The 259622-nt window shown below is 43.8% G+C and overlaps 2 protein-coding genes, 1 long non-coding RNA gene and 2 pseudogenes across 15 annotated transcripts; 3 read left to right on the forward strand and 2 right to left on the reverse strand.

Moving 5' to 3' along the window:
- Nucleotides 1–15703: 15703 nt before the first annotated feature.
- LOC112619559 lies at nt 15704–17035 on the forward strand (annotated as a pseudogene).
- A 14439-nt stretch (nt 17036–31474) lies between these two features.
- LOC112618343 lies at nt 31475–49721 on the forward strand. The gene is made up of 3 exons (XR_003118069.1): nt 31475–33602; nt 33991–34137; nt 49658–49721. It is a non-coding gene; the product is annotated as an uncharacterized LOC112618343 (long non-coding RNA).
- On the reverse strand, nt 38037–163044 carry ZBTB38 (zinc finger and BTB domain containing 38). 8 transcript variants are annotated; one of them, XM_025375331.1, is made up of 8 exons: nt 162806–163044; nt 120346–120532; nt 119196–119270; nt 107422–107484; nt 101982–102047; nt 92422–92666; nt 84667–84771; nt 38037–45438 (listed from the first exon to the last, which is right to left on the reverse strand). In XM_025375331.1, exon 8 carries the CDS (start codon nt 45436–45438, stop codon nt 41851–41853), a length of 3588 nt encoding a protein of 1195 aa, XP_025231116.1. In that variant the 5' UTR covers nt 84667–84771; nt 92422–92666; nt 101982–102047; nt 107422–107484; nt 119196–119270; nt 120346–120532; nt 162806–163044; the 3' UTR covers nt 38037–41850. The 8 variants fall into 8 exon arrangements, with proteins under 8 accessions (XP_025231116.1, XP_025231120.1, XP_025231115.1 ...); XM_025375335.1 differs by lacking the exons at nt 92422–92666; nt 107422–107484; nt 119196–119270; nt 120346–120532; nt 162806–163044 and adding exons at nt 49286–49383; nt 55772–55863; nt 102164–102474; XM_025375330.1 differs by lacking the exons at nt 92422–92666; nt 101982–102047; nt 107422–107484; ... (1 more) ...; nt 120346–120532; nt 162806–163044 and adding exons at nt 60217–60404; nt 86252–86410.
- Nucleotides 163045–180919: 17875 nt separating this feature from the next.
- Nucleotides 180920–181223, forward strand: LOC112618342 (annotated as a pseudogene).
- Nucleotides 181224–188795: 7572 nt separating this feature from the next.
- PXYLP1 (2-phosphoxylose phosphatase 1) lies at nt 188796–255124 on the reverse strand. Of its 6 annotated transcripts, XM_025375337.1 has the most exons (8): nt 255040–255124; nt 252560–252662; nt 251959–252029; nt 226745–226876; nt 208011–208169; nt 207010–207136; nt 196001–196140; nt 188799–191170 (listed from the first exon to the last, which is right to left on the reverse strand). In XM_025375337.1, exons 4-8 carry the CDS (start codon nt 226821–226823, stop codon nt 190233–190235), a joined length of 1443 nt encoding a protein of 480 aa, XP_025231122.1. In that variant the 5' UTR covers nt 226824–226876; nt 251959–252029; nt 252560–252662; nt 255040–255124; the 3' UTR covers nt 188799–190232. The 6 variants fall into 6 exon arrangements, with proteins under 6 accessions (XP_025231121.1, XP_025231122.1, XP_025231126.1 ...); XM_025375341.1 differs by lacking the exons at nt 251959–252029; nt 252560–252662 and adding an exon at nt 224689–224786; XM_025375336.1 differs by lacking the exons at nt 251959–252029; nt 252560–252662 and having other exon boundaries at nt 188796–191170.
- Between the last annotated feature and the right edge of the window lie 4498 nt (nt 255125–259622).

Below are 259622 nucleotides of genomic sequence, written 5' to 3' on the forward strand. Positions count from 1 at the left end.
GGCGGGAAATACAGGCCCTTCCCAATCAGGGAAACTCCCTGTGGGAAGAAAATAGAATGGAATTTGGCAGGTGGGTGGACCTCAAAAGTATCTTATTCAAAAGGAGGCAAGAGATGCATTTGAGACTCTTCCAGTATTATCCAAATACTCCCCGCCGGCAAGCAAACTCCTCCCACACAAATACCCTTTACTAGGACCACTTCTCTGCAAAAGCTGGTTCAAGAAAAGGACTGTCGACCCCCAACTCCAGCGTGAGTGCAGCGCCTGAGATCCTGTCGTAGAGAAATTCTGAAGCATTTACCATCACTTTTGTGTTTCAGGAACAGAAAAAGCAAAGAAGGGTTCCCCCCCCCCCCCCCCCACCACTACTAAAAGTGGGCTTTGTTAAAAAGTTGAGTGACCCTAGGAAATGTGTAAATCTTTGACTAATTGTTAGCTTTATTTCAAGGGAACTCTTTACAGTGAGTAAACTGCATGAATAATACCCTGGTATGTGATGAGGAAGACAATTTCCTGGTGTTGAGGTTGTTAACTACGCTGCCCTAAGAAGGAAGAAACTGTGACTTAATCGGGCAGGGTAATTCTTTTCCAGGACAACAACAGGAATAAGCCAGTCAGTCAACAAATATTTTTGAGGGTCAGACATAGTGATAGCCTCAGACCTCAGAGACTACACAAAGGTTAAGATGAAGAGAGCTCCAGCTCAATCTGGAGGGAGACACAGAGAAGGCCAGAGGCACTGGGAGATAAGAAATAGGACGGGGAAACCTGAAAACTGAAGACAAACGTGCCGCCTGTGCAAAGGCTGGACAGCTGCAGAGAATGGTCAGAGTTTAACATGGACCTGGCCAGCGAAGCTTCCAGTTCTGCCTGTGTTGCGGGTGACCCCTATTCCCCCATGTGATCTTTACACCTGTTTGGATAAAGTGAACCACCTCCTCTTGTATGAATGTTTTGCTGTCATTTCAAACATAAGTCCAAAACTTAATTTCCTGTCTTCCTTTCCAAATCCAAGTTCACACTTTATACTGTTATTCAGGCCAGAAACTTTGACGTTTTCTTATCCCTTGTCCCAATACTGTTTTCTGTTGCCACATCCTTCTGACTCTGCTGAAATCTCTTCCTTCCTTTCCATTCTCTGTCATTGCCCTTGTTAAAATTATTCTCATTTAAAGAGTATCAACGTGTTACAGGGTTTTTTTCCTCCTTATTTTTAAAGGCATTCCTTTTCAGAATCAGATACAGAGCCTGTTTTTACCCCTTTTACATTTGGGCAAGTTACTCAGCCTTCCTAAACCTGTTTCTTTTCTTGCCTTTCTTTCTTTCTTTCTTTTTTTTTTTTTTGAGACAGTCTTGTTCTGTTGCCTAGGCTGGAGTGCAGTGGCACGATCTCAGCTCACTGCAGCCTCAACTTCCTGGGCTCAAGTGATCCTCCCACATCAGCCTCCTAAGTAGCTGGGACTACAGGTGTGCGCCACCATGTCCAGTTAATTTTTCTATTTTTGGTATAGATGGGGTTTCGCCATGTTGCCCAGGCTGGTCTTGAACTCCTGGGCTCAAGTGATCCGTCCGCGTCAGCCTCCCAAAGTGCTGGGTGTAAGCCACTGCGCTCGGTTGAACCTGTTTCTTTAACAGTAAAGTGGAAATACTAAACTTTCTTCTTTGAAGGGTTGTTATTAAGATTAAATAATTATTGGGAGCAGGATGTGAAGCGTCTAGTGGAATGCTGAGCACGTAGTAGGATTACCTCAGTAACTGACCTCATGCTTTTGACTGGAACTCTTGTAATAAGTCCCCCATCCCTCTTATTCCTCCTACATACCACTTAAATTAACTTCCCTAACAAAAAAAAAAAAAAAAAAAAAAAAAAAAAAGGAGCTTGTCAGTTGCCTGCTGAAGAAGCCATCAATGGCTTCATTTATCCCTTCAGCCAGCTAGCAAGAGCACACTACAGGTCATGAACAACGCTAGAAATGACTAAAGTTCAAATTCTTCAGTCAAGTGTTGGGACTGGATCCAGCGTACCTGACTCCTCTGATCTCCGGCCACACTGAGCCCCTTTTCTCACCAGCCTAATTCTGGCCTTCCTCCTGCCTGGCCAAGTGATGCCTCATCCATCTATTTCTTTCTCCAATAAATAGAGAAATTATTTGAACCTTTGGACAAATGTACCCATGGATAAAGTATCAATGTACAAATGGACAGATGTATCCAATGGACAAATGTATCCAATGGACAAATGTATCCAATGGACAAAGTATCAATATCTTTGTCCATTAGTGTCAAAGTCTTCTAATTTCCCTTCTTTTTCACTGGCTTAACCCAAAGTGCATAACTCTGTTACTAAATGGTCACTAAAGGTATGAAAACAATTTTACATAAAGTGACATTCCACTTTTTTTGTTCTTCCAGGCAGTCTTCCTGTTGCAGATTTCAGACTTACACCGTTTCACTAAAATCCCCAAACTCCATTGCTTTTTCATCCGAAGTCACTTCTAATTATTCTGGTTTTACTGATACTTGCCTACTTTGAAGAGCTCTTGGGTAATGTCAGTGTTTCCTTAATATAAAATATTTGGAAAATAAAGTTTTCTGAAGACTAACAATACATACAGTATAATTACAAGAAGGCTGTTACATCTCATTCCCTTTATTGCCCTTGCATTGTGTTTTAAATTCATCTAGAGTTCCTCTCTCTTCTTCATGATGTTTAGTAACTGGAATAATATTGCATCATCACAAACTTGAACTTCACTTCCTTCCTCAAATTATTAATGAATGTGTTTAAAGACCATCACTCCTATCCCTACCACTCTTCGTTCTGATGAGCAACCATTCACTACTATGTCTTTTCCTATTTCTTCACCAGTTTTAAACTCATTCAGTCATTTTAACCCATACATTGGCTTGCTTTATGGCAGATGATGTAGGAAAACTACGTTGTCTCTTAATAAGAAGACTATAACCTGCAGCTAGAAACTAATTCCATAACTTGTCTGTTATGGCATATTTTTGAATCAGCACCCACCAACCTATAACATGACATTGTAAGGGGTTATCTCCTGGCCTTGAGTTATTTATTACATTTTTTCTGGTGAGTAGGGGGAAGAGAAATGTGCTTGCTTTTTAATATTTAAATGTAGATCATTTTCATAGGGCTGAACACTCATGAGACAGAACTGTTTCTAGTGGACTGGTGGGAAAGCAAGTTCCTTTGATCATTGATGACTTGGTTTCCCCATTTAGCCCATCAGAGTACTGTTTGATGTTAAGCATTATGCACTCAGTTACATTATAAAAAAAAAAAATCTCTAAATCCAACTGGCATTTTAAAAAATAAAATTGGAGTGGTAGAAGGTGAGGAGAGACCTTAAATGTTCAGAAAACTTACTTTCAACATTTCATTTGAAGATCAAATAAGGCCATTGACAAGGATGTGTGGACAAAAATGTGGACAAATTTTTACCTGAAAATGTCCAACTCCTTTGGTACAAATATTTTCAAGGCCAGACGTGATGGCTCACGCCTGTGATCCAACAATCGGTTGTAATACCAACTGAGACAGGAGAATCACCTGAGGCTAGGAGTTTAAGACCAGCCTGGGCAACACTGTGAGACTCTGTCTCTACAAATGCAAACAAATAAATTAGCTGGGCATGGTGGCACGTGCCTGCCCATACTCCTAGCTAATCAAGAGGCTGAAGTGGGAGGATTGTTTGAGCTCAGGAATTTGAGGCTGCAGTGAGCTATGATCATCCCAGTGCACTCCAGCCTGGGTGACAGACAGAGACCCTGTCTCTAAAAAAAGAATTTTTTTTTTCAAATTCGGTCTGCTCTTGCAAGAGAACTTTAAAGGCCTGAATATCTGAGCACGATACAGTTGATGCCCTCAGGTCAGTGTGACTTCAGTTATTTCTCAGTCCCCCTCCTTTTGAACTATTTTGCCATATCCATTCCATCTCCAGTGCACTCTTGTCGTTTTAGAGTGATAAAACAAAACAATGTGTAGGTGTAGGGTGTAGGCTGAGCATGGTGACTCATGCCTATAATCCTAGAACTTTAGGAGGCCGAGTTGGGTGGATCACTTGAGCCCAGGAGTTCAAGACCAGCCTGGGCAACATAGTGGGACCCCAAATCAATCAATCTATCTATCTATCTATCTATCTATCTATCTATCTATCTATCTATCTCAAAACCAACCAAACAAATAAAAACATACAAAACAATGAGTGTAAAAAGAAAACTGGAAATGTTGTGCAGCCATTCGCTTGTTTCATCTTCTACTCTGTACTCAGGACATTTTGTTGTTAGGTCAGATCCATCCTTTCACCATGAACCCTAGAGACATGCTCTATTCAGTTGGCAATAACCAGTCCAGAGGACTTCAGGCCATGGCCCAGCTGATTTCCATTCTCTGAAGACACAGCTAAGACCTCCTGAGGCCAAGAAGCCTGTTACCAGCCTGGCTGACACACACTTAAGTTTGCACTTCCTGTAGTCAGAAAAGGAGTATGGAGCTGGAGACCCACCTGGCTGTGCTCATGGCAGGTTGGAGATCGATATGTCACCTTCTAGTTCCTTCCCCAGGCCCTAGGAGAATAATGGAGTGGTGTTTGGATAGGTGATGCTCTTGAGTTCTTCCAAACTCTCAGAAAGGAGCGAGGAGACTCAGGTGGAACCAGAAAGGAGCTGGCTCAAAGCCCCCTATTGCGACAAAGCTCTAGGTGGGAAAACATCAATGTGGATTGAGATTCAAGAATGCAGGTCCAAACAGAGCTGCTTTGGCTGCAGTTGCACATTCCTAACCACTCCACTCCATTGTCATCTTAGGAGGATACACCTCTCACTGAGCAGTTTTTCCGTGGTGAGGGTTTGGGAGAGCCCAATTCTGGGAAGTGGTCACTCCTAATAGGGCAACTTCTGAGCAGCTTCCATGATGTTTTTGAGACGAAAATGATGGTTAGGTTTAGCCTCAAAGAGCAGAAAGCTGGCTCCATAAAATAAACATGGGAGAACCTTATTCAAGCAGAGAAGGGCACAGGCTGCACCTGGAGACCAAGTAGAACTCCAGAAAGAGGAGAACTGACTAGAGGGGCAGAAACTTGACCTGGAGGAGGAGCCAGCGACTCCCACAATAGCCCTTTATTCATAAACAGGACTTTATTGGGTTAGCTTCTTTGCAATTCTTTTGGCTTTTGCCTCATAGTCACAATATGGCTGCTGTAGCTCCAAATATCTCAACATCCAATGGCAGGAAGGTGTATTTTTTTTTTTCTTAAATGTCTTTTTCATTACGTTCAGTTGCAAGATCACAGTTACTTTTGCACCAACCTAATATTAGGGAGGAAAGCTTTTACAAGTAGCTTTCCTGTAAATCACCACCATGAGGTATCTTCTTAAGGCTTTCTCACAATCACAAGGAATATATAATTTTCTTAGTCTAAGCAATATTGATACCCCTGGGTCTGGGGATGAACCCTCCTTCCCAAAGTACATTGCTACTTGAGACCTGAAGTCTGAACCAAACCAATGTTCTCTTGTGACACAGAAAGGGGAGCAGTAAGACATGGAGTTGGCAACCAACTCTGTTCACCATATCAACATACTTATCTTCCAATAATAGTGCCTAAGTTCAAATGAAAATATTTCAATATATTTAATGCCCAACCTTCACCTCCTGACTTTGTCCCACAGAACTGGCCTCTTTTTCCTTTAGGCCATTATGGTACCCTGTATATATGAATACCTATAATCATTGTAGTGCTCATAACACATTTACTATTCCTGTTTGTTTACCTGTCTGAAACAGTCTCAAAGACTGGACAATATTTTATTTGTCTTTGTCTCCCTAGCGCATAGAAAATATAGAAGAATGCAGAAGGCACTTATTAAATGTTTGATAAATGAACGAATGAATGAATGAGCAAATAAATGAGATGGTGTGTTCAGAGAAGCTGCTAACAAATGAGCCTAGAATTCTGAATTTAAAATCCACAAGGGAAATCAGAGCAGACCACAGAACTAGCTGGCTAGGCCTGGGCTTTGCAGAAAGCTTAGGTGCAGAGAAAAGGCAATAGCTCAGGAGTGAGATGAGGAAGGAGAAAGGGAAAGAGTCCGGGTCTGGGGTTTCCATTCCTCTCCCTGGGCTGGGGCTGCATCATTTTTGACAGAGACAGCCAAGGAGAGCAGAAGCTCATCAATCGTAATCTATGGTCTAGATGTAGGCTAGATACAAACATCTTCCATTTTTTATGGGAGGTCATAGATGCTGGGAAAACTGATTTCAAAGTTGCAAGATGTTTTCACACTTGTTATTATGGCCAAATATCCAGGCAGCATGTCAGTCTGTGGCTATAAATGAAATCCTGTTAACATAAATAATCCACAGTTCTCTATCTTGTCTCCACTTTCTACCTGCCCAAATAATTAAACCTCTTCCCAATTATTGATTTTCAGGAGTGCCCAGTGGGTTACATTGGCAGAGTGGGGTGTGGGGAATATGATGGGGTTGCTGGATTTGTTACAGTCTTCCTTTCCTGCTCTGGCTTTCCCTGCCACTGCCACAAAAAGGGACCCTCACCACTTTATGATGCCTGCTATGAGAACATCAAGGCCCAAGCCAAGAGCGTTATCCTTCAGAACCCACAGGGCTTCTGCATTTTCAGCAAAGCTGGCAAGAAGGGTTACCTCCCCATCTCTAGGCGCAAAGCTACACTGCTTGGGCTCAGAGTCTTTAGGAACAGCCCGGCGTGGTATCCTAGCGCTCACAGTTGAGAGTCCAAGGGAAGTAGAGGGGCCTCCATTGACATGCCTAGGCCAGGGCTATTGGTAGCCCTCTTCTAGGCAACTGCCTCCTGCCTTTCATCTAAAAGAGGGCAAGATTGGGGATGGAATGAGGGAGTGAACCCCTCACTCCTTATCACATGTATAAAGATAAAATATTTTAATAAATTATATTTTATCTAGTTCTAAAGACATTGGTACTTATTTTATAAGCATGTAACTGAATTTTGGAAAACTGCCTTGGATATACAGCCACAAATGAAAGCTGGTGGCCTATCAAATAATTGACTCAAAATGGCCACCAGAATATAAAACATCTAGTTTGTGTATTGTTGTTTTAAGCCATGTAAGGTGGGTCCTTAGGATTGAACTCTGGGGCTGTCTGTGCAGAGATAGAACTTGGAAGGGCTGTTGGAGAGAGGGACCAGGGAGATTGAAATAAAAATCCAGAGGCATTTGTAGAGCGTCCGGATGGAAGGCAAAATATCCCACTGTCCCCAACACCCTTCACTCCAAATAATCCTTCTTAGTGAATGTCTTATCTGCAACAAGGCAAAACAAAAGTATTAACACCTCAGCTAAACTTTCTTGAGGGGCGTGGTAGGATATAAGGTAGATTCTGAAGATTCTCTCTAGCCATGAGCAAAGCATAGAGAGTAACGTGATTACCCATAATGAGCATGTCTTACATGTCATAGCTATTTTATTTGGTGTGCTAGTTTTATTATATTTTTGTATTTCATATTGAAAATACAAATATTTACAAAGATTTTCCAAAATTTTCTGGAGTCTTCTTTACCCAACTCTGTTTTTTCCACAGGATCTGGAATTCTTCAATGGGAATTCTTCTACCTTAAAGGGTTTTAGGAAACCGATTTATATGGTTTGGCTGAGATTATTATATGTATGTAGTGCTGATTAAGAATAAATATCACATACTTGAAAACGTGTTTTGAATGAAACAAAGCTGTCTTTTATTTTGCCATTGGAAAGGGAAGCTCTAAGGAAACAACTGCCCTTCCTCCATTTCTCTATTTCAGGGTTTCCCGACTGTGACACTGTTGACATTTTGGTTAGGATGGGTAATTCTTTCTTGTTGGGAGCTGTCCTGTGCGTTATAGGGCATTTAGCAGCACCCTAGACTCTATCCACTAGATGCCACCAGCATATTTCAGTTGTGACTATCAAAAATGTCTAGAGACATTGCCAAATATCCTCTGGGAGACAGAGTACCGCCCCGTTGAGAATCTCTGCTGTATGTTAATACATCTCTTGTATTAACAGGGTCATTGTGTTTGTAAACCTGTCAAAGCTGAGATCTGTGTTGTTCAGTGCCTGAGTGGGTAGAGTTCAAAGAAGCAAAGTCCTGATAGGAATTCTACTGTTAAAAAATGAGATACAAGTATATAATCTAGAGCAGTTCTTCTTCTTCTTCTTCTTCTTTTTTTTTTAGATGGGGTTTCGCTATGTTGCCTAGGTAAGTCTTGAACTCCTGCTTACGGGATTCTCTTACTTCAGCCTCCCAAGTAGCTGGGACCATAGATGTGTGTCATAGCACCAGGTTGGAGCAATTCTTATCAAAATGTTTTTCCTCTTATCTTCTCCAATATCCAACAAAACCAAGATCCCTCACCCTCTTTCCCCAGAGTATCATGCTCTCCCATCCACCCATTCTCTCCTTCTATCTCTGGCTGTCTTCCTGCTCCCACTTGGTGCCTCTGAACACATCAAGGGCCCCCACTCTCAATTGCCTCTTGCAAGAAAAGCTTGACTTTGATTCTTTTCTCACTAGAATGTACCCATGTGGCTTATGTCATTTCTATTCCTCCCTTATTTTTTACAGTTTTGCATCGAAATCCCAAAGATCCGGTCTGGACCCTCCACGCTCTTCTCTACAGTTGGGTGTGGGTGGATGGGAGGAACTGAGCAGCCCAGGCAGCACCAAATTTAGCAGAGTGGGGAGGAGGACGAGAAAAACTGGCAACACTAGTATGTGTGAAGGGTTGCAGATTTTTTTCACCCTACCCACAGATGTGCAAAGAAGATGTAGCATCTTCATTTATCTAAAATTGTTCTTCTCTGCCTTATGAGTCTCCAATCACTGAATAGAGGGGAAAATATTCTGGTGCACCAGTTTGTTTGTTTGTTTGTTTTGAGACAGGGTCTCACTCTGTCACCCAGGCTGGAGTGCAGTGGATGATCATAGCTCACTGCAACCTCGAATTCCTGGGCTCAAGGGATCCTTCCGTTTTAGCCTCCTCAATAGCTGGGACTATAGGTATAAGCCATTTATTTTTATTTTATTTTTTGTTAAGATGCTTTGTTGCCCCAGCAGGTCTCGAATTCCTGGGCTTAAGCAATCCTTCTGCCTTGATCTCCCAAAGTACTGGAATTACAGGTGTCAGCGACCTAAATAGACACACTATGTAAATGGTCCATCCATTTAGGTAAATAATGCTCAGCGCCTTAGATATCTGCATTCTTTCTCTATTTTTCTGAGATGGTGTCTGGGTTTTTGACGGAGTTGTGGCTAAATGACCCCATAGAGACAGAGAAGAGGCAGGGTCCTCATATCGATGCAGTATCTTCTGCATCTTTGCAGATTTCTGCTGTGGGTGGGTAGTCTGGATACTTCCTGGATACTTCTTTTGAGGGTGAAATGGGCTCAATCCTGGGAGTTGTGTGAGGGCCTGCTATTGAGGCTGTATCTATAGTACCTGTGGTTTGGTTTCTCCTGGCTTGGCAGGGCCTGCTTGTTTACCCTGATGACTCAGACGCCACTCTGGCTGCCTCTCAGACCCTACATCCTCCATCTGGCTCTTCACTAGAATGCCTCTCCCCAGCCTTGCTGCTGATTCACCTTTCCTTTGTGATGGCTGGTGCCTGGAAGCTTGGTGGCTACCAGCTCAGCTGCTTCCCAGGCCTCTTCCCTGGAGTATGTGGGAACTCCTTGGTCCAGTCTATTCCATACTGGTCTTGGGGGAAGCTCAGGAAATTATATTTCACCCCTTTCCCTGCAAGGATGCTGTACTATTGAGTTAAACTTTGATATAGCCACTTCCGGGGTGGTGTCAGGCAACCGGTAAGGTGAACTCCTCCCAGGGTCCCAAAAGAACTCCTCCCAGGGTCCCAGGGTCCCAAAGATGCGGTACTCCGAAGCCCTATCTGCTTAACAAACCTCTTCACTTTGGGCAGGATCCGGAAACGGAAGATTAGATGTGGCCTCCCTTACCTCTCTCTTCTTTTTTTCCTAGGTAGTCCCCTGGGATGAATAGCGGGGAGGGGGTTTCCTCTTTTTCTTCTTATCTTTCCTTGTGTAAAACTCCAAGATTGGCCAGGCACAGTGGCTCATGCCTGTAATTCCAGCACTTTGGGAGGCCGAGGCAGGCGAGTCGCCTGAGGTCGGGAGTGTGAGACCAGCCTGGCCAACATGGTGAAACCCCATCTCTACTAAAAATACAAAAATTAGCTGGGTGTGGTAGCGTGCGCCTGTAATCTCAGCTACTCAGGAGGCTGAGGCAGGAGAATAACTTGAACCCGGGAGGCGGAGGTTGCAGTGAACCAAGATTGTGCCATTGCACTCCAGCCTGGGCAACAAGAGTGAAACTCCATCTCAAAAACAAAACAAAACAAAACAAACAAACAAACAAAAACCTCCAAGATCAAGGAATCTAGAACATTTTTTCTCTCTCTTACAAAGCCTAGCTTTTAAGCTACTACCTGGCCAAAAAGCCCCCAGATCCTATTTAGAAGTTGATAATTAACTGTTTTTTTCCTCTTTTTCTTTTCTCTCTTTTTTTTTGCATTCCCTCTGTAACAATCCTAAACCTCCCTGAGACAATTGGAAACCTCTAAAGATTGGGGGAAAGGTAAGTATAAGAACATGTAAAAGAAGCCAGCAAGTTGAGGGACTTCAAAATTATATTATCACCATTATATACATTGATAATTTTTCCTACGCACATCATGTTCTAATGTGGTTATTCCATAGAGGCTTGCAAGGCTGAGACCACAGCCCTGTGGGTAGACCACATCTGTCCAGCCAATGGCTGAAAGAAGATGTAGGTCCTCAGACAGGAAACCAGAACTCTGAGGGCAATCTTAGCAGACAGGAGAAAGCGTTCTTGGCCATCTCAAGGTTTCTTGGCCATCTTAAAGTTTCTTGGCCTGGCCTCACAGGAGCCTCAGGACAGTCCTCCCACATGTGGGTCAATTTTCTCTCTCAAATGGAGTCAGGCCAGGGTCTTTGAAGGCAGACTTCTTTGTAGGTCTCTGCTTCCCCGAATCTACAATTCAAAAGATTAGCGAAATAAAATATTTTTAGTAAGAGGACTAACATAGGAGTATCACTTTTTATTTTGCCAAACATGGATGTTTAAAACAAAGCATTGTTTGTATTGCAAACGTTTCTTTCAAAAAAAGTAAAAGTATTCGTATTGTCAGTGTTTTATTTAATACCTGAAAAGTTGACGATTTTATTTTAAGGAAGGCGTCATTTACTGACAAGCAAGAAAGTCACTTCAGATGCCTGGATGGCATGGAGCAAAGGCGTGGAACAGAGGCAGAGAAGGGAGATAAACATGGTCATTCCAAGGCTGGTAGGTATACTTCTTTGCCCAGGATTTGCACGGGGGCTATGGGAGGTGGGACCACAAGGACTCCGGAGCATGTCCATCCTTGAGTAACAGGGTGAGGACTAGAATGTCCACTCTGAGAAAGTCAGAGCTTCTGTCTGTTTCATGAGGAAGTAATTGACTAAGAGAAAGCCATATTTGGGAAATTTAAGTTGTAGGTTATGTGCAGCTTCTGGTGGAATTACTGCATTTTGTGGGAGAGAAGTGAGAGGAAGGAAAGCCATTTAGGAGAGAAAGCATGGAATCTATCCCAGACTTTGGCTGAAGTGTAACATCTAGTGCGACATGAATGGGGCACTTTTTCTGCATCTGTTAGTTATTGTGTCTGTTGGTTGCCATGGGGGACCGGGTGATTTTAAGAGAGCCACAGACACTCTTAAAAATCCAATAGATATGCACAAGGTAGATTTGAACATTTTAGACAATTTCTGTCTCTTCTGTACAGAACTTAGTCCACATTTGTACAGGTCTTCCACCTTGGTGCCTGTATCGTAATATGGCTTGCCCTTTTGCTTTGGGTCACGTACCACAATTCAGATTATTTCATTAACATGAGCGTTTCATTAATATCTGTTTCCTTCACTAAACCATGAGGTCCATAAAAACAGGGCTCATGGCCGGCACGGTGGCTCACGCCTGTAATCCCAGCACTTCGGGAGGCCGAGGCGGGCGGATCACGAGGTCAGGAGATGGAGACCATCCTGGCTAACATGGTGAAACCCCGTCTCTACTAAAAATACGAAAAATTAGCTGGGCGCGGTGGCGGGCGCCTGTAGTCCTAGCTACTCGGGAGGCTGAGGCAGGAGAATGGCGTGAACCCGGGAGGAGGAGCTTGCAGTGAGCCGAGATCGCGCCACTGCCCTCCAGCCTGGGTGAGAGCGAGACTCCGTCTCAAAAAAAAAAAAAAAAAAAAAAGAATAGGGCTCATTATTTTACTTACGATTGTATCTCTAGCACCAAGTATGTGCCCAACATATAAAAAAGGCACTCATAGGCCAGGCTCACGTGTGTCATCCCAGCACTTAGGGAGGCCAAGGCGGGCGGATCACAAGGTCAGGAGATCGAGACCATCCTGGCTAAAACGGTGAAACGCCGTCTCTACTAAAAATACAAAAAATTAGCCGGGCGTGGTGGCGGGCGCCTGTAGTCCCAGCTACTCGGGAGGCTGAGGCAGGAGAATGGCGTGAACCCGGGAGGCGGAGCTTGCAGTGAGCCGAGATGGCGCCACTGCACTCCAGCCTGGGCGACAGAGCAAGACTCCCTCTCAAAAAAAAAAAAAAAGGCCAGGCGCGGTGGCTCAAGCCTGTAATCCCAGCACTTTGGGAGGCCAAGACGGGCGGATCACGAGGTCAGGAGATCCAGACCATCCTGGCTAACCCGGTGAAACCCCATCTCTACTAAAAAATACAAAAAACTAGCTGGGCGAGGTGGCGGGAGCCTGTAGTCCCAGCTACACGGGAGGCTGAGGCAGGAGAATGGCGTACACCCGGGAGGCGGAGCTTGCAGTGAGCTGAGATCCGGCCACTGCACTCCAGCCTGGGCGACGGAGTGAGACTCCGTCTCAAAAAAAAAAAAAAAAAAGGCACTCAATAAATGATTCAACGCATGAATGTACCTCTAGTAAGAGTGATTGGAATCTCCTCATCAAGTACACTTTACTGTCAGTGTGAGGTATATTTGTTTGTTTTAACAAAGTGAGCTTCTTAAAGGCCACAATCAAACACAAATAAATAATGGATCCTACAGTTGCTGTTACGCGAAGTGGTCTTGGTAGTTCCCGGCAGCTGAGGCACGGTGCTAGTGTAGTGCCCCCTGTTGGATAAAACAGAAAATTCGGCTTTTTGCACAATCACATTGTCCCTTTACAAAGAAACATGTAGTCCCATCTGAATTTTGTGGCATCTCCTCTGGCATTAACAAATTTTATATTTGACCTCATTTCCTCAGCTAAACTTACTGTTTTCTCACTCTTTCTCTATTAAATAGTAGCTTTGTTTCACCCCATTTTCCACATTTCAGATAAGGAAATCTTATGTAGTAAATTGTAGTAAAATTTCTAATTCACAAAAGTAGTCAGGGAATTGAAGTATTGCATTAATAAATTACCTTACGTGACATGTATGGATCACTTGAAGACACAGATATTTGTTATAGAAATACATTCTATAGTGATGGTATGGCAACACATTCATAGAGAAGATTATTGAGAAGAGATACTCATACCAAAACCTATGGCATACAGCAAAAGCAGTATTAAGAGAGAAGTTTATAACAATAAATGCTTACATTAAAAAAGTAGAAAAATTTCAAATAACCAACCTAATTATGCATGTTAAGAAACTAGAAGATCAAGAAGAAGCCAACCCCAAAATTAGTAGGAAAAAAGAAATAACAAGGATAAGAGCAGAAATAAACAGAACTGCGACCAAAAAAAAATACAAAAGAAATAAGGTGTTTTTTTGAAAAGATAAACAAAATTGCCAAACCATTTGGCAGACTAAACAAAAAAAATAGAGAAAAGACCCAAATAAATAAAATCAGAAATGAAAAAAGGAGACATTACAACTGCTACTACAGAAGTCCAAAAGATTGTTAGAGACTGTTGTGAACAACTATACAACAAAAAATGAGAAACATAATGGAAATGCATAAATTCCTAGACATGTACAACCTACGAAGATTGAACCAAGAAGAAACAGAAAACCTGAATAGACCAATTGTGAGTAAAATGATTGAATCAGTATTAAAAGTCTCCCATCAAAGAAAAGTCCAGTACTTGATGATTTCACTGCTGAATTCTACCAAATATTTAAAGAAGAACTATACCAATTATTTTTAAACTTTTCCAGAAAGTTGAAGAGAAGAGAATTCTTCCAAATGCATCTTTGAGGCCAGCTCATCCTGATACCAAAACCAGACAAGAACACAACAACAACATAAGAAAACTATAGGCCAATGTCCCTAAAGAACATAGATGCAAAAATCCTCAACACAATACTAGTAAACTGAGTCCAACAGCACATTAAAAAGATCATTCATCGTGATCTACTGGGATTTATTCCAGGGATGCAAGGCTAGTTTAGCATATGCAAATCTATAAATGTGATATATTACATCAAAAGAATGAAGTACAAAAAATCATCTTAATAGATGCAGAGAAAGCATTTTATAAAATTCAACATCCCTTTGTGACTAAAAAAAAACCCCTCCAAAAATTAGGTATAGAGAAAATGTACCTCAATACAATGAAGGCCATATATGAGAAACCCACATTTAATATTATACTGAATGGGGAAAAACTGAAAGTTTCCTCTCTAAGAACTAGAATAAGACAAGGATGCCCATTCTTACCAATCTTATTCAACATAGTACTGGAATTCCTAGCCAGAGCAAATAAGCAAAAGAAATAAAGGACATTCAAATTAGAAAAGAGGAAGTCACACTGTCCCTATTTGCAGATGACATGATTTTATATATAGAAAACCCTAAAAGTTCCACCAAAACAAAACAAAACACTCTTAGAACTGATAAGCAAATTCAGTAAAATTGCAGGATAAAAAATTAACATACAAAAATCAGTATCATTTCTATATACCAATAACAGACTAGTGGAAAAAGAAATCAAGAGATCAGTCTCATTTACAACAGCTATAAAAAAATGTAGGAGTAAATTTAACCAAGTTGATGAAAGATCTCTAAAAGGTAAACTATAAAACATGAGTGAAAGAAATTGAAGAGTTCACAGAGAAAATGGAAAGACATCCCTGTTCATGGACTGGAAGAATTTATACTATGTAAACGACTATACCACCAACAACAATATACAGATTCAGTGCAATCTCTATCAAAATACCAAAGACATTCTTCACAGAAGTAGAAAAAAATGACCCTAAAATGCATATGAAACCACAGATGTCCAGTAAGAATGTTAGCTTAAAATTTTCTTTAAAACAAAAGAAACCACAGAAGGCCCCAAATAGCCAAAGCAGTCCTGAGTGAAAGACAACAAAACTGGAGGCATCGCATTACCTGACTTCTAAATATACTGCAAAACTATAGTAAACAACACAGCATGGTACTGGTATAAAACCAGACACATAGACCAATGGAACACAGTTGAGAACTCAGAAATAAACCATGTATTTACAGGCAATTAATTTTTGACAAAAGTACCAAGAACATTCAATGGAGAAATGACAGTCTCTTCAGTAAATGGTGCTGGGAAAACTGCATATTCATAGACAGAAAAATGAAACCCCTATCTCAATCATCAGCAAAGCCTGAGTCCTGTCCTCTCACTCTCCTCCCTGGACAGCATGAGCTTCACCACTCGCTCTACCTTCTCCACCAACTACTGGTCCCTGGAGTCTTCCCAGGCACCCAGCTACAGCACCTGGCTGGTCAGCAGCGTGCCAAGTGTCTATGCAGGCGTGGGGGGCTCTGGTTCCTGGATCTCTGTGTCCCTCTCCATCAGTTTCCGGGGTGGCTTGGGGTCCAGGGGCGTGGCTGCAGGGATGGCCGGAGGTCTGGTAGGAATGGGAGGCATCCAAAATGAAAAGGAGACCATGCAAAGCCTGAACAACTGCCTGGCCTCCTACCTGAAGACAGAGAACCAGAAGCTGGAGAGCAAAATCCGGGAGCATCTGGAGAAGAAGGGACCCCAGGTCAGAGACTGGGGACATTATTTCAAGACCATCGAGGATCTGAGGGCTCAGATCTTCGCAAATACTGTGGACAATGCTTGCATGGTTCTGCAGATGGACAATGCTTGCATGGTTCTGCAGATCGACAATGTCTGTCTTGCTGCTGATGACTTTCGAGTCAAGTATGAGACAGAGCTGGCCATGTGCCAGTCTGTGGAGAGGGACAACTGTGAGCTCCCCAAGGTCATTGATGACACCAGTGTCACTCGGCTGCAGCTGTAGACAGAGACTGAGGCTCTCAAGGAGGAGCTGCTCTTTATGAAAAAGAACCACAAAGAGGAAGTAAAAGGCCTACAAGCCCAGGTTGCCAGCTCTGGGTTGACTGTGGAGGTAGATACCCCCAAATCTCAGCTCCTCACCAAGATCATGGCAGATATCCAGGCCCAATATGACGAGCTGGCTCAGAAGAACCGAGAGGGGCTAGACAAGTACTGGTCTCAGCAGATCGAGGAGGGCACCACAGTAGTCACCACGCAGTCTGCTGAGGTTAGAGCTGCTGAGATGACGCTCAGGGAGCTGAGACGTACAGTCCAGTCCTTGGAGATCGACCTGAACTTGATGAGAAATCTGAAGCCCAACTTGGAGAACAGCCTGAGGAAGGTGGAGGCCTGCTATGCCCTGCAGATGGAGCGGCTCAATGGGATCCTGCTGTATCTGGAGTCAGAGCTGGCACAGACCCGGGCAGAGGGGCAGTGCCAGGCCCAAGAGTATGAGGCCCTGCCGAACATCAAGGTCAAGCTGAAGGCTGAGAGCACCACCTACTGCTGCCTGCTGGAAAATGGCGAGGGCTTCAATCTTGGTGATGCCCTGGATGGTAGCAACTCCATGCAAACCATCCAAAAGACCACCACCCACCAGATAGTGCATGGCAAAGTGGTGTCTGAGACCAATGACACCAACGTTCTGAGACATTAAGACAGCAGAAGCAGGGTACTCTTTGGGGAGCAGGAGGCCAATAAAAAGTTCAGCGGTTAATAAAAAAAGACACCCCTATTTCTCACCATACATAAAAATCAAATCAAAATGGATTAAAAACTTAAATGTAAGACTTGAAACTACTAGAGGAAAACATCAGGAAAGTGCTTTATGATATTGGTCTGGGCAAATTTTTGGGGGTTAAAACCTCAAAAGCATAGACAACCAAAGAAAAAATAGGCAAATAAGATTGCATAAAGCTAAAAACCTTCTGCACAGCAAAGGAAACAATCAACAAAGTGAAGAGACGATCTATAGATTGGGAAAAATATTTGCAAAGTATCCATTCAACAAGGGATTAATAACCAGAATATATAGGGAACTCAACAACAACAACAACAACAACAACAACAAAACACCAAGTAATACAATTTTTAAAAGGGCAAATGAACTGAAGAGACATTTCTCAAAATCAGACATACAAATGGCCAACAGGCATATCAAAAATGCTCAACATTACTAATTGTCAGGAAAATGCAAATCAAAACCACAGTGAGATCTCACCTCATCCCAGTTAGAACGGCTATTATCAAAAACACAAAAAAGCAGATGCTGGTGAGGATGTGGAGAAAGGAAAACACTTATACACTGCAGGTGGAAATATAAATCAGTACAGTCACTATGGAAAACAGTGTGGAGGTTCCTCAAAACACTGAGATCTAAAAATAGATCTACCATATGATCCAGCAATCCCACTGCTAGATGTATGTGCAAAAGAAAGGAAACCAGTATATTGAAGAGATATCTGCATACCTATGTTTATTGCAGCATTCTTCACGATAGCTAAGAAATGAGATGAATCTAAGTGTCCATCAATGGATGTATGCATAAGAAAATGTGGTACATATACACAATGAAATACAACTCAGTCATAAAAAAGAATGAAATCTTGTCACTCGCAGCAACATGAATGAAACTAGAGATTGCTATGTTAAGTGAAATAACTAGGTGAGTAAAGTGAAAAAAGACAAATACTGCATTCTCTCACTCACATGTGGGAGCTTAAAAAGTTGATCTCATGGAGGTGGAGAGTAGAATGATGGTTGCCAGAGGTTGGAAGGTTGGGGGATGAATAGAGGTTGGTTAATGGGTGCAAAAAATACAGTTAGATAAAAGGACTATATTCTAGTGTTTGATGGCACAGGAGGATGACTAAGTTAACAATAATTTGTCATATATTTCAAAATAACTAGAAGAGAAAATTTGAAATGTTCCCAACACAAATAAATGATAAATGTTTGAGGTAATGGGTATTCTATTCACCATGATTTGATCATTACACATTGTATTCATGTATCAAAATATCAAATGTACTCCATAAATATGTATAATTATTATGTATCAATTTAAAAGTTACTACTCACTAGAAGAAAGCTATCTTAAAGTTCTTATGGAACCTAAATAAAAGCCCAAATAACCAAAGCATCCCTAAGCAAAAAGAACAAATCTGGAGGCATTACATTGCTGATGTCAAATTATACTGCAAGGCTATAGTAACTAAAACAGCATGGTACTGGTACAAAAATAGACACACTGATCAATGGTTCAGAACAGAGGACCCAGAAATAAAGTCACATACCTACAACCAACTGATTTTTGACAAAGTTGACAAAAATAAACAATAGGGAAAGGACACCCTTATTTAATAAATGGTTCTGGGAAAATTGGCTAGCCACATGTGGGAGAAGGAAACTGGACCTCTTTGTCTCATCACATACAAAAACTAATTCAAGATGGATTAAAGACCTAAATGTAAAGCCTGAAGCTATTAAAATCCTAGAAGAAAATCTAGGAAAAACACTTCTGAGTATCAGCCTAGGTAAAGAATTTATGACAAAGACCCCAAAAGCAAATGCAATAAAAACGAAAACAAATGGGATTTAATTAAACTGAAATACTTCTGAAATAATCAACAGAATGAACAGACAACCTACAGAATGGTAGAAAATATGTGCAAATTATTCCTTCACCAAAGGACAAATACCCAGAATCTACAAGGAACTCAAACAATTGAATAAGAAAAAAACAAATAACTCCATTAAAAGCTGGGCAAAGGACATGAATGGACATTTCTTAAAAGAAGAAATATAAGCAGCCAACAAACACATGAAAAAATGCTCAACATCACTCAGTCATTAACGAAATGCAAACTAAAAACCACACTGAGATACCATCTTACATCAGTCAGAATAACTACTATTAAAAAGTTAAAAACAACAAATGTTGGCATGGATGCGAAAAAAGAGAACTGTTGTACCCTGATGGTGGGAATGTAGATTTGGTTCAACCTTTATGGAAAAAGCTCAAGGAACTAAAAATAGAGCAATCCCACTAAAGGAATCTACCCTGAACAAAAGAAATAAAATTTAAAAAAAAACACCCACACTTGTGTGTTTATTCCAGCACTATTATTTATCATAGCAAAGTCAAGGAACCAATGTAGTATCCATCAGTGATTGATTGGATACAGAAAATGTTTTATATATATATATATATACAGAAAACATGATATATATTTATATATATCACGTTATATATATATATATATATATATAAACACAAAAAAGCAGATGCTGGTGAAGATGTGGAGAAAGGAAAACACTCATACACTGCAGATGGAAATATAAATCAGTACAGTCACTATGGAAAACAGTGTGGAGGTTCCTTATACAGAAAATGTGATATATATATTTATGTACATATACACAGAAAATGTGATATATATATATATAAGTTACTACTTATAACCTACATTTAAATAAGAGCTTTGTTGAGATATAATTCACATACCATAAAATTCACCCATTATACTTTAAAATATAATTAAATGTTTTCAATTTATTTTTTTAAAAACTTTTTTTTGAGACGGAGTTTCACTCTTGTTGCCCAAGCTGGAGTGCAGTGGCGCAATCTCAGTTCATTGCAACCTCCACCTCCCAAGTTCAAGTGATTCTCCTGTCTCAGCCTCCCAAGTAGCTGGGATTACAGGCACCTGCCACCAAGTCAGCTTTTTTTTTGTATTTTTAGTGGAGACGGGGTTTCATTATGTTGGCCAGCTGGTCTCGAATTCCTGACCTCAGGTGATCTACCCACCTTGGCCTCCTAAAGTGCTGGAATTACAGGCGTGAGCCACCGCACCTGGCCTTAAATGTTTTTTAGTACGTTCGCAGAGTTGAACAACCATCATCACAATCAAATTTATAATATTTTCCTCACCCCCCAAAGAAACTCCATACCCATTAGGAGTCACTTTCCATTTCCCTCTAACTCATTCTCCCTCCCATTCCATCCCCACCCTATCCCTAAGCAACTGATAATCAACTTTCTGTCTCTGTAGATTTGCCTATTCTTACGGCTGAATGATAGTTCATTGTGCGGATAGGCCACGTTTTATCTATCCTTTCATCAGTTGATGGACATTTGGGTTGTTTACACTTTTTGGTTATTATGAAGGATGCTTGTCTTCAAGTGTGTGTATAGACATAGGCTTTCGTTTGTTTTCCGTGAATTTCACTTCAGCCAGGAGTGAAATTGCTGGGTCATGTGGTAACTCTCTGTTTAATCTTTTGAGGAACTGCCAAATTGTTTCTAAGGCAGCTGCACCATTTTACATTTCCACCAGCAATGCATGTGGGTTCCAATTTCTCTACATTTTCCCTCATACTTGTTTTTATCTTTTTTAAAAATTATTATTATTACAGCCACTCTAGTTGGTGTGAGGTGGTATTTCATTGTGGTTTTGATTAGCAGTTCCCTAATGGCTAATGATGTTGGACATCTTGTGTTTATTATGTTGAGCATCATGTGTTTATTAGCCATTTGTATATCTGAAAAAATATACAAATGTGCATGTTTCCTACATGAGTATATTGTATAATGGTGGGTGTGTTTCTAGTGTACTCATCACCCCAAAATTTGGGCAAAACTGTCTATTTAGATTCCTTGCTCATTTATAGATTGGGTTGTCTTTTTGAGTTGTAATAGTACTTTACATATTTTAAATATGTCTTTTATCAGACACATGATTTTCAAATGTTTTCTACCATTCTGTGGGTTGTCTTCATTTTCTTGATAGTGCCCTTTGAAGCATAAAGTTTTAAATTTCGGTGATGCCAGTTCACCTATTTTTTGTTGCTTGCGCTTTTGCTGCCATATTTAATACATAATTCACCTTTATAAGTTATCCTGATATACAAATATTATTCATTATGCAATAGAAATTAATATGTTATCTACATTTATATGAAATAATTTAAATATCTTGGGTTTATGTGTACATTCTTAATTACTAGAAATCCAGAAAACAAGATGTGACCTACATGCAGCCCCATTGAAGAGGAAAGGCTTTTTTTTTTTTTTTTTTTTGAGACGGAGTCTCGCTCTGTCGCCCAGGCTGAAGCGCAGTGGCGCGATCTTGGCTCACTGCAAGCTCCGCCTCCCAGGTTCACGCCATTCTCCTGCCTCAGCCTCCCGAGTAGCTGGGACTACAGGCGCCCGCCACCACCCCCGGCTAATTTTAGTAGACGTGGGGTTTCATTGTGTTAGCCAGGATGGTCTCAATCTCCTGACCTCGTGATCGGCCCGCCTCGGCCTCCCAAAGCGCTGGGATTACAGTCGTGAGCCTCCACTCCCGGCCGAGGAAAGGCATTTTCTATCTGAGATAATTGCTTTAAAAGTTAGAGGAGGGTGAGGTTGGACTGAGGGGATGGGTTTTATCCGTGTGACTCACAACACAGTTATAATAACAATAACACTAAATGTGGGAAACATTTCATGAGCGTCTGTGATATGAAAAACATTTTCACCTGGGAAAGGGCTAAGCCCAGAAAGAACCATAAAGAGGTTTCCCAGGATCGGGGGAAGAATTCGGAGGGAACATAAAAGGAATTTTGTGAATCCTTTAAACCCAGATTCATGGAAATTTGTTTTTCTTAGGACTGAACACTAGATGTCTCAGTTACATTGAGTCTGCAATGAGAAATGCAGACATTTACAAAACAGATTGACAAAGAAATGTAAGCTGTGCAATCTTGTCTATGATGTAGCTTTTTATTTGGGGTATTAGACTTTAATTTTAATTACGCTTCCTTTGAAACCAGGCAATAAATACTCATTACCTTTAAAGTCCCTAACTAAAAACTCATTGAAATGTCAGAAATGTCCTGTAATTTCCTGGATGAGGAAATAGAAAGTTATTTGGAGAGTTGTTAAAAGCTGTAGATGCAAGTGGCGTTAGAAATCAGGTTAGAATCCAGAAATGGCCAGTTCTTTACATTGTCCTCTAGAAAGCAGCCATTTCCGTTAATTTACAAGAAAAATTTTGTTAATATGAAAATAGAAACTGCACCAGATGAAACAGATGTATTTAACAGAAGAGCGGTGTGGAGAGAAAAGCACTGGAACCCCAAACATGATTTTTAATCCTGAAATCACTGTTTTTATGCTCCATGATGCCAGGCAAGTCCCCTCCATCTGGGTCTTGTTTTCCTCAACCTCTATGGGGAGTTCAGCATTCTCCTCCTGGAGGAGGAACTCAAGAATCAATGGAATTCTTATGGTGATATGGTTTGACTCTGTGTCCACACCCAAATCTCCTCTTGAATTGTAGTTCCCATAATCCTCACGTGTTGTGGGAGGGACCTGATGGGAGGTAATAGAATCATGGGGGGCGGTTAACCCCATGCTGTTCTCATTATAGTAAGTTCTCACGCGATCTGATGGTTTTATAAGGGGCTGTTCCTCTGCTTTGCTCTGCACTTCTTCCTGCTGCCATGTGAAGAAGGACATGCTTATTTCCCCTTTTGCCATGATTGTAAGTTTTCTAAGGCCTTCCCAGCCCTGTGGAACTGTGAGTCAATTAAAACTCTTTCCTTTATAAATTACCCAATCTTGGGCAGTTCTTTATAGCAGCATGAGAACACACTAGTATATATGGCTACCACACAACTTGCAATTTTTTGGTAAAGAGAAGTAAACTAAGTGCGTATCTATTAAACTATAAAATGTTTATGTGCCACTGAAATGATCTCAGATGCCTCTTGTGGTACACATACCCTGGTCTTAGGGGTCTTAGGGGAAATGGCTCCCTCTACTGCAGCCGATGCAGAGTCACGGAAAAAGGACGGCAGTAGAAGTAGAATAAGGAAGAAGGTGGAAAAGAGGCCAGGAGAGCATGTGACAGCAACGATGACCCCAAACACACCTGTTTTTTACCAAGTTGGTCCCATGAGCTCCTCCCAACCATGAGAGGGAGGGGAAAGACTGGCACCCTGTGGAACCAGAGCAAGCCCTAAGGGTGGGTTAATCACAGCAGGTATAACTCACTCTGGCCCTGCCCACTTCCCCACACTCACACTCAGACCCTGATCTCTCTCTCTCTCAATCTTTCTCTCTCTCTCTGTCCCGGCATTCAGGGATAGCCTTGGTCTTGCCTCTATAACTATAGAGAAAGGATAGAAATAAAAGACCAATTGTTAGTATATGAACCTCTTAGGTGACATTTTGGTACTTCCTGGAAAATCACCCTTTCCCCTCACCTCTGGTCCTTCCAGGGTCATTGCCCACCCCCGCACTCCTCCTCACAGTGCAATTTATCCAGGCTCACGTGGGTGTGCTCTCGAGGTGGAGCTAGCAAGGGAAGCTGGAGGTTAGTCAATTCTGTTCCCAGACTGCAGAGTTTCATTGAGAAGGAACAAATGATGACTGTTCTGGAAGGCCACACAATGAACTGCTTTCTCCTAAAGCCATGCCCTTTAGCCAGGAAGAGGCCAAGCACACTTATCAAGTCTCTGCATTTGCTGCAGTGAATCTGTGGTAAACAGAGCGAGAAGGCCCACATTGTCACTGAGGGCCTTCAGAAACCAGTTTATTTATTTAGTTAGTTAGTTATTTTGGAGATGGAGTCTTACTCTGTTGCCCAGGCTGGAGTGAAGTAGCGTGATCCCAGCTCACTGCAAACTCCACCTACTAGATTCAAGCGATTTTCCTGCCTCAGCCTCCCAAGTAGCTGGGATTACAGGCGCCCACCACCACACCCAGCTAATTTTGTATTTTTAGTAGAGACGGGGTTTCACCATGTTAGCCAGGTTGGTCTTGAACTCCCAACCTCAGGTGATCTGCCCAACTCGGCCTCCCAAAGTGCTGGGATTACAGGAGTGAACCGCCATGCCTGGCCCCATAAGCCAGTTTTTTACAAAGAGCCCTTGGTTGCCTGATCAAGGCCTATGATCCAATTTTACTGTGGCAATTGGTTATTTAAAGTTAAAAGGTAATTTATTTAGTTGGGTTTTGATTGGCCTGGATAATTGCCAAGGACTGCCACTGTGGCCATGCTATGGTGAACGTGTTTGTTGTTTACCCATAACTCATGTCTTCTCTGTCCGTACTCATGGAACCTCGATTCTGTATAGCTATTCAGTAACCATGCCACCACTGTCAATGGAGAACCCTCATAGAAGCCATCCCTTTCCTCTTTGCTAGGGATTGGGCTATTGTGAAGTGCTGAGGGTCTGTAAGGAGGGGAGAGGGTCCTGTCATGCTGCCCTTTCTCCTTGCTTTTGGACTCGTGTAAGGGCAGGATGCTTCCATTAGCTTGGCCTTCTTCTGGCCATGAGGGTAGATATTACAAACAGAGTTGACAGATGTGAATAAAGGCCCGAGTCCTTGTTGACATGGCTGCGCTTTGGAGTTGCTTCCTTTGGGACACCTTGTTAAGGTGGTTTTTCTGTGGATTGCAGACCACAGTATCCTAAATGACGCAGATACTTCTTCCCAGCTGACCTAACATAATCAGCCAAAAAACAAAACCTTCAGCAACTAGTTGATACCAACACTCTGGTTCTGTTATGGCTTCAGACAAAATGCTGAACTCCAGAGGATTTCTGATTTCTTTTGATTGTGTCATTACACTACAGAGGAACTGGAAATTGATTTGAACAATCAGCATCAGACTGGATGGCCAGGGAATCCCCTTTTCTGTCAAGACCACTGTCCTTTAACCTCAGAACCCACTTCCTTTTTTGTTTAGTTTTTTTTCTGTCCCTGAAGGATTTGGAACAGAAATCCATCCATCCATCCATCCATCCATCCATCCATCCATCCATCCATCCATCCATCCATCCATCCATCCATCCATCCATATCTATTAAACCCCCTCCATGTGAGCATTTACCAGTGTGGGGGTGATGGGATCTCTGTGTGCACTGTGATGACTGGCAGTGCTGTGGACCACGGACTGTGGACTGTTTGGTTCACATCCTTCTCTTCCAAAGCTAGGCTCTTTTGGAGGTAGCATCAGAGGCAGTTCTGGAGAACTCAGCCTAACAAAGATTTATCCAGTGCCAATTATGCCAGGACCACTGTGTTAGGGGTGGGGTAAAAGATACCGCAATCGTGATACTGGATGTATTGCATCAAAACATGCAGAATGAATTTTGCTGGCTTAGAAGAAAGTTTCTAAGAGGAGACTTAGGAAATGCTGTCTCAGTAACATTCACTTGACAAATGAGGACACAGATCCATAGAGCTTGTCACTCGTTTTACATATGTTAAGATTCATTAAGCTGCATGCAAGATTTGCATACGGTACCATGGGCATGTCTTACTTTAACAACAACAACAAAACCCAAAAAGAACAAAAGAAAAAATGTCCTCAATATCTTTACCATCACTAAAAGAAAGGAATAAAGGCACTTCTTTGAATAAAGGGAGTATCTGTGATATTTTACACATTTTAAATTCACAATAGTGGGAATGGTCCAATTAATTTGTATTTATCATTCCTCTTCTGCTAGAGTCTCTTCTAAATCTTCAGTTTCAACTTCATTTCCAGTAAGATGCTGTTAAGTCTGTGTTGTTTTTTGCAGACAACATGTAATAGGACAGTTATTACCTCTATGTTAATCTTAGATTCAGATTTGTGCCTTGCAATTGCTAGGTCACAGTCACAAAGATACAGAATGGCCTAGATGTTTGCATGGGAACAAGCATATCACACATCCATTGCCCGAAGGCTGTAAGGTTCAATGACCTGACTGCTCAATTACCTGGTGCTTGGGTGGGGGACAGGCCATACATCCTAATGGCTCCTGTAGTTGGTATTTTCACCTGGCCTCTGAGGCCGGCAGCCTCTTGGCCTGGGCCAGTATGTGAGGCAGATGGCATCATGTGGCAATGCAATGGTCTGTAGGTGCCCAACTGCTTCCTCCCACATTTTACAGTTTCTTCTCCTCCACCTTTAATTGGTGGGTGAGCCCTGGTGACATGTCTTTGCTCTGATGGTGGCCATTGAGAGGGCTGGCAAGTCAGTCCATTACACATAGGTCCTATCTGTGGCTAGCTCTTGGCCCACAAGTGGCTCATAGATGCCTCTCATTTATGGGAGCTCAAAAGGTGGATCTCGTGGAAGTAGAGAGTAGAATGATGACTACCAGTGGCTGGGAAGCAGGGGTGAACAGGGAGGCTGAATAATGGGTGCAAAGATACAGTTAGAAGGAGTAAGTTCGAGTGTTTCATAGCACAGTAGGGTGACTATTGTTAACAATAATTCATTGTGTATTTTAAAATAGCTAGAAGATTTGAAATGTTCCCAACATCAAGAAATGAAAAATATTTGAGGTGCCATATCATGGAATCATTTCCTTCTCTAGGAGGGTCTTGTTGTGTGCGTGGGGTGAGTGTATGTGCATGCGCATGCACACGGGCTTGAGTCCTGAGGTGGGAGTCTACTCTCAGTCACCCAGGCGAGAAGCAGGTGGATTAAGTTTATGATTGGGCTAAACATGGAAAAATACAATCCAAGGTGAAAGCAGAACCCGCTGTTCTCGTGTGTTCTTATTCTGAGTATTAATGTTAAACACCCTTAGGTTTGGGATATCAAAGCCTACTACTGAGAAAAAAACTGCTGATGGCCCGCGCACACTTGATTAGTGCAACACTGCCATTTATCTCCTTCACTGAGCTAAGCAGTCATGAGGTTAAGAAGAGGGCAGGGGAGAGGCGGGCACAGCCTTGTTGTGAGGAGGCTGTCCTGCCGCTGACTCCCAGCTGGTACGGCAGTGACCTCTGCTGGCAGGAGTTTCCTCTCCAGTGTGCACAGAGAGTAGGAGTTCCCTCGGAGTCTGTGTGATTCAGCAGTGTTCTTCAGAGAGATGCCCCAAGACTGATGCTCAAGGAAAGGGCCGACTGGGCTTTCCTGTTAAAACTGTCACTAGGGGCTGGGGTTACCCTAGTGAGTCAGGAGTTGAGACAGATCATTACCCTAGCTTCAGCGGACTTTCTTTCAAACACATATGGCTTCTTTACGTTACTCATTTTCAGATCGAAACATATTTCTTTAAAAATTTGTTCTCCAAAAGAACAAAACAAGTGTTGGTGGGCGCAGTGGCTCAAACCTGTAATCCCAACACTTCAGGAGGACAAGATGGGTGGATCGCTTGAGCCCAGGAGTTCAAGATCAGCCTGGGCAACATGGCGAGACCCCGTCTCTACAAAACATTAAAAATTTAGCTGGGTGTAGTGGCTCGTACCTGTAATCCCAGCTACTCAGGAGGCTGGGGTGGGAGGATAGCTTGAGCCCGGGCGTTCGAGGCTGCAGTGAGCTGAGATTGTGCCACTGCACTACAGCCTGGGCGACAGAGTGATACCCTGTCTGAAAACAAAAACAAACAAGTGTTACCCGAACAAGTCCATGACATTACTTGAGAATAACACGTTTACAATCTGACAAGGTGATATGAAAACATTCTCAAAACTTTTGTGTGTATGTGTAGGGACAGGAGCTGAAGCATCCTTTACAAATACATGAATCCTACTCCTCAATTCAGCACGCCACATCTCACCCACAAATAAGTGTGAAATGCTGTTGTTGGATAAGACCTGGGCAGAATTTTTTCTGACCTATCCTGACATTATCTATAATGGAATACTCCGGGTTAGAGAGCTAGGCAGCCAAGTTGAAGCCATCGTGACGGCTTTGAGGGTCCGTCATGCAGAGTTACTAAGCAGCTCTTGTCCACAAAGCTCTTGTCCCCTGGGACCACATGGTGGCACTTGACGGCCGTCCCACCCCACCCATCTCCGATCACCATGTTTGTCCTTGGCGTGGGGCCCCTGCAGCCATCTTCTACGATAGGGCTCTGTCCCTTTCGCCAGAGCTCATCGGATCATGGGGGAACCAGTCTCTTTAGTGGGGATGGGGAAGGAGGGGCGTGGATTCCCTTGCCTATGAGGTCCTGTAGGGCTGGCTAGCATCTTCCATCCGCAGGCAGGGAGAGGCAGAGAAGGCTGATGATTAGCACAGACAGAAATGAAGAAAGGTGACACAGGGGGACACAGATGACAAGAGGTGGAGAGAGGGAAGTTTTCTGCTTCCTGCTTCCAACTTTTCCCTGTCCTCCCTTAGTTTCTATCTTTTTTCCTTCCAACATCACATTTTGCTTAAGCAACTAAAGATCCCTAAGACACGAACTTCTGTTTAGTTTGCATTTAATACACAGCAGAAGAATTCCGAAAAGTTTTACTTGAGAGCTGAGAATTTGAATTCTCTTCATTCCAACTTCCAAGAACCCTCAGAATATCATATGGCCTCTGTTCATCATATTTTCTGGTTAAATAAGAGTTAAACAGAAAACTTTTTTCTCTTTGTTTATATCTCTATTATAAAAATATGTCTAGAACGTAAACACAAAAGCAAAAGATTGGAAACAAATGCCAGCCAATTATTAGATGATGGGTTAAAAATTCATACAATGTCCCATGATTTGAGGGAGCCTAAACAAATTCATACAATGGAATACTATGCAGTCACTAAAAGAATAAGACAGATCCGTATGTCCCAGCATAGAAGGTTTTCCATTATCTATTGTTAAATAAATGAAATAAGGTAGAGTGGCATGTGTAGTGTGCTCTCATTTATATACAACAAGAAAAAGGAAAAAATTTGTGAGTTTAAATGCACACACACACACACACATATATATATATGCGCTTAGATATGCACGGGATATCTATGGAAGGACACCCAAGATCTGGTAACAGTATATACTTTTAGGGAGAGACCTGGGGGCAGAGAGGGAGGGAGACCCATTTTTCTCTGTGTACCCTTGTGCAGCATTTGAAAATTATTTTTTCTGTTTACATGTATTAGTTTTTTAAATACATACATAATACATAAGTACACACAAATGCATTATCCCTCTTTCTACTATAATTACAGAGTAGTCATTTCTCTTAATCATATGAGTTCCTGGAACTTGGGGTAGGCAGATCTTCATACATGTCCACACTGGTTGGGTCACCTATTCTAACATGTTTGCTTGCATGCATAAAAGCCATTGGGTGGCCAGGTAAAGGCAGGAAGAAGTGAAGTCTGGTGTTCCAGGAATCACACAAGGTGAGGGCAGAAGGGAAACGTGGAGGGTGTAGTCTGAGCACCAGTAGGTTGATGTCTGAGGTTGAGGAACTGCCAGTGAGTAAACTGGGGCTATCATTCCTGTGTGGATTGTCATCACTCAGAGCAGTGGAGTCCTTGGACTTGGGCCTTCACTTGCTGCATTGATTAAATGGTGAAAACAAGACCTTCTTTCCAGGTTCTTCTGAATAAAGCTGAAAGTATGTGCCTGGCTCAGTTAGTCTTAGCTGGATGCAGAGTGTTTTGTGGTCATTTCGATAAATTTTTCTTTAATGTATCCTGAAAGGAGGTGCGTACCCTATATTGGTAGAGTTTCTGAGTGTCAACTCTGATGTTAGATGTCCCGGATGTGGATTCAGACTCTGCTCTTGAGAGGTTATTATTAGATATATCGCTGCCCTCTTTCAAGACCTTTTTTTTTTTTTTTTTTAAGAGTGCGCTTTCACTCGTTTTGGAGAACTCCATCCCCTCAGCCTGGATATCTCTGTCTTGCAACTGGGGAGAACTAGTCTGAGACTGAAGCTAATGCAGAGGAAAGTAAGAGAGAAAAGGGACAGAGAATGAGGGTTGAGAGAGATCTCATTTTGCTAGAGCCCTTGAATTCAGCTTTGCTTAAAGTCAGCTACATCCTCCCCATACCATGAACAACTGGGTTTCTATCTCTGGCAGTGGAGAAGGTCCTGACTCAGTTTCCTCATTCTTGTGTTGAGATGTAAAAAAACTCGTGCTAGAAACCAGCTTATATGCCTCCCTCCCAGTCCCATCAGGTGGCCACTGATCACCTGATCCTGATTGCAGATATGGTCTGAAGGTGGAGCTGATGAATAAGAGGGTGAGGGGTTGCTTCTAAAGGAAATTCAGGTGCCTTCACCCATAAATGCAGAAAAGGACTCAGCAGGAAAACCCATAGCTTTCCAACACACTGGGCAGGGTGTAGTGGAAGACTTGTACTCACTGTTTTTTAGGGTGGACGCTATCAAAAATTCTGAGAGGCAAATGCTTGTGTGGGCAGCTGGAAGCGGTATGATGAGCTCGGTTTCCCAGGAGGTTTTTCAGAGAAATGAGAGAAGTAGGAGTGTCTGGGAAATCACTGCAGGATTTTAGTAGGGCTCTGGAGATTGGGGCCCAAGGTTCTTCGCTCCATTTTCTCAGGCCAGACTTGCACAGCCTGGCCAGATTTCTGTGTGGCCTAGGTGTTTCCTTACCGCTCAGGAAAGACAACGTCCTCTTAGTTGTTTGAAACTGAAATTGGCCAATGAGTACTACTTCTACCATGACTGCTGATGCTCCCTCCCTTTCTGAAGAGGCTCTTCCCCGTTAGGGTGACCCATCCTCCTCATTTGCCTGGGACTGTCTCAGTTTTAGCACTGAATGTTTTGCATCTTGGAGAGTCTTCAGTGCGAGGCGCACCAAGACAGTTGGTCATCTGGGGTGGCGAATCGGCACACTTCATAGATGACTTTGACGGCAGCGTGCTGATGCTGGGAACATCCCGGAGGAGCTCGCTGGCTGACGGCAGAGGCAGAATTGAAAACGGCTGAACCCAGAGAGCTATGGTGGGGCTTGAGGTCAAGGCAAGCAGAGGTCTGAGGCTGTCTCATACAACGCTGCAAGGAAGAGGCTTTTGATGGGGCCTTTGAATTAGGTACTGAGAAATGATCACATCGGTGCATGGGGCTGGGGTAGGGATGGGAATGAACATGTCAGCATGGTCAGGAGCTTGTGCACACAGACAGCGCGATGAGAAGCCAGGCATTTTGGAGAGTGGTGACAGCCGCCCCCTCAACACTCGCAAGGCGGGGAGCAAGTGTGCAGATGGAGGCGTGTATATCATGTGTCTAAATATTTAAAAGTTATAAACCAGGCTAGCAAGTTCTTAATTAAATACATTCTATTCTCCTCCCTTGACAAATATACCTTCACAGCAATCTGGAAGACCGTGTTGGAGTGCAGAATTCCTAGTTTCTGGCATTTCCTGCTGGAATGAGACAGCAGGGGAAGAGGTGGGTCAGATCCTCTCCCTTCCCCTCCTCCCCTCACCCTGCCCTCCCCGCAGGCTGCTAGGGGCCTCAGGCACACATGTGGACCCTGAAACTCCATCACAAACTAGGTCCACAACCCTTGCAAACAGCTGCCCTTTGGCTGTCCCAGGGGTGTGGCACTGGCAAGGAAGCGGCCAGAGCAGGCCTTGAAAGTCTGCAGGGAATTCTCAGGTTCTGGGTACCAGAGTGCGGTCTCTGGCGATGGCGTGGACACTGGGTGGGCACATCCCTGTTGGCCCTGCAGACTCTTTGCCCCGTGCGGCTGGGCACCTCTGGAGAAGGGCCAGCACGGAACCCTGCTGCCTAGGTCTGAGAATGATACTGAGTCCTGAGCAGTTCCCCGCGGCTGGAATGTCGTCGTGTTCAGCGGGAGCAGCCGCAGAGGAGGCTGATTCCTATCGTGAGGAGAGACGATGAAAATGGCGGCCCTGAATTCCTACCTCTGGTCTTTGGGAAGGGGAATGTCAGAAATAACGGAGTCTGATTTGGAAAGACCTGGGACATGGCCTGATGCTCTTCCACTCACCACACTCACGCAGATGTCGAGCAGGTCCAAATCAGTGTGTGGAACCTGCGTTTCTGGCCCAGAAGTTCTGAGAAGCTACACATTGAAAAGGGCCTAAGTTACCCACTGTCTCAGGTTGCTAGAGTTCCAGAGAGAAACCAACCACTCCAGAGGTGAGTGGGCTTACTTCTGGCAATACCCACTACTCCTGTGATGTGACTAACCTTTTTGAAGTAGATATGTCATTTCCTTGTCCTTCCATTAGAGGGAGCAAATGTGCATAAGGTCATCGATGACCCAGACATTTAGCAGACGATGCCGAAGGAGCTTGAAGATCCCTTCTGAAGCTGGTCTGCACTGCAGATTTTAACTCCCTGGTCCAAGCCTTAGTTTCTCCCATATATGACCCCTCTGAGTATCTGACTAAAGGTTCCAGATTTTAATTATTTATAAGGAAAAATAACACACACATGCCCCACCCACCCCCGCCCACCAACACTCTTACATTTTCATTGTTTCCTGATTGGAAAGATAAATGAAAGTATGAAGGCTTCCACTTGCCTTGGGTCACATGAGACCATATTTTCACCCCCAACATAACAACAGCCTTGTTTAGACAGTCCTTGACGTTTCCTAGTATTTTTAGAATTTCTTCCTTTTCACTGATCCCTGATAGATGACTCCAGGACTCTCTGGCTCTGCTATGAATACGGCTGTGCTCGTCACACCCTGACTCTGCTGTGAGTCTGGGCTGTGCTATTGGGCTCCAATCCCTTTTGCCTCTCCCAGCAGGCTCTGGAACTCAACTGCCTGGGATTAACTCTGTTTATCCACATACCAGCTGTATGGCCTTGGGTAAGTAATTTAACTTCTCTGTGCTTGGTTTTCTCATTGGGAACGACCCGTCATTGTAGCTTACCTCTGAAGATGGCTGCCATCAATTCCTTCCCTCCCTATAAGTGTCTGTGACTCCCCCACTGAGGACTAGAGTATACTCCTTCACCCCCTGGAAACTGGGTGGACTGTGGCTGCTTTAATGCCAGCCTGGTTATTGCCTTTAGATGACTCCAGCCTCATCACCATCTAACTGTAACTGCGTGAGAGGCTCTGCCCGGCTGATCCCAGTCAAACCACGGAACCATGTGAAATAATAATAAATGGTTGTTTTAAGCCACTGTTTTGTGACACTGTGCAGTAAAAAGATAACCACACTAAACATTGATGGCAATGATAATAATGTTTCCCTCACGGGGTGATATGAGGATTAAATTAATCTTCATTAGATGCTTAGAACAGCGGCTGGCAGTACTAATTGTCATATAGAATATGTTGAATAAAAAAAGGAATGACCTAGGTCTCTGAAAGTATTAGAGTCTCAGGCTAATAAACACTCATTTTCAGGAAAGGACAGTATTTTTTATTGTTTTAGCTCTAGGTTCTTCCAAAAAATACCTTAGTCAATGTGGAATCAGTAGGATGAAAACAGTGTCTTGGAGACCAAAAGGCTCAGAGTTGGTCCTGTCTGGCCTGGGCAAGCCCCTTCACCCCGCTGTGCCTCAGTGTCCGCAGCTTCCAAATGAAGACAGTCATTATGCCACCACAACAGGACTGCTGCGAGGGAGGAAGCAGACAGTAGTTGTGCAGAGCTTCAAAGATCATAGACTCTAACCTTATTGAGACACCTTGTTTCTGGACCCTCCATTTGTGTCATTCTATCAGACATTGAGGTCTGTACTTCTCTGGCCTCTTCCCTGCCTTAGTTTGTGATATGGACTATTATTTGACTCATCTTTCACATACAGATGCTCCCTGACTTATGATGAAGTTATGTCCCAATCAACCCACTGTAAGTAGAAAATATAACAGCATAGGCCGGATGCAGTGGCTCACGCCTGTAATTGCAGCACTTTGGGAGGCTGAGGCGGGCGGATCACCCAAGGTCAGGGGTTCGTGACCAGCCTGGCCAACATGGTGAAACCTATCTCTACTAAAACTACAAAAATTACCGGGCATGGTAGCATGTGCCTGTAATCCCAGCTACTCGGGAGGCTGAGGCAGGAGAATTGCTTGAACCTGGGAGGCGGAAGTTGCAGTGAGCCAAGATCGTATCATTGCACTCCAGCCTGGACAATAGAGTGAGACTCTATCTAAAAAAAAAAAAAAACAAAAAAAACCTACCAAATAGCTTAGCCTAGTCTACCTTAAATGTGGGTCAAACGCTTACTTTAGCCTGTAATTGGGCAAACTCATCCAATGCAATGCCTATTTTATGATAAAGTGTAGAATAGCTTATGAAATTTGTTGAATACTGTACTGAGTAAAAAATGGAATGCTTGTATGGGTACTCAAAATATGGTTTCTACTGAACGTGTATTGCTTTTGCATAATCATGAAGTCAAAAAATTGTAAGTGGAAACCTCAGAAGTCAGAGGCCATTTGTACTAGTGTATTCTAGATTCTTCCTTCTCTATACAAGCTTCATGGGGGGGACATCTTGCACTCCTAGCTTCAACAAATCTAAAACCCAAAGACTATCCTTGATCCATCCCTAGCCCTCAATTCCCATATACCATCAAACATCAAGTCCTGCTGTTTCTATCTCTTAAGTATCTCCCAAATCCTCCCCTTTTTCTCCATCTTCACTGCAATCACATCATCAGTTAAACTAAACTAAATTTGGCCTAAGGATGCCTTCATACTCAAGTCCGAAATGAACTGCAACCTTACTTAGTATGTAAACTAACTGAAAACCTAAACTAACAGCTGAGTCTCAGTCAGTTCAGCAGCTGAGCTTCAGTCAATCTCAGGCAGCTGACTGATTCACATAAGGCAAAACACTGAGCTGCAGCCAATGAAGCTGTCTCTGTACCTTACTTCTTCCATTTTCTTCTTATAAATGCTGCCTATGTTGTAGGCTGGAGTTCTTAAAACCTATTCTGGTGCTTAGGGGTCCCCAATTCACAAATGGTTGTTTGCTCAATTAAACTCTGTTAAATTTAACTTCTTTAAACTTTTTCCAGTTAACAAATCCAAGCCACTGTAATCTCCAGCCTGGACAACTGCAGTAGCTTCCTAACTGCTCTACTTCTGGCCGCTACTGTCTTCCAAGCCATTGTCTATATTTCAGCCACAGTGACTTTTTTTGTAATACAAACCTGATTAAATATACCTCTTCTTGTCCCAACCTGCTTTAAATAATTCAATGGCTTTCTGATGCTCTTAGTATAAGATCCAAATTCTTAGCATGACCTTGAAGGCTCTGCATGTTATGGCTCCTGTTCTCTAGTCTGATTTTAAATCAATTTCTCACATACTCTGGACACCACTGGCCTCCAAAGAACTGTGTTCCCTCCACAGGCTTCCCTTGATATCTGTTAGCCCCCAACCTAGAAACTCTCTCTCCTTCCAACTATTATTTATCTCTTAGGCCTCAGCTCAAAAGTTACTTCCTCAGGTCTAGGTGTGAAAAAAAAAAAAGTTACTTCCTCAAAGACAGCCTCCCTTGAACCTCCCAACTAGGTTACGTTCCCCCATTAGATGTCCTCAGAGCACCATGCAGCTCTTCACAGCATTTACTATGGTTGTAATTAATCAGCTTTTCAGCCTTTCGTGTTCCCCTCTATGCCACAGGCTCCAGGGACTATTTGTTTTGTCCATTCTTGTACTGTACTCCCACCTCAAATATATTTTGAATGAATGAAATACAACTTTCAAATCCGTATCTCAAGTCAGTCTCCTCTTCTGAACTTCCAACCCAGGTATCTAGTTTGTTGGCAACACCATCCTTCTAATTGCTCAGGCCCAAACCTTGGTGTCATTTTTCATTCCTCTGTTTTTCAACCCCTGGTTGAAAAATCTATACCATTAGCAAATCTATCATATCTGTCTTCAAAATACATCCAATATCTCAGCCACACAGAGTGTACCTCAAATACATCCAATATCTCAGCCACACAGAGTGTACCTCCTAACGGAAGAACCCCCCACCTAGGAAGTTGTCTTGTTTCTTCCTAGACTATGATCACAGAATTTCTTCGGAACGAAATTGCAAAGGGAAAAAATAGAAAATCTATAGATTAAAGGACAGGTATATCAACTAATTGTAGAATGGGACTTTAGTTGGATTCTGTTTCCAGTTGTAAAAAAAATTATAATGATGGGACAACCAGAAATTTTAACGAATGGAACTTGATGATATTAAGGAAATGTTAATTTTTAAGCAATGGTAATGATATGGTTATATTAAAAATGTTGTTTACCTTTTCAGAGATGCGTTCTGACATATTTATAGATGAAATGGTATGATGTCTAGGATCTGCTTCAAAATAATACAGTGGAGAAGGAAAGTAGATGAGGGCATCGATGAAACATTGGCTATGAATTGTTGATCGTTGAATGATGGATACACTGGGTTTTACCAAACTATTCTACCTCTGCATAGGCTTTAAAATTTCCATATTACAAAATTTAAAAATCTGTCTCCTGAATGTGACCCATTTCTTACTGTCTCCACTACTCCCACCCTCTTCCAAGCCACTGTCATCTCCTGCCACAGCCTCCTATCTCATCTCCCTGCCTCCACCCTTGCCCCGGCCTGTGGTCTATTCACTACACTGCAGTAAGAGTGATCCTTGTAAGCACATCAGATCCTTCCACTCTCTGCTGAAGTCCTCCAAAGGCTTCCCATCTTGCTTGGATATTGTGTTACCTCTCTCTGAGTTCACCTCCTACTACCCAGCCCCTCCTTTGCTTGCCCACTGCCTTATGCTTTCAGGATAGAGGTTCGACTCTGGCAAAGCCAAGGCCCTGACAATGTGTCCCACGTGCCTCTCCAGGTTCATCATCCCAAACCCCAGGCTTTTGGAACAACCTACATTCCTCCGTGGCTCCTTTGTTTTAGTCGCTCCTCTCTGGACCTGACCCCTCTGGTGAAGCCAAGCTCCACCAGTCTCTGCTCAGTATCACTTCTCTCTGCCTTGGTTCTAGGCCTCTTAAGAGCTCAGAGTTTTGTTTTATAATCATCTATTGTCTCATCAATCTCCTTCACCAGACTTAAGTTCCTCAAAGGCACAAGCTACCTCACATCTCTATAGTCCTAGTTCAGCAGTAAAAATTAAGTATATTTTGAATAAATGAATTACACTTTTACATAAGTTAGCATTATTATTTTTTGAGATGGAGTCTTGCTCTGTGGCACAGGCCAGAGTGCAGTGGCATGATCTCGGCTCTCTACAACCTCCACCTCCCAGGTTCATGTGATTCTCCTGCTTCAGCCTCCCCAGTAGCTGGGATTATAGGCACCTGCCACTACGCCCAGCTGATGTTTTGTATTTTTAGTAGAGACGGGGTTTCACCATGTTGGCCAGCCCATTCTCCAACTCCCGCCTCGGCCTCCCAAAGTGCTGGGATTACAGTTGTGAGCCACCACGCCTGGCTGCATTATTACATCTTTAAAATGTCTGTTTACCAGTTTCTCTAACTGGAATAAAATACTTTTGCCTATAATTACATACAAGTCATATATTTTAAAATTATTGCAAAAAAGTGTTTGATTTTCCAGAAAAACATTCTAAATAGAATGTTTTAGATGTTACTAATGAAATAAAAATATAACATTTCTAACTAGTTCGTCCATTCATTAAATTTAGAGTGAATAGTTCTAACTTGCACACCCAGCCAACTTTCTTGCTCACTGACCATCTTGCTTGAAGAATTGGGTTAGGAGGTACAAACTAGGGAGGGAGCAAAGGGGGCTTCTCTCTCCAGAAGAGAAATCAATAGCTGGTCAGGATTTGGGGAGGGGGAGTGGGATGGGGATGAGTTCTTGGATATGGAGGAAACCTAAGTGGAAGAACTGTTGCTTCTCTAAAAAGAAACTCATACAGACAGATGGGAGTGGAACCAAATCAATCAGTAGGTGATGAGATAAGACAAAGAGCAGTAGGAATGAAAATATCTGAAGTGATGGAAAAGAATGTACTAACATTTTTTGTTTTATGCTTTTACTTTCTCAATGGTTACAAATTCTTTCAATATTAAATGTTTTCTTTTAGATAATGAAATTAGTTTTAGCAGATAACAGTTATCAAATTTTTGGTGAATCTGGTTTGGATTGCCCTTCCAATACAAAATTGATACTACTGGCCAGCCATTGGTAGGCCTGGCAGTAATTTTCTCTGTGTTGGTGATGGACTGTGCTGCCTGAGCCACCGACATCCCCTCTCACATGGCCCACTGGGACAAACTGCAGGCATTTGCAAGATAGTTAGCTAAGTTTAGGAGTAGAGTCTATGACGACGGAACGTATTTTTTTCTTTGTGTGAAAATTACTAGCCTATAATGCCATTACAATTTTACTCCATATCGTTAAAAAAGTGCACAAATTTCACTGATTTTATAGGGCAATCTCCTGAGATATAAGGGAAGCCCAATTCAGGGGAAGCTGAACCCAACACAGCCTCCTTTAATCCCGTTCCAGGGCAGTCACTAACTGCCATCCTAAAGCTGCATTACTTTATCATGTCTCCTTTCCTCATACTCTGTTCAGTTTCTATAAATCACTTTTCTCTACAGTGTTGAGAAGGAACAAAAACATGGGCTTTGGAGTCAGGCAGACCTAGGTTAGCATCCTGGCTTTGTCTGGTTGTGAGACCTTCTCAAAGTCACTATAAAATGAGGATAATGAGGTTGAATTCTGGTGTGTGTGTGTTAATCAAATAGCCTATGTAAAGACGTTGCCTAGTGCCTGGTACTCAATAAATGTAATTTGTTTCCCGTGGATGAGTGGAGCAGAATGCTTCCTGGAGAGCATTTCATTCTCTGATTTATCATTATAAGATCAGGCCTATCCAAAACACTCAATCATCAGAAGACTTCAATCTCTTTTATTCTGCTTTTTTCCTAATGTCATAATCCATTTGACTCCTAAGCATGTAAGTAGGTACCACGGAATGTAAACAAGTAAGGAAACAGAAATATACCGAATGAATAATACGTGGAAACAAAGCTGTGACTCAGATGAAATAGCTACACGAAAGAAATAACATTAAAACATTTAAAAAGAGACTTAATATAGGAATAAGCTATTTTAATCAAGCAAAAACAAATTTATATCCATTATTTCTAAAAATAAAATTAGACTTTTCCAATCCTTAACATCTGCATTTAATAATATCTTCTAACCAAAATACAGATGCTAAAACAGCAAGTTACATTATATCTTGTACAGCATACAGTATGTTCACTGTTTACACTTACTTTAATTCTAGTTGGTCATGTACTCAATGCATACTTAAACATCACTCAATAAAATTTTCACAATTAACAAAAAAAGTGACAAGGCTGTCTTAAAACGGCTCTGCTATAAATTGTATAGAATATACAGAATTACAAAGTCAAGTATTTTTTTTATCAAAATATACACCCCTCCCTGAAACTAACACAAGCTATCAACATTTTAAATGAATACAATTATAGAAAATATTTGCAAAATTATTTTTTCATGTATAAATATTCTGCCATATTTACTTTGGTCTAGAATTATCAGCATACAAGTCCCACTTAAAAAATATCCACATGTAAGGGCTGGGAGAGAGACATCACTACAGGTAATTTTATATTTGGGGTTAACTGAAATCAAAATGACTAGAGTACACACTAATTATCTTTGATTCATATTATTAACTGATAAAACAAATTAGTGGATCACAGGATTGCTTATTCAATGTTCTAATTATCAATTCAAAAATGATTTTCATAAGCCCTTTGTGACTATCTAACAAAACCCAAATGAATAGTGTAGGGTATACATATATACAATGTATAAAATAAAGTTGAATTTGCTTGCATTTTCCCATTTTTCTCTACTTATATAATACTGTATGTAAGTGAAAGTAGATGAACAAAAGATAAATGCAGATACAATAGTGGGGTTACTTAACAGCAAGGTACTACAGTATTAAAAGGTCAACTTTAATCATGTCCTTTCATGGGTGTTTAAATGCTTTCTTACCCACCCAAATCCATACTAAGTCTTCTTCATGGAGACATCACACTTGTAGAGAGAAACCGGAGTCCTTTAAGCTACTTCTTCACAATGATAACCTTCCAATCTTCGATAACCTTGGGTTTCCATTCGTCAAATCCAATGAACATGAATGACTGCAGGTCAGGCTGAAACTGCATTCCGGATTCTGTTCACACCGGTGATCAAAGGGTGGAAATGTTTTCTCTCTCCCTCCCATTCTGGCAGTTTAAAAAAGAATCATGCATTCCAGCTTTCCAGGAACCTGGTCCACATGATAGAATATGATGTAGGGCAATTAGATTTGAGGGTAATGTTGATGGTGTGGGTCAGTGTAAAAGAACATTAAAAAGACTTCAGTGGGTTTTTAGCAAGGGGTGTAGATGTCTGCAAATATGACGACAGAGCATCTGGCTTTGTAGATATATTTCTGAGTCTCATAAGTAAACGATAGAACCATGTCACTCCACATTCTACCTTTCCATCCCCTAAAAACAAAGCTATTGTTTTAGGCAAGGAAGGCCATCACTTCTTCTTGCCCACTCAAGTCATTAATGGGTGGGGTGGAGGGTGGGGGCTCCTTTGCCCTTTTGCTTTATACTAGTCTGTACTTGTGGGCTGCATAATCTCCAAGAAGGCTAGTAATTACAATTACTAGGGATTAGGCAGTCACTTTCAAGTGCCTGGGAATTCACTACTGCAGTGTGCCTTGCACTAAATCTCTTGGACAGTCCTTCAGTGGAATGGGAGATGGCAGCTTCCACTTGAACCCTTAAGTCTGTCTGGAATAGACCCCCCACATCCATGGCCTTGTGGTGGTTGGAAGACTGCAGAGTTTCAGAAGAATGTGACCCTCTTTCATTCTCTGAGATGAGGCCATTGCAAAGTAATATGCAGCACAGGTAATCACAGGTAAATTCTGGGAGGGTGTTCCCCCATAGATAAGGCATGACCTATGTTTTCTGTGAATTGAGTAGACCAGTTCTAAGAACAGCTGAGCCATAACTTCAAGGGAACAGCATTCCATCTAAAAGCATTCACATGCTCTGAAATCATATTCAAAATGCTTTCTACTGATTTTTACATCAGTCCTCATTATTTGCACATCTATTGCTCCTCATAATTCTCTACAGGGGATATGGACAGTTAAAAGTTATAGTGATTTATATATGTATTTTACAAGGTTTGTGTTGCAGAAAAGTAGTTCTACATAATGTATGAATGTCCTACTTTAGGTTACTCATTATGCACATAATTTCAGTTATATTGTTTAAGTATTTCACGTGTATCCATTAATTTAAACAAATTTTAATAGTGCAGAAGCCAGATGGGAATAAAGACCGTCACACAGCTCATTACCACGTAACATATTTACGAAGATGCCATCTTCATTTTCTCCAGTGACTAAAGACAGTTCAGCAGCCAGTTCCTATTAGCAATTATTAGAAAGTTTCAAACTAGGCTAAAATTAAACTCCTTTTTTCACTGGTAGAAATACCACAGCTAAGAACTTCATTAACTTTCACAAGAAACTTGGGATACTGGAGGAGTCAGCTATTTTGCTTTTGTGCACTTTGCATAAAGTTAATGCTAAAACCCAAAGTAGATATTAGGATCCTTTTTCTGGAATTTTCACAAATGAGTGTTTTTTTGTTTTGTTTTTAAATTTCACTCCTTCATGACTGTTATGTGAATAAAATTAAACTAAACTTAAATCATAACCAAAAAAAAAAAAACACCAACTATATTTTTGAAGATTTTTCTAACTCTTTCCACTCAAAGGACAACATTTTCCACACCGGTTTGTATGTTATCCTTTTGGTCATTGTCTTCTGAATCAATGAAATGTTGATTCTCCAAGGGATTTGAGTTTTCGTGGCACATGTCACCTATTTTCTCCTGCTGACTTGGGCTTTTGAATAAGTGTTTCTTTTGGTGCATTCCAAGGGCAGCAGCTGTTTTGCAAATTTTGGGGCACTGGAAGCAGGCATAGCCCTTCCCATTATGCTCCCGAATATGCCTCTGCTCATGATTCCTTTTGGTGGAGAGATACAAAAATCTCTGAAAGCAGAACTGACAGTGGTAACGCTTTTCTCCAGTATGGATTCTTTCATGGATTTTGAGGGTCTCATTCAAGGTGAACGCCTTGTTGCAATACTGACAGACAAACTCCTTCAAGCCCAGGTGGATGCGTTCGTGTTTCTGTAAGTTTCCTTGCACCGAAAAGCACCGTCCGCAGGTCTTGCACTGGTATGGCTTTTCCCCGGTGTGACATCTCATGTGCATTTTGAGTGTGGAAGGGCTCTGGAACTGCTTGGCGCAGAGCTCGCAGGTGTATGGCCGAGAGGTAAGATGTCGGTGGGGCCTTCCTTGGTTTCCAGCCCCTGCTGCTTTGTCTCCGTCACAGAGTTCACACTGCAGCTTGGGCATCTCTTTAGTTTCTTCTTCCTCAAAGGGTTTATCCTGAGGAGCCTTCCCCACGGCGCAATCCAGTTCTGCTGGGTATTTACATTTATGGCTTGGGCTCCTGTTTCCGTGCTCCTTCCTCCAGTTGACTTTCCTCATTTTTCTCAACTGTCTGGATTTCTTTTTGGGTTTGTAGTTGTAGTAAGGGCGCCACGGTTTGTCAGTGGAATCCTGGTCACTTGCATCATCGAACACTTCACTCATCTCCATGCACTCGGATTGGCAAAGCCCGAGTGGGCTGTCTCCACTGGGTTCCGGGTCATTCCCCTGTGGCAAAGGCTCCTCCTGCATCTGATACTTAGGTCTTCTCCCTCTTTTATAAAACAATTTAGATCCTAGGATGTGCCTTTTCACAATGGCTTCGTTTCCAATTTTCACTGTTATTTGGCAAAGGGGTGCAACGTTACTATTTGTGGAGGTTCCCGGCAGAGCAGGTTTTGCAATGTAGGTTTCAATTTTACTGGTTTCTTCAGTAATATTTGTGGTTTTGCTCAATGATCCTCCAGGATCGGCAACATATTTTGACTCCTCCGGTATTTCCCCCCTGGTATGTGATGTAGTTTTCTTTTTCTCCTTAATGCTTTTGGGTCTGCTTGCAAACTTACCCACTTTATCTGGCTCAGGCTTACTGTCATCTTTCAGGGACTGACTGACAGCTGGGTCTGAAAAGGCTCTGTGGTTGCTGCTGGTCATGGCAGCAATGGCATTGCTGTGCATGATCACCGATGAAAACTGGCTGCTGTGTACAATGACCGAGGGTGCAGAGCCACCGTAGCTGATCACAGAGGCGGCATTCTCACTGTTATTACTCAAGGATAAAACAGGTACATCCCCTGCCCGGAGGTCAGAACTGACAGCATTTTCAGTGGAAGAAACTGACACCTCAGCTGAATAAAAGTTATTGTCAAGATCAATTTTCAATGCCTCCTCTCCCCATTTGGTGCCCTCTGCATTTTGTACATTGGCAGAAGTGGGTATGTCCTGACATGCAGATGTTTCCAATGGGATGGCTGGACTGTTGGTCAGGGTGTTTACAGTATCTTGGAAATTCAGCGTAGGTAATTCAGAGCTGTGTGGATTCTGAACAACATAGGTACCAGGTGCAGACTCATTCATTTGACTGTTTTCTCGTGCATTTTCATAGGAAGAATTTCGGTAGCTCTTATAAGGGGCCCTTTTGCATTTCATAGGCAGTAGCCTATAAAGTTTATATGGATAGACACTAGGCTTCAGGCCTCCATTTGCTGTTTTTTTACTGATGGAAAGTCTATGATCGATGGCATGGAAAGACTTCTGATGATTTTTGAGTATATAGTAGGTCATGAAAGTTTCAAGACAGAAAATGCACTGATATCGTCTTTCTCCCGTATGCCAAATTTCATGCCTTGTCCTGTACTCAGCCAATGCAAATACTTTGTTGCAGTAATGGCAAGGATATGTTCTTCTCCAGGAGTGAACATTTGCATGTCTTCGGAGGCTAGATAAGGTCACATAACTACGTTTGCACACAACACAACTATAGAGCATTTGCCCATTAACAAATTTAACCATGTGGTCCGTGTCTGGCAAAGTACTTCCGGAACTGGAAAATTCACCAATCCTATTTTCAGATAATAAAGGTTCTGGACCCGTGAATGAACCTCCATTTTGTCCAATGGTAGGATAGTTTTCTAAAAAGCGTTGGTTTCCTCCAGGAATGGGCATGTGGCTTGACCTCATGCAGATCTGTTCATGCCGATCCAACCTGTTCAGGGTGGTGAACTGTTTGTTGCAATACTTGCACACTAAAGGCTCCTGGGTTGGCTTGTGAAGCTGCATGTGGGCACTGAGCAGAGTGCTGCTGTCAAAGGCTTTGGAACAGCAGCTACAGTTGTACACCAGAGGTGGAACCTCTGCTGCTGGCGGCCCAGGAACATCAGAAGATTGATTTTCATCTTCCCTGGAAAAATGGACATCTCCTTCATTGTTTGGAGATTTTGAACGAGCGAGAACGGCAGCTGGCTGTGGACTTCTTTCTTGATTAACCTCTAAGTTGGATACTGGAGGGGGTGGTATATTTTCTGTGGCTGAATCAGAATCCTGTGGTATGGAGAATGTCTTTGGCTTCCGGCATGTTTTCGGTTTTGCTGCAAGGGCTTCGCAGTTTTCTTTCCCTGTGTTACCAGGTGAACTGCCATCATGTTCACGTACAGGCTGACTTCTGTAAGCCTCAGCTACGGAAGAAACAGCGTATGAGTGCTCAGCGAGTGTGCGGACAGGCTCTGCCTCGTGGCAGACGTCCGTCCTCTCCAGGCAAAGGCTAGCTGTTCTCATGGAGTCAGAGACCTTTTTGAAACTTGCCCTCAAGTCCAGCGGGGAAAACATGTTATTACTATTTTCTGTTTCGATGATGGAAAATGCATTTGTGATCCTTGGCCCATTAGTGATGGCTGGTTCTTCATGCCTTTTTTCATGTTTTTCTTCTTTAACCACTCCCTTTTCAGTAATACAGAATACATAGGGACCCGGGGAATTTGAGAAGTTGCGATCGGTAAGGTCTTCCAAGAATGATATTCCCAGCTTTTTTCCTGCAGCTGCAAGATCAGTGACTGTTTCCTGTCTCTTGACAACGACTGTGGAACTGTAGATATAATTCAGTATTTCGGTAAACACTTCAGCTTTGAGATCGTCCAGCTCCAGGACGTGGCTGGAAATACAGATTGTATGGCTCCAAAAGATATTTTTAAAATACAGGCTTGAAGCTGCCAGAACATTGCTGTGGGCTTTAAATTTAGTATCTTCCACAATGATAGTGACATCGCATAAAATGCCCCGAATGCGCTGCTCATTTAAGATGGAGAGCACCGTGTCACTGTGAAAGTCGTCCTTGAGGTCCCTGGAAAGGGACATGACTGTCATCTGAAACAAGAGGAGAGAAATGGTCAGAGACTCTTCCACAGGTGGCTTCTTTATCTCTAGACTATTTTCCACTTCTGTGAAAAACTGTTCTTTTGTATGAAACTTCAGGTTTTTATCTCTCTGTTGATGCTCCCAAGGCTCAAGAGTCAACATTAGAAGCTAAATCTTTTTCTTGCCCCAGCCTGTTTCTCATACCATTGCTAATAGTTGTTATCATTGGAAATCCTCCCAGAACTCCTTCCCCTTTACTCCAAAGTTGGAGCTATATATACATGTCCAAATTTGGGAGGGGAGGAGGTTTTATTTTACTTTATTTTTTCTGAAATGTTAAGGGTCTCATCATCACTCAAGGCTGCTGCTTTGAACTACTAGAGCTGGGCAATTCCATGGTCCTGCCACAAGCTTCCTGCCTATTTTCAAAGAGGACTCTGATGATCCAGTCATAACCATGAAGCAGGAAAATGATTTATTTTTTTTTTGAGATGAAGTCTCACTCTGTCGCCCAGGCTGGAGTGCAGTGTCACAGTCTCTGCTCACTGTAACCTCCACTTCCCAGACTCAAGCTATTCTCTCACCTCAGCTTCCTGAGTAGCTGGGACCACAGGTGCAAGCCACCACGCCCGGCTAATTTTTGTATTGTTGGTAGAGATGGGGTTTCGCCATGTTGCCCAGGCTATTTTTTTAAATGAATTTTCCTTAAGTGGTACCTATATGCAAAGCTATTGCCCACTCAGAGAAGCAGCAAGAACTGAAGGAGCCCTTCCTGATTAGTGGCTCAGAAGGGTCTCTCTCTCTAGAGTTGCAGGGTGTGTAATCGAGTCTGACCACCAGGGGCACCCTGCCTTTCTGCGCTATTGGCCCTGCGGGGACTCATCAGGTTCCTTTTCTAGTTTCCCCTTTAGTAGAGACAAAGTAGACTAGGGCTTTCAAAAAGAACTGTCGGGTACTGAAGGCAAATACAAAGGAGATAAAACGTAAAACAAGGAAAGGACATTTCTAAATCCTTTGACAAGAATGGACAAGAATGAATCTAGTCATAGGTTCCTGAATTAGCACAACTTCAAGGCACAGTGGCTCTTGTTCTGGTCTGAGGATCCCATCTCTATTCTTCTCTGTATTTGCTATATTCTCTATATAAGTCCTACTCCATGAGCTTGGGGTGCTAGAGTTTACTAACTGATATTTTAGTGAGGGGCAGTGAAAAGCAGCAGCTTTCGTACTTCCCACAGTAAGAGACAGTGACCTATCTCTTACGATCTCTGTCACAGTACATAGTGACCTAAGACACAAATGAAATTAACACTCACCCTTACTAGGTGTGATGCATTCTGTTCTGCTCTAGTACTTTTCTTTTTGAGATGGAGTCTCGCTCTGTCGCCAGGCTGGAGTGCAGTAGCATGATCTCAGATCACTGCAGCCTCCGGCTCCAGAGTTCAAGCAATTCTCCTGCCTCGGCCTCCCAAGTAACTGGGACTACAGGCGCATGCCACCATGCCCAGCTAATTTTTGTATTTTTAGTAGAGACGGGGTTTCACCATGTTGGCCAAGATGGTCTCGATCTCTTGACCTTGTGATCTGCCCGCCTCGGCCTCCCAAAGTGCTGGGATTACAGGCGTGAGCCACCATACCCAGCCTTTTCTTTTAAAGAATGCTTACAGCAACTCACTAATTTCACTACCCACTAATAGATCACCACATGCAGTTAAAAGTAAAGCAAAACAAACAAACAAACAAAACACACACCAAAAAAACCCCTCTGGTCTACAGAACATACTAACCAGCTATTCATCCAGTCTCTCCATGCTATTCTGTATTAAGTGACGTCTCCAGAAAGCCTTACAGTTTGATGATACAACTTTAACTCAGTGGCAATGCTTTCCTGGCACTAAAGTATAACATTTAGCTCATGGCATTTATTTAGTTGGATGGACCAGATGGCCACACAAAGAACCTCTCTTTACCTTTTTGTAAAGCTGCTATTATAAGCTGTGACTATTATGTTATTTAATGTCCTTTATACAAGGATCCATCTGACAAATTCTTTTATAGTATCCAGTCATAGGAAAAAAGTACCTTTCTATTAACAAATTCTTCAATTCAGATAATGAGAACACTATATTCACCATGTTTCTGTTTTAATTCTCAAGACAAAGAAGCTCAGAACTAACTTTTATCATCAATTGTTGTAGCTATTCTTGGCCTGGGTTTCTGGTGTGCCTATTGTTTCATTTTCTTTAACATTAGTTCTTCTGCTCTTGTCTACCCTGCCTTTAACTGTAATCTTCTATGAATCTTTTCCAGAAGTATGGGGGATTATTTCTACAAATAAAACTAGAATGAAATGAAATGGAATCTTATGACTTCCTCTTTGCCCCTGAAGGGGAGAAAGGGTCACCCCGGAGTGAAGGAGTCTGTCCTTCACTGGGTCACAGATCGATAGCATACTATGCTGATGTTTCTTTTGCCTTCTTTGAAGTCTCTCTGCTCTGGGCCCCTGTAGGATCTCCTTTCTCCCCTGACGCATATATTTTTATCATGCTTGGCTTCTCAGAAGCCCACACATTATTTTAATACTTTATCAGCCTGACTAGATAGCTTCAGATCTGAAAAGACACATGCTCTATGATTCAGAAAGGTGGCTTAGGTCTAGGCTGACATCATCTATTTTGTCCAATTCAAAACTACTGCTTCTTCCAAAACATTCTGCTTCACAGCATCCTGAATCTCCCTTTAGGCTCTGCTTCCATTTGGGGAATACGGCATTTCACATCGGGTAATGAACACTCTAGGGTGTCCTGACTCAGATTTATAATATACAAAGCCCCAACCACTTCTGTGGGATTCTGATTCTTCTCTCAGATTGTTCAGCTAGGATGGTCAGCAAAAGGCCGTGTTACTTTTAACACAGAATAATACCGTAGTCATACTTAACAGAACAACATATACAATAAGTATCATTATATATGTCATTAAAATATTGTCATAACTTTGCAAAATCAAAGCATGACATTTTTCAGGGGGGATATCTACCTTTGTGTGGCAGAAATCCTTTAAAAATCATAGTTACTAAGTAGCACCTTGACTTGCCTTCTTGACACACCTTCTAACAACTTTATTCAGTAAATATGTTAATATGGTCAGGCATAGTACTTGGGTGCTAGAGATATACTGGAGATATGAACAGGAGGAAGGCAAGTCGCTGGTCTCAAGGAGCCCAGAGTCTAGGGGAAGAAAGAGAACTGTCAACTAATCATTGGAATCCATGAGGGCAGGCCATATACTGGAGATAAGTATAAAATGTTAGAAGAGTAAGTAAAATTATTTACAGAGGCCCTGGATTACTTCCATAAATAAGTAAAACAGGGGTATAGGAAGGATTCTGTAAGGAGAAGGAACACTATAGGCAAAATAAATTAAAATGATCAAAGCAGATACTGTTCTCAGGGGCTGATGAGGGAGCCTGAGTGGTGGCAGGAGTGGTGTGTGCAGCCCAGTCGACAGTGTCTATATGGGGTCAGGCACATGGCAGGCCTCAGCATGTATCTGTTGAATGAGACGGCCTGGGAAAGAAGGGTCAGACCAGATCATAAAGGGCCCTAAAGGACTCCCTACAGTTAAATTTTATATAGAAGTGAATAGGGAACCATTGAGAGTCATAATGAGATCTGAGCTAAGAAAGTGGGATGAGGTGGGTGAGGCGTGGTGGCTCATGCCTGTAATCCTAGCACTTTGGTAGGCCAAGGTGGGTGGATCACCTGAGGTCGGGAGTTCATGATCAGCCTCACCAACATGGTGAAAACCCGTCTCTACTAAAAATACAAAATTAGCCAGGCCTGGTGGCACATGCCTGTAATCCCAGCTACTTGGGAGGCTGAGACAGGAGAATTGCTTGAACCCGGCAGGCAGAGGTTGTGGTGAGCCAAGATTGCACCATTGCACTCCAGCCTGGGCAACAAGAGCAAAACTCCGTCTCAAAGAAAAAAAAAAAAAAAGAGAGAGAGAAAGTGGGATGGGGTGTTGGAGGTGGTGATGGCATCTGAATTCAAAATTTACTTTAATTCTCTTAACAAATATTTACTGAACAATTGCTAGGCAGAGGCATCAGCTAAGTGCTATAGAAACACAAGCAATCAATCAGCTGGGCATGGTGGCATGCACCTGTAGTCCCAGCTACTCAGGAGGCGGAGGCAGAAGAATTGCTTGAACCCAGGAGGCAGAGGTTGCAGTGAGCCAAGATTGCACCACTGCACTCCAGCCTGGGCAATAGAGTGAGACTCCATCTCAAAAAACAAAAACAAACAAAAAAAAAAAAAAAAAAAAAAAGGACAAGTGTTCATTCCTCCTTTGAATGAATGCTTACTGAATACCTATTATGTGCTTTGAGGCAGTGGTTCCTAAACCTGGCTAGGCATCAAAATCACCTGAGAGGTATTCAGATAGTACAGCTTTACAGATTCCATCTCCCCTGCTCCTACAGAGATTCTGGTTTAGAACAGCTGGGGTGAGACCCTGGAATCCATATGTATTTTTATACCTTAATTTCTTTTGCGAATAAGTAATAAATTCATATGACATCAAATTGAAAAAGCATACAGAGTAAACATTGGAAAGTCTTCTTCCCACCTTGTTCCAGAGGAGCACCTTATTTCAGGTAGTTTTTAATCAACTAGCCAGAACCATTTCTAAGGGCTGATATCAAAACTTGGTGCCATAAGAGAAACAAAAATTCTACCCTCAAAGGTTTGCAGGGTGGCAGGGGAACTAAGATGTGCTTATGAAACACTGCAAAAAAAAAAAAAAAAAAAAGATACTCAGGGAACATCCAGGATCAGGCATGCAGGGAAAAGGTATGGGAGTCAACAGAGAGTAAGGGAGGCAGAAGAGGGAGGCTGAGAAACTCCCTGAAGGAGGAAGTGGCATGTACTGGATTCTGCTGCTGGAATTAAGCACTGCAGATATGGACAAGAGGAGAAAAGGCAACTTCAGGCAGAAAGAGACAGAGTCAGAATTTCATGCCCTCAAGAAGTTTATAATCCAGGAGTCAATGCACCTGCTTAAAACAGAGTCTGAATCTGCAAATGGAACTTGAAAAAAAGCAGTGAAACTTGTTGGAGAAGCAATTTAAAGTTAAGACTCTATATCCACCTCTCCAATCTTAACAGTGACCACTCCCAAAACCACCAAGTGTTGTCAAAACTGTCTTCAGAGCACATTTATCCAGCTCATTGGATGATCTCAGAAAGTGCTACGGCTAAAAGCCATATTCCACAGGTCCAAAGTGCAACAAGGAAATCAGTTCTAAATCTGCAGACCAGAGGAGGCCCACTGTAAGCCATACAGCAAATCTGGTCCCCACAGGTTTTGTTTGACCCGTGTGATTTTTAAAACCATATTTTTGAAAATCTTCCTTAACCATGTTGAAAAACTCTAACATAAAAATCAATGTAGCCGGCTGGGCGAGGTGGCTCACGCCTGTAATCCCAGCACTTTGGGAGGCCGAGGCAGGCGGATCGCTTGAGATCAGGAGTTCAAGACTAGCCTGGCCAACATGGTGAAACCCCATCTCTATTAAAAATACAAAACTTAGCCAGGCGTGGTGGTGGGTGCCTGTAGTCCCAGCTGCTCAGGAGGCTGAGGAGGAGAATCGTTTGAACCCAGGAGGCAGAGGTTGCAGTGAGCCAAAATCACACCACTGCACTCCAGCCTGGGTGACAGAGCAAGACTCTGTCTCAAAAAAAAAAAAAAAAAAAAAAAAAAAAAAAAAAAAAAAATTCAATATAGCTTTTTTTGAAAAACAGGAAGACCAGGCCACACTGGGGTTGTAGCCTGCCTGGCAAAAAGGACTGGTGCCAAGTGGCTGTGTCCCCAACACACACACTGCCTGCCCAAGGATTTATCACCAGGCAGCTTCTCTCAGTAATGTGGCCGCCTGACCTCTTCGGCAGGTTAGGTTTGTGTGACTGATAAGAACAGTAAGTAAAATAACATTGGACCCACTTAGACATACTTACTTGAAGGATATCCCCAGGATGAAAATTTAGACTTTAAAAGAGCTCATGTGGGAGGGGGAAAGTCATTTTCACCAAAAACAGTATTCTTTGACTTTACTTTAAAGCAACCTCCTCCACTACATTTCTTCACGAAGAGTAACTTAAAACAGAAGTCCTAGGAGCTCCTGCCAATGGAAAGCCCCAACAGATTTCAGAAAAAGAAATGCAAGTTAGAAAGAAGATGAGGTTTAATTTACATGTAACTTTCTAAAATATTTTCTAAAAAGCAAGTTGTGTGCAATAAATTCACCGAGATGGAATAGATAAGCATAAAAAGGCTAACAAAAATATTCTAGATATAAAAATTTGGGTAAGTCAATATTTTTAAAAACATAAAGTAATTTGTAATTGGATAACTGGCCACCTGACTTTAATGTCACTATTTTCCTGAGTTTGCATTTTAGCTGGAATAGCTTTTAAAATATATTTTTATGTTTTTTTTTTTTGAGACGGAGTCTCACTCTGTTGCCCAGGCTGGAGTGCAGTGGTGCGATCTTGGCTCACTGCAACCTCTGCCTCCAGGGTTCAAGCTTTTCTTCTGCCACAGCCTCCCAAGTAGCTGGGCTTACAGGTGTGTGCCACCATGCCTGGCTAATTTTTGTATTTTTAGTAGAGACAGCGTTTCACCATGTTGGCCAGGCTGGTCTTGAACTCCTGACCTTGTAATCTGCCCACTTCGGTCTCCCCAAGTGCTGGGATTACAGGCGTGAGCCACTGTGCCTGGCCTAAAATATATTTTTAAAATGTATAGTACACATATGTATACAGCCACATGTGTGTGCAAATACAAGCATGCATATATAAATACATGGACATATATTATATTTAAATACATTTTATAAGCACAGATATAGAAATAGGATGAACATATAATTCAGCATCCAAAACAGGACACTTGAGAGAGAAAGGAGGTACAACCAATGCCAGGAAAACAGGTATACATTGGGATTGTACCTCAAAAAATCAGGATGAATGGTCATCCAGTATTTTATATATAAACAAAATATAAATCTCTATATACATTATTTTACTTTTATTATCTTTTTTCTTTTTTAAGACAGGGTCTTGCTCTGCCAAGCAGGCTGGAGTGCCATCAGACGGCGTGGTGCTGTCATGGCTCATTACAGCCTTGAACTCCTGGGTTTGAGTGATCCTTCCACCTCAGCTTTCCCCCATCCCCCAACAGTAGCTGGGACTACAGGCGTGTGCCACCACCCTTGGACAGTTTCTAAATTTTTTGTTAGAGATGGGGTCCCACTATGTTGCCCAGGCTGGTCTCAAATCCTGGGCTCAAGTGATCCTCCCACCTTGGCCTCAAAAAATGCTTGGATTACAGGCCTGAGCCACCACAGCCAGCCTGTATAAATTAAATAAAAAATTATATATCATACTTATAAGGACATTTGTGTATATTTACATAAAGTATATTGTACAAATATTTAAAGTACTTTAAAGAATTATATAAATATATGATAAACATATTTTATAATTAGACTTTATATAAATGCCACTGGGAAATTCTAGTAAATTAGCATATTTGGAATTCTCAGTTTTTATCTCCTGCTATGCTTCAGCCTTATATAATTAAAAACACATACACATAATGTAAACAAGAGGCACTTAAGATACTTTTGATGACTGAAATGAACTTTCTTCACTTGCTTTTTAGAATTTCCTAGCTTTAGAAAAAGAAAATGAATCTATGCTCATGGTCAAAGACTGAAACAGCACAGATATGCATTAAGGTAAAAAGTAGAAGTCCTCTTCTCCACCCTAGCCTCCCCACTCCCTACATCCATACTCCCTACCTCCCCCAACACACACACAGCACACACTCTCCCTTGTCATGGGTTCCTTTTCTTATAACTTTGGACGACTTCTACATTCTGCCTGAATAAAGCCTTAGGAGAGAAACTGTATTTCCTCTTAAGATTATCCTTCTCAGGCCGGGTGTGGTGGCTCATGCCTGTAATCCCAGCACTTTGGGAGGCCGAGGTGGGTGGACCACGAGGTCAGGAGATCGAGACCATCCTGGCTAAGACGGTGAAACCCTGTCTCTACTAAAAATACAAAAAATTAGCCGGGGGCGGTGGCACACGCCTGTAGTTCCAGCTACTCAGGAGGCTGAGGCAGGAGAACGGCGTGAACCCGGGAGGTGGAGCTTGCAGTGAGCCGAGATCGCGCCACTGCACTCCAGTCTGGGAGACACAGCGAGACTCCTTCTCAAAAAAAATAAAAAAATAAAAAAATAAAAAGATTATCCTTCTCTCCCAGTCCCTAGTTCCCCTGCCTGGCAATCCTCGCTTGTTCATGTCTCAGTTGATGTCTTATCTGGATAGCCTTGCTCCTCCAGAATTTCTAGTTTTTGGTTTCCCATCATTACAATGTATGGTATCATGCATTTGTTCACATTTATATCTTCCCTATGAGCTCCTTGAGAACAGGGACAATCTGATTCATCTTTGTACTCTCTGCACCTGAAGGCATGACAAGCCATTGCTGGTGATGTTGAGAGTGAGCAGAGGGGAACTTGCCCTAGAGAGCAGCCTCGAGAAAGTGCCTTCGAGTTCTAAGAATGTAGGATTGCTTCACTCTTCTCTCTGCAATCTCTTAAAGATTTACTAATAAAAACACACTTTTAGGAAATTATCACTTGTCAAGTTTTGGTGTAGTATCAAAGAATATCCATAATTAGCTGAAAAGGCTATTAAAAAATTCCTTCCCTTTCCAACTACCTATTTGTGAGAAGCTGGATTTCCTTTACATACTTCCACTAAAACAGCGTGCCACAGCTGAAGGCAGGAGCACAGATGAAAATCTAGCTCTCTTTCTATTAAGCCAGACTTTAAAATATTTGCAAACATGTAAAACAGTACTAGTCCTCTTACTATTTTTTTTTGTTTTAGAAAATAGTTACTTTTAATAAAATGTTATTTTATCATTCCGTTGGATTTATCACAGTCATTTTCCATCAGTTAATAAATACTAGGTAGGTGCAATTAAAAATAGTGGCAAAAACTGCAATTCCCTTTGCATCAATCTAATAGTTCTTTCAATTCTTATTTAAAATGTTGAATATGGTAAATATTGATAGAAAGAACTCAAATAAAAAAAGCTCTTTGCATACCCAATGATTGTAAGAGTGTAAGGGAGTCTAGGGACCAAAAAATTTGAGAACTGCTGTGCTAACCAAAACCAAAACAAAAAAAAGTCAAAACAAATTTAATTAAAAATCTTAATTAAATAATTTTCTAAGAAATTATTTAAAAATTATTTTACTCAATAAAATAAATTTATATAAGCCTAAAAGGACTAAAGAGACAGTGAATAAAATGTGATGAAACACAAAGCAGAAATCCTCAGGAGACAGATGGAGACCAAGGGCTACAGAAACACAGACACACCCACAGTCGCGCAGATATACGCACTCTCCATACCTGTCCTTAATTTTCCAAGTTTGAGGCGATGACTATTTCTTGAGTTTGAACATGGCTGAAAAACCAGGTGGAGCAACAGTCCACTCCACACTGGACACAGGTGAAAATTGTTCTTTGAGGCTGCTACCTACAATCTGTTTATACAATCAATCTATCACTGCTTGCATCCTGGCCTTCCAAGTCTCAAAGGTTAGCTTGGTCACAGTAATCTATCCTGGATATTGCTTTTTAAGTATTGGTTCACTCATTCTGGGAATGAATTTGAAAATAAGGGAAATAATTCTTGGCAATAATCTGACTTTAACTACTTCCCAGTATTTCCAGCTTAATTAAATTTTCTCTCCTTTCAATTAGTTAAGGCGATCTTACTGAAATGCACAGAAAACTTAAAATGATAGTTTCCATATAAACCCTAATTCTTACAATGCAAAAAAAAAAAAACTTGAAAAATCTCTTTAAATTGTTAACTAATGCATTTATTACGCAGATCTTTATAGGGCTTGTTAGTAAAATCTGGTGTATTTTTATTAGTAAAGCTCTAAGACATTACAGAGAGGAGAGTGAAGTAAACCTTTTCAGTCTACATTCTTAGAACTACAAGTCACTTACTCAAAGCCACTCTCCAGGGCCAGATTAAACTCCATTTTAAAAAATCTTCTAATCAGAGGAAAAGGCCAAGAGCCCTCTTGCCAGCCCTTGGCCACGCAGCTCCTAACTAACGTACATAATAACAACTGAATCGACAGAGCAACTTTCTCCTCCCTCTATGGCAAGTTGTCTTCTATAAAAAGAAACTTAGAAATAAAACCTAACTAAAAAAAGAACGCACTGTATTAGGATACTGACCTGGAATCCTGCAAAAGTCAAACCTGCAGTCCATACTGGGCCAGCGCAGGGGCCATATCAAAGTGAAATCTACTGCACGGGTCTGTTATTCCCTGCGGAAAGTTTTCCGACAAAGGACATTTTGCTTCAGTGAGCTGGCTGCACCATCCCACACACATCTTTGCAGTATATTTTCTCATAGTCATGTTGGGTGACTACGTCAGACCTCCTCACGTGACGGGGTGTTAGAAACACACGCATCAGATCTCGAAAACAGATTACAAAACAGAAGTCCTTTATGGAGTTGAGCTGTGTCTAGGAAAAGGAAAATCCTGTTGATGTTGCCTTCTAAATGCGGCCTGAAATGGGCACAGAAAAGCTACATTTATCAGATTTTACTGCACTTAAGCTATCAGATTCAAGAAGGCATAGTGTGACAGGGGAAGCTTATTTTTTAACTGAAATTCAGGCTGTTCTAAAGGCCAACATTGGGAAGCTGCTGGAGTGCTCTCAGCAGAGAGGGAGGCCAGCTTGGACAACCTCACCTATTATCTGGAAAAGGTAAACATTAGGGCCCTGGACTTGTAGTTGCGTGCACATAGGATTGTGAGAACGAGTACTGTCAGATTCATGAATGATGCAATGGGCCCAGTTAAATATTTTAGGTTGCTTGTTTGGAAAGATGAAAGGGGGAAAAGGTCTTAGGTTTCTTTTTTCTTTTTGAAATGCAGCAGTGTTTCAGGGTAGCTCGTGCACCTTGAGTTCATCTCAGGATCAAGCTTGCCTGGGCACCTGCTTGCTTAAGAAATCTGGCAAACAGGCTTAGAGAATCTCTCTGAAGCCTTTTGAGTGCTGTCTCCATTTCTTGTTTTACTCAAATTCCACTGACACTCAGAATCCCCCCCAAATATATATATACACACACACACATATATATACATATACATACATATATACGCGCGTGTGTGTGTGTGTGTGTGTATATATATATATTTTTTGATATGAAGTCTCACTCTTGTTCCCCAGGCTGGGTGCAATGGCATGATCTCAGCTCACTACAACCTCCACATCCTGGGTTCAAGCGATACTCCTGCCTCAGCCTCCTGAGTAGCTGGGATTACAGGCGCCTGCCACCATGCCCGGCTAATTTTTGTATTTTTAGTAGAGACGGGGTTTCACCATGTTGGCCAGGCTGGTCTTGAACTCCTGACCTCAGGTGATCCGCCTGCCTCAGCCTCCCAAAGTGTTAGGATTACAGGTGTGAGCCACTGTGCCCAGCCCCAAAATGTGTTAATAGAAGGCATTTTTAATCTGAATGCTGTGGGGAATGATGTGTCCCAGAGTTCCCCAGGACAGGGTTCCTGTCCCCTGAAAATTTTCATTTTAGGAGTCAGCTTATCAAGAATTGATTTCAAAAGCCAACCATCATTTCCTTGTGAACCCAAAGGGCTGGCTGATTGAATGGAAGGTGGCTCTGTACCTCTCAGTTGATTGCTACCTCTGGGGGAAGGCAGAGAGAAGAGCCGTTTACATTCCGGCTTCTGAACAAGAGTGAACCTCCAGCTAATCACAAGAATGAGTTGTCCTAAAATGGACGAAGCACCAGCTGCTGCTCTGGTGTTAAATCTAAATCCGCCTCCCCCACTGCACTGCCGCTCCCCACTCCCTGCCCCTCTGCACGCTGGGTTTCTCGGGACTCTTGCAAGACAGTGAATCACAGCTTACAGTGGTACTTCCTGGATAAACCAGAAACTGGGCAGTGAGGAGTGAATGAGATGATGCGCCTGAAAAGCACCAAGTGTGGTCCATGGCACCTAGCAGGGGGTTCAAGAACTGTCAGCTGGAATTAGCTTGAGAACTGACTGCATTCTGCCTAGTTGGTGGCTATGGAGAGAACTGCTCATGCGGCTTACCCTTCATGCAGTATGTAGGGTGATCTTTAAAAACTACAAATGAGGCCGAGTGCGGTCGCTCATGCCTGTGATCCCAGCACTTTGTGGGGCTGAGGCAGGTGGATTACCTGAGGTCAGGAGTTGGACAGCAGCCTGACCAACATGGCAAAACCCTGTCTCTACTAAATACAGAAAAAATTAGCTGGGTGTGGTAGCACATGCCTGTAATCCCAGCTACTCGGGAGGCTGAGGCAGGAGAATCACTTGAACCCAGGAGGCAGAGGTTGCAGTGAGCCAAGATCGTGCCATGGCACACCAGCCTGGGTGACAAGAGCGAAACTGTGTCTCAAAAACCAAAACAAAACAAAAACCAGAAAAACAAACCCACAAATGAGATCAAGTCAAGCCCTGCTCAAAGCCCTTCAGTGGCCTTCCCCTGATCTTAGGATAAAATCAGACCCTTCCCAGTGGCCAGCAAGGCCCTGCGCTGTCCACTCTCCAGACTCACTCATTCCCTCCTACTGCACTCCTTGAGCTGCCTTTCCTCAGGCACACAGGCTCCCCGGGCTGACTCCACCTGCCCAGTCTCTTCTGGCCCTGTGGCCTTTGACACACACGGTTCCGGCACTGCCCATGGCTGGCTCAGGCTCGTGCTTCAGGCCCAGCTCAAATGTCTCCTCGGAGGGGCCACCCCATCTCTCTATCTGCTGCCCCTTTGGTTTGCCCTCAAATCACCTTGTTTATTTCTTCATACTGCTTACCTCAACCTGCAATTATCACCTGTCCTTGCCTGCTTGTTTACTGTCCACTCTGCCCGCCAGAAAGTAAGCTCCAGGAGGAGCTGCTTATCTAGGCTGCTCACTGTTCACTGTTGTATCTCCAGGCCACAGCACATGGTGGGGGCACGCAGTAAATGTCTGGCACGTAAGAGACGTGACCACGCATATGAAACACAAACCAGGCTCACCCTGACTAAAAAAAGCAACCTGCTGCCGTCCCCTACACTCACGATCCCCCCAAAAGCAAGCTGCCACCGTTCCCTGTACTCACGATCCCCCAAAAGCAACCTGCCGTCTTCCCCGGCATTCACGATCCCCCAAAAGGCAACCTGCCGCCGTTCCTTGCACTCACGCTCCCCAAAAAAGCAACCTGCCTCTGTCCCCTGCACTCACGATCCCCCTTGCCCTGCTCTGCTTTTTGACTTTTCCATGGCACTCAACATTCCAATATACTACATACAAAATGGACTTATTTATTGTCTGTCTGCTTGCAAAAATGTAAGCCCCACAAGAGTATCAATCTTTGATTTTCTTCACTGACATATGTTAAGCACCTGACACAGAGTAGGCCCTCAGTATTCATTTACAAAATGAACAATCTGTACTATAAAAAGATACATGTTTATAAACCAACATTACATGAGCATGGTCACCATAAATAATGCCAATTACAATTTTCATCTCTCTGAATTCTCCAATATTGAATAAAATTGCTTTTATCAGATATATTTCATGTTATAAAGCACTTTGCACATTAATTCATTTAATCACCTCCACAACCTCCTGTGGAGGTTGGCACATAAAAAATGGAAATACTGGTTGGGTGCCTTGGCTCACGCCTGTAATCCCAGCACTTTGGGAGGCCGAGGCAGGAGGATCATCTGAGGTCAGGAGTTTTAGACCAGCATGGCCAACATGGTGAAACCCTGTCTCTAATAAAAATACAAAATATTAGCCGGGTGTGGTGGTGGGCACCTGTAATCCCAGCTACTCGGGAGGCTGAGACAGGAGAATTGCTTGAACCCAGGAGGTGGAGGTTGCATTGAGCTGAGATTGTGCCACTGCACTCTAGCCTGGGCGACAGAGCAAAACTCCATCTAAAAAAAAACAAACAAACAAACACCGCAAATACTAGTATGTACTCATAGGATTCAATGAATTAACAGTTAGTGCTCAATATGGAAGCTAGTATTATTAATATGCTCATAGTACAGATGTGGTAACTGAGCCTGGAGAAGTGATTTGCCTCACATGTATGTGCGCACATACAGCAGTAATTAAGTCAGAGCAGGTGACTTGTTCTATATGGCACAAAAGGGCCCAGCAGTGAGTCCAAACCGCAGGCTTGTTATAGAAGATCCCCACGGAAGAAGCTGGCAGCTGGAAAAGACCCAGAATGGGATTCAAGAGGTTGGGCAGTTGGGGGCAACCAGCCTGAGTCATATGCCAAGAAATCTCAGAGAGATCGAGGAATGTGCCAGAGAGGTCTCCAAGCAGGGCAGCCGAGGATGGTAGTTAAGGCATGCAGCCCCTTGATCCCGGGTGGCAGTTGCCAGGATAATCTGAGCATTGCTGGGTGGTGGGCCTTGGGCCTGGGATCCTTCATGGCTGGCCAGGTGTACAACAGCTGTCCAGCAGGCATTTTCCAGGTGCCGCCTGATATGTAATCAATCTGTGTCTGCCCCACAGCCCAGAAAACACTGGCACAGCCAGGATTTGCTAATCTAAAGTAAATGCCTCAGGAAGATGGGTTTTCATTAGCCTCCCCTCCCCTACCACAAGTATGTAGGTTTACCCTCTTATTACAGGTCTGTGATAATGCAGTCCCTAGGGATTATGGGGCTTACGCTGGGGACCTGCCGGTCAGGGTGCAGCATGAGACTGGTGAGTGTGAAGCCTCAGGGGAGCACTGGGGGAAGACAATCTCCAAAGGCAGAGCTGGCTTCTGGCGTGAGCCTCCTCCATGATGGAGGGAAGAGTCTCCTGGCCAATACAGAGTGGAGACTGGTCAGCAGGGCTTGTCAAAACCCTGAATCCAAATCTCAGCTGCCTTACCAAGGCTTCTAAGGTCCCCTGTCATCTGACCTCCTTTCCTGCCATTCTAACCCACATTAGCCGCCCTTCTGTTCCTTGAGTGTGCCCGCGGCCTTCCCAGCCCAGGGTGTTTGAGTGTGCTGCTTCTGCAGCCTGGAATGTCCTTCTAGCCTGGGCAGCAGCCCACCCTCACCTCCATCCACCACCCACTTCTCTCCTCCCATCTGGTGCCTCTGTTCTATGTTTTTTAGCATACTTTTCTTTCATAGTACTCATTATGATTGTAATTAAAAGTTACTTGACAAGTCTGTGCCTTTACTACAGAGTAAAAATTATATGAGGGCTGAGACTTTTGACCAGTTTTCCTAGCACTCAGCCCTGCAACTGCCACATAATAATTAATAAACCTTTACTTAATGAATACAAAAACAGAAAGCACCCAAAACTAAGCTTTATAGAGCCCACCATACCTGGCACTGTCACCGAGCTTTCCAGACCCAGTGTCAGGTCAACCTGAACTGCCCTGCTATTTCCCACCTATGCTAATGGGTGGTCATAAAAAAAAAAAAAAAGCCAAGAAGGTTGTTCTGACATGAAAAAGGAAAAAGAACCCACCCCACACACAAATCAACATTGCTGGCCTAAAGCTGAGCTGCGTAAGATAAAACAGAGCTATCTGCTGCCCACAAAGCTATTACAGCCCAAACAAGTTAAAACACTGAACCACAGCTCTGAAACACTGAAAACTGCTTACTATCACCATTTTGGCCCAAAGGAAGAAAAAAAGCAATCTTTCAAGCACTACGGACATGCTTTGTTCAAAGTCCAGGAATTTGGCCTCTGTCTTGAGTACCTGGGCTGAATTGGCAACAAACTCTTTACAATTTAATACTTAAAAAGTTGTAAAGGTGGCAACATGGCGGTGTCGTGTAAGGCCCTGGTGCTGGGTGTTTGTGAAGGACTTAGCTTCCACGTGACATCTTCCCTTTCCACACTCTGGCAGCTTTCCATCCTGCAGTCACCGGTCGCTTCCTTCTGGCGTCTGCTCCCTCCCCCGGCCTCCTCTCCTCCTCTCCTAAGAAGCTAATCTGGACACGGTGCTGGGTCTGTGGCCTCCTGCTGGGTCATGGAACTGCAGGTGCTTTGCATCCTGGCACACCAATCTATAAGCCCTTGCCCCCCATCAGGCAATGAACAGTAGATGGAAGAGGCACGATCGTGTGTACTTACAATGGTGGTTCTCAGCAGAACTATGCATATCAGACTGACCCGTGGAACCACAAAAAGAATTTGAGATCAGTGATATCACTGACACTGAGCCAGGGTGTGGGAGACACGGTCTGGGCAGGTGTACTTTTGCATCCTGCTGAAAATTACCAAGATATATAGTCCACACGACCTGGCCCGTGACTTCTGACTACACTATGAAGGAACAGCTTACCATGTCTCCTGCTTATGCTGGAGCCCCTCTGGGCAGCTGAGAACTGCTTTGAAGTGACATCCCCACACTCCTAACAAATGCAACAATGTCCCCATTGTGACTTATCATTTGACAGGAGGAAGTCACCTACATATGTCATCCAAGCTGTGTCCCAACAAGCACATGTGTGCTGTGTGCTCAGCACCGTTCTACACACTGCATGTATATCATTCCATTTAGGCCTCACAGCAACCGTTCTCATTTTACAAATGAGAAAAGTGAGGTTCAGAGAGGCTGTGGAACTCAGCCAAGATTGTTTAGCTATTGGTGGCAGAGCTGGGATTCAAACCCAGGCAGCATGACTCAAAAACCACACTTTCCATTTCAGGTGCAGGAGCATAAAGAACTTAGCTTGTCCATGTTTTTCTTGGTTTCATTTAGCGACCCAACTATTGAAGGCTCATAGGGCATCACACCAGCCTACTGACCAGTTTACAACTGGCAAAATGTAAGCGGGCCTGGAGCAGGGCTGCCACGTGTGGGGTACAGGCTATGCCCTGTGGTAGGCTGAGAGGCAGCCCAGGCTCTGCTTGGTTGGGCATGTCCCTCGGTGCAGGGCTGCAGTCCCTGCCAGGAGGAGGCCACTTCTTACTGTGCACAAAGATGCCATATGGGACCACCAATAGCTCTGGGGTGAATATTTAAGGGAAATTCAGTATTTTCCATAAATTCTACTTTTAATTCATTTTCTTTTTTCTTTTTTTTTTTTTTTTTGAGACGGAGTCTCGCTCTGTCGCCCAGGCTGGAGTGCATTGGCCAGATATCAGCTCACTGCAAGCTCCGCCTCCCGGGTTTACGCCATTCTCCCGCCTCAGCCTCCCGAGTAGCTGGGACTACAGGCGCCCGCCACCTCGCCCGGCTAGTTTTTTGTATTTTTTTAGTAGAGACGGGGTTTCATCGTGTTAGCCAGGATGGTCTCGATCTCCTGACCTCGTGATCCGCCCGTCTCGGCCTCCCAAAGTGCTGGGATTACAGGCTTGAGCCACCGCGCCCGGCCTTTTAATTCATTTTCTTAAAAAATGTATACTTCAAAGTAATATATGACACTTATGAATATGACTTATTTTGATTTTTATCCCCTTCCATTTCAAGATAATATTGAGTGTATATGGAGGGTTACCGTAAGATGGGGACATAGAAAAGGAATGGTGAAGAGATTAAAGTTGTCGAACTAAAGGAACTGAGACACTCCCAAAGCACTGTTATGTCCATTCCTAAAACAGGGCTCTACGATACTTTAGGATAAGGCATACCACGTCCAGTCTGGTACAGTGGCTAAAAGTCTGAACTTTGGTATCTGGGGGACCTGGTTCTGTCATGCTCTGGCTGTGACCTTGTGCAAATTTTAAAAACTTGCCTTTCAGTTTCTTCCTCTGCAAAATGGGAGCTAATACTAGAAGATACTCGGGTTAACATGAGGACTAAGTGATACCTTTAAAGTGCTTGGCATAGTGTCTGGCATAAAAATCAAGCTTCATAAACATTAGCTACTATTATTATTACTATTACCAATTAATTCTTAGTCAAAAATGTCAGCAGAAGCAAGTATTAGCTAAGCCTTGGCCCCAGGCCCCAAATTAGGGAAAGTGAAATTCCTTAATGGCAGGGACAAATGTCCTCTTTCACTGTGTGCCCAGAGTTCCCCAGACCCCGTCACAGTGCTTGATACCCCATAGGGGTTCATTAACTAATTATTCTTTCTTAATTCAGAGAGCAGTTACACCTGAGCTTTCGCCAACACACACACACACACACGCATGCACACACATACAGGCATTTAATTACAACTATCATTTAAATAATTTTCTTTCTTTAGTTGCATTGTTAGCATCTCTTCTAAGCAAATGGAAAAAGGAATTATTGTTTTTTTTTTTTAATTTTTTACTGACAGGGTCTCACTCTGCCACCCAGGCTGGAGTGCAGTAGCTTGATCATTGCTCACTGTGGCCTCGAACTCCTGGGCTCAAGTGATCCTCCCACCTCAGCTCCTGAGTAGTTAGGACCACAGGTGCCCGCTAATATGCCCAGCTAATTTTTTTATTTCTTTGTAGAGACAGGGTCTTGCCATGTTGCCTAGACTGGTCTTGAACTCCTAGGCATAAGTGATCCTCCTGCTTTGGCCTCCCAAAGTGCTGGGATTACAGGTGTGAACCACCACACCAAGCTGGCAGTAACCATTTAAATAAAAAATATTTCAAGTTCACTGTTTATTACCTGTCCCAGTAAAAAGCTTGGTAGAAAGGAGGGTGTTTAAGATAAATACTTGAATCATCAATACATTTCTATTATATGTACTTATCCTCTTAAATCAGAAGGTCACTCAAATTTGGGTATAAATTGATGAATAAAAACAAAGCTAGGGTCTTATCTGTGTATTGAGTTATATGTCTGTTTTAGATAGTGAAATTCTTTCACCTTCCTAAAGAAGCCTCTCGTGCACTGTTTACAGACTTGACAAATTACATCTGCTCCTTTCTCTTCATCCAAAGGGGGTTTTTAATAACATATCAATTTGGTTACAATTTATTTTAGAGAATATTTTGGTGTTTTGGGTTTTTGATTTTAGAACCTTTTTTGTTTAATTCTCAGTTTAATGAATTCATTAGTTTGTATTTTGTTCAGTAAAAAATAATTAAAAATTTGGGTTCACTTTGGGATTTGGCATGTTTGTTGTGCTTTATTTTAGATTTTGGTTCAAGCTTCCCTTGAAGTCCTTGATTAAATTACCAGGAACTGTCAGATGTAGTCGATAGTTCCAAGCTTTCCCTTCGTGTTCTGTGGGGCATCCTTTTTCTTCCTGGATAGTGAGTTATCTTTATCTTCAGAGGTAGAGCACTGCTTACCCACTCCTGGGTTTAAATTACTGTTCCGCTAACTTGCTAGCTGTATGCACATGTACAAGTTAATTAGCATCTCTAGACTTGGTTTTTAAAAAAATCTATAAAGTGGACACAGCAGTGTGACCTTGTTCTTATGAGGATTAAACAATACAGATAAAATGTAGTATCTCATTCTATAGATCCTTTTTGCTCTCGTAATTTTCCATGAAAATTCCAGAAAACAAACAAAAACCTATAACCACAGCTTTTTCTCTAGCTCATCTCATTATGATACTAGCAACCAATTAAATGCTCGGCAGTTGAAAGGCATTGGAAGCAGGGTCAGTTTGTAAGTGGGGATTTCCCTAGCGCTGAAGTGCAGCGCTGAGTGGCCTGGAGAGATTCAGGCTTTAAGAGCTTCCTCTAAGTCCTGGCAAGATCAGCTCTGCAGGCCGTATGGTCAGGAGCTGAGGGGCTCAGGCCAGGCTGACCCTAAAAGAAGGGAAGCCAGGGAAAAAGTGCTTGCGGAAGGCACATGCAAAACCAAATTTTTAACAAAATAGGGGGCTATAGGTAATACAGTATGAGTTCATCTATTAAGGCCTTGGGAGAATATGTTAATATTTTTGGTACAGTGAAAAAACCCTATTTTTTGGTATTTTCATTGTATAAAAAAGTATTTTTATAATACTTTCAAAGAATAGATACATGCATCATGATGTAATATTGGGATAAATACAGTCAATAACTGTGTGTTAACAGACAAAAAATTAAGTGACCATATTGTTTTGGGGAGCCCTGCATGCCCACTAAGGATAAGGCACCCACACAGCTCCACTGTGAAGAACAAACAGAGAAGAGGTTAGGGGTTCAACCAACCAGAGGGGAGCTTCTACCCCTTGAGTGGCTTTTATAGGCCACACGTTGCCCCTTCCCATTCAGGGAAAGAGATTGAGCAAATCCACCCTCAGAGCATCACTTTACCCTGAATTAGATGATTATTCAGTTTCTTCACACATAGAAACATCAGGGCAGCCAGCTTAGGAGTGTTAGGAGACTGGGCTAAGAAGGCCAAAGAAATTTCAGCACAGAAACACTCTGTTCCCTTCACAGCCTCATCCTGGTCCATCCTCGCCTTGGTGGTGAGGGGCCTTTTAAACACAGTAAGGTGACTTATGCTCTGAGAGGCAATGAGTACCAGGCCAAGAAGAGGAGGCAGGGCAGAGGAGTGTCCTGGCCCAAGAGGTGGGGCAGGATGCAGGATGAGAAAGGCCAGAGAGAAAGGGATATGGGGCTCCCCCTACCCGGAAAGCCTCTGCTGTCTTCCTGAGTGAACGGTAGGTAGCCCAGTGCTGCAGCATGCCCCTGGAAAGGCCTGGCTCTTTCTGCATTGCTGAACCTGCCCATTCTGCTCTTTCAGGTGTCATGGGCTTAATAACGAGGTTAGAGTCATAAAAGTGAATGCCCCAAGGCAGTTCCTAGCTCTGAGGGCAGGTAGTCTTTCTTAAAAACAGGATTCCTTGGGCAGAGCCCTTCCCCAGTGGCACCTTTTTCAGGGATTTGTTTTTGGGTTCCTTTAGATTTGATGACCACAGCCCATCCCCAGTTCACAATGCTGTGTCCACAAGATGGTGCTGAGACCACACAAAGAAATGCTCCTAGGTCCCAGGTAGCCAGTCATTCAGCCCCAAGACCTTTCTCAAAATGGGCATCAGTAAGCATCACTTCACTAGGACCAGAGCTTGAGGTGTTTTAGATAACAAAAAGCACAGAGGTCATGATGCTTAGTGGAACACGCACTCTGACTCATCCTTATTTGTCACAAATGGATTTTAGAGATTCTTCAGATGGGGAGTGGGGTGGGGGGCTGAGGATGGCTCCAGCCAGTGTGTGAATCTCCTAGTTACAGATGTCCCCACCAAGGAGGGAGCAACTGAGGGGCCCTCAACTGTAGCCTTTGCCATATGACAGCCCTTTGAATGTTTACCCTTTCCTGGGCTATATATCTCCAATTTCTTCACCTACTCCCTTGTAACAACAAAAACAATACAAAACAAAAAAACCAAAACTTTACAGAAAAGCCTAAGATCTCATAGTGTGACCAAAAGAAGTTTCTAGACTCCCTGATGGGTGTAATCCTAGCACTTTGGAAGTAATCCTAGCACTGTAATCCTAGCACTTTGTAATCCTAGCACACCTGTAATCCTAGCACTTTGGAAGGCCGAGGCAAGAAGACTGCTTACAGCCAAGAGTTCAAGACCAACCTGGCCAACATAGCAAGACCCAGTCTTAGTTAAAAACAGAAAAAAAAAAAAGAGAAGTTTCTAGACTCCTGGTTCCACATGGCTTATTATGCCATACTCCTCAAATGGCAGATGCTGGGACCCCACTTATTAAAGTGGTTGACCTCACTGTAAGCCTCAGTTTCCTCATCTATAAAATGGAGTGACTACTATACATATCATGCAGTTTGGGAAGGACTGAGAGTGTATGAGCACTCAGCAAGTACACAGCAAGTAGTAAGTGCTCAATAATTGATTTTATTTATAATATACAGACTTTTTTTTTTTTTTTTTTTGCCCGAATTTCTCCTTTCTTCCCTTGTTTTATTCCTCTCCTTTGGCTTCCAAACCTCCAGGACTGGATTTTTTTTTTTTTTTAACTGAAACTCAAAATTTCCCTTGTTTATTCTGGTTAAACTTAATTGTGTATGCTTTATCCATCCTTTCTCTGCCTGTTGAGGTATTTTAGAATGTCAATTCTATCTTAAAATACATCTACTGATCACTTAAACATGCTCTACTGATTCCTGCTCCAGAAGCTTTCAATAAGTTCAGGACAGTGATGACTGTGATAAAATGACATGACTGTATTCTAGCTCACCTCCACAGAGCAGCAGAATGGGATCATTCTTCTTCCCCAAAAATCATATTTTGAGATCAGTACTGTTATACTTAGAAAATATTTTTAAATCTATTAGAATAAGAAAAGAGAAAGCCTTGGCTTCATCTTTAAAGAAGGAAACTGAGCACACATCATCAGGATGTGACCCTGTACGAAGCAGTTCTGAACAGCTTAATCCATCAGTATGTTTGGACTCAAGATACCGAGGCCACAAGGCAAGTAAGCTCTTGAACTCAGATCCAGAAAGTTTCAGAGCTCCTGGGAACAGAATTGCTGGGAATAACCTAAGAATAAAAGATCAAGATATCAAGCTCCCTGGAGCTGATCTGTAGTCTCTGGGCTGGTCTTTGGTTACAGGTGACCCAGTGCAAAACTCCAACCAATTACATTCTCTCAGCTCCACGGTTTCAAAAACACAGCAAGACTCTAATTTTCAACTGTTCTTCTCTATTCCTTCATTCTCCCTAAGTAGCTCATTCCAATTGTTTTTCTTGGGCTCACATCCCAGCATCCTTGTGCCCCACCCTGCCTGGAATTCAGGCAGCCTGCGATTGTTTCAGCGCCCATATCCGCTTACCCAGCAGAACACCACCTTCCTTATCCTGACTCCTCCCAAAGGCCAACCTTGTCAACCCAAACACAGAACAAAGACAAAAACACCCGGCCATATTCCTGTGTAGCCTTGTACCATTTGCAAATCATTTTTTTTTTTTTTTAGATGGAGTTGTACTCTTGTCACCCATGCTGGAGTGCAATGGCACAATCTTGGCTCACCGCAACCTCCGCCTCCTGGGTTCAAGCGATTCTCCTGCTTCAGCCTTCCTGAGTAGCTGGGATTATAGGCATGCGCCACCACACCTGGCTAATTTTGTATTTTTAGTAGAGATGGGGTTTCTCCATGTTGGTCAGGCTGGTTTCGAACTCCCGACCTCAGATGATCTGCCTGCCTCAGCCTCCCAAAGTGCTGGGATTGCAGGCGTGAGCCACTGCGCCTGGTCTACAAATCACTTTCATACATGTCACCTTATTTTCCTTCTCACAATGCTACTGCAGGCAGGGAAATTGTATTTCCATTTCAAAGATGGGACACCAAGGATCAGAAAAATGAAGACAAAGTCCCAGCATCTCATCACTTGTCACTGGAAAGGCTGGGTTTTCAGCCCTGATCTTGTGACTCTGAGCTTCAAACTAACTTCTAACATACTTAAATGGAAGACTAGATTTGTGTGATTCTAAACATTAGCAAATATAAACCACCATCTCATCTTTTGATTGGTATGCTTGACAGCTGTGCTTGTTTTATGCCAAATTCAGTGTCAAACATGTATCTGCCACTCAAAAGAACTACATATGTGATATGGTTTGAGTTTGTGTCCCTGCCCAAATCTCATGTTGAACTGGAGGAGGGGCCTGGTGGGAGGTGACTGGATCATGGGGGCGGATTTCCTCTTTGCTGTTCTCCTGATAGTGAGTTTTTACAAGATGTGATGGTTTAAAAGTGTGTGGCACTTCCCCCTTTGCTCTCTCTCTCCTGACGCCATGTGAAGAAGACGCCTGGTTCCCCTTTACCTTCCGCCATGATTAAGTTTCCTGAGGCCTCCCAGTCATGCTTCCCGTTAAGCCTGAAAAACTGTGAGTCAATTAAAATTCTTTTTTTCATAAATTACCCAGTCTCAGGTAGTTCTTTACAGCTGTGTGAAAACAGACTAATACAATATGGTTAGCTATTTTTACCAACAAAACCAGTTTTTCCTGATCAGCCTATAGCATGCCATTAACACACTGCTGGCCTGGTGATCATGTAAATATTCTACTTTGTATTTTCTACCATCTTGCATTACTTGATCACACAGCATTTTGTTTAACTTGTTCTATAAAATGAGAATAACTCCTGAGAAGATTATTGTGATAGCTGAAGAAGGCAGTGAATATAGAGACCTTAGCTAGCAAATATTCAATTAATAGTACACCATATTACTACCACTAACAAATTTTCAATGCTTTCATTAAAATCAAGCAGAGTTTTATTTTCTTAACAAGTATCTGATGAGGTATAAAGCAGCATCAGTACAATAATTCAAAGAAACAGAATGATTTCCTCTCCTTGGCCTTTTTGAATCCTTTATTTCTTCCCTCATTCAGCAACCTCCTGGAGCCCACTCTCCAATGGAGGAGAGGGACGTGCAGACAGTTCCTATGATGATGAGAGTGCTCCACCGATGGGGCAGCCAGGGCTCGGGAGGAAGCAGCCTTAAACTGGGGAAGAGGAGTCAGAGCAAGGGAGGTGGGGCTCGCTCTTGAAGGACAGGGAGAATTTCCTTGGAATCCAAGAGGGAAAAAGGCATTCTTTTGTAGGAAGAGGTCTAAGCGGGCAAGAATGATGCACTTGGGGAGGGGCAAATAGGTGGGATGGCTGCCCCACAGCCATGTGCAGGGGCATGTTAGGAGATGGGGAGGAACCCTGGTGGGGCCTAGTCATGAAAAGTTTCCAATATTGGATGAGTTTGGACCTTATCCTCTAGTCCCATAGTTCTCACACCCTAGCACATACTGAAATCACCTTTGGAAACTTGAGAAGACACCAATACACAGGCCCCAATTCAAGATTCTGATTTGTTTAGTCCTGGGTGGGGCCTGAGTATTGGGCTTTTTATTTATTTATTTATTTATTTATTGAGATGGAGTCTCGCTCTGTCACCAGGCCGGAGTGCAATGGCGTGATCTCAGCTCACTGTAACCTCTGCCTCCTGGGTTCAAGCGATTCTCCTGCCTCAGCCTCCTGAGTAGCTGAGACTATAGGCATGCACCACTACACCAGTACATACTACATTAATTTTTGTATTTTAGTAAAGATGGGGTTTCACTATGTTGGCCAGGGTGGCCTCCATCTCGACCTCGTGATCCGCCTGCCTCAGCTTCCCAAAGTGCTGGGATTACAGGTGTGAGCCACTGCACCCAGCCTGGGCTTTTAAAATAAGCTCTCTACGTACAACTTGAGCAACGGCAAGCCATTTAAAAGATTTAATACGGGAATGATTTGACAAATTTGCAGACAGGTCACTCTGAAAGCAGTTTGTGAGAAGGGTGTCTGGAGAAAGTCTGAAAAGAAGGCAAAGAGACATGTGGGGATGAAAGAGGGGGGAAAATTTGAAAGCTATTTGAAAGGAAGACTCGACTAATTGGAAATTAGGGACAAGGCAGTGGGGCAAGAATGATTGACGTGCCAGTTCTACTGCATCTAGATGTGCCACTAACAGGTCGGGAGCCCAAATCAAAGAGCTGGTTTGGGAGGAGGATAATGAAGTTTGTGAAGTCTGAGCCCCCTCTGAGAAGCCTGAGAAAATGCAGGTGGCTCCCTCAATCAACAGACATCCAAAATGGACTTCAGTGCTGAAAGGGAGCTGGAGTGAAGATTCAGATGTGCAGTGCAATGACGTATGGGAGGTGGTTGCAAACATGAGCATGAATTTTGCCCAAGTTGAAGTAAACTGGATGAAAAGAAAATAGGGCTAAAGGGGGAGCACGAACAATGGATGCTGGTGCATCAGAACCACCTGCAGACCCTTACTACAATTTCATTTCTTCATGCCACTCCAGACTGAATCTGGTAAGCCCCAGAATCTCATTTCTAACAAGCTCTCTTGTGCTGCAGGATCAAGGCTAGGTTTGGACACTGTACTTGTTTCCTGGGGCCGCTGTAACAAATTACCTCAAACTTGGTGACTTAAAACAACAGAAATTCATTATCTCACAATTCTGGAAGACAGATGTCCAAAATCAAGGAGTCAGCAGGGCCGTGCTCTTGGCTGCAGGGAGAGAATCCTTCCTTGCCCCTTCTAGTTTCTGGTGGCTCCAGTCTCTCCTTGGCCTGTGGCTGCGTAATGCTCATCTCTGCCTTCATCTGCACATGGCCTTCTCCTTTCTACAAGTGTCTCTTATAAGGACACTTGTCATTGGCTTTAGAGTCCACCTCTCATCTCAGAATCCTTAATTACATCTGTGAAGACCCTTTTCCCAAATGAGGTCACACTCACGGGTTCTGGGACATGGACACATCTTTTGGGGGGCAGCCATTCAACCCATTACTGACACCATGGCAGCAGCTCACATGAATGAATGTGAGAGGGAGCTGGAATCCAGAACTCCACGCTAAGCTTCCTGACAGTGGTAGGAAGAGGAAGAAGAGAGGAAGGGAGAGCAAGCAGCTCAGAGACTCCTAAGATATGCAGTTGCACTCCCAAGTTGTGTTCTGCTCAAGGGACCACAGGCCACTGTGAGTTCAGGGCAAAAGACCACCTGAGAGTACTCCACAGCATGGAAAAAAAATCACAACAATCATAAATTCACAAAAAGCCAGGCCATGCTACCCTCAAAATGTAGGCAAGAACTTGGAAGGGCTGAAAAGGCTTTTAATTCATTTTTAAACTAGATTAATGCAATATGAAGCTGGAATTTCCTCTCTAAGATTCTGCAGCCCTTTTCTCACCACCCTAGTAGTTTCCAGTCCAGACAGGTCACCATGGCAGCATGGGATTAATTATTTCTGTCTTTCCCATTGTTTTCTTAGGAGCAGGCAATGCCCTCAGCCATGAACATTAAAGAAGTTCAGTTACACTTCCCTTTTCACCACCTACAAGGGTCCCATAAATATTCACTGAGAGCAGATCACCCCTCATTTTTATACTGATACACGTTCCACCATTAAAATCCTACATTATTTGTGTCAGTTGCCTGATACACAAAGGTTTTCTGTCCCCTAAAACAGGACTTTCCCTGCTTGGCAACAGGGTTTCCAAGGCCAGAAGGTCAGTGGGGCTGGAGATGGTAGAAAGGAATGAGGCACTATAAGATTAAACTCACAACCAGGGGACAACAAGAGTCTTCAGAATCAGATTCTTAATGTGGTCAATATCACCCCATCATACATTTCTACAGCAGGGCTTAAAAGGCACAACCCTCAACTCCACCCCCTAAGACCAAAGCATCCAATCCACCTCCTAGTTAGCAAGTCCACAATCTTACATAGGTCAATCTCTATGTCAGTCTGTCTCTGTGCTTCGCCGGAGTGTCTAGAGCAGCACTCCTCAAATGTCAATGTGTGTAAGTCAGCTGAGGATCTTGTTAAGTGCATTTTCTGACACAGTGGGTCTGGGGTAGGGCTCGAGGCTCTGTATTTCTAATGGACTCCCAGAGGATGTCCATGCTGCCAGTCTGAGGACCACACTTGGGGCAGCAAATGTCAGGTCTCCACTGCAGCAGCATCTGATGGCTTTTCTTTGGTCAAGTCATCCTGGAACAAGTTTCTAGAATGATTCCACCCTGGCCCCCCTAGAGTCCAGTCCACATAGCATAAGCCCTACAACTTCACTTACAATGGCAGACACTTGTATTTCTAATAAAAGCCCAACTCCTACAACGGAAATGGGTGACATAAACAGGACAAATTCCAGAAAAGCGTCTTGTATGTCTGGTCCATCTTCATCTATGTCAGGGTAGAGATGGCTGAGGTACCCCTGAAGATGTGGTTTAAATGGAGTGTAGGGAAACCAAGTTCCCTGACCTCTGGTGAAATAATAGCTAGAATGGAAATGATGATGATGATGCCAGTAACAAGAAAAGCTAACACTGACTGGGCACCTTTTACATCCCAGGCCCTGTGCTATGTGCGTCAAAGACATTATGACTCAGCACCAAGAAAGAAAGGGCAGGGTTAAAAGATGTGTAGAAAAGAGGGAAAGCATTGTAAATTCCGGGGTTTGTGGAAGGTCAATAAAGTGTCAACAGAGGGAGACTGTCAATAAATTGTCAACAGACAATTCTCAGATTGTCCCAGTCTAGGACTAGTTAGGAAGTCACTGTTGAGATATTTCAGAAAACATCCTTGGACCAAACGTACCAAAGACCAATTATATCAGGACATATCTGCTGTCCCTTGCTGTCGTCCATCACCTGATGCCATCCAGGTTAGCCTCTGCAGGCTTGGTTCCATTTGGCTGCCTTAAGAGGGACATGCCTGGACACGGAGGGGCTTCCTCTGATGTTCTTCCTGTCTCACCCTGGGATCAGTACACTGAGCACTGGGCAACTTAGTCAGGGCTGCTCTGTCTGAAGCCTTCCAGATGTGCCTGGACACAAATACTATGCTCTGCTACTGACCCCACTGACATAATACTTTGCCTGTATGAAATGGACATAGTTATATCCAAAGCGACTGACTTATTTGTGGTGAGATGGAGAAGGTTCAATGGCCTTTATTTTTCCCTGGGCTGGGCCTTAGACAGCTTCAAGCCCAACGCTCTGCAGGAGAAGACTGGGCAGGTTGCCACTGAGGGAATTCAGATCAGTGGACTGAGTCAAACTGCATGCAACTGCCATGCAAGAAGCAGCCCATAGGCTCCATTCGGCCTGCAGATGCTCTCATCAGGCTACGATCTATGTGAAAAAGTCTCAAACCTCCAGTTTGCCACAATCTAACCACTTGCTTACCTTCTCATACCAAGCCCACATTTAACGTTCAGATTACCTTCCTGTTCCTGTATGTGAGTTTTAGATCTTAGTCTATAAAAATGTAAGTATAAATCACGTGTAGGTTTTGTTCTGCCTGTGAAATTTTAATCTCTGCACGGTGATTCATTGTCCTAAAATTTAAATGCTGAGATGTCAGTATTCAAGTTTTCAAAACTCTCAGAGTGCTTCGTCCTAATGAAGGACAGGTGTTGAGAAGCCTTACCACAGAATATATTTGGGTGATATACTATTTCTTAAGGATTCCTTTAGTTTGTCCATTCCTATGGGAAAAATTTCCCTACATAAATCCTCAGAGGCAGAGTGGCAAATATCAAACTCTTCACTTTGCTGCAGTCAGTCACATTAATGATAGTCTGTTCAAGCTTCAAGAAAAAGGGGTACCTGACTCCTAATAAGCATTTCATGAAGTCAGATTTTCTATCAGAGGCACTCAGCTCTCCTTCTTTAAAACAAGCGTCCCACAAGTCATCATGAGCAGGTGTGTAACGGGAAGCAACACTCACTGAGTTTTATCGGTTCCAGTATCCTGAGCTGACATCATGCTCCCTCCTGGGTTACAGTAGGTGGGAGTTGACATCATGCTGCATCACTGTGCCATACAAATACAACAGTTCCAAAAAACAGATCATAGAAATAGGGCCTGGACCATCCAGCTGTCAGGTGTTCCAAACAATAGGGTCAACACTATGAAGCATCTCCACCAAGATCACAAGTACTCTCAAGGAATCCTCAGAACTGCTCAATGAAAATGGTGGCTAACCCCACGAAGCAGATTTCAGCTTTAGCGACATCAGGGGGGATGTGCAGCTGATCCCTCAGTCCGGGGAGCATTCTGACTGTCTGGGGCGTGAGGACCTCCTGCTGGAAGGCGGCTGAGGCTCTGGGCCGGGTCTTCCCCACCTCCTCCCCACTGTCAACAGACACCTGGCTCCAGGCGCAAAATGCCAGCGTACAGAGATTATCTGTATGGGCCTGGGCCCTCAGATATTTATTTAAGTCCACGTACACACTTTCCCTGCACAAACATTTTCTTCTTCCCCATTTCCCACAATTCCTCCTCCCATGTTTCCAGTTTGAAGCCACTGCTGGCAACACTACGACCTCTGGAGGGAGGCCAGGCCTGGCAGCACAGAGCGCGAATGCAGCACAGGATTGTGAAAGTTGCCTCTTCATAGGCTCAGGAGACGCAGGCGCTTGGCAGAGCTGTCAAGCAAGCCCACCAGCAGGTCTGAGGTACACGGAGAGGCACAGAAGCTTTCCTACTATGGAAAAGTGACCAAAACTCTGGCCAGTCTTTCGAATGGATGAACAATGGTTCAGACAAAAAAAAAAATCGAGTGGAAAAAATCGTGGGAGGGGGGAAGAATATTAAGGGAGCTACGTTCCAGTCAGCTGTTGCCAATTTCACCCCAAAAGAAATTTAATAGAAACAGAAGGAAAGTTTCTGGCAATAGTCAGGTACCTACATAGTTCCCCTATTCACCTAGTTTAGGGTAAAATTATCTGAGCAGAAGGAGCAATGACGTTGGTAAATAAGTTGTGTACATTAAAAAAATAAATAAAACTCCCCACGCAAACTCCAAACCACTGCAGGTAAACACTCGCAATATGTTGTTTAGAAAAATTATGCTTTAAATATACTGATCTAAAAAAAAATCGAAAGAACAGACTGTTCTGTAGAATAGCTTGAGTTTCTGCCTGTGCTTTCATTTTAGAAAACAAATGCTCATAGACCTCACAGCGGGAGGAGTTTCACACAGGGATTCAGCTCACAGAAAATGGCCACCGCCTTTGACAGACCTTAACACAACAAACAGGGCACCCAAGAGACCTTTTGGGAATATGAGGCACTTGCCTTTCACAAGGGTAATCGTCTAGAGATACACAAAAACCCCTTCTTTTTTTTCTTCCCGACCAGTAATATAAATCATGGCCTCCCAAGTACTTGTTTACAGAATACCACAATGACTAATTACCAGAACTTTTCTTATTCTCTCTGAGCAAAGGAACCTCAAGGGAGAAAAAAAAAATAGGTCATTTTTAATATAAGGGAGTTGCTAGGATTGGAGGTAAGACAACTATTTAAACTTCATAAAAGGAAAAAAAAAAAAACCTCAAAAAGTATTTTCTAAAATAGAGAAAGGCGCAAATCTTCTTATCAGAAACGCATTATAAATAGAAAAGAAATTCTTAAAAGAGATTGTTCAAATGTGACAAAAAGCTCTCGGTTTCCTGAAAATGTCAAAAACAAAAACAAATATCGACAATACTCTAAATATCCAACAGACAGGGTAAGAACTTCACTTAGAAGCAAATTTCCATTTAGGTAATTTACGGTGCTTCTGTGCACAAAGTTGCTTTACACTGTGTAGTCACTGAAGACACTCCAGAATTGCTAGACCTTCACAGGAAAAATTTTAAAGGTCAGGGTTTTTTTTTTTTTTTTTTTCCTCTAGTTAGCACAGCACTCCGGGGCAGCCAGTTCTCTAACGTCTGAGTAAAACCCTACACAGGGCTTCATTTCAGTGCCACGTCATGGCTTTTGCAGACTATCTTCTTGCCTCTGCTTCCTCAAAGTGGTCCTTCTGTCTCCTCCCATTAAAGCAAAGGTGGAACTTGCATTAATCCAAGAGAAGGGCTGAACACACCACAGAAGGCATGGTTCAGCCACAGGCACCAGTTATGGCTACATTGTAAATCTCTTCCACCAAAGAACATCAAAGACCCGCACGGAGACCTCGAGAAACCTTGCTCTTTGAGCTCAAGTCAGGGACTAGAAGACCAGACTTAAATAGGTTTAAGTAGGGACAGACCAGAATGCTGAGTAGGTTTTTCAAAAAGGGAATCCTCATTTAGGTGTCTGGGAGCCAATCACTGTGCTATTAGAACTAATCGGAAATCTCCGTGCTTCCACGAAACGCACAAAAGTATGGGGAGACTGATCTGAATATGCGGGTCTCCCTCGCCTGGCAAGATAATAAATTAATTTTTGTTTGGACTGAATTGGTGGTCTTATTATCTAATTGTAATCAACTCTACAAATAGTCAAAGTTGTTCTAACACACGAACAGGAAAAATAACATAAATAAAACAGGGCCTAGAAACAATATCCAACTCACAAAGCAGGAAGTGACAGCTCATATCTGTCTCACCTTGCACAAAGCCTGCCTTCATGGGTTGCTGAAATAATCCCAGGATACCCTTCCAGGACTTAAATAGCCACTGGATTTCTCACGAAAATGCATCCTGGTATGAATACTCACAGTAGTGGCCAGAAAAACTGGGGTGCGCAAGCTGGGTCTTCCTCCCTCCCCAAGAAAATGTTTAATTTCTTTCAATATTAAGTTATAATATACCTTAGGAATTTTCATTTACATAAGAGAGGAGAAATGCTTTTGTAAGATGGAAAACAGCCTTCTGCCTCTCCCAGGTCAAAAAGAAATTTGCTTGACTATCTTAATTGGCAAAAACCCAAGGGCTCCAACTGGACCGGAAGCTTTGCATCACGGTGTCCTACTGCGTGTGTCTGCTAGAAGTCCAGCAGATGTCATGGTCAGCTCGCTCGCATGGGACAGTGCCAGTCCTTCTTTAAGCTTTGCTGCTGACTGCCATCTCCTGCTTTTCTGATAACCTGCCTGTTTCTGGCAGACTGGGCCTAGGACAGTGGGTTCTGTTCCCACTTTGCCACTAATGATGTGGCCTTGAGCAAGTCCTAAGACTTCTCTGGACATTTCTTTCCTTATCTGGAATGCAAAGAGGTTGGGCTAGTTTATTTCCCAGGTTCCCCATAAGCATTATATTTGAAAACCACGATTCCCAGCCAGTCCCAATCCTTCTGTAAGAGTCTTCATTCCTTCAAAAGTGGACAATCTCCCACCCTTAAATTCATGCACTTTCCTCAAAAGTGTAGAAGGTAAAGGCAGAACCCAAAGTCTGGCTAATATCGGCATATCTATGAGGACAGGAGGGAGCTGCTACATTGAGACCCCTGGGAGACCTCAGACTGAGTCCCTGCCCCTGCTTGTCCCAGCACCTCTGCTTTTCTGCTCGAAAGAAAATAAACTACTACACCTTAGAGCCGGAGGAAACAGCCATCATTGAGCGAAACCTTCTCTGGTTACAGGTGAGGAAACCAAACAAGCGAAGTCATGCTGGGAACAATTCCTAGGCATCCCCTCTGGATTCTCACGGATGTCTTTCTTCTCACCCCAACCCAGCCCTGCAGGAGCTCTGGGCAATTTTCCTAGCCCCCTGTAGAGTTCCTCAGGGCCTCAGAGGGTAATCAACAAACATTTACTTAGCCCTCAGGGCAATCCCCCAAGGAGCAGTTTTAATCTTTCAACTGGTACAGGCTCTGGGAACATTTAGCCCAGCATAGTGACAGTGACAGCTATAGCAAGACACAAATTAATTGATCTTATCAGTGTGGAACTCCATTGGTATTTTACTCTAAAAGAAAAGCTTGCAGCAGCACAGACAGTAGATAAGGATAGGTTAGGGAGATAGGGAGGCTCCATGAGGCTGGGGTTCTGATCTCCTACCTGGCACGTAGTTGATACTAAGTAAATATTTGCTGAACAAATTCAAATTTGCACATTATCTCTGCTCCATTTGCTTCTTGTCAAAAAGTCTGAGGTTACAATAATATTAAGGATGAGGATCTCTGAGCCTCTCAGTTAAAATCACGAACAGGCCGGGCGTGGTGGCTCAAGCCTGTAATCCCAGCACTTTGGGAGGCCGAGATGGGTGGATCACGAGGTCAGGAGATCGAGACCATCCTGGCTAACACTGTGAAACCCCGTCTCTACTAAAAAAATACAAAAAACTAGCCAGGCGAAGTGGCGGGTACCTGTAATCCCAGCTACTTGGGAGGCTGAGGCAGGAGAATGGCGTAAACCCGGGAGGCGGAACTTGCAGTGAGCTGAGATCCCGCCATTGCACTCCAGCCTGGGCGACAGAGGGAGACTCCGTCTCCAAAAAAAAAAAAAAAAAAAAATCAGGAACAAACACTGGTTTCATACTCTTACTATGTGGCTGGGGAGGCAGCCCAGAGTGTGGAGAGAAGAGGCTGGCCTTGTGAGTCAGACAGACCCCAGGGTGTAAAAATCTCATCTCAGGATGGGCACAGTGGCTCACGTCTGTAATCTCAGCACTTTGGGAGGCTGAAGCTGGTGGATCACCTGAGGTCAGGAGTTCAAGACCAGCCTAGCCAACGTGGTGAAATCCCATCTCTACTAAAAATACAGAAATTAGCTGGGCATAGTGGCAGTCACCTGTAATGCCAACTACTTAGGAGGCTGAGACAGGAGAATCACTTGAACCTGGGAGGCAAAGGTTGCAGTGAGCTGAGACGGCGCCACTGCACTCCAGCCTGGGCAACAAGAGTGAAACTCCATCTTAAAAAATAAAAAATAAAAAAAAAAAAACCTCTTATCTCTACAACCTTGGCTATAGTTGTTGAGTTTCTTTTTGCTTCACTTGCCACACCATGTTGTCTGAGGTTCTAAAAGATGGCAGAGATAATGCATACAAGGTATAGACCTAACTCCATGAATGTCAGTTCCATCCTCTTTCCTTGGAGCTGTGGGTATAGAGAGAGAAACTCTGTTTCTAGGAAAGGCTCCAGGCCATCAGCATCCTCCTCCAAAGAGGCAAACCAGCAAAAGGATGCTGACATCGTTTTAAAATGACTCAATATAGTTTTCATAAATATATTCCCACTAAGTCATCTTATTTCTAAATTATGTATAGAGAACATAAAGAGCAATTCAATATACATGTCAAATGTTTTATACTTTCCATATCTAAGTTAAACACCAAACATGTCTATATACCTCAATCCTTTGTTGTGAATAAACAAAGAGGGGAGCTAGAACTAGGAAGAAAAAAAGGATACATTCTTTTTCTCTCTCTCTTTTTTTTTTTCTTGAGATGGAGTGTTGCTCTGTCACCCAGGCTGGAGTGCAGTGGTGTGATCTCAGCTCACTGCAACCTCTGCCTCCCAGGTTCAAGTGATTCTCCTGCCTCAGCCTCCCCAGTATCTGGGGCTACAGGTGTGTGCCACCATGCCCGGCTAATTTTTGTATTTTTAGTAGAGACGGGGTTTTGCCACGTTGGCCAGGCTGGTCTCGAACTCCTGAACTCAGGTCATTCATCAGCCTTGGCCTCCCACAGTGCTGGGATTACAGGCATGAGCCACTGTGCTCAGCCAAATGATTTTTTCATCTATAAAATGGAGTTGGGATAGATGAAGAATATGAACTTTAGCCTAAAAATTAAGTGACTTTAAGATGCAGAGATTGAGGGAAATAATATAATGACAGTGATGTTTATCTACCAGAAGACAGAGTCATGTAGAATAATTTAATGGCATGACTGTGTAGTGTTGTCACTATATATATTGCTAACAAACAAGTTACAGTGGTTTTGCAAACTCTGGCCATGGGACAAGGTGTCATCACTTATTCCACAGAAAAGAAACTGGTTTGCAGGCAGTATGTTACCCAGTACTGGGATCACACAGCAGAGAGCAATGAGATGATGCGGGGCAGGAGGGTGCAATAATACCACCATTCCCTGACTCTCTGGAAAGTATTTGCTTTTATCTGATTATGCATATAATCCATTAACATTAATGATATAAAAATTTTGAGCATAGACATATCTGTGGTAGAAACAGGATTTGAAACTAGCATCTCAAATCTCAGGTTTATCTCTTCCTCTGCTTCACAGAAGTTGGCAATTGTTAATCTTCGTCACCAGCCATGACAGTGCTATTTAAAATGCAGATTCCCTTGCCCCACCTGGGAATCTACATTTTGACACGTTCCCCAGGTAGATTCTTGTCCATACTAAATTGATGGTCACTGGGACTAACCCAGAATAAATCAGTGGTAATAGGAGGTGTGTGCTTTCCATGATAAAATTAACAAATTAAAATGAGTCTTAAAGATAAGGCTTTATGTGTAGATGCACATTATATAAATTTATATATCTATACAAGGTTGTGAGGGGAAGGGAACCAATATTAATTAATTGCCTGCTACGGTATATAGAGATCCTGACCAAATTATATATTAGTCAGTTTTCCAAATAATCCTATATGAGTTATGGATGGAAAAAGTCAGGCTTAGAGAGAAACTCTTCTAAAGTCACAAGTCTGGAAAGTGGCCCAGCTAGGTTGTGAAACTAGATTTATCTGACCCCAGTCTCCTCATTCCATTGTACTAAGCTCATATGCACGTGAAAACACGCAGACACGCATATGTCATACAATAGCCATATGGTAAAAGGCAATGGAATGACATTATTGTTAGAAACTTTTTGCATCAACAGAAATGTAGTTTTTAAAGGACTCATTCTATTAAGGGATATTCTTTAATTTGTATGCTGACAACAGAATACAGTGTATGACTACTATTAAAACCACATTTAACAGCTTGAATTTTCATAATCAGAAATGTGTTCTGGGACTTGCCCGGGACAAATTTAAGAGTGATTCTTGATTTGTGTAAGCTACACACTTATGTAAATTAAACCACTTAATATTCATCATATATGTCATATTACCTTAAAAAGGAAAACACCAACAATGTAACTTCGCACTTGTCAATCCAAGGGTCTTCCTAAGCTCATCCCTCACCTTCCAGGCTCTGACGTACCTGGTTCCCTCCATTGGGAACCTCCTTCCGCTGGCTTCTGGAGTTGCGTTCCTCCATGGTTCTTCCTTACTATCTTGCCGGACTTCTATCTGCCTCCCTGGATCTTCCATTCTTTTCGCAAAAGGCTCCATCCTCAACCATTTTCCCCCTATATTCTCTCTCAAAAATCTCTTTTCCCATCTCTTGATATTCTCTCTCAACAATCTCTTTTCCTGTCTCTTGACTTTTTGTTATAAACCAAAGACTCCCAAAGGAGCCCTGGCCTTCCTGTGGAGCGCAAAGCCCCCTTCTGCCTGGAAGACAGCATGCTTCAACACTGCAAACACAGCACCTCTAAAATGTAGCTCCTTACCTCCTTCTGAGTTTCTTCCATGGGTACTACTGCTCTGGAAATTGCAGTGTCAGCTTTAGCTGTTCCTTCTCCACTGACACATCAGATTCTGTCAGTTCTTCCCTCTGCATCTGTTCCTTTCCCATTTCATTGTTATCAACCATTTCAGGCCTTTCCTGCCCCTCTTTTTCCTTGGTGGGTCATAGCAGCTTAACTGGCCTTCTGGCCTCTAGTTTCTGCCCTGCCTCTCCTCCTGATCTCCCCCAAGCTACTCACAAGAGCCTGGTTCTGAAGCACAGCCACAACACTCCCCTGTTCAAGTATCTTTAATGACACCTATTGGTTAATGCATTCACATTTCCTAATTGGCATTCAAGACTGTATCATTTGGCACCGAATGTTCTACAGTTTTGATGCCTGTATATAGACCAGTTCTAACTCAATTGGACTTGACCCTTTTCCCTGAATATGCTCCATGTTTCTCCATCTCCTACTAGTCCTCCTATCTCAAATGCCTCTTCCCTGTTCTTTTATTGAAATGCCACATCATTCAAGGACTTGCTTAGATGTTTTTTCTCAAGAGCCTCTTGACTGCTAGGGATAAAAGGGACCCCTTCCTCCTCAAATTACCAAAATATCTTCTTTTTGCATTTATCAGATGGTTATTTCTGCATATCTTCTTTCCTCAACAGAGTCTGAGAGCGAAGAGACCAGATTTTTGTGGCAGCTGAATTCTCCATTCTCTCTAGCACAGTCATACTTGTAGTGGATTGCTGTACAGCATTCATAGAACACCTTAAAGTTTACAAAGCATGTTCACATTCAACATCTCATTTGTTTTATTTGGGGATTAAGTTATTACAGGTAGCATTCAAGTCTTGCAATTTGATTTCTGTGGCTTATTGCAATTCTTAGAGCTATCTCTAATTTTCTACCTTATAAATTAAACAAACATATTTCTTAAATTACTTTACTTTTGAATACCCACAGTCTTCTGTGGCCTACAAAGCTAAGAGAAGAGAACGTTTCAAATCAAACAAAACCCCCTTGCCAAACTGCTTTTTCTTGGATTCTGAGTTAAATGTACAAATAAAAAGGCCTCTATAAGCAGGTAACAAGAATGACAAAATCAAAATTTTAAAGAGAAGTGTGAAATTCCTTTCTAAAGATATTAAGACTTTTTAAATGGCTTTCCTATATATCCATTTGGAATTCTACGTATGGGTCAGTCTCCAACATCCATGAGCTGACGTTCCAGCATATTAACAATAGAAAATTGCTAACAGTTGAACAACAAATTCTTTGCTAAGAGACTGGAAATGACTAATATGATTGTAAAAACAAATCTGTCTGGTCTTGAGTACCCAAGTGCCTTGTAGAAGCTCAATAAACATTTGTTGATGAAAAATAAATCAATGAATTCAGAGAAGGCCTTACTATCATTTATAAATTGAGGGCATAAGTTTTAATAGATGGGCGGAAGTATAGATTTAAGTGGAGAAAAAAGAAAAATTGAATTTAGAGGTAGAAATTTTGGTATGTCTATGACTCTGGTCTGTCCCTGTGATGGACCCCACTCTGCAACTGCTGGAGAAGCAGGGAAGGAGGTGGGGGTGAATGGCAAGCACCATCCATCCTACCGTGCCTCTCTGGAATCAGGCTGCAAGCTCCTCCAGGATGGTCACTTTGCAATGCTGGCACAGCGCTGTGCCCACAGAAGGGACTTCATACATGTAGTATGAGATGCAAAGCCCTCCATGACCTGTCTCTATTTTCACATTTCAATCCTTTACGCCTATTCTTCCTCACCTCATAGGGCTATCGTGAGGGGTAAATAAAAAATACTGTGCTTAAAGCCCTTCACACACTGCCTAGCATACACACGCATACAAATGCTTGATAAATGGTAGTTGTTATTGTCACCATCTGGGACTTTGTATATGGCTCCAAGGTAGAGCTTAGCGTGTTGGGCCGTCAATACTTGGCTGTGACAGCTGCAAGTGTCCTGGGGATGGTCTCTTCACATTTGTATACTCTGTGCCTAGCAGAGCGCTCACCTCACAGAGGGCCCTGAAGCTGGCTACGTGACTGAGCAACGAAGATCCAAGGTCCAGTCCTGCCTTGACCCCAACTCACTGGGTAACCCTGAAGCGTCATCTAAACTCTCTGGGCCTCAGCAATGTCAGTGCATCCTTCCAGCCTTGGGAAACTAGAGATCTGTGAAGAGACACGTAGAAGACTCCAGAACAATTGCTGACAGAACTGGAATGAGAAACCAGCTGTCCTAAGGCCTTGATCTCCTAGTTCCCCTTCATCACGGGGGCTTTACACATCCGGTCTCCCAGTAACACATCACTTGAGTGTCATGGTCACTTTGTAACCCCAAAACTTGATGGATTGCTGTCTTGAATCATATACCCTTTGGGAGTCCCTCAGAAAGACCATTTCCTGTCTCATGTAGACTAAGGAGTGACGCGAATTTAGTTACCTCAGTTAGAACGGACCAGCTTTAACAGAGTTAGATTCCTGTGCTTTGGAAGAAATCACTTGGAAATCCTTGGTTCTGAGTCCTCCATTTCTTCCACATCAAGATCTAAAAAGAAAAAGAAAAGTGCAGTGTCCCATGACTAGCTGCTAGGATTTGATGTTTTAGCAACAATAACTGCAATCAGCACATATTGAACACATAAGTCAAGCACCCACAAAGTGGTTGACATATGTGGTTTCGTGTTGTCTTCATAACAACCTTCAGATGTAGGGAACATTCCCCCATTTCACAGCTATAGAAACGGCGACTCTAATGGGCCACAGAACCTGTTCGAGGTCACACAGCTGGTTTATGTGACAACTAGGACTCAAATCCAGATTCAATTGATTCCAAAGCCTGGGCCATTAACCAGTAAGTCAGGGTTTTAAAAACTTTTCAGCCAGTGACCGACTGTTTTAAAAATTTATGTTATATAAACTGAAAACCAAAAGTCTCATAAGACAATGCTTACCTTCACTATGTGCAATGCATGTTATTTTCTATTCTATGTTTCTCTGTATTGTACTGTATATTCTATATCGTTAAGAAGATTTCCAGTAGCAACCCACTAAACAGATCCCAGAGTCTTCTAATGGGTCCCCTACTCTTGAAAAACACTACACTTAGATATAGCGCCTCACTAGCTGCTTCTCTGAAACCAGGACAAAACTCTTCCACATTTTTTAACCATGAGAATCTGACCAAGTAGTTGAGCTTCACAGAAGAAGTCTTTAACCTTTAAAATGTGTATAAGGCACTATAACACATATCACCTATAATCGATCCTTAGAAGGGATACTCAATTAGGGCCAACGTCCAGAATGGAATTAGGCACTTACCTACCGCAGTGCAGGAGTTATAAAGCGGAACCGCGGACAGACTAAAATCTCAGGTGATTTATGATGTACCCTACAAAAAAGTGGCTAACGGCGGGCGGTTGTGTTGTATGTTGTACCAACAGAGCAGACCTAACTACTGCAGAAGTAGGCGGCTGAGACTGCAAACCCCTGGGGGCAGGGCTCTGCCTTTGCACGTCCCGTTCAATTCCAGAGTCTTGGTGTTGCATCAAGGAAATTATCAAGTTCCCGTAGGGTCAAGGACTAGGGTCCGATTCTCAATCCAGGAGACGGGAGGTGTGACTGTCAACGCAGTGCCCGAGCCCGCTGGACTCGAGCCCACCACGTCCCCAGTCCCGGGAGCGCATTCCTCCTCGGCCCCCGCCCTCTAGCACAGCCGCGCAGTTGGGCCACGAGATGCGGCGCAACCTGCCCGCACTCTCCAGCCGAACCCACCCCGCCCCGCCCCGCCCCGCTCCGCTCCGGGCGCGGGCCCCGGAGTCCGGGCACCTGCGGGCGCTTCCTCCCCGCGGGCAGCTCGGCTCTGCTGCGTTTTCGGAGCTCAACCCTTGCGAGGGTTTCCCCAGCTCGGCTTCCCGGCTCCCTCCAGAAGCGAGGTGCAGTCGGGCTGGCGGCGCCCCGGGCCCCATGCCCGCAGGCCGCGCCTCCCCCGCCCCCGGCCCCGTGAAGACCCTGCAAGGGGCACTTACGGGGCTCGGCTCCTCAGCCGTCGGCGCGTTTCCCCGGGGGTCCATCGTGCTTCCGGACCCGTGAGTCCGGCCGCGGCGCTGCACAGCACCGCCCAGAAAATGGACGCCGGCGGCTCGGCTCTGCCGGCCCGGCCCGCCCCCGGCGCGGGGCAGAGGACGCAGCCCGTCCGGGAGGAGGTCGGCCCGACACGCAGCCCTGCGGGCCCGGGGCTGGGGGAACCGCGGCGCCAAGGATCAGGCCTCAGGAGGGCGGCGGCGGGACCCACGAGGGCCCCGCAAGGCCCCATGCCTGACCCAGGGGCCAGCCGGGGCCCCCCACCAAGTAGGCAGCGGCGTCAGCCTCCTCGGGGAGGACACAATTCAGAACCTGCCGAAGGTCAACGCAGTTAGGACTCTGGGCCACACAGCCTGGTGACTGTCAGAACAAGGCCCCGGGCCGCAGAAGTGTCCGTGAGCTCCTGTTCCAGACTCTGCACACAGGATTCGCAGAGTCTGGTGCTGTTTCAATTGCATCAAATGCTCAGGAATAAGGAGTCACCTGTGTTTTTCCATGGCCGTCAAGAGAGGCCTAGATTGATTTTTCCCAACGTGGCATAGAAACTATTTCACGCAAAAGACCCAGTCCTCTTCTTTAAATGAAGGGCCCTGGCCGCTGGCATCTTTCTTCCAAGATCCAGGGACTGCTCATTGAAAAAGTATTCAGAGAGGGCCTGCCACAGGCTGGCCATGTGGAGCTAATGCACGAATAATGGACAGGTGTTTGTTTTTAAAAAATCGTCCATGTTCCCTTGTTTTGATAGTGGAGTCTTAAAGTTTCTTTTAAAAAAATTCAAGGGCACAGCTTAAAAAGATTAAAAAGTCAATTCTTTGCATAACTTACGTTTTTAGCTAGGAATCTATAGTACTTGCAATTCTGCATCCCAGTTCCTGACCATGTTTTAAGAATGTGATCACTTGATGAATAGACTCCAATATTAAATATAAAGCCAACAAAACATTTTAAATAATGAGGGAAAAATATATTGACTCCAAGTCAGATTAAAGAATCGTGTTATTTAAAAATAAGAGGAAGAGTTTTGAAGGCCGACAGTTTAGGCAACATGCATACACATGTATATTAGCATTTCCCAACCTCCTCAAAGCCAAGCACCCTTTATTCTTTCTCCATATGCCACATGTTCAGCAAGATCTACTCCACTAAATTGCATTTATTAAGTAATGATTCATCTTCCCACTTAAACAAAAACAAAAACCTGCAATGTTTTTGTATATGCAATTGCCAATCAGAGCTTCCTCAAAACCTGAACTAAGCTGTTGTTAATAGTGGATTCTAACCTAAAAAACTTGTGGTCTATTAATAATTGCATGTTTATATGTTTCCACTGAAGCTTTTGGAAACTCTGAAAATTATTCAAAGATCTCCAAGAAAACTGAGGCACATGGATTAGGAACCAGGGTTGGGAAGTGCTAGTATTCGGTATTGCTGTCTGTGTTTCCCTGTGACTGGAAGGTGGGAGGTGGTAGGGCAAGGCAATTCCACTTTGGATTCAGCCTGCCTGGGTTTAAAGCCCAGCTTTGTTGCTTACAAGGCCAATTTAGGCAAGTTAGCTAAACTCCCTTGGCTTCTTCATCTATAAAATGGGACTAATTTTAATATCAGTGCCTACCTTGTAGGACTTTTTAAGAATTAAATGAGATAATACATGTGAAGCATTTGCAAGAGTACCTGCTATTATGTAAGTGTGCTATGACTGTAGGCTGTTGTGGCTGCCGTTAGTACTGGAAGTATTCAGAGTTCTGAGTTCCTACCATCCAAGCAGTGAGAATCATAGCTACTGTGTGTAAAACAACCTTTACACTCTAGAAATTTTCCATGGGTAATCTGCCAGGGTCACATGGTGAGTGACATAAAGGGATTGAAACAGGTCTGACTCCACATCCACTTTTTTGTATTGTTAACATGTTCCAGGTGGTACCTTGATCAGACTCTGTCAACAGCTTGTTAAGGGTAAAACCGGCTCTGGGTTTCCTAAGAGGCTTAGCAAGTGAATGGGTCTTTACATCCACTTGGGAATTCACAAACAGTGGCATTTCTTTCTTATTAGCGCCAAATGTTTCTCCAGAACTGACTAGATTTCCCCAAATTGTTATTAATAACTAAAATATCACAGCAACAGTTTTAAACAACACAGTCTAAAAATTACATAATCAACCCGTCCTTCAAAATTTTCCATCCTTCCTCATAACCAGTCACAGATTCTCTCTCTTAATCATTCTTCTGAGTATGGGGAACTATCTGGAAATTTCCAGAAAGGGCCCAAGTTGTCATAATTATTTTCTTTTCTGCAAAAGTTTATCATTTTCAAGACCACTAAACATGATGTGTTTCCTCTATCTTTATAATACTTCTCATTTCAATACATTTGCAAAAAAAAAAAAAAAAACCAAAAAAACAAAAAACCCAAGACTTTCAAGATTATCTCCTCTCTTAAATTTCCACCAGTTCTTCACCATTCCCACAGTATGGTTCCTGATTCTTTTCCAGGGGCCTTTTCTAGAAGGTTTTCCTACCTCATTCATTTAATCTCCACACTGATTTGTGTTATCCTACAACTGCCTGCTTGCATTTTCTGACTAGGACTCTTGGCCAATTTAACACTTACTAACCTCTTCTCTTTAAGGTTTCAATATTATATTAAAAGACTAAAGTATCTTTTTTAAACCAACTTGCTGTCTTTGTTTCCTACTATTGGTTAGGAATCTGTTAACACATTCCAACTTTCATACTAGCAGCACTCTGTTAATTTAATTCATGGTTTTACTTTTTTTTCCTCTTTCCCTCAACCTGTGTTCTCACCAAATTCTGTAACTCGGCCTCCCCCAGTTTGGCTGCTTATCACTTTCCCTTCAAGCACTTTAAGGAAGTCTCTTTCCAAATCATTTTTTCTCATCTCTACTATGTTCTTGAAAGGCCCCTTGTTGTGTGTGATGTATGTGTTTGGTAGGAAATCTACCAAAGCCCCTGAAGAGGCAGTGTTTAGAATAGGGGTGTCAACTTCCCATGCCTGTGGGAGCCAGGCAGATAAATGTGTGAAACTGCTTATGGGAAGTGGCATGAACTTTGGCCTGCAGGAGAATTCAAGTCCCACCTAAATGGGGTTGGGAGGTGAGGAATGGGGATGGTGGCTACCCAACCCTGGACCAATTGTTGCCAGGTGGCAGCACTTCCTAAGGGAGCCTGAATCAGGATTTTTACATAAAATCTATGAAATGTTGACTACTTAAAAAGAAAAAAAGGAATATAAATCTGATCAAGTCTGTAGATGTAACTCCCAATTTACAGGAACTCTCTGAGATAGAGAAACACATAAAACAGCACCAAGGGAGGTAATCACCGATTTCAGATAGGAGGAAACTCTACAAACAGTTTCTTCAACAAAATTTTTACAGCAATAGCAAGGAAAAAAAGAGAGGAGGGAAACCTATAAATTAAATAAAATTTAATCGTGTCAGTTGCACTGTATGGACTTTATTTGGATTTGAGCCTTGAACAAATAAATTAGTTTTTTAAAAGATGACCTTTCATTTTTTTGAATGCTATGATGTTCTGCTGTAATTAAAGAATGATTGTTCTTTGTTGGTGTGGTCTAGTACTGTGGTTATTTTTCTTTTTTAGTAATCCACATTTTAAAATTATATTTTAAAAGTAATCTACATTTGTAAAACTTTTTATTTCAAAATACTTCAAACTTATAGAAGTGTTGCAAGAACAGTGCAAAAAAAAAAAAAAAAAAAAAAAGATTCCTGTATACTCTTTACCCAGACCTTCCTGAACCATATGAAAGTTACAGACAACATTCTCTTTTACCCCTAAATATTTTAGTGTTTCTTTTTGGAGAGAAAACCCTTTTTCTTAGAATATTTAGCTTTTAGAGAATCATACTAAATCATACTAAAATATTTAGAAATTATACGATGTCTGAGATTTGCTTCAAAATAATACAGAAGGAGATTTACATGAAACAAGATTGGCTAGCAGTTGACAATTGTCAAAGAACTAACAAGGAGTTCATTAAACTAGCCTCTACTACATATGTTTAAAGATTTTCATAAAGTTTTAAAAGGTTATGTTAATAAAAGTATTTATTTAAAATGACATAAAATGCTTCTGCTAGGATGTTAAGTAGACAAGCAGGTACATAGTTTGTCTACAAATTACTATCTCAACTATTAAAAAATACACCATGCATAGATAAAAGGCTGAAGGGATCCGTGCCAAAATGTTCAACACTCCAAATTACCTCATAGTAGGGATATACTACTTTTATAATTTGAAAAAAAAAAAAGTAATATCATTTTAAAACAAAGAAACAAAAATATTGGCAACTCATTCAACTAAAAACATTGTTAGAAGTGAAACAAACACACAGGTGGACTGAATCTGGCCAATAGGGCCCCAGTTTACAGGTTTCCAATTAGAAAATGGGCCTGCAAAACCCATTAGGTCCCTCGGGCCACATCTGGCCTGATACCTGTTTTTGTGTAGCCTATAAGCTAAGAATAGTTTATACATTTTTTACTTATTGGGAAAAAATCAAAAGGAGAATATAAACATAGCTCGTTTTACTGCACTCCACTTTATTGGTTTGTAGATACTGTGGTATTTTTTTTTACAGGTTGAAGGTTTCTGGCAACCCTGCGTCAAGCAGGTCTGACTGGTGCCATTTTCCTAATAGCATGTGCTCACTTTGTGTCTCAGTGTCACATTTTAGTAATTCTCACAATATTTCAAACTTTTCCATTATCATTATATGTGTTATAGTGATCTGATGTCACTATTGTAATTGCTTTGGGGTGCCATGAACCACGCCCATATAAGATGGTGAACTTTATTGATAAATGTTTATGTTCTGACTGTTCCACTGACTGGCCATTCCCTACCTCTCTTCCTCTCCTTGGGCCTCCATATTTCCTCATCTACAAAAATACTGAAATTAGGCCAATTAACCCTACAATGGCCTCTAAATGTCCAAGTGAAAGGAAGAATTGCGCATTTCTCACTTTAAATCAAAAGCCAGAAACAATTAAACTTCATGAGGAAGGTATATTGAAAGTCAAGACAGGCCAAAAGCTAGCCCTCTTGTGCTAAGCATTTAGCCAAGTTGTAAGGAAAAGTTCTTGAAGGAAATTAAAAGTGATACTCCAGTGAACACGGAAATGATAAGAAAGCCTTATTGCTGATATGGAGAAAATTTGAGTGGTCAGGATAGAGGATCAAATGAGCCACAACATTCCCTTTAGCCTAAGCCTAATCCAGAGTGAGGCCCTAACTCTCCTCAATTCTAGGAAGGCTAGGAGAGGTAAGGAAGCTGCAGAAGAAAAATGTGAAGCAAGCAGAGGTTGGTTCATGAAGTTTACAAAAGAAGCTGTCTCCATAACATAAAAGTGCAAAGTGAAGTGCTGATGTGGAAGCTACAGCAAGTTATCCAGAAGATCTAGCTAAGACAATTGATGAAGGTGGCTACATTAAACAACAGATTTCCAATGTAGACAAAACAGCCTTCCACTGGAAGAAGATGTCACCTAGGACTTTCATAAATAGAGAGGAGAAATCAGTGCCTGGCTTCAAAACTTCAAAGGACAGGCTGACTCTCTTGTTAGGGGCTAATGCAGCTGGTGACTTTAAGTTGAAGCCAGTGCTCATTGACCATTATGAAAATCTTAGGGCCTTTAAGAATGATGCTAAATCTACTCTGCCTGTACTCTATTAATGGAACAACAATGACTAGATGACAGCAGATCTAGTTTAGTGAATATTTTAAGCCCACTGTTGAGACCTACTGCTCAGAAAAAAGATTTCTTTCAAAATATTACTGCTCATTGACAATATACCTGGTCATCCAAGAACTGTGATGGACATGTACAAGGAGATGAAGGTTGTTTTCATGCCTGCTAACACAACATCCATTCTGTAGTCCTGATCAAAGAATAATTTTGACTTTCAAGTCTTATTAAAAATATATTTCATAAGGCTGTAGCTGCAATAGACAGTGATTGCTCTGATGGATCTGGGCAAAGCAAATTGAAAACCTTTGGGAAAGGATTCACCATTCTAGATGCCATTAAGAACATTCATGATTAATGGAAGGAGGTCAAAATATCAACATTACCAGGAGCTTGGAAGAAGTTGGTTCCAACCCTCATGGATGACTTTGAGAGATTCAAGACTTCAGTGGAGGAAGTAACTGCAGATGTGGTGGAAATAGCAAGAGAACTAGAAGTGGAGCCTAAAGATGCGACTGAATTTCTGCAATCTTATTATAAAACTTGATCAGATGAGGAGTGGCTTCTTATGGATGAGCAAAGAAAGTGGTTTCTTGAGGTGGAATCTATTCCAGGTGAAGACACTGTGAACCTTGTTGAAATGACAACAAAGGAGATATAATACTACATAAATTTAGTTGATGAAGCAAGGACAAAGTTTGAGAAGACTGACTCTACTTTTGAAAGAAATTTCTACTGTGGGTCAAATGCTATCAAACAGTGCCACATACTAAAGAGAAATCTTTTGTGAGAGTCAATAAATGCAGCACACTTCACTGTTGTTTTATTTTAATAAATTGCCACCCCAACCTTCAGCAACACAACACTGTTTAGTCAGCAGCCTTCAACATCCAGGCAAGACCCTCCGACTGCAGAAAGATTATGACTTGCTGAAGGCTCAGATATCGGTAGCAAATTTTAGCAACAAACTATTTTTAAACTAAGGTATAAACATTTTTGTAGACATAATGGTATTACACACTTAAAGGACTACAGTATAATGCAAACACAACTTTTACATGCACCGGGAAACTAAAAAGTTTGTGCACCTTGCTTTATTGCAACATTTGCTGTATTGAAGTAGCCTGGAACTGAACCTGTGATATCTGAGGTATGCCTGAATTTCATGATGTGAAAATTATATGAAATGCAGATTTCAGAGTTTATAAGTGAAGTTTTGAGACACAGTCACATTCATTCATTTCTGTATCTATGAATGATAGTATATCTATCATTATTACTATACTTAATATTACATATTGTTGTACTTTGAATTTCATCAATACAAAATTTATGAAAATTTGCTTTGTCAATTGTTACATAAATACCTATGAATTATCTTCAGTTTTGCCTTGACCCACTGTTAAATTAAATGTATAGGAGGCCATTGATTTAGACTGGCTCCTGCACTAAGCCCCAAGAGACCAAACCAAAATGGAGTCACTCACGCTAAAGTTCCACATCACCAAACTGAAATGAAGTTGTTTACCTGACTTGAGAAATTAGGAGAGAGATAATAGGCCAATTTTAGTCACAATAATAAAGAAGTCCCCTCTGCTTTAATCTTTATAAAGAAAACTACCTGCAGTAACCTGATGTTAACCAATCTGCTTTTTGTATTATGTTATTTCCTTATAACTGCCTAAGCTACCTTATAAAAACCAACTGTTCTGCCATGCCCAACAGAGTACCTTCCTATTTCTTATAGATAGCATGTTGCCTGATTCACGAATTGCTAATAAAAACCAAGTAGATCTTTAAACTCAATTTGTTGAAAATTTGTTTTTTTCATGCCATAAAGCGTAAAGTATTTGTTGTCTGATTCTTTATAGAAAAAGTTTGTCAGCCCCTGGTTTAGAACTGGCCTTTCCCTGTGACCTCAAGGCAGCTTTAGTAGAAAGAGCACTGGTCTAGGAGTCACGCATGGTTTCATTCCACCACTTAACTCTCCAAGAGACCTTGAGAAATCCCATCTTCTCTGGGCTACGGTTACCTCAAAGATAGAGTGAAAAGAGTAAAATCAACAAGGCAACTGAAACTTGTAGTTCAGATTCCCATAAGAGCTTAGCAGGAAGTACAGGGATGACGCAGTGCTAAATGCTGGTATGCCAGCCAGGTGTGGTCTCCTGGAGACCAAACGATTTAAACAATCAGAATATCCTTTGAGGATGGCTCCACAGGCACTCAGACCCGGGGCTGGATAGGCTGGTGAAGGAAGGAAGAGGAAGGCTCTGGGGGTTCCCAAAGCAAAGTAGCATGCCTGCAGTGGGCAACCTGACTTTGGGGAAAATAATTTCCAAAATCTGCAGTGTACAGCAGGTATTTTGGGTAGGTCGTCGGTCTGTGCTTTGTAGAAGACCAAAAGCACCTGATCACACAACATGAGTAAAAAGTCTGCTTATTTCATTTAATGTTTAATTCAGATCTAGTACAGAAACAGGGAGGAGGGTGGTAGGGGGTGGTGGGGAGTTGTGGTAAGGGGGCCCTCTGGCATCCTCAGCATGTAGAATAGGAGACTTGGGATAGAAATGGAAAGTTCAGGCTGGGCGCAGTGGCTCACGCCTGTAATCCCAGCACTTTGGGAGGCCGAAGCGTGCAGATCACGAGGTCAAGAGATGGAGATCATCCTGGCCAACACGGTGAAACCCCGTCTCTACTTAAAAAAATACAAAAATTAGCTGGGCATGGTGGTGCTTGCCTACAGTCCCAGCTACTCAGGAGGCTGAGGCAGGAGAATCGCTTGAACCCAGGAGGCGGAGGTTGCAGTGAGCTGAGATTGCGTCACTGCACTCTAGCCTGAGCGACAAAGCGAGACTCCGTTTCAAAAAAAAAAAGAAAAAAAAAATGGAAAGTTTATATGACTCTGCAGTAAATCACCTTTAAAGACATGAATCTCTAAGCGCTTCACAATAGGCAACATGGGGCAATTAAGTAGCAAGGCCAACATTATGAGCGAAGCCAGAGAGTACATCATAGCACCCAGTCTGTATGCAGTAGGCCTGCAACCTGCATTGAGGGTCTCTCCTGAGCCTTCTTTTTCTAGTTGCAATCCCTTCCCACTTTCTCCCTGGTACCTTGCTCCCCCAGCTCCATGGCGCAGCAGAGCGGCATCTCCTTTTGTCCCCCAGCTGCCTCCTGACTGCTTCCTTTGTTCCCTCTTTCTTACCTTCTGCATCCTCACCCTGCCCCGTGCTGCCCTCTCTATCTACAGCCAGCTCCCCATTTTGCTTCCCAGATGACCACCCCATTCTCTTCAGCATTGTTTCCCCAGTACCCTGAGTACTTCAGAGAATCTTTCCATGGTGTAGTTCCTTCCTTTCCCTGCTCCAGGTTCCTCTCTTCCCTTCCTCAGTTCAAGAAGCAAGAGAAAAGGAAAAATAAATAAATTAATTAAAAAAAAAAAAATGACAAGGGCACTGCCCTTCTGGGATTTAACCACACTCTCAGCTGGTGGCTTTTGTTTTCTGGCTTCACTGGCTTGTAAGGCCCTCGGGGCAGGGACTCTACGTCATGCTCAGTGCTGGGGAAGGTCGGCAGGATTGTTAGGCCTTAATTAGAGCAAGGCCTCAGACAGGGTGGGAGATTTTAGCAAGCAAGAGGAAAAGAAATTTCAAAATATCCATTTGGCAGCAATGACCACAGAGTAAGGAAGAGGATTGTTTGATTGTAGAAAGCATGTAATAAAAGCCTCCACTGCTTTTCATGAGCACAGAAAGAATATTTACACTGGCATTTTTCAAACCAAACAGCACCAGAAAACAAACTCCCTCCACAGGCCAAACAGAGAGAGTGTAGACACAAGTGCTAGTCCTGAACCCTGAGCAGGAATTGCTGCAGAAGCAAGGAGGACATTAAGGGGGAAAAAATGCAAAATGAGTTATGAGATCAAAAGAGCAATTTTCTGGTCAATGAGACATTCAGGCTAAGGCAGTGGCATGCTGGGATCACCTAACAAAGACAATTGATTTTGCAACTGGTCTCTGATTTACCTGCTGCCCAGAAAACCTTCTGCAGAACAGCCAGCATGGAGACCCCCCACTGTCAGCCAGGGAAGGTAAAAAAGCATCTTGCCTGCATCACAAATTCAAATTTTTGCATTCGAGGGCTTCTCAACTTAACATCTGCTCATGAATGCAAAAGTGGCAGCCGTTATTGAGGTCACCTGGCAATGCAGGCAGACCAGCTTGGAGAAGGGCAGCCAGACATACGGTGGCTTATTAGGAGCCAAGACATCTCGGGAAGGTGGTGAGGTCAAGACACAAAGTCCGAGTGAAGAACTGTCCTTGTCATCAGCTGAAATGCCCCAAACTGAGTGATGGCCTCCAGCGAACAGCATAAAAGGCCATTAAGAGAACAGCACGCCATTTATTTCTTCCTGGAACAGGGAGGATACACAATTGTGCTTGTCCATACAATGCTCTACCCTTGTGTGGGAACCTGGACTGCAGTTTCATAGGGGACCATGTCGTATTTCATTCTGCTTGGCTTATAGCAGTGTCTGGCACATAGCAGATGCTCAAAAATTGCTCAAAGAGGTAAACTGAATTGTTGCAGTCTCCTTCCCCACTAATGGGCAGAGAGCCCCTTTACACTAGTCCCCTTCCCCCACTCTACTACAAAGGAACTGAACAAGCTTGTCTTCATGTAGTGGAATGTTTCAGGACCTCTCAAAACCAAATGAAGTATAACATGCCAGCCAGGCCACCTCTACTGTGATAAGCAAAGTCTGCTAAGTAATGAATCAATCTTAGAAGGTGCTTCTGAAATGTTTAGAAGGCTCAAAAGAGCCTTATAGTTTCTAACTCGCATAGCAAACTTCTCCCTTTGTGCCCTGACCTTTGTCAACAGACTAACCTGAAAAGCATGAAAGACTTCTGGTTCTTAAGAGGATTTTTTTAAAGAATGACTTGCTCTAATAGAGAAAAAAAATCTCACTAGTTCTTTAGAAAGCCACCAACAGGCAAAGATGTGTGCAGAGCTGAAGCATTTTAGCAAAACCTGAAAAAAACTTCACTCTGGTGGGAGGCATTTTAGGACTAAGACAATCTACTGGCCAGATGAGATGAGACAGACCCTTCCACCATTTTGCCTTTGAAAAAAATTCAATGACTATCTCAATGTTTTGCCATTGGTTTAAATTCTGGAATTCTTACGAAAAATAAAGCAAGAGGCTTCTCAGAAATTTCTTTACTCTGAGAGGTCTTTCTTCTGTGGATTTCTTGGGTTGACACTGAATCTGTGCCAGAATTTCATCACCACCTAGCACTGCAACATACTGTACCTTCTGAAGCAGTTTCAGGGTCGTGATTGGGTCAAAGGCAATGACCCCATGAGTACCAGACTCTGGGAGTTTGACTGGCCAACACCAGTCACAGGGACCCGGGCCATCCTCTTACTGTAGGGGAAGCTTACCTAAATAAGCCTCAGCCCTTGAAGCTGTCAGACCTGGCTCTTAGACAGCAACATTTACACAAAGAAAGGAAAGTTTGAAGGCTGAGCATGAGCGCTCCTCTGCCTGGTAATGCCCCACGTCAGATCTTCACCTGACTAGATTCTTCTCAGCACACAGATCTCCACTTAAATGCCACATCCTCAGAACATTCTGATCAAACATTCTAAAGTGGCTCTCCTCCCTAGAACCACATAACCCTCACTTTTTATTTTTTTAATTAAAAAAAATTTTTTTTTTTTAGAGAAAAAGTCTTGCTTTTTTGCCCAGGCTGGAGTGCAGTAGTATGATTCTAGCTCACTGCAACCTCGAACTCCTGAGCTCAAGTAATACTCCTACCTCAGCCTCCCGAATAGCTAGGACTACAGGTACACACCAGCCACTATGTCCAGTTAATTTAAAAAATTTTTTTTGGAGATGGGGTCTTGCTATGTTGCCCAGGCTGGTCTCAAACTCCTGGTCTCAAGCAATTCTTCTGTCTTGGCTTCCCAAAGTGTTGGGGTTACAGGCATGAGCCACCGTGCCTGGACCACTTTCATTTTAAAATTTTTAATTTTCCTCTGTGCACTCGCCTTCTTTATTTACATCTATATTTTTGCTTATTCCCCTCCCCACAAGCACCCTCCCGGCCTCTGGAATATGCCTGGCATATAATAGATGCTTAATAAATGTGTGGACTGTTTATTTACCAAGAGAGCTGTTAAGAACAGCATTTCCTCTAGAACGGAGCTATTAGAATGAACCACATGGTACCAGGAACTCAAAGACTTAGCATGACTTAGTACTAAAGAGAAAGTGCTAGATCTCTTTCTAGAGTCTTCTCACATAACAGTGAAGAGGCTCTAAGTCATAGTCTGATTACCAGTCCATCTCTGGGGGATCCATGGAAATGGATGAGGTAGATCAATACCACTCTAGTATTATGGCAAGAGATGCAATCTTGGTATTACAGGATTATAAATATTATAGTATTTTATATTATAAATCATTCCAACAGAAAACCACATATTTGCCCATTTTGTTTTGGTGAGAACAGTGCAATTGTTTGCACAGTCTTCTTGTCGCACCTGCTCTGGCCTGTCCAGTAAAAATACTGGAGCCAAAAAGTGTAAATGGGTTCAGGATAGCTTTTCAAACAATGAGATGGGGTAAATGCCATCCTCTACAGTCATCAAGAAGCATTTTCAGCTACTCTTGGAAATTCAATAATAATTGTAAATGGGTAAGTTTAGGAAAGCTTGGTGCCTTATCAAGATTGCTGTGAAATATGAAGGCAAAGTATTCAGGTGAAACACAACGAAGTAATATATAGTAATTATTATTCTATTCACTGATTTATTTATTAGAATGACAATGATACGATACACTTCCCAACAATCTTATTTGGCTTTCTAGATCCTTGAATTGGGTTTAAAATTCTTTTAGGCAAGACTAAGAGCAACATAAGTGAATAATGCCACAAAAAAACCCCATTAAGTATGAAAATCTACAAGATGACGCAACCATGCTTGAGTTACAAACAAAAGAATCGACATTCTACAAAGAAGAAATACACTGTTAAATCTATCATGCATTCACTTTAATGGTAAAACAATTGCATTGCATCCATCTAATCTTGTAATTAAGATTCAAATAGGTGCAAAATGATTACTTTGTACTGGCCTATCAAAACAGAAGACATTGTAGTTATAAGCTTTCTGACTAGCAGTAGTGTTTTAATTATAAATGCCTGGCTCATTATTTGCTCAAGAGTGAATGACAATTAGCTTGATCCTATTGCAACTGTTAATGCTGTTGGTACGAAAAAAATGGGCAATATTGAATCAGGTTTCTGATATTTCCCTTCAGTTTACAATCTTCTGATTGATACTATATTCAAAATATACTTAGTCATTTAAAGTCACAGGCAAGAAGGAAAATGGCTCCCAACAGCCAAAAAAAAAAAGAGGTGTTGCAGGAAGGGTATTTCATGGCAAGCCTGGAGAACAAAATCAGTATGAGATGAATCACGTTCTAAAATAATTGAACCAGAGAAAGACTCCAAGCAAAATATTTTAGTTGGCCACAAAACAACATGACAACAACCACCACCACCCTTCAGCCCATTAGAAAGGTTCAATTCTACGATAGTGCTATGGAATAGAATATTAGATAAACTGCTAGAATAAAGCAACCATTTACACAGATGGTTTTGAATCTCAATGTTCTTCACATCGAAGCAAACCTCGGGGAGGTTTCAGGTTTAGCACCATCTTCCTAACACATCTATAGAGATATTTCCACAAAGGTTCAGGGTGCACTTGTCATTGGAGGCGTAGGCTTGGATTTGGGTCCTTTTCTACCGAGAGCACTGAGGTTACCAATGGAGGGATCAGGGAAGGCAAGAGCACAAGCATTTTCTGATTCTCAGAATTTCTGAAATACCTTTTGTTTCAGTGGCGCTGGTGAACTTGTGATAATGAAACTACACCTCTGTACACAAACCTTGACCTGCATTCTGGAGCATATTGCAAAGAAAACCTTAATTTTGAAAGTGCTGAGCACAAAGGAGGGAGAGAAAAGCTGTCACTGTGCAAGCTTTCTCTATATGTTTAGAAACATGGCTTAATTTTTAAGGCTTGAAGACCGCATTAAAACCATCTGAAACCAGTTCAGATTCTATATGAGAGGAAAAAGAACTGTAAATTTTTCATTAAATATTTGTTTCCTTTTTAAAGACATTCTTTTGCATATCTGTTATTGCATGTTGAAATACGATTTGGTTACCAAGGAAACAGGTTCTGGCCCAGTGTTAAATTTGAAACTAAAATATATTTGAGAAGTTAAGCTCAAAAGAAAGAGCTCATGAAATTATTTTGAAAAGTGCCAGAACCACAGCTATATGGTCTGCAATGAACCATTCTAGGGGCTCGGTTTCATTCAGTGAAGCTCTATTTCTGTTAAGAGGGCCATCTATATTTAATATTTCCCTCTTTGAAAATTGCAACTCCTCATCTCCCCCAATTATATACATAATATAATATATTCTTATATATTACCTAAAATTAATTTTGGAAGCATATTAGTTTTTATTTTCATCTTTCATATAACACGTTTAAAGACCGCTTCTTAAAATTTAAATATTTTTAATGTTTCTTATTAAGCTTGTTTACGCTCTTTGAAATCATCTCCAGAAACCCATTTATTTTTAGTTTCAAGCTGAAATGGAGCTGAATCATCACTCTTTTCCAAAAATTCTTTTGTTGTCTAATGGCACCACACCTATCATATATATGATTTTTTAAAAAATTAATCTCCCTTTTATGGCAGAATCATTTAGTAAGTTTGTAAAAGCTATACATTTATATACTATCTGAAGAGCAGAGGCTATCCAATTAAAAACCCTCCCCCAAAAGATTACAACTGTCTTATTTAATTTTTGTTTTTTTAAAAGTCATATTCTAATGCATCTAATGTTCTTGCTGCATGGCTAAAAAAAAAAACTATAAAAACATGCAAATTTCAACCTACCTGTATGCATCACTTAATGCAGTGCTAGCATGACAAGACACTCAGCCATTTTTATGTAAAGCGATGGAGACCAACTGATTTCTCTGTCTTCTTGCTCACAAGTTTTAGATGCAATTGTCACATACACACAAAAATCATACGCAGAACAGCTTGAATGAACTGTGATCACAGAACTGAATTTATCAACAGGAAAACAGGATTGAAAAAAGAAGTTTCTCATCCAAGGTTTCTCTGAGACTGCAACCAAGGAGGTGGTGTGTTGAATTTTTTTCCCCTTCCTCCTCTGAGAGTTCAAAGCTCGGAGCTGACCACTGCAAAGGCCACTGTCACATTTGCTGAAAATCAAACCACTGATACCAGCATTGAAAATACAAATTTGAGAACCCAAGTTGCTTGCACATGATGGAGTGCATAAGAGTTAAAAATAGAATCCACCTTGCCTCTTACCTGCATAATAAACATGTAAGTTTCAAGTGTTTAATTTGATATTCACATTAATTAACAATACAACATACATTATTTAAAAGACAGCAAATGCACGAAGAAAGGAGAGACACCATCTGGTAGCAGAGTTTTGTTGTTGTTTTTGTTTTTAGGGTTTGTGGGGGGTTTTGGCTTTGTTAAAAAAAAAAAAGGTAAAATCATATTTTGAATGTGATGTAAAGCAAACATCCAGAAGCAAATGAATCGGAAATGAAAGGTGATGTTGAAATATCTAAGGCTGTAATGAGGCAAAAACAAGTCTTCGCTACCAGATGATATGGCATACAGAGCATTTACATACTCACATCTGAAATACTAGGCAACGTGTAATGAATTCTAGACACAGCATGCACACACAGCACAAGCACGACTAATCCTGCCTGCCATCTTAGGCTCGCAGAAGCAAGATACGTACTGCATGCAGCACACGAGCACTGGGGAAGGAGGAGGCAAGGGACAGCTCACCTTAAATGCAGTATCTGATTAATGTTGTAAGTGACATTGCATATCAGCCTCAGAGTCTTGGTTCAACTGGGTAGGAGGGAACAAAGAAAAATGTCATCAACTGGTGATGCAAGATGAGCCCAATCACTAAACACTGTTTAGCAAACTCCAAATTCTGCAACCAGACAGAAGGCATTTCATACACTTAAGCAGAGCTGCTCCACAATGAATGTGTCCTTCTGCTTCTGAGAATCAAACAATCCTTTTGCTAAGGAAGAAAATAAGCTGGAAAGAACACTCTCATATTCTCTTCTTGAAGAAAGCTTTCAATACAGTATGTATCTGGTCCGGGATGCATTTTATAGATTGTTAATTTTATAGAATTGCTAAGAAAAAACCAAAACTGTTAAGCTCTTGCAAAGTAAAGAATAATTTTGATAAAGGGTATAGCATTTCTAGATTATTTTTCAAAACCCTAAATGGTGCCGGCAGGCTTGTAGAAGAATGCATGATCAGCTGTCTGTATCCGTGCTATAACCTTTAACCACGAGCAGTGTAAATGTATCCTGCTAAATGGATCTGCAGTACAGAGCGGCAGATACCGCCTCAGAATTTTATTAAAATATGAATGGATTTTTTAAAACTTGGAAGCAGAATAAAATCAGAACAGAAAAATAAATTGATGCTGAATTCCTCTGGCTGTATAGCTGGCCATCATGAACGATAAAAGCTATCCTTAGGATACTGACCTAAATAATACGAAGACTTACAGCAGCATACTGTATGCGTTCAGAACATAGAAAATGCAAAATGATTTTTCTTCTCCCTCCCCCTCCAAAAGCTAAATTTTAAAGTAACAAGCCATTAATAGGAATACCAAAAGGCTATAGATAGTACATACTGTAAGAGAAGAAATTGTATTGTGCTGAGATGCAATGTTTCTTTGTTTTACTTTGAGGCTTATTTTAGCTACGCTTGCATGATGACATTGACATCAGGAGGTCAGTGCTGACACGGGGTTGATATCCGTTTTATGAGTGAAATGTTTTCCGAAAATTAAATCTCATCTACTCAAACACCAAATTTCATGTCGTCTTCAATACCACCTCCCCACCCCCACTGCTCAAGATTGATGGGATCTAGTTTGGCGGTATGTAATAAATTGGAATCACCTTCTGCAGATACTCCACTACGTAATGGTGAGGAATTAATTTTTTAAATAAAAAACCTTCAAGAATTCTTATGCACCCCCTTTCATTCCTTCCTATCAACACACACACACACACACACACACACACACACACACACTCGAAGCTCGAATTGCAATGAAATGTTTAACATGTGGAACAAAAACTGTTGAAAGAGCTGCTTATTCAGGATTTTAAAGAAATGCCTAATAAGCAAATACGGTTTTGCTACAAAACCAGTGTCACCAGGTCCCCAAAGAGGAAAACAGCATAGCTTGCTAGCAAAATTTCCTCCAGATCCTGCCGGCAGGTAAAAAAACAAAAAAGCATTTTATTTGCCATGCTGTATAAAACAAGAAGTCTTTTATTTTTAAGGAAATAGAACAGATTCTTTTCCACTCTATTTCTTTAGCTACAAAGAAACCATACCCACCCCCACCCGTAGATCCTGGACATAAGCCAACATTTTTATAAAATGCTGAGACTGATTTTGAATATGTAATATTTATAGTTTTCTTCTTCTTATCTCTCCAAAAGTCTTTAATTGCCTATTGCCTCACTGAATATGCTGTTGTTAATTTTAACACGTGCAAAAATGAGTTGATATTTTCTGGGGTTGCTAGTTTTCCAGCACCTCAATCTTCTGTAAGGACTGGCTGAAAATAATCAGGTTAGCAACATATTGAAGTTCCCCAGAATTTTTTTAAAAGAGAAAATATGTTCAAACACCTCAGCTGAGGTACTAGGTTTCACAACTGGATCTTTTGTTTCTAGCTCTCATTCTATCTCCTGCCCCAGAGCATAAGTGATTTTTAGCTTAGTGTGTGGAATGTACCCTGCCTTCCTATATCCTATATACTTTAAAGTCTCTGAGTTGAGTTCTCCAGATGGTCGGTCATACCTGAACCATAGCGAGAGTCCTCTTCTCTTTGGAGTACATCTCTCTCTCACAACTACTCCAGAAATAAATGTGGCTCTAACGAAAACAGTAGCTCCTGGTCTCATACCAATAGTGGAACCATCTTCCCCACCCCCACATCACTGCTCTATGAGTTCTGGTTAGCATTGACAGCGTCAGAAAATTAGAATGGAGTGTCCTTAGGCCAATTCCTCCTTTACCATGGGGGTCGAGAATTAGAGGGATGATCACGGTGAGTTATAAGGCACCAATTCAATATACGGTCATCTATGAAGCAGAGTCCTTAGAGTGGGGTGGGAGGAGGTTGACGCAAACACCTAGGCATTGAATGCTCTTCATGTCTGTTGAGATATTCCTCATTAATGACGTCTGAAAGCTAGACATTCATTTAAAAATACTCACAAATTATTATCATATAGGCTAAATATACACGTTACGGAATCAACTCTGACCACATAGAACTAAGTCGTCTGCCTCCTCTGTCGGGAATAATAAATGACAGTGACAACGACAGTAATCCATATTAGGCTCCCAGGAGATGAGTAAATAGTATTCTATTCCCTTTACAGGGAAAGGTGGTGAATGTGGTCAGGTCCCCTACTGGTACTTGTAAGCCAGATGCCAGGGCAGTTTCCAAACCCCCTATGGGGTTCTCTGTCCACCCTCAGCCTAAAAGCCACGTATTGGTTTATTTTGTGATGTTCCAAGACACTCAATCAGTAAATGTGGTACGTTTACCAGACCTGCTCGGGTTAAACAAATGCGAACTATAGTTGAAAATATTCAAAGCAATGAGCTTGTTTAGGCAGACATTATCAACTAGTAAATCCTGTTTTATACTTTCAGAAAACCATGATCATGCCTGAATTACTTAAGCTTTGTCATGATTACTAGTGGCAAGGGTATGCATTCACTTATGATTTTAAAAAATTGCGTGCTTCTCATCAGCCTCCTCGGGGCATGTGCACAAACATTAATTTAAAAGGCAAATCCCTTTTCCACAGTGAACATTTTAGCCTGTTTCTGCCACTTTGACGAGTCAAATACGAGGAACCCGAAATAATCTGGCAGGCACAGGCTGGAAAAGGACAGAGCTAGAAGTGAAGGGTGAGCCTTTCACTTTGATTAACGTGCTTACTTGCTCGCGGTCTCGTTGTTCCTCAGGCTGAGCTAATTTTCTTTGCAGTCCTGTGGGTTAAAGTTAAATTGCACGGCTAATGCAATGTACATAATTCAAGTATGAACAAAGCTTGACTCTCTATGTTTTTAAAAAAACATAAAGTCAGGGCACTGAGTCCCAGAGGAATACTTGGTTTATAAACATTTGGATCAGCTTGCATGCTCCTTTACGCTGTTCACCACATTAAACATTACAGCTGGGTTCTTTTTACACCTAATAGAGATAGTCAACATTTGTGGGTACATTGTTGTCAGGTTAGGTTATTCTAATTGAAATAAAAAAATAAAAGTGTTTACCAATTACACTTTTGCTTAAATTCTTAGTATTTAAAAAGTTTAAGTTTTTTAATGAGGTTGGTTACTAAATCTGTCTATAGTGTATTTAGTCCTGGAAACAACACGGTGACTTAATTTACCAATGACCAAAAATGCCTTTGGATTTTTGAGAAAGTTCAATGCTACTTTGAACATCTACATCTTCCCTAGAGACCTGGGCAGGAACTTCTGCCTTCTGCATTGATCAGAGCTAAAATGTCTATACTAGCTACCCTTATGGAGGACCTACTACATACTCAATATTTTAGCTACATGTCCAATGTTTATTTCATTCTAACCCAATAATTCTGCAAGCTGAGTATCATCAATTTTAGGTGAGGAACTAATAGAGATTATACACAGTAAATAGCAGACTTAGCGTTCAAACCTAAGTTTGATTGATCGCAAAGTCTACGTCTTTCCACCAATCCTAAGAGGATAAAACTTCCTCCTACGTCCACACTCCATCCCTGATGTCAGTAATCTTCTTATTGTGCAGACACCTGGTAGAGGACCCTATCTCCCTGGAGCCCTGACTACCTCTGTTTATATGAATCAGCCTCTACCCTCCAGGCCCTAGGAATTGTGGGAACCTAGGATGCCACCAGCTGGAGACAGGCTGGGCCCAGCAGGTGGAAAAGACACAATGAAAGAGAAGGAATCAGCTGGACCATGTTGGAAAGTTAAATGTACAAAGCAGAGTAAATATTTTAGTGGGAGATTTGCCATAATTCAAAAAATATTTTATGAGGTAAAATAAATGAAAATAAATGACATAAATATATTTCAGATGGAATGTTTATTTTTAATAAATACATTTTCAAATGGAAATGTATTTATTAAAAACCTAGTGGAGTCTAGTTTTTTCCCTCTCACAGGTGACCAAACAGGCTGAGAGAGATCCAGTGATTTGCCCAAGATCACACACTTCATGAGTTTATTATTAATGCAGCCTTTCACTATATTAAAAATTATAGCTAGTTTCCTTTTACACCCAATGTATTCAGCATTTGTGAATAACTTTTTTTTATCAGGTTGTTAGACTGTTCTGCTCTAAATGATCAGTTAAAGAAAAATCAATGTAACAATCAGACTAGCCTGTTCTCTTTTGTTTGTTTGGTTTTGGGTTTTCTTGAGACAGAGTCTTGCAATGTTGCCCAGGTGGGACTTGAACTCTCAGTCGATTCTCCTGCCTCAGCCTCCTGAGTAGCTAGGATTATAGGCTCATAACACTGTGTCCAGCTGAAACTGACCTATTTTCAACTCACAAATAGTATTTTTCTCCTAAACAGATAGCCTAAGTAGCTATTATGATTTTTTTCCAACATATTTTTAAATGGACTTTTAAAAAGCCTAATTTTGAAGAGATTTTCCTCAACCAAATTTACTGTTTTATTTTATCATTAAAATGATTTAAACACTAAAACCATTTTAATGACCCTGTTTGTTAACATCTGTTCATTTTGCCTCTGTCTCGGGTCCCTTCCAGTTCTGAAAGTTTGTGATTCTAAAAAAATCAAGCCCAGCTTGTTTTCTAGGTCAAGTAGGCCAAGAGCTGGACTCCAACTCTCCTGCCTTCTGGTGTATGTGGCCAGCTGACTATCCTGTTTCATTTGCAGTAATTGTATATGCCAACAAGATGGCTCTCAAAGGGGGCTTTCTAATCCACCAGCTCCACCCCACCTGGGAATAGGAGAAGAAGACTATCTTGCTCAATGCTCATAGGCAGTAGAATGAAGGGTTGGGTGAATGACATGCTTGAGGATTCTGAACTCCAGGAAACATTCTCCAGTTCTTAGACACGAGCGTCCTCACGTCCATCCATTAGCATCTGCATAGGATGTGAGAAAGGAGTACACACCTGTTGGCAAGGATTGAGCAGCAAACCTTGTGGACCAAACTGGGGTTACCCTCCAGGAAAGAGCTGGAAGGAAAAGGGAACTGTAAACCATGTGTTTTTTAATAAAGGAAAAGTGGCAAATGACATAGGCTGTAAGGCAGACTGTGGTGGACAACATCTCAACCCATCCTAACCCAACTCAAATCCTCCTGTGGGAGCATCCTCAACAGGTGTCACCACCATTATGGAAATCACTACCTCAGCTTTAGCAACAGAATAGTTGCTGCTTTCATTTCTCAGTGCATTTGAAACATGGCATGAATAACGACCTTGAGTGCCCATTCCTACTACCCAATCACATGTTCATTTTCTGCCATGACTGCTTGTCACGCACCAGATGGAGAGCAAGTGAAACAACAGGGCCTTCTAGCTTCTGAATTGGTAAAACACATTCAGCAAGGAAGTAGAGTTTCATATTTTTGGAGAGACTGGCAACTAGGCTGAAAAGGGAAGGTGGGGACACAAATGAAGGTGAAAAAGTAAGAATTCTTACAGATCCATAAAAATTCACCTCATGTGAGAGCATAATCTTCTCTTTGTATCTTTCTTCACACCCTGGGCAACAAATATTTTAAAACTTAAACCTGGGAATAAATTTACTTGCTTGCTCTTCTCTCAGATAAATGATGTTGCAGCTCAGAAAAGGCCACAACAATGCACCTCTTCTCAGTCAGAGCAGCTTAACAAGCCTCAGTGAGTCTTCAACTCCTTTCGACTAAAGAGAAAAGCACAATACATTTGGGTTGTATTGAATTATCTACCTAGGCCCATGTCTCTGGCTTGCTTCCTGCAAGATCTTTGTATCTTCCAGGGCACTAGAGCATTTCCTAACACAATGGAGAGGCTCACTGAGGATGTTTTGGACTCACCAACACCAAACTCCAGAGTCCTTTCTCTACCACTACAGTGGGATCCTCAGCTTTGTATCATGAAGCCACTTCCTAAAGTTCAAGTACTTGCTTCAGGAGTTAAGGAATGGGCTTGGGGGCTGAACATCTTTCAAGTACTTAATCACTTGTTTACCAAGGGCAGCCACAAGTTGTCTGGCAAGCAGACCACAGTGCTTTGTGTAAACCTCTCTCTCCTAGAACAGGGAATGAGGAGACAGGAATAAGAGTGGCCTGACAACACTGCCACAGCCTCCAAAGAATACCTCAACATTTTCTCAGGCCCTCAGTGGCACAGCATGTTTCACAGAATTAAAGGACAAGGAAGACTCTAGAAAATTTCTTTCAGGGAGAAGAAAATTGCGTTCAAAGAGAGTGTCATATTTAAATAAAGGCCTCAGCAATGAGCATAGAAGCCATATTCCTTAATTTCTAGCATTCTGCTCTTTGTAATTCAACACACTGGCTCAATTAAAAAAAATTCTAAGCTTTCAGATACTTAAAAATAGCTATAGGTTAATTGAATTAATGACTAGATGACAGAATGGAGAATTTATGACATGTTTTCCAATCCCTCTCATGAAAATATCGTACTACATTTGTTCAACTAAAAACAAAATTCAACTAAATATAATTTTAAGCAAAATAGTCAATGTTGGCCAAAATATCACCTGGAACTTCTCAAGTTCACTTGAGACTTGTCAGAGAACCAGACTTGATTGCTATATTAAGTCAATTGACTAAGTTTAACCTGCTGAAGTAGCCTTTATCCTCTTTGGTTTGCAAAGAAAAATCTCATGATTTAGCATGAACGGCTAAAAATAAGCTGCAGGTTTCATTTTCCGTTGTTCAGTATGGTTTTGAAACTAAAAGGTGCAAAACTACAAGATTCACCAACGACTACGGAAAGTCAACGATTAAAATTGTCACCTTTCTAGCATACGATCCTGGTTGCCAACTCAGCCAGGCCCGAGAAATGTGCACCGCTGTCCCTCTCATCACGGTCTCTTGAGATGAGTCCCTCTAATAACTAAGGCACAGTTGGAAGCTGGGGGCTGAGGCCAGTCCTGGGGTAGCAGTGGCTTGTGAGTGTATTGTCACATCCGGACAGGATGCCGCAAAGACTTCAGCCCATATGCTCAGCCTCCATCTTAGGTGATGCTGGGGACTCCTCTGCAGAACCTGGGAGTAAATACAGCTCGAGTTTCATTAAGATAGGACTCTGAAGGTGGTGAGTGCAGCGAGTCCCTCTTGACCTAAATGCCCATGACCTTGTGCAATTCCATACTGCCAACCCAGGGAGCTCACAATAAATTTAGTTTCAAAACTGTCTTTCCAGGGCCAAGTCTGGCAAAAAGGTGTTTGACAGAGACGTAAATGCTTCAAAGAGAAGGCAGCCATCTCACTTTGTAGCATTCCGCTGTGGCACAAGGCCTGGAGACAGCAACGCTGTTAAAAGAAAGCCCTCGGCTGAATGAGATTGAAAGGGGGCAAAGAAGGGTTAATCTTCTTCCATTAAAGGAGGGCCCATTTAGTGAAGGTGAAGAGTATAATCTGTATGAAGAGCAGAGCAAAGAGCCATTCCAGAAAAGAAATTATGGCACAGGGGCGAGAAGGATGATTTGTCCTCGATTTTCACCATGAGACCATTGCTTAGATCTGAATCTACCTAGCTTTGAAGTTACGGTCTCAGGGAGGGGCAAATGGGGCACATTCGCATTCAGTGCTGGCATACTTGAGCTCTGATTCCATCCGAAATGGGCTATCAGTCTCTGAGAAGCAGAGGGTGTGGCCAAAGCCAGCAGGACATTGTAGACTTCAAACCACAAGTTAGAAGGCAGCAAAATAAACAGCAGGAGTTGCTCATAAGGGAGAAGCTGGGGATAAATCCCCCTCCTCAGGGTGGGAAAACCTCGTTTTAAACATAGTTTTAAAAACTTTTTAAAAGTTTTAATACCTTTTTTTGTGAAATAGTATAAGATGTACAAGTTATACAGTGTCTACTTTCTCCACCTTCCCCCAGTGATGTCTTACATAGCTGTAGTACTTGGTCTAAACCAAGAAACAGACGCTGGTATAGTTCAAATAAACACAGATACAGTCTTATGTGATTTTGCCAGTTTTTACATGCACTCTGTGTGTGTGTGTACCTGTATGTCTACAGTTCTATGCAACGCATCACACGTGCAGGCTGGAGTAATGACCATCACCATCAGAACAGAGAATAGTCACCACCACAGTTCCCTGAGCTCCTCCTCTAATAATCACATCCTCCAGCCTAACTCCTGACAATCACTGATCTGTTCTCTATCACTGTGTGTGTTTTTTTTTTTTTTTTTTTTTTTTTTGCTTGTTGAGACAGAGTCTTGCTCTGTCACCCAGGTTGGGGTACAATGGCACCATCATGGCTCACTGAAGCCTCAAACTCCTGTACTCAAGCAATGCTCCCATCTCAGCCTCTCAAGTAGCTGAGACCACTGGTGTACAACACCATATCCAGCTAGTTTTTTAAATTTTTGCAGAGGTGGGGTCTCCCTGTGTTGCCCTGGCTGGTCTCAAACTCCTGGGCACTCCTGCCTCGGCCTCCCAAAGTGCTGGGATTACAAGCATAAGCCACCGGGCCTGGCCTATCACTATAATTTTGTCAGTCCAAGAACGTTCTCTAAATGGAATCATGTAGCATATAACTCTTTGAGATTGGCTTTCAGCATAATGCCCTCGTAATCCATTCGAATTGTATGTAAAGAGCACGTGCATGTTTATTGCTGACTAGTATTTCAAGGTGTGGATGTACCAGCGTGTTACCCACTAACTTGCTGAAAAACATCTGGCTATTTTCCAGTTTTTAGGTATTACAAATAAAGCTGCTATAAATGTTCATGTAAAGTTAATTGCGTGACCATAAGTTTTCATTTCTCTTGTGTAAATACCCATGAGTAGGATTGCTGGATCATGTGGTAAGTGTATGTTTAACTTTTATAAGAAACTGCCAAACTGTTTCCTAGAGTGGCTGTACCATTTTACATTCCTACAGGCAGTGTAGGAGAGATCCAGTGTCCCCACATGTTTGCCAGTATTTGGTAACCTCAGTATTTTTTATTTTAGCCATCTACTAGATGTGTAGGGGCTCCTTTTGATGGGCCACAGTCAAGAAGGCAGTTAAACTCTGTGGCCTTCCAAGCTTAGCTGGGGTGACCTCAGACGTCTCTCATTGCTCCAGTTTTCCTGGTAGCTGTCTACACAGCAGTTTGGGCTGTCTGGCACTTACATGATGGAAAATGGGGTGGTCTCTCTGGATAGGGGGGTGAGTCTTCCGGTTTGCCCAGTTGCTCTTGACTGCAGTGATGGGACATTGCTATCTGGGGATGCTGAGACTCTTTGAGGCAGTGCCTCTTGGACCAGCAGGAAGACTTGAGACCAGTGGCACATGCTCCCATGGGGTGGGGCAGGTGAAATGACAGCTGTGGGGCAGGAACAGAGTTTGCCTGGGTCAGGGTCTTCCTGCAGCTTTGGACAGAGGCTGTGTGAATACTTTTAATTTCTCAGGTTAGATTGTTATTAGCATAGTGTGAGAGGAAGCGGGACATGGAATCAATGTAGAGAGGCAAGGGTGGGACCACCAGTGGCACTTGTCAAATCTTGGGACCCACTGAACAATCTTTGCCCTTGAACTTTGTACTCTGTGACCACCCAAGACTCTCCAGCAGCATGTGGACACATTGTCTGGATGCCATGGAACTCCTATTTTTGTCTCCTGTGGGTGAGATTTGGAAGCACTGCTGTCACCAGCATATGGGCTTTCCTGGCTCAGGGGTCCAGGTCTCATGAGCAATTAGAATGTCATCTGAGTATCAGAAGGTGCCTCATTCAAGAAAGTTGTGCAGGACAAAGTGATGGGTCTTACATAGGGCAAACATTATAGTGAGGACTTGAACTGGCCCAGCCATTCTTGGAAAGTCACCCTTCATCTGATTCGAGGTACCTAGAACTCTTACTCATCATGACCCTGGAGCCATGAGTTTGGACCAGGAGGCCAAGAATCAGGAGAGTAGCAATCCTGAACAGGGACACCCTTGAGATAATGGAGACGTGCATGGGGCAGTGAAGCTTGGGGATCATCTGCAAAATTCCCTGGTGGCTAAGCCCTCAGAGGGTGCTGTGGAGGAGCTCCTGTGGGTTCTGGCTCTTGTGTGTCACCAGGTGCCTTTGCAGGGGATCAACACTGACGGAGGCATGGAGGAACCTAAAGTTGATTTCCAGAACCTGAACATGAACTGGGGATGGTAGGGAGCTGAGCAGTCTGTCCAGGCAGAACTTGAAAGTCAAGTGATGCCATGGTGGGCTCTGGAAGTTGAGGCGGTGGAATGAGAGGAAGCCGGGCAGATACTGTCAGGCAATCAGTGGGTGGGGTTGATGGGTTTCAGCAGGGTTATGCAGTCAGGATGAATAGTCAGACTTCCTTTTAGAAGGTGGTGAGAGTTTAAAGAAATTGGTTTTTTGTTCATTATGGTCTCTGCTATAATTGTTTTTTGCATTGTTTCCTAATTTCCATTTTCAGGTTCCTCCTGCTCCGGCCTGCCTCCTCTCAGGCTGTGCTTCTACTCACCTGCTGTCAGAAGGCAGCCCAGAACACAGCACCTTTCAGATTTAAAAAGGCAGGCACAGCTTGGGGCAGGTACTGTGAGGTCACACAGTGGGACTCCATCCTTGAGGCTAATTCCTCTGCAGCTGCCCTCGAGCTCTTGCTTGTCTTCCTTTCAATTCATCCCTGCCTTGACCTCAAATTTGCCCACACATTTTTGTCTGGCACTTGCCCTGACCCTGCTCCACTGTCTTGGTTTCTGACCCCAGATCCCACCTCCTACTCTGCTTTTGTGGCGCTGATCACATGGATGCTGCCTGCACGGCTGCCCTCTGTTCTCCTGGGTCCAGCTTCTTCAGTGCTACCACCTCAGGGATCAGGGCACACAATGGTCTGGCCCCACTAGGTGACCAAGATGGGTACTTGGGTCCCTCGCTAGGTCTAGGCTGCCCAAGAGTGTCTTGAAGTATGGGCATGCCTATCTGAGGGCAGGTAAAAGCTCCTTGGCTGAGACAGGAGGTTGCCTCAGGGGTCAATCTTCTCACTGGTGCCTTTTGTCTCTTACCCAAAGGTTGGGTGACTCTGGGCCCTTTGTCTAGTTCAATCTTTGCCACTAAATCTCTGAGTGACCACCAGGAAGTAAATGAACCATTATGGGACTCAGTGATTTCATGTGTACAATACGGTTTCTTGCCTAGCTAATAATCTTTTTACTACATCATATCACAGTTAAAGGAAACTCTAAAAATCAGAAGCCAAAAAAAGGCTTTAAGTTAAATTCTGGTATAGATATACTAGCTTAGAGTTTCCTAATCTTTTTTGTCTAATAAATGTTTGCCAACTGACTATTTGTTGAACTGAATGCAGCATGTCAATAGTTCTCAGGCATTAATGCAGAAGAACTGGGAGGGCAGATTAAAATGCATATCCCCAGGCTCCTCCTCAGAGCTTCCAATACCACTGGGGCCTAGCAGCATGCATTTTAATATGAGAAATGAAAAAAGACCAAGGTTTTGAAATAGACACTGGTACCTTTCTAGAGGCCAATTCACCAATATGCATTAGAAACTTTAAAAATAGTAGAACACTAAAGTCTATCAAAATGTCCAACAACAAAAAATTGATACATTAAAATGTATCAGTGCAGTGGAAACACAGCCATTGAAAATCATGTTTTCAAAGACCATTTAGTGATTTGGTAAAACGTTTACAACATAATGTTAAATGGGGGCAAAACACCACATAAAATACCATCTCAACAATTTTTAACATTTTGATGTATTTTTTCCAATTTTTTCTTGTATATATTCTTCTCTCCTTTTAAAAAGGAGAGAATGGGGTGGGGTTGGGGTGAGGGGTTATACCAATGCTCTTTTGGACAAAGATGAGGGCTCCACTCTCTCCACTCTGGCTTGGGGGGCACTACCCAAGGTCAATGTCTCCGTGGAGTAATTTCCAAGCCTCCTTGTCCCAATACACTAAGAGCCCCATAGAATGCCAGGAATCATCTTCTTTCGGCAGAGAGATGACTCATCCATCTTTCCTCAAAGATTTCAGTGAACCCCAGGTTAAATGTCCCTGTGAATAAGATCAGAAGCCTCTCAGTGGGGATGACCTAGAATCAAATATGCTTTGGCTAGTTAGAAGTTGTGCTAAGGCTCCCAGATGAAAGTCAATTTAGAAAGACAAAAAAAATTTAAAATAACAAACATAACAATATCAAAAGTCAAAGCACCAATACTGACCATAATTATGATGATTGTTTTTTATCAACACTTTTTTTTTTTTTGCTCTGTTGCCTAGGCTGGAGTACAGTGGCCCAATCTTGGCTCACCACAACCTCCGCCTCCTGGGTTCAAGCAATTCTCATACCTCAGTCTCCCAAGAAGCTGGGATTACAGGCATGTGTCACCAAGCCTGGCTAATTTTTGTATTTTTAGTAGAGACAGGGCTTCGTGATGTTGGCTGGTCTGGTCTTGAACTCCTGGCCTCAAGCAATCTGCCCACCTCGGCCTCCCAAAGTGCTGGGATGACAGGGTGAGCCACCGCGCCCGGCCTTTATCAACACTTTACCTTGATGTGCACTTTTCTAAGCTGCCCAAATCATTTTGCATATATCACCTACTTATTCTGACAGAGTCTCAGCATTACATTTTCTAACGATACTATTTTGGAGGTAGGAGGGAGTTTGAAAGTTCTGATGAAAACCAGAAACTTCTTGAGTTAAAAACAAAACCCTGAAGTGTGGTATTTTCCAACTTGGTTCTTGACAAGAAATTAGGGGATTTCAGTGTGAGAAATTATAAAGCCCTATTACTATGAATTCTTAGTTTTGGTGAATATGATGTGGTATTTCTGCCAAACTCTCTAAGGAGAGTGACAGAACATTCATGATGCTGACCCATGGGGAGAAAGGAGCTTGCACATCTGTGCTATGACAATTCTAAAACCTCAGGGATTAAAATACCCAACTAGTGTAAGAGCTGCCTGTGTGAGACTGTGTGCTCAGTCCACATCTGCTCATCATGGCTCAGCAAGGCCAGGCTCAGATCTTTAGATAACTTAAGCTCTGAAAAGACTACAGTGCCTCAAATTTGAGTTATTACTCCTATGTGAAATTAAAATAGAAAAAAATAACAAAATGCAAAATTAAGGTTAAGAAAGCTCAACAACGTCTAACTTTTCCCAGACTGTCTACTTTGATGCTTTTTTTGAAATGTCAAATATCAAAATATTTACAAAATGTGTGTTTGTACACAATCCTGCTTTGCTGGTGTTGTCTGTGAGGTCACTCAGCATCCAGTGGTCACAGGGATCTATGGCTTTCTTTCAAACACCAAGTGTTGAACAGTAATGAAATTCTGGTACCTGATGTGGTGGTCTCACGCCCCTTCCTGTAGTAATATGCAGCTAGAAATTAGAAATCAGGAGGCTGGCCCCTCCCCCAACCCTAACACCATTCATATGTCAACTCCTGCTTACTTAGTGCTTTGAGGAGTCATAACAGATGGTAGTTGAAATTAGCAAGCTGTGATTAGCCATTCTCCCACATGAATGGACCCTGACGTTGACTGAGACCTTTGGCTCTGCCCTTCTTGAAAGACTCTGTTAGGCTAGGACTTCCAGCAACACATCATCCCCATTTGGCTCCAGCTTTTGAAATCTGGCACATATTCTTTTTTTTTTTTTGAGACGGAGTCTTGCTTTGTCACCCAGGCTGGAGTGCCGTGGCGCGATCTCGGCTCACTGCAAGCTCCGCCTCCCGGGTTCACGCCATTCTCCTGCCTCAGCCTCCCAGTAGCTGGGACTACAGGCGCCCGCCACCACGCCCGGCTAATTTTTTTTTTGTATTTTTAGTAGAGACGGGGTGTCACCGTGTTAGCCAAGATGGTCTCGATCTCCTGACCTCGTTATCCGCCCGCCTCGGCCTCCCGAAGTGCTGGGATTACAGGCGTGAGCCACCGCGCCCAGCCAAAATCTGGCACATATTCTTAATTTACTCCTTCAACTGCGCCCTTCTAGCCGGCACTGTATTCCTCATTCACCTGGTCTTTTTTTTCTGAGATGGAGTTTCTCTCATGCTGCCCAGGCTGGAGTGCAATGGTGAGATCTCAGCTCACTGCAACTTCTGCCTCCTGGGTTCAGGCAATTCTCCTGCCTCAGCCTCCCAAGTAGCTGGGATTACAGGCGTGCGCCACAGTGCCTGGCTAATTTTCTGTTTTTTTTGTTTTTTTTGTTTTTTTTTTTAGTAGAGATGGGGTTTCACCGTGTTGGTCAGGCTGGTCTCAAACTCCTGATCTCAAGTGATCCACTCGCCTATGCCTCCAAAAATGCTGGGATTATAGGCGCGAGCCACCGCGCCCAGCCCAACCTGGTCTTATCATTAGCTTACACCACAGCCAGCAACCCTATCAATAGATACTTTCAGTTCCTAACAACTTGGAAAGACAGACTTTCAGAGGCTGAAGTATTTTTGCAGCAACTCATCTTGTTATTCTATTCCACTCCTCCTCAGCTCCATCCTGATGTGAGGGGACTGGGCAGAGGTTAGGCAGCCGTAACAGGAGAGTAGGCCAGGCATCAGCCTCTGTCAGATACCTGAGAAGCTGTGGCAAATTGGCCAGTAACAGGCATCCCCACACAATAGACAATATGTGCTCTTCAGGGTGTGGATGTGGGTGCCAGAAAGGTCAAGTCCAGGGGCAAAAGTCAATCAGAAACCAGAATGTTTAGTCAGATATTGACAAAACTAGAGAACTAGGTACCAGGCACCTCAGACTTGAGTTCATTTTTATCTCACACCTTTAAGTTTGGGGCGTCACAAGGCACCCATCATATGGTTTCTATTCACCAATGAGGGGAATACTTCGCCAACATCAACAATGGTTAGAAGGTTACATAAAATGTTAAACTTATTAAAAGTTCTCCAAATAGAGCTTACAACTTTACCACTTGTTATTTCAGTAAATGTTTTGAAACTTTTCCTGAAAATGAAAAGCTAGACATATATATCACATCCTTTGGGGCAGCATTAATAGCCCCAGCCTGAGACTTTTTAGTCTACTTTTAAATGTTTCTCGGCTGGGCCCGGTGGCTCACACCTGTTATCCTAGCACTTTGGGAGGCCAAGGTGGGTGGATTGCTTGAGCCCAGGAGTTCAAGACCAGCCTGGGCAACATGGTGAAACCTTGTTTCTACAAAAAATACAAAAATTAGCCAGGCATGGTGACGCATTCCTGTAGTCTCAGCTACTTGGGAGGATCGCTTGAACCTGAGAAGTTGAGGCTGCAGTGAGCCATGATTGCGCCACTGCACTCCAGCCTGGGTGACAGAGTGAAACCCTGTCTCAAAGAAAAAAAAAGTTTCTTGGCTGGGCACGGTGGCTCATGTCTGTAATCTCGGCACTTTGGGAGACCAAGGCCGGCAGATCACGAGGTCAAGAGATTGAGACCATCCTGGCCAACATGGTGAAACCCCAACTCTACTATAAAATACAAAAATTAGCTGGGTGTGGTGGTGCACGCCTGTAGTCCCAGCTACTTGGGTGGCTGAGGCAGTAAAGTCACTTGAACCTGGGAGGCAGAGGTTGCAGTGAACTGAGATCGTGCTGATGTACTCCAGCCTGGCAATAGAGTGAGACTCTGTCTAAAAAAAAAAAAGAAAAGAAAAGAAAAGAAAAAAACAGTTTCTCTAATAATTTGGTTTAAAGGTCTCACCTTAGGGAATTTTTCCCCAATCAAGTATCTCAAGACCTGGAGCAGATTAGGTAGGATACATTTCCAAAGCCTCCAGAAGCAGAGAAAACTACAGGCTAAGGAAGTCAAGAGCTTTCCTACAGACTACTGGGGCTCCTAGTTGGGGAAGCAGAATTCTGCCACAATTCCAACTAATATGACTAGATCCAGGAAGGAGACAAAGCCGGTATAGTCCTAGACCAAGAGGATACTGAGGGGAAAAATAAGGAGAAGGAAATAAGGAAAATGTCCTTCGTGGTTCACTGGCCATGGGCAACATGATGGTGCTCACTCAGGGTCATAATGGACAGAGGTGTTGAGAAATCTCATCCATTGCATCTTGCTCTCATGGCCAGATGTTACCTAAGAGTGTCAGTCAGGAAAATCTAAATGTGGATAATTTTTTTACTTATCCCACTGTTTCTATGCAACTTTATCCTTGAGAGTCTCCAAGTTTCTTTTATGTGCTGTGCCAGAGAGAACTACTTCTTCTTCAGAAACCCTCCAGAGCTGTCACTGCTAAGTGGCTGCCCCATCAGGGACTACATTTCCCAGACTCCTCTGTGGTTAGTTGTGGTCATGTGATGGAGTTTTAGCCAATGGAATGTGAGTAGAAGTAACACGCACCACTTCTAGGCAGGGCCCATAAAAAACTCCCATGTGCACCTTTTCATGCTTTTTTCTTACTTCACTGAGGAGTGGAGACACCCCCAGGCGACCTTGAAAACCACATGCTGCAGAAGGCAAAGCCCCTTTCTACCTGTCTCTCTGAATGAATGCATGAAAAACAGTTGCCCCACTGACCTGTACTGTTACATAAGCAAGAAATAAACTATTGTGTTTGAGCCACTATAGATTTGGGGTTCTATTATAACAATTAGCCTATCCTAATATTGTTTTTGATACAGCTGTTATCATTGTGTACAGAAATCTCTGTGCCCTTTCCCCCTTTCTTTAAATCTTACCGTCAACTGAAAAAGGAGAATTGGGAGACTTAAATTTAAGTAGCTGTTGGGGACAAATGACACTTACCAAATTAGTGGTCACAACATTCAGATCTCAGAGCCACAAGAACAGGAGTACAGCAGAGCCTCACTTCAAGACCACCTAATATATTAAAGTAAAACAAAAAGTAAAACATAAGGCCTATAAAACAGATATTTTAGTGTGTGATAGTTAATTTCCAAAGGGAGTTGTCCGTTTACAAAGGAATATGCCACTGTTTTCCAGTAAATGACAAGCTTCCTTACTGCCTTTAAAATGAGACTTACGCCTCCCCGCTCCCAATAATTTTAACATAGAATTTCTGAAGAACACATCTCCTCCGATACGTCAGCTGTACGAAGACTAGGTGCTGACTCAGGGGATGACTTTAGAAGCCAGGAAAATCAGGGTATGATTTCTATGCCTGTGTGCCATTCTCATGTACATGTCAAAACTTTTCTCTTGGGAACTTAACTTTCTTGGGTAGGAACTTCCAGAGGCTGTGAAATTACAGGCTTTGTGAAGAACTATGAGTTTGTAGTCAAAGTTAAAACAGACACATTGTGTCTTTGTGTTTAATGTCATCTGAGATACGATGGCACAAGTAGGAATGAAAATAAGTCCTCTGTAAACAGGGCAATAAGATAATGTAGGTTCATACACAGAACAATCAGAAACGTGCGCAGTAAAGGCAGCACAGTTGTGTGCATCTTTTTACCAGGGCTGTCATCTTTTACCAGGTTAAGTGTGAAAATACCGTTTGATGGCACAGGACACGTATTTGCCTAGAACAGGGTTTATTTTTATGTCTGATCGCTCAGTATAAGATCTAGGAAGCAAACAATCCAGAACTCTGAACAAACATTCTGACCGTCTGAAACAGAGTACTCAGGTGAGGGGAGGAAGAGGAGGCAAAACAAGAGGGTTGACAGGGAAAGGCATCAGTTGGGCCATTCTCCCCTGGGTTTCCGTCTTAGTATTGTTCTTTTTTTTTTTTTTTTTTTGCATTCTTTTCTGATCCTGTGGAGAAGAGAGATATCAGATCCCTTTGGGGCCGTATTTAGAGGGTCTCCCAAATGCAGTCCCTACTCCCAACTCTGGGCTGGGGCTTGGCAAGCTGTAGGCGTCAGGGAACAAGATGGCGCCCTACGGTGAAGGGCGCTGAGTGAGGGGGTGCCAAAAGTGGGCCTTCACTTACTCGGAGGCGCTGGCTCCTCTGAAGCCCAGACGCTGCCAACTCCCTGGGCCCAGGAGTCACAACCGCTTTCGTGCCCTGGGTTCTTCACTTCTTGTGGCGATCAGCTCCACATATTTTTCTGATGATGTCACCCATTCTGACTTCCTACATTTTGAAAGTTGATCTACAAGTAAAATCTTTCGTGAGGCTTAAAAAAAAAGAAGAAAAGAAATAAAAGGTGTGCTGTAGAGAGATGGAGAGGAGGAGAAAGGCCGTTGCCTCTTTATTTTGAGATTTGCTGCAGCTGCGAGTGCCACTCCCCAGCTAGTTTCCTGGCTTCAGAGGGAGGCCAGTGGCCGGGCGTGGGTGACGTCAGGGCCAGGCCTGAGTCATCGCCAGCAGCCCGGCCGGGCTGCCCTGCCACTCGGAAGGGGACAAAAGGAACCTTTGATGTCCAGAGGCCCTCCTCTCAGCACACTCGCCGGCACAGACCAGCAGGCCAGGAGAACATTCCTGCCGTCTCCCCACCCCCAGCCGCCCTTCCTACTTCCGGAACAGCCCCAGACAGATTCAACAAGGCCTCCCCAAAGGACATCACCCTCCTGCATGGCAGAGGCATGGCCGTGCTCTGTCAGAGAAGCAGGGAAGAAGAAGAGGCTGTTTCCCTGGGGACCTCTCACTGCCCCTCTGCCATCCCCCTTCTGTGTGGTGCCCACCTACTCAAGGAGTTGCAGTGATATTGAAAGAGATGCGGAAAGGTGGAAGGCACTTTTGTCACCATCCCCGGGCAGCTGCTGGTGGTCAGTGTCTATTCTCCTCTGCCTCTGTACTGTGGCCCTGGGCTTAGCTCCCTGCCCTAGGTGCCAACATGAACTAGCTCTTCTTGGATTTAAGACATGACTGCTCTTTAAAGGGGATATTTATATCTCAGTGCCTGGCCTGAGGCTTGGTAAATATATGATGAATTAAGGAATGATAATTGCAAAATAAAATAGTAGAGGACACATATTAAATACTTAGAGTGAACATTCAAGCCTCTGTGCTTTATGAAGATTATTTCATTTATTGGTTATCACAACAAAAAAGCTGTGAGGTACGAACTATTAATAGTCTTAATGCTATAGAGGAGGAAATGGATGCTCAGAGAGGTTAAGACACTTTTCTGAAGCCTCACAGCTAGTTAGTTCGTGGCAGAGTCTGGATCATCTAATCTCACATCCTGTTTTCTTAATCACGGTGCTGAGTGGCTGGAGCGAATGAAGGAATATTGACCAAGGGCACCCTGACCAGGAGAAAGGAGACAAGGATAAAGATGGGACTTGAAACCAAATCCTACAAGGAAACAGTGAAACAATTAGGAATGTTCTGGCAACATGGGCCTCAGGCCTTCTTACTGCGTCAACACCAGGTCTGAGGTTTGGCAACTGGGCGGGTTACTCAGCGTGGCCAGGAGGGCGAGTCAGTCATCAAGTTCAAGCGGGGATGAGAAACTAGGGAGGTCGGATGGACGCAGGCCTGTGGCATGTGGTAGATGCAAAATCCGAGAGCCACGGGGGACAGAGTACCTCGGCGGGAGCCAGAGTCCACGCTTGTCTTTTTGTTGCCTTCTGGCCTCATGGATATGGGTGGGAAGGTCAGTGAAATTAAAGGGATACATCTGGGGTAGACAAGAAGGCTACAGGAAGAAGGACATGACGGCACTCTCAAAGACTCTGGACTCAGAAAAAGAGTTGGAACTGTGGTGTGGTTTTAGAGTGCAGGAGCAACGGGAAGGGACAGGGAACAGATCTGGACCTGACAATGGTAGTTACTTTCTACTCTTAGCGCCCTCCTACCAGGAATCGGCTGCCTTTCTGGGCCTGAGGGAGAGTCCTGGCAATGACTGTGGGCAAGCAAAGGCGAGGAGGGGTGGCAAGAAGAGAACATCTGCTTTTGGGGTATCTGGGCCCAGTGTAAGAATGACCTACGAGGTAGCCTCTCCCCGTGTGGTTTATGATTCTGTGGTTTGTACTTTTCCATGATTCTTTTAGAGTAAATGTCTCATTCCAAGAGGAAGACAAAACCAGGAATTTCCAGCCCCTTGTGGAGGCCTCCTCGATAACACACCCACAGCTTTCCTTCCCACTGTGGGTGGGGTGTCAGGTCACAGAGACCACTGTCCCTGGCTCAGGCAATCTGTGCCTCTGATGCCTGGGACATTGTGTAGTTCTACCTTGTTCCTGGGAGCTCTGCCAGTTGCCACTCTGAGGAATTGCACTTGTTCCTTGTAGTTTGAATCCCTAGGCAGGTGGAATTTATAGAGGTGAATTTCACAAGAGAGAAAGCCACATGCTTTTAATCAAGGGAGCAGCAGCAACTGATCAGGTTCACTGTCAGTGTCTGCACACAGCCTGATCTTGGGCTGAGGAAATCACTTTAAGTTCCAGGCATTTTTGGCAGAAGACTTGTTTATTCTTTTCTTCCTTCTCTGCAGAAAATGCCTCTGGGCACCTCCCTGCTCTGTTTCCCCAAAGACTCAGTGGCCTTGCTTGCTTCATACACACAGGTATTTATTTCTCTAATAAGATGAACAAAGGCTGATCATTTCTTCACCCTGCATCCTATCAGGATAATGTGAACAGAAAAATAAAGAAAAGAAGCAGAAATGATCAGTAAGCTTAAGTGAGACACAGATTCTTGGGTTATATGCTCTGGGGTTGATACTAACAGTGAACATAAAATCAGAGAACTGGGACAAATATCCATTTGAAGATACAGAGAAGTAAGTACAATATCACTTCCCTAGCTTCTACCTGAAGTGGAGCAGCCTCCTCCTTTGCTACAACAAATGCAGTTAAATGCTGGTAATTAAAACCAAACCTTTATTAATGCAAGGAATTCCTTGGAAGACTTGTCTATACTTGTTGCCTTAGATTTCTCTCATTTCATTCCCTCTCTTTAAAAAAAATTATTAAGGTATAATTTACATACCATAAAGTTCACCTACTTAAAGTGTACAATTCAATGGGTTTTAGTGTATTTACAGAATTATGTAATTTGTAATCTATGCTTTTAACGTTTTTTGTCACCCCCCAAAAAAACACCGTGCCTATTAGGTATCATTCTTCATTTGTCCCCACCTACCAGCCCTAGACGACCACTCATCTAGTTTCTGTCTCTATAGATTTTCCTCTTCTGGATATTTTCTACAAATGGAATCATACAATATATGGTTCAAATATCTGTCCTCTCCAAAACTCATGTTGAAATTTAATCTCCAATATGGCAGTATTGAGAGGTGGGGTCTTTCAGAGGTGGTTAATCCACTCATGGATTAATGATTAATTGATTAATGGATTAATGGGTTATCACAAGAGAGAGACTTGTGGCTTTATAAGAAGAGGAAGAGGGACCTGAGCTAGCACTTTCAGCCCCCTCACCATGTAATGTCCTGTGTCACCTTGGGACTTGCCAGAGAGTCCCCACCAGTAAGCAGGTCCTCACCAGATGTGATCCCTAGACTTTGGACTTCTCAGCCTTCATAACTGTAAGAAGTGAATTTCTTTTCTTTATGAATTACCCAGTTTCAAGTGTTCTGTTTAAGCAACAGCAAATGAACTAAGGCATAGAATAGTTTAGTACTTCATTCCTTTTTATGCCCAAATAATATTCCACTGTGTGAGTATACAACATTTTGTTTATCCAAATCTCAGTTGATGAACACTTGAGTTGTTTTCACTTTCTGGCTGTTATGAATAATGTTGCTGTGAACATTCATGTGCAAGTTTTTTTTTTGTGGACATGCATTCATGTCTCTTGGGTAGACACAAAAGAGTGGGATTGCTGGGTGATATCATACTATGTTTAACATTTTGAGAAACTGTCAAACTGTTTTCCAAAGTGCTGCATCATTTTACATTCTCACCAGCAATTTATGAGGGTTCTGATTTCCCCACATCCTCACCAACGCTGTTATTGTCTGTCTTTTTTATTATAGCCATCCTAGTGGGTACAATGTGATATCTCATTGTGGTTTTGAATTGCATTTAACAAATGACTAATGATGTTGAGTGTGTTTTCAGGAGCTTATTGGTCACTTGTATATCTTCTTTGGAGAACTGTCTATTCAAATCCTTTATCTTTCAAATTGGGCTTTTTTTTTTTTTTTTTTTTTTTGATGGAGTTTCCCTCTTATTGCCTAGGCTGGAGTGCAATGGCACCATCTCAGCTCATTACAACCTCCACCTCCCGGGTTCAAGCAATTCTCCTGCCTCAGCCTCCCAAGTGCTGGGATTACAGGCATGCGCCACCATGCCTGGCTAATTTTGTATTTTTAGTAGAGACAGAGTTTCTCTATGTTGGTCAGGCTGGTCTTGAACTCCTGACCTCAGGTGATCTGCCTGCCTCGGCCTCCTAAAGTGCTGGGATTACAGGTGTGAGCCATCCGGACTAAATTTTTTTTTTTTTAATTTTTCAGTTTTAGGGATTCTTTATATATCCCAGACACAAGTCCCTTATCAGATATATTTTATAATATTATCTCCCTGTCCATGATTGTCATTTCATTTCTGGTTGGTGTTATTTGAAGCATAAAAGTTTTGAATTTTGATGAAGTCCAACTGGTGTCAAACTCCCAACCTCAGGTGATCCGCCTGCCTTGGCCTCCCAAGGTGCTGGGATTACAGGCGTGAGCCACCGTGCTCAGCCTATTTTTTAATTTTTTTAATTTTTGAGTTTTAGGGATTCTTTATATATCCCAGACATAAGTCCCTTATCAGATATATATTTTACAATATTATCCCCCTGTCTATGGTTGTCATTTCATTTCCGGTTGGTGTTATCTGAAGCATAAAAGTTTTTAATTTTGATGAAGTCCAACTTATCAATCTTCTCTCTCATCACTTGTACTTTTGGCATCATATTTAAGAAAACATTATCTAACCCAAGGTCATGGAGATTTACACCTGAGTTTTCTTCTAAGAGTTTTATAGTTTTAGTTCTTTTTTTTGAGACGGAGTCTCGCTCTGTCTCCCAGGCTGGAGTGCAGTGGCCAGATCTCAGCTCACTGCAAGCTCCGCCTCCCGGGTTTACACCATTCTCCTGCCTCAGCCTCCCGAGTAGCTGGGACTACAGGCGCCTGCCACCTCGCCTGGCTAATTTTTTGTATTTTTTTTAGTAGATACGGGGTTTCACCGTGTTAGCCAGGATGGTCTTGATCTCCTGACCTCGTGATCCACCCATCTCGGCCTCCCAAAGTGCTGGGATTATAGGCTTGAGCCACCGCGCCCGGCCTAGTTTTAGAATTTTGCTTATGGTGTGAGGTAGGGATCCACATTCATTCTTTTCATGTGGCTATCTGGTTGTCCCATAACTATTTGTTGAAAAGATTATTTTTACAACAATTCTGTACATATAAAACTATTCTAAAATAAAGAGTTTATTTTAAAAAAAAGTTTATTCTTTCCTCTATTGAATTGTCTTGGCCCCTTTGTCAAAAATCAACTGACCATAAATATTAATATTTATTCCTGGAGTCTTAATTCTATTCCATTGATTTAGATATCTATTGTTATGTCAGTACCACACTGTTTTGATTACTATAGCTTTATATTATGTTTGGAAATTAGGAAGTGTGAATCTACCAACTTTGTTCTTTTTCAAGATTGTTTGGCTATTCTGAATCCCTTGAATTGCCATATGATTTTTAGGATCAGCTTCTCAATTTCTGCAAAAAATCCAGCTGGGGTTTTGATAGATGTTAAATTGTACCTGCAGATCAGTTTTGGGAGTAATCCCATATTAGCAATATTAAGTCATCTGATTCATAAACTTAGGAAGCCTTCTCATTTATTTAGATCTTTGATTTATTTCAGCAATGTTTTGTTGTTTTCAGTGTACAAGTCTTGCAATTATTTTGTTAAATTTATTCTCAAGTATTTTATTAACTGGTATTGTTTATACTGGGAATCATCTATGCTCATGGACTTAAGAGTTTGTGCTTTCATGATCAAAAGTCTTAAGTCCCAGTCCTGGTTTCACTATTTATTACCTGCATGTAATGTAAGGTTACTTCGACTGTATCAAGTTCTTTTTCTTCATGTGAGAAAAAGGAAATACTAATACCACCTTATGGGTTTGTTATGCAGATTAAATAAGATAATGCATATGTAACCCTATTCAGACCATGACCCACAGGGTGCAGTCTTGGGGAGGGGGCAGGGTTGCAGTCCAAGAAACCCAGTCTAGTTGCCAAAAGTAACTTCTAATTAACTCATATTAATATTTGCATTTCTCAAATATCACAAAGAGCCCCTTCAATTCCCCTTAGCATCCTTTCCCCCTCCTATCCAAGCCCCTTACACTCCATAGCTTCTGCCTCCCTTTCTTTCTCCCAAACTCCGTAAAAGCTTTCTCTCCAGTCCTAATCAGCATTCCTCTGGTCCTTCTGCTTCTGTCCAGTTCTTCTTCTGATGGGGCAGAAAAAGAAATTGGACAGACAAATCCAGAAATCTTGTTAGTGGGCAGGAAGAGAAGAAAATCAGGGAACACTTAAACTTAATGTATGTCCTATCACTCATGTAAAGTGCTTAGTGCAATGTCTGATATATAATAATGGCTCAATAGATGTTGGATTAAAAATGTTTTTTTTTGTGCTGGTTATTTTATGCCATCCATATTTTATGTTAATGATGTGGGGTTTAGATCATAACCTCTGAGAATCCAGCCTAGAGATCGCTACCCAATGGCCCATCATCACTCATTCGGGTGAATTTTGGGAATTCGAATTTGGAATTATTGTTCTATTTTCTTCCTCCTGAATCATGCCTCAGAGAATGAGCCCTTGGCAAACTGTAAAAAGTTCATCTTTAGGGCTCCTTGAGTATTGTTTGGAGGCCACATCTGTTTCCTCCCTAGACCAGCCCCAGGACCCTATACTCTTTCCCCTCCACAAAACCTTCTAGTATAATACCTTCAAGCGTAGGTCAGGACTCATTATTTAGTGGGTCAGCATTGGTTTCAAGTGATAGAATAAAATAAAACAATAGAAAAGATCCAAGTACATTATAACAAACACTTTCAATTTTATAATATGTATGTGAGCTGGGTCTCTCTGTGAAACATATTTTCTATCGTGGTTCAGGGTTTTTAAAAAATGTTTAAAAACCAGTGTCGATATAGATCCCTCACTTTCACTAAGGTGTTTAAACAACTCATGAGAGATAAACTCCTCTTAGTGATGTGTCCACTTATATAGGGTTGGAGACCTTAAGTTCTAGGGATGAAGCTCCATCAGTAGTGAAGTATTTGGGGGCACTGAGGCTCTTTCATGTAATATACAACACTTGGAGAAGGAGTAACTTCTGTTTGCTGTGTGCAAACACAGCAAAACTTCTGTTCCTGCTCCCTCATGCCACCCCGTAGCCATCCCCTTCTCTCATTCCCACAATATCTACACATCTACACCTTGAACTTGTGTGGTTTTCTATTTTTCAAAACTCTTTCACGTACTCCATCTCATTTGGTTTTCACAACTATTCTATGAAGTTGATGGGTCAGATGCAAGTCCTTGCTTGGCCACTTAACATACTGTGTGACCTTAACTTCTCAGCCTCAGCGTCTTCAGTTCCGTTATTTATATAAAACCAGAGAAGTCAAGAAATTTGGCCAACATCACACAGCCCAGAAGTGGCAGGACCAGGAAGAGAACTAGATTTTCCACCTCCCAGCCTGGTTGTCCTGCAGGCTCCGCTTATGGAAATGCATATCTTTTTTTAGAGGCATGATTCATCTGACTACCTTACAAAGAATGTTTAAAAAGCAGAGAACATTTTGCTCTCCCCTCCCCGCCATATCTAAAAACACTGACTTTTATGGCACCAGGCACAAGACAAACAACTCTTCATGCTTCATGGTGAGGGGTTATCACACTCAACATCAAAGACTTTTTAAGGCTGGGGCGTCAGAACAGAAACAGAAACAAAGTCAAGAGGAGAGGAAAACAAAGTTCCCAGAGTGCTCTGTTTTTGTCCTTTGTGTAGCAGTGTCCCCTCTAGTGGTTCTGGAGGAAAATAACTTCTGGAAAACACATTTACAGATTTGACATTGATGGAGTCAGAGAATTTGGTGCTTCAGGGGAGCTTAAAGCACTCGGTTCTGTGCTTCCTTTTATTGATGAGAAATTGAGGACAAGAACAGTGATTCTCAACCAGGGGTGCGTTTGCCCCCTGGAAAACGTTTGGCAACATCTGGAGACATTTTTTATTGTCATTTTGGGGGGTAATACTGTCAACAGTGGGTAGAAGCCAGGGATGCTGCCAAACATCCTACAATACACAGGACAGCCCCCCACCCCAACACAACTATCTGGTCCAGTAAGTCAATAGTACTGAGGTGAAGAAATTCCTAGACTAGAAAAATAATGGGACCTGCCCAGGGACTTACAGCTTATTCACAGCTTTTGACAGCTCAGACTAAGCATTCTCTTTTTGTTCCTTAATTTTTTAAAATTAGAATTGTTAACAATTCAAAAATAATACATGCTCATGAGTAATATAATAAAATATAATTAAAAGATTTTCCATCCCCTCATGCCTCCCCAGAAGCAATGTTAACATCCTTGGTGGTTGATTAGGCTGAACTGTATTAGAAATGACAATTGCAGACCCTTTTTGATGTAAAAAATGGCAATTTCTGATGGTGAAGCTTAAGACATTCATCCCTCTCTTCAGGCACACACCGAAACAAGCATCGAGGCACACAGGGGATTCTTTTGACTTTGCTTGTCATACAGGAGTTAGAGTCAATAGCACAAATTATAATTTTTCATATTTAATAAACAGAGTACCTCTTCAGATCAAAGATAAGGATCTACTGCATGTTCCCAGAAGCTTAGGATGCTTAGCACTGTGGGGTCCCAGAGCTAAGATGGTCTATGACAGACATTAGAGGACACTGAATCGTGTGGTGCATGTCTTTAATGCCTCTTTGACACTTGGGATCTCACCCTTTTGTAGAGAGCTTGGCTCAGGATTAGAATCTTCTGCAGGCTATGCTGTCTAACTAGAAATTAGTAAGATTCTTTTGTTGTTTTTGTATTTATTATTATGGACATTTTATAGGAAGCACGTTTGGTTTTCTACTGAATATGAGGTTTTAAAACTTCATTTTATGACAAGTTTATAAGGAAAACTGAGACAACTCAAAAAAAATTTGTTGTTTTTGTTTATGAGACAGGGTCTTGCTCTGTTGCCCAGACTGGAGTGCAGTGGTGTGATCATGGCTCACTCCAATCTCAACCTTCTGGGCTCAAGCAATCCTCCCACCTCAGCCCCCTGAGTAGCTGGAACCACAGGCATGCACCACCATGCCTGGCTAATTTTTTAACTTTTTGTAGAGATGAGGTCTTGCTGTGTTGTCCAGGCTGGTCTTGAACTCCTGGGCTCAAGCGATCCTCCTGCACTGGCCTCCCAAAGTGCTGGGATTACAGGCATGAGCCACTGTGCCTGGTCCCGTTATATTTTTATTGATTACTGTTTTTCTTATCTTCACTGTTCCAGTTGACCACATTCTTATCTTCAAAAAATACTGTCCTTTGCTGGACTAAGAATGCTCTGCTATCCCGGATCTTCTTTGTCTCTTGTGGCAAACACTGTTGTTAGCCTACACAATTGCCAACATCTCTCCTTTCCTTCTTGCTGGGCAGAGCTCACCACCCACCATAGGGGTTGACAATGGCAGACAGGCACATGCTCAGCCTACCTCACAACTAAGGCATGGATGTGTGGTATGATTCTGGCCAATGGCACATGAGGGGAAGTTTCTTGGGTAGGGCACTGGGAAAAAGTTTCCTTCCTTAAAATCCAGAGTTTCAGGTTTCTGTAAGCGATTGTATGAAGAGGTGATTCCTTGAAGAGCTGCAGCATCTTCCAACAATGAGGGGGAAGGTCAGAGTGTAAAAATCAGTACCTTAAGATGGTAGAGAGAAAGGTGGAAGAGCTGGGTCCTTGGCAACACTGGTAAGTCATGGGTCAACTCAAGAACCACCTACTTCCAGGTTTCCTGTTAGTAAGATAATATGTCTTTGTCATTTACGCTATTTGTACTTCAGTGTTCCTTACTTGCAGCCAAAAGCTTCCTTACTGACCACTCATATGACCACATAACAGGTACTCACTGGCCTCCTAATGGCTCTCCTTGACCTCCCAGCCCCCATCCACCATCCTGAATGCAGTTCCTTCTCTTTAAAGAGCCAGTTTGGTTAGAGAATTCTGTAGTTCAAGCCTTTAGTGGTAGTATTGTGCCAAATCAAATAAGCCACTGACAAAAGACCACAAATTCTATGTTTTCATAAATATAATACATCCAGAACAGAGAAATCTATATGGGCAGAAAATAGATTACTGGTTGCTTAGGGATGGGATGGAGATGAGGGCTTAGGGAGGTGACAGTCAAAGGGTATAAGGTTTCTTTCTGAGGTGATGAAAATTTTCTAAAAGTGACTGTGTTGATGGTTGCATTTGTCTGTGACTATACTAAAAACTTCTGAATTATACACTTTAAAAGGGTGAATTTTACACTTTAAGTAGGTGAATTGAATGACATGTGAATCATATCTTAATAAAGCCACTTTTAAAAGAACATTTCGTGGTGATCTATTATCTAGAAAATAAAGCACAAATTCATTTCCTTGATTTTCAAAGTCTTCCACCCTCTGGCCTCAAACTACCATATAATTTAACTCCTCATGACTTTCCTATTGGCAGACAATTGGACAGATTGCAAGGGTTCCAGACATACAACCTGTGCTTCCCTGCTTCTCTGCCTTTGCTCCTTATTCCCTGGGCCTGGCAGGATCCCTCCCACCATCTTGGTCTATCAAAATTTAACTTGCCTTTGAGGCTGAATTCAAATGTTCTCCCTAATATTTCTGCCTGGAAAGCCAGGCAGAAATGCCCCTTGCACCTCTGAATTAGTAGAATTCAATAGACTTCCTGTGGTGCTTACCTTGTACTCTTTCACGGGCTGATTGGCTATATGACCACAGTTTCTGAATCAGAAGTTGGTTCTAATGCTGTGTCAGTAAGAAAGACTATTACAAACCAGGATTACTTTAGAAAATTTGGATTATGTGGTTACCATAATAGCCTTCCCACTAGAGTGTATGATCTTTATTGGGTAACATCTTTTCCTCTCTCACAGACTTCTCACCACGGTCTCTCAGGTGAATAAAGAGCTTAGGTTCCTTTTTCTCTACAATGCATATGAAATGTGGTTAGGTGGTGTTAATTAAGGGTCTTACCTCTGCATTATACAACAAATAAATAAAAGCTAAGTTGATGATACAAACTTTTTTAGAGACCACAGAAATGACCAGGCTCAGTGGTTCATGCTATAATCCCAGCACTTTGGGAAGCTGAGGTGGGCAGGTCACCTGAGCTCAGGAGTTCAAGACAACAGTTAACTGGGCATGGTGGGGGGTGCCTGTAATCCCAGCTACTCAGGAGGCCGAAGCAGGAGAATTGCTTGAACCCGGGAGGCGGTGGTTGCAGTGAGCCGAGATTGTGCCACTGCACTCCAGCCTGGGCAGCAGAGTGAGACTCCATCTCAAAACAAACAAACAAACAAAACAAAACAAAACAAAACAGAAAAGATGACAAAAATACCAAATGGAAAAATGAAAGAGAATATTTCTATAATGGAGGATGCCTTCCTAAATAAGTCACAAAACCCCAAATACCATAAAGTAAGTCATTGATAGATTTCTTTGCATAAAAACCCTCCGTTTGGCTAAAGACACCATAAACACTGTGGAAGGACAAATGACATACTTTGAGAAAATATTTTCAGGAGAATAATAAAGGATTAATATCAGCGCTAATTGAACAAACAACACACAAGAACGAGGGCAAAGAAAAAAAAGAAGTAAGTCATAGTAAAAGTACAAATGACAAATAGTATATAAAACATGTTCAGTATCACTAGCATCAGGGAAATGGAGACCAATACAAGGAGGGTTATTTGCCTATCACACTGGCAAACATGGAAAAGATTAAGAATATGCCTAATGGTCAAATGTATGGAGAAAAGATCAAACACAAATAGTAGTAATGAGAAAACAAATTGGTTCTATAACATTTATAACATATATTATACATAATTTTGAAGAGAGCAGTTTGGTAGTGATCTAACTATTTTCTGCAATTAACAGATATTACATTTGTAGTTCCCAAGTGAACTTTTAAAAAAAGTCATTCTTGATGGTTAATGAAGGAAATCTCAATTTTTTTTCCCAATTTCTCCATTCTAAGACACTTATATAGAATACACTTATTAAGATAATTTCCCAGTTGTTTACAATATCAAATAAGGAAGCCTAGCAGGAACAATCATCTTTAAAAGCCCTCCTCTAACACTTTAAGTGAGAATTTAAGAATTCTCCATATTTGCCTGGACTGATACAGCCAGAGCACTTGACCAATTGACCAACTTGATAAGGAGAGGAGGGCGGGGGACAAGATGCCGCTCTGCCTTGGTTTCCCCATCACTGGTTTCCCTTGATTGGTATTTGGTTGTGTCAATGCTTTTTGTTTCCCTGATGCTTGGTGAGGCTTTCATGTAAGGTTAGATGTAGTAGAGAATTGTGTCAGTCTTTGTGGTTGACCAAATACCGAGGCTTCCCTTGAACCTAGCATATTTTCTTATCTCACTGTCTTTCCTAAACAGAGCTGCAGCAGCCCTTAACACTTTTGTATGAGTGAGAAAAAGGCATCCCTTGAAGTGTAGCCCCGTGCCAGGATGCAGGGCTGGGCGAGGGAAGAGCCGTCTGTCTTCTCGCCCCTGGGCCACTGTATGAGTAGTCCTATTCCTTATACCAGCCCTAGTCCAACTGCTGCCCAGGAAATCCTTGCAAATTGCCATTTCCTCATTTCCCATGGTCCCAGGGCACAGCAGCACCTGCTACAGTTAATGCTTTCTTCTCATGGCTCCTCTTTCAGAGCTGCCCTTTGAGATTTCATCAGTCTCCACATCGCCTTTGTTAATGCAGTTGGCCACACAACCCCTGCTCCACCACAAACACACACCTATAGGTTGAGTGTTCACCCACGAAACAGAGAGTGGCAGAGAAGTTAATTGGTGTCCTTTTTACTGCTGCGTTCTTACCAGCAAAAAAGCATGATAAGGGAATTTCTTCTTAGCTTTGACTTTTGTGTCTTGGGCTGGCTCTCCTTCCTCAGGGAGAAAGAAATAGCCCTTTGTGCTTTGGAGCCTAAAACAGAGAAGTTTTTGGGCTCCCAGGATAAAGCCCCTCCACTCAGATCTTTGTTTGAAATTCAGACTGATTAAGAAGAATTATTCGGGATGGTGGAGACAGTTGCTATGGCTAAAGGAGGAGAGGGTGGTCCAGCCCTACTGGTGACTCCCCTAAGATGGGAAGTCTGTGTGAGAGGTGGGATTTTGGGTTAGAGATTTCCAGGGTGGCAGGGATCTATATCCCACCCCTGCTGTGTGAACTCAGGTGGGAGCTACTGGAAAGCCTGTGGAGGCTGCACACTGTACACTCCAACTTTGAGAGCCGGGGTAGGGCTCTCCATGGATAACCTGTGGCCAGGGAAGATAAGCACAGCACCAAGACATCTTTCCATGGCCCCCCAGAAGGCCCAACTAGCAGAAAAGGCTAGAACATGGAGTAGCAGGAGTAGCGGTTACCATGACAACCACCATGGTCTGTGAATCAGAATATCCCCATTTCTCTAAGCATGTGAAAGCCTGGGGCTCCTGTACATGCCCATGGAGGTGTCAGGAAGACCCAGTAATCAGGATATTAGACTATTTCCCAACCTTGGAGAGTAAGGACTTTGTAGCCAAGTTTAATGTGATTTGAGAGAAATACAGAAATGTGACATTCTTTGCATCTGGGTATTGTTATACTGCATTCTTACCTGTTACCCACATTTATCTTTATAATGTAATCTATGAGAATCCTCCTTGGAAAGAGAGAAGTGCTTGTATTTTGAGCAGAGCTTCCTCAACTCTCCTTCCTTTCATTGTAATCTCCACCTCTTAGAAATTCTCTCTAAGAGAATATAAACTAAGCATGTATAGCTTAGTTTATAACAATGTGTGCATATATTAATTGAGTGGAAACATGACTTCTTAGGATCTTGCCATGTACTCCACTACCCACCGTAAAAATAAGATGAAAACAGGATCTTCAAGAAGAATCGTGAGAAAGAGGCCTGGAATTAGGCCTAGACCCTCCATCTTGGTTATGCCTATCATTCTCCCAGTGCCCATCATCTGAACTGGGGTGAACTGCAAGTCCTTAGACGAATGGATTTAGTTCCTTTGACTCAATCAGAGTTTTGCAATAACAGTCATTATGCAAAAAGCAATGTGTTCAGTATTCTGAGAGACAGAGAGAAGTAAAAGATATGGGTACTTCCAGGAGGAAGGTACTGCCTGCCTGGAGAGAGATGCCGATGAATCCCGAAGTGCACTGTGGGGTTGTGCTGACCATGAGCAAGGCGGGGACATGGGGAACCCAGAAAGCTACAAGGACTGGACCAGTCAGGAAGGCTCCCTGAAGGAGACTTCTAGAAGGAAACCTTTGCCCATACAATTTCTCGATTTCAGTCAGCTGGGAGAGAGAGGAGTGGAAAGAGAGAGAAACTCCAGGGAAGAAGCAGCTGGCTGGACAAAGGGACAGAGATGAGAATGGCCACCACCTGATTGTGAGGCAGCATGTTGGAAGCAATGCGGAATGCATGGAGTGCGGCCTGGAAAGTGGGACCAGCGTTGGCTTTCAGTGCTGCATAGAGTTTTTCAGACACTGGGCAGCTGGGTTTTCAGCACAGGAATTCCATGCTGAGAGCAGGGTTTAGAGAGGATTAGCAGGCAGCTCACGTGGGATATACTGAGTGTTAAGGGTTTTGTAGGTTAGTAATGATTTCCTTGTAATAACATTTATGGTGTTTTTAAAAAGTTAACTTTGAGATACAAGCATTGTGTGTATTGTGCATAGAACTTTGAAAGAGATTTATGCCTTGATACCACTTAATCCACACTATTTGTAAGACAGTGAAGGGATTATTGACTTATGAAATCAACAAGTCCAACCAAGAGGGCCTGAGTTGAAGAAATTTGGGATAAGACCAGATACCCAAGTGTTGACTTCATAGGGTGGTTATGAATTCCCGCAGCAGTTAGCTAACGATCGTGTTGTTCTGCAAGACCACACTTGCCGGAGGAACAACTGGAGTGTTTCTGGAGATAACTGCTGGAGTCCAGGATAGCTTCCAAGAAGCCGTCTCCATCTACGGTGAGTAACAGTGAACCAGGACTGTCATCAGACAGCTAGGAGCAATCTCACCGCACTCAATGCCTCATTTGCTACGCTTATGTGTCCATTTATTCATTCATTCATTCATTCATTCATTCATTCAAGTATTTCTACCTGCTAAGGTGCTGTGGAAGATACAGGCCTCAGCAATGTGTGGCATGGTCCATAATACATGGGAGAAACACACATGCATACAAATGATAGTAGAGCCATTGTCCTCTCTTTCCTTCCCCCTTCTCCCCTTCCCAATACCCTTTCCCTCTGGAAAACTGAAATATCTATTGTATTGGTAGGTAATTGACTCTCAGTTTTCTTCCATGAGTTCTAATGTCAACTTTTGCTTTTTGGTTAGTAACAAGAGTGAAGATATTCAATGAGAAATTTCTAGAATTCTTTTCTTTTCTCTATTTTCTAAGAAGAGCGGATTGGAGGAAGGTTGTGGGGTAAGTGATGCAAAAGGGGAAAGATGAAAAACGGGCATCACCCTCAGCGGGGAAGGACCAGAACTCTTGGAAAGAAGAGAGGGTTGGGTTGAGGTCTGAGGGCTTGGTTTGGAAAGAAAGAAAGAGGGGGAGGTAAAAGAGTGGAAGAGAAATGGTGAAAGTGACAGAGACAGAGAGACTGATGGGGAGAAGAAAAGCAAGAGCCTGTGGGCCTAAACACCCCTGGTGAACTGAGGGATTTGGGACAAAGGGACTCTTGTCTGTCTGGAGGAAGTTTTGCTGTGCATTATGCCCCGAAACTCCCTTATCATGGTCTGCACGTGCTCTGCTACTTTTCAAGGTTTGGGGGTCGGGGGAGGGGAGGTCAGGGTTTGTTCATTTGTTTGTTTGGCATGCAAACTAGTACTACTAAGACCGAAGGCAGCTTAGTCTTATTTGGGGGTTCTTATGTTACCTTCAATTTTTCAGTCGAGTGTCTTCAGAATTCCTCTGTCTGTGCGTGTTTGATATCTGAGCTCACTGGCCTGTGAGTTTGTCATGATCAGAGATATGGCTTTTATGGCTGCAGACTGTAGTGGCCCAGCTCATTAGTGCCACTCCTCCATCTGGGGAAAATACAGGCTTCACTCTCTACTCCACCTAGAGAGCTGCTTTGTGGCAAAGATCATCCACCCTCTCGTCCACTCTCTGGCTTACTCTATTTATCATGTATTATGCCTATAATTCATTTTGCTTTAAGTTCTCCCCCAGTTCCCTTCACCCATGTATACCATCGTCACCCCATTTTCCTAGCTATTCCTTAAGCCCACCCTAGCTGGCTTTGCCTTTATGAAATGCTTCTTCAGTTCTTGTCTGCTTACTCATCTCTCAAACTTGAAGCCCTCCCATTCACCTTCCCTCCATCTGTATATCTTCAGTCTAAACATACTGTGAATCTAACCCTTTCTACAACATTCTGATTCTGAGAGTTCAGATTATCATGGGTTCTTTCATGGTCTATACATACCTTGAGGACAGAGACATATTTATTTGTGTAACCCCAGAAGGAGGCAGGTGCTGGGATTATACATCCCAGATAGCTACACATCTCCCTCTCTCATTTTCATTCGGGTTTCTGCATGAAACAGCAGCCCCCTCTCTCCTCTCTAGCTTCTTTTTCTGCTCTATTTTTCTTTATCACTTGGTATATTAAAAAATTATTTATTGAATTGCTGACTATCTGTCGCCCCTGCTCCCCTAGAGTGTAAGCTTGATGAGAGCAAGGACTCTGTCTGCAGCTTTAGGCCAAAACCATGCCTGGCATATTTATCGGGTAAATGAATTCTTGGTAGGTCTCAAGTACTCACTCAATGTGGAACTGAGTTAAATTATCAGCAGTAAACCTCTAGAAACATAACCTTACAAAAACAAGACTTTATCTTTGTATTGAAATCTCCAACAACCTGAGGTTCAGATAGTATCTTCCTCTCCCATGGAATTTAAAAAACCCTCAAAATATAAGCTTAACTCATCTATAAAGAAATTGTTAGATAACAGCCTGGGCGACAGAGCAAGACTCCGTCTCCAAAAAAAAAAAAAAAAAAAAGAAAGAAATTGTTAGATAACAATTGCACTTAATACTTAACATTTTGAACCTATAATATTGAATCTGAGAAAAACGAAAAGGGAAAATTAATGATAATACTTTTTTTTTTTAAGAGACAGAGTCTTTTTTTTTTTTTTAAAGAGACAGACTGGAGCACAGTGGAATGATTACAGCTAACTCCCAGGCTCAAGTAATCCTCCTGCCTCAGTCTCCCAAGTAACTAGGACTACAGACATGTGCCACTGTGCCTGGCTTCTAAAATTTTTTTTGTAGCGACAGGGTCACTATGATGCCCAGACAGGATCGGTCTGGTCATGAACCCCTGGCCTCAAGCAATCTTCCTGCCTCGGCCTCCCAAAGTCCTAGGGAGGGAACTTTCTCTCCACCATGCCTGGTCTGATATATGTTTTTGTACTATTAAAGAAAATTATTGATAATATTATCTTTGCAAGACAATTTTTATTTTGCTAAGCTGACTTGGACCAGACATTTACATTGGCATTTGGAATGAATGTATGTCATATGCCTCTTTTTAAAAATTGTGAATTGTATATTAGGAGAATTCACAAAATGTGGTTGTACCATTTAAAGGATAAGTATGAAGCAAGCAACTGGTCAATTACTTCTCAAGTCAAATAACAGTAATGCCAGTTCTCTAGGAGCCCCTAGCATTCCTTTCTGAGTTCTGAGCACAACCACCTCCCTACCCTAGAGATAACACAACCCTGCCATGTGTGATAATCTTTCGCTGGCTTTTCTTTATGGTTTAGCAATCCACGTTTTATAATATAATTTTTTTTTCAAAATAATAATGCACATTGTTAAGAAAAAATAAATAAAAGCAATGGTGAACTGTCTTCCCCAGTACTACTGTACAAGGCAATCGTTTCTTACCTTTTTAGACATTTCCTCTGCTAGATATCTCCATACCTTTAAGCAATAGGCTTATATTTCTATAGTGAATGCTGTATCCATTTTAAGATAGTGAGAGTAGAGGAAAGGAATGTTCTTACCAACAGAATGAAAATTGAATTTTATCAGAACTGTTCTTAGCAACACTTGATGCTAGAAGGCATTGGAACAATTTTTCCATGTTTCAAGAAAAATAAATTTTCAGGCTAAAAATACACTTTTGACCAATGTATCAATTAAAGGTGATAATTAAATATGATGTCAAAGAAAATTAATCACCTACACATCCTTTCTAAAGAAGTTGCCTGAGGATCTGTTTCAGCAAACCAAGGAAGTAAGACCAAAAGAACAAAATGTAGACTCCAAGCAATTTAATCCAGTGAAGACCCTGGGTGATTCCTGTGCAGGAACCCAGAGAGCAAGATGTCCAAATTGAAGTAGGTGAGATCTCAGGAGCAAAGACAAGATTTGATAGAATAACTGATTACATAAAGAGATTGAATAAACTTGAGGGATAAAATGATGACAAAGATGCTCAGAAAGGCAAATACAAACTCCAGTGAAAAAAAACAAAAGACTATACAAGAAAAGAAATGTAATCAGAGTGGTTACTAACCCTACAATATTTTTCATGGTCACCATAATGTAAGCCCTGTTACTCATATTCAACTCCTAGACTAAACCTATAAAGAGAGCACAAAAGACTTCATTTTAGTCACAACACAGATTACGAATGTCATAGAGGATCATTTCCTTATCCCCGATGTGTAAATGTAATGATTCTATGTCTAATGAACTCATGTCCTTCAGCTCTAGGAAATGTCTTCTATTTCTCAATATCCATTTTCTCTTACTGTCACTACTATTAGTCAACTGTGGATTAGCCCTCTAAGACTCCTTTCTTTTCTTTTATGATTTCCATCTTTTTGTCCTCTTTGGGAGATTTCTTCGAATTTATATTCTAATGCTTTGTTTAAAAATATATAGAGATTTTTTTTGTAAATGTTTTTAATATCCAAAGGCTCCTAACAATGCTCTGATTTTTCTTTTTTCATTGCATCCTGTTCTTTTATGATGCAATATCTCATCAAATTTCTCAAGGGTGCCAGCTGGGAGTTTCTTTCTTCCCTTCTGTTTCTCATGTTTACTCTTTCCTTGGGCCATTCTTGTTTTTATTTTTATCTGTCTTTCATGATGTATTTTTATTTATTTATTTATTTATTTGAGACAGAGTTTCACTCTATTGCCCAGGCTGGAGTGCGGTGGCATCATCTCAGCTCACTTCAACCTCCGCCTCCCAGGTTCAAGTGATTCTTGTGCCTCAGCCTCTCAAGTTGCTGGGATTACAGATATGCACCACCATGCCCAGCTAATTTTTGTATCGTGTTATATTCTTTCTTCAAGTATCTGATCATCCTCAGTTGTCTTTACTTTGGAATGAGACAATAAGGTACTAATTGGCTTTGGGTTTTTGTTTGTTTATTTGTTTTTTGCACCTGGAATGAGCTTACTAGTGGTGATTTAACCTTGTGGTGATTTAGCATTGTCAGTTAACTGCTGCATGATCTCAAACAGCACTCTGTGCTTTAGTTTCTTCCTAGAGTTGTCAATATTAAATGAATTAATATATAATGTCCTCATTGCAGTGTTTTATAACTATTTGCTGCTTCTATTACATGCATTATAATTACTTGGTAGGGACTCAGCTATTTAGCTATTTCCTAAATGTCAGGATATCAGTAGTTTCATTTTGGGGGCCACCTCATTTTGTAGAGAGAACAAGGCTGTCAGACTTTCAGTGGGGTGAGGGAGTAAAGGTAAAGGTAAAAGTAGAGGAGGGCCTGTCTGGCTGCCAAGTAGGGTGAGAGGCTAACTGCTCCTTTGGGGTATTTCATGAATCATGGTGATTTCAACCCCATTACTCTCTCAGCTGATGTTTATGAGTTGCCTAGTCTCCTAGATTTTGCGTTGCAAAGACTTCCTCCTCAGTTCTAGCCTCCTCCACCCTTACTCTTGTAATTTAGGTTTGGCTTCCTTTATCTTTCTTCTACCTCCACTCCTCCATTCACTGTTTACTCTCCAGAAATTCTGTAAAACTGCTTATCTGCCGAGAGTCCCTTTACCATTACTATGGTGATTATCACTTTTTAAATGCCGTTACTATCGTTTTAGTGGGGTCTTGGTGAGGATAAATCAAGTGTGCTCATCTGCCATCTTTAATCAGACACTCATTGGCTCTTGACAGACACAATGCCTGGTTCCACGTTTGAAATCCTAGCTCGTTTATGTGCTTTACTTACACTTGTAGGATCCTTTAAGCTTGAGTAAGATGAGAAAAGGAGGGAAGAAAGGAAATGGTAGCCAAATTGACTTGCTTTAGTTGAGGGCCCTTTGACGACATTCTACTAATGCATTCCCCTCCTGGAAGGACCTAAATTTGCAGTCAGCAGGAGAGAGGATTTTAGGCTAAGGTTCAGGAAAGACACTGCAAGTAATGATAAAAATAAATCACTTGAAGAGGAAGATATAATTACTTCCAAGTTCCAAAGCTATTATGAGCATTTCTTTTACTGTAACTATTACTGGATCATTCCTCCATGGCACTATTGCTGGAAGTCAGTATGTATATTAGCTCAAGAATAGATGCGGGCTATTTCTACAAAATACAGTAGTAGTCCCATTATGAATAACAATTATTCACTGGCTTACGATTTATATTTCCATTACATTTACCATGTGAACATATATAGTAAAATTAGGCCATTCCTTTGAAGCTCAGGATGGTGGAATTCACACGCATTTATGATATTTAAGCATTTTAAAATGTTATGGGCAAATACAAATAACTTCAATAGATTAAGAACTACCCTTCAAACAAGTAATTACAAATAATAATAGATTGGCAACCACAACTATAATTAAAGAATCTAATAATATATAATCTATGTTAGAGGAAAATGTGTTTTAACCATGACATATGTATCAGTCGGGGTCTACTCAGAACAAGAGAAACCATTACATGTATTTATAACAGAGGGAATTCAATATACAGACTTGGTTACACAGGTGACAGAGAACCTGAGAAGCTTAGAATAGTGACAGCAGGAAGTCACTCCCAATCCTGGACTGAAGGAACCATTGGAGGAGACGGTGTTACCAACGCCCAGGGACTAGGGTCACTCAGAACAGCCACAGCCATGGCAGCCTTTCTGGCAGTAACTGGAGCCAGACCTCTGCTACTGTTAGAGGCACCATCCACATCTGAGAGGCTTAGGGAGAGAAACCCTGGCTTTTTCCTTCCTCCTGCCTTCCAGTGTTTCTCATTGCCTGAGCCCAGCTGGAGCCTAGGTGACCCGGGAGCCAGAGAAATCTGTTTGCAAAAGTGGGCACTGGTAAGACAAAGAGCAGAGTAGGTGAAGGGTGAGGAAGGAGTCTGAAAGCAAACAGGCCTGTGTATAATGTATTTTACACGGCATTGTCATTCCTTAGGTTAAACATATGCTAAGAGACTATGTATTATAGAAATATATGTGTGCATGCCTCTACAGCTCTATATATACTCAGATCAAATTACATCTTGTCCAGTCAAGTCAAGATTGTCTTAATGAATTCAGATCTAGTTCAAATAAGCCATAAACTATTGCTCCTCTAACTACAAATTAAATGATACTTTTAATTTTTTAAACCAAGAAACACATCACCCCACCACCTTTGGAAGTGGAAATGATCTCCCTCCTCACATTTTGTCTCTAATCCTGACACTAGGAGCATACAGTCTAAGATGCCCAACTAAAATTCCCATGACTGCAGAAATGCCATGCAGCCTACCCACATGTAACTCATCAACTGTGTGGCTTTTGAAACCAGTGACAACTAACTTGAATATTCTTTGGTAATTTTCATGAGAATATAAAAGCAGTACATTCTGAAACCTAGGCTTCACAAATAATGAGGAACAGTTCTTTGGTTCTTCCTTTATAAAAGCTAGTGGTGGGAGTGCTGAACTAGCTGTTTTTCCCTCACTAATTTCTGCCTGGCAGATGGCAGAATAAAACATTCGTAGTAGACAGTGCTTTCTTTCAGAGACTGAAATGTACAGCTACGTGAAAAAAGCTTGAGGTTTGGCCTTCTTCAGATGTGAGCGTTACATCACCAAAAAACAAACAAACAAACAAAAAAACCAAAAACAAAAACAAACAAAAAAACCTCAGAGAGTTTGAGAGGCAGCAGGGGTGCCTTCAGCCTGTGCTTTCTAGAAAGTCTGATGGCTGGCAATGTGGAGTGGACCAGGCTAAGCCCAGCTGGTCATTCGCTCATTTCCTTTTTATCCATCGTCTGAGCATCTCACTGTAACACTCCCTTTATTCAGTAAAACTTTACACCAAGAGGAAGTCAAAACATGGAGTTGCCAACTGCACTGCCCTTTTCATCCCGACCTTTGTTGCAACAGAGTAATAGCTTGGATGAACGAAAGGGAACTGTATGATTAATTCTAAATAATTTATAACAAAAATGGGTAGAAGGGAGAAAAGGAGAAAGAGTGGGATAAATTAAAGGGGGAGTGGCTCACGAGGAAATTTTTCCAGCCAATGGGAAGCGTTTATTTCAACGCTGCTAAGCCCTCCCTCACTCCAGCGTCAAGGTTATTCACGGAGAAAATCCCCTAATAACAGGTTATCAGTTCTGGCTAATCACCAGGAGTGTTAAAATAGCTAGAGGACCAGGCCTGTTTAATCAGACTCTCTGGGGTGACACCTGGGTATCAGTATTTTTTAAAGATACCCTGTGATTTCAACGTGCAGCCAGGGTGGACACTCTCCAAGATGAGCCCCACCTTGGGTATATCATGGCCAAAGGTTGAACAACAGGAGCTTCAGAGAGAGATGATTGTTTTAACTGGTAAGAAATCACACTATTTAGTGCAGTGGAGCCCAGTAGGTATTGTTCCAGGAAATTTATTCAGCCTCTATAAGCCGGAAACTGCCCCCGCAGCCCTGCCAGACATTGCCTTCCACTCACCTCCCTCTGAGCCGAAGTTCTCAGTGGGGGTGGCCTTGTCCCCTGGGAGGTCTTTGGGAAATCCATGGGGGTGTTTTCAGTTGTCACAATGATTTGGTGGGTGAGGGCCTGGGGGAAAACTAAGCTGTTAGAATGGGCAAGGGAGGGATGGGAAGGAAACCAGCATTGGAAGTTATTGTAGGTTAACTACTGCCAGTCTCCCACCTCCCACCCTAAGACACACCCACACACACCCATGCACAACAATTGTAGGCAGCCTTTCTGAGCTTAGGGAGAAGTAATGTGCCAATGGAGGGAAGCTAAGAGATGGAATCCAGGAAAGAGATGGGAGAATACTCTCCTTGCATAGTAAGGCCAGGAAAATTAGTTTACATAAAATAGGGTCAAAGTTGAATTAGCAGAAGCACTATGAATCTCACATGCAAACAGATGGGTTGAGAAAAGAAAAGTCCAGGAGAGAATGAGATGCAGGCCGAGCAGAAGCCCTCATTTCTTCATGCCCACATGCATACACCATCATGGGCCAGAGCTCACCTCTTCCCAGCATAGGTAGTCCAACACTGGCTGTCCAGGCCCTTGCAGCCATAGCCAAAGGTAGCCCTGTGGTTGCTCCTCCATATCTGTGTCACAGGACTGACATTTACCAACTCTCCCAAAGCCATTAAAGAAAAAAAAAAAAAAGTTCTGCCATCCAGGAACACTATGCCTCCCTTTCCCACAGAAACCACTAGAGCTTCTTCCTAAGCCATTTGTCTATCTAGAGTGGGTGCCCCATTTTTCCAACTTACCCCAACACAAAGTCTTCTCCCGCTTCTTTTGCAAAAGTTCTCGGTAGCTCATGCGAGAGAGGTTGATGACTCTTAGCAATATACAGTTAAGCTTAGATCTCTAGATGACAAGAAGTGTCTGGAAATACCATAGGCCTGCCTCCCCTCTCAGGGAGATGAGAATATCCTTAATTTCTTCCCTAGGATTAACAGCAGGGCTTCTTGCAATAGCAGCTGTGATAGACAGAATAATGGGCCCCCAAAGATGTCCAGGTCCTAATTCCAAGAACATGTGAATATGTTACTTTACATGGCAAGAGAGGCTTTGCAGATGTGATTAAGATTATGGACCTTGAGATGGGGAAATTATCCTGCATGATCTGAATAAGCACAATATAATCTTGAGTCCTTAAAAGCAGAGGACCTTTCCCAACTGTAGTTAGTGAGAGAGAGACATGACTATGAAGAAAGGTCAGAGAAATGCACAATGCTGGCTTTGAAGATGGAAGAGCTGGGTGCAGTGGCTCAAGTCTGTAATCTCAGCACTTTGGAGGCCAAGGCAGGAGGATCACTTGAGCCCAGGAGTTCGAGATCAGCCTGGGAAACACGGTGAGACCCCATCTCTACAAAAAATAAAAACAAAAAATTAGCCAGGTGTGGTGGCATGTGCCTGCGGTCCCAGTTATTCAGGAGGCTGAGGCAAGAGGATCACTTGAGCCTTGGAGGTGGAGGCTGTAGTGAGCTATGTTATTCCAGTGCACTCCAACCTGGGTGACAGAGCAAGACAACGTCCAAAAAAAAAAAAAAAAGATAGAGGAACATGGAGGAAGGAAGCCATGAGCCAAGGAATGGGGACAGTCTCTAGAAGCTGGGAAGGGCAGGGAAAGGGATTCTCCCCTAAGCATCCAGAAGGAAACACAGACCTGTAGACACCTTGATTTTAGCCCAGTGGGACCCATGATGGACTTCTGACCTACGGAACTGCAAGATAACTGTGTGTGTTAAGCCACCAAGTTTTCAGTGACTTACTACAGCAGCAAGAGAAAACAGCAGCTGGCTAAAACATAGCCAAAGTGGACTACAGTTGGAGGTCTCCTGTCCTGCTATTACTAGAATACAAAGTACACCTGGGTTCCTAAGGTAACTGGGAGACATAGAATCGATTTCGTGCTCTGGACATATTGATTAGATGCAAGTCCCTCAAAGTTTCCAGCATCAACATTTTCTCTCTTCTACCATTAGAGGCCCTTGGGTGAAAAAGTTTGAGAATCACTGACAAGAGAATGTTGTCCTGATTCGTGTCATTTACACAATGGAACTCATCTCTGGGGCATAAAGACAAAAGGAGACAACAACACGAATCTGAGCCATGGAACTATCTCAAGATGATATGATGTTCGAAGCAGATTTTTGTGGATATTTCTTTATCCAGAAGGAGAGTTGTACTTTGATCCATGCCTGGTCCTGGCTCTGTTGAGATTGCTCAAGATATTGATCCATTTTCTGTGTCGTTCCCAGCTTGCCTGGTATCTTCAACCAACAGGGGCTGAGGATAATTATCCTGATTGATCTGTACCTCTGCTGGTATAGATCAGGAAACAAAGCTCCTGTGTGGACGGGAAGACTATGTATGCTGTGATAGCCTTAGTCACCATCTTCGAGAATCTATGGGATCCCATTTGCTCAGAGTCCTTCTCCTCCCCCAACCTCCAAGGGTCCTTGTATCTGCTTGTTGACAATCCCCACCTCCCTGGCTCTCATGACCTAACACCATTCTTGGAAGTCCCCAAATGATACTACTGTCCTGCTCCCTTGGATGGAAACCCCATGGGATTCTGAGGTAGTTCATAAGGGTAAACTGGAGTTTTGGTTTAACCAATACTCCTGTGGTCTTCGTTGCTGTGAATCACCCATCTTTTCCCTGAGTGGGGAAGGATTACCATTTTTACCCCGGATGGCTTTCCTGTTGCCAGTCATTCACTTCCTTACCCTAAACTTCCTCCAATCCAGCAAGCCACATGGCTGCTGTTCTCTTAGATCAATCCTGACAATACAGTATGCAATGCCCAACATGTACGAAACTGATGGGAAATAATTTGCAGCCTTGTTTCTGATTATATATTCAGTGTCATAAACACATAGACTTGCAGACATTTGATCTCAATGGAGATGGAACACAGCTCCACATATTGACGTTGCAGGTTTGTTCATGCTTATTCAATTTTCTTCACATCAAATAATTCCCTTCCATCCCTAGCTTAAAAGACCTGTCCTCTCCCCTTCCTGAGCTCTTGTTCCTATTTTTTCTTCTCTCCCTCCCTAAATCATTATTTCTCTCAGTAACACCTTCCATCTTTAGCTTCTTAGTAGTTCTTCCCACTGCCTGTACAGAAACCCAGATCTGTGAGAAAAAAAAAAAAAAAGTTCATAGGACCTTATTGCCCTCTCTAGTTTTTTTTTATTTTGGGCTAAACTTCTTCATGAGGGTTTGTGCCCACTCCCCAGCCTCACCTCAAATCCCCTACAATCTGGGTGTGACACCCGCTTCTCAACCACAGCTATGTTCTCAGGTGTCACCAGGATTCTCCTAACTACCTAATCCAGTGGCTTCTTTTCAGGTTTTGTTTGTGTGGTTGATTGCTTTAGATTTCCCAAAGTTTTCAAATGGACAAAAAACTAGGGAGAATAGTATAGTTAATAAATGTATATACTTGTTACTTAGATTTAACCATTGTTACTATTTTTTTTTTTGTTTTGAGACAAAGTCTCACTCTGTTGCCAGACTGGAGTGCAGTGCGTGATCTTGGCTCACTGCAACCTCCGCCTCCTGGGTTCAAGTGATTCTCCTGCCTCAGCTTCCTGAGTAGCTGGGATTACAGGCGCATGCCACCACGCCTGGCCAATTTTTGTATTTTTAGTAGAGACAGGGTTTCACCATGTTGGCCAGGACAGTCTCGATCTCCTGACCTCGTGATGCACCTGCCTCGGCCTCTCAAAGTGCTGGGATTATAGGCGTGAGACACTGCACCCAACCTCACTGTTACTATTTTGCCTCGTTTCATCCATTTTATCTGCTAAATTATTGTTCATTACAGACTTTCTAACGTTCCACCCTGAAATAATTCAGTATGCTTTTATAAAAAAAAAAAAAAAGAACATCTTCCTACACACCCACAGTATCATATCACGCCTAAGAAAATTAACAAGAAATCTGTAATATCATCTTATACACACTTTCCACATTCCTATTTCCTCAATTATTCTGGAAATGTCTTCACAGCTGGTGTATTCAAATTGCAGTCATGGATGTCCACCGTGTTTGGTGATTGTATCTTGGTTTTCACTGATGACCTCCCTCTAGCATTTGCCTCTGTTACGCAGTTCCTTCTTGGAAGACTTTCCCTTGGTTTCCATAATATGGACTCTTCTTTCTCTTAGTATTCTACTCCTGACCATCTGTTTTCTTCACAGATCTTCCTTTGCTACTTGTCTTTTCAGTACTGGTGCTTCACAGGATTCTGTCCTTCACTCTCCATTCTCACCTTGAACTTGCTTCCCAGGCAATTCTCCTGAATAATATTCCATTGCATATATGGATACCATCTATGGTGTGGCTACACCACATTTTGTTTACGCATTTATCTGTTGATGGACATTCGGGTTGTTTCTACTTTTTTGGCTATTATGAATAATACTGCTATGTACAGCATTTGTATACAGTCATGTGTATTGTGTGCAAGTTTTTGCGTAGACATATGTTTTAATTTCTCTTGGGTATATACCTAGGAGTGGAATTGCTGAGTCATATGATAACTTTATGTTTAACATTCTAGGAAACTGCCAAACTGTTTCCCAAGCAGCCGTACTGTTTTACAGTCCCACCAGCAATGTAGAAGGGCTCTGATTTCTCCACATCTTCACCAGCACTTGCTACTGTCTGTCTTTTTATTATAGCCATCATAGAGGATGTGAAGTGGCATCTTATTGTGGTTTTAATTTGTATTTCTACACTTGAGATTTGGCACGGCCCACTCTATTGCTTCATTCATGTCTCTGCTTGAATGTCTCAACTCCAGGGAGGGCTTATCCAACACCGTTTCTAAAAAAGCCCTTCTGCAACTCACTGTCCCTTTATTCTGCTTTACGTTCATTCATAGCATTTAATGTTCCCTAGAAGATGTGTGTTTGTTTACCTCTTCTGTTCCCCACTAGAATGTCAGCTCTAGAATCTAGAAGGGCAAAGATCTCATCTTTGTTTTATTTTCTTTTTCTTCCAACTTTCCAACTTTCTTTTTTGGTTCAGGGGGTACAATGTGCGGATTTGTTACATAGGTAAATTGCATGTCACAGGGGTTTGGTGTGTAGATTATTTCATCACCCAAGTAACAAGCATAGTACCTGACAGGAAGTTTTTTAATCCTCACCTTTCTCCTACCCTCCACTGTCAAGTAGGCCCTGGTGTCTATTGTTCCCCTCTTTGTGTCCATGTGTATTCAATGTTTAGCTCTCACTTCTAAGTGAGAAAATGCAGCATTTGTTTTTCTGTTCCTGCATGGATTCGCTTAGGATAATGGCCTCCAGCTCCATCCATGTTACTGCAGAGGGCATGATCTCATTCTTTTTATGGCTGCATAGTATTCCATGGTGTCTACATACCACATTTTCTTTATCCCATCCACCATTGATGGGCATTTAGGTTGATTTCGTGTCTTTGCTATTGTGAATAGTGCTGCGATAAACATATGCATCCATATGTCTTTACAGCAGAATGATTTATATTCCTTTGGGTATATTTTTTTGAGTATAGTAATAGGATTGCTGGGTGGAGTGGCAGTTCTGTTTTAAATTCTTTGGGAAATCACCAAACTGCTTTCCACAGTAGATGAACTAGTTTACACTCCCACCAGCAGTGCATAAGTGTTCCCTTTTCTCTGCAACCTCACCAGCATCTGTTATTTTTTTGACTTTTTAATAATAGCCAGTCTGATTGGTGCAAGATGATATCTAACTGTGGTTATTTGCATTTATCTAATGATTGGTGATGTCGAACATTTTTTCACATGCTTGTTGACTTTGTTTACTGCTTTGTTTACTGATGTATTCCTAGTGCTGGGTACCATTTCCAGCACATGACAGACATTCAATGAATATTGTTGAATAAATACATAAATGATATCATAATTATTATCTGAGAGTAAGCCCTGGGTTTGTGTCACTTACTAACTGACTTGCCTTAGACAAATTTTGTAATCTCCGCAAGTCTCAGTTTTCTTCCCTGTAAAAATGAGCTAGTAATACCTCCTGCGAAGGACTGTCATGAGGATTCGAGATAAGCAATGAAGGTGCCTCATATTAAGTGCTCAATTCATAGACCTGTAATTACCCATAAAAGTAAATATCCTCCTTTACGCATTTGGTTGAAGGACAAAGGGGATCATCAAACCTGCTTCCTTAGAACCACAGTTTATCAACTAAAAATGCCATGCTAGAAGCCAAAAAAGGAAATGAATCCATTTCAGTGCAGTAGGCTCAGAGAGCTGTGTTTACACAATGCCAGAATACCCAGGCTTAGAGATACTATGTTCAAATTCAAGTCAAGCCACCGCTTTGTTCTGTAAACTGCGGCAGGGTTGGAGGGGATGATTCAAAATGACCTCAGCTTTTGTCTAATTTGGTCCTGTGACCAGACCACAGGCAACGCCTCATCCAGGGAACTGATTTCTTTTGCAGCTCTCTGCTAGGAGGCCCATTGACATGATAAAATGCTGTGCAGCCTTTATGTATTACTCAGCCATAGGATGAAGCATTTCTCCGTGTTTGGACATGGAAAGACCTTCAACAAGTATTGTGGAGTAAAAAATTCAAGTTGCAGATGAAATACACAGCACAAACACACACCAACAACACTCCATTATACTTGTATGCAGGTTCCTACATCTATATATAAGCAAAGGGTCTTGAAGGTAGAAACCATGTCAGTTATTCTTACTTCCTCAGAGAAGCAGGGAGTGACTAGAACTGGAAGTGGGCGTCAAAGGAGACTTCAGCTTCATCTATAGGATTTGTTTACAAAGAGAATGTGTTATTTATGTAATTAGAAATTAATTTTTTAAAGTTGCTCAAGCAAGATGATGCTAACACACCCCATTTGAAGTAAAATGAAGGAATTTACTTTTCCCTAACTAGTGGTTCTCAAATGGGCAGTCTCACCCATCAGAAGGTGTTTGGAAATGCCTGGGGGCATTTTCTGGATGTCACAAATTCTCCTGGGGGCTACTGGCATTTAGTTCCCCAGGGACAGGGGATGCTAAATGTCCTATCGTGGGGAAATCCCACACCACATAGTAGTATCTCTGCCCAGAGGCCAACAGTGGCCCTAGTGAGAAACTGCACAAAAATTTTGGTTGGTTGTACTAGTAAATTCATCTATTACTGCCAGGTGTGGTAGCTTACACCTGTAATCCCAGCACTTTGGAAGGCTGAGGTGGAAGGATTGCTTGAGGCCAGGAGTTCAAGACCACCCTGGCCAACACAGTGAGACCCTATCTCTATAATAAATAAATAAATTAATTTTAAAAAGGCAAACTATATATTAAAAAATATATTACATACAATTAAGAGGTGTTTTTCTGTCTTTGAACTACTGAGATGCCCAACACATGTTCTCTCTATATGAAATAGTAAATTTTATCACTGATGATCAAGAGAAGCAAATAGAAAACCATGCCAGTTGCTCTTGGTGGGAAGCCTGGGTTTTAATGGAGCTATTGGCATGGGTTTGACACCTCCCATTTAGAGTATGTGAATATTTCTGAGAATAAAGGTCGTCCAGGCACCAGCCAGTGCCTTTGTACTTTGCTGATACTTTAAGACAAATGTCCCATTGGCCAGGCAAGGCTGAGAGCCTTTCAAGGAAAGTTGGACGGGTCCCTTCTCCCATGGGTAGCAATTCCAGCACAGGACTATCTGCTTTCAGACTACTAGCTCTTAGAAAGCAGCTTTCAACTCACAGGAGTAACAGAGAAAGGTGATAGGCAAAACGGAAAGAATATATGATAGTTTCCCCTTCAATTTCATACCCTTTGACATTACTATGGTTCATACATTCAACACATATTTATTGAGCATCTACTATGTGTCAGCATTGTGCTAGGTGCTGGGGCGTAGTAGAGAACGAGACAAATGCTTGCATTCTAGTGGAGAAGGCATAATAAACAGATACACATCAATCAGGTCATTTTAAGTAGTGGTTACTGTTGTGATGAAACAGCATGCTGATGTGATTGATAAAGACTAGTGGGATCAACATATCATGCAGAGTTCAGCAGAGACGCCTCTGGGAGGTGATCTGAGGCCAGCTGGGCCCTATTGTGGGGAATGATAATTGTGCCGTCAGTGGCCAAGGTGGCAGCCATGGAAGGCCTGTGCCTGTTCCTGTCTCTTCCAGCCCAGCCCAGGGCATCATGCTATCTGGAACAGCAAGATGCAGTCCAGATCTTGTAGGTTATCTGTGCTCCAGGGCCAGGAAAAATTATGAGGAACATTCACACTTCTTATTTTGTTTTTCAGTCATCTAAGCCCAGGCTTTCAGCTGCATCTGAGGCCAGGATTTCAGCTGTATCTAAGGAAGTTGATTTCATTTGTTCTAGAGGTATAGGACTAGAGTTTACCTGTGGATAATCGGCATGGGACTTTAAAAATTACTGTTACTTAAAACACTTGTATGGCCATCACTTTGTATCAGACACAGTTCTAAACACTACAAATATTAAGTCATTTAGTGCTCACAACAAATCTACATAACATGAGCAGACAACTATTATCCTCAGTTTATGCATGAGGGACACTGAGGCTGTTTCTCTAACAAAGGCTTTCCAACCAAGCACCCTTTCTAGGGATACGCAGTGTGGTTCTGGCTGACAGGTAGTGCCAGCATTGGGTGGGGCAGACTTGGCAGTGGTGGCAGCAGCAGAGGCGGCAGTGTCAGACATGCAGATTCTTGACCTGCCCCAGAGCTACTGAACCAGAATCTGTGCTCTGCAGGTGATTCTGATGGATGGCCAAGTTTAAGGCCAAGTTAAGGCCAAGTTAAGAGATGTAGTCCACTTTTTCATTCTTAGAAAGATGATCTGAAAGATTAGCCTTCCATATCTAGCTAATTGTTCAAAATCAGGTATTTTAATTTTATGCAGCCTTTCCCCTTCTTTGTTAAAGCTCACTTCTCAGGTGGAGGAACTGGGCACAGCAGGGTTAGAATCAACTCGTTAATCAGGGGTCATTACAGCAGGATGTAGTGCATGCAGGGGACTGGGATATGTGGTGACGGGGGCTGGGGAAGGTACAGGGAGAGGCACCACAGACCACAGGACAGTGTCCCTGCCTGACAGAGTACCTCACCCCCATGTGCGAGAAGGGGAGAGGGACAGATGGGGCACTGTCCTCTTATAGTGACATCCCATGTACAGCTAGCCTAAGGCAATTTAACAATATATCCTTGTCAGGGAGAAAGGAAGAAAGAAGAGAAGGAAGGAAAGGAAGGAAGGAAGGAAGGAAGGAAAAAGGGAGGGAGGAAGGAAGGCAGGGAGATGATTTAATGTTGAAGGCATCCCCCCTCACATTCCCATGAGAAGATGCCTCAGAGAGAACCTGCATTTCCCTGAGGTTCTAGGTTACCATGGGCCTTTTTAGCACATAGCTTTTTTTTATATGTATATATACCTGAGAAGGGATCTAAAGATTTTTCATTAAACATGACCCCGAATGCAAACCAACCATTTGCATTGGTCGTCAGCCAAAAAACATGGTCTGTCTAGTGCTAGAAGAAAATGGCTATATTAGGGCTCCTGAGAGATGTATGCGTTCCATTCTTTATGGGTGATTTAAAGGATTCTCAGGAGACATTTTGATTCCATGTATTTCCCTGTGTGTGCTGACTTTAGACACTACCTTTTATGTAAGAGGCAACCACACTGTTTATGAAAGCCTATTTTCTGACTTTCCATGTTGTCAAAGCTGAAAAATTGGCTAACCAGATTCTACCCTAAGCTGTAAGATCCACACTGTGAGGGAGAAACTAGACTGCAGCCCTAGAAGGAAGCAAGAACTTACAATCATTAGTGGAAGCTGGCTGTAAAAATATCCACTGCAATATTTCTGTGCTTACACAGTGAGTGTGTGCTCCAAAACCCTACAAATTGCAGGGCCAGGTGTCTCTGGGTCTGTGAGGGTGCTAGGCAAGGGGTCAGTGCACTCTTTCCCCACCCACACTGCCCTTGTCTTGGCAGCTTGGGCTCTACTTGTCCACCTTCTGCAGCCAGCGCTGTTGGTGCTTCTTGATCCCGTGGTGACCCCTTCCTCTCACTGATTAGGCATGGAGTGGACCCAGCAGGGGCTGTGCCTGGTCAACCTGAGCCTCCCTCTCACAAATGTGATCTGAGTGGCAGGCCATCTGTGGCTGGCCATCCAGATGGCAGCAGGCTTTGGAGCCATGAGGTCCTGTGGACTCTGGGCTGGTAGATGCCAAGCAGAGACAAGCAGACAGAAGCAGGGATGAAATGGGCCTGCAGTGAGCAACCAACCACGTAAGCGACTCTCTCGCACTGGTTTCCTGGGCCTCACTGAGCCTGATTTGCTGTCCTAGGTCTCCTTTACCTATAACCTCACACCAACCCCAGTCCCCTATTAATTGAGCCAGTTGGCATTGGCTTCTGTCTCCTGCATCCGAACAAGGCTTTACTGGAGCAAACAATGAGGCTGAGCTTTACACTATCCTTTGGGGCCCTCAAAGGCCTGCTAAGGATTTTACAAAGGAGCCAAATCTCTAACCCCTTGTAGAACTCACTGTGGCGCTTCAATCACTTGTCACCTCTTAAGACCCAAAATGCAAACTTTTACATGGTCTTAGCAAGTTCGTTAAGAAACCCCTTTCTACAGGACAGGTATTTTTTTCCTGGCGCCATGGAAAATGCCCACACTTGTTCTGTATCCCTCCTTTTCTGATGAGTTCTCTGTGCCACTGAATGTCGGGTATGAATTTCCCCTAGCCTATCAATTAGGTGTAGAAACAATAACAGTAGTTTCCAGTAGTTTTCAAATTTTCAGCACAGAAACTTTTTTCTTAAGCTAATGTTACTTGAAACCTCAGTACAGAAGAGAGATAAGCAGAGCTGCCCTCTGGTTTCTTCGTTCGGCATCTCTCCCCCACTCCATCTGCAGGCTCTTCTAGAAGCCAAGGATGCCAGGGCATTGCTCAGGGCGGCAGATCATTTCATCCTTATCTAGAGCAAATATCATGGAGCACCCGTTACATATTATAGCCCCTGCCAAGCCCTGGAAATACAGCAAAGTACAAGACACATCCCCAACATAAAGGAGAGGCGGCTGGGCGAGAGCCTATGCCAAGTTTGGAGGTGCGGCTAGGGCTGTGGGGCTCAGAGCTGAGAGGAGTTGCCAGGGGCTAGAGTAGTTGGGGAAGGCGCCACTGCCACTCGGCATGTGGGACTGCAGCAGAATTTCCTTAGGTTTACATAAAAAGAGAAGGGGTGCATACAGACAAGACACAGACAAGAGGAGAAATGTGAGCAAGGGTGGAACTGTCTGGGCGCACTCAGGGAATGGCCAGCTGATGAATTTGGTGGGAGTAGCAGGGCATTCTCAATGGGAAATAGGAAGGGGCCAGAATTTGAATGACAGGCTAGGAAAATTCAACTCATTTCAGAGGCCATCAAGAGCCCTGAATGATTCAACTTAGGAAAAAAAGCATTAGGAAGAAAAAGAAAAACAAGATAAGCACAAAAATGAGACATCAAGCTGCTCAGTTGTGGTGTTTGATGTGGATCTGCAGGAAAGGCGAACGGTCAGAAAAGGAAACATTGGTGACACAATTCCCCACTGCTGACCCTCTTCCCCAAAGGGTCACACGTCTTCCAGACTGAAGACAAGCGCATTATCTTCCACTTATTTGTCAGGCATCAGAAAGCACAGTGACTCATTTGAAGTCCCCAGCCGAGGACTCCCAGGGGCCCTGACTCACAGGCCTTCCCAGAAGAATCCTGTCCAAGCACATACGTGTGATCACCAGACACTTGTTCATCGGCTGGTGAAAGCAGCCTCCTGGCCGGGTCAGTGCTTCTCAGATCTTTCCTCTTCTGCTCAAACCCATGAACAGCAAACACCTAAACTCTCTCCCAGCCTCAGGCTCAGCCTCAGCTTTACTATGACACACTTGCAGCCAAAGGAATCCAGAGAAGAATGGCCCCATGTTGAAGCCTCTCCTAAAACCAGCAAAGTGAACACAAACACCTACACAAAAAGACAGTAATTCCTTCTCATTTGTGTGTGAGCAATAGCAAAAAAACAAAAACAAAAACAAAAACAAAACCCAAACACAGTCATTCTTGAAGCAGGCATGAGCATCAGTGCTATACAGGTGAAAGCTGTACTCAGGCTACAAACTTCCATGGGGACAACAGTGTCAGCCATTGCCTCATTGGACACAATTTGATGGTGACACATTAGGGCTAGCCAGCTCTGTCTCTGTCTCTCTCTCCTACATAATCAGTAGCCTGAATCTGTCCAGCAGTAGACTAGAGTGAAATAGATTCCCCAGGTGGGAACATAACAAAGGACTTTACCCAACCACTCCAGAGCTCTTAGGCATGTTATTGCATAAGGCACATGTTCACCTGTGTCACCCGTTGTGTGATGCATGCTCCAACAGAAGAGTAAATGAGATATTTAGAGTTGATGTCATGACTCATGAGATGGAGGTGGAATTGAAGATCTTATAAGCAAAAGTTTAAAGAGATGCGGCTAGTAATAAATAATATTTGAGCTGACAGGGGAACTCTACATATATCTTCTCTTTGATCCTTATAAGGATCTGGAGACATGGGGAAAGTGCATGTCCCTTTTCTGTTGCTTATAACAGAATACTTAAAACTGGGTATTTTATAAGGAAAGAAATGTATTTCTTATAGTTATGGAGGCTAGGAAGTTCCAGGTTGAGGGGCCACATCTGGTGAGAGCCTTCTTGCTGGTGGGGACTCTCTGCAGAGTCCTGGGGTCCTCACACGGCGAGATTCTCTTCTTCTTCTTGTAAAGCCACCAGTTCCCCTCCTGTGATAACCCATTAACCATTAATCCATGAATGGATTAATCCACTTATGAGGGCAGAGTCCTCATGATTCAATCACCTCTTAAAGGCCTCACCTCTCAATACTGCCCCATTGGGGATTAAGTTTCCATGTGAATTTTGAGGGGAGCATTCAAACCACAGCAGTGCATTTGGGCAGGGTGGCAAGAACAGAAGCATAAAGAGTCTGAGTGTCTGACACAAGGTCCCTGAACAAGGGAGGGCTTGGACACCCTTTCAACCTGGTCCTCTGGTTTCAGAGGCTGTGTTCTTTCCAACAACTCCACAGGATGGATGAGAATGATATCATCAGAAAAGGGACACAGAGGGACAAGGACAGCCACCGTACATCCCCCATCAGTGGAGGAAGGCTTTCTGGCAAGTGGGTTGCAATGGACTTCCCAGCACCTTGCTCAGAATTTCCAGGAATCTGTTCCCAAGGCTCTGGGGGGCAAGGGCAGAGGACGTTCCATGGTACCCTTAGTCAGGACGGCGCATCAGCTGCAGCTGCAGCCAGTGACTCAGCACTGATGGGAAAGCCGTCAGCTGGAAGCCAGACCAGACACGCTCCCTGAGGCCACTGGCTATAGTCAACACTGGACACGTACACCTCCCAGTGCCCATCACGACTCCAGAGGAAGGAACTCTTCAAAGAACCTCCTGGTGACTGTGCTGCCTTTCTTCCACAATAAATATGTCATCTCTCCTTCATTATTTTATATATATAATACATACATAAATATATATAAATTATATATATTATTATATATAGATATATAAAGTTTTTTATAGAGGCAAGGTCTCACTATTTTGCCCAGGCTGGTCTTGAACTCTTGGGCTCAAGCAATCCACCCACCTTGGCCTCCCAAAGTGTTGGGATTACAGGCGTGAGCCATCGTGCCTGGCCACTCTTCATTATTTTTCTATTCCAACTAGTTTTCTAAAATTTTCTAATTAAAAAAAATTCAAACAGTACCAAAGGCTGTAAAATGAAAAGCAATAGAGGTTGAAATATAGGATTCTAGTTATTGACACATAAATGTAATGCAGTATCTGGAAACTTCCATTTTTACAAGATGAGAAAATTAACCTTCCATTTCTGCTCTCCACCCCTGTCCCTAACTTCTGGGTCCCTTGATATCACTGCTCCATGGCACCACGTTTTATAACTTGTATGTCTTGCCCTAGAAATATAATTCTTTGTGCTTATATACCTTGATTCTTAAAATTAAAAACAAACAAGTAGCATGTGTAATACTCTGCTTCTGGCAGTCTTATTCTTTCCAGAGGCAGGTGGAGACCCTCAAAGGAGGATGTACAGTCACGAATCATTAAACGTGTGCTGCTCCGAGGGAAATAAGTTGGGAGAAGGATGTGGGAAGGGAAGGAGTGATGTACTGAAGTTATTTTTCCTGAGCATGTTGAAGGCATTTCTCTAATTCCTATCATTATCATCCATGAAGGATGGGAGGAACACAGTCAAGGACCTTCCTTCACATACTTATCTGTATTTTTGAGCACTGGCCATGTGCTGGGCACTATGCTAAGTGCTTAAGAAGCACGTAAAGAATGGTTCTCACCTTCAAGGGGAAGACAGGAAAACCAGTGTGCAGAGAGTAAAAGCTCCAAAGAGGCGGGGTTTTTTGTCTTTTGTGGCTTGTTCGCTGTTGTATTTGTAGTATTCAGACTAGCCAATTATTAAATGAAAGAATGAGAGCAATGGCAGAGCTATGCATGGCTGGGGGATGGGGAGACAGGTAGGGGAGGAGCACCTATGACAGCACTCAGGAGGAGCCCTGGAGGGCTCAGAGAATGCTCCCAAAGAGAGCTTGGGTTGAATTTTGAAGACCAAGTAGGAGTAGGACATGGGAAAAAATTGGGAAGGGGAATCCTCAGTAGTTTGGTGGAAGCAGAAGGTGAGTTTGGGAATGTGAAAGAGAATGAGGAGGGAATGATGAGGGGAAAGAAGGGCCTTGTGTGCCAGGCAGAGAAGCCTAGCTGCATTCCAGGGGTGACAGAGCGCCTCGGAGGGTTGTTAGCACAGGAGTAGTGTGGTTGGGCTGTGTTTTAGAGATGCTCTGTGTGGGTAGTGCGGGGGTTACCTGGGGGCTGGAGGAGTCTAGGTAGGGGCTCTGTGATGAGACATGATAAGAAGCTGGCTGAGGTGCTGAGGTTGGAGGGAGGGGCCTAGACCCAGGAAACATTTAGGAGGTAGAGTACGCACAGTTTGGTAGCCGAGGGGCTTTCTGGGATCGACAAGAAGTCCACATTGAGTTTCTGATCTGAGTAAATGAGGGGATGGTGACATCATTCACAGAAAGAGAGATTAAGAAAAGAGTAGTGGCTTCAACAAGTTTTGAGGAGGTGCTCAGTGCCACTGCAGATGTGTTGTGCATGTGGGATATTCAAATGGGGATGACTCTAGACAAGTGGATCTATCTCTAGATCTGAGACTTATTGGCAAGTAAGTGGTAGATGAGGCTGAGGACAGAAAAATGTAGGGTATTATGCACATGTATGAGAAACACCACCTTTAAGCATGGATAGACATAGAAGTCCACGAAGGAGACGGGGAGAAGATGAACTGGAAGAGAGGTCACTGTTTCTGTGCAGCGGTGTGTGAACAAATGAATGATGAATATATGTGTATGTGAAATGATGAATTACCTTACCTTTCCTCCTGGCTTTCCCATCTTGAACTTCAACTTCAAGCATTAGACTATACAACTAGAATCTTTCCCCATTAATCTTGGTGCAGCAGCCACCAGAGGCATGACCTAGTTCTGCATGTGGTTATAAAGTTTCTCAAGGGTTTTCAGGAAAGATTGGAAGACACAAAGTCTCAGTAGTTTTCCAACCAGTAGTTTCCCTGGCAATTAGCTTTATATATTTTTAAAATAAACTTTCTATTTTGCAGTAGTTTTTAGATTTTGAGAAAAGTTGACAAGATAGTACAAAGAATTCCCATATACCCAATACCCAGTTTCCTCCATTATTTGTGTATTACATTACTGTGGTACATTTCTTATAACTAACGGGCCAGTACAGATATAGTATTATCAACTAAAGTCCAAGCTTTATTCAATTTCCTTAGTTTTCAACTAGGGTCCTTTTTCTGTTCTAAGGAAGCACCCAGGTGACCACATTCCATGTGGTTGTCATGTCTCCTTAGGCTCCTCTGGGCTTTGACAGTTTCTCACGCTTTCCTTGTTTTCTTGATGACCCAGATAGTTTTGAGAAGTGCTGGTCAAGTATTTATAGAACTTCCTCCCATTTTATTTTGACATTTTTCTTATGGTTGGACTGGGGTCATGGGTTTGGGGGAGGAAGACCACAGAGGTAAGGTGCTGTTCCCATCACATCATATCAAGATACAGACCATCAACATCATCACTGCTGATGTTGACCTTAATCGCCTGGCTAAGATAGTGTTTGTCAGATTTCCCTTTTTCCCCCTTTCCATGCGGTACTCTTTGGAAGGAAGTCTGTGTGTGGCCCACACTTAAGGAATATGGAGTTATGCCCCCACCTCCTTGAGGAAAGAGGCAGTTAGCTTTTTAAATCTCACCCTGCCTTTTCATTTGAAGAGAACATCTCTTCAACTTCTTTTCCTTTCTTTCAGACACCCTTTTAAGAACACACCGGCCTGTCAACTATAGAGTCTGACTTTATAGGGGCCTTTTATGGGACTTAATATTTCTAAATGTGTCTAAATACACACACCTCAAAAAAACTACATCACAAGATTTTAAAATGCAGGTAAAATGACTTCCCTTCGGGCATGGAGGTCCCCTTCGAAGCAGGCCTAGAAGGATGCCTCCTTGTCCAGGGGTCCATCTGGCAAAGCCTCACCCTTTGTCTGCTCTGCTGGTGCCACGAGTGAGCCTGGCCTAACTGCAAAGTCAGAAATAAGTGACACCACCCTCCTCAAGAGGGAAGGATTAGAAAGGAAGTACTTGAAAAGAATAATGATGCAGAAGATATTTTCATTGTATTATAGATAAATAAAGTCCTACTTTGTTTCAAAAACAACACTTTGTTCCTATAAACCAAGAGTATCATTGTAAAAAACACAACATGATCAGAGATTGGATCACTTCAAAGAGAATTAAGGCACAGAGTTTCACACCGAGACTGTAGAAAAGAGGATTATTATTTAAAGATACTGAAACTCTAACAAGAATAATTGTCATTTGAGTTAGGAAACATAGTACTTGTATCTTAGCACAATAAATTTTTACAATTTAATAAAACATTATTGCACTCTGATAAGATAAAACCTTAATCCCCCTGCTTTGTTTCCCTCCCGTGGCTGTTTCCTGTCCCCCACCCTGCTCCCCTGCAACCCCGCTGCCTCTCCATGGGTTGGGAGGAGCAAGGAGGCAAAGCACATTAACTGTTTTTCTCTCATTCTCTTTTCCTCCTTATTGCCTGGACTTTGAAGTTCAATGTCATGTAAACATTAACTTGCTTCTTAAATAAAGCTGCAAAGAGCAAACTGTAATCTGAGCATATGATTTACCTCAACATTTTCCCATGAGCTCTAAGGATTCTGATTTCTTCTCTACCATCATGTCTCTGTCTCATAGAGTTACTTTGAAATAGTCTTAACTTATCATTATTATTGTTATTACTTTGGTATTGACATGTTTTCCAAAGAATGCCTCTTCGAGATGATTTTAGATAGCAATATTCACTGAGTTTTAAAAATGTTGTTACATTTTTTTTTTTAATTAAAGGAAAAACATGTTAAATGGCAGCACAGGTGGTAAAAGATGGGGCAAAAATTATACTGGCTGAAGTTTGGGACTCTCTGAACACCTTCATTAGTCAGTTTCACAAGTAAAATTGATTGCACAGGTAAAGCCTTAATCATCTTATTATAATTTTAGGAATAATCCACAGCAGCTAAGATGGTACATTTATTTTTTTGCTAGTCACCAGCCATCGTCTGCTTATATTATCAACAGTGTTTGTTTGTTGGTTTGTCTTTTTTACAGTTGTGCTAATCATGGTAGTCTAAATTAGTCTAGCAAACACTTCAACTCACCAAACTCTATGCTTCACTAATGCAGTCTTTGCAAAACTAGTGTTAAAAGGAAGAGTTTTCTGAATTTGCCTTGGAGATGTTTTTATATTTTCTCCTAGGTTACATTTTATTTTCCCCAAATTAAGGAAGTATACAAATATAGTGACTTTTCCTAACCTTGAGAACTTTAATATATGTTGCTACCTGGGTTGCTGAAGAAAGAATCCCTTAGTCTTAACAGCCTGACTCTGTACAAACTATATTTAATTACTCCCCTTCTATCTCCACTGTAGGTGGGTTCTTTTGCAATGAACAGTGTATGTCATTTAAAGTTGGCTTGCTGGACCTGAAGTGTGTCAATGTATGATTTCAAATAAATGAAAGACTGATACTTAAAAAAACACTAATTTTCTTAATTTTTTTCCCCTGCACTGAGCTGTTTTTCCTTGACACACAATTAAATAGTTTTGAGCCTTTGCTAAATTACTGTGTGGTTAATTTCGCTCAATGGCAGGAAAGTTAGATATTTGTAAATTTCCTCAGTGCATCATTCCTGATTAGCTGACCTTTTCTAAATACCAAATGGACCAGTTGCAATCAATTCTATCAGCACCATGATCAGCTTGCATTTATCCATAAGACATCTGTTTGTACACCAAAATAAAGTTCTTCACTGTTTCAATTCGCTTTTGAGAACTGGCATAGACACAGAACAAATGGCTGATAATGTTACAGAGTTTTGAATTTATCTTAAAATATGATCACTGCTGTTTACACCTAAGTTTCAAAGAATACCTTTTTTTGTTGTTATTCTGCTTGTCTGCTATTATTTTATCTTTATAAATACACTCTTCATTTTACAAAGTAACTTCAATTGCTTTATTGATTCCAGATAGCAGGGATAACATACCCAATTAACTTTGAAAACAAGACTGTTATCATCACATGATTTCTGAATAACATTAACACTTTTTACATTCATACCTACTCTCCAATCCCTTTTTCTTTCTCTTCTGCCATTCTTTCCTCCTGTCTTTCTTTTCTTTCTTCATCAATTATTTATTGAGCATCAACATGTCAGGTACTACGCTAGATGCTGGGGAATCAATAATAGATAAACTCTTGGTCTCCATGAAGCTTATTCTATTGATTTAAAATCTTTCCTATCTGTTTGTTCCAAGGGTCATTGAGAGAAAATACACTAATGGAATTCATGGGAAAGAAAGCAAACATAGAGAGCTTTCACTAAGTTGGAGAAAAAGTATGTCACCAACCTTTAGCTGTTGCAGAGTAATCTTCTTTTCGGGCTCTGGCTATATCAACAGTTCCTCTTTTCCCCAAGAACTGGCTCTGGAAAGGGCATTCTTCTTCCTCTAGCATAAATAACCCTGGGTGGGAATGTTTAGATGGATACCAGTTGGATGAGACCCAGGGCAGAAGAAGAGGCCTCCTAGAAAACTCAGATGCCCATATTCATTTGGTAGGCCCGAAGCCTTGGCTAGAGGGCTTCTGTAGACAACCACAAATGCACAGGAAAAATTGGGGAAAATCAGATAAAGGCAAACCATTAAATGACACATGTACAGAAGGGAAACAGTTAAGAATTAACTCAAATTAATTTAAGCCTACAAGAGCAAGTGGTGCAATGGCTTAGTTAATAAGAAGCTAGTCTCCAAAGCTACAGCTTTTGAGCCAAATGACTAAGGGCCTTCAGAGCTACCAAGAGGCAGGTGGCTGGACAAAGGGACCTATCACAGAGAGAATCATAAATCATCATGGGGACTAGGAGTATGCACCGTACAATGGATGGAAACAGATTTGTTCACACATCCATCTACCCATATATACATCTACTATTATTGATTCAGCAAACACTTGTTGATTACCACTGTTCTAGGTGACGGTGCTGGGGATACAGCAGTGAACATGCCCTCATGAAGCTTAAAATTCAGCTTAAACATGCCCTCATGAAGCTTAAAATTCAGCAACATGCAGGGGGCTTGTTGAAAAATCAACTGGAATGTAGATAGGGATTATACAAAGAAAAAAACAATGTTGAAACTTGAATCTGCCAAGTTTGGCTAGTTTCTTTGGAATACCAGGGCCCAAAGAACCTACCCCTTCAACTTTTCACTAGTCTGAAGTTGTGCCCCCCTTTTATCTTTCTCTCAGCTCAGCAAAACCATATAAGCATCCACATCTTTAGGCTCAGGCTCATCTATACTGAGGCCTTCAGTCCTGCTCTAACAGGAAACATGAAACCCTTGGATGTCTGCACTTTCCTAGGAATCAAGTTCTTGAATTTCGGATTTCTTTATGATTTTTGACCTCTAAAAATTGAGCTCAAGTTCCTGGCTTTCCCATGCTCAATATTTACCCAATGTCCTTTGCTTAACTGATATCCATCCATCTTCATGACCCCACTCAAATATCTAACCTGAAGAACTGGAGTTGGGGGTGTAACAGCCCATTCAGAATGTGTAGGAAGTGCAGTCAGTGGACAGAGGTGAGCAAACCCAAAACTGAGATGGGTTAAACACCTGGAGGCCAGATCAGGAGATATAGATCACAGGCATCATAGTTTATGGAGAGCACATTTCTTCTAGAAGACTGTCCCAGAAATTTTTCATGCTGTATTGTGATTTGAAGATAGTTTAGTGGTGAGAGTAAGGGGCTTCTTTGCGAATAAAATCAGGGAAAAGACTATTTGTTAATTCAGACAAAACAGAAGGGTACAGGACAAATAACTACTTGTAGAAGAGTGATTGTCCTTGAAGAGTCTGGAAAAGCTAGGGAGTAAGGATTTATCACCATGTCATCAGCACTGGTGGGATGGATGGACGGATGATTGACTGGTCTTCTTGTCCATTTGGAAGCCATGTCCTATAGACACGGACTATCATAATTTCATTTATTCATTCATTCATTCTTCTGTTTATTGATTTTATTTTACTATTTTATTTTTTTGAGACGGAGTCTCACTCTGTTGCCCAGGATGGAGTGCAGTGGCGCCATGCTGGCTCGCTGTAACCTCTGCCTCTCAGGTTTAAGTGATTCTCCTGCCTCAGCCTCTCGAGTAGCTGGGACATGCAACACCATGCCTAGCTACTTTTTATAGTTTAGCAGAGATGGGGTTTCCCCATGTTGGCCAGGTTGGTCTTGAACTCCTGACCTCAAGTGATCTGCCCATCTCGGCCTCCCAAAGTGCTGGGATTACAGGCATGAGCCACTGTTCCCAGCCTCCTTTTTAAATCTAGATACTATTAATATAACTTGATAGATAAGACACAATCCCTTTCCTCGTGGAGCTCACAGTCTAATGGGAAATACAGGCTTATACTCGACTAATTAAAATACTGTGGGTTGAGGTTTCTGACAGAAGGTTCCTTGGGATCTCAGAGCAGAGGCAATCTAATGTTCCCCAGGAAAGTGAGAGAAAGCATTGCTAAGGAAGTGACCTTTCAGTTGGACAAGGGTCACAAGGATATTTCCAAGGTACATTTTTTTTTTTTTGGTCTTCACTTAGCTCTTCCTAATGGGAAAAGATTTTTTAGGACTAGTCTACCATGAATAGTTCAGTATTCCTGAAAAAATACGGTTCTCACTGTTAATCAGTGAATTCCAATTAATTACTTAGAACTAGTGTGTAAATTACTTACTTAGGCCTGAACTGAATTTTGTTTTGAATCTACAAAGCCCAAGACTAATCCTTTAGCAGGGGTAGAAGATGATAACTGAAAGACCCAGCCTAATTGGCCAGACATTCCTATTTTTCTTTACCAACTTACTATTGGCAACTGGCTCAACCCAGGAACTTTTAGGGCAGTGTAACAGCAAGCTCCACGCTTCCTAAAGAAAAAGTAAAAATGTGTATGGGAGTGTAGCACGGGCCTCTTCTATACTTAAAGAAGGTATTTTCAAACAGTTCCTAATAACAGTTAACTGGAGGACTTGAATTAACTTCTATTTTCCCAGGACCCTAAGCCTTCAGGCTTTCAAGCCTCTGCTAGGGCTGTCATAACAAAACACCATAGACTGGGTGGCTTAAACAAGAAAAACTTATTTTCTCACAGTCTGGAAGCCGAAAGTTCAAGATCAAAGTGTTGGCAGGGCGGGCTTCCTCTGAGGCCTCTCTTCTTGGCTTGCACATGGCCACTCTTTTGCTGCCTCTTCACATGGGCTTTTCTCTGTGCCTCCACATCCCTAGCGTGTCTCTTCTGTGTACAAGTTTCTCCTTACAAGGAGACCAGTCATACTGGATTAAGGACCACTCTAATGGCTTCATTTTAACTTAATCACCTCTTTAAAAGCCCCACCTCCAAATACTGTCAAATCCTGAGATATTGGAGACTAGGGCTTCAATCTATAAATGTTAAGGAGATACAATTCAACACATGACATCCCCCCTTTGCAGATTCCTGCTCTCTGATTGCCCTGTGATTCACTGTGTGGACAACTGCATGAACCACTAAGGAAGCCAGTGACCACAGGGTCCTCTACTTCTTAAAAGAATGCCCACTTCAAACTAAGAGAGAAGTGGAGAGTCTTGGGACCTGCATACCATAGGCATACCTGCACTCGCCTGCAGAGTGAGCCTCTTTTCATGTCCTCCCAGGATTTGGGACAGCTTCCTGAGTTTTACGAGTGACATAGTGAGTTTCTATTAAAAGCAGCTGAAATGTCCATTTTGTACCTCAGGAGCACATGGGAAAGATGCAGACCATCGGCCACCAGAGGCTTCGGACTAACGAGTCTTCAAAGAGGTCAGGCTGCTCTGTAGAAGCAAAATACAATGTAATAATAGAGTCAAGATGACACAAAGTAAAAAGAACTCTGCAAAGCACAGTTAGTACCACTCTGAAAATCAGTGTTTCCTGTTTGCTAACAAACCTCATTCTCCCGGGGGGCCCTGGTCAATGTGAACAGGTCCTATTTGCCAGTGGCTGAAGGTCAATTTGCTGAATGCCAGTTGTTTCCATTTTACATGTGTAGTCCCTGCCAGTCCCACCCCTTCTCTTCCTGTCCCTCTAAGTTTCTTCAGTTATTTCCAATCCCTCTCATTTGTTTTTATTTCCATCAGTCCCTCTAAATGCCTTTTATCTCCTCTCCCCCTCCCCCAATCAATCCTAGTTCTTCCAAATCTCTCCTGGCCCCACACATCCCCCGCCTTTACATTCCAGTCCTTTAGTACCTCCCATTGTGTCCATTCCCCTAGCCCCTGCCACTCTTCCCCAGCTCCCCACTACCTCAAAGTGTACACATGCATTTTAATATTGATAAGGGGTCCAACTGCCTACCACAAATGCTGTACCAATTTACATGCACATCAACATTAAACTCAATGAAAAGGCTTGATCTCAGAAATACCTTCAATAACCCTATTACTCTTTAACTATCTGATAATATGCTTTGTGAAAATAAACATCATACTGCTACTTTATTTTGTATTTTTTTGAATACTAGTAATGTTGAAAATCCTGTCATATGTTGGTTGGCCAATTGTGTTTCTGATTCTGTAATTACCTGTGATATGGTTTGGCTGCGTCCCTACCCAAATCTTATCTTGAACTTCCATGTGTTGTGGAAGGGACCTGGTGGGAGGTAATAGGATTATGGGGGCAGGTCTTTCCATGCTGTTCTCATGATAGTGAAAAAAGTCTCATGAGATCTGATGATATTATAAGGGGATATCATCTTGAATTTCCATGTGTTGTGGAAGGGACCCAGTGGGAGGTAATAGGATTATGGGGGCAGGTCTTTCCATGCTGTTCTCATGATAGTGAAAAAAGTCTCATGAGATCTGATGATATTATAAGGGGAGTTTCCCTGCACAAGCGCTCTCTTTGCCTGCTGCCATTCATGTAAGATGTGACTTGCTCCTCCTTGCCTTTAGCCATCATTGTGAGGCCTCCCCAGCCATGTGGGACTATAAGTCCATTAAACCTCTTTCTTTTGTAAATTGCCCAGTCTCAGGTATGTCTTTATCAGCAGTGTGAAAACGAACTAATACGGTAAACTGGTACCTGTAGAGTGCGGCCATTGCCAAAAAGAAACCTGAAAATGTGGAAGTGACTTTGGAACTGGGTAACACACAGAGATTGGAACAGTTTGGAGGGCTTGGAAGAAGATAGGAAAATGTGGGAAAGTTTGGAACCTCCTACAGACTTGTTGAATGGCTTTGACCAAAATGCTGATAATGATATGGAGAATGAAATTCAGGCTGAGGTGGTCTCTGATGGAGATGTGGAACTTGTTGGGAACTGCAGCAAAAGTGACTCTTATGTTTTAGCAAAGAAACTGGCAGCATTTTGCCCCTGTCCTAGAGATTTGTGGAACTTTGAAATGGAGAGAGATGATTTAGGGTGTCTGTGGAAGAAATTTCTAAGGAGCAAAGCATTAAAGAGGTGACTTGGGCACTGTTAAAGGCATTCAGTTTTATAAGGGAAGCAGTGCACAAAAGTTTGGAAAATTTGCAGCCTGACAATGCATTAGAAAAGAAAATCCCATTTTCTAAGGAGAAATTGAAGCTGGCTTCAGAAATTTACATAATGAGGAGCTGAATGTTAATCCACAAGACAATGGGGAAAATGTCTCCAGGGCATGTCAGAGGTCTTCATGGCAGCCCCTCCTATCACAGGTCTGGAGGCCTAAGAGGAAAAAATGGTTTCATGGGCTGGGCCCAGGGTCCCTATGCTGTGTGCAGCCTAGGGACTTGGTGCCCTGTGTCCCAGCCATCCAGCTGTGGCTGAAAGGTGCCAATGAAGAGCTCAGGCTGTGGCTTCAGAGGGTGCCAGCCCCAAGTCTTGGCAGTTTCCACATGGTGTTGAGCCTGTGAGTGCACAGAAGCCAAGAACTGGGGTTTGGGAACCTCTGCCTAGATTTCAGAGGATGTATGGAAACACCTAGATGTCCAGGAAGAAGTTTGCTGCAGGGACAGGGCCCTCATGGAGTACCTGTGCTAGGGCAGTGCAGAAGGGAAATGTGGGGTAGGAGCCCCCACACAAAGTCCCTAATGCAGCACTGCCTAGTGGAGCTGTAAGAAGAGGACCACCATCCTCCAAACCCCAGAATAGTGGATCCACCAACAGCTTGCACCATGCACCTGGAAAAGCTGCAGATACTCGACGCCAGCCTGTGAAAGCAGCCAGGAAGGAGGCTATACCCTGCAAAGCCACAGGGGCGGAGCTGTCCAAGACCATGGGATCCCACATCTTGCATCAACGTGACCCAGATGTGAAACATGGAGTCAAAGGAGATCATTTTAGAGCTTTAAGACTTTACTGTTCTGCTAGATTTCGGACTTGCACGGGGCCTGTAACCCCTTTGTTTTGACCAATTTCTCCCATTTGGAACAGCTGTATTTACCCAATGCCTATACCCCCACTGTATCTAGGAAGTAACTAACTTGCTTTTGATCTTACAGGTTCATAGGTAGAAGGGACTTGCCTTGTCTCAGATGAGACTTTGGACTGTGGACTTTTGAGTTAATGCTGAAATGGGTTAAGACTTTGGGGGACTGTTGGGAAAGGATGATTGCTTTTGAAATATAAAGACATGAGATTTGGGAGAAGACATGAGATTTGGGAGGAGCCAGGGGTGGAATGATATGGTTTGGCTCTGTGTCCCCACCCAAGTCTCATCTTGAATTCCCATGTGTTGTGGGAGAAACCTGGTGGGAGGTAATAGAATCATGGGGGCAGGTCTTTCTCATGCTGTTCTCGTGATAGTGAATAAGTCTCATGAGATCTGATAGTATTATAAGGGGAGTTTCCCTGCACAAGCTCTCTCTTTGCCTGCTGCCATCTATGAAAGATGTGACTTGCTCCTCATTGTCTTCAGCCATGATTGTGAGGCCTCCCCAACCACGTGGAACTATAAGTCCATTAAACCTCTTTCTTTTGTAAATTGGCCAGTCTTGGGTATGTCTTAATCAGCAGTGTGAAAATAGACTAATACAGCCTATTAATATTCTTTGTCCATTTTTCAGTTGGGCTGCCTTTTTCTTACTGATTTATTTTTTATTTATCTTGTGAATATTTTTCTCCTACATATACTTTGTCTTCGAACTAGCTGGGCTAAGACAGATTGAATATTCCTTAAAATGCTGTTATACAGACATAAAGGAATACTGGCCAACAAATATTTTGCAGAAATGTTCAAAAACTGTTAAAAGAGTACTATCCAGTATGAATTGCCAAAAACCTTGTAAATAAGTAAAAGGAGCAAGTAAATGTGGTGAATTGGTCAATCATTGAATTGGCTTTTAGCAAATGAAGCTGCTTATTTTACCAGCATATCTTCTCAAATACCTCAAAATATGACAGCATTTCTTAGTTTTATATTTCCATTTTCCCTTCAATTTCATTACCTTTATTTCTTTCCTTCTTTAATCATGTAGGCAATATATTTTATTGTGGAAATAATTTAAATATATATAGGGAATTGTAGCAGGCATTTTTTTGTGTCTAATAGTCATGCCCTATCTTCCGTGTTGGCAAAGCCCAAATTTTGTTCAAGTATCTACCAATCTTGTTAATTGAATTATTTAATTCTCTAATATTATCACAGGAGCTGGGTGTGGTGGCATTCTCCTGTATGCCTAGCCACTTAGAAGGCTGAGGTAGGAGGATCACTTGAGCATAGGAGGTTGAGGCTATAGTGAGCTCTGATTACACCACTGCATTCCAGCCTAGGTGACAGAGCGAGACCCCGTTTATAAAAAAATAAAAATAAAAATAAAAATAATTTTATTATAGCTCGTGTATGACTTATCCAAAATACTTGGGATCAGGAGTATTTTGGACTTTTTCAGATTTCTAAATATTTGCATTATACTTACCAGTTCAGCATCCTTAACCTGAAAATCCAAAATCCAAAATGTCCAGTGAGCATTTTCTTTGAGCGTCATATAGGTACTCAAAAAGTTTCAAATTTTGGAGCATTTTGGGTTTCAGATTTTGGGATCAGGATGTTCAACTGGCACCAGGTTTATACATTTCTAAGAGTTACATTAAGAGAAGGAAACTTGTCTTTGATTTATGAATTTCTAAGAGTTACATTAAGACAAATTTGCTTTCCTAGCCCCAAGGCCCTTTGGAGAGAGGGAGGGACCCTGGAACCACATTCGGTGATCACACTGGGAGCAGGTCCACTCACTCAACCATGGTGTAGTGAGGCCACCTTTATGCCTCTTGTGGACTTCCATTTAGAAGGTGCTCAGATGAATTCCTAAAGTGGTCTGAAGTGGATTCAGGGTACAGCAGCCACCCCAGTATATATCTATTCATGAGGGCTTTTGGTGAGAGAATCTGGCAGACGCTGTATATGTATGTATGACAAGTGATGACATCTTGCCTGACCCTAGGGGAGAGAGAGACTACACCAGAATCCATTGAGATCGCGTATGTGGCTAGACGTCTGGAGGCTCTCAGGTTACAAAAACAGGTGTGGTGGTTTGTGCCTGTAATTCCAGCAACTTGGGAAGATCACTTGAGGCCAGAGTTTGAGACCAATGTGGTAATGTAGTGAGATCCCATCTCTCAAAAATAGAAAGAATTAGCCAGGCATGGTGGCATGCACCTGTAATCCTAGCTACTCAGTAGGCTGGGGCAAGAGGGTTGCTTGAGCCTAGGAGTTCAAGGCTGTAGTGAGCTATGATTGTGCCACTGCCCCACCACCTGGGCGACAGAGCAAGACCCCATCTGCTGGGGGAAAAAAAAAAAAGTCACAAATATGTTGCAGAGACAGACTCAGGAAGCTGTGAAATGTGCATAAAATTTTTCAGAGCCAAACAATGCACATTCAGGCGCAATATATCAAATTTTTCTTTGGCAAATCTCCTTAATTTTCTGGCTTAATAAATGACAGCTGGGTTCTCAGCTTCCACATTCCTGTCTATTCTGATGCTTTAGTTAAAGTATATGCAGAAAATCTGGCCTACCAGAGATAAGTAGTTGGAAATGGGGAGATTATTTTAACAGCTTTTTAGGTAACTGTGAATATTATTCTTGGATACTATACCAAAACTCAACAAATATATAGCTTGTTAATGTTTAGAAGCAAAGTGGAATCTACAACTACATCCATGAACTTCTTGAGTTATTATTACCTTAAAAATCCATTGGACTGTCTTGCAATTGAAATAGATTTTTTTTCTTACCCATCCATCATGGTTTTGTACCATCATGAATAAAATACTGGTTCACTTAAGTGTTATTAAAATATATCCACATATTCTTTGATACTCCTCACTTTTAAGAGGTGGCGCTTAGGCCTGGCGCAGTGGCTCATACCTGTAATCCCAGCACTTTGAGAGGCTGAGGTGGGTGGATCACGAGGTCAGGAGTTCGAGACCAGCCTGGCAAACAAGGTGAAACCCTGTCACTCCTAATAATACAAAAAATAAGCAGGGTGTGGTGGTGGGCGCCTGTAATCCCAGCTACTCAGGAGGGTGAGGCCTGGGAATTCCTTGAACCTGGGAGGCGGAGGTTGCAGTGAGCTGAGATCATGCCACTGCACTCCAGCCTGGGTGACAGAGCAAGACTCTATCTCAAAAAATAAAATTAAATTAAAAAAAAAAAAAAAGAGGTGGAGATTAATTCTCCTGTCTTTGATTGTTGGCTGTGCATAATGGCTTGCTTCTGTCAGAGGCATTTGAACCAGAGCAACTCCATCTTAAATAGGGGCTGGGTAAAATAAGGCTTGAGACCTGCTGGCTGCATTCCCAGGAGGTTAGGCATTCTAAGTCACAGGATGAGACAGGAGGTCAGCACAAGATACAGGTCATAAAGACCTTGCTGATGAAACAGATTGCAGTAAAGAAGCTGACTACAACCCACCAAAACAAAAATGGCAATGAGAGTGACCTCTGGTCATCTTCTCTGCTACACTCCCACCAGTGCCATGACAGTTTTTCCATGGCAACATCGGGAAGTTGCCCTACATGGTCTAAAATGGGGAGGCAAGAATAATTCACCCCTTGTTTAGCATATAATCAGGAAATAATTATAAAAAGGAGCAACCCCAAGGGAGAAGCCATTCTTCTATTCCTTTACTTAATACTGCCTATGGAGTAGACATTATTCCTTCACTTTTTTCTTTTCTTTTTTTTTTTCTTTTTTTGAGGTGGAGTCTCCCTCTATCGCCCAGGCTGGAGTACAGTGGTGCCATCTTGGCTCACTGCAACCTCTGCCTCCTGGGTTCACACAATTCTCATGCTTCAGCCTCCCAAGTAGCTGGGATTACAGGCGTGTGCCACCATGCCTGGCTAAGTTTTGTATTTTTAGTAGAGACAAGGTTTTGCCATGTTGGCCATGCTGGTCTCAAACTCCTGACCTCAAGTGATCCTTCCAACTCTGCCTCCGTAAGTGCTGGGTTTACAGGCGTGAGCCACTGAACCTGGCCTATTCCTTCACTTTCTTAATAAACTTCCTTTCACTTTATAGACTCGCCCAAAATTCTTCCTTGCATGAGATCCAAGAACCTCTCTTGGGGTCTGGATTGGAACCTCTTTCTGGTGACACTTCTAATAAATAGAATGTGACAAAGCATGACTTCTAAGGGTAGATTATAAAAGACACTGAGGGTTCCATTTTGCGCTCTTTCTCTCTCTCTCTCTCGGATCACTCGTTCTGGGGGAAGCTAGCTGTCATGTTATAAAGATACTGAAAGCCCTGTGGAGAGGTCCATGTGGTGAGGAACTGAGGCCTCCTGCCAACAGCCAACAAGGAAACGAGGCCTCCTGCTGACAGCCATGTATGAAAGGCATCTTGAAAGCAGATCCTCCATCTCCAGTTAATCCTTTAGATGACAACAGCCAGCAGGCATGTTGACTGCATCTTCAGGAGAAACCTGAAGTCAGAACCATGTGGTCAAATTCTTGACCCACAGAAACTGTATAATAGGTGTTTGTTGTTTTAAGTCACTACGTTTTGGGATAATTTGTTATGTAACAACAGATATCTAATACATGGAGTTATGCAGATCTTCCAAATGTTGGCACATTTCTTTATTCAATGTTTTTTAAAATCACATTCGTTAATACTATCACCAAGCTCATCAGAAAAACCTTTTACGTACTGGGATGCTGTTAAGCTCATGGTGGCAGATATGTTTTCTTTTTCTTTCTTTCTTTTTGGTGATAGGGTCTCACTCTGTTACTCAGGCTGGAGTTCAGTGGCACAAACATGGCTCACTGCAGCCTTGACCTGCCAGGCTCAAGTGATCCTCCTGCCTCAGCCTCACCTGTGAGCACAGGCACACACCACCACGCTCAGCTAATTTTTTTTGTACAGATGGGGGGTTTTCCCATGTTGCCCAGGCTAGTCTCGAACTCCTTGCCTCAAGCAATCTGTCCTCCTTGGCCTCCCAAAGTGTTGGGACTACAGGTGTGAGCCACTGTGCCCAGCCTGGATATGTTTTTCAAAATTCTAACCTTTTCCTTGAAAACTCAGATTTTCTCATTGGCATCAAATAATGTCAGTTGTTTCCCTTGAAGTGGTTAGCTTACTTTGTTTATGTTTTAGAAAATATCTATCAAATACCCAGGTCCAAGTAATCATACTACCAGCTGATCAAGTAAAAGAGGTGTTTTCCACGTATATTTATTGCAGCACTATTCACAATAGCAAAGACTTGGAACCAACCCGAATGGCCATCAATGATAGACTGGATAAAGAAAATGTGGCACATACACACCATGGAATACTATGCAGCCATCAAAAAGAATGAACCTGGAAGCCATCATTCTCAGCAAACTAACACAGGAACAGAAAACCAAACACTGCATGTTCTCACTTATAAGTGGGAGCTGAACAATGAAAACACATGGACACAGGGAAGGGAAAGACACACACTGGAGCCTGTCGGGGGTGGGGAGCAAGGGGAGGGAGAGCATTAGGACAAATACCTAACGTATGCGCGGCTTAAAACCTCGATGACGGCCGGGAGTGGTGGCTCAAGCCTGTAATCCCAGCACTTTGGGAGGCCGAGACGGGCGGATCACGAGGTCAGGAGATCCAGACCATCCTGGCTAACATGGTGAAACCCCGTCTCTAGTAAAAAATACAAAAACAAAAACTAGCCAGGCGAGGTGGCGGGCACCTGTAGTCCCAGCTACTCGGGAGGCTGAGGCAGGAGAATGGCGTGAACCCGGGAGGCGGAGCTTGCAGTGAGCTGAGATCCAGCCACTGCACTCCAGCCTGGGCGACAGAACAAGACTCCGTCTCAAAAAAAAAAAAAAAAAAACCTCGATGACGAGTTGATAGGTGCAGCAAACCACCATGGCACATGTATACCTATGTAACAAACCTGCACATTCTGTACATGTATCCCAGAACTTAAAGTAAAATAAATAAAGTTTGCAAAAATACAATGAAAAAAAAAAAAGAGGTGTTTTCCAGAAAAAAGGTCTAGTTCAGCTAGGAACTCAACCAAGCACAGAACTGCTTTTCCTCAGGACATAATACCTTTGTGTGCAGCAGACTTGCTTTATGCACACTTCCCATTTGTCACACAAAATATTTAAATGCCATGTAATCAAGGCTCAAAATGGAGTAAAATGAATACTCTTTATAACTTCATTAAGGACATTAAGTGGAACTGGCTTTCCCATGCCCTTCCCCTACAAGTATACTGGTGAAAAATACAGTAACTGCCAATATAGTTTGGTGTCACTGCCTTGAATCACACCAAGGTGCCAGCAGTTTTACCTACAATTTTAAATGTAAATATCACAACAGTGAAAAATGCAAATAAAACTTAGTATTACTGTGAAAACAGTTTTGACCTTGCAGATTCCCTAAAAGGATCTCGGGGACCTCCACAGGTCTACTCAGGTAGGAAATGTGTTAACATGGAGCAACACGGGAGAAGGGACAGGCACCTCTGGGAAGCCTGTACTTCATGAAACTGTTAGAAGACACTGAGTTACCAGTGGTGGTAGCTCCCTAGGAGCGGTTGTGATGCAGGACAGGAGAGCCACAAAGTGTGGCTTTTTCCTTGGCTTTGCCCAGGAAAGAATTCAAGGGCTAGCTAGTGGCAGGGTAGCTGAAATCAGCTTGATTGAAGTGGTAGTGTTACAGCTCCATGACTGATCCTGCAGAGCAGGGCTACCCCACAGGCAGAGAGTAGCTGCTCAGGGCAGTTCTATGGTCATATTTATACCTATTTTTAATTGCATGCAGATTAAGGGTTAGCTTATGCAGAGTTTTCTAGGAAAAGGGGAGTAACTTCTGGGTCATTGGGTCATTGCCATTCAAAGAGGCAGGAACTCCCTGGTGTTGCCATGGTTATGGTAAACTGACGGCACACTGGTGGGTATGTCTTATGGAAAGCTGCTTCTGCCTCATCCTTGTTTTAGCCCATCCAGTTACGCCCATTTCTTGACAGGTCCTCTAAGTGGCTCCAAAGGAGAAAGGTGAAAATATGCCATGGGGCCCATTGCTAGGATCTGAGGGATGAGGCTGGGAGTGGAGGAAGTGAGGAAAGAGGCTGGCCACCTACAGAACTCACGCATTTGAGGATATGAGCTGGATAAGCCCAGGCCACAGGAAAATTATCTTCTTGGGAACAGAGGTGGCAGATCAGGAGCCACAGATCTTCCCGCCACCCCCTAGCTACTGTCCACACCTGTTTCCACCACCTGTAGCCCCTCCTCCGATAGCCACAGCTAGAAGTAGAAGAGCTGCGGAACTCACATGTAGGGCTCTGTGGGTTTGGCTCTTAGAGTCAAGATGGTCACTGCCTCCAAGTGGCAGATAAGCAGTGCAGGATTGGAGATAAGGGACAGACCATCTAACCGCCAGCCTCTATCCCCTAGAGACACCATGAGGTGGGCAGAGAGCAAGTACTGGCTACAGGCAAAGCCAGAGCAGGCAGAAGTAGTGTATAAACACCCTTGACATAAGTAACTCCATCTTAGCAAAAGACTCCAATTTACATTTCAAAAAATTTACTTTCCACTTTACATGCCAACAGAGACCCGATGTTCGCCTAACCAAAAAAGACTGTACCCAACCAAATACGGGCATAAACAGGCACACTCCTTCACTATCAGTCGTCACCAGAAGACCCCCGTGGCCACAAAAAGAGCAGGACTTCTCCAGCTCTAAATGGCCGTCTTAACAGACCCTATCTTGCGGTCGCCCATGATAAACACCCAGCATCTGCTGCCTAAGGCTCTGCCCACATCAAAGACTCTTCCTTGCAAGACACTGAGACCAGGATACTTTGTCTCTCCTGGGACTAGTTTGTTAACCCCTTTTCCTATCTATCTCCTTTGCTCTTGATGTTAAATGTTACCCTGCTTGATGTGGAATGTTTAATCTACAACATTTAACACGCTGACTAAGTATACTATTTTGTATGCTTTGCAATACCGACTTGTGTAGTGGCTGAAGCCTACGTGCCCATGGCTCTGACTACCGAGTGAGTGGGTAGTATTAGGAGAACTGCCTCCTTGGGAACTCCATGTAGCTCCTGGCTCTTAAGACTGGAATAGCATCAGCAAAAGTCTGACCCTGCGGAAAGACACAAACGACCTGTTTCTGTCTGACCTTCCTTGCTCCGCTCACGACAGAGAATGCGCTGGGAACCAGGGCAATGCACAGCCAAGAGCGGAAGGGGTGTGGCCAGGCACCTTCCTTGCTAAGTCCGGGTTTCTCTGGCTCACGAACGACCCCTGGAGGTAGACACCCGACGAAACCGCCTACCGGACTACCTCTTCAGAAACCCTGTGCCCGCCCGGTTGGCCCGCCTTCCGCTTTCGAAAGCAGAGGCAGTTCCGGGGTGGGAACCGCGCGGAGCTTTCTGGGAAATGTAGTCCTCGTCAAGATGCTTCTGGGAGTCGTAGTCCCTACCTGTTGTCTCCGCGCACCGCCTTTCCGTTTTCCTGTTGCGGCTTCTATCGCTCTGCGGCGTGGGAAAGAGACGTGCGCGCCCTTGCGTGGTCCTGCTTGGATCTGTGGCCTCTCTGGCTTCTGGTCGCGTGGGGAAGGTTTATGGGGTGGAACGTGACAGACAGGCTCGGGCACTTTTGCGTCTGGCAGTTAGGCAGAAGGTGGAAGTTTCCGTGATGGGGACTCAGGGGCAGCGCCAAAGGGCCCCAGAGAACGAGGCATCTAAGGGGGAAGGGGTGTGAGATACGAGCGGACTGAGGGGAGACGCGCCCAAAGCCGGGGACCTCACGACCGCAGGGTCGACCTTGAAAGAGCCCTGGACTCATACCGAGGAGATGGGCAGTGTCCTCCGACAGTGGAAAGCCGTTGTCCGCTTCAGGGGAGGCGCGCTGCGACCCAAAAGTCATTTTACCATCGTCTCTGTGGCTGCAGTTCAGAAATGTTATGGGGAAGGCCATTGAAGGCTGAGCAGGAGCCCGGGGAGAGGTGATGGGGGCTGATGGTGGGGGTGGCAGCGTGGATTCAGTGGATGATGAGGGATCAGAGAGTGGGACGAGTTGAGGATTCCCAGATTTCTGGTGTGGGCTGTAGGCCTGTCTGCAGATACTGTCACCTAGTGGAATTCTTTTCCGTAACTTGTCCTAACTTAATGAGAGGCTTGAAGGTTAAATGGTTAAGGATGCACGTGCACATCCATTCACCAAACCATTCAGATGCTCACACTAAACCCAAAGGCCACTCGTTCACATATGCACACAGCTCAGTTATACCTACCCTTGTGAACACACCGGTGTGTAATACACACAGCCACATAACAATTCATGATCACATACTCGTGGCACCAAACAAAGGGTAAATGTATCCATCTCTACTTAAAGGTCCTCTGCTATCTAGGGTGAAGTGTGACCTCCACACAAGAAGGACCCAGGTTGACTTCCTCAGTCCTCTCTGGAAGCTTCAAACAGCTCAGCCTTTTTCCTTTCTCTTGGCTACATCCACCTCCTCTAAGGCCCTCTAACTCTTCCTAGTCATCTTCCTGCCACACTGGCTTGATGGGAGGGAGATAAAAATGGGCTTGAATTCAGACAAGGGCTTTGCTTATCTGAAATGTGTTTGCTGAGGATCTTATTCCCAGAGCAGTAGCTCTGAACATATTAATATTTTGGGTGTGCTAAACTCTGTTAAGAATCCAATGAAAGTTGTGAACCCTCTTCCTGGATAAACACACATCTTTACATCCACACAGTTTTGAAAGCAAAATTGAAACCCATCTGTGGGGTCCTGGTTAAGAACCTCACCGGAAGGAGATCAGAACATCAGTTTCCTGATTGCCCTGTCTTAGCTCATTCAGGCTGCTATAACAAAATAGACTAGGTAATGTATAAGTAACAGAAATATATTGTTTATAGTTTTGGAGGCTAGGAAGTCCAAGATCAAGGACTGGACTGGTGAAGGCTTACTCTCTGCTTCAAAGATGGTGCCTTGTCGCTGTGTCCTCACATGGTGGAAGGGCCAAGTTAGCTCCCTTCAACTCCAACTCCTTTTATAAGGCCACTAAGCCCATTCCTGAGCAGAGCCTTCATGAATTAATCACTTCCTCAAAGGTCCCATCTCTTAATACTATCACATTAGGTATTGGGTTCCAATATATGAATTTGGGGAGATCACCAATATTCTGACCATAACACCCTTTTTGCAGTCTTCAAGTGGCTCAAGAGGGGAGAAGAATAGGGTCTCAGTCCCCATGGGGATTGGAGCGTGAGGAAGGGGCAGCCTCTTCTCCCATCCATCTGTAACCCTTAGTTATGGAGCCAGACATCAGGTATTGTAGGTCCTCCGCTGGGCAGTCAGTCATTCAGCTGGTTAAAGAGTCAGTCATACAGTCAGTTTAAGCTTGTCAGGTGTTCAGTTACCTACGGTTAGTACATCAGTAAGAAATTCAGTAGGTGGCCAGGTGCGGTGGCTCATGCCTGTAATGCCAGCACTTTGGAGGCCGAGGCGGGCAGATCACGAGGTCAGGAGATCGAGACCAGCCTGGCCAACAAAGTGAAACTCCGTCTCTACTAAAAAATACAAAACATTAGCCAGGCGTGGTGGCAGGCTCCTGTAGGCCCAGCTACTCAGGAGTCTGAAGCAGAAGAATGGTATGAAGCTGGGAGGCGGCGCTTGCAGTGAGTCGAGATCGTGCCACTGCACTCCAGCCTGGGCGACAGAGCGAGACTCCATCTCAAAAAACAAGCAAAACCAAAAACAACAAAAACAAGAAATCCATTAGGTCAATCAAGTGATTTGTGTGTTTAGATGTTTAATCAGTCAACCAGCCAGTCAATTACTCAGGATTAATTTTTAGGATAGACAGTGGTCCATCAGGATCCATCAGTCGGAAAGTCAATTTAATGGTCAGTCCATCAATCAGGGTGCTAGATGTTTAAAATGCTAAACACCTGGCTCATCAGTGGGACAAACGGGCAGCTGGGGTGAGGCCATCTGGACTCAGAGCGTGTCTCCACTTGCTACAGCTTGAAGATAATGTACACAGGTGGGGAGAAGATTTGACTCCTCTTGGGCCTCCGGAGGGAGCTTCAGTTTGCTGGGAAAGAGGCCTCACCTGGTGTGGTTGACAGGGAAAGAGGAAAAGCCACAAAACATGGGCCAGGCGGAGTTGCCACCAGAGGGTGGTGTGGCATTCCTTCACAACCCCACCCTGCACACTCCATGGACTCAACTTTAGGCTTGAAGGAGCCTGTTTCTGGCCGGCTTTTGAGGAAAGGCCCCTGGAAGGACTTCCCCTCCTAGGGAGTACCTGAGACATGCTTGGCTCTGAGCTGGGAGGAAGCCAGCCAGCTACCCACCAGGAGAAGGACTTGCCCTCCCTGGTTGTCAGGGGCATGCCAGCCAAAGCACCGGGCAATGGGGGAGGAGAGGGAAACTGGGGTGGGGATGCTGGGGTATGGGGAAATGAACACTGTACCTGCCTGCCCAGGAGCAAGGCGGGGAGCAGCTTCCTAAAGCTGAGGCACTGAGGGCAGGATCTCTGGTTTGTGGGGGTCTACACCATATCCAGGGCTACTTCTCGTTCACCTTCTCCAGGGGCCACACTTTGAGCCTCCAGACTCCAGACTCCCATTCTTTTGCTGAACTCTGTGGTCAGCAGCTTCCTCTCAAATGAACAGCAAGTCCAACTAAAGCAGGAAGGATGGAAATTAGACATAGATAATGAAGAAACAAGGGGAAAGGATGAGCCCTTTTGGGGGAATAGTGGAGATGTTTTATAAGGTTCCAAATACAGTGTTGGGCACGAAGGCAGGACTCAGTAAATTTGAGTTCCCCTAAGGGAGGTGCGTGTGGCTAAGGCGTTGTAGCTCCAACCTATGCATAAAGCATGATTTGATGCCTCCAGGCGGGCTTCTTGGCTTTAAAAAGTGGGCAGGGCAGCGTGGGCAGGGCATTGTGGATGGGAGCTACAGCTGAACGTTATCTGGATTTATCTTTTGCTGCAAGCAGGCTGGTGTTGCCATCGGAAGATTGTGTGAAAACTGTGACAGCAAGCATGTGATTTGTGACCGCTGTGTGTGTCCCTGCACCCTGGTATGCTTATGTGATGAGTGTAACAATGGCTCTTACCAGGGGCACTGTGAGATCTGTGGAGGCCGTGGGAGTCTCTGATGCCTATTATTGTAAGGAGTGCACCAGCCAGGAGAAGGATAGAGATGGCTGCCCAAAGATTGTCAGCTTAGGGAGCTCTGAGACAGACCTCTTCCATGAACGTCAAAAATACAGCATCAGGAAGAGGTGATTGGTGGGTGGCACCTTCCTCCCCTGCATCAAGCTGCAGCAGCTGCCAGAAATGACGCCTACCACTACCAGCAGAAAGGGAGCGGAGCCCGGGCATTGCCGGAAGTGCCTGCCGGTGTACTGGCACCCTGCCACCTCTCCCTCCCCCTTCGTGCAGACGTGTGATAGGGATGGAAAAGGATTCTTTACAGCCCTGACAGGCTGAATCATGGAAGAATTGCTAGATTAGTTACTGTTTTTTCTTGAATTTGAGAAGCAAGGTTCTGTCCTGCATGTGGATATGTCCTCCCTACCCGGAGAGCTTCTAAAAAGGAGTCATGGTTCAGTCTTCTGCTTGAGGAGGTGATTGTGAAGCTGCACGCAGTGAAAGACCGTCCTTGAGGAGACTTCGCGTGGCAGGAAGTTATCAGAACAAGAAATGCGGGCCTTTCATCTTTCACATTAAAAAAAAAAATGTGGGCAGGGCTGTCATTCTGGTTCTAACTGGTTTTGGTGTCTCAGAGCAATGGAGAGAGTCATTTGTGAGAAATAATGACTTGTGCCAGGTGGAGATGGTCCATGTGTCTGGAGCTTCACATGCACTCTGTGGGAGTCATCATCCCTGGTTTAGGGATTGTAGGAGCCTAGGTACCTTGCCTGAGGCTCCACACCTGCGAAGTGGTAGAGAACTGTATTTGAGCTCAGTCTGTATGGTTCCAAAGCTCTTTTTCTAGGTGATCACACTCAAGACCACAGATGCAGAAGGGGAGGAAAGCGGAGGACTGAGAAATCACTGGCTTCTGAAGTGCTCTGGAAGCGACTGTCCTCTCAGAGATTCTGTCAGTCTCACACCCCTACCATGATGCCAAGACTCTTTTTCTGTCTTCCAGACATGCAGAAAATCCGTCAACAACTGCAGTCCATGTACACACCATTCATCCTTATACTTACTGCAAGTAATAAAGCTGGAGACGTAGGTGGGAACCAGACCCTGGAGGGCCTCATGGGTTACCTTAGGGAGCCTGAATTTTATCTGGAAGGCTGTGGAGGCCAAGGAAGGGTTTTTAATTTGATTTATGCTGTCGTGAATGTACAATCTATACATGCCGGAGCGAAATATTTAGTATGTATTAGTAAGACATCACACATGCTTTCTGTAGACCCCTGTGAGGAATGTTTAATATAATGATATAATGACTATGAGTAAGGGCTTGAGTCACATTGGTTTGCCTCCCAGTTCTGCCACTTCCTGGCTGAGAGGCCTTGGCAAGTGACCTCTACTCTCAGTTTCTTTCCCTGTCTTAAAAATGGGGATGATAGGCTGGGCAGGCTGGCTCATGCCTGTAATACCAGCACTGTGGGAGGCTGAGGCAGGCAGATTGCTTGAGCCCAGGAGTTTGAGACCAGCCTGAGCAACACAGCAAGACCCCATCTCATATACACATAAACACACACACACACACACACATATATATATATGAAAATTAGGTGAGTGTGGTGGCTCGTGCCTGCAATCCCAGCTACTCGGCAGGCTAAGGTGGGAAGATTGCTTGAGCCCAGGAGCTTGAGCCTGCAGTGAGCTATTACTGCCACTGTACTCCTGCCTGGATGACAAGGGTGAGACTTTGTCTCAAAAAAAAAAAAAAAAGGGATGATAATCTTTAAGTCACAGGTTACTGTAAGATGAAACAAAGCTCTACATAAAAAGCACACCGCATGTCTTTGGGCATTGAAATGCTCAGCAAGTGCTGGCCCATCCTGCACATAAAATGCGTCTCGTGCTCCACTTCCAACCCTCTTAGTCTTTTTCCAGTCACTGATTTCTCTCTCTTTTTTGCCTTAAATAACCGACATTTATTTCTCACAGGTCTAGAGGCTGAGAAGTCCATGGTCAGGGAGACAGCACTTTGAATTGCTAGTGAGGGCTCTCTTCCTGGCTTGCAGATAGCCACCTTCTTACTGTGTCCACACATGGGGGTGGGGAGGGAGGGAGGGAAGGAGGGAGAGAGAGAGAGAGATTCTCTTGCTTCCTGCTCTGGGGTTTCTCTGATGCTATGGTGTACAGGGCATGTACATGGTGTACAGGGCACCCTCCTGCTGGGCAGTAGTGCACGTGCAACTCAGCAGAGCAGGGAAGGCAGCTATAGATGGGAGCCAATGGATAAATGTTTCCCACAAGTGAACACTTCTGAGATGTCTTTCCCAAGCCTTCTTAGGAGGTCCTGTGGGATAGAGGACCCGGTTACCTCCTTATGCATCCTTACATTGGCTTTCCCTCCTTCCCCTTCTGTCCCCTCTTTCGCTCCTGCCTCTTTGGGACCACATCCCCTACAAACTTAACAAACTACCTACATTTAAGCTTTTTTTTTTTTTTTTTTTTTCCTCACACTCTGCTTCAAGGGAGCCCAGGCTGAGACAATCTATTATAAGAAGATTCTATTTTCTTGGAAAAGCTACATTAGGAAAAAATGGGAAAAGAAACAAAAGGAGCTAGAAATATAAATATCCATATAGAGATGCGAGAAGGGGATCATCCTCTTGAGCAGAGTAGACTCTTGACTGTAGCCCAAGTGTCAAGTTCACTTATTCTCTTGTGTGGTTGTAATGGAATAGGGGGTGCAGGGAGAGGTACCAAGCTAGAGAGACCTGGAAGAGCTTTATAGTCTAGGATAATTCACATTCCAGTCCTGAGTTGGCCACTTACTATTGACTGTACGATCTTACATACATGACTACGTCCGAGCCTCAGAGCTCAGAGCTTTCCTTACTAGTGAAATGGGGATAATAAATGCCTTCTTCAGGTGCTCGCTCATACTGTGAGATGCACAGACTATGTTAGTTGAATGCTCAGCCTAGTGTCCAGCCCATGGTACATGTTTAACAAATGGTAAGTCTTGGTGTCACAGCCCTCTGTAATTAGCTTTGGATTGTCTGAAATCAAATTTTTCCTACTGCTTTGCAGGGGCCTTTGAAAACAGTATGCTGAGAATAGATAGGGCTCAAGGACAGTATCTCCAACTGAACTTTTAATGAACTCCCGTAGGCGCCAAGAAGGCGGGTAAATAAGAAAGAATATAGAAACAAGGTACTGAGTAGAAGGTTACATGTGGGAAAAGAAAGTTTGTTTTGCATTGCATTCTTTCTGCTGACGTGAGGTTTATGGAGTATAAATAAAGTGAGGCGGAGGCTCTGAGTGCGGCCGCCATGTTCTCTGTGTGTCTTTGTCTTTGTGTGTGTTCTTTCATTCTCCACCACCCCCGGTGCGGCCCCCAACACTGCTTCATATGTGCATACTTAGCTTCTGTAATAAAATGGTAAGCCTCTCGAAGGCAGTGAGAAAAGATCTATTGGTCATCAATAGACACTTATCCCTTTTCTAGAAATAAGTCCAGCTTTCCTGCCCATGCTAGCAGAGACCTTAGCCTCTAGGATTTGCTTGCCTTCCATTGAGGTCAGTTCCCAGGAGGCAGATTCTGAGACAGATGTGGGTGCAGGGGGTTGCTGGGGAGTGCTCTCAACACTGTGAAGGATGCTGGATGAGGCAGAAGTTGGGCTGTGTTGCAGTCACAAGGCCTTGGCTGACCCCAAAGGAGCTCTGAAGCTGGGATGGCCCCTCAGGTTGTCCCTGGGTCTTCCAATCCCTATTCTGACCAATCATTGGATGTGGCTGCCCTGGGAAGGAGCATGTCCTTCAGCAGATGGCTCTCTGCTCCAGAGCAGTGCCCTGAAAGCACTGACAGCCGAGCACCACCAGCAACTGGGGGAAGAAGTCCTGAAGTGGGGGATCTGGGTGGCGCAGCATCCACACCTTCGGTATAAAGGTGGCTTTGGAGAGTGTGGTAGTCACTGCTAGTTCTCTACCCAATACCACTTCCCCTTTTTTCTCAAGTAAAAGGAGGCTGAGCTCGTTTGGGACAGCGTGCCCAATAAAGATCCTCACTTTCCTAGACTCCTTTACAGCGGAGGAAGCCAAGGGGCCCCGCTCTGGCCAGTGCAAGGCGAACGGGAGTCTGGGTTCCTGATGACATCGTGGTGCCACGGGCGAGAGTGAAAGGTTTTATTGCTTAGGCCACTGTCATCAGGTTTCGGTAGCACGGAACCAAAGGCAGTCCTAAATGGTTCAGGAGGCATTATCATATACCCTGCTTAAGAGCATGGTCCTGCGTGTGAAATGGGCACAGCGGGAGTCCCAGCTCTGCTGCACACCAGCAGCCATGTGGAGCCTCAGACGAACTACTCCTGTGGTTTCCTTTTCTGTAAAAGTGGGAATGACAGTAGTTTCTCACTACCGTCTCAACGTATAACACCAGGGTAACCAACTTGTTCCAGTTTGCCTGGGACTTTCCTGTTTTTTAAGCACTGAAAGCCCCTCATCCTGGGAAACTACTCAGTGCCAGGCAGACCTGGACAGCTGCTCAATCTGTTAAAACACCCTCAAACTACCCTGCTTCCTTTACAGATGGAAGACTGAAAAATTGTGTTGATGCTGCCCCCTAGTGGTTGAATGTAATGTAACTGCTGCAAAGATACATTTTACATTGTAAGTTTTCTTAAGAGCAAGCCACAGATGGTTAGAGGCAGAGTTGGAATATTCCCCTAACCGTTTAGATTTAAATGTAGAACTGCTTTAACCCCATTATATTATTCATCGATATTTGCCAGCAAATATAGTATCTGGTAGGACTACTGTGAAGATTAATGAAATGGTGTAAATGTTCCCATGGTATCTCATATAGCGGTTTTTGGTTTTTTGTTTGTTTTGAGACAGGGTCTTACTCTGTCACCCACGTGGAGTGCAATGGCACAATCACGGCTCAATGCAGCCTCAACTGCCGTGGGTTTAAACAATCCTTCCATCTCAGCCTCCCAAGGAGCGGGGACCACAGGCATGTGCCACCACTCCCAGCTAATTTTTTAAATTTTTTGTAGAGATAGGGTCTCTCTATGTTACCCAGGCTCATCTCAAATTCCTGGGCTCAAGCAGTCCTCCCGCCTCGGCCTGTCAATGTGCTGGGATGACAGGCATGAGCCACCGTGCCCGGCTGTTAAGTGCTCTTCAGTTCACTGGTATCGTGTGAACATGAGTTAGACTCAGCTCTGACTCTTCCTTTGAAAAAGTGACTTCAACCCCTGCCGGCCCCCCCAGCTGCTGCCTGTTTTCCTCATTCACATTAGGGAACTAGGACTTTCCTCAGAATGTTGTGAAGACTGATGAAGAAACACTTATGGAACCCTTGTAGTTGGCACTATATGGCAACTTTACTGCTGACAAAGTTGTCCGGAAGGCAGGCCTCAGGCCATCCCTCTGCTGAGGGGCTCTGTAGCTCTCAGGAGCTGAGCTGGCCCTCAGGGATGCCTTCTCCTCACCAGGGCCAGTCTCCGCTGGCAGTCGGGCTTGGAGAAGCCCTGCCCAGCTGCTCTGATGCATTCAGCCGCTTCCTCTTCAGCAGAAGCTATTACTCATCTGAGCTGGCTGCTGGGCAGGCACAAATACAGGGGGACAACCCAGACCTTCAGTTCAGTGGCCTTAGGCAATGGGAGTTAACTGGTGTTTAGGCCAGAGCTCTGTGCTGGCTGCTCTTAAAGCCACAACTGCAACATAAACGCCAGCTATTTTCTGCTACTTGTGGTTGTGTTTAAACACATAGGGGCACACCCACCCTTGTCCGGGCTGCTAAATCTGTTCAGAAGGCTTCCCAGATATTCAGAGAAACGGAAGCATGTATCTCTGCCTCTCTCTAATCAGTCCTTAAGACTTCTGGAAAAAGGAATCACCTAAATCTTCCAGAAAGTCTAATTCTGCTATGGCTATGAAAACCCTCAAATAGGCTTAATAGCAATATTAGATTAAGTTCCTTAATTTCATTTAAAGCGAAGTCAGAGAAAGAATATACTTACACCAGGCTGGGCACAGTGGCTCATGCATGTAATCCCAGCACTATGGAAGGCAGAGGCGGGTGGGAGTTCAAAACCAGTCTGACCAACATGGAGACACCCCATCTCTACTAAAAATACAAAATTAGCTGGGCGTGGTGGCGCACACCTGTAATCCCAGCTACTCAGGAGGCTGACCCAGGAGAATCGCTTGAACCTGGGAGGCGGAGGTTGCAGTGAGTCGAGATCATGCCACTGCACTCCAGCCTGGGCAACAAGAGTGAAACTCCGTCTCAAAACAAAAACAAAAACAAAAACAAAACTTATATCAATAAATACCTGAAGCCACAATGAAGAAGTCTCTACTTTGTTCTGTGTAAAGCCTTGTAGTCCTGTTTTTAGTACCTTGGTTTTAAGTTTCATGGATTTTTAATGAGATTTAAAAAATATGTCTAATCTATACCATGAAATATTATTCAGTGGTTATAAAGAGTCATTTACATTTATACACAATCAATCAATCAATCATCTATCATCTTAACATGGAAATATCTTTAAGACATACTGTTAAGGGAGGCAAGTTAGTGAGAAATACTTCTAAGACATACTATTAAAAGACACAAGTTAATACATTTTTTTTTTTTTTTGAGACGGAATCTCGCTCTGTCGCCCAGGCTGGAGTGCAGTGGCGCAATCTCAGCTCACTGCAAGCTCCACCTCCCGCGTTCACGCCGTTGTCCTGCCTCAGTCTCCCGAGTAGCTGGGACTACAGATGCCTGCCACCATGCCTGGCTAATTTTAGTAGCCATGGGGTTTCACCGTGTTAGCCAGGATGGTCTCCATCTCCTGACCTCGTGATCTGCCCGCCTCGGCCTCCCAAAGTGCTGGGAATACAGGTGTGAGTCACCGCACCTGGCCAATAAAAAATATTTTTAAAGGAAAAATATTTTTAAGGGAAACAAGTCACACACACACATATATTTACATATATATAAAATGATCTAGTTCCTATTAAAAACTACATGTATTTCTGAATCTGCATGGAACTTTTCCAGAAGAATATCTGTCAGACAGCTCACAACGTTACCTCTGGAGGCAGGATTAGATGAGAACGTCACTTCTGAAGTTGTTTTTCAGTATTGGTTATTTTCTAGTGGGCATGTATTAATCATAAAAACAAGGAAGCTAAATTATGCATGTATACACCCAGGCCTGTCATGAATTAAGTCATTAGACCACTGCCCAGAAACCAAGGACTATGACTGTGCCCGCTGATCTCACCTCTGTGCTTAGTGTTTGTAATGGAATGAAGTGTCTCGGAACTTGATAGTGAGGAAGATATTTTAATGCTGTGTGTACCAGTGTCTTAGAAGACAAAACTTTTATCTACACTTCTGATGTTGACTCTTAGCCACAATATTTACTTTTACCAACAGATACTATCAATTGATTTTTAAAAAAATCTTCTGAGTCACTTATTTTTAAATCTTCAAGCTGTGTTTAGCAGTTCTAATTCAGATATATTGTGAGTGGGAAGAAAAAAAACACATGTAGTCTTCGAATACTTGAGAGATAACACAACTTTCAGCAATAAGTGAAGCAGTTAAAATAAAATTGTAAAATACTGGTTCTCTGCATGACATTTGAATGAAGGGGGAAAAATAAAATACTGGCTCTCACTTGAAAATAACTCGAGTGACTTACAGGTACAAACCGTGAGTTGTATAGTATAGGTATTCTTCAAAAATTTATTTATAGAAACAGACATATTCAAATGCAACACTGGACAAAAACAAAGAGAAAAAGTTGGAATGCCAATGACGCCAGAGAATCTCACTTGCACTTCCCATATCTCTGAATTAGCACCATTAGTTCAGAAATCACAGATGTAATCATAATTGCTTCTAACATATAAAACACCTTATAAAGATCTGTAAACTATCGAATAGCAAAGTTCTTCCAAAAACGTATTTAAAAATCAATCAGAATTTACCATTTGAAACTGATGAAAATAGTTTAAAAATGAACCCAATTCTACGGCTTGTCAAAGGGAATGAGCCATAATTAGCTTTATTGGAAGAAAGTGCCTGAATTCATCTTCTAGCCTCCTTCTAACCACCAAGCAGGTACAGTACACTGAATATTACATCAGGAATAAGAGCCATCTAAAACTCATCTTAGAAAATATTTTCCTAAACTATAAAAATACTAAATGGCATACAAAAATTTCAGCATATACAGCAAATAGACTACAGCAAATATTTAGAACATACTTAAAACTATCTTGTACCACAATCATCATGAACATCAAGTATTCTTCTAATCAGTTTTCTATGATTCATTCTAATTCAATGTTTATTTGCCCTCAAGTTTTGTTCTAGTGTCAGATACAGACCAAATTCTGTGTTTCTAGCAGAAGTTACTGGAGGAACCATTGAATAATTCTTGGTATTCAACCCGTTCTCAAAGTGCTGGAAGTGCAATTGTAGTATAGCCTATTTTTTAGATCAGGGGTTAGCAAACTACAGCCCAGGAGCCAAATCTGGCCACCATCTGTTTTGTCTGGCCTGGGAACCCAGCTACACATATTCCTTTACATACTGCCTGTGGTTGCTTTCCTGCTTCAGGAACAGAGTTGAGTAGTTATGACAGAGACTGTATGTGGCTTTTTGGTCCACATAGTCTGAAATAGTTACAATCTGTCCCTTTACAGAAAAAGTTTGCAACCCCTATTTTAGATAAATCACTTTAAGAAATTCTTAGAAAGGGCAAGGTAAAAATGTCTAAGATTAAAAAATTTTTGGCTGAGGTGTGCTGGTTCCATCACATAGTACCATGGGGCAGGCCAGAAGAGTGCAAACTTGGATTGGTGACTTCGGGTCTTGAACTATATTATTCTGGCATTCTAAGCAAAGTCTGGCTGTGACAAAATACCTTCTATTCCTCTATGAACTGGCCATTTTATACCAAGAAATTCACATACCACATTACAGCAACGTGCTTACTGTTCAACCCCAACCATCTGTGGTTCCCACAAACAATATTTAGCCTTTAAAAAGCAATAATCTTCTACCCTTAGCAACAGACAAAACTAGAAGTGGACTTTTCCCAGTGCCCTGTATTGGCACAGATTCTATGCTGCTGTACTGCATACCTTTTAGAATCCTTCCCTGTGACATGCATCATAATAATTTGTACTACTGCCACCTAGGGCTACAAACATGTCCCTTTTGACAAAGCGGACCAAGTTTTCCAGAGGGCACATGGGTTTGGGAGAACGCTTGTGGTGGTCTTGGCAGAAAGAGGTGTGGAATGTGACATCGACGCCATTGTAAAGAATCCGGACGGAATGTTCATTGGGCTTTTCTCTGTCTTGCCAAAGCTCAAAGATCAACCTGGCTGCAAACCTTGGGAATCTGGCTTCTGAAAGGCCCAAGGCACTGAGAACTGGTGACAGAGTGACATCATGAGCAGAGTAGAGGGCAAAGAGCTCTTCTTTCCTGCCCTCGGTGGCACGCTGCATCCGGCCGATGGTTTGGTTCAGGATGGGGTGGGCACCCAGGAGAGAATACCCAAGGTACAATTTCTTCTCCCGTCTCTCCCTTTCATCCTCGATCTGATGGGTCTTAATTACCTTGAAGTGCTCCATGTCAACACAGCCATTTCTGGTACAGGGAAAGCTGACATTGTGGCAGAGGTGGCAGAGCATGGAGTCTATGGGGTTGGCAGCTCGAAGCTGCTTGGTGGGGACGTCCACGATCTTGGCCATCTCCCCATAGGTCTTCTCCAGCTGGCTGTTTTTCAAACGAAGGAGGTACTGACGACGCTGCTCCTTTTCCAGATACTGGTTTCTTACCGGGCAATAGCAGCTTCCAGAGCAGAACAGCGCACTTGGCTGGTGCCTGAAATAAATCTTCTTCCAGTCAAAATCTGGGAGAAAGCCATAAAGCAGGGCCAGCCCACTTTGTAGGGTCCGACTTTTCCCAGTGGTCTCTAAATACAGCTGGTCTGCAGACCAATCATTGGGTAGGAGTTTGTGTTTCTTTAGATAGATGTCCCTCAGCAGCTGGCCGTTCTGCAAATGCTGCACGACTCCTGAAACACAAGCACACAAAGCTTTCCTTACTTCCAGCTGAGCAAAAGAAACAGCAAGGGGAGGTGGAGTCCGTGTCCAGCTCTGGAGTGTTTTAGGGCAGAGTGTAGTGCAAGAGAATGGCATCCAGCCTGTTTCCCCGTGGTGTGGAAGTTACAAACTCCAGTTCACAACAGCTTGTGAAGGGAGCCTCTTGGGGGTATCCATGAAGGATGAGCAGAGTGGGGCCCTGGCCTTGGGAACCACGGCCTTTGGACCATCTGCCTCGCACCTGTCCTCCAGACCGGCCTCTTCCCTGGGGAGAGTGTTGTGACTGGTGGGTCTCAGGGTTAGGAGTCGCCCAGCCAGGGGATATCTGTAATTGCAAGGGCCTAAGGAGAGGTTTTTCCCTCCTGTCCAGCTTTCCTCCGTGTGCAGGGAGTGCTCAGGGAAACGGCTCAGGCGAAGGCTGACTGCAGATTCCCTGCTTGCTGCTGTCTCCTCACTGCTGGGGAGTCCCCTCCATGACCCCATCCTCCCCAGCCTGCCAACCGAATGTTCTCTGATAACCTGCTGGGTACGTTCTGCCTGATCCTGAGGGCTTTAGAGACTCATCAACACACATGCACTCTCTGTATGATATGGAAGAATCTCCTGATACCCAGACAGAATACTTGAAAAAAGCCAAGTGTAGAGCAGTATGTTAATTATGCTCCTTTAAAACGAAAGAGAGGGAAAAATAAGAATATGTATTTGCAGTTGCCTGAGTTTTGCATAAAGAAACTTTGGAACATTGTATAAGAAACTAATCTCAATGGTTCCTTGGGGGTGATGGAGGTACAAAAATGAGGTGGATGGAACATGGGTGGAAGCAAGAATTTAAAGTTTACCTCTTAGTACTGTTTGAGTTTTGAACTATCACAGTATAATAAATGTTTAAAACTGGAAAAAGCCTTATCTTTAAGCAGGAGAAGGCAATCCAAGACAAAAACAAGCTCTCATCCTGTAGGAGGAGGTAACAGGACACAATCTGTCATGGGCATGAGTTCTACACACAGGCCCTGAGACCAGTGACACCGTTTATCCAGATGTCCAAACAGTATGAAACATCCCACTGCAAAGATGAGACAACTTCAGCTGAAAATCGTGAGACAGAGGGAAATACATTCCCCCGGGAAAGGGAACAGCTCAGCAAAACCCACAAAGGATGTCTGCATCCTACTGTGAATGAAGAGGGCTGAGAGCAGAACTCCCCCAGGAACCCAGGAACTAAAGGCTGGAACAGGCTTCGGCATTTCCAAGACGCTTTGCAAAAAACACGCAAACCGTGAGAGACAAACATTAAGATTCTGTGTCTCGCCCTAGTTCGCTGCTGGGCCTATTTTATTTGGTTGGGCCACATAAAGTTAGAGTGCTTACTGCGTGCCAGGGCTTTCTCATTTAACCCTCAGAAAGACAAAAACCCAATGAAGAAGGTAGATTATTATTATTATCCCCATTTTCCTTATTTTATAGATGAAGAAATGAAGGCCTTGAACCATTCAAGTTAAAAAGTGGCAGAGCTAAAACCCAAGGCCCCATCTGGTCCTAATTTTATGCTCTTAGTCCCTTACATTTTCATGCTGAAATACTAAGTTCTAGCTATTTAGGGCTTCTTATACTTGCCAAACATAGCCTGCATCTTCATGACTTTGTTCATACTGTTCCCCTTTCTCTCCCTAGAGAAATCCTCCCAGGGCCTGGCTCCAACACCACCTTCTTTGTAGTGCTTTCCTTCGTCTTCTCCCTGGTCAAGTTAATAATTCCTTCCTCTTCCCATATGCTGCTGGACCATGACGACATCAACTGCATTTACTGGGAGCCTCTCATATGCCAGCACTGCACTAGGCACTCTACACATGCTACCTCATCGAATTCACCACCAGCCACTGGGAAGACAGGCTCCTCCCCATGCTACAGGTCTGTCTGACTCCAAGGCCTGTGTTTACTCTCTAAGGCCCTGCAGTATCCAGCATTACGGGCAGTTGTCTCCACACGCATTGTTTGCTGCAGCTGCAGGCTCCTTTAGATCAGGCAGGAGGGTCCTATTCATCCTGCTACCCCTCTCACACTCAGCAGCTGCCAAAGCATCTTCAACAGGGTAGGCACTCGTGAGCAATCTTATCTTACATAGTTACTGTGGGCTGCCATAAGTGCACCAGGGACAAAAGCTGTTTACAACAGTCATGCATTTTTCATGATATTTAAAATAGAAATAAAAGTGACCATTAAAAGAGAATGAGGAAACAGGAGCAGACAGTATTACAAAAATGATTTCTAGAGTAATACTAATTTAGAAACAATGACGATGATAGATGAGTGGAGAAGAAAGATCTGAATGAATGATTAGGTGTGTGAGGACCAACCCTCCAGCCTCTTCTCAGGTAGCAGCACCTGGATCCAGAGACTGGCACTCTCACCTCCTGTTCTCTGCACAGTCACCCTGACCTGTTAGCCAGGGTTGATGGATGCTAACCCCAGGACCTCAAGGATTCTCTCTCTCTCAAGAATTTGGATTTGCAAATTCATCTGTGTGTGTGTGGCTGGGATTGTAATTCTGTTGATAGACACAGCAAAAAATTAGAGACAGAAGCAGGGACAAGAGAGCTTTTTTATTCCTGGTTCCAGTCTCTAGAGGTCTGATCAAACTCTTGGTCTTGGAGTCTGTGAGTCATTCCTGAATCCTTATAATAAATTTCCCTTTTTCGCTTGAAGTGGTTTCTGTTATTTTTAACCAGAGAGTCTAACCAGCAGTTCTCAGCAAGAGTGCTACTGCCTTCAGACAGGGCTTGGGGGTGGAGTTATCACAATAATATGGGGAAGGGCATTCTTGGCACCTAGTGGGTGGGGGCTGGGAGCTAATAGTCTCCAGAAAGGACACGTGTCTCTGTCCCACAAAACTTTTGAATGCAGCACAAGACACTCCATCATGTACAAAACATATTTGAGTACTTTAGCCTGTAGAATCTAATTCTGTTTTTTCGTGTCTGGAGCACAAAACCATTTTTGAATAATATTAACGTTGGCTGAATTTTCCAGAAATACAATATAAACTAAGGAACATCTACACTTTGTTTTGATCAGAATTTCAGAAAAACCATGTCCTAACATGTGGTATTAGAGTCACCAATACAGCATCCATCAATCATCTGCATTTGTAGCTGTCAGAGTCACATTTATGTACAAGCATTTGAAGATTTCATTCTATTTTCTAGTGTAGCTGTTCTTAAGCATTTATACTGAGACACATATAATTAGGTAATAAATCAGTTTCTTTTTGTTTGTTATAGCTGGGGACCCTGGTATGACTTTTAAATAATTAACTGCATAGAGAGATTTCATTCATTCATTCATTCATTCATTCATTCATTCATTTATTGAGACAGGCCTCACTCTGTCACTCAGGCTGGAATGCAGTGGCATGATCATGGTTCACTGCAGCCTTGACGTCCCCTGGGCTCAAGTGGTCCTCCCACCTCAGCACCTGAGTAGCTGGGACTACAGGCACGTGCCACCATACTTGGCTAATTTTAAAAAATTGTTTGTAGAGACGGGGCTCCACTATGTTGCTCAGGCTGCTCTCAAACCCTTGGGATCAAATGATTCTCCTACCTCAGCCTCCCAAAGTGCTGGGATTACAGGCGCTAGGCACCATGCCTGGCTGGTTATATTATATTTAAATTTCACTTCATGATAGTTGAGGGAGATTGCAAAATAGTTAATTGTGTAATCAAAGAGGGTGTTGGATCTGTTAGGATGAAAACCCTTGTTCTAAAGTAATGCATGTGGAACTAATTGCCAAAGGCTTTTGACACAACTCCTTATCCATGGCTAGTCCTCCAGAGGCTTCAGCTTGCTCCACTCTGTCACCCAATATCATTCCCCCAATAATAACGGCAGAACCTAAGAGGGCGAACTATAGGACATGGACCCTCCCCCTATCCCCACTGAGGTCCTAAGAGGCTGATGCAACATGAGAACAGAACATGGCCAATGGGTCTTCCCAATTCACCCATAAAGGCTGGTGACCAAGCGAAGGTTCTCTCAGGTTCTAGACTGAAGAATCAGAAAACTGAAACCTCTTGAAGGACCACCTGTTCCTCTATTCCCAGCAAAGATGACTCCACAGTTAACTCACCAACCTACCCTGACGGTGAACTGACTGCACATAGTCTGACTAGGGCTGCAGAGGGAAAGCTGCGCTTCCGTGAGGACTCAGCTCAGCCAAACAAACTCCACGCGCAGGAGAAATGTGCCACGCATTTTCCTCCCTGAGGTCTTGTACATGAAAACCTATTAGACGTTTTGTTAGAAACATCTGAGAACATGAGATTAGTTAAATAAATGATCAATTGCCCATCCAGAGTGAAAGAATATGGAGCTATCACAAATGATGTTGTGGATAAACAGTTATTCTTAGGGAAATATTACCAAAATGTGTTGAGTGGAAAAGTGGGTTATGAAACAGTGTGTTTAGTAAGACGTGTACGCGCATAAGCACAGGAAGAAGGGTTACTCTTAAGGGCCTATTTCTGTGGTGGAATTACGGTTGCTTAAACTTTTTCTTCCTTTTACTTGTCTTTCCTAATTTATCTTCATGAACACGTATTGTTTTTGTAAGAAGGAGAAAGGTTCTATTTAGTTTTGATAACTCTGATGTTTATTTAGAGGCCCTGGTGACCAAGCTCCTTGCAGAGCCAGTCCTTGCTTACCCCTCTGAGCTGCACAGCACCGCGCCGAGGAGAACTGCTCGGAAGGTATGCAAGCAGAAGAGCGGGTGGGGGAGCCCCCGAGCACGTGGCTGTCACACATACCTGTCTGGGTGAGCTCTCCCATCTCACACAGCGGGTGATTTGGGTAAAGAGGCAAGGAGTTCAAGGGGCTTTCGAAAGAGGCTCCGGATCCTTTTGACATGTGACTAACGAAAGCTTCCAGTTTTGGGTGATATGGTTTCCTAGAGAGACGATAGAGAGAGTTAGAGGTCAGAGTGCTACAGAGGAGTCCAAACAGTTTCCAGCTTCAGCGAGCCAAATCCCACGTGTGTCGCGGCCTTTTGCACCCACCATAACAGGTACCGGCTCAATCACTTTTCAATTATAATTTCATTATTTCTCGACCACTGACACTGACACATGAAATCCCCTCTGTGAGGTTGGTCGGAGTTCCTAACCTCTGCTGAACTCAGTACTGTGGGATTCAGCTTCGCCGTCTACCTTCCGGCTCCCCAGCCTGCACCGTCTTCCGGGCTCACTCTCTGGGAGGTGCCAACACCCACTCAGCAGTCACGCCTAGACTGGGTGTCGTCCCACTCTCTCCATTCCCTGCCCCTGCACATGTTGTCTGCTCCCCATGTCTTGCAGATTCTTCCTCCTGGTGCTTTTCCATCCCCTTCTCCTTCATACAGCTACTACCTGGGTTCTGGCCTCAGGCAGCTTTTGTCTGGCTGGCAATGGGCTCTTTCTTGGTCTTCTTGCTGATTAAGCATGCCCCTCTAATAATCTTGCCTTCTCCACAGCCAGAAGGATTGATTTAAAAGGGAACCCTGACCAGTCACTACCCTTCTCTATCAGCACCTTCTGGAAGGGGCCACACACAGCCTGTCACTCTGTTCTGGCCCCGCCCTCGTACTCACTGGCCCTCTCTACCAAGCCAAAGGCCTGCTTTCCTCCAACACACAACACACCTCATTCTTCAACACTTCCACCACTTTCCACAAGCTATCCCTTCCTCCTAGAAAATCTACCCTATCCTTTACCAAGGTCGCCCATAATCCTTAATTTTTCTGACCTCTGAAAAATCTTCCTTTAGGAAAACTGTTAACTGAGTAAAATAACCAGGATCTCTTACAATTCACTCCACATTTTGGACATACAACTTCTCATTTAATATAGGGTGATAATAAATGTCAAAAAAAGTTTATATATGAGATCTGAGAGTATCTATATTTCTGCCACAAAGTATATGTGGTAAATCTTTCTAGTCACTAATATACAATTACCCTGAATAATGAAATGATCTATGAATATAAACATCTTTTCTTTGAATAATGAAGTAGCCTATGAATGTATATACATTTTCCAGCTGAAGAGAAGTGGACAGATAGAGTAGTTCATGACTAAACTCTGTAAGAATCAGCATAAAAAGAAGCAAAGATAAACTGTTCTTATGGCAAACTCCTGCTGTCTGAGGGCCCAATTACCTTCGAAAGTGCTTTAAAAATGGCTGCCAAAAGGCAAGAAATAACTAAGATCAGAGCAGAACTGAAGGAGATAGAGACACAAAAAACCCTCCAAAAAATCAATGAATCCAGGAGTTGGTTTTCTGAAAAGATCAACAAAATTGACAGACCACTAGCAAGACTAATAAAGAAGAAAAGAGAGAAGAATCAAATCGATGCAATTAAAAATGATAAAGGGGATATCACCACCGACCCCACAGAAATACAAACTACCATCAGAGAATACTATAAACACCTCTACGCAAATAAACTGGAAAATCTAGAAGAAATGGATAATTTCCTGGACACTTACACTCTTCCAAGACTAAACCAGGAAGAAGTTGAATCCCTGAATAGACCAATAGCAGGCTCTGAAATTGAGGCAATAATTAATAGCCTACCAACCAAAAAAAGTCCAGGACCAGATGGATTCACAGCTGAATTCTACCAGAGGTACAAGGAGGAGTTGGTACCATTCCTTCTGAAACTATTCCAATCAATAGAAAAAGAGGGAATCCTCCCTAACTCATTTTATGAGGCCAACATCATCCTGATACCAAAGCCTGGCAGAGATACAACAAAAAAAGAGAATTTTAGACCAATATCCCTGATGAACATCGATGCAAAAATCCTCAATAAAATACTGGCAAACCGGATTCAGCAACACATCAAAAAGCTTATCCACCATGATCAAGTGGGCTTCATCCCTGGGATGCAAGGCTGGTTCAACATTCGCAAATCAATAAACATAATCCAGCATATAAACAGAACCAAAGACAAGAACCACATGATTATCTCAATAGATGCAGAAAAGGCTTTTGACAAAATTCAACAGCCCTTCATGCTAAAAACGCTCAATAAATTCGGTATTGATGGAACGTACCTCAAAATAATAAGAGCTATTTATGACAAACCCACAGCCAATATCATACTGAATGGGCAAAAACTGGAAAAATTCCCTTTGAAAACTGGCACAAGACAGGGATGCCCTCTCTCACCACTCCTATTCAACATAGTGTTGGAAGTTCTGGCTAGGGCAATCAGGCAAGAGAAAGAAATCAAGGGTATTCAGTTAGGAAAAGAAGAAGTCAAATTGTCCCTCTTTGCAGATGACATGATTGTATATTTAGAAAACCCCATTGTCTCAGCCCAAAATCTCCTTAAGCTGATAAGCAACTTCAGCAAAGTCTCAGGATACAAAATTAATGTGCAAAAATCACAAGCATTCTTATACACCAGTAACAGACAAACAGAGAGCCAAATCAGGAATGAACTTCCATTCACAATTGCTTCAAAGAGAATAAAATACCTAGGAATCCAACTTACAAGGGATGTAAAGGACCTCTTCAAGGAGAACTACAAACCACTGCTCAGTGAAATAAAAGAGGACACAAACAAATGGAAGAACATACCATGCTCATGGATAGGAAGAATCAATATCGTGAAAATGGCCATACTGCCCAAGGTAATTTATAGATTCAATGCCATCCCCATCAAGCTACCAATGAGTTTCTTCACAGAATTGGAAAAAACTGCTTTAAAGTTCATATGGAACCAAAAAAGAGCCCGCATCTCCAAGACAATCCTAAGTCAAAAGAACAAAGCTGGAGGCATCACGCTACTTGACTTCAAACTATACTACAAGGCTACAGTAACCAAAACAGCATGGTACTGGTACCAAAACAGAGATATAGACCAATGGAACAGAACAGAGTCCTCAGAAATAATACCACACATCTACAGCCATCTGATCTTTGACAAACCTGAGAGAAGCAAGAAATGGGGAAAGGATTCCCTATTTAATAAATGGTGCTGGGAAAATTGGCTAGCCATAAGTAGAAAGCTGAAACTGGATCCTTTCCTTACTCCTTATATGAAAATTAATTCAAGATGGATTAGAGACTTAAATGTTAGACCTAATACCATAAAAATCCTAGAGGAAAACCTAGGTAGTACCATTCAGGACATAGGCACGGGCAAAGACTTCATGTCTAAAACACCAAAAGCAACGGCAGCAAAAGCCAAAATTGACAAATGGGATCTCATTAAACTAAAGAGCTTCTGCACAGCAAAAGAAACTACCATCAGAGTGAACAGGCAACCTACAGAATGGGAGAAAATTTTTGCAATCTACTCATCTGACAAAGGGCTAATATCCAGAACCTACAAAGAACTCAAACAAATTTACAAGAAAAAAACAAACAACCCCATCAAAAAGTGGGCAAAGGATATGAACAGACATTTCTCAAAAGAAGACATTCATACAGCCAACAGACATATGAAAAAATGCTCATCATCACTGGCCATCAGAGAAATGCAAATCAAAACCACAATGAGATACCATCTCACACCAGTTAGAATGGCGATCATTAAAAAGTCAGGAAACAACAGGTGCTGGAGAGGATGTGGAGAAATAGGAACACTTTTACACTGTTGGTGGGATTGTAAACTAGTTCAACCATTATGGAAAACAGTATGGCGATTCCTCAAGGATCTAGAACTAGATGTACCATATGACCCAGCCATCCCATTACTGGGGATATACCCAAAGGATTATAAATTATGCTGCTATAAAGACACATGCACACGTATGTTTATTGCAGCACTATTCACAATAGCAAAGACTTGGAATCAACCCAAATGTCCATCAGTGACAGATTGGACTAAGAAAATGTGGCACATATACACCATGGAATACTATGCAGCCATAAAAAAGGATGAGTTTGTGTCCTTTGTAGGGACATGGATGCAGCTGGAAACCATCATTCTTAGCAAACTATCACAAGAACAGAAAACCAAACACCACATGTTCTCACTCATAGGTGGGAACTGAACAATGAGATCACTTGGACTCAGGAAGGGGAACATCACACACCGGGGCCTATCATGGGGAGGGGGGAGGGGGGAGGGATTGCATTGGGAGTTATACCTGATGTAAATGACGAGTTAATGGGTGCAGCACACCAACATGGCACAAGTATACATATGTAACAAACCTGCACGTTATGCACATGTACCCTACAACTTAAAGTATAATAATAATAAATAAATTAAAAAAAAAAAGAAAAAAAAATGGCTGCCAAAATGAGTTTATTATCTATCAACAACATAAAGCTAAAAAAAAATCCATCTTTTAAAAAATATGTTTTTAAATTAGAGAATGCTAATCCAGACATGTAGTATAGTCTAATAAATCACCCTGGATGGCTAAAAGGAGTTACGCCTTTCCATAAAAACAGGGTATGTTATTTTGCCTGACACTAAAGCACATAAATGTTTGCAAACTGGGAAATAAAATGTCCAGACTGACAATGAGGCTGCCAAGAGTAATCCACGTAACAAAGGCTATCCATCAACAAGAGTCAAATGTTCGGCGCCAGGCCATTATTTCAGGCTGGAGATTTTTTTGAGGATCTGAGAAAGCTTTGCTGCCAATTTTAGAAATGGAATTTCACAACTGGAAGTGTTTGCTGAGATGACCCAGGTTTTCAGGGCATCTGACTGCTTAATTATATCTAACTGTATTCATTCCAATGTTTTTTATTTTTGTTTTGTTCTGTTTTTGTTGTTTGTTTGTTTTTGTTTTTGGCATGCAAAGATGAAGACTCATGGAAGAAAAACTTCACTTAAAGAATAGCTAACAGGTCGGGCATAGTGGCTCATGCCTGTAATCCTAGCATTTTGGGAGGCCGAGGTGGGAGGATTGCCTGGGGCCAGGAGTTTGAGACATAGTGAGACCATGTCTCTACAAAAAATACAAAAACTAGCCAGGCATGGTGGCTCAGGCCTATAGTCCCAGCCACTCAGGTGGTTAAAGCAGAAGGATCACATGAGTCCAGCAGGCAGAGGCTGCAGTGAGCTGTGATCATATCACTGTACTCCAGCCTAGGTGACAAAGAGAGATCCTGTCTCATAAAAAAAAAAAAAAAAAAAAGAAAAAGAAAAAAAAAGATTTCACAACAAATGGCTCTATCTTTTCAGTGGAAAGTGGACCAGGTGACTCAAGTCCTGGGCCTGGATCTGACCACCCAGGCCCTGTCTGCCTGGTCTACTGCTCCATCCCTGGAGCCCAGAGGGTGCTTAGCACACAGCAGATGTTCCAAAATTATATGTGAGTGAATTCAACTGTGAAGTGTCCCATCCTTGGATGCTTCATGAAAATAGCAAGCCTTCCATAATCTGTAGAAATGAATACGATAAGTTCCCATACTGTTTGTTAAAATATTCAGATTTTGATGAAAATATAGTCAGCCCTCCATCTCCTCAGATTCTGCATTGGAAGATTCGACTGTGGATCCAAAAATATTTGGAAAAAACCCAATAAGAAATAACAATACAACAATAAAAATAATACAAATAAAAAACACAGTATAACAACTATTTATATAACATTTACGTTGTATTTGGTATTATAAGTAATGTAGAGATGATGTAAAGTACATGGGAGAATGTGTGCAGGTCCTATGTAAATACAACACCATTTTACATAGGGACTTGAGCATCTCAGATTCTGGTTTCCAAGGAGGATTCTGGAACCAATCCTCTGTGGATACCAGGGGATGACTGTATAAAAACTAAAGGCTACTGTGGCTGAGGCTAGTGTACTAGTTGCACACTAAAATCTATTCTCTTCTTAAGAACTTGGTTAGATCCTATTTCCGAGGTCCTGAAATGAGGTAAAGCCACATTCGCCAATAGAATGGAAAGATGTATGCCACTTCTGGGTTTAGGCTTTCTGATCGTGAGTATGCCCACTTCACATTCTCTTCCTTCCTTCCAGCCATTATTTAGGCATGGCACAACCAGGGTTACCATGTAGCCATCCCCAGGGGATGGTAGAAGCAACAACCTGGAGAAACCTGGGGCCCTGAATGACCAGGTGGAGCTGACTAGCATGATCTGGAACACACATTTCAGACCTTCACATGAGGAAGAACTAAACTTCCTTGTTATTTAAGGTGATGCATTGATGAGTCCCTGTGCGACAAAGTAAGCTTATAAAATAGGTGTACCCTGACTAATGCAGACATAATTATATCCATGAAAATTACTTTTTCTTGAGTAAAAACTCATATTATTGTGGGCTCATTGAAAATCTTCTTTCATAATGAAAACTGGAAGAATCAAAAGTGTTACTATTTTAAGTCTTCAAGTCATTCACTTTGGAGTCCTTATTTTCACTTTTATATGCATTATTCACATCTATATATGCCACAAAGTTTGAGGCTGAACCCCAAGGCTAATCTACACACCCATGAGAAAATTCATTGTTTATTTAAAACCTCAGCAATGACTGAGTTCTGCACAGAATGTTAAGGCAAGCAGAGGAGGCAGATGACCAGTGACACTGTTACCAGAAAACACAATCCAAAAGAGCATACATAGCTGGAAACTGGAATCACACTAGATTTTTAAAATTCATGCCAATTAAAGAATTTATCATCTTACATATTAATAACATGAGGTTATGGAAAGATAAGCCCAATGTACTTTTCTTAGTCTTTAGCTTTCTGGACCTTTTGGCCTTACTTGATGTGATGCATTGCCCTGCTTTCCTTAGCTCTCATAACATTGCTCTCCTGACTTTTCCCTGTTTGCAACATCCCTAGCCCCCCTTGAAATCCGTTTTTCTCTCTGAGTACCACAGGCTGGTGTTTCCCAGGACTCTGGTTTTGGCCCATCCCTCACTTCTCAGGTTCTGTCTGTAATATAAGCCCACAGCTTCAAATGCCATCAACATGCTGAAGATTCTCAACTAAACCTCTCTCTCCCAGCAAACCATTGCCCCTCAGCTGCAAAATTATATAGGCTAGGCTGGCTCACACTTGTAATCCCAGCACTTTGGAAGGCCAAGGAGGGCGGATCATGAGGTCAAGAGATGGAGACCATCCTGGCCAACATGGTAAAACCTCGCCTCTACTTAAAAAAAAAAAAAAAAAAAAAATTAGCTGGGCGTGGTGGCATGTGCCTGTAGTCCCAGCTACTCAGGAGGCTGAGGCAGGAGAATCACTTGAACCTGGGAGGCAGAGGTTGCAGCGAGCCGAGATCACGCCATTGCACTCCAGCCCAGTGACAGAGCAAGACTCTATCTCAAAAAAAAAAAAAAAAAAAATTATACAGCCTACTACTGACTAGAAACTATCTCTTGAATGTTTCATGACAGCTCAAATGTAGCACCAGTGCCTGTATTAACTTTCCCCCATACCTCCCTTCTGTGTTCTCTAACTCCAGGGAGGGGTCCCACCACCACCCAGTCAGAAACCTGGGCCCCATCCTGCCTGTCTTTCATACCCATGTTCAACCTGCCACCAAGTCCTATTGATCCCACCTTGTAACCTTCTCTAAGACCCATCTACTCTCCATCTCTGCTGCCACTTTCTGAGTTTCAGCTGCCATCATTTATTCATTCAACGAACATTTAATCACACTCCGCCACTCATATGCCAGTCACTGTCCTAGGCACTTCGGATGCAGGAGCAGTGAACAAAAACAAATAAAAATATCTGCCCTCAGGGAGGTTATATTCTAGCCTGGGGAAACAGACAATGCACAATGAACACTGTGTGTGTGTGTGTGTGTGTGTCTGTGTGTGTCTGTGTGTGTCTGTCTGTCTGTCTGGGTTAGAAAGTAACAGATGCTGTGGCAAAGAGAAGAGCAGGCTAAGGGGGTTGTGGGAGACCAGGGTGGAAGGAGGAGCACCTTGTCATTTTAACTGGAGTGTTCTGAGTAGGTTTTATGGAGAAGGTGACATTTGAGCAAAGACTTAAAGGAGGAAAGAGGACTGGCCATAAAGCTATCTGTGGGAAGAGGCTTCCAGAGACAGAAACCAGTCTGTGCAAAGGCCCTGAGGCAGCATACGGTGCCCGAATGTGCAAAGAAGAGCTAGGAGCATCATGGCTGAAGCAGAGTGAGCAAGCACGAGAGCGCAGAGGGCAAGGTCAGGCGGGTAAGGGGTGGAGGAAGGGCACTCAGGCCTTGTGGGGCATTTTAAGGATGTGAATTCTGACTCCAAGTGAAGTCTCTTCTCTGGATCACTAATCCTAATAATACCACCACTAGCTGCCACCAGCTTCAAGTTCATCTTCCACACTATGGCTGTCAGGAACCTTCACCTTTTCATCCCTTTCACTCCCTGGCTCTCTCGCTGCCTTCATGCCTGGACACACTCCCCTGCTGGCTATTCAAAGCCTCAGATAACCTCGTTCCCACCCAGTTTTCCACTCCACGCTTGAGCCTGTGAAACTAACTTTCTGCTCAAGCCTGTGAAACTAACTTTGAGGGCCCCAACGTACCAAGCTATCCACCACCTCACACTGCACGGGTTGGTCTCACCGCCCAAGGGGCCATTCAGCACCAGCTGCTGCCTGACTTGCTCCTTCACACCCTTCTGGTCCCTTTCTCTGTGTGGCCTTCCCTGATCTGCCACCCTGTGTCCCCTCCCTGCCCCAGGTTGGGTCAGGCTGCCCCTCTTCTGGCTCATGCCCCCTAATATGGCACCCAAATTACTTCCATTTCTACTTCTTGCTCTTCTTCCATTTCTTCCTCTTCTTTCTCTAATGCTGCCACCACTGCTGCCACCTGTGCCAGCTACCATTCATGGAGGGCTGCTGTGTCCTGGGCACTGGGCCTGTCTCTGCAAAGGTGCTGGGCTCCCTGAGGGCAGGGACAGCCCCAAGGAGTGGCCTTTCTTCTGCAACCCCTCAGAAGCCCACTCCCTCCCTCACTGCTCCAGCCCAGCCATACCCTGGTCTTATTGTGGCTCACATCTGCCTAGTTCTTCCAGCCTCAGGCCCCCTGCACTTGCTGCTTACTCCATCGGGAACGTTCTGTCCCCTGGACCATCACAGGGCTGGCCCCCTCACTTCATGTAGGTGCCTGCTTGTGTACTACCTTCTGGTACCTGGCACATGATAGAAGCATAAAACTAAAATTTGTGTAATAAATGCTGATCAAAGTGAATGTTTTCTCTTCCTTGGATGTAGAAAAGCATGTTTAATTCATATTTATGAATGCAAAAAAGCATTTACTAAATATGGCATATAAATAACTGATAACCTTAATGCTGGCTAAACATAATACTATGAGGGTTAAAATAGCACCTTCCTCATAAAGCACATGGCATTCACAAAGAGACAGCTTCTACTACAAAGGCTTTGAGAGTCACAGGGTGTGTCATCATGGATGGAAACCCTGGGGCAACAAACTTGTGGCCCGCCAGCTAGTGTTTGGCTCAGCTCACTGCACCCCGCCTGCTGGCCCCAGTATTCCATTTCACTAGACTAGAATAATGGGCATGCTCCAGGGCGCACCACCTTTTAGGGGTCACAACTTTAGTAATTTTTAAAGCTGAAGTAGCACCTGGGAGGACAGCAGGTATTGCTGGTGACCCAGATCCCACAGTCCTGGGGGAGTCAGCAGCCCAGAGAGGGTCCCCTTCACTGGGGTTCCTGCTCACTCTTCCTCTTAAGTACCTGTTTATAATGATGAGTCAACTATTACTGTTTTTAAAGATTACATTAATTAAATGATATTAAGTAACAAAATATGCATACTCCACCCTCTTTACACAAAGGATTTAAGGTGGCTTCTAAAAATACAGAATGTTCAATAAAATAAAACTAGGCAAAGGAAAATGAGGGCAGAGGCAGCCAGGCCAACTGGTCCCTAGGAACTGAACCTCTCAAATGGGAGCGCCAAAAATGGCCCCATTAGAGGGTCCTGGCATCACTGTGACAGGGGCCCTGCAAGACGAGCTGCCAAGTGTCACTTTTAAAGAACAGCCCTGGCTGTAGTGAGGTAATCCATGACTTCACCAGGCTCGCCCTCCCGGGGCAGGCTGGCACCCCAGAAGCATTCCATCAAAATAACGTCTTCCCCACTTCCTTCATCTCCCGACCTCATTCAGTAAACTCTGCTAGAATGTTATGTGCCTCCAGACACATTTGCTGAGGTCTAGCCCAACATTTTATTGCTAACTATGCCTCTAATTTTAGGGCCATGCCATTTCCATACAATTTCCACTCTCTGTTCAAATATTTTTCATCCTAAGGGCTTTCAACCAAGAACAGGCTGCCTCTACTCCTGTGAAAAATTAGAAGGGTAAAATAATTCTTACATTTATATAGCCTGGCAATTGCTAACCTGCATTTGTCTGTGTCATTTCACTTACTCCTTGCCCCAACCTTGCAGGGGGAGCCTTGTGATCCCCCTTTCAGAGGTAGGAGGCTGAGGCTCAGAGGACACTAAGGGGCTTGCCTGCTGCTCTGAACGGAGCAGGTGAAGTGGGGCGGAGGACTGTTAACTCAGTGCTCGCTGTACGGTGTCCCTACTGTTTATTGAAGTGAAAAACATCAGGGTGGGAGGGTGAGCCGCAGACTGGCCTGGGCTCAGTATATCTGCTGTGTTGCTTCAAACAGGTGTCCTTGCTTCTGTGGGCCTCCGTCTTTTCAACTGTAAAATGGCACTCCCATGTAGGACTGCTCTGAGCCCAGGCTCCTGCAAACAGTATGGTTCACCAAGTGTAGGTCACTCACCTATCCTGTCATTCTCCATCCTACAGGATATAACAGATACTTGAAAATGACTTTTAGAAAAAGTGCAATTTACCTGTTAGCCACCAGAGTGCAGTCAATTTCTGGTCGCTTTGTCTTGGGAATGACATACAGTGGGTACCTGTCTCCGTGGCGAATGAACACATGCACTGAGACCAGCTTAAAATGATGCGGGGCATGACCTGTGAGAGAGAAGCACATTGTCTGGTTATCACTCAATAGGTGTCAATCCTTTTAGAAGGGGGCCAAGGGGATGACCTGGCCATGTTTGTGCCGGGAATCTGAGCGGGAGGCAGCAGGGGCCACCATGGGGTTGCAGAGCCACAGTGAAGGGGCTGTGGCTGCCATGCTGGATGGGGGCCACTGAACAGTCTTACAAGGCGGGACAGAGGAACGTGAGTAGGCTGATTATGTCCCAGACCTCCTGGAAACCACGGGAGGCCGGTGAAATGTGGGCATGACTACTAATGTGGCCTCACTCACAGGCACAGACCAGGGAGAGATCCACGGAAATACTAGAAACAATGATTTCTGCTTTAAATCTTTCATAAGACAAGGGAGGCCACAAAGAGATCAATAAGGATTCAACACTATGCTCTGATACACTTTTAGAAAAGCAAAACTTGTAGAAATTGCCTCACTTCCATGGCAAGACCCCAGCAGGACATCCTGTGGACATCCTAAGTCCCAAGAGGCTACCCTGAAAAGCAGAGTGTCTCAACGTGCTGCGCTAGTGCCTGCCAAGGCCACCTTTCTACCTTGCTGCTGTCTCACTGAAGATCATGATGATGGCAAACATTTGTGGTGGGTTGATCATGAGCCACGTGGTATGTTCAGAGCAGTTACTGAAACCTCCCCAGTCCCAGGCATAAGTCCTGCAAGTTACTCCCATTTTATAGAGGAGAATGCAAGGACCCAGGAACTCATTCAAGGGCACAGCCTGGTGGCAACTGCAGCACTTGGGTCCTGGCCATCTTGCTACTTACCGCTGTGCAATGCTGCTGGAATAACTAGTCCCCAAAGGCGTATCTGTCCTGGCGGCACAGTCAGGCCTACCTTCCATGCTGCGCTCAGCCACGCTGGGGATGTTGCAGTACAAAAGAGCTTCGTAAACAGGGTCTGTCACAGGGGGCTCCGTCACAGGGTCGGGCATGATTCTCTTTCGACTCTTGCTACTCACTCCATTCTTAGCTGTTGACACCGGGATCAGGTGGACTGAAACGAAGCAAGGCAGGTTGTGATGCATAGTTCCTGGGGCGCCAGGCCAGCTGCACGGCCCAGTGCAGGGCTGGATTTCACTTTGAGGAGCTATTCTTGCACTGAGAATCAGGGTACACTTCAGTGGAGCAGAAGTCAGCTTCCCATTCGAGAAGGGCTTCTGAGCCCCAGTGTGTCCTGCCCCTTCCTCACTGCCACTACCCTCTCCTTGCCATCTACTCAACACCAGGGGGGCCTCCCAAGCAAAGGGGCCTCACTCAGGGCAGTTGGAGGAAGAACTCACACACTAACTTCTTAGGACCTGATTACCTCTTCCTAATGCCCTTCAATTCCAGTAACAAGGAGGAAAACCGTCATCCCTCATTGAAGACCTGCTAGGTGCCAGATGTGGGTGCTGACATACCCCATTTATCATCATCTGCTTTATGCTTTGTGGGCCTTCAGAATCACTCATTTAACCCATGAAAGCACTTTACAGAAGAAAGCCAATGACCAAGGCATGTGTGGTGGGTGAAAGACTGTCTCATGCTCACTCCTTGACTTCAGGCCAGCTTCCCTGCCACTGTCTTGGGGTGGCATGTGTGGGTCCTGCAGTCTGTGTGCTTGTCCATCTACCACCCTCATTCCATTAGTGAGCTGACCCTTTGCCACAACGTGTGGTCAGGCTGGACTGTCAGTCACGGTGTCCCTACCCTCTGACAGGGGTGGACATGTGACCAGAGTCAATAAGGATAGTAATGGGGCAACTGGACTCCCTTTCCTCGAGATGGGTGACATATAGACAATAGAAGAGGTGCTCTTTTTCTTTTGGATGCTAATCTGTAAGAATGGAAATGTGGGGCTGCTCAGCCATCTAACCCTCGTGAACAGCTTCTATCTCAGTGGTCCCGAATCTCTCCATGTCTAGGGAATGTGTTTACAGCATCATAGATCCTCTACAACTCCCAACACAGTAATAGTCATACTTTCAGCATCCGCCCATTGAGGGAAATACATGAAAATAAGTGTGCTCACAGATCTATTTAACTTCTAAAAGGTTTATTAATCACCATAATATCTATACATACACACGAACAATAGCTAAAACAGGGACCAACCACCAGCCTAAATCAATGTAAATTCCCTAATTACTTCTACAAATTCTTCTGCATAAATATTTAAAACTTCCCTTTGGCAAACAGATGCCATAAACAAAGATAAAAGACAGGCAACACACCGAGAGAAAAATATTAGCAACTAACCTAACAAATGATTAATATCCAAAGTCCATAAGAGCCCCTACACCTGAAAAATCATTAAAGGATATGAACAGGCCAATTGCAGAAAAATAAATACTAATGGCCAATAAACACATGAAGAGATGCTTACGATTAGATAAATATAAAACAATGTGGTATTATTTTTCATAATTAAGTTTATTCATGATTAAAGAAACAGAAATCAAACAGTAGACTATATTAATAATTTTTCCTCATCAAACCGGCAAATCATGTTTTAATGATAACACTCAATATTGGGAAGGGTGTGAGAACCTGACGCTTCCAAACGTCGTAGGGGAGGGTGGAAATTGGTGCCTTTCAGGAGTGTTTGGCAGTAGCCATCAAAATGGAATATGTGTACTATTCCATTTTGTGTACTATTCTGTGCCTTGGAATCCATTCTGTATGTATAAAGATAGCGATGCCCACACACACAAATGTAAATGTATGGCCAAAGAGATTCCCTGCAGTGCTGTTTGTAATAACAAAAAAGGGAAATAACCTAAATATCCATTTCTAGCAGAACAGAATGTTATGTCCCTGCTGTGGAACGTTCTAGCCCAGTTAAAAAGAAGGGAAAAGAATCAAAGATAAATTAAGTGAAGTGAATACACCAAGTCACTGGCTACTGATATAATCTTCGTGTAAAGAAAAAAAAAACCATAAATGCATAAATATACAGGGATTGGTTTATTACGTAAATGCACAGAAAAAATGTCTAGAAGGTTACCCACCATAACACAGCAGTGGTTTTCTGCTGGGGAAGGATGGAATGGGGCGTGAGAAAGTATTTTTACTTGTTTCATATATTCGCACACACACATACGTACAGTCAGGAGTTGCGTAACAATGGGGATGCACTGAGAAATGGTCCTTAGGCAATTTTGTCATAGTGTAAGCATCATAGAGTGTACTTACACAAACCTAGCTGGTAGAGCTTTCTACACACCTAGGCTATTTGGAACAGCCTGCTGCTCCTAGGTTACAAACCGGAACAGCCTGTTACCGCACTGAATGTTGTAGGCAGTTGTAACACAATGGTAAGTACGTGTGTATCTAAACATGTCTCAACATAGAAAGAACACAGTAAAAATATGGTATTATAATATGGCACCACTGTCATATATGTGTTCTGTTGTTGATGGAAGTCTTTATGTGGTACATGACTATATATATTTATAGTAAGCACATATTAATGTATTCTATATGTATAAAAATATATATTTCTGTATTTCTATGCTGTCTAGGTATGCATTTTTTTTTTTACAGTGAACATATTTCCCATCATTACTTGTGTTACCAAAAAAACAATCAGAGAGATACAGAACTGGTGATTCACCCACCCAACATTAGCCCTTTGGTTGCTCCTAGAGCCACTTTCTTTCCAGTAGTTGGAAGGTGCTAGGATGACTAACACAGCCCAGGTGTTCAGAGGGAATTCACTACAGGGAGATTAGCACAAGAGCATGGAAATATAGAAAAGTGCTAAGGCCGTCTCTTAGGGACCTGGCCCTTCTGGCTGGCTCAGTCCTTGATTCTGCTCTTTTGTGAAATATACCAAGTCCTGGCCCCTTGGCCATGCCTGTGGGCACACTTCCTTACGGTCTGGGCCAGGGAGAGAGGCAGCTAAGGAGACAGGATAATATGAGTGACACGGAAATGGAGGGGCACAGGTGAGGACAGTGGGTGTCCTAGAGTGCCCACAGTTTGCTAGTTCATCTGTAAGCACCCGGGGTGAGGCCTGTTGTGGCTGCCACTTGGGAACCATGGTGGTCGGGTGCAAATGACACACCCATGACCCAAAGAAGCAGTGGTTTGAAAACCACAGATAAAGATCAGAATGAGACCTTCCATCCAGAAAGATTTTATCTGCTGCTTCCTCTGGTATCTGGGCCTGTCAACCTCGTCCACTAGTTCAGAATGTGAGATCACCCTGTACTATCTGTGCCTCCCTGAGTCACCAGGACATGGCATCAGTCCACAAGGGGCTCTCCCAATACCAGGCATTCAAAACAGGTCCTGACCCATAGAAGCTGTGAGGAGAAGTCTTGACCCCAGTTCCATCTTGACCCCAGTCCCAACCTGGTTCTCACTGTTCTGAGTTGCTCTGAGTCACCCCACCCCACAGGATGTTTCTCACCTATGCTCCGCTGTTTGCTGGTAACTCTACCCTCACCCTCTGCTCCTGAAATCTGGCCAACACTGTAACTGGTCCTAGTGATCACCTCCTCCAGGAAGCCCACCCTGAATCCCCAGACAGTTCCCATATCCCTCTTCTATGAGCCTACCCAGTTCCTGCTGCCGCCATGGCTCACAGCATAGCATATGCAAGCAGGAGTGTCCCAGTTTGTCACCCTGCCATCAAGGGCTAGGACTGTGCCTCTTTCACATTTATGTCCCCTGCTGACTGACAAGAGGATAGGTCTTCCAAAAATACCTGCTGAACTGGGCCAGATGCTGTGCTCCATGCTTTTGAGGAAATATCTAATGGACTCCTCATGTGGAGCACTGAGGGTTGCTGAGCCAGTCTGGGGTGAGGGGCATCCAAGACAGCCTTCCCAGAAGAGACACCTAGCTGGGCCTGAAAGGCTGATGAAGCTGGCTGTGTGGAGGGGAAGAGGAGAGGAGCAGAGGGGAGGCTGTGAAGCACAGCCAAACACGGCAGATGAGGGTCAGCAAGCTGGCTCAGGATATGCCTCGGGTCCCGTAAGGCCTGGTCAGGATGGCCTCACCAGGGTCGATGTACAGGCTGGGCTCCAGAAGGAAGGCTGGGAAGGGGCCTGGAGGAGCAGACCCCAGGCTGCAGGCCGCCTCTGCCCTGGTGTGGTGCTACTCACCACATCAGCTCTTGAGGCTTGCCCTGATCATCTAGATAAAGGGAGCTGAGGGACAGACCCAGGGGCTGGGGTAGACACTGCTCCAGGACACTGCTCCTCCCAGCAGGCTCTGCCCAGGCCCCCCGTGCCTCTAGCTGGCCTGTGCGACAATTAGAAACTCTGCTGACCTCAAGCAGATGACAGCAGCTCAGATGTCACAGGGCAAGAGAAAGAGGCTGTGGGGGCATCAGAAAGAATAGTGGGCAGATAAATAGATGGAAGGATAACAAGTTTCTTTATGTAGGTGGGAAAACCCATGAATCTAAATGAGTGCCCTGGGGCCACTGTGCCACCAGGACCAACATAAATAACATGATATGAGATATCCTTTACTGATGATTAACTCCGTACCAATAGGCATGCAATTTCTCTGTGGTGTGATTACCAAGTAGGAGGGCACATTTCCATAAGCTACCTTTGGAAATGAGCCTCTCTTATATGGTGGCGTTCTCTGCTCATCTCATCTACGATCACTTTCATCCTGTCCACACATCTACAACCCTCATGTGTAAAGATGCCGATAAGGTCGCAATTTCAAAGAAATGGCAGAGAACATAGAACATGACCTCTAAAGCATCTCCTTGGGACCCTCCCTCTCAAAAGCAACCAACAAATTTCTTAGAATCATGAGTAAAACAACCAGATGCTATCCCATGCAGGCTCCCTTCCCATTACCCTTCCCCACCCCATCTCCCAAACGCACAGTGGATGACTCCGTGTGTATTACTAGTAAACAGTCCCATAGCTATAGCTAGGATGCAAGCCAAACTGATCCTCTCTCTGCTTTTGCCCAGCTTTGGATCTCAACCTAGAGTTGTATCCATCAGCCAGATAGTAGACCTCAGGCAGAGGCAGGTCAAGGGAGTTACCCAAAGTCCTACAGCCTGTAAGCCCAGGCCTGCTCACCCACTAAGCTCGGTATTCATGCATTTGTCCATCCGGCCATCCAACATGCATGCAGCACATGCTGGGGATTCTTCAGAGAATAAAATGGACAAGGTCTCTGCCCTCACCGGGTTTACAATCCAGTTGTAGGGGACAGTCAGACATCGAATAAGAAAAGTGGGGGAGAAAGCACATGGACCATAAGGAGAAAATAGCCTTCTCAGTCACGGGGCCCCCTGCACTGCCTGGTTGCTGGTTGGGGCGTGCAGGTATGGAAATGATGCAGTGAAGATATGGATACAAAGGAAATATTGGGAAGTTACCAGAGATGATGGCTAATACTGGGCGTCAACTTGATTGGGTTGAAGAACACAAAGTATTGCTCCTTGGTGTGCCTGTGAGGGTGTTGCCAAAGGAGATTAACGTTTGAGTCAGTGGGCTGGGGAAGGCAGACCCACCCTTCATCTGGGTGGGCACAGTCTAACCAGCTGCCAATGCAGCTGGAATATAAGCAGGCAGAAAAATATGAATAGAGAGGCTGGCCTAGCCTCCCACCTACATCTTTCTCCTGTGCTGGATGCATCCTGCCTTTGAACATCGGACTCCAAGTTCTTCAGTTTTGGAACCGGACTGGCTCTCCTTGCTCCCCAGCCTGCAGATGGCCTATTGTGGGACCTTGTGATCATGTGAGTTAATACTTAATAAACTCCCATATATATATATATGTATGTATATATATCCCTCTAGAGAGCCTGTGAGTTCTGTCCCTCTAGAGAGCCCAGGAAGGGTCAATAACAGCTTTAAGCAAAACATGACCTAATCAATTAGACTTTGGTTAGCAGCCAACACTAGAAACTTGTCTAGAGACATGTTTCATCTAACGATGATTTGCTCATTTTGATTTTTGTTTATTCCATTGATGGTCTCCATGGAACAGAAAAAAGGAGGGAAAAGGTCAGGGTCAGAGTCGGATCATAAGAGTACAGGTTGCTAGGCCACAAGCCCCTGTCTGGCCTTTGAACCTCAGGGCACCTTAGTTATCCCTGAAACTCAACAACCCATAGGGGCAGCAGATAAAGTTATAGCCAAGCATTTGCTGCTAGCTCATTATCTGGGAGTTACTTTGACTTGCACAAGGACACACCAGTTTCTTTCCCATAGGGTGCCAAGCCAACCTCCCTGATCTCCAGGTCACCTCCCTATACCAAGGCTCTGGGATAGGGCCGAGGACAGAAATCTACCTGCATACATGGGCTTCTTCGTGCCTTAGGAAACTGCTGTATGCAAGCTCCTCACAGGTGCCTTGAAACTGACTTTAATGGAGCACAAGGAAGGGCCCCATCCCTAGGTCAGCTCATCTCTTCCCACTTCCTTCTGTGGAGACAGACCCATCCTCCTTTGGGAATAGCTCCTCTTCTCATGCCAACCCCATGGCCCGGTGGGGGGTGCCATGCTGCTCCTCCAGGACCATGTCTCCACCGTGCTAACCAGCCCAGGGATGGGGATCTGACTCTAGGCAGCTGTGCCAATAAGGGACTTTTCCGGGAAAGACAGGCTGTCCCATGTGGAAGACACTTCTGCAGTGGCACTCAGATGGCTTCCAAACCCCTCCCTCCTGCCATCCTCATGCTGTGTGACAGCCAAATCACCTGATTACACAGACACCTGGCAGATTACAGCTGGGTATCAGGGACCCAGAGTTTCCCGGGAAATGTGAGCATGATGAGGCTAAAGTGTTGGCTCAGCTCTGTCTCCATTGCTGTGGGCTCACCTGCCACACAAGTCACCCCACTGACAACACCAGCAAAGAACCTCTCGGGGCCAAGGTCCAGCTCCACTATCTGTTTTCTACCTTCCTAGCTCCAGGGTCTGCCTTGTCCTTTTTGGGACTTCAGCACTGGGCTAGTCACTTCCTTAGGGTATTATAGTCACTTTTTCCTTGGAATGCCACTGAAGTCCATCCTCAGTTGCCCCTGCTACCAGGGTTCTGAATGCAGGGAGGTAGCCTGGGGCTGGGGGCTGCAAATGAGCTATAGTATTACAAAGATGTGAGTTCATGCCCTGGCTCTGTTATCTCCTAGCTGTGTGACCTGGGGCAAGTATCCCTGCTCTCTGTGCCTCATTTCTTTCATCTGTCAAATGAAGGTGATGATACCTACAGATCAGGGTGGTAACGATGATGATGAGATACCACCTGTGAATGGATTCTGGTAAGGAATCAATAAATGCTATTTTCAATTTTTAAAAAAGTGAGCGGGACATGGTGGTGCATGCCTAGAGTTCCAGCTACTCGGGGGACTGAGGCAGGAGGATCGCTTGAGCTCAGGAATTTGGGGCTGTAGAGCGCCCTGATCACACTACTGCATTCCAGCCTGGGTGACAGAGTGAGACCCCATCTTATAAATGAATGAATGAATGAATGAATGAATGAATGCTATTTTCTGCATCCATCCCCTGGATGTGATTATTCCTGTTTCTTTCAGGCTCTTAAAAGGCATTCCCTTCAACTTGGGATCTGGAAGGGATATTATTAAACCCCTGTGTCCACCCCTTCACAAAAGTACAACCAGCCAATCTCCCTTCTCCTCTCGGCCACTCCAATTTTAGCAGCTTTTCTGGCTCCCTTAAATACATTCAGCTTATCTGAGATAGTGCCTTCTCATAAGCTAAAACACCCCCAGTCCTGCCACCTAATTTCTCCAATTTTCTCCCCCAAATAAACTGAAAGTCTCTTGAATTCTCTCTCTCCTTCACTGGTCTGCCAAGGAATAATGACTCGCTCTGTCAATTCCCACAATCCCCTTAGTGCTCCTCAACCCACTAAATTATCTTAAATGTCCACCCTGTCTCTAACCTGTACTGAATTTTAAAAGTGCACCGTAACTGTCAAATGAAAACCAGAACCACAACGAAGAGCCCACAGTTGTTATCTGCCTCTCATCATCTGCTTTTAAAGGCCGGAGTGGGAATCATGTTATACAGGTGAAATGGGAGAAGTCAAGCCCACATTCGTAGACTCTGAGACACTTGGTTTTATATAAATGAGATTGATCAAACAGTTGAATCCGCTTTTCCCATTTTGATCTATCCACTTTGAGCCGCAATACACCAACCTTTCTTGTTTTCCTCATTCTTAATGTTGCCTCATGGTGAACCACATTAGGTAAGAATTTATTAAGTGCTTCTGATACGCCTGGTAGCATTCAGGGAGCCGGAGAACTCCAGCAGAATTCAGGGCTGGGCATATCCTATCAGCCTGGAGCTCTGCTCCCTGGGCTATTTGCAAGCTCTATCTCCTCCCTCCCTGACCCTTTCCTCTGACATTTGCCTCCGGGACCTAAGTCCACCCATTGCTAGGGCATGCGGGGGCTCCCCTGTGGCCTTGGCTTGAGCCCCAGTTGCAGCCTCTCAGAGGGTTGGGGAAACCCCACACTCTTTTGGGAGCTGCTGGTAAATGGCCTTACCCTAACAGGGCCATTGGATTAGATGATGCCAACACCAGACTCCACATCAAGACAGAAGCTAGAAATAAGAGATTTCCAGGACAGGCCTTCAAAAAGAACCATGAAAAGAACCTGTCTCCTTAACCTTTTTGGGTCATGAAGGTTATGACCCTCATCTTTGAGAATCTGATAAAAACTAGTGATCCTTATCTCTGAAAGAGTACCTTAAATACAGTCTTGTGAATTTGACTTCTGGGGGTTTACTGGACCCCTGAAACCCCATGGGACAACGCAGAAGTCCATGGGTTCAGGCTAAGAACACAATGTACCTGGAAACAGGTTTTCAATTTCAACACTAAAGACGAGATGAACACATTTTCTTTTTTCAAAATAAAAAGGGATCTTCAGGCTTCATAAAAACACGAATTCATCCTAAAATAGCCATTCAACACTAAAGTATAAAAAGAAAAGGAAAATCACCCATAAATCCTACCACCCAGAGAACCCCAAGGAATATTTTAGTGTATTTAAGTATCCATGTGCCCTGCCAGAGGCTAAACATGTGCTTCTGTCCCTGCTCTGGTGGGAATGGTGATGGATGGTCACTAAGGCCCAAGGACATTGTTCTCTCTCCCCAGAGGAGCAAATAAGTTTCCTGTGTCTCAAAGGTCTGCAACCTACTGAGGCCACCAAACCAGCAAGCTGTCCTTGAGGGTGGGTGGGTTGTCTGCCTTCTCTGTAAAGGCTCAAAAGAGACAGCCAGGCAGGTGAGGGGCTTTGGGGAGGCCACCTCAAGGAAAGAGAGAATGTGGCCCAGGGTGGGACCTGCACTCTCAGGTATCTGGACATCCCACAAGAGCTGCCCCACCCTCTGGTAGATACCTAGGGCTGGTGTGGACAGGCAGACCCCTGGCCAGTGGAGTCCAGCCCCTCGGATGACACAGGGAAAAGAGACAGGCAAAGAGAGGCAAGAGGTGATGCTGAAGCTCCAGCCAGGTAAATCCCAGAGAGGGGCCACGCATCCCACCCACCTCCCCATCCTCTCCCATCTGAACCCACCCCTGAGCTATGACTCTGAGGCAGAGTGCATCTGCAGTGTGTGTGGCAGCCACACTGGCAGGAGGGCAGGATGGTAGTGAGGTTAGGATGGTGAGGGAGTCCCAGAGCTCTCTCCCAGGTGCCTGCCCTATTTCACCCTCGTGTACAGGATTCAGATTCTGCCCTTGTAGCCTCTTTTAGATCAGCCTCTTTCTTCCCTCTCGCAAGGTGAGGCTGCTAGTACGTGACAGGGCTCTGCCTCTGATCAGTATTCACTTCATTTCAAGGTGGGCTTCCTCCTTTTAATGTCATCAGCATGGGGCCAGAGCCCTGTTGCCAAGACAACAGGGAGTGAGTGGGGTCTGTGCTGGGTGGCTTCGCTCAGCGGGTGCACACTCTGCCTGTCAGACTCCAGCTGGCCTCGTGCTCTCCCTGCAGTGGGTACAGCCATGTAAATCCTGTGGCTTTCTATTCTGTTCATCTCTTCAGTGGATCTTGGAGATCTACAGGCACTCTCCTGAATTCACTGAATACTTCTACTGATGCTTTCTATTTTTACTAACTAGCCATGCTAGTATTTGCTCTTGCTGACTCAAGACACACACACACACACACTCTCTCTCTCTCTCTCTCTCTCTCCCCCCCCATCTAAAGGTACTATTTTTAAATTTAATATATTATGCACAACCTTCGAAGTCAATAGAGACAGGTCTACGTGATCATGAGGTAATGGGGTATTTACTGTTGTACAAGTTGGTTGCCTTCTCCTTTGTTTCCTATTACAAATGATGCTGCAGTAAACATCTTTAAACAGATATCTCTATCCCCTCATCTCATTATTGATAAGAACTTCTTTAAGATAAGGAACTAAGAAGAAGGAAGGGCAGAAGGGAGAAAGGGAGAGAGGGAAGGAGGGAGAGAGGGAGAAAGGGAGAGAGGGAGAAAGGGAGAGAGGGAGGGAAGGAAGGAGGGAGGAAGGGGGTGAGGCCATTATCTAGCTCCACCCTGAAAGAAAACTAGAAATGACCCACAGACATAAATGTGTGCATTCTCAGCTTGCAGAAGAACCTGCTACATGATACTCTCACTTTCTCACTCCAATGCATCTACAACATGAGCTTAAGAAATTGTGACAGTAGCTTATTTGTCAGATTTAATTTTGTCACTCATCTATGGTGGTTTTTTTTTTTTTCACCTGTAGATATTTAACTCTATGTGACAACTGGACATAAAGTGTTCTGAGGAAAAGCAAAATTAAAACTCCCAGAAATTACACAGAAAGTAAAATCGTTAAGAAAAAGACCAAAATTAATAAAAAAATACAAAATTTAAAACTTTGGTCACAGTGATGAGATGGCAATATGACAGAACTCTTAGGTTAAAAACTGTAAACTTTCACTTTCAATTTCTCATACTTTTTGTCTCCAGCTCAACATAATAAAAGCCCAGGAGGAAGCACACTGGGGCTTTTAGGATAGAGGACACAGTCCGTTAGACCCTGGGCATTCTAAGGGCTTACATCCCCAAACCTTTTCCATGAAGCATACTGAGATCTTCACACATCCCCAGATTCAAACATACCACTCTGTGCTTTTCTCCACTGAACGTACACAGGACAAAGCACAGAGGACAACCACCTCCCCTGGCTGTGTGGCAGGACCTGGCTTCCTCAGCAGCTGAGCACCTCACTTCCCGCTACTTTCATCCAGATGTGTGCCTCAGCAGAGTCACTGTCACCATGTACTACAGATCTCAGGGGTCTCTGCAAAGAGGCGAAACCACAAATGCTAATGGCCATCTACAAGAGTGAGCAGGACTGAGGACACGAGGGTCTGAACCACCTAGGAAGGTGTCACAGCACCCTGGCACCTGTCAGGGCTCTTCGCTTGCCTACTCAGAGGCAGTTCTGTGATAATGTACTCACTGTTCTATCAAGCATTGTTGTTTTCTTTCTTAGCGGATATCAGACCGAAAAGCAGCACAGAAAAAGGAGGGGGATATAGGGGATCGGGGCCACAAGAAACATGATAGCTCTGCAGGTGGAGAGTTCCCAGGGAAACTATGCACGCTCTTTCTCTCTCCCCCTCCCCCCTTCTCTCTCTCTTTCCCCTCCGTCTCTCCCTCTTTCCTTCCCCTGTCTCTCCGTCTCTCTCGCCCCTTCCCCTGTCTCTCCTTTCTCCCCCATCTCTCCCTCTCTCTCCCCATCTCTCCCCATCTCTCCCTCTCTCTCCCCATCTCTCCCTCTCTCCCCACATCTCTCCCTCTCTCCCCACATCTCTCCCTCTCTCCCCTCCGTCTCTCCCTCTCTCCCCACATCTCTCCCTCTCTCCCCTCCGTCTCTCCCTCTCTCCCCACATCTCTCCCTCTCTCCCCTCCGTCTCTCCCTCTCTCACACAGACAGAGCTGGCTAAGCAGGCCTCCTCAGCTCCCCACCTGACAACTTCTAAGCAGGTTGCCCCCTTGGCTTCCAGACCACTCCTGTCCGCAGGCCACCCCCTGGCTGCTGCTGTTCTGTCTCCTTCGTGGCCCCTTGTCCTCTGTCTGCCCAGATTTTCTTCTTTGGCTCTCTCTTCCATCTGCACCACAGGGCACAAATTCAGAAGCTGAGAGGGACTAGGCAGGAGGGCGCTGTGGCGACCAGGAGAGCACTACCCCCGCCCAGGGAGGCAGACCCCACTCAGCTCCCTGGCTCCTGCCAGCGGCCCCTGTAATGCACTGTGGGCCTCAGGTTGCTGGAGAGTCTGGTTTTTCAAAGAGGGGCTGGAAGTTTACATGAAATTGCCTAGTTTTAAAACACTGGTAAATAAATTTAAAAATCTAAAAACAGGGGTTGGGCCAAACAAAACAAGTTCACAGGCTGTTGGTCTGGAGCAGCTTCCACTGCTCCAAGGAGCCCTGGTTGTCCGGAAACCAGGGCTTCTCCAGCAGGGAACACAAAGTCCCCAGATGGTGGCTTCTGACAGGTCTCTTACAGGCCTCAGACCGTCAGGTCCACTCTTAGGCAGGACACTGCATCCAGTGGGCCTGTTGGCTACCTCCAGTGATGTCCATGCCCTTCAATGACTCCTCCCAGCCTGGTCTCTTTCCTGCTCTGCCCCCAGCTTGTCCTGCTGCCTGGGCCCTGTCCCACTTCCCTTCTCGCTCTGAGCACTTTCCGTTGGTCTCTCTCTTCAGACCCAGGGAGCCACTAGCCCCACATGGTTGACTTCCCAGTCTGTGTTCTGAGAATTTACTTCCACCTTTGGCAGACTTATCCCAGAAGGAGATGAGACATTTATGTGAATGAATGCATGCATGAATGAAGTGTCTACTGAACTCCCCAAGCCAGACTCCTGGCTGCCGTGGTAGAGTCCCCTCGACCCCAGCAACCTAGCCCCACAACACCACTCAATTAGCTAGAGTCCCACAGAACCACCATGACGTCTCTTGCCTTTGCTTCTTCCTTTCAGGGTCAATACCTTCACTGGGGCCACCCTCAGCTTGCTACTAGATGAGCAAAACAGCCTCCGAGGTGCCTCCCAGCATCATCCTTTCCACCAGCCTCTGAACTGGCAGTTCTTAGATTTTATGTGCATTAGACTCACCCAGGGAGTCTGTTAAAGATGCAGATTTCTGGGTTCCGCTACCACCAAGATTCTGATACTGTAAGGAAGGGCACAAAATGTGCTTTTTTTTTGGTTTTGGAACATGCATTTTGACAAGCTTCCCGGGTGCCTCTGATGAAGGTGCTTTGGAAAACATGTGCTGGACTGTAGTCTTTCCAAGACACAAATCTGATGGTATCTTCCTGTCTTCAGTGGCTCCTCACAGCCTCAGGAATAGTATAGTGATAGGAGGTAGGTCCCAGACTTCGTTCCAACTTCACAGTTACCTACAGGTGACTCACCCGGGCCTGTTCTCTCACTCTGTCTTTGCACATTTGGCCAGGAGCACCTGTACTCAACTGCCTCCTTGACCACTCCTGCTTTCCTTAAAGGATGAACTCAGATGCCACCTCTTTTAGGGGGTCCTCCCCAACTCCGAGATGGATTGGGTTCCTGTGCTCTAGTCTCTCATACTACCCTTCCATAAATGATCTCTAATTCATTTGTTTAACAAACACATACGTAGTGATTGCCGGGCGCGGTGGCTCAAGCCTGTAATCCCAGCACTTTGGGAGGCCGAGACGGGTGGATCACGAGGTCAGGAGATCGAGACCATCCTGGCTAACACGGTGAAACCCCGTCTCTACTAAAAACTACAAAAAATTAGCCGGGCGAGGTGGCAGGCGCCTGTAGTCCCAGCTACTCGGGAGGCTGAGGCAGGAGAATGGCGTAAACCTGGGAGGCAGAGCTTGCAGTGAGCTGAGATCCGGCCACTGCACTCCAGCCTGGGCGACAGAGCGAGACTCCGTCTCAAAAAACAAACAAAAAACAAAAAAAAACAAAAAAAACCAAACACATACGTAGTGATTACTATGTGCCAGGTACTGTTCCGGGTGTTTTATAAATATTAGCTTGCTGAATCCTTTGCCAACCCTATGAAATAGGAACTATCATTGTCCCCATTTTACAGGTGGCGAAATCAAGGCACAGAGAGGGTAAAGAAGTTGCCTGAGGTCACATAGCTGGTAAGCGACAGGACAAGGATTTGATCCAGGCAGTCTGGCTCCAGAGCCCATGTTCTTTCTGACCCCACTGTGCTGCTGCCTCTTACCCGTCCCAGCACACAGCACCTGGTATTCCAGGGTGTCTGCTTATGATTCTTTTCCACTGGACAAAGAACTCCCTGGGGCCCATGAGACATTAAACTCTCAGCCTGGGGCCTAACACACAGTGGAAACTAAAGAACATTTGCTAAAGAACAAAGTGTCACATACTCATGGCACTGGATCAATGAGAAAAGATAAAATTCATCAAACCTCAGAGTTTAAAGAGACTTTAACTGGGATCAGACTCAATGACCTGTCCAATACTTCACTCTTCAAAGAGCAGCCCTCCAGGGCTTGCAGACTCCAGTGACGGAGAACACACTATCCATTCCACCTCTGCGTGGCACTGACTGTTAGCAAGTTCTACCATATGCTTAACTGAAATGTGTCTCCACGTTCACCTCCTCTTGTAGAGAGGGCCCTTCAGATACTGACGACAACCCCCACTCTCATTTTTGCAGGTTAGCCCTCCTCTTGTCCTCTTTTCCCACTGGGAATCTGAATCTCCAGTTCACCGTGAGCATTCCCTTCGACTCTGCTCTGGCCAATCAGGGCCTTGCCCAAGAGGAAACCCCAGATATGGGTGCCATGTGCTCAGTATAAATTAACCCCATCATGGCCAACGCACTCTGATTAAAAACAAATACATGTGTGATCTATTTCAAAAGGTTTCCCCACCAAGTGGCTGAAGTAACATAAGCTCTGGCAACTTCTGGAACACCAGAAGCCCTGGTTTCTGATGATGGTGCACTATGACGGAACTCTGCGCTGGTTTGCTTAAAGGGTTTACGTTGGCTATGCTTCCATGAGCCAAGGGTTTTCCCATAACATCTCTGTTCTCACAGCAACCTTGCAAAACAGCAATAATTAACTCTATTTTATAGAAGAAGGAACAGGACACACAGTCGCTTGGCAGGGAAACTGACATTGAAATTATGATTCTAGAGCCTGCGTGCTCCTGTCACGCCACCATTTTGGGAACGGTGGTCAGAACATGGAGAAATGAGCATAACATCAGCATTAAGAAAATGCAACGGCCAAGGAAGGAAGTGAATGATTACAAATGAGCACAAAAAGCAGAAACATAACTCATGATGCCTAAGTCTTCACATCCTGACAGTCTTTCCTTGTTGCACTAAAGGAGTCCTTTAATTTGAAGTTATTTTTCCATTTGTACATATTTTAACCACAATAACTAAAAATATCTATGCCTTGTCTGTTCCCTTCTACAATTCAAACATCAGAAATTTCAGAATGTTTCACCTTCCAAACACAAAACATTAAAGACCTGAAAACATAAATGGAATTTTTTTATTAAAGACTACTAGCATGTAGCAAGTCATGAGCACCATTTAAGATGAACATATTTTGAGAAACTATGAACTGTATCTTAATCTTTTCTGTATTTCCGTACTACCTCCACCTCCACACTGTAGAAAAATGTCAAACACACATAAGCACTTAATAAATGTATGTGGGTTCACTATATACTTTCTGTTTCCAGAGGAAGACATACTTATTTAAGCAATCTGATTTTTGAATCGTATCCTGGGCTATTTCTTTTTCATATTCAAAACATCAGAAAAAGAAAACTACCAACAAGACCAAATAAAATATATGATCATTTCAGATAACAAAGCCATACTCTTTACTTAAAGCATGAGAAAACCAAGTTATACTTAGTTGTCTCAAATATGTTACTTAAAATAGTTATATGTGCTAATTTGGTATTCAAAAATAAGAAGAAATGGTAAAGAAAAAGTCCACATATTTTAGGATAAGAATGAGAACATAAGTGGTATATAAGCGTAAACCTGCGAGTTATGAATTAGTGCCGCTTCTTACAGCATAATACTAAGCAACCAACAAAGCAATTAAATAAATGGAGCAATTAAACTCATTTCTACAGAAATGGGGAAATTCCAAAGTTACGGTTTACCTAAAAGAAGAAGAGCGGTAAGAACGTCCATATCTTAATATCTTTCCGATCTCCAACGTATCCAAGAATAAAGAGCTCAGACCCAGCCAGGCTAATTTACCCTGCAAAATTTTCCTTAAAAAAGTATGGCTGAAAATTGGCTGTCCTAAAACAGAAGGTACTTTCAGAAGAGTTATATAAGCAAAACACACAGGCCAATTCAGTGACGTGGAAACCACCTCATGCAAGAGAAATGCCACAAACACAAGTAACACACATTCATGTCTCAGAACCTGTCAGCCTCTCAAAATAAAATCAGGGTTGATTGTAACATCCTACCTCTCCAACCAAAGGATGGAAAATTTTTAATGAAAATTTATAAACAATTAAACTACTGAAAATCTTACCACACTTTTTGGAAATGATTCATATTTTACAATTCATTTGCCATATGGAATATTTTTAAACTTCTGATGCCCACCTTCTTTTGACCTCTTTTCCAATTCTGGAAGGATAAAACGAGAATTTTTAATTCTCTTTACTATTAGAAATAGCCTGTCATATGCACGTGCATGGGAATATGTCACAATTGGAAGTGAATCAGGGAAACTTCCTCAAAGCCTCCTCTCCTGAAACCACCTTCTCCTAGAGCCAAGCCTTCCCCATGGTCCTCTGTGCACTCATGACATTCCTCTCACCCAGCCACCTGCCCTTCTTTCCATCATTCAAACTGCAACAGAAATGCCCCTCCTCACACAGCTGTCCTGAGCGGTGTGGGTGCCAACTGCTTGTCTCCCACCCATCAAGGTGAGGTGGTTAAATGGAGAGAAGGCAGGTGACAGCAACCACACAATTCCTGGCATCGCACAGATGTTTTCTCAGCTTTAAATACACAGCAACAGAAGGAAAGAAAATCAGGGTCTGCTTTTTAGAGCAGGCATGGATTAATGCATTCAGCAGACATTTACAAAATATTACTATGTGCTGGGCAGTGCTGGTTCCTGGGATACAGAGAGAAACAGGATGTGGTCCTGCTCTCAACAAGCAGACAATCTGGTAGAAGGAAAAGACACAAGAACTGAAAATTATAATAGTGCATGGTTAGTGAAAGGAGGGGGCTGGGTATAGTGGTTCACGCCTGTAATACCAGAACTTTGGGAGGCTGACGTTCTTACTGCTCTTCTCCTTCTAGGTAAATTATGACTTTAGAATTTCCCCATTTCTCTAGAAATGGAGTTTAATTGCTCCATTTATTTCATTGCTTTATTGGTTGCTTATGATTGTGCTGTAAAAAATGGCAGTAATTCATAATGCACAGATTTATGCTTATGTAACACTTACGTTCTCACTTGAGGTCAGGAGTTTAAGACTAGCTTGGGCAACATGGTGAAACCCTGTCTCTACAAAAATACAAAAAATTAGCTAGGTGTGGTGGTGCATGCCTCCAGTCCTAGCTACCCAGGAAGCTGAGGTGGGAGGATTACCTAAACTCCTAAACTCAGATGTTGAGTCTGCAATGAGCTGTGATCGTGCTGCTGCACTTCAGCCTGGGCAACAGAGTAAGACCCTATTTCAAAAAAGAGAGGGGGAGGAAGGAAGGAAGGGAAGGAGGGAGGGAAACAGGTTCAAGGATTCAGGGCAACCTGATGTATATAAAAGAAGCACCAAACCCTTAAAGATTGCTGGAAGGGTCCTAGAGGAGAAGAGGCAAGGGCTGAAAGGGAAAGGATGAGAGGGGTGAGGAGGAGAACGCTCTTGGCAAAGGAGCACCAGGATCTGAGCACAGAAGAAGCAGAGAGGGGCCACAGGAGGGCAAGGGGCCTCCCAGAAGACCATGGGCCACCACTGAGGGGTTGCCACTAAGGAGATCCTGGGGCCACATCTGTGTCTGAGAACAGCCACTCTTAGGTGAACTGTAATGTACACAGATTTGGGGCCTGGCCTGAGCTTAGGAATCTCAGTGGAGGATGCTGCATGGTGAGGCCCATGGCCTGGCTATATCAGAGTGCTCCTGTCTCGTCACAGGGGATTTCCCATGCAGCCCCTGCTGCCTGTGGGGTGGGTTTGATACTAGTGACCTAATCTCCCCACCCTCCCCCAAACAACTCCAGCCCCGCAGCTGACGGAACGCTAAACAGACACCCAACTTTCAAGAACCCAATCAAAGGGCCAAACACCTCTGCTCTGTGTAGCTCAGCATAAGTCAAGCAGGGCCACTCAGCGTCTCCATCTGGGGAATCTGAAAAATCTGGGAATAACCAGGCAGTTCAGGAATTCATGCAAAAGTCAAAAGAGCACACAGCACACTGCTCGGTGGTTTAGGGTCCCCCCTTGCAACCGGCCAGTGTGAGCGCCAACAATAAAAAGACTTTGTTGTTCACTTATAAAACAAGGCTTTGGGGCCTCCTTGTTTCGTACGAAGCCCCTACCCTCCCACGACCTGCAGTGCCCGGCTCTACTCACAGAACTGCAGGCTGAGGCTCACAAAGGCCAGCAGCGCAGCCAGGGCCAGCAGCAGCAAGAAGCGGTTGCGGAAAAGCATTATTAAGTATTCTATTTTCTCTTCATGGTTTCACCTCAAATCGGGAACATGTCCTGTGAATAAAGCAGAGGTGATAAATGAGTGTTTAGAGATGGAAAACCAAATTTGTCAACTGAAAATAATCTGATTAGCCCAGTCCCCTGGCAGGGAAGCATGCATGTCTGGCTGGAGAACAGCAGCATGCTCCATGATTAGTCTGTGCCCCCAAATAAGCCCAAGCGAGAATGCTCCCTTCGAGTTAGTAGGAGAAAACCAGCTCATGAATGCTTTGTTTGTCTGACATCAACAGGGAATGAGATATTTTACAGACATGACCTTCTCAAGGAAAAACACAAAGGATGTTTACTGAGTATTTACAGTGTGCCGGACAATGAGGGAAATCTTCACATGGACTCATCTTGCTGTGACCTTTAACCTTTACATCTTCAACGTTTTTTGATGGACATTCTGTTGAAATGATCTTGGTCTTCTTTAATAGTAATTTTTAATCTGAACAACAATCCTTGCAACATGTCCTACAGTAATTCCTTGGGGGATGGTTTGGGTGTGCAAAAGGATTTGCTCCTACACTGACTGGCTCCATCTGCTAATTGAGACCACCTTTCATCCTGGACCACTAAGCCTATTTCAGCTGTATGGATGGGTCTTCTGGAAGCCTCGTCCTGCCTATTCAAAATTCCCCTAACCACATTAGAAGTGTGCAAAAGGACTTTTTTAAAAAGCTGAATAAAGCCCTAAAAGTCCCTTCTGTGGAAAAAAAAAAAAAATGAATGACTACTATAACTTTTACCCTATCAGTTTTAGAAGTCAAGTTTATTTCCTGGGTCTCTTTGGGATTTTAAAGAGAACTTGCAAACCATAGTCTCTCTAGAAATGGTTCTTAAACTACAGTTAGATTGTAACAGTAATTTCAAACTTGAATCTTTTCCCCATTCAAATATAATCTCCTTCAGAGACCAGATAGATAAAATCAGATAAAAGCTCATCTGCTAATGTGTGAGGGTTGCATAACTGTGAATATAACTGAATATAGCCATTGAGCTGTACACCTGGGGTGAATCCTATCTCAATAAGCTGTACTATGAAAAGCACAACTTTTGGGAATGAAGCAGGAGCCAGACTCCCGGAGCCCCTTGCCTCTCACCTCCTCCCCAAGGGCCCAGAAGGTGACTTTGAAAACCCACTTGTTTAAGGGACCTGTCAGACTTTCTACCAAAAGAGAACATTTGCTAACAGATTGATGAAAATACACTTGTACCTTATGATTGCACCTGGGTGTCCAGCAACCAGCATCTTTGTTAACAAACAGATCCCAATTTCATTTTATTTATTGATTTTGTGGTTTTATAACTCTATTTGGCATATTTGATAATCAGCAGTTAGTTCTCATCCATAATGACTAGATTTTTGAATGTGGTAACAGGTACATAGGTAACCAAATATAGAGCTTGTTTGTTGAATCTTCATCCTCATTATGTTTCCTGGATAGCCGCGCATGATGGTATGGGACGTGCCTTAGTCCCCTGGCCCAGACAGCTTTGTTGAACCTGGTATCAATGTGCACATCTGAACTCCTCCTCCCCTTCAATCTCTCTGAGTGCTGGAGAGGCACCTTCTTGAAGCCCCTTCTTCAATATGCTTCTTGAATATGTTTGTGAATATTGATGGTGTATTTTCAGGTCACCATCTCGTTAATGGCGGAATGGCCTTTCTTCTTGCCACCCTTCTTTGTGGGAGCCATTCTCCCAGGCCCAAGATGGAAAGGAAGAGTTTGAGGGAAATGCTTCTGTCCCATGAGTCACTATCCTTAACCAAGAGTCAGTGCCTCCAAGCTCAGTACTACACGTACACGTGTTCTCCTGCACATCCCTCCCTCCGCAGCTCTGGCACAAATCTTGTCTTCAGGCCTCTCACTCTGGGACTGGGAAGCCACTGTGCTGGCCCTGGGGAATCACTCACCTCTGGTTTCTGATGCCGTGTGTGTCTTTTGTGTCATCACCTCAGAGGCCGACCTGCCTGCTGGTTGCCCTGCATTTGCATGTGGGAAGCGAGGGCCTTGTTTCTGTTGCTGGGTCAGGTCTGGTCCCTCAACCACTTCCTGCTTCCATGCTCTTAAGGGATTTCCCCTTCCCTGACTGGCGGGAGAGGCCAATAGAACAGCTAAGCATGTTTCCTATGGTCTCACTTGATACTACCTTTTCTTCTTTCTTCTTTTTTTTTTTTTTTTTGAGACAGAGTTTCGCTCTTATAGTCCAGGCTGAAGTGCAGTGGTGCGATCTTGGATCACTGCAACCTCCGCATCCTGGGTTCAAGTGATTCTCCTGCCTCAGCCTCCGGAGTAGGTGGGAATACAGGTGCCCACCACCACACCCGGCTAATTTTTGTATTTTTAGTAGAGACAGGGTTTCACCACATTGGCTAGGCTGGTCTCAAACTCCTGACCTCAGGTGATCCGCCTGCCTTAGCCTCCCAAAGTGGTGGGATTACAGGTGTGAGCCACTGCACCCAGCCAACACTGCCTTTTCATACGGGATTAGCCACTGTATGGTTTAGAGTTGTCTTCAGGCAGGCATTCGGTGGAAACAGTGGCTACTTGCTATAAGTCTAGGTTTTATAGCATGATAAATTGTTGCAGTAACAGCCCCCAATTTTTTCATGCCCTTTGTATCCATGGGCTTACCCGGTCTTTTCCTATACTGACTTTTGGCTTGGCCGAGGAACCTGTTTTGACCATGGGACAACAGCAAATGTGTTGCAAGCAGGGACTTGAAAAGTACTTATGCATTGGGGCTTGTCTTCCTTTGCTACTTTTGCAACACTGAGACTACCATGTGAAGACCCTAGGCCAGACTGCTGGGGCATGAGAGACCACATGGAGCCAAGGTAAGCCGTCCCAGCTGATGCTCCCTTCAAACAAACTGTGGTGACAGTTTCCTGTCACCACACCTGTGAATGAGGCCATCCCAGACCACCCTGCTCCAGCCACACCACCAGCAGATGGTTATCAGTGGTCTGCCCAGACTAAAAGAACTGCATGGCCAGTCCCCAGAATTACAAGCAAATATAATGGTTGCTATTTTAAGCCAGTAAGTTTTGGGAGTTTCATACAAAGCAAAAGCTAACCGATAGAATAAACAGGAAATGCCTTGCATCTTCACCAGGAAATTCTAAGCCAGGATCTAGATCTCAATATCCTCATCTGTAGGCACGACATGAAAATCTCCATCTTGTCTATGTTCTTTAATATGCGGAGTGCTTTTTGGGAAAGAAGCTATATTTAGTTTTAGATTTAAATATGTTAGGTTAACCAGATGGCAGGGATCGTGTAACTGCCTGACTGCTTCTAGTCTGCACTGCTGACATCCCCACCTATCTGTGACTTTTCATTTGCTGAACAGTGGGAACATCCACCGTTTCTCCTTGATACTCTCTGGGGTCTGCACCCTCCCACTTCTGACTCTCCTCTGACAGCCTCTGCCATGGTCAGCATTTTGGTTATTTCTACTTGTGCTAGGGACTAGTCTGGTCTGATCACAGCCCTAAGGGTATGTACACAGCCTGGCCAGAGGAACACCAAACCCCAGGATAAACACATGCCTTCTTTTGGAGCCCATTTCACTTGAAAACTTGAAAATAATGACCATACTTTAGTCTTGGTTTTTTAAAATGGCTAAATAATGATGATAGAATCCAAAATTCACATGGATTTGAAGAAGTTTGCAGCTGAAGCTAGGACCCCAAGGAGTAGGGGTGTGTGTGTCCAACATAGGAAGTGGAGTGCATGTTTCTGCTGCTGTGGGTGTTTCTTCGCTGGGGATACTTCAGTGGAAGAGACTGAAAGGAGCCCTAATGTGGTGTAAAGGACGAGGCTCCAGAGATGGGCAGATCTGTGTTCAATTCCTCGCTCTGCTGCTTATTTTCTGTGTGTCTGGACAACTGGCTACCCTTCTCTGAGCTGCAGGATCCTGCTTTTTAAATAAGACTGAGGATAAGAGACAAAAGAGCAGGTGGTGGTGGGGAGCAAATTTCATAACAGGCAGAGGCCTGCTGTTGAGCAGATATGTACTATGCCTGACTTCCACACTCTGGAAGAATCACACAGACACCTATACCACAATCTAAACACAAGCATTCACCCTTTTCCCTCAACTATTGCTTCTGCTCCATGCTGTGGCTCTGCTTTCAAATCCTGGCCACTGGCCCCTCCCCTACTCACTGGCCCCATCCCATCCATCAGGGTAGGCAGCCATGTCTGCAACCATGTTCATGGCTCCTCTGCCACTGTTAGCCTTCCCAGGGGCTGACTCAGCTGTTGTGTCCCTGCCTTGCCCTAGGTTTTCCAGCCTGGAACATCTGCCTCAGCTTCTGTTGGGCCCCACCCCAGGAGGATGAGGCACCAGTCAACTGGCTCTTTCTGGCACTGTGGTCCAATCTCTAGCCTGAGTTTTCCAGAGCTCCCTTTCCCCCTTTCCATCCCCACGTAGGTAGGAGGCTCCTGCAGCCACTCAAGAAGTCACGCAGTCCTTGGTTTCCTTCCTGCCATCTTCCTGCACTTCTTTCCATAGGAGTTCTGCGTCTACCCCTGGGGTCTATGGCAGCTCCTCAAGATACCCGGTGAGACTCATATAAGTCATGCCAGGCGACAGCCAGGATTCTGAGCCCAGAGCAGAACCCCCACAGCCTGCTTGCTCACAGCCCTAAAAATAAGATCCATAGGAAGAGTCCCTGCTGCATCGGCAGGGTGAGATGCTATGGGATTACAGCTCCCACATCTTCTAATCTCCAAACATCTCTCAAGTCCCATCACCTTCTGTGGAAAAGATGCTCTTGGCTCAATATCGCATCATGACCAAATCCAATTCACACAAATACTTCTGTGTAAATGACTGTTTATGTCCAGGTTGAACATAAAATAGTTGTCAGTCATCACATGTCTGTTGGGCACACCTCCAGTCCCCTGTGCTAAAACCATGTGGTAAAAATATCTTTTTTTTTTTTTTTTTTGAGACGGAGGCTCACTCTGTTGCCCAGGCTGGAGTGCAGTGGCACCATCTTGGCTCACTGCAAGCTCCGCCTCCCAGGTTCATGTCATTCTCCTGCCTTTGCCTCCCAAGTAGCTGGGACTACAGGCACCCGCCACCATGCCCGGCTAATGGTAAAAATATCTTAAACCTAGAAATTGAAGTATTACACTGAATTCGTGATGAAACAGAAGAACAAAACAAAAAACAGAAAACCCAGCTAATTCAATTCAACCTTATTACAAGTTTGAGCTGTGAAAGAAAAGATTTTAGAATACAATTTTGAAATATAGTACTAGTTAATAAGCAGTTCCCGTTACATTATGATGAATACCACTTCTGAATTAAAAGGAAAAAAAGAACATGTCAAAGGCATTTTTACAAGCTACTATTCTACCACCAGAGAGTTCCAGAGCCCAAGCCTTGGCCTATTTTTTACCTTGTAAGAGCTGAAAACACCACATCTAGTGATAAACTCTGGTCCAGGCTCTCCTTCAAAGCATACAGAATTTAAGGTTTTAAACATGACCACAACTGCTAGAAAGAAAATGTACAATTACCTTTCATTTGTGCAGTTAAAATACCATTACCAAGAATAGAAATATAGTATTAAAGAAAATGCTTCAGATATATTCTACACGTTGATTTTTTTGGTCAGAATCATTTTGGCCTAAGTAAATACAGCACTATAATTAAAAAAAAAAAAACCCTTCAAGTCTGCAATTGTGAACAAAATATGAGTCAAGCAAAGGTAAAAGCTATATCTTAATAGTTCTCCCTCTCCAAGGTCACATCAAAATGGAGTTTAATTGCAAAATCAAAGATGTTTGCCTAAGAAAAATCAGCCTTGAAGTCTGATGAAGATGGGCAGATTCCAGAGCCTCCTGGAAACCTCAGGAAGGCACCTGGGATGAAGGGGCTGTGAGTTCACAGCAGTTATTCACATTCCAGAGTTCTCCACTTAATTTGCAGGCTCATTTCTAAAAGCTGAAGCCAGTTCACGCACTCATTCATTCATTCTGTCAATTCAAGATAACATTTCCTGAGAGCCAGTAGGTGCCAGGCACTATTCTAAGTGGTAAGAACACAGGACACAGGATACAGGACACAATTTTTGTCATATGGAGGGTCCCAACTGAAAGGCACTAAAGTATTTATGGGAGAAATGATACAAGACCCAGGACTTGCTTTAAAATATTCCAGAGGGGCCGGGAGTGGTAGCTCACGCCTGTAATCCCAGTACTTTGGGAGGCTGTGGCAGGCAGATCACTTGAGGACAGGAGTTCAAGACCAGCCTGGCCAACATAGCAAAACCACATCTCTACTAAAAATACAAAAAATTAGCCGGGCATGGTGGTATACACTTGTACTCCCAGATATTCAGGAGGCTGAGGCATGAGAATCGCTTGAGCCCCGGAGGTGGAGGCTGCTGCGAGCAGAGATCGTGCCATGCATTCCAGCCTGGGTGACAAGGAGAAACTTCATCTCGAAAAAAAAAATTATATATATATTTATAATTTATATATTATATATAATATACATAGCTAATATATTAGTTATACATATTATGTGTTATATATAATATAGATTATATATATTAGTTATATATATATATTATCTATATATTCCAGAGGAGATAAAAAGGTCAAGGGGAATAGATGAAATAAGATTGGCAAAATGGTGACAATAGTTGAAGCAGGGTGACAGATCCTTGAGGGTTCATTATCTGCCCCTCTCTGCTTCTGTGTATGTTGGAAGTTAAAGGTGTTATTTTTTTTAGAAAAGTTTCAAGAAGTTTTTTTTTTAAAAAAGAAGTATAGAGTCTGGTGAGGGAAGTAGGGAGTACACAGATCACTGGGCTCTATCAAACCAGTGCTGTCAGGAGGAAAGAAGACTGCATCCAGGCTAGGATACGGCAGATTGGTCTTCTGAAGTGGCAATGCCGGAACTCCATCTCAAAGAGCAGTTTGGTGTTGGTGCATCTGTGACTGAATTTTAGGAAAACAGAATGAACTCAAGGGATGGTGTTAAAAGTGGTGGGGAAGTATTGGGTTGTAAAAGGAGCCAGAGAAGGGAGATGATACGTCGAACATTGATACACGCAGGGAAGTGTTGTGTCTAGAGAAAGCCGGCTGCCCAGAGGCCACACAGGTGGAGCTGGGGCGCCCCTGCCATGTCTGGGTCTGCTTCTCCAAGGGGAGGGCTTGCCTGGCCCAGCACCCACAGCCCTCTACCCAGGCCAGCTTCCCCACTCATCTCAAGGTGTCCTACCATCAGTGGGACCAGACAATGCATTCACTGATTCTCACTCCCTCCCTGGAGTGCCCTCTGGACACTAAGCTGACTGAGCTGCAGGATGGAGCCGGAAGAGGGGTCTGATTGCAGGATCCGCTCTACCAGGCAGGCCAGCTTGAAAGACAGGCCCACTTCATGGACCTGCCCTTATTTTCTAGGGCCAGGGTCCTATCTCCTCCCAGCACCTGGCCTCCTTGGGGAATACTGGACAGGAGCAGGCCCAGAGGCCTCCCTGCCCGTCTCAGCAGGGGCAACATATTGAAGGATATTTAACAGTCATGAGGCGTGGCTCCCCTGGAACATTCTGCACGTTGCTGCACCACAGACGCTCCCAGACACCTCTCTCATCTGGGGGTGTCCTCCTGAAAAGCAGCCTGTCTTCTACCCTAGGGTGGTGAGGGGTGATTTGACCTGTGTCACTGTCATGCCCGGATGTGATGTGGAGTGGCAACAGCCACCTCTTGGCTGTCGGGGGAGCCAGTGGGGAGCTGAGGTGGTGATATGGTTTGGATGTGTATCTCCTCCAAATCTCATGTTGACGTGTGATCCCCAGTGCTGTAGGCGGGGCCTAGTGGGAGGTGTTTGGGTCATGGGAGTGGATCCCTCGTGAATGGCTTGGTGCTGTCCTCTTGGTGGTGAGTGAGCTCTAGCTCTGTTAGTTCATGTGAGAGCTGGTTATAAGCAGCCTGGGACCTCCTCTTCTGTCTCTTGCTCGTGTTCTCACCATGTGATACGCTGGCTCCCCCTTTGCCTTCCACCATGACTGTAAGCTTCCTGAGGCCTCAGCAGAAGCAGATGTTGGCACTACGCATCTTACAGCCTGCATAACCGTGAACCAAATAAATTTCTTTTCTTTTTAAATTACCCAGTCTTGGGTATTCCTTTACAACACAAAATAGACTCACACAGGGGGTGTGCTGATCAGTGCTGCAGATTGATCCTGAAGCAGGCCCTGAATAAAGGGCAGCACCAAAACCAATGTTCTTTGCCCTGCTTTAAGGACCTGTTATGATCTGGCCACACCCCACAAATCCCACCTCATTTCCCAGTCATACCCACAATAGGTTGTTAAATGCACGGGCCCAAGGGTTAGCTGGCTGGGTCTGGAGCCCTGCTCTACCTGAGAATGAGCCACAGTTTCCCCATCTACGAAGTGAGAACAATCATGGGGCCCATTTCATAGGTTGTGTAGGGAGGGACTCACAGGGTTAAGATATGTAAGGAACACGGTACAGTGCCTAGCCTCTGATAAGCTCTCAGTAAGTATTAGCAGTGATTTTGCTGATGGTTTTTTTAATACCCACCCGCCACATGTGAGCTACTTACCCTACTTCTCCCTTGTCTTTGCTCCCTCTCCCCAACTCTAGAAATAGAATCTCCACTGGACTATGTCAGAGAAAGTCAGAGTTTGAAGAGGTTTTAAATATCATCTGCTTCAAACCCCTTGGTTGACCTGAAGAGAGGCCAGGGCAGGTCAGAGGGGCAAAAGGCCCCAAGCTGCTCAGGGAGGCTGGCCTGCGTGGCTGAAACCCTTGCTTCACATTCAGAATGGTACCCAGCAATCTGCCCTTGTCACGTTCTTCTTCACTGTAGCAGACACACTATATGGCAGATGCTTCTAATTGCCACAGGTGTCTATTCCTTCCTTCCTCTTATGAACAGAGCCCTCTGGATTTTAGCTGGATACATGACCATCCAGCTAAAGAGAATATTTCCTAGACTCCCTTGTAACTGGTTGTAGTGATGTGATGAAATTCTTCCAATGAGTCGTGATTGGACATAATAGGGCCATTCCAGATCAAAAGGAGGCTGCCTGCCCCAGCCCATCCTGACCTTTTTTCTCCTATTCCAGGCTCTGAAACACTGACATGATGAGGAGCAACTTTCACCATGCAGATGGAAGCAACATCCTAGTGGATGACAGAGAAGGACCCTAGATGTCCCCAAGGGGCAAGGCCACCCACTCCTTGATTTCCTTCCAGCTCAAATCGTTTTGGGAGACAGAAATTAATCTCACAGCATTTTAATCCATTGTTATTTCACTTCTGTTTAAGCAGACAAACCAATATCCGATCTAGAACTTGCTGTTAGCAGAACGCTGGCACTCTTCATGGGGCTCCCTTCTGGAGGTGTAATGAGCAAGTGCTCAGGCGTTCACAAGCTGCATTAGGCAGAAAATCTCGTCACTGACCAGGCTGAATGCCACTCTTAGATATGATATGAGACACTGTTGTGGTCACCTTTGTTCTTTTTGCACTTTAGTTTTTGCTTTATCTTAAATAATTCATGTATCTATAAAGATGGCTTGGCTGCAGATAACAGAAAACCCTAGCAAGCAAAGAGACTCATCCACATTCTCACATGACAAGCCATAGTATTAGGACAGCAGCTCCAAGGCTAGTTGATTCAGCAACTCCAAGCATCAATTGGAAGCCAAGAGCCTTCCATGTCTGTCCTCTTACTAGGCTGGCTTCTCTCAGGGTCGCAAGCTGGCAGCCACACTGCCAGGCATCACAGCCATACTCAGCCATGGGCGAAGGCAGAAGGGATAACTCTGTTCATCTCTACTAGAAGCAAAGAAGCCTTCCCCAGAAACCCCTCCCCCAGGCTGCCCATCGCATCTCACTGGCTGACATGTGTCACATGCCCACACCCAAACCAATCACTGACACTGGGAATGGACACAATGACTGGGTGGAACCAATCAAGATGCATCTCCTGGCAGAGGCCCATGCAGGGATAGAATGGGCAGAGGCCTGAATAGAGTCAGGGCTCTGTTAGGAATAAGTGAGCAAGGGGATGTTTGCAACAACTCACAACTGGAGAAGGTGTGACAACATGCACAATTATTCTGAAAGAGTATTCTCAAACACAGTCATCTGATGACAGTACCAGAACTTTTCAAATCCAGTAATCAAAACACATACAGTCATAATTGTATGTTTAAAAAACATCAGTGCTGGTTTGCTCAGGTGTAATTCAGCAGTGACAAACAGCAGAGCGGCCTCCTGCAGCCTACGGACTGTACGTGTTCCACTAACAGACCTTTTGTTTCATATTTTACATGTTTTTAAAATAGGCAGCATTAATTATTTACCTACCATTTTTTTCCTACAAGGATTTGAGGCTGATAATCTGCAGATTTAGTATTTTTAAATCCCTGAAATAGTAAACTTTTTTTTTTCTTTTGTGAACTACATGTTCTAACCACTCTCTCCTTTGAGGTTTTTTTTCCCCAGCTCTACAAAGGATAAACTTGTCAAGGCATCTGATCATTTCTCAGGGCCAGAACAGACTCAAATAACTAATTCATCAAGCCAGGATTTTCACTTTTATGTACTCTTCAGTTATTATTATCGTTTGTTTGACATTTTGGAACAAGTCTGTGTTCCATCCAACGTTACTGCTTTGCTCTTTCTTAAGTTTCAAAGTAGTTACATCTGAGACTGGCATTATTATTTTAGAATGTCAAGAGCAGCTCTAAGTACCTCAATAAAGAAAGGAGAACATGCAGTTGGCATGATTTTACTCACCACAAAGCCACTTTAAAAATATATCTGTTTTTAAAAAAATTTTGCAAGCAAAGTGTGTCAATTAAAAGTTTCTTAAAATGTCAAAGAAAGCACGAGAAGATTAAACAGGCAGGCTGCAAGACTGGAAGTGCAAGTGGCATACAATAAAGGCTTGAATGATAAAAGTCAAACTTTTAAAGGAAAAAAAAAAGGCTTACCAAGTCCTGAGACTCATAGCTGTGCAATGTAAATCAGGCACACCTGAAAGCACAGGTTACCAAGGCCTGCATTTCTGTGTTAACAGTATTATCTAGGAATGGGATTTTGCTCTGGATGGACACACAGACTCATGGACGCGTGGAGCACTCACGTATGCCACTGAGAGGCGTTTTGCCCAATGAGGCCTTTTTAGGCTGGGATCACACTTACCTACAGAGCTTTGGCAAGACCCTGTACTCACTGGCAGGTCATTCTATGACTCATTCATGAAGAGGAGTGGGGCACCAGGAACCCTGTAGCTCGTTATCACTGCCAGTGCCAGTGGGCATGAACTTTATGTCCTTAGAAGTAAGTCTGAGAACACGGCTGTCCCACTTAGTGGGAGGTTGACAGTGTCAGTATAGAATGAGCCCTCCTGCCCATGGAGGTGGCCAAGCGTATGTCGCCACTGCTGGTGATGCTATAGAGAGGCTGATGTGGGTGACCTTTTGGAGCCCTCCATGTGCTGAGATCCAAGGATTCTCTGACTCAGATCCCAAAACAAGCTCTCAAGACACACACACACACACACACACACACACACTCTCTCTCTCTCCCCATATATATATACACACACATATATATACACACACATATATATACACACACACAATTTGCACTCATAAAGTGACACCTAGAACAAAAATAGAGCTAAGGGCACTGTTACCTACAATTATGACATTTAGCTTTGGAGGAAATCTGAACTGCATAGAGTCCCAGCTCCCCACTAATAAAGTAGGTAATAAGACTCTTAAGGGGCCGGGCTCAGTGGCTCACTCCTGTAATCCCAGCACTTTGAGGCCAGGGCAGGTGGATCATTTGAGGTCAGGAGTTTGAGACCAGCCTGACCAACACGGTGAAAATCTGTCTCTACTAAAAATGCCACAAAAAAAAAAAAAATTAGCTGGGCATGGTGGTGAGCACCTGTAGTTCCAGCAACTTGGGAGACTGAGGCAGGAGAATTGCTTGAACCAGGGAGGTGGAGGTTGCAGTGAGCCAACATTGCGCCACTGCACTCCAGCCTGGGTGACAGAGTGGGACTCTGTCTCAAAAACAAAATAAAACAACAACAACAAAATCAAAACTCTTAAAAGCTCCAAAGCTTTGATTCAGCTTAGCTAAAAGTTGTAATGAAACACGTAACTCCAGGTTGATATAACTTAATGAGAAATTTGGGAGCAAAAGTGGTTGACACAAGTAATTTTGACAATGAAAAGCAATGGGGGGTGGCCATGATCCTTATTTACACACCAGTTTCCACAAACTGCAGCTAACTGAGCAAGTACTTATTCTGTATTATCAAATTTCTAGATGGAGTTTCTTACTTAATATGTCTATCAAATAGGGCAAAAAGCTATACTGTAATATTTAGAGGTTTGTTTTTGTAGTTCTCTTACAAGGCCCATGGGGCCTTGGGCACTGTTGTGTGTTGTAGGAAATTGCAGTGGTGGGACTGTTTGTTGTAGAATGCAAACTCTTGGTTATAGAACATTGACTCTGCGCACCAACTCTGTGATAATGAACCACAGACTGCCATATCACTGATTGTGATAAAATAACTGATAGAATCAGGATGGACATCCATGCTTCCTCTCTTTAAGTTAGAGATCAAGTAATCCTAGAGGACACGTGCATTTCAGGGACATACCTGAAAGCCTTGTTTTATAAGACAAATCATTCTAACGGATTAATTTTAAAATGTAATACAAATCTTGTTTTCCAAGAAGGACTATCTTCTGTAATCTTCCCATTAGGGAGTCATCAGATCTCTGGTCTTTTAGGGGTTTCCTGTAATGCTCCAGGGATGTCAACCAAATACTGCCCATGGCCTCCATGGCCCCACCTCAAGCCCTCTACCACTACCAGCGCAGCCTCACCTCAAGCCCTCACACTATGCCTCCCCCGGACCCAGATATCTCTCAGCCCCACAGAAGAGCCTTGCTCACTGGGGACTTCAGGCCTGGGTCAGCTAGGCAGGTGCCTGGAATGACAAAAGGGCATCACTCCTATTCCCCAAGAATGAACCTGAGGTGGAGAAACCTGTTACTCTTGGAGCTGCCTGAGGCAGGGGAGGGAGGTAAGACCCCAAGGAGCATGCTGGAGCCAGCACACAAGGCCACTGGACTGCCTTTCTGGGAGGAATCTGGTGAGCTGAGACAGGTAGTGGGTTTGAAGCCAAGGCTGAAGTGCTCAAAAACACAGAGAATGAGACCAGTTACTGCCTGAATAACTGTGTGAGACACATGCATGAGAAACAGCCGGCTGGGCCCGGTCTACCTCCAGACTATGAGGAAAAGTGTAAAATGATGGCTGTTTTAAGGCACCAAGTTTGGGAATGATTTGCTATGTGGCAACACTGAGCTCCATGAGGCTGGGAACTTTGTCAGTCTTGCTCCCTATACGTGTATCCCCAGGGCCAAGAACACTTCCTGGTCCAGAGCAGGCGCTTAACCGATATTTGTGGAGAGAGTGAATGGATGTATGAATGAACAGACGAATGAATGGAGGAGAGACTCACTACAGCCAGTAGCAATCCCTCCACCTGCCTCCAGCCAGCATGCTGCCTTTCCTCTGTGCCTTCACTTTCTCACCTTGTTGACTGCTGACCATGCCCTGGATCCCAGCTCCAAGATCACTTTCTCAGAGAGGCTGCCCTTCAACTCCCCTGCCTTGTTTAGCACCCTGTCTCACACTCTCAAGTCACCCGGTATTTCTCCTCCATGACACTTCTCAGCACTGTCATTATGTAATCATACGACCATGGGGAAATTCCTGGCTAGCTGGCTGTCTCCTGCGACTGACCCTAAGCGACATGACAGTAGGAATAGTGTCTGTTTGCAGAGAGCTGACTGACCGCCTGTCAGAACATTTCTGAAAACTGGCAGCATACAGCCAGTCTCATTATTAGAAAGTGCCAATTCTTAGAGAGCTCTCTTTTAATGTTAAGCTGGAATTGACCTCTAACTGCTAGCCTATCCTCCACCAAGCTTTCCAAACCCATTACACCCAGGTCATCCTTGCCACACAGACCACAGGTGACCCAAAAGGTTAAGCGTCTTCTCCAGGTTTACTTGGTCAGTCGGGGGAAGAACTAGAGTCTGAAGCCAGCTCTCCTGACTTTCCAGTTCAATGCTATTTCCATCACACCACACTGACTCTTGGATGTTTCCACTGACATTAAATGCTCTGAAACCATCATAATCTCTCTATCCAAACAACAACAGCAAAGCTGTGTACTTTTCATAGCAGAACGCATGGAACAGGTCAAGCTTAACATATAATACAGAGTATACAATATCCATATATAACAAGAGCTCATGGTGATATTTTAGGGACCTCCCTCCCAAATACCTAAGTGATAAGCCCCTGAGCAAATATCTAATTCTGATTTTCATTTGGTGCTTGTCTACTGGACACTCCTTGTGCCAATTCTCTGCAGGAGGTGTTTCTTCTGCTTTCTTTTCTATGACTTGTCATTCCCAGGATCTTTGAAGATCAAGGACATAAATAAACTAAAATAAAAAACACTCCAGGTTATCTGCAATAGCTCAACAGGCCAGCAACCCTGAACAACTGAGCTTTTGGAGAGAATGCGATGACCAGATAAAAAGTCCCTGACCTAATGTAAAAGGAAAAAAGGATAGAGAACAAGGTATGGCATGATTCTAATCAATATGTATAGTTATGTATATGTTTGGAAAACCAGGATAGAAATACATATACATTTAAAAATGAGCTGATGGCTAGGTGTGGTGGCTTACACCTGTAATCATAGCACTTTGGGAGGCTGAGGCGGGTGGATTACCTGAAGTCAGGAGTTCGAGACCAGCCTGGCCAACATGGCAAGGCTGTATTTAGTAGAGACTCCTGTCTCTACTAAAAATACAAAAATTAGCTGGCTTGGTGGCAGGCACCTATAATCTCAGCTACTTGGGAGGCTGAGGCAGGAGAATCGTTTGAACCCTGGGGGCGGAGGATGCAGTGAGCCAAGATTGCACCACTTCACTCCAGCCTGCACGAAAGTGCAAAACTCCGTCTCAAAAAAAAGGAAAAAAAGTAGTGGCATTTCTTACCTTTCAGATTGGCCAAAAAAAAAATTCACCTCTTGAATGTTAGTTAGTCTCAGGGGGGTGAGTTCTTTCATACACTGCTGGTAAGAGGATTAATTAGAATGGTATCTGTGAAGGGGAAATGGTGGTCTCCATCAAAACAATAAACATGCACATCTTTTGCCCCAAGCATTTGTATTCCAGGTTTCTATCCTACAAAAATGTTACCACCTATGTACAAAGCAGCATTAGGAGTCATTATAAAAATGTGAAAATAACTGAAATGTTCATCCATAGGGAAAGAGTTGGAAAATCACAGTTTGTCCAAACAATGGAACACGATTCAGCCTTAAAAAAAGAAAGAAGTGGGCTTAGGTGTGGACAGACAAACCGTCAAGAAATATTGCCAAGTTAAAAACAAAAGACAGAAAACAAAAGCAGCAGTATGCTAGATACAGTGTAATCTCACTTAGGTAAAACCAACGCTCGCATATCCCAACATATATATGTAAATTTTCAGAAAACATAAATTTACAGAAAAAGGTCTAGCAGGAGATGGCTGCTCAAATTAACAGTGTCATCTCTATTGTGAAGTAGGAAGAACTTTCAATATTTACTCATATATTTTAATGCTTTGATTTTATAATATGTTGGGTGCAAATAACAAACAAAAAAAAAAAGGTTAGTAATGACAGAGGAAAACATTATATTGTTAAGTCAAAAAGACAAGCTACAATACAGCATGTACTGGCTGGGCTGAATGGCTTGAAGCAGGGGTGGGAGCAAGACTTTTTATTGTACACTTTAGAATTTGAACCTGTGCTATTTAAAAAAATGAATTTAAATAATTGCTATTTGTAAAAGTAACAAAAAAAAAAAAAAAAAGGAAAAACATTAAAAAGAGAAAAAGAGAAAATGTGTCCTAAATATTATGAGTGGTTATAGCTGCACTGACAAGTAATCTAAATTTTCTTTAAAACAAACAAATTACAAGACAGAAGATTGGCTCAGCACTCCTTAAGTAAGTAGGAATCCTGGCAGGCTTATTTTCTCACATATATTTCTGCGTTTTCTAAATTTTCTTAAAACAAACTTGTATTACTTTTAAAAATCAGAAAAAAAGAAGTACTGTAAAACATATTTAAATTACTTTTAAACAATGCAGTTAAGCAGTATTTCACAGGGCAGGCACGTGATAAATTACAGAGGCCAGTGGTTTTAAAACACTATCCTCTTTCAAAACTCATCACAACATGGAATCTGATGTGGAATTCAGGTAGCAGTCGAGGTGCTTAGGTGGACTGGGAGGAGCCTTGTGCCCCACTTAGCAGCAGCCCCATCTACCTGCAGAACCCAGGGTTCCAAGAACATCCTTAGGAAATGCACGGTACAGCCAGACAAAGGCTACAGGCACCTGAGGGGTGGGGGACTCTGCGCTGGGATGATCAGTGAGATGGCTGCATGAAAGAGGCAGAAACTGTGCTGAACTAAAAGGCAGGGAGGATGTCAGTGGGCGTGCCTGATGTGAGGATAAATGTTACAGAGGCAGGCTGCAAAGCCCACCCCCATGCCACTGTACTGTGGATGACAGGCCTTATGCAGTGACTCATCAGTGAACAGGGTGGAGGAGGGCTGGAGCCAGACTACGTTCCTGTAGGAGTAGGGAGCCACTGAAAGTTTCTCAGCACACTCCTGACCGGATGAAGGTGGTATTCTTGAAATGTCACTCTCAAGCTGCTGATAGATACAGCCTGCATATCACCCCACCCCTGAGTTACAGCATGGCACTGGCAGCAGGAAGACACCCTCCAACCCCCGGGTCCTGACATTTGGGCGCTTGCGGTTCTATCATCATACAACTGGTGGGTTTTGCCAAGATTGTGCTGTGTTCAGACGACCAGACCAGGCAGGCTCCGGCCCTCCTACACTGCTATCCTAGAAGTAGCCCTCATTCCAGGGGCAGTAGGGTTGGGGTTCCCAAGTCACAGCTCATGGTCCCTCCCTGGCACTGAGACCAGGCCTTTTACTCTACCACCTAACAGCTTGGGCAAGGTATTTAATCTCTCTGAGCTGCAGTGTCCTCACCTGCAAATGGTAATTCATTCATTCATTCATTCATTCAGATATTTACTGAGCATCTGCTCTATGCCAAGGATAGTTATAGAAGCTGGCAATTCAAAGTGACCAAACCAGCCCCAAATTCCTGCCCTCATGGAGCTTCTATTCTAGTAGAGTGTAATATTGCTGCCTGCCTCAGGGGACATGGAGGGGATTAGATGAGATCCATCCTGGAAAACATAAGACAGTCATGATTTCCTTCTCATTATTATTTGCATTCCCTGCGGCACTTGGACCAAGAAGGCACCCAATAAACAGCATCAAACTATTCAGTCTCTGTCCACGAATATAGATTAACCCACCTTGAAGCAAAGTGCAGTTCGTTCAGCCCTTGGCTTAGACTAGCATGATGGTTCATCTCTCTGTGCCCCACCCAGCCAGCACTGTCTCTAGTCCACCTTAATAAACAGGGCTGGGAGGGAGAATGAAGGAAACCACGCTTGGAACCATTCATCACAATCAAGGCAGCTGACAGCTTTGCTAAACCCTGGCTCAGCCCTCATTTCCTTAGGGAAAGAAAGCACAGAGCTATCAGAACCCTTACCTTCTCAGGCAGTGCTGAAAGTTCCTTTTTCGGGCCAGGGTGTCCTGCCTTATATGGGACACGAACACCTGATGGACTGCACGCCAGCCTCCACTGGGCCCCATGGAGAGGACTCAGCCCCTCTAATCAGGCCAATCTGTGGCAAGGTAAGCCCTCATTTGGTGGATTTCAGGGTTGAGTATTCTTTGCAATGTGTCCCTGAGGGCATGTATGAGCCTGGGGCGGGGTGAGTAACAAGCACAACCAGTACATATCCCAAGTGAGTGGCCAGAAGCATTGGTATCAGTCCATGGGAGAAAAAAAACTATAAACCAACTTTAGAACCTCATCCTCAGGGATCCAAGAAAGTGCTCCATCAAAAATCTCCCTGGCAAGTATCTTGATATGTAATGACAACTTCAGCTTTCTTCACCAACTACATGCTGGAGTTCTGGTGCCAGCCTCTATTTTTATAGCCTGAGTAATGCCCGGGCAAAGGACCAATCAAGAATCAGACACAGAGGGATGGGGCACAAGAGGTGATGGCACAAGTGATGGGGCACCTCTCCTACTCAGCCTCCAGCAGCAGACCCTTTAGAGCACAGTCTGGGACAGCAGCCAAGCCCTGCTCAGATTCTGGCCCAAACTCCTCTGCAGACTCATCCCCTCTCACAGCCAGCCCATGAGTTCCACAGGGGCTGGTCCTTTTCTACCTGCAAGACCCTGTGGCACAGCAGTGTTGGACGGGTGAATGGCCACACCATCCCGCCCAACTCTGGCACAGTTGACTTGCTGTTCCCCCTTCTCATAACTCAATGTCTACGCCCATTCCACTTTCTTGGCCCAGATGCCTTCTTGACCTGGTTAACTCCTGTTTATCCTTAAACTCAGCTCAAGCACCACCCCCTGGAAGCCTTCCCTGACCCCAAAACTGGGTGACATCCTCCAATACTGAGCAACCACAGCCCTCAGAGCCTACCCCTCCCACTCTACTCATCAACACGACAGACTCATGTCAGCTTCCTTGCCCGCCTTCCCCAGGGCTGGGTGGACAGACAGCAGAGCAAGCAACAGTGCTCAACAGGTGGGTAGGGGAAAGGAGGGAGGGTGGGAAAAAGGAAGAGTGAGCACCAGGAAGAATGCTGTGGATGGAGTAGCCCCATCACAGAAACCTACAACAAACTAAACAAGAATAAAGCACTACACCCCAGTATATCAATATATCACTCATCAATTACTACTGAGGAAAACTAGCAGGAAGTAGTAGGAAAACACTTTTTAATGAATTAGAGGGGAATCAGGTCACTCTTTGCTGTGTCCTCTCCTCCTCTCCAGATGTGGGCTGGGGCGGGGGCTAGAGAGGAAGAGAAGCTTTGGAAGGTTGGGTGGGCAGGGGTACTTGAAAAAAAGGAGCTCTCATAGGCTTGTCTGGCCTTGGGGGACTGAAGACCATTTCCTCTGGGGTAACCTCCTACTGCTGATGTGAATCAACTAGGACACATTCCCACAAAGCTGTTAAGAACATGCCCTGTGTCAAGACAGGGGGATAATGAGGGCCTCCCACTGTCCTACTGAGTCATCTGGCCCAGTTCCCAAAGGTAGGAACAGAAGCAGGGATATAGAACAGATGATCTCCTGGGAATGAAGACGACTCTTGGCTGGAGCCTCTTAGTACAGCATTTCCTTCTAAAGAAAACACCCCTACTTGCCCCTCAGTATCCACTCATTCCTTCTTGCTAAGAGAATCCTGAGTTTTTGGAGGGGGAGGGGGCAGACAGTGTAGCAGAGACTGCCAGCTAATTGTGATACCCATCTCCTCTCCCTCCTGGGCATGTGGCTGGACCACATTTCCTCCCCTCGGAAGGTATGCTCACGTGACTGAGCCCTGGCCAGTGGAATGTCAGGGCTACTAGTTCAGCACCTCTGAGCCTGGCCCACAAAACCCTCCCACACACCATCCTCCATGTTCCTTCCTCTTCAGCTGACTGAGGCAAACGAGCATGGCAGCCTTGAGAGCCTGAGTCCCTGAATCTCCTTTTGGAGGAGAGCCCCAATCAGAAACAGCCATTTTGGACTGTGTGTGAGCAAAAAGTGAATGCCTACCATATTTGAACTATTAAACATACTTGGTTTGTTTAAGCAGTGAGCCTTCCTCAGTGTGCCCCGCTACACACTCACATGGCCCGTTTAACTGGGGGCAGCCCATGTGATACAGTTCTGGCCATGAAATGTCAGGGGAAGTCTGGTCTGCTGGTGTTTTTTGCCATTATGAAGTAAAGGCCAAGAGAGTAACACAAGTGTCAGTACAGACAGATGTCAGCTGCTGAAACCAACACCAGCAATCACCTATCTTCATGCATTTTGTTACATGACAAAAACAAACCCCCATTTGCTTAAGCCACTGAGGCAGGGCTTCCTGCTACTTTCAGCCGGACACTTTCATAACTGATATGTTTTGCAACCACTCACCATTCATTCACCCAACTTTTATTGAGCCCTGTTTTATGCCAGTCCTTGTGCTACAGGCCAAAGCTTTAGAGATGAGCTGGGTATGGCCCCTGCTTTCTAGGGGCTCCCTATCAAGCTGGAAGACAGGCCCATGAGCAGACAATCAGAATACACTGGGAATGGATGCTGTGGTGGCACATGATGATGTCCCAGGACAGTGTGAGCACTGGGCAGTGGGCCGGCACTGAGGTGAGGCGTTCCCAACTCCCCTTCTGGCATTCGGCACACAGAGTAAATAAACACTTCTCAAGCTAAAAAGCAAGTAAAAAGAACTCGAGATCCTCAGCCAAGCCAACTGCGATTACTTAGTGTAAGTCGAGTCGTTAAACACCATCAATTAATGCAGCTGTTTCAAGATAATCAGCAGTCATTAGAGCAAGATGCACAACAGGAGAAAAAAATCATACGCTGCTAACTTAGCAATGCTAGAAATTATGTGAACTGAGGATGAGACAGGCTTGCTTAGATCTTCCTGCCTGCTGACGCTAGCCACCTCCCAAAATATACTTTCTTTCTCGAAGAAGATGGTGATTTTTCACTTTGAAGACAGAGCCAAAAAAATCAACCATCCATGCCACGACCTTCGACCATAAATGCCCAAGCTTTGATTTTTCAGGTCTGTGTTTCCATTAGGGACTGCAACGGAGACAGACAAATGGGCGACAAAAGAGGTTCCAGTCTGGGAATTCAAGAGCTGATCATGACCAGAGAAGTCAGAGCACCTGGGGAGCCATTTGTAAAACAGAGAAAGGGTTTTCCCCCTTTTATCTTAATTCTCCCTACATACGAAAGATTGGCATTATCTGCTGTTTCTTTGTTTTACAAGTGTGGGGCAAGTTTTTTTTTGTTTTTTTTTTTTAAGACAAAACTTCATTTAAAATTCCAGGACATAGGTCTACCCTTGACCAACATGGATTTGAACTGAGCAGGACGACTTACATGTAGGTTCTGTTCCACCTCTGCCACCCTGGAGACAGCAAGACCAACCCCTCCTCTTCCTCCTTCTCAGCCTACTCAATGTGAAGAAAATGAGGATGAAACCTTTATGATGATCCACTTCCACTTAATGAATAGGAAATGTTTTCTCTTCCTTATGATTTTCTTAATAACATTTTCTTTTCTCTAGCTTATTGTGAGAATACAGCATATAATACATACAACATACAAAATATGTGTTAACTGACTACATTATCAATAAGGCTTCTGGCTGAGTAGGCTATGTATAGTTACGATGCTGGGGATTTAAAAGTTATACTTGGATTTTCAACTGTGGGGGGTCACGGCGGGGCGCCATCACTGCTCCTAACCCCTGAGTTGTTCAAGGGTCAACCGTAGTTAAAAATAAATAAAAATAAGCTGGTTGCCACTAAGATAACTGATGACTGGTTTTCCAATCTGACTGCTGACTTATCGGTATGAAGTATTCCAGTGTATGTAGAGTACAAGCTGGGCTAATCACGCTCAAACGAGGCAGAGAAGCACTCGAGTTCCTGAAGCAGCAATCACAGAAGGATTTTCTGGTCGACAGCCCATTGCTGGAGGCTGTGCCAGCTCCGTGATGGCAGGTGCTAGTCGGGCAGGCTGCCATGCTGGGGCCTCTCTGTAGGATGCACAGAGCAAGCAAAGCGAGGTCTGAGGAGGAAGGACTTCTCTTTCCAGCACCAGTTAGCAAACCCATGCCCGTCAACATAGTTTCTTTGGGTCAAGAAGTTTCTAGCTACGGCAGACACAGGAAATGCGGTATTCTGGCTTCCTGCCTCTGGCTAGTCCCCTACCTGCTCTCAGGAGCAGCTGTGCCATTTCTTTCTAAGATAACTGGGTCTCTGATAGTACCAAAGGTTTCTGGGGCTGCTGAAGAGCCAGTCCAGTCCAAAATAGTAGCCAGGGCAGCATTCTGTCAACCAGGACCAAAAATAGCGCTGGCAAAACCAGGTGAATAAACAGATCTAGGATCTCTTATCATGCTTCCCACTAACAACCTGTGGCCAAGAGTGACAGTTAAAACAACCAGCATGTGTCAGACACAGACAAGTCAAAATGAGTGCCTGTTTCAAAGAGCTGGCAAGGTCACCACCCCATGGTCAGCCCTTTCACAGCCTCTCATGGCTGTAAGTGAGCAAGTGACTGGAAATCAGTCTGCACCACCGTTCACGTCCTTCACCACAAACTGAAGTATAATGTCCTCTGTTCCATGAGGACAGAGACCATCATCCTGTATCCATCATCTCAGTGCAGTCATTTGGCGCCTAAAAGGTAATTTTAAGAAACGAATGAATAGGAATAGCAGCTAACATTTTTAAAGCATGTACCATGTGGTAGGTGCTTTTCTAAGCCCTCATCATGTATTATATTTCAGTTTCACAACAGTACCATGAAGTAGGTATTATTATCACCACCCAAATTTTACAAATAAGGAAACTGGCCCAGAGAAGTAACTTGCTCAAGGGTATATCGCTAGTAATGGTAGATTCAGGGTTTAAAGTCAATTTGGCCTCTGAAGGTACACACTCAATCACTGCACTGTGCTGCATACACAACCAACTCAGGTACTCTAGTATTAGGAAGTTATCAACAGAGAACCGCTGACATCCACAAACCTTGAAAAGTCCGTCCAGGTTTCTGGATACTACATATACAGTTTTTGTTTGTTTGACTTGCAGAAAATTTTAGAGAAAACCAATACTTACTTTCACCCCTAAGAATAGGACCACCTACAATTATCAAAAAACTATATAACCACATTCAGTTATCAAGCAACTGTGGGCAGGAATATCTAGGTTTACATAGTATTTCTCTGCTTAAGGGATCTAAATTCTCGAGGAAGCCTTTTAACAATCCCAAGGTCCCATCTTCCCATCTCTAAGCAGATCGCAGGCTTACTGGATCAAATGAGATCATGGACAAAGTTCATATTTATCTCTCTCCATGTTTTAATGATATTCAAGCTTAATAGTTTCTGTAAGTCCTTCCATTACTATTTCTGAGCTTCCAAAAATTCGTGCTACAACTTTACTAACTTTACGGTAATTCAACTGCCACTTTCATTTTAGAAGCACAAAGCCTTAACGAGACAGTAAATGTTTAATTCTAACTAGATTCTCCTATGTCTGCAGAGGACAAACTTAGCAAGTAAGAGCTTCATTTTATTTTACAGTTAAAAAGTTCAAAATGATACTGCTATATCTCTGAAGGCCTGAAGGTTGGTGCTGGATCCAAGAATGAGGTAAGCCTAGGAAAGTAAGCTGTGGTTTTGTTAGTTGGAAAGACACATGTCCCTGAATAATTGAGGGGTGGGACAAATAGTATTCAAAATGATTTGTAACTTTAATGTAAATGATGGCTGTAACCACAAACAGAAGTGGAGGAGGAAAGGGGAGTGGGAGTATCAAAACCAGGTGCAATCATTTTCATCTTAATATGCTTTTTAATTAATATGCTATTGATTACAGCTCTTTCTAAGGAAGTTGGTCACGCCCGGGGGCATAAAGGGTGGCAAGCAGGTGACAAAAGGATGCCCTGTAAACTGAAACATGAATGTGTAAATTGGGGAAATGATTTTGCAAATACAAAGAGAATTTTAAAGTTACTACAGTCTCTACTACTAGATGTTTGAGTTCCCCCAAACTCTCCTCCTCCCCAGAGTACACAACTCAGAGGGAGTTCCACTGATGGAGGGAGGGGCAGATGCATGCACAGATGACTCGGCCAAGGGGATGAGGTGATGGCTGCCTCCTGACTGCAGGAACTACTCCCCAAGCCGCCATCCAGTTCTTCTTCTATGCCTTTTAATCATTAACTTCTTCCACACTCCTGAGATTGTTCCTGCTATCACTGCAGATTGAACTTTTTCCAGAAGCCAGTGGCTTCCCCAGCCAAAGTCCAAGAAGGGTCAGAGAAGCCTGCCAGTGTTGAGGGTGGAGGATAAACAGGCCAGAGTCTGTGGCTCAGTTAGGTGTTAGTTGGCTAGGGCCCTCCTACCTTTTGGAGTCAGAGCAGAGCCTGAAATTCATTCTGGGTTCACGGGTGCCTCCTCGTGGCTGCCATGCAGCATCTCCAGGTTGAGAGGCTCCAATGGGCCCTCGCTCACCTGCAAGGCTGCGCAGCAGGTTCAAGAAGAGTCCCTGGGAGATGCTTCTGTCAAAAGGCCCACCATCCTATTAGAAAGCTGCCCCCTCTTCTTCACCTCCTAAGTACAGGTGCACAGACCTTCCAAGCCACTGCTCCTTTTGTCACTTACCTAGACTCTCCCCTCAGCGCCTCAGGTGAGATGAAGTGGCAATGGTCGTAATTTGAAGCGGCCAGGAGGGCTCTCCAAGTGGCACCCTGTCTCCCTAGGAACTTCCTCCATTGGAAAATGGGGGATGTCGAAGGGTTCTGGGGCTACAGCTCAGGGCCTATAAATTAAGCCATGGTAAAGTGGCTTCCCAGGCCAAACCCCAGATCAATCTTGCTCAAACCATTATTTCCAAAAGGGCACACACCTCATTCAAAAACTTCAAACAGCTCAATGCTCTCCTACTGTGCTAAGCCCAAGTCTCAGCTGGCTTTCAAGGCCTTCTCAAAACCAGACTGATGGGCCCAGCAAATGGATTTCAGATTCCCATGGGTCCATTTTTCCTATCTCAGTGACTTTGCTCCTAACTGATAACCCCTACACTGGAATGTGGGCACACTTCCTTATCCGCCAACCAGGAACCTTGTCCGCCAACCAGGAACCTTGTCCAGGGACAAGTTCTGGGGCCGAAATCTCCCCCTATGAATTTTCAGGACCTTGAACATTCTCCCATCCTTTCTCCCACCCACCTCTAGATAGTAGTCTCTTTCTCCTTCTCCTCCCTTTCTCTCACTTGCAGACTGCAGGCATTAATTAAACCTCTTCTACAAAACAGATTTTCACCAGCTGCAGGAATTCTGAGCCAGATCTGAAGACAGAGACAATCTGGGTAAGAAAGATAAGTTCGTGACAGCCAGGGGCAGTGCAGGCTTCCACAGTCAAGTGGTAGAGTCAATTTTAGCCCTTTCCAGATTCCCAAAAAAAAAGGGGACATGAGGTGTTCCCACCCCCTCAGCACTTGGCTGTACTGCCTGGGGCTGGCCTTTGACAGACACATAAGAGCTGGACCTTGCCCCATCTGCCAGTGGGTCATAGCCACCTCCAAGAGACCAAAGCACTGGCTCAAAACACCAACCTCCCTCCCACCAATACAGCTGCAAGCCATAGAGCCAGGAATGTGCAAGAAGAGGCACTCCCAGCCTGCCACAGGAAGCAACACCTGTGGGGCTCTGCAAGTGGTACCCTGTCTCCCCGGGAGCTTCCTCCATCAGTGGGCAGGGATAGCAAATGTTAAAGGGGACTGGGACTACAGCTCTGGGCACTCTAGGTGAAGCTGTGGTGGGCTCAACCCTCAGCAGACAAACTTAGTAGCTCCCAAGGGTGCCCACCACCACCCACCCCAATTCTTGAATGAAGACAACTGATTTTCTTCATGGAAATCCTGGAGTCCCCACTGAGGTTAATGACCCACCATCAGAGCCTGATGTGTAGATCGCACTCCCTGCCCCAAACACACGCAAAAATGAGTTTGTCTCTAGTGATATGACACATTTAAAAAAAACAAAAACAAAAACTGCTGAATTTAAGGGTAACATTTTGAATGAACAGTGTAGCAAAGTGTAGAAGATATTGGTTGTGAACTCAGACTAATTCACGGGGCATCCATTTTTTTTTCTCACAAACACTGAGTACCCCATGTGGTAGATGGGGCCGAGGGAGGGGGGGAGACCAGGCAGGGACCTGGGGCCCCAGAGATGGTTCCACCCATCCCTGAAGATGCTCCTGCACAGTGAGGCATCTGACAGTGACTCATCGCAGAGCGGTGTAGGGAGGGCCAAGGAGAAGCCCACAGGAATTTCTGGACAGTCAGAGAGACCCTACTGAGCCCCAGTGTGTCCTTGGGCTACTTATCTAACAAATAGTGAAGTAAGATTGAGCTAATTACTATTCAAGCTGATCAACAGAAAAAAGAGTTACAGATATTGCAGTTCCACAAACACTCAGAGTGCTGTGCTCCAAAGACCAGGTGGCCCACGCTGTTCCTGGTGCCCAAACGCAGCCTCCCAACACATCAGTGAGGGTGGGCTGGTCAGGAGCCAATCCCTAACAGAGAAGTTGCCCCTACACATCCTTTCTCTGAGATAAGCAATTAATTTAATCCAGGACTTAATGAAAGCCAGGAGAAAGGATGGAGCAGATTCATATACTGGCTTTCAGGCTGTCCCATGCATCTCCACCTCTCTCCAGGGACCACGAGGGTTTTTTGTTTGTTTGTTTTAGACGTTGTTTTGCTCTTACTGCCCAGGCTGGAGTGCAATGGCGAGATCTCGGCTCACTGCAACCTCTGCCTCCCGGGTTCAAGCGATTCTCCCGTCTCAGCCTCCCGAGTAGCTGGGATTACAGGCATGCGCCACCACGCCCGGCTAATTTTGTATTTTTAGTAGAGACAGGGTTTCTATGTTGGTCAGGCTAGTCTCGAACTCCCGACCTCTGGTGATCCGCCCGCCTCGGCCTCCCAAAGTGCTGGGATTACAGGCGTGGGCCACCGCGCCTGAGGCTTTTTGATCCATCTGCTATAATCCCCCTTCCCACAAATGTCCCGATTGGGCACCAACACCTCTGAGGAGGGTAAGTTGTTGCCAAGCCCGACCGCAGTCGCGCCCCGCACTGCCAGCTTCACACCCACGGGCCTTCTGCAAATATCAACAAACGGCCCCATTTGTGGAGCACTCTCCGATCCCCCATCCACCCCCCTACACTTGCCCATTCACAGCTCGATCTGATTCCACATCTCTCCTAATTTTACTTGTTGAATGCTTACAAAGGATCCCTGCCTTCCCACAAAGACACTGGCTGGCCAGGCGGTGATAACCTCACTCTCCCACAGAGCCCCCTCTCAATCGCTGAACTCACAGCTGAAGCGGGAAATATGGCTCCACGTCCTGCACCGCAAATCCTTTACCATCCACAGGTACAATTTAAAAGGCAGCTGCGGCTGCAAAGCAGGCAACCTACCCTAAGCAAATTCATTCATTCTCTCTCTCTCTTTCTCTCTGTGTGTGTGTGTGTGTGTGTGTGCAGGCAACCTACCCTAAGCAAATCCATTCTGTGTGTGTGTGTGTGTGACAAACCCAGCTTATTTAAAAGATCAGGACATATGCAAGTTCACCAGCAAAAGCAACGTCGTGGGTCTACACCACATGGTCCTAACCTGCGCATCCAGGAATGTTAACCTGCACTCGGGCTGCCCCGCGGCCAGGCCCGGGACTCCCGGAGGCGTCAGGCTGCAGGTGGCTGCCAAGAGGAGCCAGCCCCGTCTCCGGGAAAGGCCGCGAAGTTGCGGCCGCCTGCTTACCTGGAGACCAGCCGGCTCAGGACCACCCGGGAAGGGGGATCCTGGGAGCTTGAATCTCGGCTGGAATCCGGTGGCGGGAGTGCGGGGTCCGTGCGGGAGAGGGCTGAAGGGGCAGGGGCGAGGTTGAGGCGGGCTCCGCGGGACAGTGCGGGGCTGCAGGGGACGAGGGCTTGGAGACAGAGCCGGGGGTTCGCAGCGGGCGTGAGACGGCGCCAGCGCTGGGAGAGGGGGCTACGGGGCGGGCGCTGGGGCTGGGACACCGGGCGCACGGGGGGAGTGGCAGCAGAGAGGGCGCAAGTTCTAGGCTCTGGGGCGAGCGGGGGAATAAAGGAGGAGGCTTAGTCGCGGGATTCAGACCCGACGCTTCGAAGCGCCCCCAGCCTTCCCGCCCCTCTCCCACTGGCGAGTTAGGGGTACCCCGTCAATCTTCCAACCCCGGACCCCGGATGCCCACCCGCCTCGAGCCTCTGCGCTGCTCAGCCCCAACGGCAACCGCCCCGGCCCAGGCCCGCGCCGCACTCACCGCCCATGGTCCCAGGCCGGCCCCAGCTCCGCTGCTGCGCGCCCGGCTCGGCGCTCGCCGCCAGCTCCTCCCGGCGCTAGGGGAGGCGAGGGCGGCACGCACCGGCCACCGGGCAACTCGCGGGGCCCGGCAGCGCCCCCTGCCGACCCCGCCGTGCCCCGGCTCAGCTTGGCCCGCCCAGCACCAGGCGCCCCGGAGCTCCGCCCTGGAGGCGGTGTTGCAGTGAGACTGGGTGGGGGCGACCGCGCGGGGTTGCTGGAAGACGTTGCCTCTGGGAGGCCCAACACAGCCCCGAGAGACTGGTCAGTCTGCAGAGCCCTCGGCGTGCAAAGCCACGGGCACGGACACGCCAAGCGCGCGGGGCCCCTGCGCGCTTCACAACTGCCGACCTACGGACGCGCGCCAAGGCCCAGGAACACAGCCCTGGCCGGCCCGGGCCCTGGTGTGGGTGCTTTGGGGCCACGTGCCTGCCCCGGCGCCGCTGATCCTATCGCCGGGTGGGCGCGAGCGTCTGGAGTCAGCCTGCTGCCACGTAGACCCAAACTGTCACCCCCAACCACCCACCCCTTTCGGCCTATCCCACACTTCTCTTCCGGCTCAGAACACATCCGGCCTTGTGTTGCTCTAGTCCTCGCTGCTGCTCCGTCTCCAACTGCCTGCAGGGACCCAGGGAGGTCGCGGCCCTGCGCAGTCGCCCTTCCCACCTGCTCCCGGCCCGCGGCTTCCTTGGAGCAGCTGCTGAAGAGCCTCAGAGCACTTGAGGGCTGCCTGTAACGCCCCGTTAGACATCTGATAGGCGCACGGTTGTATTTGGTTTGATCAGTATTTGTGGGTCATTTATTGCAAATGTTAGGTTCCAGCTGGTGGAGATTCCCACCAGATTTCTCTGTGGGAGATGAAACGACCAACAGCGATTGTCAGAGAGGCCTTCGCTTTCAGCTCGGGGTCTACAGCTGTGTGACCTAGCACAACTAGCCTCAGGCAAAATAGATACGGATTCGAATTTGCTGCTATATACCTTTAAGGTGCACTTTTGGGAGGATCTTATCCCTTGACCTCTGCTTTCTCTCCTTTATTGATGACTCTCAAATCCACACACTTGGCCCGGATATGTTAGCCATATTTCCCCCTACCCTCCGGTTTTTTTCTTAGAACTTTCCGCCTCAAGTTACCACGTCTGGCACCAAATTTTACCTCTTCTAAGCTCCCAACTCCATTTATCCCCATGGTTTCGCCATTCTCTCAGCCACCGGGCATGCCTTCTTCATCAGGTGCCTTAATGGCTCGTCAGTACCTGACTCGCTGCCTGTCCCCCTCTGGTATTCCCCTGATGCGGCGCTATCCTGGGCCTTCTTTCTGCCCTGAATACTGACAGCCTCTCCCAATCCATGAGCATGAAATCTTTTCACTGTCCCCTTTAGCATCACCCCCAACTCTCCCACCTGGCCCCCACAGAAGCCCACCCCAGCTCACCCAACAATGTCTCCTCTCCCCCTTCTGATTGTCCTGTCACCGATTCCAGGCTCTACTGCTTAGCTCACACTGTCACCCTCTTCTCTACATGGGTTAGTCAAGGTGCTTTCTGCTGTAAAAGACAACCCAATTCACACTAGCTTAAACCACAAAAGGTTGATGGGCTGTGTACATGAAGAGCCTGTCTGCTTCAGGCCTGGCTTTAGTCCCAGGGTCTCAGGGACTCCCCCTGTCAGCTTTGCTTTCTTCCACATGAGCTATGCTTTCATGCGCACATGAGACCCTGGCAGATCCAGGCTCACAGCCTCACAGCTCTAGTTCTAGCAGAAAATCAGCTTCTCTGCCAGCGATTGCAACTAGCCTTGGACCTGGCTTTGTTTGCAGGATTGGGCCACATGTCCATGCTGGTGCTGTCAGCCTCTGTGACTCCATGGCAGCTGGGTTCACTCGTGGACACACAGTCACCCTCTGCACGGAGCATGTGGGCACTCCTGGATCCCTTCTCTGTCACAAGGGGGCCAAAGGTAACTCAGGACACCATCTCTAGCCATTTCTCTGCAAAATTTGCCACACCAGCGCTTTGCTTGATGGCGCAGGGCATACTGTGGGGGCAGAGTCTCAGCCCAGAGATAAAACACAAAGCCCAGAGATAAAAGCCCTCTCTGCTTTCAGTTTCCTCCTTAACCTATCTCAGATCTGTGTCTTTGTACCACCCCCTTCGCTAGGTCCACACTTGGTATAGGGATGGCCTCAGGCCCTCATGGAATCAGACATCATACACTTCCTAGACTCATGTCCTGTTTCTTTCCCTCACCTTCCCAGTTCCCTGAGGATGTCTATGCTACCTTCCATTCTAGAGGAGGCATCTCCTCCCTCTTCCTGTGGACTCTGAGTTCTGAGTGGTACCCACCAAGCCTTAATGGAGAAAGGGGCTACAGGGAAGGAAAAAGAAAAGCTTCCTACAGGGAAAATAGATATGGAGAAGCCTCTCAAGACCATTACTCCCATTAAATCTCTTTCCTCCGTGGTTGCTGAAGAGGTAGGATGGCAGCCTGACACAGCTGGGGGCCATCTGGCCGGCACCTGGGGAGACTGTGCCAGAGACTGCAGCTGACAGAGGAAAGCAGAGTGGTGAAATAGGCAGATTTCTTTCTTTCTTTTTTATTTACCTTCACAAGAGAATGGATGTCATAGGCAGGTTTCTGCTGTGCCTGAATCCCACATACCACTGGATTTTTCAAGCACATGTTCCAGTAAATACCCCATTTTCCCCTAAGCAAATTAGAATTGGATTTCTCTGTCACTTGCAACCAAGAGAGTCTTGACTAGTATAAGCCCCTAGTATAGGACCTCACACATCAGTTCCTGTAAAATAGTAACTATCATCACCATTATTAATCTGATAAATGAGCAAGCCATCCTCTTTGGTGACTGTAAACTGTAGAAATGAAAAGTGCATGCTGGTGCTCAATAATTTTTGTCTCCCTTCCTATTCCCAGCCTGCTCCTTTGTCCTTTCCAAATTCACATCTTGACCTCCAAGGAAACCCTCAACATTCATTAAAAGCAGAGCCCACCCATCTTATAAAAATAGTCCCAGGCTCACCCAAGTCATGAATATTCTGCTAGGCAGCATTTGCTGCCATTTTACACAAGTAATCCCTTCCTAGACTATAAGCAACTGGGAGCAGGTGTCCAGCTTCAATTCACTTTCAAGCCTTTGAGCAAAAATTGTACAAATATTTGCACAGCCTCCTTTGTCCTGTACTGTAGACTTAGAGAAACAATGAGCTGCTGCCTGTACACTTAAAGGGACTCTACCACAGGGAAAGACAAATAGTCTAGGACAGAGACTGAGGTAACGGATGACAATACCAGGGAGTCCTCTAGGGGATGGAGGTGGGGTGGTTATTTGCACCATGTTCTAAGTTCCAAAGGCCTGTGCTGCCTGCAGTCTTGACTTATGACAGATTTTATACATCCACACTAAACATTTCTCTGTGCCCATCACAGTATCCAGATAATACATTTCATTTCAAAATTCCATTTACCATGGGTTTTGTTTTTCCGATTACAAAAGAAGTACCTATTCATTGTTGAAACTTGGAAAAATACAAAGCACACAAAAATAAAGATTAAAGCTAAAATTATACATAATAGATTTATTATTAATATAAATTGATTAATATAAATCTATCTGAGAACATCAAACTATGATGTAAAGAGAGAAGATTGTCTCATTCACACTTCTACCCCACACCTGGCAACTACAGGGCCTCAGGGAGATAAATATCTTGCAAAAAGCTAAAGGTCATCTCTTAGCTTCTTGCAGAAATGCTGCACTCTCTCTAACACATGTGTAGTTTTTAAACATGCAATTCAGGCCAGCTCCAGGGTGGTCTGTTCTCTATTATTTATGTATGCATGATTCATTTTACTGACAACCAGCTGTAATCCCTTCTCCCCACCCCTAGCAGGCCTATTATGCAAGTCCCTTCCCCCTCCTGAGAGCAACTAAGGAGGCAAACTCATTTTCCCATCTATCTGGGTGAAATTTAATTAGAAAGCCAAATCTGGAAGAACAGAACACAAAATAACCACATTAAATAAAAATAAGAGATGGCTCTGAACTTGACCTTGAGCCAAAGAATCACAAAGAACTGCAGTAATTTGCTGAATCATAGATCTAAATATTCATTTTTGTCTTCTAACCTCTAAGCCCAACTGAAAGAGGCTTCTAAAGAAAAAAAGAAACAAACAAGTACTAGATGAACACACATAAATCACATTTACAAGTCATAAAAGGGACCAGGCGCGGTGGCTCACACCTGTAATCCCAGCACTTTGGGAGGCTGAAGCGGGTGCATCACGAGGTCAGGAGATCAAGACCATCCTGGCTAACACGGTGAAACCCCATTTCTACTAAAAATACAAAAAATTAGCCAGGCATGCTGGCGGGCACCTGTAGTCCCAGCTAATCGGGATGCTGAAGCAGGAGAACGGCGTGAACGCAGGAGGCAGAGCTTGCAGTGAGCCCAGATTGTGCCACTGCACTCCAGCCTGAGCTACAGGGCAAGACTCTGTCTCAAAAAAAAAAAAAAAAAAAAAAAA

Source organism: Theropithecus gelada, chromosome 2 (assembly GCF_003255815.1).
Source record: "Theropithecus gelada isolate Dixy chromosome 2, Tgel_1.0, whole genome shotgun sequence".
Lineage (NCBI taxonomy): Eukaryota > Metazoa > Chordata > Mammalia > Primates > Cercopithecidae > Theropithecus > Theropithecus gelada.

Excerpts from the sequence above, each read along its gene's own strand:
- PXYLP1 (XM_025375336.1), bottom strand. The coding sequence starts at position 226,823 with ATGCTTTTCCGCAACCGCTTCTTGCTGCTGCTGGCCCTGGCTGCGCTG. Across the intron at positions 207,137-208,010 it reads GGCTGAGCGCAGCATGGAAG|GTCATGCCCCGCATCATTTT; the intron begins GTAGGCCTGACT and ends TCTCTCTCACAG. Across the intron at positions 191,171-196,000 it reads GGGAGAGCTCACCCAGACAG|GAGTCGTGCAGCATTTGCAG; the intron begins GTATGTGTGACA and ends CTTGTGTTTCAG.